At 40.2% G+C, this 241,579-nt stretch overlaps 6 protein-coding genes and 1 pseudogene across 9 annotated transcripts; 1 reads left to right on the top strand and 6 right to left on the bottom strand.

Annotated features, from left to right (window-relative positions):
* Positions 1–10,047: 10,047 nt before the first annotated feature.
* On the bottom strand, positions 10,048–41,982 carry LOC119539640 (glutathione S-transferase A1-like). Its single transcript, XM_037843306.1, has 7 exons — positions 41,846–41,982; positions 35,771–35,886; positions 29,022–29,073; positions 27,516–27,648; positions 17,312–17,453; positions 11,535–11,666; positions 10,048–10,649 (listed from the first exon to the last, which is right to left on the bottom strand). The coding sequence occupies exons 2-7, from the start codon at positions 35,855–35,857 to the stop codon at positions 10,524–10,526; spliced, it is 672 nt and encodes a 223-aa protein (XP_037699234.1). The 5' UTR covers positions 35,858–35,886; positions 41,846–41,982; the 3' UTR covers positions 10,048–10,523.
* Positions 41,983–61,412: 19,430 nt separating this feature from the next.
* Positions 61,413–63,269, bottom strand: LOC119540662 (annotated as a pseudogene).
* A 12,208-nt stretch (positions 63,270–75,477) lies between these two features.
* On the bottom strand, positions 75,478–89,571 carry LOC119539869 (glutathione S-transferase A4-like). Of its 2 annotated transcripts, XM_037843708.1 has the most exons (7): positions 89,518–89,571; positions 87,345–87,451; positions 86,154–86,205; positions 82,168–82,300; positions 79,786–79,927; positions 77,960–78,091; positions 75,478–75,740 (listed from the first exon to the last, which is right to left on the bottom strand). In XM_037843708.1, the coding sequence occupies exons 2-7, from the start codon at positions 87,429–87,431 to the stop codon at positions 75,618–75,620; spliced, it is 669 nt and encodes a 222-aa protein (XP_037699636.1). In that variant the 5' UTR covers positions 87,432–87,451; positions 89,518–89,571; the 3' UTR covers positions 75,478–75,617. The 2 variants fall into 2 exon arrangements, with proteins under 2 accessions (XP_037699636.1, XP_037699635.1); XM_037843707.1 differs by lacking the exon at positions 89,518–89,571 and having other exon boundaries at positions 87,345–87,560.
* Positions 89,572–93,543: 3,972 nt separating this feature from the next.
* Positions 93,544–110,113, bottom strand: GSTA4 (glutathione S-transferase alpha 4). 2 transcript variants are annotated; one of them, XM_037843709.1, is made up of 7 exons: positions 110,026–110,113; positions 108,914–109,018; positions 102,376–102,427; positions 100,917–101,049; positions 99,889–100,030; positions 98,474–98,605; positions 93,544–94,354 (listed from the first exon to the last, which is right to left on the bottom strand). In XM_037843709.1, exons 2-7 carry the CDS (start codon positions 108,998–109,000, stop codon positions 94,232–94,234), a joined length of 669 nt encoding a protein of 222 aa, XP_037699637.1. In that variant the 5' UTR covers positions 109,001–109,018; positions 110,026–110,113; the 3' UTR covers positions 93,544–94,231. The 2 variants fall into 2 exon arrangements, with proteins under 2 accessions (XP_037699637.1, XP_037699638.1); XM_037843710.1 differs by lacking the exon at positions 108,914–109,018 and having other exon boundaries at positions 110,026–110,073.
* A 2,797-nt stretch (positions 110,114–112,910) lies between these two features.
* CILK1 (ciliogenesis associated kinase 1) lies at positions 112,911–179,116 on the bottom strand. Its single transcript, XM_037843548.1, has 14 exons — positions 178,895–179,116; positions 158,649–158,921; positions 153,084–153,138; positions 145,967–146,088; positions 144,847–144,926; positions 136,085–136,217; positions 135,232–135,403; positions 129,990–130,157; positions 127,550–127,870; positions 124,929–125,119; positions 124,665–124,813; positions 122,285–122,413; positions 119,814–119,936; positions 112,911–116,501 (listed from the first exon to the last, which is right to left on the bottom strand). The coding sequence occupies exons 2-14, from the start codon at positions 158,747–158,749 to the stop codon at positions 116,347–116,349; spliced, it is 1,899 nt and encodes a 632-aa protein (XP_037699476.1). The 5' UTR covers positions 158,750–158,921; positions 178,895–179,116; the 3' UTR covers positions 112,911–116,346.
* Positions 179,117–182,081: 2,965 nt separating this feature from the next.
* On the top strand, positions 182,082–211,556 carry FBXO9 (F-box protein 9). Of its 2 annotated transcripts, XM_037843865.1 has the most exons (13): positions 182,082–182,467; positions 186,998–187,084; positions 190,932–191,087; positions 194,698–194,755; positions 196,146–196,245; positions 199,445–199,575; positions 200,368–200,482; positions 206,026–206,144; positions 206,358–206,448; positions 207,159–207,254; positions 207,571–207,664; positions 209,194–209,345; positions 210,956–211,556. In XM_037843865.1, the coding sequence occupies exons 1-13, from the start codon at positions 182,465–182,467 to the stop codon at positions 211,062–211,064; spliced, it is 1,311 nt and encodes a 436-aa protein (XP_037699793.1). In that variant the 5' UTR covers positions 182,082–182,464; the 3' UTR covers positions 211,065–211,556. The 2 variants fall into 2 exon arrangements, with proteins under 2 accessions (XP_037699793.1, XP_037699794.1); XM_037843866.1 differs by lacking the exons at positions 182,082–182,467; positions 186,998–187,084 and having other exon boundaries at positions 191,016–191,086.
* A 7,627-nt stretch (positions 211,557–219,183) lies between these two features.
* Positions 219,184–237,632, bottom strand: GCM1 (glial cells missing transcription factor 1). The gene is made up of 5 exons (XM_037844669.1): positions 237,558–237,632; positions 227,755–228,007; positions 226,524–226,636; positions 225,549–225,674; positions 219,184–219,942 (listed from the first exon to the last, which is right to left on the bottom strand). Exons 1-5 carry the CDS (start codon positions 237,630–237,632, stop codon positions 219,184–219,186), a joined length of 1,326 nt encoding a protein of 441 aa, XP_037700597.1.
* Between the last annotated feature and the right edge of the window lie 3,947 nt (positions 237,633–241,579).

Here is a 241,579-nt window from a genome sequence, read left to right as displayed (position 1 = left end):
TCAGGAGCCCCTGCTCTATCCCAGGCCACTTGGGAAGTGGGGGCATAGGAGTGAGGCAGAGCGAGCAACTCAGTGACTTCAGCTTGGGATTTACATTTTATCATGGGTGTGAATAGAAACACACAGATTCATTAAAAGCAGGAGTCCTATGGCCAGGAATTAGGGAGGATCAGTCACTTTTTTCTTTCCAAATCCCCAGCTCCATTTTGAAAATATTAAGATTATTCTTGAAAAGTGTATGGAGTTTGGGACAAAATATATTTCTCTTACTCGGTGGATATATCTCTGGAAAAGTATGCATAATGAATTTTAGCCAGGAAAATGTTTTAAATATCTACATTTTAAAATGTGCAACTCAGTATACTAATCTTTTAGAAAATAATGAATCTTTTCAAAATATACTTAATCCACTCATCTGTCTTGGAATTGGGGATTTTGTATATCATGCTTTCTTTTCATGGGAGTTATAGATTCTAAGATTCAGCAGAATGAAAAATTAAACAAAGGCTGTACTAAATTGGTAAGAACATTTAGTTGTTATGGACCAGAGTTCACAGAGCTAAGTGATAAAAATCCTCAAACTACGTTTACTTAGCCTTGTTTAGAATCACATTACAAGAGGCAATGAATTTTTATCTTACATAATATTTTATTATTTCCTCCCTTATAAATAGCTTTCTTCACATGCAGAATATGAGGTTTTCAAAGGCCTGATCAAGACAGACATGGGTTATCATAAAACCTTGCCCTGTCAACAGACGTTGAGAACTGGAGAGGGTCAATGATTTGCTGGAGATCATGCACCTGTGTTCCCGAGTCACATTCACTATGTAGTGAAAGTGACTACCCTCTACAGCAACCCCGTGGAATAGATTCTAATATCCCATTTTAAAGAGGAGGAAACTGAGATTCAGAGACACAAATAAAGCAATGTGCCCATGCTCATAAATTTTGTGAGTGTTGGGCTAGATTAAACTCAGTCTGCTGATTTCCAATCCAAGGCTAAAAAGTTCTACCATGTCACACTTACACAATCTCCTTGCTGCTCTGAAAACCTTGTTTGTTTTTCCCATTCAGAGTCCATTAGTCATCTAAATACTAGAGGGTCAGGGTGAGAGGAGAACATCTAGTTCATGAGCTCTTTTCTGTTAGCAACTTTTGGATGGCTTGATGGGGAAAAAAATCAATGAAAGCATGCCTTGCTTTACCGTGACATCCTAAAAAATTGTGAGTAAATTCAATACTGGTTTACTATATTTTAACGTAATAGGAAAGTAGGCTTTTTTTGAAAGGGATGCATCCTATGATAAATCTAGTAAATTAAAGGAGTTATGTCTCTGGGATGGTCATAATAACAGTGTTTCTTAGTAGAGAGAAGAGAGACTCAGAGCAAATGGTCCTGGGTTGGATCTTAACACTTTCCCTTATGAGGGCCATAAACTTGGGCAGACTCCTTAATCTCTGAGCCCCAGAGATAGTTTTACCTACCTTTAAGGGCTAAGAAAGTTAAATGAGATAATGTACATAACATTTTTAATAAGAACTCAGCAAATATGAGCTGCCTCCTGCCCCCAGTTCCCAATAGATGAGAAATCTGAACACACTGAGGAGTAAAAGTGTCCTTCCAGCATCCATCTGTATTTGTCTGCATTGGCCCACTGTGCTCCGGGTAGGAATAAAATTTTATATGTATCCAGAATTTTTTCAGGTAAGCCAAATGGCTCTTTTTGTTTAGCTCCTGTGCAGAGGTTAATTATGGTCACTAATTGATTGACCTGGATTCACAAGAAGTTTCAGCAAAGATTCAGGGAGGTCTGGCACATCAAACACAGCCCTAAGGAGCCCCGAGGCTCTGCTGCCAATCTCTGGTTCCTCCCTGGGCAGGACACCCAGCTGCCTTTCTCCTCACGCCCTGTTCTGTGCACTCTGGAGCGCTCCTGTCCCAGGCCCCCTTTGCATGTGTTCCAGCTGTGTGATTGGGGGGCCACTGCTTCTCACAATCTCTGCAAGCACGCAGTGTGAGGTCTAATTGGTGCTAACTTCCAAACTCGGTGAAAACAATCCCTTCTCTCCCACTTCCTGCTTCCTTTCCTGGAAACACAGACATTTCACTGATCCCTCTTTGTCATCTTGTGTCTGGTTTACATGTCAATGTATTTCCTTCTTTTAGAAAGTTTCATTCCTCTGCCTCAATTAACTAACATTCATTGACCACTTTCTGTGCATCAATCAATGATGAGGGCTTGTAGGGATCCAGCATGGAATCTGGTTTGATCCCTGACCTAAAGGGGCTTAAAGATAATCAGGAAAATGGGTTGTAGACAAGTGACACAGCAGAATGTGTCCAGAACTGAAATCATTTTAGTTGGGTCCTGGGAATTCCAAACCAATAGCCATGAGTCTTAACTAAGCAGCTCAGAGCAAGGTGAGAAGGCTGCCGGGCTCAGAAAACTGGATCTGCCCCTTCTGCCCAGGTGGGATCCTGCCTGCAAGTTTGCATCATAGCTCCAGGCTCAGTGGCTTTTTAACATTTCGATGTCTGCCTCCTTGCTCTTCAAATTAGAGTCACACCTCATCCTTGTCTAAACATTGCTCGTTGTAGCATCTGGCAAAGTTCTTTTCTTCATTGCCAGTACAATAGCTTCTCCATTAGGTATTCTATATTTTTTTCCTGTGAATTCTGTTGTGCCCTGGACCAGTCTGATACCAGGCTTTTCATGGGATCTCACTGATCCTCCCAGTCTCTCCTATATAATAAGGCCTTTCTTTTTTTCCCAGTATAAACATTATGCCAAGGCATTCTTGGCTCTCTGTAACTTACATTCTAAGCTGGATAACTTTATGTGCTTTATAAAGACTAATTATAACTAATTAATTATGCCCAGTGATTATCTAGTTCTCCCATCAAGACTTTCTGAGTTTTAAAGCATGTACAGTCATATAGTCCAGTGGTTGGTTCTTAACCAGGAGTGATTCTGCTCCTCCTCTCCCAGGAAGACAAAATTTGCAACATCTGAAGACAGTTTTGGTTTTTGCAAATGTGAGGGGGAATGTTAGAGGCCAGGGATGCCTCTAAACATCATACAATGGACAGGTCAGACCCCACAGCCAAGAATTACCCAGTCTAAAATATCAACAGTGCCAAGGTTGAGAAACCCTTCTCCAGCCCATTATCCAGGTTTGCAATGAGTAGGTCGAAGCCCAGAGACAGAAAATGTGATTTGATAGCTAGCTATTTAAAGACAAAAAACAGATTAAAAACTAGTTTTCCTGACATCCAGACTAATTTATTCTATTATAATAAATTCCAAATTTGAGTTTTCACAGATTTTTGTACACATCTGTAGTCCTACTAAATTATGAGCTCCTGAAGGGTAGAGAAAAGTGTCTGTCATGTTTTTTCTTTGGCACAGTGCATGGCACATAGTAGTATTAAAGTATCAGTAAATTGAATTGCACTGCTAGATATCTTAATTGTCACTTTTCTACAATTTCCTGCTTTGATCTTTCTTGATAAGAATGAATACAGTAGTATGCTATACATAAAACCATGGTTTTATGCACATACCATACAATCCATCCTAAGTTTGGAATCAATGGCTTTTGGTGTAATCACATAGTTACGCATTCACCCCTATAGTCAAACCTCATATATTCCCCTATTATTGGCATTTAGCTTTGGTATAGGGCCTTTGTTAAAATTAATGAAAGAATGTTACAGTGTTACTATTAGCCATAGACTTTAGTTTACATTAATTGTATTTTTCCCATATAACATTCTATTATTAACGCCTTGTAATGGTGACACACATTTGTTCTAGTTCATGTAAGAACTCTCTTATAGTTACACAATTAAGCTTGGTGCCAATTCTTGATGTGTTAGTAAGCTGTTTTTATAGTTGAATGATTCCTTCCCTCTGAAAGGGACAGAGTCCAGGTGGTTAAAAGCCACTCTCACAGCTTTCTGGCAACCACCAGTTAGATTATTATTAATTAGATTAGAAGAAATATGACAAGAGTCATCCCTTTATCACAACAGTTGGTTAATATGTTCCATTTCAGGGTTGGCAATAAAAGGTTTAAACAAAGACTTTCAGGTTTATTTAACTATCTCTGCAAGTCAGTGGACTGGCTTTTTGAAGAAACTTACTCTGGGGTTTTCAATAAATTGGATCCAAGGACAAGCCTGATGAAAAACCTCTGCTATGAGTATGAGTGTGTGTGTGTGTGTGTGTGTGTGTGTGTGTGTGGTGACGTTAGGAAACGGCAGTGTGGTGGAACACTGGAATCCTTTGCATATTGGGTTACCAGATAAAAAAACAGAATATCCAGTTAAATGTGATTTTTTTAGCATAAGTATGTCCCAAATATTGCATGGCGATACTTATGCTAAAAAATTATTTACTGTTTATCTGAAATTCACATTTAACTGTATGTCCTGTTTTGTTTTGTTTTGTTTTTTCCTGCTATATCTGACGTCCCTATTTGCACCACTCTGCTGCACTCAAAGCAGCCTCCCCAGCCCTGGCCTTTGCACATGCTAATTGGTTCTGATTGGAACACTCTGCATTCACTATGCTCACTTACTCCTGCACTTCCCTTTATGACTTATATTGCATTGTTGTGACATTACGTATTTAATATCTGCTTTTCCCATAGACTGTGAGCACCTTCAGGCAGGGCCTTTGTCTTGTTTGCAGTCAAGCCCCCATAGTCAGACACAGTACTTGGCACATAGTAGGAGTGCAACAAATTTATATATAAGTATTTATATTTAATTTTTTAATGGGTCTAGCAGATACGAAAGTAGAATAGTATAACAAACCCCAATGTACCCATCAGTCTGCTTCAGCACTTGCCAGCAATCTTTTTTCATCTATACTCCCACTACTCCCCCTACTATCACAGGATTAATTTGAAGCAAATCCCAGACAGCATATCACTTCATCTATTAATAATTCAGTCTGTATTTCTAAAAAGTAAGAACTCTTTTTTCTAAACATAGCCACAACTATTCTACTCTCACACTAGAATCTCGTAATTCTTAATTTCATCAAATATTCAGCATTTTGGTTTCCCCAAGGGTCTTACTAAGATCCCTTGACACTTGGTTTATTTGCATCAGAATCCAAACAACATCCATACATTTCACTTGAGTGATAGGAACAAATGATTTTTGATGTGATGGATGAGTGAATATAAACTTCCAGCAGATGAGATCACGTGAGATTTTGTGGGGTCATCAAGGTTTGCATGGAGTTGTACACAGTGTCATTATCTGCTTGTGAAAACACTCTGGGGACACAGTGGGGCCATGTCCACACACTAGGGGCTCACTGGGTAGTGGACAAGACATGCTTTATAACAAAGGAAGTGTTCATTGGTCTTCGGATTTTCTTAGAGGTTTGCTGGGTTCTGTGGGAAGGTATGGAGGAGATACTGACTCTCCCTGAGAAGCAATGAGGTGGGCAGTGAAGTCTGGCCAGGTGAGAAGGAGCTTGGCAGGCAGGGTTAGAAAATGCACCCAGGCAGGAAGGTAAGAGTACTTGCCACGTTCAGGTGTTTGATTTGGCTGGAGGTCACAGTGTGAAGAGGCATTCCTATAGGCAATGGGGAGTCACTGAAGGATTTAAAGAAGAGTAGCAATATTTATTTTTACATTTGAGAAAAATCACTCTGGTTATATGGACAGACTGGAGCCAGTTGGGCTAGAGGCAGAGAGACCCAGTGAGAAACCAGTGGGGTGGAGAGAATGAAAAGCAATGAGGTTCTGACCTCAGACAGTGGAAGAGGATGGGATGAGGAGAGAGCTTTGCAGGGTATTTAGGTGGTAGAACTGACAGTGGGAGGGCAAGGAAAGAGAGAGCCAAGAATGATTCCAGGTTCCAAGCTGCCAATGCTGGCTCTGTTTCAGGTAGGGAACAGAGAGGAGGAGGAGTGAGCCTGGGGGCATGAATCTGGTCTCAAGAAACTGCATTTGAGGGGCCTGAAGAAGAGCAAGTTGCAGGTGAGCTGTGGCAGCCAAGGCAGAAGCCCAGAGCTTCTGGGTTGAGTAAGATTGAGATAACTTGGGCAGAAAGGAGGAGAAGGATGCAGGCCCAGCACGGAGCTGGCTACAGCTCCCATCTATAAGAAAGGAGGAACTCTGGGTATCCTGGTGGGGGGAGGAAAGAGCCCACCTCATGTTTGAGGTGAGGCATTTTATGTTAACCTCTACCCCTTGGAACCAGCCCTGAAAACCAGCTAATTCCTCCAGGGCTACTGGGAAGATGAGAGGAGGTGATTTATGCAAAGCATTCTCCGTTTAGTATGCACTTAAACATATTAGCTCTTTCTCCCCACAAATACACTTCTTAACTAAATAGAACATTTGAATGGTAGCATTTAAAATATGTATGCTGGCTCATTAAGTGAGTTTCCTATGGAATATGTCTTTTTCATTTATTCATGTTAAGCCATTACCGCAAATCGTGGTGCATAGCAGGTCCTCTGCGAAGATTTGTTGAATTGATGAGTGAATGACATGGATTCAATCAACTGATTCACACCACAGTCACAAGCAACCAAGTGGCCCAGGCCTAGGCATAAGCCTTGCTGGGTGTTCTAGTTTGCTAATGCTGCAGAATGCAAAACACCAGAGATGGATTGGCTTTTATAAAAAGGGGGTTTATTTGCCTACACACACAGTTACAGTCTTAAGGCCATAAAGTGTCCAAGGTAGCACATCAGTAATCGGGTACCTTCACCGGAGGATGGTCAATGGCATCTGGAAAACCTCTGTTAGCTGGGAAGGCACGTGGCTAGCATCTGCTCCAAAGTTCTGGTTTCAAAATGGCTTTCTTCCAGGATGTTCCTCTCTAGCAAACTTGCTCCTCTTCAAAACGTCACTCACAGCTGCACTGAGTTCCTTTTCTTTGAGTCAGCTCATTTATATGGCTCCACTGATCAAGGCCCACCCTGAATGGGTGGGGCCTTGCCTCCATGGGAATATCTCATCAGAGTCATCACCCACAGCTGGGTGAGGCACATTCCAAGCAAATCTAATCAGCACTAAAACGTCTGCCCCACAAGACTACATCAAAGATAATGGCGTTTGGGGGACACAATACATTCAAACTGGCACACTGGGGATCTAAGGAAGTCTAACACATCCCTACTTTCAGGGAGCCCTCAGCACCTCTGGTAGAAGAGGCAGCCAATCCTCGAAGACAACCTTCACATATCACACCCACATTTCCAGTTGCCAGGTTGCTGGGCCCAGTTTCCATGCTTGCCTCGGGAGTGGGAAGTTCCACAGAACGATCTGCCCCCATGCCCCCACAAGTTCATGGTCTGTGTAGCTGAAGAAGTCCCCATGGATGGGAATGGTTTTCCCATGGTACTTATCAGTTCAGCCTATATAATACCAGAGACATTTTGAAAGAAAACTTTGAATTTAGGAAAGACGTAGCAATAACTGGTACATTAATTAAAAATGTTTTCACTCAGCCCCAAGTAGAATATCCCCAATCTTTCTACCAAGAATCCCTTATTATTGAAAGATTTGTCTAAAACTTAATCAGTTCAAGTTTTAATCAAGAAATTTAAAGATGCCAATAAGAGCTTTTAATTAACATGAGATAACCAGATTAACAACACTTGAAATGATATGTAATATGGGTAAAAACAACTTGTAAAAGTGTTGCTTAACCTATACATTCTATTGGGGAGAAATGTTCAATTTTTTTAGCATCAAAAATAGGGAAAAGGTATTGCTACCTTTGACAGGGATTTGATGGCCTCATGCTGGGAATCACAGGTGTAAAGACCAGACACAGTATATACACACCTACACAAATGAGTACTGAGGGTTACACATAATAGGTAAATAACACACGGTCCTTAAACATATTCAAAAGGTCCTTAAACCTTTGAATATTCAAACATATTCAAATCATGCCTGCTTCTCATGGGCTCCAATGCAGCAAGGGCAGAGATACAAATCAACAAACCATGAGGGAGAACCAAGCAAGGTCGACTATAGATAAAAAGTGCAGAGCCTTGGGAATGCAGGGGGGTGGGGAGTTTGGAGGCCTCATGGGCTAGGTGGCATCTGAGCCAGTCTAGGAACTGCGAGTAAGATGTCAATGGGTATGGGAAGGGGCCTTCAAGACTAGAAATAACAAACAAGTCAAAGCACCAAGCCACAGAAGCATGGCCCATTCAGAAGACTAGGGAGGGTTTGTTTTGGGTAGAGGGATGTAATCTGATGAGATGTATAAATCAGAGAACCAAAACCTCATCCAACTAGCCATGAATCTACCTAGCTGTATTTTTGGTGACTCATAGGCTGTGGCTGGTAGACTGGCCTTTTGGTCAGACAACAGGCAAGCTTTGGACTGCCATATAAACCAGCCTGCCCATGGGGACAAAACACAGTTTTAGAGGCTAGAAGTTTGAAATCAGCAGGGCCGTTCTCCATCAGAGAAGCATAGGGGAGAATCCTTTCTGCCCCTTCTAGCAGCTGATACATGCCGGCAGTACTCGGCCTTGCTTGTCTTGTTCATGCACCACTCTCCCTCCTCCACCTTCACTTCCCTGTCTGCAGTCTCTGCTCCCCTTCTAAAAGGACATGAGCCATATTGAATTAGGACCCACCCTAATCCATTTTGGCCTCATTTTAACTCACCACATTGTCAAAGACCCTGTTTCCAAATAAAGTCACATTCACTGGGCTGGGATTAGGACTTGAACATACCTTTGGAGGGACCCAATTCAACCCATAACACATGGTTTTACTGGTCATCAAATATTCCAGGGATAGCTCAACTACAGTGTAAGTCAATGCAAGATTTTTACTTTTTTCTTTTAAAGAATTTTATCAGAAGACTTGTTCAACATTACAGAAAATGACAACACCAACATTAGTACCTCTCATGGTTTCATTGTTCCCAACACTGCACACCTCTCTCATTTGTAGGAGATATGAGATATTATATCTATCTTTCTATCTATCTATCTATCTATCATACAAATACGTACTTAGCTGTCATTTCAAAAGACCAGACATTTACTCTCAAACCTAAACATATTCATGATAAACAGGGGAAAGCATTTGTCTTCTCTCTTATGCCTTCTCGTTTGCCAGATTTTCCATTTTGATATATGTATGATTTTATTAAGAATTGCTTTATTTCTCCTATACATTACAGTTAGGGCATTACATTTTTTTAAATTATGGGTCTAGGTAAATTATGTATATGAATTTTAGTTCAGGATAATAAAAAGTCATTGTCAAATGTATAAATTTGGAAAATTGAGTCTGTTGGAGTTTAGAACCATGATTTAGAGAAAGAGTTCAGGGTGTGATGTTGGCAAAGGCCTCCCCCTCATAAATCTCTTGGGGAGCCTTGAGCTGGAGAGGGAGTGGTACACGTGTGAAGGGAGTTGAGAGCCTCCCGGGAGGATGTCTTAGAACAACATCTCAGTTGTGCTGAGATGACCTAACACTGAGTCCACAGGAAGGACATGAGGTCTGAGTCCAAGTCTTTGTGTGTTCCCTGCCCCACCCTATCCAACTGTGGGCAAGCTCACTAAGAGAAGGACAACTCAGTATGCCAGGCTCAGACTGCCCGGGAGAGTGCTAATTATACGAGGGCCAAGTATGTAGCTGAAGCTAGCAGCCACTCCCAACACAGCCACTCTGGCACAGGGCCTGGCAGAGGAAAATGATTTTATACACACACACATGTATATACACACAGATACAGGGAGATGTGCATGTGTGTGTATTTATGTATGTTTATATTCATGTAGGTATAACTCATATATATAATCTGCATTTTGGAAGCTCAGATCCAAATGCCACTGAGTAAAGTGGGAGTGAGGCTTGTGCACAGGTCACCACAGAGCAGTGGGCAACGAGAGTGAAGATGGTGCTGGGGTGGACACGGACTGGGAGGGACAACAGGTGGGCCAGAGGGTAGAGGTTGGGTCTGTTTGTTCATTGTTTCCCCAGCTCCCAGAATGTAGGAGAGTCCATAGAAAACGTAAGTAGTTGCTCAAAACTGCATATGAAAAAAGTTTTATTTTCTGAAGGAAGATGTCTGTCCAAGAAAAGAAGAAAATGTCTATAAACCATTACCCAGATAGGTATCAAAACACACAAGGAACTATTTCTGTGCGTATAACTGTGAGTGTCCGATGTGAATTTCTACACTTGACTCTTTGATAGGCTATATGCCAGATGTTATATGATAATTCTTAAAGAGAAAAGGAGCACATAATCTACATTTTCCTTTAATTTAATTTAATTTTCAATTCCAAGAAAGAGATGAGTTAGGAGGAAATTGGAATGTTGATTTCACATTTCAAAAGGAAATAAATTGTAACAAAATCTGCCCAATGGGAGCATTATTACTTAATCAGAGTATGTAATTTTGAAGTTAATTAGCCCCACAATAGCCAGGACCAATGTTTTGGTAAACATTCAATATTTGCAAAATTTCTGATTTCTCCTGCATGTGCCAGGCATCCATGACACTTTATTTAATACCGAAAATCTTCTTTATTTCCACTAGACTTTTCTCATCCACAGGAGGCTTCCTCTGGCTGCCAGGCTGCAGAAACTTCTTCACGGTGGGGAGGTTGCTGATTCGGGTTTTCAGGGCCTGCAATGCACAACAGCACAGCCTCAGCACGGAGAGCCGGAAGACCAACCCTGTCAGTACCACAACCCAGGAAACCAGAGACCCTCAAAGCCGAGACCCCCAGAGCCACCTCCCTCAGCACCAGTCTGAAAAACAGATGCCTAGAGAGAAATGAAGATAAAAGAGGAGAATATCGCTCGACAGTGTCTTCCCTGAAGACTACTTTGATTAAGGATTTGTTTGGACCAGTCTTCCCTGTCGTCTTCCTTACAGGTGCATCTTATACTCATTGCTTTTGTTCATTACAAGGAAGAATAATGTGTCTGTCTGCAAGTCAGATATCAACATGAATAAAATGTCCACACAGAAGAAATGGAGATACAGCAAAATCGAGCTGAAACAGAAGGCAGAGAAAACAGAAAAGGTAAACTATGGGGCCTGTTCAAACCAATTCGTCTATTGATAGATCGAGACTGGGGGAGAGGAGAGAGCTGTGCAGAGAGACCCACAGTGACTGAAAGAGGGAGCAGGAGCTGAGGGAGGGAAATCAGGTGGAAAGAGACTGGTTCAGACAGACTCAGATGTGGAAAGAGAAGGACAGACATGTTAGTAAGGGAAAACGAGAACAGAAAGCACGGTGAACTAGGGGTCTGGGGAAAGACATGCCCAGCCCTGGGCCCTTCTCATTGCAAAAGGCAAAATATTTTCATGAGGTACCATCCACTTCAAATTTCTTGGGCATAACAAGGCCTTTCCATGCCTCAGAATTGGGGCCTAGAAGCATTTTTTTTTGTGCCACAAGGGGTCTGATGGCCTGGAGAAGGCTGGGAGCTCAGAACATGAGCAGTCCAAGAGACTATGTATTACACTCCAAGAAGGAGAGGCATGGGGCTGTGAAATGCTCACCTTCACCAGAGGGAAGCCGGCCAGAAGGCTGGCATCAAACTCTTCCACGTAGTAGAGAAGTTCAACCAACTGGATGTCAGCCCTGCTCAGCTTGTTGCCAACCAGGTAGTCTTGTCCGTGGCTCTTTAACACCTGGTGATTGAGGGGATCAGATCATGAGCACATGCAGGGGTTCTCTCCCAACTCCATCCAAAGCTCCCGCCTCTGCTGCCTCATGGACTCGTCCCCTGGGGCTCAGCCTTATCTCCTAGCTGCGACCCCCAAATCGTTCTCCACTTTTTTTTGTCTCATCAGGACCCTGGCTTTCCATCAAGGGCCCCACACTCCTCTCTCCTGATAAGCCAATTCACATCTTTTTCCATGACCCCTGATTCAAAGAGAGAGAAGTAGGTCTCTGACATGCTTCCCTCACTGCACAGTTGAAGCTCAGTCTTCCGTTTTCTTTTCTCGCTCCCACACCATTGTGGCTTTTACTGCTCCCCCCACCCTCCTTTATTGCATCTTCCACTTAGAAGGGTTTAGTGCCTACCACACCATGTTTCTGTTGTCCCAGCCTCTAACTGTGTGCAGCCCTGGCTCTCCACTCCTCTCTCCCTCGGATAGGGTCTCCATCCTCATGATACCGTTCTTCACCCCTGAGCAGAGTATTACAGAGTCGACAGTTCTCTCCCCTGTTCTCATTTCCTGCTCTTTTCCTCTAGGGTCTGAAATAATCCTGTGTCAACTTGAATTCATCTTCCTTCCTTGCAACATTGCTATGACTGGTAACTTAACTGTGACTCTCTATACAATGTGATTACATTATAATCTGCATGCTGAAGTGTTTGGGGGGAACACTGCAAATTACTTTCAAATGCATCCACCAACAATATGTCTGATCGATGGAGAAAGGGACAGAGAGATGGAGAAATATATGATAAAACAAACATGATAAAATGTTAATTTTGAAATCTAGGTCATGGGCAGTTGTGTTCATTTATATTTTCTGCCATTTTTCTGTCTGTTTGAAAATTTTCACAGTAAAATATTGGGAAAGGTATGTGGTTTGTTAAAATTATTCCAACAGTGTGCAAATAATAAAGAATAATGAGAAAAACACAAATGGCCTGACCATATAAAGATATACCCCTGTTAATATTTTAGCAAATATATTATCAGACCAGGTATACATATAGAATTTTTGTAATCATTTCATACAAAAATAAAAGAAAACATTGAAAGCCATATTATAATATTCATTTTTCATTTAAGTTATCATGGGACTCTTTGAATTTCAAATTGTAGATATACTCAATCTGTAATGGCTATATAGCTTGTCAGCATGTGAATGTGCCATAAATTGTCAGCACCACAATGAATGAATAAAAACATGGTGTAATATTTTATATAGATGGGTGTTTAGATGTCAGTCCTTTCATTTATATTTAAGCCCCTGTATCTGTTATAATCATTTTTGATTGATTTTTATTTAGTATTATTTCAGGTGATTTTGATCATGAAATATTCTCCTTTTATCTTCAAAGGAAAAAAAAAAAAAAAAAAAAAAACATGTACTACAACCATAATGATGGAACTTTATTTCCTTGGTTTTGCATGGTTTCCTCAAAAGTCTAGGAGCCATGTCCCCAAATCCTATGGATTAGTTTTTCTTAACATCTCTTGCATCTATTTCTTTCTCTCCATCACATTGCTATAAACTCAATTTATAAATTTCTCATCAAATCCTTGATTCTGTACAATATTACCTAATGGGCAGTTGGTCTATGGCCTCCCCACACATGGTATCAGAATATATTCTGATATTGTTTTCATCATTTTCCCACTTGGATCAAAGGCCCTTGGTATTCTGCAGGATCTAGTCTAATTTCTAGGATGGCCCTCAGAGCTCTCCAAAACCCAAGCTCTGTGACTATGAAATTCTGTAGAATAGGGAATTCTGGATTATATCCTAGAAAAATAGAAATTTTGCTGAAAAGGTATAACTTGAGTATAACTGGCACAGGCTATTCTTCACAGTCTATCTTTTTAATTTCAACCAATTTTAACATTTTCCCACATTTGCTGTATCAGTACATTCATCTCTCTCTCTCTCTCTCTCTCTCTCTCTCTAGCTAGCTAGCTATCCATTTTCTAAACACTTGGGTATAGGTTGTGTGATGGTTAGGCTCATGTGCCAGCTTGGTCAGGTAGTGGTGTCCAGCTGATTGATCAAGCAAGCACTGTTACTTTGAGGACATTTTGTGGACTTAAATCATCAGTAAGTTGATTGCATCTGTAGCTAATTACATCTACAATCAACTGAGGAGATTGCTTTCAGCAAGGAGAGATGTTTTATCCAATCAGTTGAAGGCTTTAAAAGGAGAAGTGATGACTTCAGCAGTCAGAAGAGAGAATTTTCATCTCTACTTCAGCTGGCCAGCTTCTCCTGGGGAATTCATAGAAAACCTTCAACAGAGTTCCCAGCTTGCAGCCAGCCCTACAAAATTAGGACTTGTGCATCCCCACAGTGAGATAATTTTATAAAATCTCATAATATTTACAGATATTTCCTGTTGGCTCTGTTTCCCTAGAGAACCCTGACCAATATAGCTTGTATACATCATGCTTCTTGAACACTTAATACAGCCATGTACATTTACTAAGAACAAGGACATTCACTTATGTAACCACCATAAGTGCGGTTATCAAGTTCAAGAAATTATCATTAATATATATCTTACATCTATATTCCAATTTAACATTGATATAAACCTTGCAGTCTACATTCCAATTTTTTCATATGTCCTAAAAATATCCCTTTGAGCCTTTTCTCCTTCTTTGCTAGATCCCATCCAGGACCATGTATTACAATTAATTGTCTTTGTCTTCTTAGTTGCTCTTTCTTTCTTTCTTTCTTTCTTTCTTTTTTAATTGTAGGAACACATATACAACATAAACTTTCCTGTCTCCCCAAACAGAAACATTATATACATTATCCATTAACTCCCCATTTCCCTTTCCCTCTGTCCTAAGCAACCTGTACTCTAATTTCTTTCTCTCTGAGTTTGCAGCTTCTCTTACATTTTCTTTGCAGTTACCATGGGACTTAAATTTGACACTCTAAGTCTATAACAATCTCATTTCTTTGATACCTATTTAACTGCAAAAGTATACACAAACCATTTCCTATACCCCTTCGCCCCCACCCCACCTTTATGTAATTCTTGTCACAAATTACATGTTTATCATTGAGTCCAAAAACACTGATTTATCATTACATTTTATGCATTTGCCTTTTAGATCCTGTAGGAAGTAAAAAGTGGAGTTACAAACAAAAACTACAATAATGCTGGCTTTTATATTTACCCGTCTCACTACCCTCACCAGAGAGACTTTATTTCTTCATGCGGCTTTGATCCTTTCAACCTGCAGAACTCTCCTTAGCATCTCTTATAGAACTGGTATGGTGGTGACAAACTCCCTCACCTTTTGTTTATTTGGGAATCTTGTAATCTTTCCCCTATTTTTGAAAGACAGTTTTGCTGGATACAGAATTCATGGGTGCAAATTTTTTGCTTTCAGCACTTTAAGTATGTATTCCCACTCCCTTCTTGCCCCCATGGTTTCCTAAGAGAAATTGACACCTAATCTTATTGAGGCTCCCTTATACATGACACGTTGCTTCTCCTTTGCAGCTTTCAGAATTCTCTATCTTTGGCATTCAACAGTTTGATTGCAACATGCTGTGGTATGTGTGTATGTGGTTTCGAGGTCATTGAGCATCTTGCATATGTCAGTTTCCTGGCTGCCCAAGCAAATACCATGCAATGGGTTGGTTTAAACAGTGGGAATTTATTGGCTCATGGTTTTGAGCTTCGGAGAAGTCTAAAATCAAGGTGTCATCAAGGCAATGCTTTCTTCCAGAAGACTGTGGCGTTCTGGGACTGGCTGCTGGTGATCCTTGGTCATTGGCTCTTGTTCACATGGCAGGGCACATGGCAGCCTCTCCTGGCTTCTGGAAGTTCTGCTGATGTCTGGCTTCTCCCTGTGCCTTTTTTTTTTTTTTTTTTTTGCTGTCTGACTTTCTCTCTGCTTATAAAGGACTCTAGTGATCCAGATTAAAGCCCAAACTGATTCATTTGGGCCACACCTTAATGAAAGTAACATCTTGAAGAGAACTTATTTACAATGTTTCTATAACACAGGAATGGATTAAGTTTTCTGGGGTGCATAGCTCCAAACCACCACATATACATTCATATCTCTCATTAAATTTGGGGAGTTTTCAGCCATTGTTTCCTTGAATATTCTCTCTGCTTATTTTCTCTTTCCTCTCCTTCTAAGACTCCCACAATGCATGTATTGGTACACTTGTTAGTGTCCACAGGCTCCTCAGACTGTTCACTTTTCTTCGTTCTTTTTACTCCTCAGACTGAAAAAAATTCTCAGTAGTCTTATCGTCAAGGTTTCTGGTTCTTACTCCTGCCAGCTCCAATTTGCTGTTGAACCTCTCTAGGAAATTTTTAATTTCTGTTACTGTGGTCTTCAGCTTTGTTTGGTTCCTTTTCATAATTTCCATCTCTCTATTGATTTTCTCCTTGAGTTCATCTATTGTTTTCCTATTTCCTTTGGTTCTTTATCCATGTTTTCCTATAGCTCCTTGAGCACATTTAGGACCACTTTTTATAGTCTTTTCTATGATGATCTAGGTCTGGTCCTTCTCATTGATGGTTTCTAATGTTTTAATCTTCTCCTTTGCCTGCTATCACTTTCTTTTTCTTTGTATGTTTTGTAACCTTTTGTTGAAGCCTTGAAATTTTGATATATTGATGTATTATCTCTGGACTTTAGATGCTGAGGTGTCTATTCCTTAAGTTTGTGTCCAGCTAGTATCATGGCAGAACTTTCCTTCTATGCCAGGAACTAAGAGGGATAAAACAAAAGAAAAAAAGAAAACACCTTTCCCAGTCTTTGCAGACTGACTTTTGTAAGTGTTCTCCTTCAGGGCTTACCCATACAATGAGTTTAGAGAATAGTTCCAGGTCAAAGCAAAGGGGCCTCCCTGATCCTTTCTGTGCACAGGTCTTGTCCTGGGCATGCACATATGGCCCTAGGAACTCCCTTTTACGCAGTTCTGAGTGTCCTCTCCTCCCTAAGAAGCAGTTTCCTCGTGATCCCGGACACTGCACTGTATGTCCAACAGCCAGCAATCCATGCCCCAGGCAACAAGACTTGACCACTCTCCCACAGTGTTCTGAGGTGAGTTCCATAAGCTGCCTTCTACACATAGGTAGGATGGTGAGCCCCTCAGGCCACCAGACAGATTGGGTCAAACATACATGCTCCAACTGGGAAAAGGGATCTGCACTGGTAGCTCAGGTGAGCTCCAAATAGAGCCCATGAAGGGTGTGAGAGGAGCAAACCAGGGTGCCACAAGATCCTACCACTTTTAAGTAGCCTTTTTCTTGATTCAGCCCTCACTGAAAACAGTTAAAGGATTGTTATTGCAATCCTTTAACTGTTTTCTGGAGCTTTGAGAAAGGTGTTTCTGCCAGTTCTTACTGGTTATTCCAAGCTTCTGTGAGGGGATGGAGTCCTGAAGTGTCTCACTCAGCCATCTTGATTGGGCAAGGAGCCCAGAATCTATTTTTATAAATGCCTTGAGTGTCAGGGTGCTACATTAGTATTAAGGAAGACTCACTGCAAGTGAAGATTAATGCCCCAGGAAGCCCAGGTACTATTTTTCTATTGCCCTTTAAACTCTTAGTACCCCTAAATGCTGAACAACTTTCAGTTACCTTTTCAAAGGCAGGAAGATAACAGTTTGTTGTTTTCTCCTTGATCAGGGCAATCTTTCCATCTTTTTGCTCAGGTGGACACAATGGCAAAACAAGGAGCATTTCACTCCAATCTGCCACACCTTCTACATACATATCAATCCTGAAAGACAAAAATTACCCAAACTGTCAAATGCCACCTGCCTTGGATTTTGTAGTTTGAAAACGGGTTCACCATCATTGGGTGCTTATTGTAGGCAGTCAATATGCTACAATTTTTAGTTACATTTTCAAATTCAATTCTTAGAACAACCCATTGTAGTAGATACAGATCTAAAATTATTGTTATACATATGACCAAATCTGGGTACAGAGAACATGTGTGACCTGTCTAGGGCCACAGCCAAAATAGAAACTGGCACAGTAACTGCAAATAACCACCAATACTATACTTAGGATACGGCATCTCTGTTGTGGTTTGTGCACAAATTTAGCACGATTCATATGGCTGAATGGCTGCATCCAAGTAATCTCAAGGAAGAGGCCCTTGCCTGGCCTTCTCAGTCATGTCCTTCTCCCTCTGGCACCCCATTACACCACCCACTTGTAGGCCTGCGGTTAGCAGTTCTTCCAATTATTTCCCATAGAACATGATTCCACAACCCTCTCCATGTACTGCTGCCCAATTCTGGCCATGGTTGCACTTCTCATTACCACAATTAAAATGTCCTCCTAATTAGGAGCAATTCTTTATACTGTTCCAACTCAGACATAAGTTGTTGTTTTTTTCTCCCAACTGGGCTTCATATAAGAGTTTTTTTTTTTTTTTTTTTTTTAATCATCATTTTATTGAGATATATTCACATACCACGCAGTCATACAAAACAAATTGTACTTTCGATTGTTTACAGTACCATTACATAGTTGTACATTCATCACCTAAATCAATCCCTGACACCTTCATTAGCACACACACAAAAATAACAAGAATAATAATTAGAGTGAAAAAGAGCAATTGAAGTAAAAAAGAACACTGGGTACCTTTGTCTGTTTGTTTCCTTCCCCTACTTTTCTACACATCCATCCATAAACTAGACAAAGTGGTGTTTGGTCCTTATGGCTTTCCCAATCCCATTGTCACCCCTCATAAGCTACATTTTTATACAACTGTCTTCGAGATTCATGGGTTCTGGGTTGTAGTTTGATAGTTTCAGGTATCCACCACCAGCTACCCCAATTCTTTAGAACCTAAAAAGGGTTGTCTAAAGTGTGCATAAGAGTGCCCACCAGAGTGACCTCTCGGCTCCTTTTGGAATCTCTCTGCCACTGAAGCTTATTTCATTTCCTTTCACATCCCCCTTTTGGTCAAGAAGATGTTCTCCGTCCCACGGTGCCAGGTCTACATTCCTCCCTGGGAGTCATATTCCACGTTGCCAGGGAGATTCACTTCCCTGGGTGTCTGATCCCACGTAGGGGGGAGGGCAGTGATTTCACCTTTCAAGTTGGCTTAGCCAGAGAGAGAGGGCCACATCTGAGCAACAAAGAGGCATTCAGGAGGAGACTCTTAGGCACAAATACAGGGAGGCCTAGCCTCTCCTTTGCAGCAACCGTCTTCCCAAGGGTAAAACTTATGGTAGAGGGCTCAACCCATCAAACCACCAGTCCCCTATGTCTGTGGTCATGTTAGCAACCATGGAGGTGGGGTAGGCGAATACCCCTGCATTCTCCACAGGCTCCTCAAGGGGGCACTACATCTTTTTTTTTTTTTTTTTTTTTCCCTTGTTTGTCTTTTTTCTTTTTTTTTTTTTTTTTTTTTTTTTTTTTTTTTTTAACTTTCCCTTCTTTTTTCAAATCACCTGTATGAAAAAAAAAGTTAAAAAGAAAACAAACATACAATAAAAGAGCATTTCAAAGAGACCATAGCAAGGGAGTAAGAAAAAGACAACTAACCTAAGATAACTGCTTAACTTCCAACATGTTCCTACTTTACCCCAAGAAAGTTACATAATATAGCAACATTTCAGTGAACTTGTTCCTACTACAACCATCAGAAATTAACAGACCATAGTCATTTCTGGGCATCCCCAGAACGTTAAATAGCTTATCTGTTCTTCCTGGATTATTGTTCCCCCTTCCTTAATTGCTCTCTACTGCTAGTTCCCCTACATTCTACATTATAAACCATTTGTTTTACATTTTTCAAAGTTCACATTAGTGGTAGCATATAATATTTCTCTTTTTGTGCCTGGCTTATTTCGCTCAGCATTATGTCCTCAAGGTTCATCCATGTTGTCATATGTTTCACCAGATCGTTCCTTCTTACTGCCGCGTAGTATTCCATCGTGTGTATATACCACATTTTATTTATCCACTCATCTGTTGAAGGACATTTGGGTTGTTTCCATCTCTTGGCAATTGTGAATAATGCTGCTATGAACATTGGCGTGCAGATATCTGTTCGTGTCACTGCTTTCCGATCTTCCGGGTATATACCGAGGAGTGCAATCGCTGGATCGAATGGTAGCTCTATATCTAGTTTTCTAAGGAACTGCCAGACTGACTTCCAGAGTGGCTGAACCATTATACAGTCCCACCAACAATGAATAAGAGTTCCAATTTCTCCACATCCCCTCCAGCATTTGTAGTTTCCTGTTTGTTTAATGGCAGCCATTCTAACCGGTGTTAGATGGTATCTCATTGTGGTCTTAATTTGCATCTCTCTAATAGCTAGTGAAGCTGAACATTTTTTCATGTGTTTCTTGGTCATTTGTATTTCCTCTTCAGAGAACTGTCTTTTCATATCTTTTGCCCATTTTATAATTGGGCTGTCTGTACTATTGTCATTGAGTTGTAGGATTTCTTTGTATATGCAAGATATCAGTCTTTTGTCAGATACATGGTTTCCAAAAATTTTTTCCCATTGAGTTGGCTGCCTCTTTACCTTTTTGAGAAATTCCTTTGAGGTGCAGAAACTTCTAAGCTTGAGGAGTTCCCATTTATCTATTTTCTCTTTTGTTGCTTGTGCTTTGGGTGTAAAGTCTAGGAAGTGGCCTCCTAATACAAGGTCTTGAAGATGTTTTCCTACATTATCTTCTAGGAGTTTTATGGTACTTTCTTTTATATTGAGATCTTTGGTCCATTTTGAGTTAATTTTTGTGTAGGGGGTGAGGTAGGGGTCCTCTTTCATTCTTTTGGATATGGATATCCAACTCTCCCAGCCCCATTTGTTGAAAAGACCATTATGGCTCAGTTCGGTGACTTTGGGGGCCTTATCAAAGATCAGTCGGCCATAGATCTGAGGGTCTATCTCTGAATTCTCAATTCGATTCCATTGATCTATATGTCTATCTTTGTGCCAGTACCATGCTGTCTTGGCAACTGTGGCTTTATAATAAGCTTCAAAGTCAGGGAGTGTAAGTCCTCCCACTTCGTTTTTCTTTTTTAGAGTGTCTTTAGCAATTCGAGGCATCTTCCCTTTCCAAATAAATTTGATAACTAGCTTTTCCAAGTCTGCAAAGTAGGTTGTTGGAATTTTGATTGGGATTGCATTGAATCTGTAGATGAGTTTGGGTAGAATTGACATCTTAATGACATTTAGCCTTCCTATCCATGAACATGGAATATTTTTCCATCTTTTAAGGTCCCCTTCTATTTCTTTTAGTAGAGTTATGTAGTTTTCTTTGTATAGGTCTTTTACATCTTTGGTTAAGTTGATTCCTAGGTACTTGATTTTTTTAGTTGCTATTGAAAATGGTATCTTTTTCTTGAGTGTCTCTTCAGTTTGTTCATTTCTAGCATATAGAAACATTACTGACTTATGTGCATTAATCTTGTATCCCGCTACTTTGCTAAATTTGTTTATTAGCTCTAGTAGGTGTATCGTTGATTTCTCAGGGTTTTCTAGATATAAGATCATATCATCTGCAAACAATGACAGTTTTACTTCTTCTTTTCCAATTTGGATGCCTTTTATTTCTTTGTCTTGCCGGATTGCCCTGGCTAGCACTTCCAGCACAATGTTGAATAACAGTGGTGACAGCGGGCATCCTTGTCTTGTTCCTGATCTTAGAGGGAAGGCTTTCAGTCTCTCACCATTGAGTACTATGCTGGCTGTGGGTTTTTCATATATGCTCTTTATCATGTTGAGGAAGTTTCCTTCAATTCCTACCTTTTGAAGTGTTTTTATCAAAAACGGATGTTGGATTTTGTCAAATGCTTTTTCAGCATCTATTGAGATGATCAATTGATTTTTCCCTTTCGAGTTTTTAATGTGTTGTAATACATTGATTGTTTTTCTGATGTTGAACCATCCTTGCATGCCTGGAATGAACCCCACTTGGTCATGGTGTATGATTTTTTTAATGTGTCTTTGGATTCGATTTGCAAGTATTTTGTTGAGGATTTTTGCATCTATATTCATTAGGGAGATTGGCCGGTAGTTTTCCTTTTTTGTAGCATCTTTGCCTGGTTTTGGTATTAGATTGATGTTAGCTTCATAAAATGAGTTAGGTAGTGTTCCATTTTTTTCAATGTTTTGAAAGAGTTTGAGTAAGATTGGTGTCAGATCTTTCTGGAAAGTTTGGTAGAATTCCCCTGTGAAGCCATCTGGCCCTGGGCATTTATTTGTGGGAAGATTTTTGATGACTGATTGGATCTCTTTGCTTGTGATGGGTTGGTTGAGGTCTTCTATTTCTTCTCTGGTCAGTCTAGGTTGTTCATATGTTTCCAGGAAATTGTCCATTTCTTCTACATTATCCAGTTTGTTGCCATACAGTTGTTCATAATATCCTCTTATAATTTTTTTAATTTCTTCTGGATCTGCAGTTATGTCACCTTTTTCATTCATTATTTTGTTTATATGGGTCTTCTCTCTTTTTGATTTTGTCAGTCTAGCTAGGGGCTTGTCAATCTTGTTGATCTTCTCAAAGAACCAACTTTTGGTGATATTTATCCTTTCTATTGTTTTTTTGTTCTCTATGTCATTTATTTCTGCTTTAATCCTTGTTATTTCTTTTCTTCTACTTGGTTTAGGATTGGTTTGCTGTTCATTTTCTAGCTTCTTCAGTTGATCCATTAGTTCTTTGATTTTGGCTCTTTCTTCCTTTTTAATATATGCGTTTAGTGCTATAAATTTCCCCCTTAGCACTGCTTTTGCTGCATCCCATAGGTTTTGGTATGTTGTGTTCTCATTTTCATTCGTCTCTATATATTTAGCAATTTCTCTTGCTATTTCTTCTTTAACCCACTGATTGTTTAGGAGTGTGTTGTTTAACCTCCAGGTATTTGTGAATTTTCTAAGTCTCTGATGGTTATTGACTTCTAATTGTATTCCATTGTGGTCAGAGAATGTGCTTTGAATAATTTCAATCTTTTTAAATTTATTGAGGCTTGTTTTATGTCCCAGCATATGATGTATTCTGGAGAAAGTTCCGTGAGCACTAGAAAAGTATGTGTATCCTGGTGATTTGGGATGTAATGTCCTGTAGATGTCTGTTAAATCTAATTCATTTATCAGATTGTTTAGGTTTTCAATTTCCTTATTGGTCTTCTGTCTGGTTGATCTATCTATAGGAGAGAGTGATGTGTTGAAGTCTCCCACAATTATTGTGGAAACATCAATTGCTTCCTTTAGTTTTGCCAATGTTTCTCTCATGTATTTTGTGGCACCTTGATTGGGTGCATAGACATTTACGATTGTTATTTCTTCTTGCTGAATTGCCCCTTTTATTAGTATGTAGTGGCCTTCTTTGTCTCTCAAAACATCCCTGCATTTGAAGTCTATTTTATCTGAGATTAATATTGCTACACCTGCTTTCTTTTGGCTGTAGCTTGCATGAAATATTTTTTTCCATCCTTTCACTTTCAATTTCTTTGTGTCCCTGTGTCTAAGATGAGTCTCTTGTATGCAACATATTGATGGTTCATTTTTTTTGATCCATTCTGCGAATCTATATCTTTTAATTGGGGAGTTTAATCCATTTACATTCAACGTTAAAACCGTGAAGGCATTTCTTGAATCGGCCATCTTATCCTTTGGATTATGTTTGCCATATTTTTCCCTCTCTCTATTAATATCCTTTATTGTACCCATACCGAATCTCTTTAGTACTGAACCTTTCTCCAAGTCTCTCTGTCCTGTCTTTGTTTCTCTGTCTGTAGGGCTCCCTTTAGTATCTCCAGTAGGGCAGGTCTCTTGTTAGCAAATTCTCTCAGCATTTCTTTGTCTGTGAAAAATTTAAGCTCTCCCTCAAATTTGAAGGAGAGCTTTGCTGGATAAAGTATTCTTGGCTGGAAATTCCTCTCTCTCAGAATTTTAAATATATCGTGCCATTGCCTTCTCGCCTCCATGGTGGCTGCTGAGTAGTCACTACTTAGTCTTATGCTGTTTCCTTTGTATGTGGTGAATTGCTTTTCTCTTGCTGCTTTCAGAACTTGCTCCTTCTCTTCTATGTTTGACAGTGTGATCAGTATATGTCTCGGAGTGGGTTTTTTTGGATTTATTCTATTTGGAGTTCGCTGAGCATTTATGATTTGTGTATTTATGTTGTTTAGAAGATTTGGGAAGTTTTCCCCAACAATTTCTTTGAATACTCTTCCTAGACCTTTACCCTTTTCTTCCCCTTCTGGGACACCAATGAGTCTTATATTCGGACGCTTCATATTATCTATCATATCCCTGAGGTCCATTTCGAGTTTCTCAATTTTTTTCCCCATTCTTTCTTTTATGCTTTCATTTTCCATTCTGTCATCTTCCAGGTCACTGATTCGTTGTTCAACTTCCTCTAGTCTTGTACTATGAGTGTCCAGAATCTTTTTAATTTGGTCAACAGTTTCTTTAATTTCCATAAGATCATCCATTTTTTTATTTAGTCTTGCAATGTCTTCTTTATGCTCTTCTAGGGTCTTCTTGATTTCCTTCATATCCCGTACTAGGGTCTCATTGTTCATCTTTAGATCTTTGAGTAGCTGCTCTAGGTGTGTCTCTTCTGGTCTTTTGATTTGGGTGCTTGGGCTTGGGTTATCCATATCGTCTGGTTTTTTCATATGCTTTATAATTTTCTGTTGTTTTTGGCCTCGTGGCATTTGCTGTCCTTGATAGGGTTCTTTTAGGGTTTGTAGACCAGTTGAAGTCCTTATCTCTAATTTATCAGATCTACAGCTTCGTGGAGTACACTTTCTCTAACTAACCAGCAGGTGGCGTCCACGAGCCACCTGTTCTCCACAAGCCAGATCTCCCCTGCTTAGCCTTTTTGGTGAGTGGGGGAGTGAGTCTTGTGGGGCCCAATTGGTGTCCCAAGCTTGCGTGTGTAGTTGGTGTTGCCTGCCCTGTATGTGGGGCGTGTTTCTAGGCAGTCGGGGAGGGGTGGTGGCCCTAACAATCAAATCTCCCTGATGATCCTAGAGTTTTAAAGCTACTGCAATAGTCTAATCCTTCAGTTCAGTCCTGCCACAGTTTGTCTCTGCCACTGACCCACAAGTCTTTGGTATTGGCGTATGGCTCCTGAGACTTGCAAGTGGGCCCCTCTTCCAGGCTGTGCACCCCGGGTCCTCTGTTGAGGGATGACTGTGCTATGTCACAGGTGAGTGCCGTCCCCCCAGGGCAGTTCTGGGCTGCTGGGCTGTGTTGGGAGGGTCCCAGTCTGCTCAAATGATGGCTGAATGGGGCTCTGTTAATTCACACTGCTCCCCCTTCCCAGCTCTGGGACATTCAGCTGAGGTTGCAGGGAAGGCTAATGTCCACGCCCAGTTTTGTGGTGTGTGCCTGTTATTTGAAGCACTTCCGTCACACTGGGTTGTCTGGGGCAGCTCTGGGCTATGGGGCTGGCGATGGGCAGGAGTGTTTCCTGTCCACCAGGATGGTGGCTGTGAGCGGACACCCCCCTTTTCTTGGGAAGTTGTGTTGTTTAGTGAATTTTCTCAGCCACTGGATTATTGCCTTTTGTCTCAGAGCTCTCTTAGTTCTGCTCTTGACTTGACGTGCCCAAATTTCAATTCTTTGAAGCTTTCTGTATTGAGCTTCTTAGAGTAATTGTTTTAGAAAAAGCAAAAAGGATTTAAAAAAAAAAAAAAAAAAAAAAAAAAAAAAAAAAAAACGGCCCTCCTCAGAGATCTAATGGGTTATTGAAATGCTAATAGACAAAGCAACCAGGGCCATTAAGGAAAGGTGCCCTGGGCAGAGAGATCAGCCTTGCTTCGGGATTTGCATATGCGCCTCAAGGCCTGATCTCCGCCCTTCCCCTTTCTGTGTTCACCAGAACTCCAAAAATCCTCTGCTTTTACTTTGGAGCTTCTCGTGTTGTTTTCCTTCTATGCCCGTCTCCTCTCTGCTGGGCTGGCTGCTCTCAGAGTCTCTGGTGTCTGGCCTCAGTCTATCTATGGTTGGAGTTTGAATCAGTAGAATGAGTTTCCGATGAGAGCAGCCACTGCAATTCTCCCTTCTCCTTCCTGGAGCTGACAGCCCCTCCTCCCCCGGGACTGAGCCTGGCAGGGAGGGGCGCGGGTCCCCTGGCCGCAAAAACTTACAGATTTCGCTGATCTCAGCAGTTCCACGTTTTCATGAGTGTTGTATGAAGTATGCCCAAAGACAGATTGCTCTGTGGTGTCCAGTCCACGCAGTTCCTGGCTTTTTACCTACTTTCCTGGAGGAGTAACTAAAACATACAGCTCACCAGTCTGCCATCTTGCCCCGCCTCTCCTTCATATAAGAGTTTTATTTAAAGTAACAGCTTTATTGAGATATAATCTGGATACCATAATGTCACCCTTTTAAAGTGTACAATTTAGTGGTTTCGGTAGTCACAGAGTTCTGAAAGCATTAACACTCTCCACAACATTTTTATTACTCCAGAAAGAAAACCTCATATACATTGGCAATCACACCCTATTCCTCTATCCCTATAGCCCCTTGAAATCTACTTTCCGTCCTATGAATTTGCCTATTCTGGACATTTCATACAAATAGAATTATACATTATGTGTCCTTTTGTGGCTGGCTTCTTTCATTTAGCATCATGTTCTCAAGGATCATATATGTTATAGCATGTAACAGCACTTCATTCCTTTATATTGCCAAAAATTATTCCCTTATATAAATATTTATTTATATAAATATATCTTTTACCTGTTCATCAGTTCATAGACATGTGGGTTGTTTCTACTTTTTCTTAAATCATATTTTTGATTGTAGAATATAACATACATAGATAGAAGTGTTAACTTTCCAAATCAATTCAACAAGTAGTTAGAGAGCAAATTTCAAAGAATGTTATGGGTTACGGTTCCACAGTTTTAGTATTTCCTTTTTGTGAAATATACCATATATACAAAAAGGTAATACCTTTCCAAGAATGATTTAACAAGTAGTTACATAGGAAATTTCCAAAAATGTTTTGAGTTACAGCACCATAGTTTCAGTTATGTTTCTACTTTTTTACTATTACCAATAATTTTGCCATGAACATTTGTGTGCAAGTTTTATTGTTGATGTATTTTTTTTAATTCTCTTGTGTATATAACCTGGAATAAAATTGCTATCATATGGTAACTTTATGTTTAATTTTTTGAGGAACTACCACACTGTTCCATACCAGGTTTTATCTTCAATCATGCAGTTCCATTATAGCCAGGAGGATCCCCACCCAGCTTTGAGGTAAGAATCAGTCTGGCTGCTTCAGTCCCGAATCTAGATGCATCTTATGTCGCAGCCTCTGCAAACCCTTGCCAAGTTGTCTCACAATTGGCTTGTGACTTAGGAGCCTGATCCTTATTCTTCTAATTCTAGAATATGAGAATCAGCCACTTTGGATGCTTCTCTTCCTCTAGACACTCAGACACTTTGTCCCTTGCCCTTAGCTGTGGGTTGTGTCCAGCTCCTAAAGGCCAGAGAAACTGATACCATGGTACCACTATCTTCCCGTCCTCCTGTTTCATCAGAGTTTGGAAACCGTAGTCCCTATGCTCTATCCATGGACTGCATCCTCATGTATAATCACACCACCTGAATCCACCCCAAGTTTACAGTTCTCCATTCCCCAGAGGACTCAGCTGTACTGGACCTCAGTCCATGGCCCAAGGCCCAGCCGCCTGCCATGGCCCCACTCAGTCTTGGTGCTTCCACTTCTACTGGCCTCTTTGGCTACAATGCCAGTGCACCTGGCCCACTCAAGGAAAGATCTAAATTGTCCCCGTGTTATTTGTTAATGTAAGAAAAGAAAATATACCGTACAGAGCTCTCTCCTTTGTGTCCTTGCCATAGAGGTTGTATTTGGAGGAAATGTAGTTGAGGATGGCTCTGGTCTGCACCAGATTCATCCCATCAATTTCAACCATTGGGACTTGCCGGAACATCAAATTCCCACCTTTGGAAAGAAAGAAAGGAAAAAAACAGAGTGAAAAGTTTAATGGGTCACACTCTCAGTATGAAGAAAACGTTTGTGAAATGACTGAAGGCACAAAAAGGAAATGAAAAACTATAATCTGTCACCTGGTCAACTCACAATAGCATTTTGTTCCTACTTTCCTCATAGTCCTTGTTCTTATCAATATCCCTTTTATTTTTAACCCATTGTTTCATTTATCTTATGTGCTGGTTTGTTTCATGAGTCAACTTGGCCATGTTATGGTGCCCAGTTATCTGGTCAAGCGAGCACTGGCCTGTTACTGCAAGGACATTTCATGTACTTAAATCATCAGTAAGTTGATTACATCTATAGCTGACTACGTCTATAATGAACTGAGGAGATTGCCTTCAGCAACGAGAAATGTTTCATCCGATCGGTTGAAGGTTTTAAAAGAAGTGACGACTTCAGAAGTCAGAAGAGAGAGAATTTTCATTTCTACTTCAGCTGGCCAGCTTCTCCTGGGGAATTCATTGAAAGCCTTCATTGGAGTTCCCAGCTTGCAGCGTGCCCTAGGGATTTGGACTCCCCACAGCTTCATGAGACACTTTTATAAAATCTCATAATATTTACAGGTATCTGCTGTTGGTTCTGTTTCATGTTATTTTCTTCCTAGATCATGGTAGTTCCTTGGAATATTATTGTTTTGATTTGACTTCATTGATGTTGTACAAAGAAGCTGGGAAAGACGGCAACGGGTTTGCCAGCTAAGTGCCATTTTAAACAGGAAGGTCCCACAGTAAGTCTCACAGTGTTGATGCCATTTAATTTCAATTCTGCGAATGAACTCTATGTGTTCCTGACCCCACTCCTGCCAGCCCTGCTCTGTTATCTCCCTCCTCACCTTCTCAGCTGCTCACAACTAACTCAACTGACTCAACTGTGGTCTCCTAGCTTGCTTAAAGAAGTCTGCAATACTGCTAGGATTTTACCTTGTCATAATCTGTAAGAGAAAAGAACACAAGGTAATTCCATCGCCTGTTTCTGAGCTTTTCACCCTAATTGAAGGTGTTTGTGTATCTTCTGCTGGGGAGGCAGGGTGAGATCCAGAACTATTTGCAGCTCATTCAAGGTGCAGAAAAGCATGAGAAAGTGACAAGATGACATTCATGAGATGCTGGAGAATGGTTCCATAGGATCTGCTCCCAGAATTCTAGCCCTTCCTAGCCCTGAGTTGCCAGACCTGCTCAGGGAGCCCCACCCCTTCATTTTATCCACTCCACCCCCCCTTCTCCAACTCCAACTACCACCATACAAACAACAAATACTTAGGCATTGCCTGATGTAGAACCTCCACCCTTGACTTCCAAGGGGCCTTAGAAAATGGGTCTTACTATTTTTTAACTTTTCCAAGTCTTCTGCAGTTTCTATGAATTTTTCTTCAAACTGGAAAGCAGAAACAGAAAAGAATTCTCATTAGTTCCATTGATATGATAGAACTTGAAATACCCCCATTAGCACCTAATATGGGGAAGGTGAGATTTCTGCACTTGGTACGGTACGCAGAGGAGTCTGATCATGGGCACGATTCAGAATCATTAGATAAGATCCATCAAAAAAAAGGGCAAAAGTCACAGCAGCTGCTGTTCATTCTTGTAGAATCACTTTACCTCCATTCTGTCCCCACTGATGTGGAGGGATTAAGTTGTGATTTGGGAGGGGCATGCCATCGAAGGAGAGAACTTTGAAGTTTTCGCAATTATAGAGCTTTTATATCTCAGGAAAAGTCTCTCCCTAAAAGTCAGATCAGAATAGGACACTGTCTGCCCCCTTGAATGGGTGTTCCATGGGCCAAGGGCCATCTAAGATTTTACCCCAAAGCAGCCTCTACTGTAATTTACATCACCCCATTCCACAGGGACCCCACCAAGTACAGAATGGGTCTGGTTGCTACATAGCTTTAAGTCTTGCAACTTAGAATTTCCTCCCCTGGAAAAAAACGAGTCACACTGGAGCACAGTTCCCATTCTAGGGGGGCCCATTCTGGCCTCGTTTTTTGTTTTACTTTGTTTTGTTTTTCAAAAAACAATTTTGGCATCTGATTTGACTTCCTGGATGTGACTCTCAATTCTTTCACTTACTGATTTTATGACTTGAATACGTTACTGAACCTCACTGTGTTTCAATATTCTAATTTATAAATGGCTGTAATTATGGTACCTGTGCTTTAATTTGTGAGGATTAATGCCTATAGCATGCAGAGCATTATTAGAACAGTACCAGCCACACACTGTGTTCAAAAAACGTAATTAGAGTTTTGACAGGTGACTGCAACTTCATCATGCAGCTGTACCATCCATTTTTCCAACCTTGCTGAAAATTTGTTGTCCTTGGTCTATATCCTGTATGTTTAAACTTTAAGTAAATTGCACATTCTTCTGAAACAAGTTCTTTGTGTTGGGACAGTATGCAAGCAAGGTGGTCTAAGGCTGACCAGAGTTCTGAGTGGTTATATTTTAATACAAATATAAAAATCTATTTTTACTTGGTTTTGCAGTTAACAGGCTCTGCCTCATAATAGCTGTGTGATATGGACGAGGTCCAACATCTCCAAGGCTGACTTTCCTCATCTGTAAAACGGGAGTAGAACATCCTCACACAGGATACTGCAGGGTGTTTCAACTGCAGAGCACAAGACCTGGGCCGTAATAAAACAGGTACCAAGCAGTAGTGGTGGCTGGAGTGATTTTCATGGTGACTTTTAGTTTCAAATGGGTTTCTGATGGTAAGAAGGTTGGGAATTTGGGGGGATGTGACTTGCTCAGTGGCACAGAGTTTGTGTGGATCTACAGATTGTAAGAGGTGTGTGCAAGCAGTTTATCAAGACTGCAGTTGAAGACATACATGAGGGATGGAGGGTGGTCATTGCATGGGGGTGGTCGAAGGTGGGATGGGGTGAGGAGTGTGATGTTGATTGTGAGGAGGAGGAGGAGATGGGGAATGTGATGGTCAGCCTTTGGGCACCGAGAACTCAGAACTCCTGGGTTGCAGGCATCCGTGTCCCCTCCTCACCCTCCTACACTGAACTCATCCTGCCCAGAGGCTCTGCGCACACACCCTCTCTGAACCGCAAACCTGAAATCTGGACTTTGGTAAAACAGGTTATTCACGTACACAGAGAAAACAACCTGGAATGGCACCAATTGGACTTTTCTTTTGCTTGTTTCTTGATAACATTGAAAAGGGATTAGGCTAATGACCCAAACACTTGTGAAGTCAAGGGCAATGTGTAATCCCAGGGCTCAGGCGAACACATTGCTGGAGGCTAAAGGAGCACACTGGAAGCCCCCTTCCAAGAAGTCCCCTTTACCTCAACCGGAAATCCTCCTTCTCTGCTCCTGCTTGAAGGACAGAAGGACAGTATCTCCTGAATGTCTTGCTCCCCAGGAAGCCCCTCCCAGAGTCACTAGGGCCCCTGATCTGACTGAGAAGTGTGCTTCTCAGTGACACCTCTTGGGGGCAGCACACAGCAGAGGCACACAGAAACCCCCCAGCATTTCTTGTTATAACACTAGGAAGTGTGGCATTTTAATGCTGTGCTACCTTGCAGCCCTGCTTGGGTGTCTGCCTAGATGGTCCCCCTCCTTCTTTTAATCACTTATTTACATGTCTGCATCTTCACTACAATGCAAACTGCTGAGGGTAGGGTCTATGTGTGTCTTGTTCATCTCTGTATACACGGGACTTAGCACCCAACCTGGCACTTATGAAGTGCTTTAAAAAAAAATTGTTGAATGAATTATTAAGTGTTGAAATATTTAACAGGCAGTTTGTTACCCATTTGTGGTTTATATTTAATTTTAATCATATTTATTTTTTGTGTTATATATTTTTATCTTTTTATTATTGAAATTTCTAGCATGTATCAAAATAAACAGAAAAGTATAATTGTCCTCCTTGTACCCCTCACTCAGCTTCAATAATTATCAACTGAAGGTCATCTCATTTCTATATACTCCCACCCAAATCTCAGATATCATATTTCACCCTTAGATACTTCAACATGTATCTCTAAAAGATAAAAACTATTTTAAAAATAATCACAATACATTATCACAATTAAAAATTACTAATTCTTAAATATCATCAAATAATCAATCAGTGCTCATGTTTTTGATGGCTGTATTATCATAAATTATTATTATTTTTTGTTTTTGTTTTGTTTTGTTTTGTTTTGTTTGGCTTTTATAAAGGGGGATTATTTGGTTACAGAGTTACAGTCTTAAAGCCAGAAAGTGTCCAAGGTAAGGCATCGACAATAGGGTATCTTTGCTGAAGGATGGCCAGTGGCATCCAGAAAACCTGTGTTACCTCTGAGGGCATGTGACTGGCATCTCCTTGCTCCCAGGTTGTGTTTCAAAATGGTGTTCTCCAAAGTGTCCGCTTTCAACGCCATCTTCAAAATGTGTCTCTCAGCTGCCCCTAGCATCTCGGCCTGTGTAGCTCTTTTTTTTTTTTAATTTCTTTTTTTACTGAGATTGTTCACATGCCATACAATTATCCAAAGATCCAAAGTGTACAATCAGTTGCCCAAGGTACCATGATGCAGCTGTGCATCCATCACCACAATTAATTTTTTTTCAATTTTTAGAATATTTTCATTACTCCAGAAAAGAAATAAAGACAAAAAAATGGAAACTCCAATCCTCCCATACCCCTAAGCATCCCGCCCCTGCATTATTGATTCATAGTTTTGGTATAGTACATTTGTTACTGTTGATGAAAGAATGTTAAAATACTACTAACTGTAGTATATAGTTTGCAACAGGTATATTTTTTTCCTATATGCCCCTCTATTATTAACTTCTAGTTATAGTGTCATACATTTGTTCTAGTTCATGAGAGAGATTTCTAATATTTGTGTAGTTAATCATGGACATTGCCCACCACAAGATTCACTGTTTTATACATTCCCATCTTTTAACCTCTAACTTGCCTTCTGGTGACACGTGACTCTGAGCTTACCCTTTCCATCATCTTTACACACCATTCAGCACTGTTAGTTATTCTCACAACATGCTACCATCACCTCTGTCCATTTCCAAATGTTTAAGTTCACTCTAGTTGAACATTCTGCTCATAATAAGCAACTGCTCCCCATTCTTTAGCCTTGTTCTATATTCTGGTAACTTATATTTATGCCTATGAGTTTACATATTTTAATTAGTTCATATCAGTGAGACCCTGCAATATCTGTCCTTATTTCATTCAATATAATGCCCTCAAGGTTTCTTCATCTACCTTTTTTTTTTTAGGACGATTTTGTTCACACACCATACATTCCGTCCTAAGTAAACAATCAATAGTTCCCTGTACAGTCACGTATTTGTGTATTCACTGCCATCACCTCTATCTATATAAGGACATCTCCATTTCTTCCACAAAGAAGGAGGAAGAGTCAAAGAAGGTAGAGAGACAAAAGAAAAAGAAAAAAGAAAGAGAGAGAAAAACAAAACAAAACAAAACATGACAGCAAGGAAGAAACAAAAGGGAAGATAGCATTAAACTAAAGCAGAATAAAGAGTCAGACAACATCATCAATGCCAAGAGTCCCATACCCTTCCCCTATGTGCCCCTCGCCACATGCATTTAGCTTTGATATATTGCCTTTGTTATATTAAAGGAAGCATAATACAATGTTTCTGGTAATTATAGTCTCTAGTTTGCATTGATTGTATTCCCCACCCCCATCCCACCCTATTTTTAACACCTTGCAATGTTGACATTCATTTGTTCTACCTCATGTAAAGATATATTTGTACCTTTCATCACAATCATTGAGCACCCTAGGTTTCACTAAGTTATACAGTCCCAGTCTTTATCTTTTCTCTTTCCTTCTGGTCTAATCTTCTTCTTTGAACCATACTCACAGTCATGTTTGTTCAGTGTACTTACATTGCCGTGCTATCTCCCAGAATTGTGTTCCAAACCTCTCACTCTTGTCTTTTCCTTTCTGTCTGCAGTGCTTCCTTTAGTGTTTCTTGTAGAGCAGGTATCTTGTTTACAAACTCTGTCATTGTCTGTTTCTCAGAGAATATTTTAAGCTCTCCCTCATATTTGAAGGACAGCTTTGCTGGATATAGGATTCTTGGTTGGTGGTTTTTCTCTTTCAGTATCTTAAATATATCACACCACTTCCTTCTTGCCTCCATGGTTTCTATTGAGAAATCTGCACATAGTCTTACCAAACTTCCTTTGTATGTGATTTATTGCTTTTCTCTTGCTAGTTTCAGGATTATCTCTTTATCTTTGACATTTGATAATCTGATTATTAAGTGTCTTGGCATAGGCCTATTCAGGGCTATTATGTTTGGGGTAAGCTGAGCTTCTTGGATCCATAATTTTATGTCTTTCATAAGAGAAGGGAAATTTTCAGTGATTATCTCCTCCATTATTGCTTCTGCCCCTTTTCCCCTCTCTTCTCCTTCTGAGATCCCCATGACATGTACATTTCTGCAATTCGTGTTGTTATTTAATTCCCTGAACGTTGCTCATATTTTTCCATGTTTTTCTCTATCTGCTCTTTTGTGTGTAGGCTTTCAGGTGTCTTGTTCTCCAGTTCCTGAGTGTTTTCTTCTGCCTCTTGAAATCTGCTGTTGTATGTCTCCATTGTGTCTTTCATCTCTTGTGTTGTGCCTTTCATTTCCATAGATTCTGCCGGTTGTTTTTTTGAACTTTTGATTTCTACCCTATGTACACTCAGTGTTTTCATTATACTCTTCATCTCTTTTGCCATATCTTCCCTAAACTTTTTGAATTGATTTAGTATTAGTTGTTTAAATTCCTATATCTCAGTTGAAGTGTAAGTTTGTTCCTTTGACTGGGCCATAACTTCATTTTTCTTAGTGTAGATTGTAGTTTTCTGTTGTCTAGGCATCTGGTTTCCTTGGTTACCCCAATCAGGTTTTCCCAGACCAGAATGGGCTCAGATCTCAGAAGAAGGCAATAGTATCTCGTCTCCCTGAGGGTGTGTCTTAGAAGATTGGTACACCCTGTGAGTCCTTAAGCCACTGTGCTTTTCTGCCCAACAGGTGGAGCCTGTCAGCCTGTAGCTCCAGACTGGTGTAAGGAGGTGTGGCCTGTGGCTGTTTTCTCCCAGGCTCTGGGGTCTGGTTCTGAATGGAAGGCGGGTAGTAGAGCTGGGCCCCACTCTTTCCTCTTAGGGAAGATACCCCTCTCCAGGGAGAAGTCATTAGCATTTGAATAGTCTCTCTGTGCTTTCTCCTCCCTTGTCTGGGTCAGAGTGCTGGGAACTGAAAACAGCTGAGGCTTTCTGCACTGAGCCAAAAAAAGGACAGAAATCCCCCCTTTCAGGCCAGTTCACAGCCACCCTTGGTTTCACCCATCAACCAGAGACAGCACCTGGTCCTCTGGGCTCCCCCACCCTCCCAGAGAGGTCCTCTGGCCTTCCAAGGTCAGTCGTCACCAAAAGCCTCTGTCTGCCTGTTGGGGATTCGTAGATTGTGTTGAGCAGTCCACATTTGTTAATTAAAACCCTAGTGGGAGCTCAGCTGAGCTATATTTGCTTGCTCAGAGAGTGCTGCTCTCTAGCACCACGAGGCTTTGCAGTTTGGGCCATGGGGGCAGGGACTCTCAACACGGGTCGCAGTTTTTAACTTACAAATTTTATGCTGCGATCTTGGGCATTCCTTCCGATTCAGGTTGGTGTATGATGAGTGGATGGTCACATTTGTCCCCCTGCAGTTATTCCAGATTATTTACTAGTTGTTCCTGGTTGTTAATTAGTTATTCTAGGGGAACTGACTAGCTTCCACTCCTCTCTATGCTGCCTTCTTAGAGCCTCATAAATTATTTTTTACACTTTGTTCACTTAAACACAAATACAAATAAAGTCTAAACATTGTGATTGGTTTGTATTTCTTAAATTTCTTTTAATTGGCTATTCTCTTTTTGATGGGCAGAAATTTTAAATTTTAATCAGTCAATTCTGTCTATTGCTTTCTTAATAACTGATAATTTTTTTAAAAGGCAAAACTGTTGACAGGTCATCTAGTATGGAAGTCTCCTGGCTTATGTGGAAAAAATCTGGGTCCATCTCAAGACGACCTCAGTCAGAACATACCTCCACTCCAGCTGCAGCCAGAAGCCACCGGATGGACTCCATTCTGCCACGTCCATTGAAGTAGTGAAGCATGGGCTTCCCAGCCATGATGGCAGATCTCTTGGTTTTCTTGAAACCTGAATGATTGAATGAATAAAAGAATTAACAAGACCACAGAAGCAAAAATGTACATTATTTTGTTCACTTGAGCAGGACCAACAATACAGAAGGTAGAGTATCTGGCTTCTCCAGGGCTGGGGTGGAGGCATGCCAGGGAGGTCTTCCTTGGCCCAAAGTCTCACCCATCAGTGGCCACCATCACGCAGTTGTACCAAACCAGTTTCTTGTTGCTATTTGTGCTCATTTTGAGGACATAAAGTGAGCAGGCCTGGATCCCACACAAAAGATCCCTGGGAGTTCAGTGGCCCTTAAAACTAGAGGTCATCACTGAGAAGGAGGAAGCTGATGGGGCAAAGCCAGTCTTCAGCTCTTTGGCTGTTGGGTTGTGTTTGTAGAAAAGGAGAAACTGGAACTTAGTCTCTCCCTGACTGTAGTCCAATCCTTGTAAATTCTCCCACCTCAGAGGATGCTGATTCCTTGTTTCTATTGTAATTCTATACTTTACCACTGCTGGAGGCTTTTTTGTTGTTGTTGTTAATCCATGAAAGTGATGTTGCTGTATTAATTTAACAGTATGGAAAGTAACTAACATTGTTTCATATCTGCTACATAATGGGCATTTTCACATATTTATCCTCACTTAATCTTCATAAAAATGACTTGTGGTAGATTCTGTTTTTATTACAGTTGGGAATATTGATGTATCTAGAGGTAACATAGGCTCCCTAAAATAAGTGGTGAACCTGACATTCAAAAACACTTTTATTTGACACCAAAATCTTGGAGTATCTCTATACCAGTGCTTTGCAAACTATGGGTTGAGACCTATTAGTGGATTGTGAAATCAACACAGTGAGTTCTGACTAACATTAAAAAATAACAATATAATAGAAAATATCAGTGTATCACATGCAGTAAGGGTAAGTTTTTTTGGTAAAACTTTAATTTTGGTAACATTTATGTTGTGTATGTGTGTGTGAGTGAGTGTACATATGTAACTGCATGCTCTGGGTTGTTGTAATATATATGAATTGCATTTGACTGGGGCCAGTCAAAGAAGTTTGGCAGATGTTGCTCTATTCCAAGGTTTCACTGTATTCTTGACATTTTGGGCTGGATATCTCTTTGTTGTATACTGTGCACTACAGGATTTTAAGCAGCATCCTGGCCTCTACTCACTAAATGCCAGTGGCTCCTTCCCAGTTGGGACAACAAATAATGTCTCCAGACATTGCCAAATGTCCTCTGGAGGACAAAAATGCCCCTGGTTCAGGTCTATTCCAGTCTGCTTGGGAAAGCAGTGCATAGATGAGAACTGAATGCAACACCTCACACAGTGAATAGGTGAGTTCCGCAATGGTCTTAAGCAAGTTTTATCAATGATGTGAGTAGAAAAGCAGAGGATTCATTAAAAAGCAATTATTCATTTCCCAAGACTTAAAGAGGGACAATTGCAGTTTCATCTTTAGTCACCAGGCCCAAGGCTCTAGTCAGAAAAAAATGACAATATTTTTGCAAGATTTTGTGGGGCTGAATTTTTAGTCCAAATATATTTCTCTTTACACAATAGTTGTATTTCCGAAAAGGAATAAGAATCTTGAATAATTAATTATATGTCAAAATGTTTTAAGTGTTCCAGCAGAGTTTTTTTTTTTTTTCTTCAAAAGCTAATTCAATATTGGAATTGTGAGGAAAATAATCCTTTGGTAACATATTTAATAGACTCTTCGGTCTTGTAATTGGGGATTTTGTCCATGAGAAATGGTAAGAGATTGACTCAGCAGAATCAAAAGGAGAATAAAGCTGGTACTAACTTGATAAGAGTGTTTAGTTATTATAGACTAGAGTTCACAGAGCTAGGGGATACAAATCTTCACACTTAGTTACAAAAGCTCACTTAGTTACAAAAAGGAAAATAAATTTTATCTTATGTAGTATTTTACAAAAATTTTCTTCCTTATAAGAACCCTTCCTCAAATATGGAGAAAGAGCTTTCCAAGTATTAACCAAAACTGGAGCACAGTTATAATAAAACCTTATCCCAAACATAAAGCCAGAGAACAAGGGTCAATGATTTGCCGGAAGTTGTACACTTGTGTTCTTGATTCACACTCAACAAATGCCTGGTGAGTGTGTCTACTCAGTATTAGATAGATAAAGAGCTTGGCACTTACAGATCCTGTTTACTCCTCAAAACAACTCTGTTAAGTAACCACAATGATCCCATATTGCAGATGAAAAAACTGAAATTCAAGGAGATAAAACAACTTGCCATGGTCGCACATTTTGTATGTTGGGTTGGATTGGACTCAGTCTTCTGATTTCAAGTCCAGGGCTTTTTTTTGCTCCATTATGTGATATCTGAGCAATCTCTATGCTTCTCTATGTTCTCTGGGAAACATGTTTCTTTTTTCCCATTCAGAGTCCATTAGCCAACTGAAGGCTAGAGGGGCAGGGAGAGAGGGCAACAGCTAATCAAGAGCTCCTTTTTGTTTTAGAACATTTTAGTGGTTTAACTGGAAGAAAAAATTAATATAATAACAAAAGAGCATGCCTTGCTTTATCTTGATATCCTAAAAACTTGTTGGTGTACTAAAGACTAGTATATTTCCATTTTAACTCACCAGAAGGTAGCTTGCCTTGAAAGGAATCATTGCTGTGATAAATCCATTGGTGAGTTAAAAGTGCAATGTCTCACGCGTGATCCTGATTGTTGTCCCTTCTCTATCTGATCGTCTACTCTGAAGAGCTTAAAGTGATAATTCTTGTTCCTCACAACACTTAAGAAGCTCTTTCTTGCCTTACAATTCCACACAATTATACACAGTCATCTTCTGATTCTCTACCATGACAATGTCCTAAAGAATGAAACTAAACTGATGAAATAGATACAAATTGGTTTATTATTGGAACATTTGAGATAGAAAATAACATGGACTTAGGGCAAACAGCTCTGTGTTGGATCTCAGCGTCTTCCCTTCTGAGGTCCATAAACTTGGGCAGGTTCCTTAATCTCTGACCCCCAGTTTCCGCTTCTGAAAATGAAGATAGTTATGTCTACCTTTGAGGGCTGTTGAGAAAGTTTAATGAGATAATGCACACAACATTCATGTTAGGGACTCGGCAAATGCGAGCTGCCTCCTGCCCCCAGTTCCTGGGAGATGGGAGGTCTGAACACACTGGGGAATAGAAGTGTCTTCTTGCATTCATCTGTATTTACCTAATTTGGAATAAGATTTTATATGTGTTAGTGGTGTAGATGTGTGTGTATATACAGTATACACATACGCACACACATATTATATACACAAGCTTTTTTTTCAGGTAAGTCAAATGGCTCTCTTTATTTAGCTCCTGTGCAAAGGTTAATGATGGTCACTAACTAATTAACTTGGATTCACAGGAAGTTTCAGCAAAGATTCAGGGAGGCCTGGCACATCAAACACAGCCCCAAGGAGCCCCAAGGCTCTGCTGCAGATCTCTGGTTCCTCCCTGGGTAGGACAGCTGGCTGCCTTTCTCCTCATGCCCTGTTCTGTGCACTCTGGAGCGCTCCTGTCCCAGGCCCCCTTTGCACGGGTTCCAGCCATGTGATAGGGGACCCACTGCTTCTCTTGCAACCTCTGCAAGCACACAGTACAAGGTCTAATTGGTGAAAACAATACCCTCTCCTGCTTCCTTTCCTGGTAACACAGATGTTTCACTGATCCTTCTTTGTCACCTTGTGTCTGGCTTACATGTCAATGTATTTCCTTCTTTTAAAAAGTTTCATTCAATGATACTGTGAGCCATTGATTTCATACTTTGGATGGATTGTATGGTGTGTGAATATTTCAATAAAATTGCATTAAAATGATACTCAAAATCAAACAAGCAAAAATAAAAAAATAAAATAAAAATTTAAAAGAATTTCATTCAAACTTCCTTAACTAACATTCATTGACCAGTTTCTGTGCATCAGGCAATGATGAGGATGTTTAGGGATTCAGCTTGGAATCTAATTTGATCCCTACCCTCAAGAGGATTAAATCTAAACAGAAAAATGGGTTTACAGACACTGACACAGCAGAATGTGTCCAGAACTGAAATCACTTTAGTTGGGTCCTGGGAATTCCAAACCAAGAGCCATGAGTGTCTTACCCAAGCAGCTCAGAGCAAGGTGAGAAGGCTGCCGGGCTCAGAAAACTGGATCTGCCCCTTCTGCCCAGGTGGGATCCTGCTGCAAGGTCACATCATAGCTCCAGGCTCAGTGCTTTTTTATGCACCCCTTCCTCTCCCCAGATGTTTGCTTGTGTTTGTCCAAATATCTGTTTGTAGCATATTATAAAGTTCTTATTCTTCATTGTTATTTCAATTTCTTCTCTCATGGGTATTATATATGTTTTTCCTGTGAATTCTGTTATGCATATGTGGCTTTTCGTAGGGTGTCTCAGATTCCCAGGCTTTCCTGTTTAAGATCTCTGTTTTATTCTTTCTATGTTGGCAATTATTCCAGGCACTACTGATGCTCAAGTATGCTACCTGGCAACTCCGAATGCTGCTTGTTGACTTCATATTCTATATAAAGACTTCACATGCTATAAAAAGTTCCCAGAAAGCAGAGAAGTGTCATAGTCTTTTAGCACAGTACATTGCTCAGTCTACCCTTTGCTGTATGTTCAGTGCACCCTTTATCTGATATGGCACCATTGGATAACCCAAGAGCCACACTTGTTTAGCATTTCCTTCATAGGGCTTGCCATTTTAGAATATATTACTATAGAGTAGTTAAATAAAAATCTGGGATCATGATAATAAAGCAACCAATCCTGATTATGAAACCAAACTTCTGCTGTTTACACAGTATTATCAAAGCATTGCGACTATCTTACATAGTAGAAGTATAATGATTGCAAATAAATTTGGAATGTACTTTGGCAAGGTAGTCCAGAGGAATATTTAACTTGGCCAATAGAAGGAATTTGCAAATACTCTGACAGACTGAAAACATGATCATTCAAGAGAAGAGCATTATTGTTCCTCAGTTAGCCTAAGACATACACCCATATCTACGCACTTTACTATTCTAAAAGTCCCATACATTTAGATTCATCTGCAATTCTGTGATTTTTTTTCATAAGGAATCCTGCCCACCTCTTGGTCCCAGCAACTTTGAAGGAAGAAGCGGAGGAGGAAGAGGAGGAAGAGAAGGAGGAGGAGGGGGAGGAGGAGGAGGGAGCCAGGGAGGAATAGGGAAAGGAGGAAGGGGAGGGGGAGGAGGAGTTCAGGGGTGGGGGGAGAAATTGCAAAGTAAAAAGTTCAGAAAAAGAGAAAGAAAAAAGAAATGGCATGCTACCTGGTGACCAATCACAAATTAACTCATCAGCAATAAGCTAAGGCCTATGAAATCCACTATGCAGATACAAATTCTGATTCCTACTGGCAGGCACTGACGATTGTTTTCCCAATGGGGGTAGCAGTTTAAGAGGCACATAACTACCTCTGAGGGCTGTTGAGAAAGTTAAATGAGATATATTTTCTTGTCATGGCTCAGGTGGGTCACCTGAATATGTGATCCTTCCAAATTTAAATCCAATACAATTGTGTGTTGTTTCCTATATGAGTCTCACCAATATACTCAAGTCATTTCTACTGAGAAAGCAACTTCAATGTAAGCTCCTGTGCACCCCATGGCCCTGGTCATGATTGTATTTTCAAATTGCCCAAAATGATACCACTCTTACTTTTTTCATATCACCAAATTCTCTGCCGTAGTTTTCCAAATTCTTGATTACTCTTTTTCTTTAAAGAATTGTACTTTAGGAACTGAATAAACAATGTTTGACTTGTCTCCAGAGCACACACAAAGAAGGCACAACCAGAATATAAAGTATTTGCATAAAGTAACTTATTCTTGTGCGAAGGATGTATCTTAAAAATGTTTTCCTAGAGAAAAAGACATGAGAAAATTTATGCAGATTTATAAAGTCAGTACTAACCTAATTCAAGTTGAAGCTGCTGCTAAAGCTGCTGCTCAGCTACGTTCCTCAGTGCCAACTCCTGATGTGCTTGTCAGCTGCTTTAATATTGCAACAGTGCTCTCTCTCCCTGTGGGTGGGTCCGGTAGCAAATAGCCACTCCCACAGTTTTCAGGGCCCCATGAAGTTTCACACTAGATTAGAAAAAAAAAAATGGCAAATCAGCAATGTTCCATTTCAAGGTTGTCCATAAATACACAAACAAGGGATTTGGCGTGTATTTGGCTGTCCCAACAGGTCACTGGGGACCATTTAGGCTTCTGCAAACAATGCTTGTGGGTGATTTCAAGAAATCGGCTGCAAAGTTTCATGGCAGATGAAAAAAACCTTGTGGAGGAATGCAAGTCTGTCATAGGAGGGTGGCATCAGGATATGACAGAATAAGGAAGGGAGACAGCAATCTAAATTTGTTAAAAGGACTAAATTATGAGTGCTGGTGCAACACAAATTCTATAGGCCCAAAGGATCTGGCTGAGTTGCTCTTGCTCTGAGTGGGAAACCTTGGCTGCATTACCTGGTAACATTTGCAAATCCTTCTCTTCTGGACTGTGCTTCAGCCTTTCTCTCTAGCCCCGAGGCCCTTGTACAAACTGTTTCTTCTGCTTGGAACACTCTCTTCTATCCTGCTCCCAAGCATCCTCCACTTCCTTATTAGATTCCTTCTTTGACATTTTTTGTTTAATATCTGCTTTCTTCCTATTGACAGTGAGTGCCTTGAGGTCAGGGCTGCCAAGTACCCATGGTCAACTACAGCACAGTCCCTGGCACGTGGAAGGGACTTAATGAATGTATTATCGTTTTCTAATGGAAATTTTCTGCCATATATACATGAAGAAAGAATAGTATAATGAGCCCTGATATGTATCCATCATCCGATATGTACATACATAGACATATATATATATTTTTTAATCAAATTTTCCTCTTTGGATTTATTCTATTAGTTTGTTTTATTGTGGAGATATATATATATATATATATATTTTTTTTTTTTTTATTTATACATAAACATGAAATTTGCCAATTTAACCACTTCTGCTTGTACAATTCACTGGTGTTAAGTATATTTACAGTGTGGTGCTACCCTTGCCACCATCCATTGCCCATACTTTTTCATCACCCTAAACAGAAACTCTGTACTCATTAAGCAATAACTCCCCTTCCTCTCCCCCCACCCCACCCTGGTGACCTCTAGTTTCCATTCTATCTCTATGACTTTGTGTAATCTAGATATTTCATATAAGTGGAGTCATACAATATTTGCCCTTTTGTGTCTGGCTTGTTTCAGATAGCATAATATTTTTTAAGGGTCATCCATGTCGCAGCATGTATCAGAACATCATTCCTTTTTGTAGCTGAATAATATTAACAATATTTTGAAGCAAATTAAATAACTTAATAGGCATTTATAAAACTTTTTAAAATTATTTTAGATTACATAAAAGTTGCAAAACTGGTACAGAGTTCCCACATATCCTTCTCCCAGTTTCCTCTAATGTTGACTTCTTATATAACCATAGTACAATTATCAAAATCAGGAAATTAATATTGAGACAACATTATTAACTACAGACCTTATTCAAATTTCACCAGTGTTTTCACTAATGGCCTGTTTCTGTTTCAAGGTCCCTTCCAGCATCCTACATTGCACTTAGTTGTCATGTCTCCTTCGGCTCACCAGGCTGTGACGGTCCTCAGTCTGCCCTTGTCTTTCAGGACCTTGACACTTTTGAAGAATACTAATCAGCTGTTTTGTAGAATACTTCTCATTTTGGTTTTGCTTGATATTTTCTTATGAGTCAAAATATAAGGTTCTGCATTTTTTGCAAGAATACCAAAGAAGTGATGCTGTACCCATCTAGCTATGTCGTATCCAGGGGTACATGATGTCAATATGTCTTATTAATGGTGATGTTTACCTGCATTGCTTGATTAAGGTTATGTCTGCCTGGTTGATCAAATGTACAGTTACTATTTATTTATCTTTTTGGAATTAATAAATACCTTGTGGGGAGATAGTTTGTGCCTATGCAAATATCCTTTATCTGAATAAACTTTGACCTAATAATTTTGGTATCCATTATGGATCTTCCCTGCATCAATTATTACTAGAGTGATTGCCTAATCGTGATTTTCTACTTCCTTATTCCTTCTACGTTTGCTAATTGGAATTCTTCTGTAAGAAAGAATGATCCTTTCTCCCTTATTCTTTCATACATTTGTTCAATTATTTACTTACATCAGCATGAACTTGTGATATTTTATTCATTACACATTTTGTTGTTCAAATTGTTCCAGCTTTGGCCTTTGGGAGATCCTTCAAGTTGGCTTCTATGTCCTTTATGACAAACCCCCTCTTTTTGTGAGCATTTCCAGATATTTTCTGCACCAAAGATGCTCCAGGCTTATCTTGCATTTCCTCTGCTCCAGCCCTGAAATCAGCCATTTCTCCAATGACTCTTGTTTCCTTTTATTGGAGAAGAGCATTTTGAAACTAGTATCTGGGCATTGAGCGTATTCATTGTCTCTGGGGTTTCAATGCTTCTGAGCCCTCCCAGCAGGAAATATATGTACACTAACCCACACATATGCACACTTCTATATGTATTTTTGTATCTATTTGCATACATATAATTAAAATCCACAAATTCATTCTGAAATCTCCTATCTCAACCCAATAGTTTCATTCTAGCCATTCCATCCCTTTCCTTATTTGTATCTTCTTTCTCTGATGGTGAGAAACCTAGCTCTGATGATCTAAAATATATTTACATATTTGTTCAATCCTGGTACACATAAAATAGCTCAGAACCACTAACCCATACCCCTGTGAGAAACAAATTTACTAACTAGAGCACAATATTTTTCTCTTTGTCTTCTATATTTCTTTTGATTTTGAGCCTTACAGTATCCAATCAAAATGATGTTTTTCTTTTTTTTTTTTTATGTATTTCATTCCTTTAATTCTTTTTTTTTAATCATCATTTTATTGAGATATATTCACATACCATGCAGTCATACAAAACAAATCGTACTTTCGATTGTTTACAGTACCATTACATAGTTGTACATTCATCACCTAAATCAATCCCTGACACCTTCATTAGCACACACACAAAAATAACAAGAATAATAATTAGAGTGAAAAAGAGCAATTGAAGTAAAAAAGAACACTGGGTACCTTTGTCTGTTTGTCAAAATGATGTTTTTCAAAGTCACTTAGATTAGTTCTTTTCTTCCCCACCCCTTTTAGCTTGCTTATATTATTCATTTGAAATGCTGCGAGGTTAAGTAATTATTTAGTTTTGGGGCATGTTAAACCTCAGCATGTGTATTAGTGGGGTTCTCTCTAGGGAAACAGAACCAGTAGGAGATATCTGTAAATATGAGAGTTTATAAAAGTGTCTCACACAACTGTAGGGGTGCACAAGTCCAAATTCCATAGGGCAGGCAGCGAGGGGCAACTCTCATGAAGGTCTTTGATGAACTCCCCAGGAGAGGCCGGCTGACTGAAGAAAAAAAGGTTCTCTGTCTCTTCCTTTAAAAGTCTTCAACTGATTAGATTAAATCCAGCTGATTGAATTCTCTCATTGTGGCAGATGGATTTAATAAACCAACCTTCTAGTTTATTAACCAGCCACAAATGTCCTTTCAGTAGTGGTTAGGCCAGTGCTGCTTGACCAGTCACCTGGGCACCATCACCTGGCTAAGTTGACACATGAACCTAACCACACAGCATAGTTCTAAAAGTCAGAGTTATGCAAAAGGTGTTATTAGAGAAGTGTCATACCCTCCTCATCCCTGCTTCCCTATCCCCATTCCCCCTTCTTTCCACCCCTTTCCCATCCACCCCCTTTATGTAACCAGTCTCTTCTCTTTTTTTAGTTTAAAAAAGAACATTTTTTTCATTTTTAGAAATGTTGTAAGAACAACATTTTAGAGACATTTAGAGAGCAAGCAAGCATAAAATACAGGATTCCCATATACCACCTGTGCCAGTTTGGATGTATTATGTCCCCCAAAATGCCATATTCTTTGACGTAATCTTGTGGGGGCAGACATGTTAGTGTTGATTAGGTTGGAACTTACTGATTGAGTGTTTCCATGGAGATGTGACTCAATCAACTGTGGGCGAGACATTTGATTGGGTACTTTTCTACAGAGGTATTATCCCACCCATACAGGGTGGGTCTTAATTGAATCACTGGAGTCCTATAAAAGTATTCACAGACAGAAGGAAGTGCTACAGCCAAGAGGAACATTTTGAAGAATGCACAGGGGCAGAGAGAGGAGTTGGAACATGACCTGGGATCAGCAGACGCCAGCTACGTTCCTTCCCAGCTAACAGATGTTTCCTGGATGCCATTGGCCTTCCTTCAGTGAAGGTGTACTTGTTGATGCCATAGCTTAGACACTTTTATGGCCTTAAGACTGTAACTTTGTAACCAAATAAACCCACTTTATAAAAGCCAATCCATTTCTGGTATTTTGCATAATGGCAGCATTAGCAAAACGGAACACCACCTTATTATTAACACCTTGCATTGGTGTAGAACATTTTTTACAATTGATGATAGCACATTTTTATAGTTACACTATTAACTATGGCCCATGGGTTAATTCAGAGTTCACTGTTTGTGTACTGTACAGTCTCACTAATTTCACATCTAATCCTCCTGTGTTTCTTTGAAGGGCAACATACTACAGCTAGTCTTTTGCACTTTGCTTTTTTTCACTTCATATTATATCCTGGAAGTCATCCCATCAAAGTTCACAATGATCATTCTTCTCCACGGCTGCACAGTGCTCCATTGTGTGAATGCACTGCAGTTTATGGGCATTTAAGTTATTTCCAATATTTTGGAATTACAAACAATGTTCTCATGAACAATGTTGCACACGTGCATTTTCCTATTGTTGGAGGTGAAATTTAGTATATTTCTTTAAAATGTAAGTACTGTCTTTCTAAGCATAGCCACGCTATTCTACTATCACACTAAAAATGCATAATTCCTTATTTTTTTCAAATATCTAGCATCCAGATGTCCTCAACTGTCTCATAGAGCTTTCTTTACAGTTGATTTATTTGCATCAGAATCCAAGCAAGGTCCATACATTGCATTTGAATGACATGAATAAATATTTTTTTGAAGTAATGGGTGAGTGAATACAGACTTCCAGCAAATGAGATTGTGTGGGGTTTTGTGAGAGATTTCAAAGCTCAAACTCTTACCCTTGGGTCATCAAGGTTTGCATGGAGTTGTGCACAGTGTCATTACCTGCTTGTGATGAAGCTCTGGGGACACAGCAGGGCGATGTCCATGTACCAAGGGCTCACCAAAGAGTGGACTCAACAAAGGAAGTGTTCAGTTCCTTCAGGCTTTCTTAGAGGTTTGCTGGGTTCTGTGGAGGTTTCTGAGGTTCTGTGGGAAGGTACAGAGGAGACACTGACTCTCCCTGGGCAGCAACAAGGTACGGAGTGAAGTCTGGCCAGGTGAGAAGGAGCTTGCCAGGCAGGGCTAGAAAACGCACCCAGGCAGGAATGCAAGAGGACATGCCACGTTCAGGTGTTTGATTTGGCTGGAGGTCAGGGTGGGAAGAGGGATGTGAGGAGGCAGAAAGGGAAAGAAATGTAGATACAATGAGGAGTTTCTAAGGAATTTGAGGGAGAGCGGCCATATTCAGATATGCATTTTGGAAAAATCACATTGGTTGTAAGTAGAGAGCTGACTAAAGCCAAGTGAAGCTGGAGGAGGGAGACCCACTGGAAGGCCATTGGAGTGTTGGGGGTGAGAATAACGAGGTTCTGACCTCAGGCAGTGGAAGAGGATGGGAGGAGGAGAGAGATTTGTAAGATATTTAGGAGGTGGAGTTGACGGTGGGCCGGCAAAGAGACAGAGTCAGGAGTGATTCCTGGTGGCTGATTTGGACCCTAGGCTGCCAACACTAGCCCTGCTCTAGACAATCAACAGAGAGAGGAGTGGACGCAGAGTTTGGTATCCGAGAAACTGAGTTTGAGGGGCCTGAGGAAGAGCAAGGTGGAGGTGAGCTGGAGAGGTCAGAGGCAGAAGCTTGGAGCTTCTGTGCCGAGTTGGAGTGAGGTAACCTGGGGTTCCAACCCAGCTCAGCCCTAAGAACAAAGAACATGCCAGGCATGGAATTGGACATGTGTTTAATGAGACTTAGGGACAGGAGAGGTGGTTCCATGCTGGTGGCTGACCAAGAAAGATGAAAGTTTGTGCTCCACAAAGAGTGGGGGGTGTCAGGGGATGGTTTATAAGGATTAGGACAAGGGGGTGATGGTGAGAATAGACTTTTGGCAGGGTCTTGTGACAAAGGGGTGTGGGGATTTGTTATCAACAGCAATCAGGGGAGGAAAGTTTTAATGATTTGTTTATGATACCATTTGTACATTCTCCCCCCACCACCCCCCACCACCCCCCACCACCCCCCAGGGAGGTCTGAAGACCTTTAAAGTCAGTCCTGGTCAAGTGGGCAGCTACATGCAATAACTCATGTTCACTATGGAAGGGAGGGGGTCTGCACCCTGGGTCCCCACACCTGGGCAGAATGGAGGAAAAGTAGGGCCAGGAGGTGTGCCCAGCACTGAGCTGGTTTCTCTCAGCTCAGACCTGTGTGAGAGAAAGAACTCTTGGTTTCCTGGAAGGAGAAGGAAAGAGCCTGTAACACAGGTCTACCCCAGACATGAGGTGGGGCAAGTTAGTGTCAACTTCCTGTCCCTGGAGCCAGCTCAGAATGAGCGGCTCACATCCTTTTTCCCTGGGACATCATCCCCACCCACTTCTCCTGGGATGGGGAACTGGCTGGGGCAACTTCACTTTGGCCCATCTCCCTTGAGGCAGGGCAGAAGTTTAGTGAAATCAGCACCTGCACTCCTGGGGCAGGTTTCCAGGAAGAGCTCTCTGTCCAGACATCTAATCCCTGTGTACAAATTGCCTTCTGGGCAACTCAAAGTGACCACATTCCAAAATGAGCTCGGATCTCAGAAATTGTGGCTCCTGATACACACGGTTGTCAGGACCTGCTGTCATCCCTGACTCTTCCCTCTTCCCCACAAATCTCCCCATTTCCTTTTTTTTTTTTTTTTTTTAAATTTTGAAATAAATTCAAACTTACGGTAACAGTTGCAAAAATAACACAAACCCCATACATAGAACTCCAGCATACCCCAACCCACCTCCACCTATACTCCGATCTACAAACTTTAATATTTTGTCACTTTACCATTTCTTTCTTTCCCTCCTATCATCCATCATCTATTGCTCTGTCTTCTGAACATATGAGAGCAAGTTGCGCACATCCTTAACAAATAATATAATTCACATATACATTTCCTATGAACAAGAAGATTCATTTATGTAACCACAGTAAGTGTAGTTAAGAAGTTCAAGAAATTTAACATTGATGTAAAGCTTACATTCTATATTTCATTTTTTTCTTATGTCCTAATTGTGTCCTTTTGAGCCTTTTCTCCTCTATTCTTAGATCTCATCCAGGATCATCTGTGGCATTTAATTGTCATTATCTATTTAGACTGTCTTTTTTCTTTCAATTGTGGAAACATATATACAGCATAAATCTTCCCATTCCAACCCCTCCCAAGCATTCCAGTCAGTGGGATTAATCACATTCACAATGTTGCACTACCATCCCCTTCCCACCATCCATTACTAGAAATTTCCCTTCACACCAAACAGAAACCCTACACTCATTTCTTATTAGCTCCCCATTGCCCCTTCCCCCACTTCTCGTAACCCATACTCTACTTTTCATCTCTATTTCCCCATTTCCTTTTAACTCTCTCCTCAGTCCAACTGCTTCTCTCTGCACCTGCCCTTATATCTTGGCCAGAATTCCAGCATCCTCCTAACTGGGCCCTTTGTCATCTTGCTCCTCTATAATTCTCAATTCCATTCTCCATATAGCAGTCAAGAGGGTCTTTCTAAAAAGCAAAATTATTCCTTTCACTTTCTGGCCACTAAGTTTCATCTCTCAGAAACTTAAATCCACCAGAGTGTTTTTAAATCGTACTTTGAAAGTTATCACTGTTATGTATAGACGTTAAAGTTCACAATTAAAAATATGCATTAAAAAAAAACCTTTAAGGAGCCATTTTTCTTTCACAGTAAAGTTCAAACATTTACAGGGTATATAAAGCTCCTCTTTACTTGTCCAGCCTCATTTCCACCCCTCTTCTCTCCTTCACCCTGACTCTCCAACTTTCAGGGTAGGAACTTTTTCCGAACCCTCTGAACCTTCCTGCGTTTGCATAGCTTTTCAGTCTGGGAACTCCTTCCATCTGCCTTCCTCCTTCCCTCTTCCCCTGGCTCCCGCCTCCTTACATGACAGGCCAGCCGAAATGCCAGCCGCTGCTGGAAGCTGTCCCTGCTGCACTCACACAGACCAGGCCGAGGTTGAGGACTGTGTGTCAGTGTGCTGGCTGTGAGCACAGCCTTTGGAGCCAGACTTCCTGAGTTCAAATGATGGCACTGGCACTTGATATGTGTGACTTCAGGTAAATTGCTTCCTCTCTTTGTGCCTCAATTTTCCCATCTGTGAAATGGGGGCTATAATAGTACCTACCTCATAAGGCTTTTGTGAGGATCAAATGAATCAGTCTATGTAAAGTGCTTAGGTCAGGGCTTGACAGAAAAAAGCTCTAGATATAAGTCTTCACCATTTTATTTCTGCCTCTATCAAAGCACTTCCTAACTACCTAATGTCACTCTTGAACCCCACTAGACTATAGGTTCTGTAAGGGAAAATATGGGGGCATATCTATTTTTATGATTAACAATGGTTATCTATGGGGTATGGAATTAGGAGTGACTTGTATTTTGTGTGTGTGTGTGCTAATTAAGCCTGTACTACATTTGAAAATAAAAAAAGTCAATACAATATTTTAGATAGGAGACTCGTTACTTCTACACTACGATTACAAATATATGATTATTTTCATGTACATGGACAAAGACTGAAAAAGACAACAGAACAAGAAAAACGTGCATTGGGGTGGTAAGACTGTGGATAAATTACTTTTTTTTTTTTTAAGTACTGGAAATTTAGTATATCAATTCCTGCAGTAATAAGTTAAAATCAGACATGAAGCAAAAGTAGAAATTCCTCTAAAACAGAGGGAGATGAATATATGTTACTAGAATAAAAAATTGTAGCCACAGGACTATACAACACAAACATTGATCCCTGATGTAAACTATGGTTTGTAATTAATGGTACAATTATAATAATATTCTTTCATGGATTGTGACAAAGGTACCACACTAATGCAAGGTGTTAATAGGAGGGTATATAGGAACTCTGTATTTTCTACATGATTTTTCTATAAACCTACAACTTCTCTGAAAAACAAAACAAAATGGAGAGAGATGAAAGGAAGAAAGAGGAAGCAAGAAAAACAGTTTAACTTGACACAGCTTGGCATACCCTAGCATTGCCCAGCCTTAAGTAATAAATACAGCACAGCATTATATTGAGCTCATAGCATTGCACTTTGGTGCTTAGTAGCACATGAATTCGCATGGCACAGCCTAGCATAGTCTTGCATAACTATGTTTTGATTGCTTGCATTAGCTTAGTTTCCTCTTGCACCTCATCACTTATGGTAATTGCATAGTTAAACATTTCATGAAGAATGTGGACTTGTGAATTCTCAGCTCAAAACCCAGCTCAGCCATGTGATCACTACCTAAGCAGACATGGGAAAGTTGCTTAACATCTCTGAGCCTAATTCTTATTGTAAAATGAAGATAGTAATACCATCTCACTAAGTTGTGCGATTTAAATGAGACAATATGTGTAAAATTATGGGCACATATTTAGACAAAATGGTCACTGTCATCATCATCATCATCATCATCATCATTATCACAGAGTACGCACAGTTTTGTATGAAGAGAAAGCAAGTGTCCGTGCAAGCATGGCCCCAGCTGCAAAAATCTCAGCCTCTGGGGCTGAAGTGGTTGATTAGGGTGGGGGCCGGGGGGTTCTGAAATGCTGGGAGATGCCCTGAGAAGTCCCAGTCCTGGCCAAAAACTCATGTGATTTCCCAGGCCCGATCTCAGTTACAGAAGCTTTGCCTGGCAGGTTTCAGGAAGTGGGCAGGGGTGGGGAGCAGGGAGCTGCCCTCCCAGCACCAGACTTGGTGCACAGACAGTGCATTGCTGTTTCTGAAGGCATTTGGGGTCAAGGACTCAGAAACCTCCTCCTCCGGGCCTGTCCTGCTCCTGTGCACATCTGGATTCCTACCGCAGGCGCCGTCACCCAGAGGCCTCCCTACCTGGGGCTTGAAACCACCTTCTTCAGGCGCCTTTATCAGTGGAGGTGAGGAAGGGGGCCTTGAAGCCCTTTTCTTCACTCTGGTACTTCTCCACTTGTAGCCCTTCTCCCTCCTCCCCGTCCCTATAAAAGAGCAGGGTCTTTTGTTCAGGGCTTCCTCAGCAATGAGATATTCCCCCACATCTGTGCTGGTCCATTTTTGATGCTTCCTGGGTGGAATTTCATGAAAGGAGGGTCTGGGCCAAAATTATGACTCAGTTTTTGAAGGGCAATCCAAAGCAAGGGCTAGGCTAAAGACAAAATAAATAAGCATAAAGTTAGAGAGCTTTTTGGCTGATAAGCAAAATGATGTAACTGCAGGGAGATTAGTGCAATAAAGTTAAAGATCAATATGCAGCCTCAGGGCTGGATGGAGCCTTCAGCAACAAGCTGCCTCCAGACACTGGAGCACTGGCTCAATACAAATGAGGAGTTCCAGGTCTTCATGAAGATGTAGACCTGGAAATATGTTCCAAAGAAGATTTTATAAATTAGAGCATAGTTCCTATTAAAAGAAGCAAAACAAAATAGAGTTCAAAGGAAGAGATTTCCAGTGGAGTTGGGAAGTCATTCGGGAGGTTACTCTCATGCAAGTTTTGGTCAGACATGGCAAACTGCCACAGCATGCAAAGCTTTGAGCAGCAACTGTTCCTGAAAACTTTTAGGACACCCTATAAGCAAACCCCGTATAGAACTCGGTGAACTATCTAATCTGCAAGACAATTGGAGTACCCCAAATATCCACCAACAGCAAACAACTTGTGTAATCTTTTCCTTTAAAAAACCCTTGCCTGGAAATGCCAAGGTAGAACACGATTTGGGTTGCTACTTAAATCTGTGCTCCCCAAATTGCAATTCTATGACCCCAAATAAATCCTTTATTGCCTTGCAGCTTAGTCTGTTATTTCTCATTGACATTCCCCATAGGAACTTTGTTATATTTGTAGGTTCTATTCCTGACCAAGGACTCAGCATCAAATAATGCCTAGATATGGCCGGGAAAAACAAAAGTCATAAAAAAGCAGATTAAGCAGCCATTAACTTTTGAAATAATCTGTTGAGCTTCTATTTGTATTAAATGGATCATATACCTATATAAGTTTCATGTAAGCTACTAACATACTGGGTAGTGTGTGTATGTTAGAGAAGTAAATTCCGTTGATCATAGTCACCAGTTACTCAAATCACTGTTTACATCAAATTGTAGTTACTCAGACTCCAATGAAGATGGCAGAATGAGATGCTTCACAGCTCCATCCCCCTAATAGAAGTTTTGAAAAACCAGAAAGAACTGGCAGAAACATCTTTCTATAGCTCCAGAAAATGGTTAAAGGATCACAGTAACAGGGCAAGTGACAGATCAAGAAAAATGCCACTTCAAAGCAATAGGACCCTGTGGCACCCTGGTTGGTTCCTCCCCCAAATCTCACTGGCTTGGTAAGGATCCGCCAGTGTCCCCAGTGTGGATCCCTGGTCCTGGTTCCAGAGGGAGCAGAGAAACCCTTGTGCACATAGTGGGAGCACATATGTTTGGCCCAATGTGTCCTGTGGTGGTTTGAGGCACTCGCTGTCCAGAATGTGCCCTGATGAAGAATGCAGATTACAGAGCTCTCCTGTAGGACTCTACAGGTGAGAGAGCAGTCAATTCAGGCTGCTGTTACTGGACCAAGGTCGTGGATTCTTTTGCCCAATGCATTCAAATGATGAATTCCTGAGACACTAGGGTTTCAAAGAGAGAAAGAGTTTTATTGCTAGGCATGAAGCAGGAGAACAGATGGCTTATCAGCCCAAAATCTGTCTCCCAAACTGCAATAATTCTGATAGCTTTATAGTATCAAAAGATGGGAAGGTTTTAGGATAATGAGTACAATGTCCCCAGATGATGTAATTAGAATGATCTAATTATTGATCATGCGCAGATTGATTACATGCTTAGTTACAGAACTATGTAAGAAAATGGTGGCCTTAATATAATCATGATGGGTGTGATTTTTAGTATTATAATGAGGTATAGGTGACTTGTAGGTTAAAGTGTAAGCTACTGTGCATGTCAGGTGGGTCCAATTTGTTTAGATCCAGCTTCAGTTATCAAGATAACTTTGGGCTTGGGATGGGTTAGTTCTGGGCTGACCCAAGACCCTTAGTTAATAAACATTAGGGGCTGACTTTAGTGATTATAAGACATTAAAGTAAAAAAACTGGATAAATGGGAACAAGTGAAGGTCAGTCACAAGATTTTTACAATCACAAGGGCACAAGATAAAGGCTGTACAATCATTATCACAGATCAAGGCAGCTGGATTACACTTCAGGTTTCAGGTATTTCCCTCTCTCTACTCTAATAGACCAGGAAGTAAAAAGGAATATCTATTTAATGATTCAGTAATCATAATCAGTCCTTAAATCGTAACTTCTCAGTTACACTGCCTAGGGCAAGGAATTGATGGGCTGTAGAACATACTGTGCAGTGCCTGGGACCACTAGGGAAGAGAGGACATTCGTATTTGTGTAATCTGGAGAATTCCTAGGGCCGCAAGATCTTGTGGAAGACAAGAGGCATGCACAGAGAGGATCAGGGATGCCTCTAAGCTTTGGCCTAGAGCCATTCTCCAAATTACTTGTATAGATAAGTCCTGAAGGGGAGCACCTGCACAGATTGATCTTCAAAGACTGGAAAAGGTATTTCTTTCCTTTCTCTTTCTTCCTCCTCCTCCTTCTTTGTTAGCTCATGACACTCATGGAAAGTTCTGTCATAACACTAGCTGGGTATAAGCCTCGTGAACAGATGCCTCGGAGTCTAAATTCCAATGATAACACACTAAAATATCAAAATGTCCAGGTTTCAACAAAAGATTACAAAGCATAAAAAGAAATGGGAAGCAAAGGCCTTGGCAAAGAAGACTGAAGCATTAGAAACCACCATTGATGAGGCACAGATCTGAGACATTCCAGACAAAGACTTTTTAAAAATGGTTCTAAATATGCTCGAAGAGCTAAAGGAAAACTTTGACAAAGTACTAAAGGATATCAGGAAAATGATAGATGAACACAAATTAAATATCAATAGAGGGATGGAAATTATGAAAAGGAACCAAAAACAGCTGAAGACTATAGTAAACAGAAATTAAAAATTCTCTAGAGGTGCTAAAGGGAGTTCTGCAGGTTGAAAGGAAAAGACATTAAACAATTGACTAAAACCACATGAAATAAAGACCTCCAGTAAAAATAATGACATAAGTAAATATAAATACCAGTACTATTGTATTTTTAGTTTGTATCTCCACTTTCTATTTCCTACAGAATCTAAAAGGCAGATGCATAGAATGTAATGATAAATCAATGGTTTTGGACTCATACTGTATAAATATGTAATTTGTGACAAGGACCATACAAAGATAAAGGGCAGAGGCATATAGGAGTTTATGTATACTTTCGAAGTTAAGTTGGTATCAAAGTAAATGAGATTGTTATAGATTTAGGATGTTAAATTTAAGCCCCATGGTAACCACAAAGAAAATATCAGAGAAAATGCAAATAATAGAGACAGAAATTAGAGTACAGTTTACTAGGAGTGTGGGCAGGAACATAGGGGATTTAATGCAAAATGAGTGTTGGGTTTGTGTTTGAGGTGGAGGGAAATGGATGGTGGTGAAGGTACCACAACATTGTGAAGGTGACCAACCCCACTGCATGGTGTGTTGTGAGGGGCTGGGAAATAATGGCTTTAGCAAACTGAAACAGGTGCTTAACAAAAAAGTGCTGAAAAAAAGGTAGCTTTTTTTCAGAAATTGAAAAGTTGATTCTAGAATTCATACGGAAATTCAAGGGATCTAGAATAGCAAAAACAATCTCGGGAAGGAAGCACAAAGACGAAAGGCTCACATTTCCCAAATTCAAAACTTACTGCAAAGCTAAAATAATGAAGACAGTGTGGTACTGGCATAAGGAGAGACATAGGATCAATGGAATAAAATTAAGAGTCCAGACATAAACTGTTTTGGTTTGCTAATGCTGCTATTTTGCTAAATACCAGTAATGGATTGGCTTTTATAAAGGGGGTTTATTTGGTTACAAAGTTACAGCCTTAAGGTCAAAAAGTGTCCATGGTAAGGCCTCAACAAAGGGTACCTTCAATGAAGGATGGCCACCGGCATCCGGAAAACCTCTGTTAGCTTGGAAGGCATGTGGATGGTGTCTGCTTGCTCCCAGGTTGTGTTTCAAAATGGAGTTCTCCAAAATGTTGCTCTTGGGGCATTTTGTCCTCTCTTAGTGGCAGCTCCTCTTCAAGATGTCACCCTCAGTTGCTCTCTGCATCTGGGCCTGTGTGGCTCTTTTTAAAGTACTCCAGTGATCCAGTAAAGATCCACTCTAAATGGGTGGGGCCATACCTCCATAGAAATAATCCAATGAAAGGTCTCACCCACAGTTGATTGAGTCACATCTCCATGGAAACACTGAACCAGTAGTTTCCAACCTAATCAACACTAATATGCCTGCCCCCACAAGACTGCATAAAAGAATATGGCTTTTTCTGGGGGACATAATATATACAAACCAGCACATAAACCCATATACTTAAAGAAAATTGACTTTCCACAAGGATGCTTCAACAATTCAATGGGGAAAAAACAGTCTTTTCAACAAATGGTGCTGGGACAACTGGATAACCACATGCAAAAGCAAGAATTCGGACCCCCTATCCACATAGTATATAAAATTAACTGAAAATGGCTCAAAGGTTTCAGTGTAAGAGCTAAAGACTATAAAAAACTTAAAAACTTAAAACACTTAAAAGAAAATAGGTATAAATATTTGTGACCTTTAAATAGGCAATGGTTTTTCAGATATGACACCAAAAGTACAGGCAGCCAAATGCTTACATTAAAAAAGAAGAAAGACTTCAAATCAGTAACCTAACCTCACATCCGTAGGAACTAGAACAAGAAGAAAAAGCTAAACCCAAAGAAAGCAGAAGAAAGGAAAGAATACAGATTAGAGTAAAGATAAATTAGAGAACAGAAAAACAATGAAGACAATGAATGAAATCAAAAGTTGGTTCTTTGAAATCATCAATAAGATAAACCTTTAGCAAGACTGACAAAGACAAAAAAAGAGAAGCTGCAAATAAGTAAAATCAGAAATGAAAGTGGGGACATTACTATCAACCTTGCAGAATTAAAAAGGTTATTAAGGGAATATTATGAACAACTGCATTGTCAACAAATTAGACAACATAGATGAGATGAACAAATTCCCAGAAACATACAAATTACCTAAATTGACTCAAAAAGAAATAGAATGTCTCAACAGACTAACAACAAGTAAAGAGTTTGAATCAGTTATCAAAAACCTCCCAAGAAAGAAAAGCACAGGACTGGATGGCTTCACTGGTGAATTTCACCAAATGTTCAAAGAAGAACGAACACCAATCCTTCTCAAGATATAATTAAATTAGAGTTTAATTCGAGTTTAGTTTTAAAAATTAAAGAGGACGGAACACTTCCTAACTCATTCTATGAGGCAGCATTACCCTAATTACAAAGCTGTAGAAAGACATCACAAGAAAACTGTAGAACAATATCCCTATGAATAGGATGGTGAAAATCCTCAACAAAATTTTAACAAACCGAATTCAAAAGCACACAAAGATGATTACACATTGTGACAAAGTGGGATTTATCCCAGGAATGACAAGGTGGTTCAATATAAGAAAATCAATCAATGCAATACACCACATTAACAGAATGAAGGGGGAGAAAACATATGTTCATCACAATTGACACAGAAAAGGCATTTGACAAAATCCAGCATTCTTTCTTGATAAAACCACTCAGAAAACTAAGAATATATAGGAACTTCCTCAATATGATAAAGGACATAAAAAACCCACCACTAACATTACACTCAATAGTGAAGGACTGAAAGCTTTTCCCCTAAGATCGGGTAGAAGACAAGGATGCCAACTTTCATCACTGTTATTCCAACACTATACTGGAAGTTCTAGCCAGTGCAATTGGGCAAGAAAAAGAAATAAAAAGGATCCAAATGGGAAAGGAAGAAGTAAAACAACCTCTATTCTCATATGACAAAGTCCTATAAATAGAAAACCCCGAAGAAGCCACAAGAAAGCTACTAGAGCTAATAAAGAAATTCAGCAAATATGCAAGGTACAATATCAACACACAAAAATTAGTTGTGTTTCTGCACACCAATCTAATAATCCAAAAGGAAACCAAAAACAAACTCCCTTTACAATAGTATCTAAAGGGATAAAATATCTAGGAATACATTTAACCAGGATGTAAAAGGCTTATACACTGAAAACCACAAAAACATTCTGGAAAGAAATTAAGCACCTCAATAAATGGAAAGACATCCTGTGTTCATGTATTGGAAGACAATATTGTTAAGATGTCAGTACCACCCAGAGTGATTACACATTTAAGGCAATCCCCATCAAAATGCCAGCAGTGTCTTACAGAAATGGAAAAGCCAATCATCAAATTCATATGGATTCCTAGAAGATAATGTAGGGAAACATCTTCAAGACCTTGTTTTAGGAGGTCACTTCTTAGACCTTACACCCAAAGCACAAGAAACAAAAGAAAAAATAGATAAATGGGAACCCCTGAAACTTAAAAGCTTCTGTACCTCAAAGGAATTTGTCAAAAAGGTAAAGAGGCAGCCAACTCAATGGGAAAAAATATTTCAAAACCATGTATCTGACAAAAGACTCATATCTTGCATATACAAAGAAATCCTACAACTCAATGACAATATTACAGACACCCCAATTATAAAATGGGCAAAAAATATGAAAAGACATTTCTCTGAAGAGGAAATACAAATGGCCAAAAAAACAAAAACAAACAAACAAACAAACAAAACACACACATGAAAAAATGTTCATCTTCACTAGCTATTAGGGAGATGTAAATTAAGACCACATTGAGAAATCATCTCACACAAATTAGATTGGCTGCCATTAAACAAACAGGAAACTACAAATGCTGGAGAGGATGTGGAGAAATTAGAACTCTTACTCATTGTTGCTGAGACTATATAATGGTACAGCCACTCTGTAAGACAGTCTGGCAGTTCCTTAGAAAGCTGGATATCGAGTTACCCTTCAATCCAGCGATTGCACTTCTCGGTATATACCTGGAAGATCTGAAAGCAGTGACAAAAACAGATATCTGCACACCAACATTCCTAGCAGTATTATTCACAGTTGCCAAGAGATGGAAACAACCCAAATGTCCTTCAACAGATGAGTGGATAAACAAAATGTGGTATATACACACGATGGAATACTATGCAGCAGTAAGAAGGAACAAGGTCGTGAAACATATGTCTATATGGATGAACCTTGAAGACATAATGCTGAATGAAATAAGCCAGGCACAAAAAGGGAGATATCGTATGTTACCACTAAAGTGAACTCCGTAAAAAATGTAAAATAAATGGTTTATACTGTAGAATGTAGGGGTCTTAGCGATAAACAGCAAATAGTGAAGGAGGAACAATAATCTAATGAGAACAGGTAAGTTATGGAGGGTACACTTAAGGTTATGAGAATGCTCAGGAACGACTATGGTTTGTTAATTTTTGGGGGATGTGGTAGGAACAAGTTGGCAGCAATGTAATTATTTTAGGTTAATTGTTTTCCTTATTCCTTTGTTTGGTTATAGCTTGTTTATTTTCTTGGGGTAGGATAGGAACATGTTAGAAGCAATGTAGTCATTTTAGGTAATTTTTTTTTATCCCTTTGCGTGGTTATGGTACGTTAATTTTCTTGGGGTGTGGTAGGAACATGTTGGAAGCAATGTAGTCATTTTAGGTTATTTGTTGTCTCTTTTTCCTTTGTCTTGGTTTTGTTTGAAATTTTTTTTTATTGTTTGTTTTTTACTTTTTTGATAAAGTTAAAACAACAATGAATGAGTGTTAAAAAAAAAAGTAAACGAACAATGGGGAAAGGAGGGGAATGGAATTTTTGGGTGTTCTTTATTTTGATCTTTATTTTATTTTTTGGAGTAATGAAAAAGTTCAAAGATTGATTGTAGTGATGAATGCACAATTATATGATAATACTGTGAACAACTGATTGTACACTTTGGAGGGTTATATGTTATGTGAATATATTCCAATAAAATTGCATTAAAAAAATAAAAATAAATATAAAAAATTCATATGGAAAGGCAAGGGGGCCCTAATACTCAAAGCCAAGAACAATACATCTATGGCCAATTGATTTTCAACAAGAGTGCCAAGTCCATTCATTGAGGAAAAGAATAGTCTTTTCCACAAATGGTGCTGGGAAACTGGATCTTCATTTGCAATAAAAAGGAGGACCCTGCGACTTGATTACAAACCAGAATCTGTTCTGTGCACACCGCTAAGGACTCTCGTAGGATGTCACTTGAGCTGACAGCATCGTTCTCATCGCTCAGCTCAGGGCACTGTGTGTCCTGAGAGTCGATGAAGCGTTAAGTCCATTTCTGCTTCTCCAACTAAAGTCCGAGCACCTTCCCACCACCAATTTTTATAACTAACTAAAACAAGAAAACTGTATAAAAAGCGCAGGCATCAATATTTTCTATTTTGGATAAAAGGTAACTATGAACAAATAAATACTGACACAAAACTTGGGGGAAATTCCATATGCATAAAAAATACTTAAAGGCTAGTTATTGTCTAATTTCAGAAAGAAATTGAGTTTAACAGTTGCCAGTTAAAAACTGGCAAGAAAGCAACCGGGGGTGGGGTGGTGCCAGTCCTGCAGGTCCTTGGTTCAAATATGTCTACATTTAAGGGAGAAGCTGGCGAGCAGTGGCTGGGAAGAATGAGTGGCTGCTGCAGGCCCTCTGCAGACCTCAGCGGCCCAGAGCCAGTGGCACTGGAGAGGACCAATCAGGGCACCCACCGCCTACTGAAGACATTTTGGGCTTGCCTGAGAGGTAAGAAACTAGGGCAGGAAACAAGGCAAAGGTGGAGGGAAGGGAAAAGCCCAAGGGCAGAGGAGCTTCTTTCCCCACCACACCAGGTGTGCACCCCACAGCCGATTACCTGCAGAACAACCAAGGTATTGCTGCTGGTGGAGAATCACCCCATGGGCAAACTTCTGGGTGCCTCAGGGCCCACGAATGAAGCCCCACATGTGTTTAAAGCATCATTAGAAAGACAAAATAACCAGAGAACCAACCAGCATGTAAAATACAGTCACAGGGACTGAAGCTCCATGGTGGCTGCCAAGCCCTAGACTTCTCTTTTCCAAGATGGCTGTTTTCAGATTGGAAAGTTCACAAAGGCCAAGGCTGCAGGGCTCCCTTTCCCTTTTCTTTAGTCTGAGGCACAGAGGCGAGGGTGAGGGGTGGGGGGTGGGTTGGCAAACCCCTTCCCCCCACAGGCCCTCAGAGAGGCTTTCCTTCTCCAGCCAAGGCAGGGACAGCGAGGCCAGGCTGTAGCCGTGGACTGGGAGAGCCTGAGTTTCTGCCTCCCTTTCAGGCTGTGGAGTCCACCTGTGCGGCAAGTGCGGTGGCAGGTTCCTGAGAATGCTCATTGCTTGGACCTCTCTGAAACATGCCCCCTAGAGGTGACTCTGCTAATTCCATGCTCCCTTCCTGGACCTCAGGCTCTTCTTTCTTGGTTGTTTCCTTTGGTTTTGTGTGTGGGTAGCCGGGGGACACGCCTAGCCACTCTCCACGGTTCTGGGGACAGACCCCGCTCCAGTCTTGGCCACACACAACTTCTGGTCTTTCTTCTTGCTTGACTTTTGTTCACAGCTCCTGTTCTGTTCTACGCATATGGCTTCATCCCTGAATCTAAATTTTCAGGCTGGAGGTTCTTCTTTTTTCTCCTTTTTCTCTTTGGAATAGTGTCTTCACTTTTTCTTCCACAGTGAGAAAGAATTTGTTTCCTTTCTCTTTTTCCAAGTTGTTTTTCTCTAACAGCTTATTTCCTGTTTTCTTCTGCCTTCCTTCCCTGATGGTGTGATCATCTTCATTGGCAGAAATGTCCTCAGCAGAGCTGAGCTACAGTATGCAGCCTGCTTCAGAAAGATCTTGGAATTTTTTGATCAGTTTAGAGGGACATTTCCTGTTAAAGGGTGGCATGTTTTTTTCTGTTGATTATTTTCAGAAGTCAATTAGCAACACCCTTATAGTCCAACTGGAGAAGCGGCTCAGTGTCTTCAAATGTGCCACAGTCAGCTCTCTCACCTGCATCACTGATTCCATCTTTTCTTGAGTGATATTGCCCAATGCTGTCTACTTTTTACTGATCGTTTTCCTCTGCCATCCCATTTTCAGATATCTCAACTTCACAGAAATCACTGTCATCCACTTGAGTTTTCTCTTCTTCCACTATCTCTTCAGTGACTCTAGAATGATTTAAACACCCCTAGTTGTTGTCTGTACCAATGAATGGTCCTTAGTGTTAGCAGCAATTTTGCAGAATGGATCAACAAACCTGAGATTCTGATCTGCCAGAAGCTCTTTTCCTCCCACTTTGGATAGTTCATCTAGCTAGATATCAGTGAAGTGGAATTTCACTCCATCAAGAGATTGACTCTCAGAATGCAGGGTTTCCTTCATGAAAAATCTTGATTTGGCTTTCTTTACAGCCATTTTCCTTCAGAGCTTCAAAAGATTGTCTCAGGAACAGATGGATCAGCATATAGTACTTGCCCAGGCGAAGCCTATCTAGTCTCCACTCATGGTTTGCCAAAAGATCTGCATGGAAAGGTTTTGAGCCTCTGAGTTATTAACATCATGGATGAGTTGGAAATAGTGTTCGCTAGCTCCTCCTGGAGAAGTGACTCATCTTGCACCCACAGGCAATCAAAGAGTCCTTTCCATTTCTTTAAGAGTTCTTCTTGACTGAAACCTCCTGTCTCCTTCTGCATCTTCACGCTGATGTACTGGCACAGCTTCTTCACTGCCTGCTCCCAAATCCCCTTCTTGTTGGATAGTAGCCAGTATACAAACTGGATCTCTGCCCGCTGCATGGCAGGGGCCATCGGGTCAGCTGGAGCATCCACTGCCACACAGTCCATGGCCTCCTCAGCCTCCTACCATCAAGCCAAGCCAAGCTCTGGGCACACCTGGGGCTGATGACGTCACAAGTGGAGTAATTTTGATAGGAAGAAAGTTAGGCAGGAGAGCTTGTTGGGTGAGAACAAAGGATTTGTGGGGTTAAGATTTGGTCACAAGGAGTTTAGGTGATGGCAGGACTGTCCTGACAAGATGAGGGGCTGAAGTTTATCTTGGGGCCAGGAGAAGTTATAATTTTAACTGAGAAGTTAGGATTTAAGGGATGATTAGGATTACTGAATCATTATGTAGATATTCCTTTTTAATTTCTGGTATATTCAAGTAGACAGAGGGAAATACCTGAAGTCTCTGAGCTGTAAGCCAGCTTCCTTGATCTGATAATGATTGTATAGCCTTTATCATGTGCCCTTGTGATTGTAAAAACCTTGTGACTGACCCTCACTAGTACCCATTTTATATGGGTTTTCAACTTTAGAGTCTTATGATCACTAAAGACAGCCCCTAATATGTATTAATGAAGGACCTTGGGTCAGCCCAGAAGTAACCACCCCAATTCCGAAGTTATGTTGATAACTGAAGCTGGATCTAACCAAAATGGGCCCACCTAACATGTGCAGTAGCTTTCCCTTACACTGCAAGTCACCTATACCTCATTATAACACCAAAAATCACGCCCATCATCATATTAAGGCCGCCATTTTCTTACGCATGTTCTGTGACCAAGCATGTTATCAATCTGCGCATGCTCAATAATTAGATCACCTGTAATTACGTCATCTAGAGTCTTTGTGCTAATTATTCTAAAACCTACCCATCTCTTGATACTAAAAAACTATCAGAATTACTGCAGTTCTGGGAGATAGATTTTTGGGCTGATAGGCCATCTGGTGTCCTGCTTCATGCCTAGCAATAAACTCTCTCTTTGAAACCCTGGTGTCCCAGGAATTGGTCATTTGAGCGCATTGGGCAAATAACCCACCACTTTTTTTTTTAATTTAGAATTAAATCGTGTTTTGGACACTTTTAAGACATTCTCTGAAATTGACTTCAGACATGAATCCTTATAGTTCAGCCTCCAAGATGATAAACCCTTTAACAAAACTCCAAGAATTATTGGTCTCTAACAACATTCTCAAAGAGTTATCAGACAGACTATTAAAATGCAAACAGTAGTAAATATACTTAGGTCCATGAGCATAATGGATTTATTTTATTTCACAAATAATTGATCTATAGATTAGTGGTTATCATATTCAACCACTCATGATTTGAAGAAGGGAAGTTTAACTTCAATCTCACAGAAAATTATTTCCCAGAGAATTTCTGTGATATTAATAAAACTGTAATAGTATTTTACATTCTTTATTTGACATTTGGTGGGGAGGAGGGTACTCAAGAATTCTTTGATTGAAAAAGTGCTTTCTTAGTTGGACATTAATTTATATATAAAGTGCTGTTTGTAAAAAATGCTTCTTGTCTTAGACAGAGTTGTGGCCAGTGAAGGCCCCCAGAGGGGAAGACATTTGGACAGGAAGAACCCACCTTCTGTGAACGGTACCATAATGCTAGTACAGTCACCATGTAAAGGGGATAACATAAAACATTAGAAAAGGTCTGTTAATCTCCATTCAAAAGCATGTATATATAGAGAGCAAACAGGGGTGGTGGCCTTAGCTTAGAAGCCACTACTTCCTGATGCCCTTGTCCAGGTTAGGGACTCCCATAGGAGCCTGTTCTATCTCCATCATCATATTTATCACATACTGTTATTGTTGTTGTGCTGTTAATAATGACTTAACTGGCGGTCCTCCCTTTTAGAGTATAAGCACCACGAGGGCAAGGCCGTGTCTACTTTGGTCTGCACCGTATCTCTAGCCCATCACCTAGCATGGTGGAAGATATTCAAGAACTATTTCTTAACTGAGCAAATGAATAAATGTTGAAAAAATTGTACCAGTTAAAATTTATTAAGTAATGATTTTGTAGCAGACCCCATGCTAATTGCTTTTCCATGTGTTACTTCGGTTAGTCCCACAACCTTGCTTGGATAATGACACCATTATCATCCTCATTCTACAGAAGAGAAAACTGGGGCTTAGAAAGCTGAAACAATTTGCCCAAGGTCAAAGCTAGACTTTGTACTGCCTCCCAATTTCAGTAAAAACAAGGCAAGAGGTTGGCTCCAAACAGTGATCCACAGGTCCACATCTGGTCCATGGTCTTTTATTTGACTTGCACAAGATTTTAAAACATTGAAGCCAACAAGAAAAATGGGGAGATTTCACATAAATGCCCAGATCTGTCAGGCTTCTTACGTAAAACCTTCTTCAGGAAAACTGGAGGAATTGAGCTTGTTGCCTGCTTACCTCTTTGAGACAGGGTGCTTAGAACTCTCCAGTGAGTAAAAGAGCCCTACTAGCATAAAAGGAATGAGTTGATAAAGACTAGGAATGCGACCGATTAATAAAAGTATTTTAGCAAAAATAGAGAAAGCTGAAAACCAAAATGTATCTTGGCTGAGGAAGAGCAAGTAGATGTACTTTTTAAATCCAAGCTCCACTTTCTTATTTTGAAATACTATTTCCTTAACTGAAATGCTTGTCTCTAAACTGACTGTGCAACATTAGTGCCTGGTTCTGGGACATGCTGCTAATTTTATTTTAATGTCTAATTAAACTTTAGAAATAACACACTTCATAAAACAGACATTACTTTAACATTTTGATTATTCAGCTATTATCAAATATTCGGCATGTGTAATAAATGTAGTCAAGATAAAGATTAATGTATAAATCAATTTCATCATTGTCCCATTTGGCAAAAATGGTAGAGAAAAATTAAACTTCTTTCCCACTCAGTTACTAACAGGCAAGTCATTCGACTAGAATGTGCCTCCTTGCTTCTGCTGACCTCTAGTGGTTAAAAGGAGCAAAGAAAAGTGGAAATGCAAGACGTATATGCTCTTTGTGTAATACATGAAATTCATAGTACCCAAAATATGTTGTAATTAAAAATGAATTTTCAGGCAGCTAAATCTAAAACTCATTGATTGATGATTATTAAATACTGTTTCCTTTCAAACCAAGAGTTGCTGGGGTTGCAAAAATAACAACCATATAATTACAAAATGTTGCTTAGCAGGAGCTCGAGTAAAGACCTTATTCTAAATTTGCAACCTAGGAACTGCCTACATCAGGGTTGAATTCAGGGCAGACCATGAATAGATGGTTTGGGAAGAAGGCATTGGTTTGCATCACAAGTGCTGTTCCACCTCGAATCCTCTGGAGCCGGTTTCTGAGAAGTGTGTGAACTCAAGGACAACCAGGCCTGCCGGGGCTTCCCAAGGATGCAGTAATCAAGAGATAACCGAGAGCTTGAGATAGCAGATGAGTCATATGCCAGGCACTATCTATACTAAGGCCTTTCACACAGATATCTATAAAATGCAAGATAAAGAAAACTAGCTAGTCATCCAGCCAGCAAATAGCAGAACCGGATCCCAGGACCCAAGGACTTTCTGATGTGAAGGTCTGTGCTATTTTCACCGCTTCACGTGCCTTGCAAGCAAGGTGGAAGGGAGGAAGCAAACCATGATCTGGGCCTTGAAGGGAAGATGAAACAAAGCCATCACCCCTGGAAGCAAGTGAGGGTCTCGAACAAAGACAGGCAGAGATGGAGAGGGGCCTCATCAGACTGGGCAGCCCAGGACTTCGACTCCCGAGTAGGATTGCCAGACAAAATACAGGATGCGTGCAATATTTGTGATATGTTTATATGTTTAAATGATTCATTGCTTATCCAAAATTCAAACTTCACTGGGAATGTTGTGTTTTTATTTGCTGAATGTGGCAGCTCTGCTCACTCCTGAGTCCCTTTCCTGTCTGGTTTGTTTGGTATAGAGACGGGACTCTGCAGTGGTGCCATCCTTAATAAGTAAATGTTGGAGGTCTACTATGGGACAGACAGAAAGTAGAGGATGAAAGGAAAAAGAACATTCTCACATCTGGGAGGATGGCATTCTACTTGGGGGGCCCCGGCTGCGTTTGTTTGGAAAGATGAGTAACAGGACAAGGCAGTGTAAAACAATGCTGTGCAAATTATAATGTGCATGTGAGTCACCTGGAGATCTTGTTAGAAGGCAGATTCTGATTTACTAGGTCTGGTGCATGCCCTGAAAGTCTGCATTGCTGACAAGCTCTCAAGTTGCCACCGGTGTTGTTCTGGCTCACACTTTGAATAGTGAGAGTGTTAAAAGGTGTAGGCCAAATTCAGACACAGAGCTCTCTGCTGCTAAAGCCCTGCACCCCCAGGGTGGGGGACAGAAGGCTCTGAGGTCTCACAAGTAACAGGGCTTCACACACAACAGCCTGCGGGATGTTTATTATTATCTGCTGCTGTTATGGCCCAACTGTGAGTCTTTAGTCTTTAATTTTGGCAAAAGACACCCAAGGGCAGGATTTGGCCAGAATTGTTGACCTGGGGGGTGTTGTTTCTTTTCTATCAGCAGGAATGTTTCTTAATTTATACAGTGTTGGCACTGACCATCGGGCTGCAGAACAATTTATTTTTTTGTGGACATTTATGTCAAAGGCTGAGATGCTCTCACTCTGCCTTTCCTTCTCCAGAGTTGAGGACCTTTTCCCCACCATCCCCCTTTTCAAAGCTTCATTCTTTTTGAATTATATTGAGCAGGCCAGTACACTGCAAACCCCAACTGCTGCAGGGGACAAGCACTTGGGACCAGGGACGCTTTCTCACCCAGAACCTACAAGGAGGCCTCTGGTGAATCCCTTTTCCCAAATCAAGGCCTTGTATTTGGCAGACTTGGGGGAAGACACATCTTCTAGGTCATCAGCAAAAAATCTCTGCTCCTACTTCCTCAGACTGGAAAGAAAGAGGAAAAGTGTGATTTATGGAGGGTCTGCTATGTGCCAAGCATTGTGCCTAAATCCATCACTCGAATCACACACATGTTCATGTCGAAATAAGAGCAGAAGCAGTCTCTGATTTTTGTTTTCATTGGATGCATTTAATTTGTGGGAATAAACATCTCTGTTTATTCAAAGTTTCTTTGTTTTTGTTTTTCTTGATGTGAATGCCCTGAAGCAAAAGTTGATTTTGGAAGTTGCTCACAAAGGATATAATCTTATACATAGAAAAGACTTTGTAATTCCATTCCCTAGAAGAGACTATGGCAGCCCCTCCCCTTCGGTGGGCCTGTCTCAGGGAGTATCGTCTGGTCAAATGAACTCTGGTATCTCTTTCAGACCAGTGACTCTTCTGTGTGCTTGCTTCATACTTGACAGGATGCTTCATCACTACATAATTCTATTCTCTAGGATGACTTCTGGGAATAATGAATGCAACTAAATTATAGTTTTACATCTGACCACAAAGACCTGAAAAGAAAAAAAAACAGATGCATTAACTAGAATTATTGGATTATTTTGCAATTGTGAAGGAATAATGGGGACATTTGGACTACTGGGAACGAGCAAGGACTTTTAAGTGTACATTACAGCCCTGTGAACTCGTGATACGTCTTAAAGTAAAACTTGAGAATTTGCCACACCCCCTTTTCCAGTGTGTTGGTTTCCTTATTCTGCACAATGAAGTAACAATGACTGTCCGTCCTTCCCTTGACCTTTCTCTGCTATGGTGATTCACAAGGACACTGGTACTAGGCAGACCTGAGCTTGAATTTCCTTTCAACCACTTAGTAGTTCTATGATCTTGGGAAGTTACTTAACTTCTCTGGGACATATCTTAGGAGATGGTTGTGAAATTAAGTAAGAAGTATAAATAGGAGAGGTTGCCCCAAAGAACTGAACATAGGAACTTGGATATTTTTACACCAATGTTCATAGCAGCATTATTTACAATAGCCAAAAGGTGGGAACAACTCAAGGGTCCATCAGCAGGTGAATGAATTGGCAAGATATGGCTGTCCATGCAATGGAAATTTATCAGTCATAAAAAGGAATAAAGTTCAGGTACATGCTACAACATGGCTGAACCTTGAAACATGCTGTGTGAAATAGCCAGATACAGGAGGACAAATACTGTATGAGCCCACTTACATGAAATCTCTAGAATAGACAAATTCATACATACTGAAAGTCAATTAGAGGTTGCCAAGGGCTGGGGTGAAAAGGGAAGGGGAAGTTGTTGATTGATGGGTACAGAGTCTCTGTCTGGGCTTATGCAATGTTTTGGGAATTAAGTGGTGGTGATTGTTGCACAATATTAGGAAGGTACCTAACATCACTCTAAAAAATAATATAAATAAATGTAAAAAAAATTTTTTTTAATAGAAGAGGCTGTGGAAACAGACTTGAAGAGTATTGAAGAATGAAAATAGAAAGTGTGGATGACATAAATCCATCACCTCCACATCCCCTGAAGTGGCTACTGTCTTAGGTGGTTAGATGTCTAGCCAGGAAGCCAGTCTGAGTTTACCCAAGCAGATCCTGGGGATGCTGTGAGGGAGAATGGGGCTGCTCCAGTCCATCAGCTGAGGATGCCCACAGTTACCCACCACCACCACCAGGAAAGTGAACTGCTCCCCTCATTCCTTTCTGGGCTGCTCACCTGACTGACATGGCTTGTTAGAATGTTCTCACCTGGAGGCCAGGCAAAGCAGAGAGGACCTGGAGGACTCGATTGCTTAATGCCATCAGAGGCCAAGCAGAGAAACCCAACAGAATAACCTTTCACCACACTGTGTCGTGATGTTTTTAAAGGCTTGTGTTTAACAAGTATTTGCTCTTGATTCTGGAAGAAGATGGCGCCTTGGGCTTGGCATGAGCAGGCTTCATTTCTCGCCCCAATCCTGGTCCCTTCTCTGGGAACCTAGGTTCCCTGGCTTCTCAGGGCCTCGATTTCTTCACCTGAGCAGACGTGAATGATCATATGTCTCTTGGAAGGTTGTTGGAAGGATTAACTCATATTATGGCTATTGAGCACCTGGAAGGGCGCCTGGACTGTAGAATGTGCCCAATAAATTACTTTTCTCTCATGACCACTTTAGTAGGCTGAGCCCTCGATCTTGGGGTTTGCCCTTATGAAGCTTGTCACTGCAAAGGAGAGGCTAAGCCTACTTAGAATTGTGCCTGAGAGTCACCCCCAGAGAACCTCTTCTGTTGCTGAGATGTGGCCTCTCTCTCTAAGCCAACTCAGCAGGTAAACTCATTGCCCACCTCCTATGTGGGACATGACTCCCAGGGGTGAGCCTGGACCCAGAATCATAGGATTGAGAAAGTCTTCTGGATCAAAATGGGAAAGAGAAATAAAACAAAATAAAGTTTCAGTGGCTGAGAGATTTCAAATGGAGCCGAGAGGTCATTCCGGAGGTTACTCTTCTGCATTATATAGATATTCCTTTTTAGTTTTTAGTTTATTAGAATAGCTAGAAGGAAATATATGAAACTCTTGAGCTGCATCCAGTATCCTTGGTTCTTGGAGACAGTGGTATAACTATATAGCTTATATGGTGTGACTGTGCAATTGTGAAACACTTAATGGTTCACATTCCCTTTATCTAGTGTATGGACAAATGAGTAGAAAAATGGGGACAAAAGTAAATGAATAATAGGCAGGGGGAGGAAGGGTATGGGATGTTTTGGGTGTTCTTTCTTACTTTTACTTTTATCTTATTTTTATTTTTACTTTTTGGAGTAATGAAAATATTCAAAAATTGTTTTGGTGATGAATGCACACTATATGATGATTCTGTGAACCATTGTTTGTACAGTTTGGATAATTGTTTGGTATGTGAATATATTTCAATAAAATTGCATTAAAAAAGTTTACCCAAAAAATGTATCAAGTTCCAAAGGTGTCCTATTTCTTGCAAGATTCGGGGGAGGGTCCAATCAATACGAGATGGAAAAGAGCTCGGGGAAGATAAAGAACCAGAAATATACAAATTCGTAGCATAGGCTGCTAAGAGCTATAAGTAGAATCATAGAATCACCATACCCAGATTTGCCATTCTTTAGCAAACAGGAAAGACTTATTTCCTAGCCATCCCCAATCTCCTAATCAGAGCACCATGCTGTCAGATATAGTAACAAGATCCTGGGTCCTGACTTCTGGGTTCAGATCTTGATTCAGCCACTCATTAGCTGTGTCATCTTAGACAAAGTCCTCTCTCAGAATCTAATTTTTCCCACCCATAAAACCAGGATGTAATTCCTGCTATCAACACAGGACAGTGGTAGAAGCTTGGCCTATGGGATCAGGGACTTAGACTCACTCTTCGGAGACGCAGTAGACCTGTGTGTTTCTGTCTGCCTAGCATTTCTTCCCTCTTTTCTTGGAAATATCAGCCTCACTTCTTAGAGGAACTTCTGGCCCCTCCATGCAGTTCTGCTTTGGCTGCGTCAGAACCTCCGTTACTAGCTCCAGGAGCTCACATTGAGGCTGAGCCAGTCACAGAACTTTGGAAAAACCTGAGGCCAGCACAGATGTCAGAACAAGATATGAGCAATCCTGACACTTTTTGTGTCCCTGAATTCATACATGTCCTTTCAATTGTGCACTGTCTTAGTTTCCTAGGGCTGCTGTAACAAAGCAGCAGAAATGTATTGTCTCAGAGTTCTGGAGTCTGAAATCTCTAGGGGAGAATCCTTCCTTGCCTCTTCTTAGATTCTGACGGTTTGTTGGCAGTCTGTGGGCTTCAATCTCCACCTCCCTTGTCACATGGCGTTCTCCCCAGTATCTGTTTCTCTGTGTCCAGTTTTCCACTTCTTATAAGGACAACAGTCATATTGGATGAAGGGCCCACCCTAGTCCAGTACAACCTCATTTAAACTTGCCTAGTTGCATTTGTAACAACCATATTTCCTAATAAGGGCACCATCTGAGGTACTGGGGATTAGGACTTCAACATGTCTTTTTGGGGACACAATTCAAACCATAACACATATAAATTCCATGCTTTTGCTTAAAAGCAACAACAACAACAACAACAACAACAAAATTAAAAACCATAGCCCCAACCCCTTTCTCTCCATTTTGCTCAGGGCTGGCAACCCGGAGGGAGCAGCCATCTCTGATTTAAGTTTTTTCCACTTACCCTGTGCTGAGAAACTCCTGCAATAGATTTAGAGCCTAAAGGGAGGGTTAATTACAGCATCAAGTCCCCCAGGTTATTAGGGGAGACCTCTAATTCTTTGTATGCTTTTAATTCTCTATATGCTGAGTTCCAAAACAAAGGAGAAGAGGTTTAATTGAAATGGGAGTTTTATAGACACAAAAAACAGAAATTCTTTCTTGCAGGAGAGCTACATTTCTGAAATGGGGGACCAGGTCTGGTAGCAGGGCCTCCATTCCTGATTCTCCTGGGAGAGAGAACGGCACTCACTCTGGAAGGCTTGCAGGGGCGTGAGGACCTTCCAGGTCCTCCACCTCCAATTCTGTGGGTGTGTTGAGCCCGCACCTACACTTGCCCTTCTTCCTCTATCCAAACCTAGGGGTCTCTGGAGGGAGGGAGAGCAGGAGCCAGGCCTTGAATGCTGGTGGATGCTTCTGGGGTTTCTGACACACATTGCCTTGGTCACCCATGGTTACCTCTACAGGTTGGGTAACTTAGACAGTGGACCCAAAGAGAAACAAATAGGGAAGAATTACAAGAATGTATTCTATTATAAGAATGATATCAAGTTGTACTTGATGGGGATTGCTGGACAATGGAGCATGTCCCTGGCATTGGGCGGCTGGGTGTATCTGTTGACAGGTGCCATTAGGGGTGTACCTTGAGAATGTGCCAGGTTAGGGGTCAGGCCTAGGGCTTGTTTTCAAAACCCATGAAGTAGAACATGGGCAAAACTGGCGTGGAATTTTGAGAACTCAATGACAAAGTATTTGGCTTCTCAGTAGAGGCTCCGAAGCAAGGACTGAGGGCCCAGGAAGTGGCTGCTCTTAAAAACAACTTGAGGGAGGAATATTTCAGCTGTCAACGTTTAGCCTTCTAAACTGCTTGTTTACCAAGACAGAAGCAAAATTTTAACAAAAAGAAATCGGTTCCAGTTTTGAATCATTAAAAAAAATTTTTTTTCCACTTTATTTCTAGGGACAGACCCTTTGGTGGAAGTCAAAGGAAACAGTCATCCCACACAGTGGGGGAAGGGTTTCCCCTGAGAAGTGTTTTTCCATCTCTGTCTTACTCATTTTTTTCATCATCTGGGAGCTGGCAATGACTTTCTCAGAGTTGGGAATGAGATGGAGGGTTATCTGAAAGTTTGTCTCCCTAGATTGGGATTTGAACATAGCCCCACACAGAGCTAGGGGGTTTTTGCTGAATGGCCCAGTTTGTCCTAACTCTGCTGGTCAATCCATCATCTGAAGAAGGCAGGAAAAATGGATGGGTGGAGTCTGATGTAGGAGTGGTCAGGCCCCACGGTGCCCCTGGGGAAATAGTGTGAAGTTTGGAGAGTCACAGTCACTTCACAAGTAAGAACATGTCCATGGAGACACACACAGCAAGTGATAAGGCCTGCAGTTTGGGGTGGCACGTCCTGCAGATGTTTGAAGCTGGTCGAATTGTATTCCCCAATTCATTGACAGAAATCCTGCTCTAGACCAGATGCCACCAAGAAACCAACTGTGCCCTCAACACCACCCTGAATACATACTCCGTCACCAAGTTAGCCCCTCCATGGAGCTGAACTCCAAATTACGGAACTCGGGACATTATCCTGTAAAGAAAGTATAACAAGGCTGGGGAATATTTTGGTGAATACATGTAATAATTAACTGGTTATGTCTTAAACAATCTCAGTAATATTTAGAATTGTTTTACCAAAGCAAACCCCAGTCTCTGGCATATGCAGGGCCCCCCTAAGGAGCAGGGGGGAAATGCAGAGGTGTTAGGCTTCCTCACCTGGATTGTTGATGATGTTCTCACAAACATTGAGGACTGACGGTTTGGTATACCAAGTCCTCTATCTTGAGGCTTGCCCCTATGAAGCACGTTACTGCAGAGGAGAGGCTAAACCCGCTTATCACTGTGCCTAAGAGTCTCCCCCTGAGTACCTCTCTGCTCCACAGATGTGGCCTCTCTCTCTAAGCCAACTTGGCAGCTGGACTCACTGTCCTCCCCCCTACATGGGACCTGACTCCCAGGGGTATAAATCTCCCTGGCAATGCAGGATATGACTCACAAGGATGAATCTGGACCTGGCATTGTGGGTTGAAAACATCTTCTTGACCAAAAGGGGGATATGAAAGGAAACAAAGTAAGGTTTCACTGGCTGAGAGATTTCAAGTGGAGTCAAGAGGTCACTCTGGTGGGCATTCTTCCCCACTAAATAGATAACCCTTTTTAGGTTTTAATGTTTTGGAACAGCTAGAAGTAAATACCTGGAATTATCAAACTGCAACCCAGTAGCCTCGACTCTTGAAGATGAGTGTAGAGCAATGTAGCTTACAATGGATGACAGTGTGATTGTAAAAACCTTGTGAATCACACTTCCTTTATCCAGTGTATGGATAGATAAGTAGAAAAATGGGGCCAAAAACTAAATGAAAAATAGGGTGGGATGAGGGGGATGATTTGGATGTTCATTCTTACTTTTCTTTTTTATTCTTATTCTTTTTGCTATAAGGAAAATGTTTAAAAATAGATTGGGGTGATGAATGCACAACAATATGATAGTACTGTGAACAGTTGATTGTTCACCATGGATGACTGTATGGTATGTGAATATATCTCAATAAAACTGAATTTAATAAAAAACAAAACAAACAAACAAAAGTCTCCAGCTACATTAGGTGGAAGGGGGTCATCTAATTCTCCACATTTGCTTAGTTTTCAAGATGGTATTCCCTGAACATTCTTTGCCTCCTCACCCCTACCCCCAGGATTTCCTGGCCTCAGCCATCCTCTTCCTCCCAATCTGTCACTTGCCATTTCTTTCTACCACAGGTACTCAGCATCAGGGTAAGAGTAGGGGAGATCTGGTCCCCCAAATCTATAGTCACTCCTACCCCAACTATTCTGATCTTAATGCACACAGCAAAAACAGGGCTTTATGTAAGCCACTGCCCTAAATATACCTGCCTCCTATTTATTTACACAGGACACTGATTTCATAAAAGTTGTGGACCATCATCCCAAATGGACAAACTGAAAATACTTCACACATCAAGAATGGTTTTATATTACATTTAATTGGCATTTGTCATTGATGGCAGCCAGCTCTTGTTTTTTTCAGATGCTCTACCCCTAGTATCTACCATTGGCTTTAGTTATCCACTACAGATGGCGTGTGCCGATGGTGCCATTGAATCACCACTGTTGGCGCCATAAAGTCTGCTGGTCACTAGAACTGCAAAATGTTCCTGACGACTTCAACATAGCGGCTGTCCGGGGGTGGCTTTCTCTGACTCCCAGGCTGCAGAAACTTCTTAATTGTTGGGATGTTGCTGATTTTGGTTTTAAATGCCTGAAATGAAAAACAGTAAAATCAGGTCTCAGCAACCGTCACAACCTCTAAGAATGAGAATTTTGTCATGAGAGGAAGGTGCTTAGACTGTGAGCTTCTGGAGACCAGTGTGATGAATCTGAGTTAATCCCTCAAAACCTGTTCACTGAATGTCTACTGGGAATGAAATACAGTTGTCGGAGTGGTTCACAAGTTTAATTACCTTACTAAAGATCATTGTTGCCAAAAGGGGACAACACACCAACTAATGAAATGGATAAGCAAAACGATACAACAGAATATTATTCAGCTGTAAAAAGGAGTGAAATATCAATACATACCACAACATTGGATGAACCTTGAGAAGACAGACACAGAAGGTCACATACTGTATGATTTCATTTATATGAAAGGTTTAAAAGAGGGAAATGCATAGAGACATAAAGCAGATTAGTAGTTGCCAGGAGTTGGGGGGAGGGGAGAAATGGGGAGTGGTTGCTTAATGGTATTGGGTTTCTTTTGGGGATGATGAAAATGTTTTGGAAGTAGATAGGTGATGGTTGTACAACACTGTGAATGTACTAAATGCCACTGAATTGTACATTTTTAAGTGATTGATTTTGTTATGTGAACTTTATCTCAATAAAAAATCATTGTCACAAACAACAGTACATATTAAAAGTCCTAAAAATCCATGTGCTTTGACTTATCAACTCCTGTTTTAGGAGTTTTATTATAAGAGAATAAATATGGGTGTGAGTAAAGAAATAGCCATAAGAATGCAAAAAGTAAAAATTGAAAATAACTTATGTCTCCAGGAAAGGAAACTGATTATGTAAATTATGTAATATTCCTATCAGGAATATAATGAAGTAATTTAAAATGGTAGTATACATAAAAAGTCATGAGGAAGGTCTCTGTATTGACAGGGAAAAATCTCCAGAATGCACAGTTAAATTTAAAATTCTGGTGCAGAACAGAATATATACTATTTTATCTTTTGTGTAAGTAAGGGGGAGGCAATAAGAAAATATATTCTTTTTTTATGTCTACATAAATAGGAACACTAGACAGATGCGCAAGAAACCAATAAAAATGATTATGGCAGTGGGAAGGTGGAAGAGCAGTGGTGGGAATGAGACTTCTTAATTTATGCCTTTTTTCCTTTTTTGTTTTTTAAATGTATTTTTATTTCCCAATAAAAATAAAATAAAATTATATTGCTGAATATTTGTTGACATGTAAATATATTCATGATAAGAGGAAAAAAATTGAAAAGCAGGCCACAAACGAAATTTAGTGTGATCCTATTTTGAGGAAAAATGCAAAGTAATAGGTCAGGAAGTCTAAAGCATTAACATTTGGCTGGTAGGAATATGGGGTTATTTGGGTTTTTTTTTCTTTTCTTCTTATGGCTTATATACACGTCTAATGTAGCTACCATAAACTTGTGTTTCTTTTGTTTTAAGAACAAACTGTTCTTTTTTTTTTAAGTTTAAGGTTATCACATTTAAGTTTATTTATTATTTTGTGTTCTAATTCATTTTTGCTATGATCTTTATTAATAGTCTTACTTTATTTAGGTTTATTTTGGTCTTTTTCTGCATTTTTGTGCTGGCATGCTAGAAGTGCTGGTAGTTTTAATTCTTGTTTCCATTAATTTCTGTATAGTTTGTTAATAAAATTTTTATTTCCTTTTTCATCAGGTTCTTTGCTCGGGTTTTCCAGGAAGAAACAGTGAGGCCAAATCTTGTCTTCCTCCCCATCCAAGGGCATGAGGGGTTTTGGGGGTCTGAGGGGCCCTGGAGTAAGAACAAGCTATTCTTAAACTATAAAACCCACGATCACCTATTAGATTAAAGGTCTCTAAGTAACTGGAACAGAGGCCAGGTAGGTTTGGCAGTGGCAGAAGACAGGGGGAAGGGTCTAAGATTTGGGACAATTCAACAGGAACCGGGCAGAGCCAGCCGAGCAGAAGCTCTGAACAAACGAGGGACTGCATGGGGGCCCCAGAAGCAGAAAGACTGAAAGGGCTGGGGAGGGAAGCAATAAGACTCATCAGCCTTGCTTTGCCTTCAAAAATTATCAAAAGCATAATAAAGAAGATAGCACTAAATGCTCAACATTAGAAATCAAACTAATCTATTCTTTCTCCCTCCACAGGTTTTATTTCCTAAAAGATCACATAGTGCGAGCAGAGGATAGTCAGAATGGGAAGGCAATGATTTTTTAATCATTACCTGTAGGTGAGGGAAGTCAGAAAGAACAGAAGCATTGAGTTCTTCCACCATTAAAATAGCTTCTATCAGCTGTATGTCTGCCCAGCTGAATTTGTTGCCAACAAGAAAATCCTCTCCATGGTCTTCCAAAATCTACAGAAAGAAAGTGACAAAGAATGTTGAGTTAGTAAAGGACTATTTTGATTTTGCCTGGCTAAACACTCAGAAAAGCATGTAAGCTTTTGTACAGATCAGATTTTCTAAAGAATCTTTTTTTTTATAATCTCCAATACTGGCAAGGACATGATGAAACCAACACTCTTACACACTGTGATAAATTGGCACAATCCTTTTGGCAATTAATTGGTCAGATTTTCAAGGCCCATTGGGTGGTGAAGTGCTGGAACCAGGCTCTCTGTAACAAACCTGGAGTTGCTTAAATAAAACTTTTCCCACCAGAACAAGGAGGCACAAAAGCCACAATTAGCTGGAGTCAGGATGCAATAACAAAAGCAGAATGAATTCACCAATGAGATATCAGAAGCCGAAATCTGAGCCACATGAAAGCTAATTTTTCACTATCCAGTGAAAATTGAAGATAAAAATTCCTCGGGCACAGCTTTTACTAGCTGATGCACAAAATGTAAATTTACCTCATGAGTAAGGAACAAAGGCAAATTCAGATACCACATCTCTCTTTGTGAGACATACAAGAATAAAATTGTATTAGTATTAAAGAAAAAATGTTTACAATCAGTGACTCCTAGAGTGTCCCAGTCAAGGCAAAAATGAAAATACCCCAACAGATATACATGATAAAGAGCACATATGAAAAACCCATGGCTAACATCACATGCAATGGTGAAGGACCGAAAGCTTTCCCTCTAAGATCTGAAACAAGACAAGGATGCCCACTGTCACTGCTGCTATTCAACATTGTATTGGAAATCTTGCCACAGCAAGTAGGCAAAAAAAAAAAAAAAAGAAATAAAAGGCATCTAAATTGGAAAAGAAGTGAAACTTCCACTATTTGCAGATGACATGATTGCATATACAGAAAATCCTGAAAAATCCACAGCAAAGCTCATAGAGCTAATAAATGAATTTAGCAAAGTGGCAGGTTCAAGATCAACACCCCAAAATCAGTAGCATGATAAAGAGCACGTAATGCTATGACTTAATTATGTATGTTTGTTTTTAATTTGTAAGGTATTTCAACAACACTACACATTATCCCTAGACAAACAGGAGTTTACTTGTCTAGTCCTGATAGAATTCTTTATGATAGCTAGTCAATAATAAATCATTATTTCCCAAGGCTAAAATTGAGGCTAAAGATCACAGAATTCTTTTGCCCAGGAAACCTTTTATTTGTGGAATGCTATGCTAACAAGCCCTCCTATCACATTGAAGGCTCTCTTCAAGGTTTGGAAGCTTGCGAGAAGGATTATGAGTGCATTTGTAATTTGATATTTACTCCAGAACAACTTAAGAAAACTTGTCACTTGAAGATGATTTGTCTTTTGATTGAGGCATGATATGTCTCCAATACTAAACCTAAAGAAAAACCAGACACAGTGAACTCAGGGTGGTGATGCCTTGGGCTGATGGCTTCTTTGTAAAATCAGACCAGAAAAGCTCTATACTTTGAATCCAATTGGTTGATTCCAATTTTGTTTTGTTGAAGGCTCTGTGATTTTACCTGTTATTTCTTCTGGAATCCTTATTAAAATTTTGGTTCCAAAGCAGTAAAGCTCCAACATAGCCTCTGCTTTTTCAGATATTCACTCTTTCCTTATTCTTACCAGCAAAAGGAAATGTGAAAGCCCGGGGTCCCAGCAGCCTACCTTTTCAAAGACGGGAAAGTAACAGTTTTTAGCTTTCTTCAGGACTGAAGCAATGCTCTCCTCTTTTTCCTCAGGCAGTTTGAACGCCATCAATGCAATCATCATCATCAGTTCCAATGTGCCATCAGCATACATATTGATCCTGACAAAACACCATCTGACTCTCATTCACAGAAACCTTTAAGTAAAGGTTTTCCCATCCGACACTGCTATAGATATTGGGACAAACCATTTTCCACTGCCCCCTTAAACACCCACTTTCAGGAATGATTACTGGGACCAGAGTCAGCCAAGTAACCGAGGCAGAGTTGGTGCTTTGGGAATGTTTGTTGAGTAAACGTATGTAAAAAGGAAGTAACGAATGCCTTCAAGTTGAAATCTACCAGAAACAAATAATTGTATTATTATTATAGTTTTAAAAATTGAACTAAATGACATTTACTAAAAGTGCAAAACTATAAGTACCAGAACCTCTTCACTTATTTAGAGAAGATAGGCAATTTTGCAGATCTCTTGTTGATCTGGCAACTGAGAAAAAAAAGTTTACCTTCTTAGTCACTCAAACAGCTCTATTTCATTCCCTTTAAAATTTTCCTTTCACTGGCAAGCAGTACAAAAAACAAGATTATTAAAAAAAAAAACGAATAATTATATTATCAGCCTGTTGGTGCAACCACACTGTGCAGCTATCTCTGCAATTAGTTTGCAAATTTTTGAGGGTTCTGTGTCTTTGTATCCCCCACTATGTGCTAATTTGCCAAGAAATTTTATGTAATAATCTTCTGTAGTCTTTGTTTTTCTTTTTAATGGTATATTGAAGAATAATTTATGTTCATTGTCCTATCTTGATTATAAATCAATTGTCACCTATCCACTTGCTTAAGTCTATTTTGGTTTATAGACTGAGAAAAGAATATTAATGACTCTACCTATAGCTTAGGATATATTTCATGGGGAAAAAAATGGAGATTTTTAAAACCAATTAAAAACATGTATCATAACAATGAAAAACAGATTGCTTTTACTTATTAGGACTTATTTACATTGTTATAAAAGGGTTCTGATTGTACACTGTTTGAAATTGCCTCCTCTCTTGCCCTAAACCTTTGGGATTGCAAGTTGGAAAGACTAGATCTGCTTAAAAGATGGAGATATGGAAAATTTGGGATGGGCTTTGCTTGCTATGGACTTTGCTCATTCTTGTGCTATACTGCCTCTTTCTCTCCTTTTTTTTCTGAGCGATTAGCTTGGGGCTTTCTTCCACCATGTCTTGTATGTATACTGACAATCCCACTGTGACCATGCTATGGAGATGAGATTTTAGGGACCACTAAAAATGCTTCTTGGCCCTGGACCTAGATAAAAGGTTAAGGTTGCAAGTTTTTTTGTGTGTGTGATTCTTTTTTAATGCATTTTTTTATTGTGAACTTTAATGTATATATGTAACAGTGATCACTTTCAAAGTATGGGTTGCAAGTTTTTGTTTTGTCTTAAGTCTACGTACCTCCTGTTAAACTAAATTTTTCCTGGGAGTAAAACCAAATCATGCTAAACCAGGCCTAGCACAGTGCACACCGTATAGATGCTTGCAGTGCACAGATAGCAAAAAAATAGCTATAAACCTTGTTGGTATCAATAGATGGAGTTCAGCTGCCCTTGTGACTTGCTTTGATCAATAGAATGTGGTAGAAATGATGAGGTACCAGTTCTGAGTCTAGAATTTAACAGTCCTGTGTGCTTCTACACTCTCTCTTAGAGCTCTGCCTAGCTGCTATGAGAAAAAGTGCAGGATGAGTGGATGAGAGACACATGGCCTGTTTGCCCCCATCACCCCAACTGATGGACAGTCAAACCCCAAATCTGAGCCACCTAGCTGACTACTTGATGACTGCAGATATATGAGTGAGTGCAGCTAAGTTGAGCCTGGCCCAGATCAGCAAACCCACACAGCTGACCCACAGACTGGTAAGTGATACAAACACTTATTAAGTCACTGTGTTTTGAGGTCATTTGTTATAAGACATTATTTGTGGCAACAGATCACTGCTACAATGCTCAATGTACATTTGAATCAGTCATTTCCACCTTCATGGAGAAAATTTACTAAATTCTTTTCTGAGGGTGGATTTCTTTAGGAGTAGGGAGAGACTATGAGAAACTGAATGCACATCTCTGTGAGTACCACACAGAAAGTGGAGGCCTAGGGTATTTATTCAGAGTTCTGCCCAGGACACACCAGGCCTAGAAGGAGCAGCTCCCCTTTTTCTCTCTTGCCTTCTCCTCTCAGCCCAGCCTGAAAGGCTGTACCTGGACCAGGTCTCAATTGGTCCAGGACCCCGAAGCTTGGATAAGAATCAAGCACAGACGTGAACCCTGCAGTACCTGGCTGTCTCCTTCAGGTCCTTCCCGTACAAGTTGTACTTGGCAGCAATGTAGCTGAGGATGGCTCTAGTCTGTGTGAGCCGCAGTCCATCCATTTCAACCAAAGGCACTTGGTCGAAAAGCAGGCGCCCCTCTGTGGTTTAAGCAAAGAAAGGTTAAGGTATTCTCCTTCCATGGTTGTAGTGAGTCTGCAAGAGAGTCCAATTCTAATTTTATGGAAGCGTTTATTACTTTTCATCCGAAGTGGTGAGTTCAAGTCCCCAGTTGTTGAGGAAATGTCAACCATGTAAAATTTTGGGTTTGTTTGATGCCTTCATGCATTTTTTGCATTTGCTAACCATGATTATTATTTAAGACTTTCTACATTTACTATAACTAGGTTGTAGTATAACTTATTCTGGTTTTCAAAGTTTAGAGTATATAAGTAACAAATCTTGGAGGGAGTTGTTAAAAACTACCCACCCCATAACATGTGAATGTAATTAACAGCACTGAATTATATATTTAAATGTGGTTTAAAAGGGTAAATTTCAGGCTGTAAATATGTTACTAGATTTAAAATTTTTAAAAATACATGGAACTGCACAACACAAACAGTAAACCCTAAGTTAAATTGTGGACTAGGGTTAATAGTACAGTTACAAAAATATGCTTTCATCAATTGTAACAAATGTACCACACCAATGCAATGTGTCAATAACAGGTGGGTATATGGGAACCGTGTATTTTATGCATGATTTTTTTGTAAACCCACAACTTCTCTAAAAAAAAAAAAATGCCCATACCACTTTCCAGATATTCTGATGAGTGGTGAGGTCTGGGAGTCTGAATTCTTTAAAAGCACATTAGGGACCATTCTAGGTCTGCACAGCTACAGAATGGATAGAGCAGACAGAACCCAGGCTCTGAAGTCAAGAAGACCAGGTTTTAATGCCAGCTTTAGCACTTGCCAGCCATGTGACTTTGAGCAAATTTTAAAGGATGAAATGATATAGCATAAGTAAAACAACACATACTGCCAGTCATCAATGAGTTATCAATGCTCAGTAAAATAAAGTTCTCTTCTTTGTGAATGACAGCTTATATAAATAATGCATTTTAAGATAGAACTATAAATGGTGCTATTTTCATGGGGGCTTGAACAAATGAATAAGTTTTAAACTTCTAATATGCCTGCACATTGTTGAGAATAAGGAATAACTAACTTGACCCAGGATAGGACCCAGACTTCAATGGTGCATTGACAAAGGCCACAATTAATTTTCCCAACTTCTAATACTGTTCTCACTTGAATGAATGAGATGCAGTAGAATATGAGGAGAGAACATAGCCCCAGGGATCAGTGACAATTTTTCAGACGAGCCAGAGTCCCTGTCTACTTGTAAAACTTTCGGCTAAGCTTTAACTTGTCTGAGCCTATATTCTGATCTGTAACGTATCTGTCCTGTCCACGTTTCTGAGTTTCTTTGGTTAAGATCATGCTTGAGACCATGCTTTGGAAATATCAGTACTATTATTTATGCAGAAGCTAAAAAACCTCCATTTATTGAACTTGTTTCTAAATTTGTTCGATTGAATGAGCATCTAAAAGCCTGGCACTGTGTTGGTGCTTTTTAGTAAAACAAAAGTCAATTAGAGAAAGAGAAACTAAGACGGCAGCTATCTGAGACAGGGCGAAAAAATGCCTCCGTGAAAAACACTAGCTAAAAACCAGAAAGTGACCCAGAATACTGGTTACAGCGATGCGCCAGCTGGACAAGTTCTGCTAGTTCCACAGGGGCCGTATACTTGGTGAAACTGGGAGTAGGCATTCTGAAACGAGCGAGTAAGCTGGCTGGAAGTCCCGCAGCCGTGTGGCGGTCTGGGGAAGCCAGGGTTCAGCGTTTGGAGACGGGCTGGCTCTTTTGGAAAAAAAAAAAAAAAAAGGAAAAACCCAGGAGCAGCTGCAGCTGTGATTGTGGGAACCACACAGTAAAATACAGCAAGAGGGGGCTGGGCCGGCCTCTCGGTGTCTGGCCGGGAAGATAGCCCGCTGCAGATACCCTTGGTCCGGGGAATGGAGGGGAGAGCTGGAAGCAGAAAGAAACCCCGTGGCTAGTAGCTGGCACCCCGGAGGGCTGGATAAACTCCTGCCTGGGGCCGTGTCCACAGCCCAGAGCCCCGCCAGTTGTCCCGGAGCTGGGAAGGAGGAGCTGTGGGAGGAGGAAGGGGCTGAGACACCCCATTCAGCCATTTTTGCTTCAGGCTGAGAGCACGCCGCCACACGGCCCAGCTGCCCGGGGCTTCCCTTGAGGGATGGCGCGCACTGGCTCAAAGGGACACAGTTGAGACATAGGGAGAAGGAAATATAGAATGTAAGCTTTGTATCATTGTTAAATCTCTTGTACTTCTTAGCTGTGCTTAATGGAATTGTATAAAAGAATGTTCTTGTTCATGGGAAGTGTATATGTGAATTATAGTGTATCCTTCAATGATGTGTGCAGCTTACTCTCATGTTCAGAAGACAAAGCAATAGATGATGGATGATAGATAGGGAGTGAGGGAGGGAGGGAGGGAAAGAAATAGCGATGTGACAGCATGTTAAAGTTGGTGCATTGAGCTATCGGGGGAGGGGGTCAGGGTATGATGGAATTCTGTGTGTGGGGCTAGCATTGTTCATATAACTTTGAATTTTTTTCAAAATTCAAAATTTTTCAAAATTAAAAAAAAGTCAATTAGAAAAGATGCTTGCTGCCAGGTGATAACAATCTTCTTCAGAGGGATTTAAAAAATCTCAGATCATTGTTGCAAGAAAGCATCTTTGAGATCCTTTAGTTCACGCCCCTCATGTTCTAGAGGAAGGCACTGTGGAAGCCAAGGAAGATGAAGGTAACTTGCCCAAACTCACACAGTCAGGGGACAGCTAAGCCAACAGACGTGGCTTCCTGACTCCTGGTCTAGTTGCTCTCTCAGGAGGCTCTTAGGGAGCCACTTCCTGCCAGAATCACCAGGGAAGAGTTTATGGAAGTAAATGCATTTATTTATTCAATAAATATGTACTTAACTCCTGCTATGTATCAGTGTGACTGTCCTCATTTGGGGTGGAGTGGGCTATAAAGAAGAAGAGGAACATCAGGGGGATTCCAGATAATAAAGTTCCTAGGAAAGAATTGAGATGGGGAAACCAGGTCTTCCCAGTCAATAACATTTGGTACATTGTGACAGTAGAGATTTTTTTCTCTTGATAGGGAAGCAGGGATGCAGAGACACTAAGGGCATTGCCCAAAGACATACAGTTTGTAAGTGGCAGGTCTGTTGATTATTGGTCAAAAGCCCTTCTTAAAAATAATTTGTGTTAATTTCATGTTTCTTTATCAGCAACAGTGGGCCTTGTCCAATTTCCTTAGATAAGGAAAATAACATTATGGCTGTTGGAAGTTTAAGTACTACAAAAGTACTGGTCTTTTCTCTCAGTGTGGGACATTTTTCTGGATAACTGTAAGGACCTCTTCTTAGATCAATTTAAGCAAATTTGGATCTTCTCCACAGCCTTGATTCTACAGTTGCAACCTGATAAAATGGCTTTTGTTAATCTACTCAGACCTCCATGGAAAAGTGGGTATGAACCATGAGAACTAGAAAATGTCTTAGGTCAGATTCACTCTCCCACTTCTCCTCTCTACTCCCACCTGCTGGATCAGTATTTAGGAATTCTTTGATGGGAGTGGGAGTGCTGAGCCAATTTGCACTAGGTCCCCCCACAGCTATCATATCTAACTGATAACCTACTTGAGAAACTTTTATGAAGGCTAAGGAGAGACCCTGCATATGACAAACTTAGCTCTGTGCCAAGGACACTGTGAACAATTAATGTCAGCAGTCATGACATGTGATTGCCTTTGCTAAAATCTTTCATTTTAGAGTCCAGTATTTTATATCAAAATGAAAATTTCAAGAAACAAATTGCTATTTTCCAACAAGATAACATTGAATAAATCTTGACTCACCCTTCTTCAACTTTTCATGTTGTTCTCTTGTTTCAATAAATTCTTCTTCAAACTAGATAAAGGACAGAGGGACATTGTAAAATGTTAAAGAATGCAAAAAGAAATGCTAGCATGATAGAATACACAATGGCTTCCAGAATGAAAATTTAAAAAGGAAACACAAAGCTATCAGTTACCACATAGCTGAAAATTCTGACAGAACATATGTATAGATTAGGTTCAAATGGCATGGAACTGGCATCCTTTTAAAAGGATACCCCAACCCCCTATTCATATTTTTATTTTTCTTCACCTTGGCTTTTCCCTCTCCCCAACCCGATGGCTTTCTCCAACCTCCGCAATGATTTTTCCTCTTCCTTTTCCTCTCCTTTCTTTCTTCTCCATCGTCGGTGTTATTCTCCCTTGGTATCAGGACAAATTAAATCTCCCTTTGATGCTCATATGTTCAATGAAAGGAATCCAAAGACCATTACTCAAGTGAGGTTGTCATAATCTATTGATGGAGTTTCTAAAACTTTTGTGGGAAGGAGAGATATTTTTACCTCCCAAATCTTGAGATGGGAGTTGGGGTAAGGTGATCAGTGTTAGGGGAGAACATCCAGGACTTTAAGGAACCTGGGGAGAAGCTTCCCTTCAACACAATTCAAATGATTCAATCACTTTTTAAACAAAGGGAAATCAGAGAAGGTAAGGATTCAAATAGGGAAAAAGGAAGTCTATGCCTTAAAGAAACGTATTTCCAAGTCCGTAGCGAAAATCTATGGGAGAGTCTGTGGGCAGAAATTCAGATTCAAGGGAAGATTCCTGTGGGGCTGACCATTGAGGGGACAGTTCAAGGGGATGTCAGACTGGAGCCGGCCTAAGGTTCAGGTTGGCAGCCAGGCGTAGAACACTACTGAGGTGCTAAGGCAGAGCTGGAAAGTCCCTGAAAATTCTTCAGCCAGACGCAGTGAACACATGATTCAGAGGTGGGTCTCCTCTCTTTCCTTTGCCTTAACATCCAAGATCTTTTCACCCCTATAAAGCTCCCTGGATATCTTCCCTCTACTACCAAGTTAAACACAGGATTATGATTTGGAAAGGGAAGGAATGGACACCCCTGGAGGCACCTGTCCTGAATTCTAAAGGGGGAAGCATCTACTTCATTCTGTCTCGAATTACCCTCCTTCCTTTTCCCAGTCAGGAACCAACCTCCACTCCAGCTGCAGCCAGCAGCCAGCGGATCGACTCCATCTTGCCCCGGCCATGAAAGTAGTAGAGCTTGGGTTTGGCTGCCATGACTTCTGGGTCAGGGTTTTCTGAAGGGAAAATAAGAAAATACATTTAAAGAACATGCTAATACCTAGAATATAGTATGTCTCCATTTATAACAATTCCAAAAGTGACAAAACTAAACGATTGTTTAAAGAGGCATACATATGAGATGAAAGTATGAAGAAAGCAACAAAATAATGATCACAGAAGCAAGACAGTAGTTAAAATGGGGGTTGTGACTGGGGAGGGGCATGGGGCATTTCTGGGATGCCGACCATGTTCTATTTCTTGAGCAGAATTAGTAATTAATCTTTAGACTGTACATAAGCGTTCTTGCATTCTGTATGTATGCTCTATGTCACAATAGAAGAAAACATGAGGGTGTCAAGGTATTCTGCAGATTTGAAAGGCTGCTTCTGGTATTTTGAGAAAGGAATGAGTGTTTGTATAATGGTTTCCTGAATTATCCTGCAAAAGAAACTCTTTTCTAAAAGCAGCAAGGAGGCAGCCCATTTGGACAGACATGTTTGGTGGAAACTGGGACACACTTTCATTTCTCTCACAAGCCTGTCCTGAGATCTGGGACAAGCCCAGATGTGGAACTAGACAGCACCAGGATTTTAGTCCTTACCTGGGACCAAGGAGCTGGGTAACCTTAGACCCCATTCACTAAACCTCTGTCTGCCTTCACTTCCTCATCTGTAATTGGGAAGAATTACACTGGGTGATCTCCATCCTTTTAAAGGAGAATACAGTGATAAAGCAAAACTACCCAGTAACACTTCTTGCCCCATTGTTGCAAGAGTAGCAGAGGCAGTTCTGTTAGTGACCCCTGTCTATCTCACAGGATTACTCAGATGTTCAAATGAGACAAAATAAAGGTAAAGTGTTTTGAAAATACTAAAGCCTTGTAGCAGGTTAGCAGATCCTTGGGTCTTTTTCACGTTTGATGCTCCCACCCCAAATGCAGCAATGCAATCTTCATGAAACAGCAAAAAATACCAGCTGCTGGCAGTGTTTATGCTGCTGTGGATTAGGATACTCAGAAAGCATCAGTTCCCCACATTGAGAAGCTCTTTGACCTCAGCTTCAAGAGGCTGCACTTACCTTGGTTCCCAGCCCTGTAAGCTCCCCAACTGCCACATATCATTTCCTAGCTGGCATTTGACTTGAGAATGGCTGCCTACACTAGCAAAATGCACAAGAAAGTAAAAAACAAACAAACAAACAAAACCCAGATTATCTGTAATCTGTTTATGACAAGAAATTTAGCTGACACTACCCACAATCAGGTAACAACTAAGCCAACCAGACTCACAGGGTAGTGCAGGTGTTTGGAAGCCATTCTTTCCCAAACTGTCTTGTTCTCGTATGTTGCATTTACAGTTTAATTCTTAGAGATGTTTAATTTACTTTCTGCTATGGTCTTGTTATCCCTCAGCACTACCTACATTAGGTTGCACTCAGGATTCAACCCCTTTAATTTGCTCCTTCATCTACTGCATGTTGAAAATTTTAGCAGTTCCCTAAAAATTGTCCAACCTATTGTCCTGTGGTGGCACTTAAATTTAATGAAAAATTAAATTTTTAATTTAAAAAAGTTAAATTGAATTTTTAAATTAAATTTAAAAGGCACTTTCACTAGCCAAAAGTCCCTGCATAGAGAAACTATGTTTAGGCCCAGACTGTCACTACTAACAAATCTTAAAATGAACCTTGCAGGTTGGGCATGATGGCGCCATAGAGAGGAGTGGAAGCTAAGTAGTCCCCCTGGAACAACTACAAAAAACCAGAAACAACTAGTAAATAATCCAGAATAACTGCGGGGGGACAAACGAGACCATCCACTCATCATACACCAACCTGAATTGGGAGGAATGCCTGAGAACACAGCATAAAATCTGTAAGTAAAACCTGCCGATCCAAGTCGCGAGATCCCCTCCCCCATAGCCTGAGCTGCAAAGCCTTGTGGTGCCAGAGAGAAGCTTTCTCCCAGTAAACGAATATAGCTCAGCTGTTCTCCAACTGGGGTTTTAAGTAGCGAGTGTGAACTGTTCACAACAGTTACGAATCCCCAAAAAACAGACAGAGGCTTTGGGTGATGACTGACCTTGGAGATCCGGAGGGTCGCCTTGGACTGGGTCTGAAGGAGACTGTCCGTTTCTTTTTCAGCTCAGTGGAGAAAGCCCCAGTCTTTTTCAGTTTCCAGGTCTGTGACTCGGGGAAGGGTGGAGACAGCACAAGCAGAGAGGGAGACCATTGAAATGCTAATGACCTCCACCTGGGGGGTCTGTCTTCTCTAGGAGGAAAGGGGTGGGGCCCTTTCCATTCAGAACCAGAACCCAGAGCCTGGGGGAACACGGCCACACCTCCTCACACCAGTCAAGAATTATAGGCTAACAGGCATCACCTGCTGGGCAGAAAAGCACAGTGACCTGAGGCATCACAGGGTGGAGCAATTTTCTAAGACACACCCTCAGGGAAACCAGATACTGAATATTTCTTCCCTCTGGGACCTGAGCCTGTTCTGGTCTGGGAAAACCTGATTTGGATAACCAAGGAAACCATGCCTAGACAACAGAAAATTACAACCTACACTAAGAAAAACAAAGTTATGGCCCAGTTGAAGGAACAAACGTACACTTCAACTGAGATACAGGAATTTAAACAACTAATGCTAAATCAATTCAAAAAGTTTAGAGGAGATATTACAAAAGAGATAGAGGCTGTAATACTGCTACCAAGTGGAATCATCCAATATTAGTCCTTTTGTATTTGGCTGATTTCACTCAGCATAATGTCATCAAGGTTCATCTATATTGTGGAATGTCATTCCTTTTTGTGGCTGAATAATATTCCATTATATGTATATACCACATTCTGTTTATCTGTTCATCTGATGATGGATACTTGGGTTGCTTCCACCTTTTGGCTGTTGTGAATAATACTGCAATGAACATTGGCATACAGCTATCAGTCTGGGTCCCTGTTTGCAATTCTTTTGAGTATTATACCTAGAAGTGGAATTGCTGGGTTGTGTAGTAATGCTATGTTTAACTTTTTGAGGAACTACCGAAATTTTTTCCATAGCAGCTGCACCATTTTATCTTTCCGCCAGCAAGGTATGAGGGTTCCAATTTCTCCACCTCCTTGCCAACAATTACTATTTTCCATTTTTTAAATAATGGCTACCCTAGTGGGTGTGAAGCAGTATCTCATTGCACATTTCCCTAATAACTAATGATATTAAATTCTTTCTGTGGGCTGATTGGACATTAATATATCTTCTTTAAAGAAATGTCTCTTCAAGTCCTATATCCATTTTTAAATTGGGTTTTGTCTTTTTTGTTGGTGATCCTACTTTTATTATTAGCTCATTAATAGCTTTAAAATCTTTTCATATTTTTCCAGCATTGTTGGTTGTTTTCAATGGGAGTGTGGTTTATGGTATCCGGTTTATTTTGTGGTCAGCAACAGAAAGCCTTTAGCCTTTCTACAGAATCATAGAATGTAGAACTGGAAAGTTCTTTTCCCTTCTAACCTCCCCATTGAAATGAGGGCAATGGGGCTGCCTCTGGTAGCCACAGCCCCAAGGCTCCAATCTGTTCTTGTTCTGTTTGGAATCGTTTGAAGGCTGGGCACTCAGCCTGGCATGCACCAATTTGAAAGTGTAGCTTTATGCTGGGTCCCTGGCTTATTAAGTGCCACACCTCCTCCTTCTGTCACAGCCACAAATGCCCCCCACCTCCCAGCTTTCCTCTTTTGTGCCAGGCACTGGAGCTCTGCAACTCCCCTGTTTATGCGGGCTGTACATTTCAACCCTATTGGTCCACCTGCCGTGGCTTTTGGCTGGTAAGCCTCACGTCTTCACCCAGCTGTTGCTCCCTGTCTCAGGTAGGAAGAAGCACTGAATTCGAGTTCAGCCCTGAACACTCTAGGACACTGATATTTTCGAAGATAAATGATCCAGTTGTGACCTCCTACTCCATGACCAGCTATGGAGACATATGAAACTGTGGGCTGGGAGAGGACAGTTTTGAGATTAAAGGTTTGGAGTCTGGACCAAAAGAGGAATGTGAAGAAACTGGGAAAATTCTACATGAGGCTGGATGGGGGAGGATGGGGACTTTTCCAATATGGGAATTGCACAATTTAAAATCACATAACAGCAGGAAAGCTATGGAACCTCTCTTCATTGGCGATGGCCTGGCCTCTGGTATTTATTGTCTCTAATCCTTTGATTCCAAGTGTAATACCTAAACTCTCAGCAGGGGCACCAATCCTCCGCCCTGGTCAGGGTTTTCTCAGAGAGCCAGTGCTGAGCACCCCCTTGTGGTGGAGAGAATTAAAACCTGAAAAACAATGTTTGCAAAATGCCTTAAGACCTACATAGCCGGCCATCGACTGACATTATCAGGCAACAAGGACTCTGGATGGTAAACAACATGCTGAGGCGGCAAATAAAATAGTCCAGATTTGCTGCCATCCCATGCACCTCAGTAAGACAGATGCTGTCTTGTTATCAAGTCAATTTCTGGTTCCCATGTGTAAATTAATCTTCAGATGGATGTAAACTTTTTCCTTCCTCATCTTCTTTCTGTTGGTTTTTGCCTCCAGGGCCTGGTCAGAACCTGGGCCTCTCTCTCAGCAGCAGCCTGGGTCACCTTTGTTCCTACCATCTGCTTCCAAACCTTCACTCTTCTTCAGGTTTTGGAAATGTCAGAGTGAGGCCAGAGTGCTCTATATCGTGTATGCGGGAAGCCAGATAACCAGCTTGATGTTTGTGCTTGATTTTCCTCCAACAGAAACACTAAACTCGGAAAGATATTTGTACATTCATGTTCACAGCAGCATTATTCACAAAAGCCAAAAGGTGCTAGCAACCCAAGTGTCCATCGACAGATGAATGGGTAAAGAAAATGTGGCCTATCCATACAATGGAATACTATTCGGCCATAAAAAGGAATGAAGTTCTGAAACATGCTACAACATGGATGAATCTTGAAGTCATTATGCTGAGTGAAATTAGCCAGACACAGAAGGACAGATAGTATACGATCTCATGTATATAAAATGTCTAGAATAAGCACATTCATAGTAGCAGAAAGTAAATCAGAGGTTACCAGGGGTGCGAAGCAGAGGAATGGGGATGTATTGCTTAATTGGTACAGAGTTTCTGTTTGAGATCATGAAAAAATTTTGGTAATCTATGGTGGTAATGGGAGCACAACATTGTAAATGTAATTAATGCATTGAATTGTACACTTTAAAAAGTGGCAAATTTTATGACACGTATATTACCACAATATAATTAAAAAAAAAAAAGAGAGAGATTGACAGTGCCTACAACATTGATGAAGCTTGGAAATATTATACTAAGAGAAAGAAGCCAGTCACAAAGGCTGCATATTTCATGCCTCTATTTATATAAAATATATAAAAAAGCAAACCTGTAGAAACAGAAAATAGATTCGTGGTTTCCAGGGGCTAGGGGTGTTGAGGGAAATGGGGTGCAGGATTCCTTTTGGGGTGATGAAAATATTCTAAAATAAGATTGTGGCCATGGTTTCACAATTCTATGAATATACTAAAAACCACTGAATTTTAACATTTCAATTGGTGAACTGTAAGGTATGAGAATCGTATCTCAATATAGCTATTATTTAAATAAAACCACTGAGGCACATTAATTGTGAGAAGTAGTAATGGTCACTTCACAATTGTTTTTTGGTTTTGTTTTTTTTTTTAACCTGTGAGCAAAACATCTCTCCTGTAGTGAGGGGTGAGTCTGTCTCCTCTCCACGAGCCTCTCAACAAAAATGTGCCTTTCCTCAGTTTTTGAACTCTGAGTATTAGGTACTCCCAAAGTAGCAATTCTTCCTTTTCCAAAATTACGTCATCTGAAGCCACAGGTCCCAGCTTCCCTGGTCAGTTTACACGTCCAGTGTCCCTGGGCCTGTGGTGAACGTCTCTAGAGCAGGGGCTCTTGGATTCTGCCTTCTGGCTGGTCTCTTGTCTGGTATATAATATAGGTGCTCGATTAGTATTTGGGGCATAAGTCAACACATGTTCAAAAGCAGTATTAATAGACTCTTAGTTTTGAAACACACAAAAAACTAGAAACTACAGATAACCATTTGGATAATAGGTGGATAAATATAATATGTATTTGCATTTGCTCATACATGTGTCATACAGCTGGAAAATGATACAAATTAACTATGTTTGCCTGTAGGAAGCAGAACTGGATGGCTGGGGACAACTTCCAACTGTATATCACTTTACGCATTTCTGAATTTTGAAGCAAGTGAAGGTATTATACACTCAAAGAAAATTCTAGCAACAGGGTAATGACTCATCAGTTCTTTATTTTGGCTAATGTCAACTGCATTCATTACTACCATTTAATTTGTCATAGCTCAGAGGAGAGTCATTCACTGGACATTCTGTTGTCATTAGACACTAAAAATGAAGAAGAGACCGGAGGGTGTTTGGAATGGGATAGGAGAAGGAGAAAAGGAGCTGGGGGGAACACAAGGTCCTGCCCGCCCAACTACAGGAAGAAAGTAACGAGATCAGATCTCACTTAAACAGCAGCCTCCCCAAAAAGATTTTCGGAAAAGGGCCCCGTAACAATTATTCCCTGGACAAAAATATGTCTGTGTTTCTAGAAGAGATCTCCTTGACATGAAAGACCCTATTTAGAGAGCAACTATACATAGCACCACAACTGAGCTGGGATCACTACAGCCTGGCCACAATTAAGATGCTACTGAGGACACAGCAATCTCGAGGGAAGCTCTCGCTCACTGATGCGTGTTGTTTTACGGTGCAAAGATGGTATAGACAGTTCTCACGTAGATGTCGTCAGGGGGAGGCTTCTTTTTGCTGCCAGGTTCCAAGAATTTCTTAATGGTAGGGATGTTACTTATTTTCACTGTGAACTCCTGAAAATGGAATACATGAAAGTTCAAGATTAACAACAAAGGTAAATGCAAATATGAAAATAACCTTACGCAAGATGACCCATCAAAATATGTTCAAAAGCCAGACAGAAAAGGACAAATAGTGTATGGTCTCACTAATATGAATTAATTATAATATGTAAACTCTTAGTCATAAAATCTAGAACACAGGTTACTAGAAGACAGAATGAGGCTAGTGAATGGAGAGCAGATGCTTAACAAGTGCAGAATTTTTAACTAGGTTGAATCTAAATGTTTGGAAATGGATAGAGGTAACAAGAGCACATTATTGTGAGTGTAATTAAAAACACTGAATTATGGGTGTGGTTGTGGTGGAAAGGGAAGTTTAGGGTCGTGTATGTCACTAGAAGGAAAGCCAGAGGATAATACATGGGACTGTATAACACAGTGAACCCGGTTGTGGATGATGGATCATGGTTAATAGTACAAATGTAAGAATGTTCTTACATGAACTAGAACAAATGTATGTCATTATCACAGGGTGTTAATAATAGGGTGGTATATGGGAAAAAATACAATTAATGCAGACTATGGACTATAGTTAACAGTATATTGTAATCTTCTTTCATCAGTTGTTACAACGGTACTGCACCAATGCTAAGTGTCACTAATAGGGGGTTAAGGGGTATGGGATTTTTCTTTTTGAAGCAATGAGAATGTTCTAAAATTGACTGTGGTGATGAAGGCACAACTCTGTGATTATACTGAGAGTCACTGATTGTACACTTTGGATGGATCATGTGGTGTGTGAATAAAACTGTTTTAAATATATACATATAAATCAATGTTTGTTGAAGCGATCCAACTAGAACTGCAATCCAGCAGCTGCTTAAACTCTGATCTCTTGGTATTATTATTTACAGTCTCTGCCACCAAATGCTGGAATGCAGAAAATGGTTTTTGCAAATCTCACCATTCACAAAAAGATGTGAACTCTTTTCAGAGACAGCAAACTAAAAAATAAACTTAGAATAAGATTATATTTGCTTAAAGGGAAAAAAGGAAAAAATCATGGGAAGTATCTCAATTGTATTGTTCTGCTCAGAAAATGCATGCACCATTTAAATAAAAATGCTATAAAATAGCCATCGGATTATAAATTTACATTTTAAAATTTAGGTTCCTCAGATTTTTTGCTTCTATTAGCAAACAAATCCTCTTTCTTCTCCATGTGTGGGAGAGGGCTAGTTACATTTTTCAAAGCCTGTGGTTCAGAGGCCAAATGTTGATGTAAACTGGCATAACAGGAAAAAATCATATTTTTTCACTCAGTAATTGAGAAGAAAAGTTCATTTGATCTAATGAAAATTTTGAACTGTATAAGGAAATTTATATCCATCATATATTATTCATCTAATAAAAATTTCCAAAGAGGTCATTTGTAATAAAAGATAGCTACTATTTATTAAATTTCTATTATAAGCAAGGCACAGCCTTAATTAAATATGCCCACAAACACATGTAAAGACACATACATATATCACTAATATTAACGAAAACCCTTTAAAAAAACGGATTATGGAAATCCATTATACATAAATATAAAAAGCTTCCCTTTTCATTACCTTAAATTCTATTTGTATTATCCAATTTTAAATATTTAAATCCTTGTTCCAAAGAAGTTATTTCAAGCTTGGTGTGTGTTTCATACTTGTCATGCATAATAAAATTTTTGTGACTTTTTTTGCCCCTTGAATCGACACAGGAATAACCCTTTAATTCAACCCAGGTCTGGTATCAGATTCTGATGTACTTTAATAATGATTCTCCATACGATCAGAAACTAAAATTGTATTTAAGTTACATTACCGATGAAATGTGCCCTGAGGTTTAAAAACAAGTCATTAGCATCATGAATGGAAAATGCCAGTAGGTCCCAGGGTTCCAGCTTGCCAAAAGAGCTGCTATCTATTATTTATCCTAGATTTTGTGGATCTTTTTGTGTTTACTCAATGAGAAGTGTTTTACTACCCATGGGGTGTGCATGTGTGTGTACACACGTGTACATGCATGCCTAGAAAGATCTCAGATATGATAAGCTTAGAAAAGAAGCCTTGAGTTCCCTGTATTCTCGCTAGGTCTGGGTTCAGCATCTCACCTCTTCAGGGCCACATGTACTTACATGTATTTCTAAATACTGCATTTTTAGAAAGCTCCGCTGACCAGGCGAGTGAGCACAGGCCTAGATCCCAGACTGCTGGGTGACTCCCAACTGGTCACTCCTCACTCATGTAACCTTATGCAAGTTGCGTAATGTTCTGAGCCTGTTGTTTACATCTGTAAAATGAGGACTGTAAAGGCTATTCCTGGGGTTATCGGGGCAGGGGCCAGATGAGCAAATGTATGTAAATGTCTAACAGATGGACTGGCACAAGGAGGCACTCAATAAATGGCAGATTCCTTCCCTTTTTTCTCCTCTTCTATGCCAAGCAAATAATTTTTTTTTAATAGTGAAAAGAACCTTTCAGGTCAAAAGTATTCCAAATTCTGAATAACTAAAGTCAAATTAAAAGAAAGCTCATCTTTGTGTTTACAAGAAGAAATGATGAACAGATTGCTAAACTGTACAATGACTTATTTGCCTTGTCGAAGATTTCTATTCTTATTCTCCAGGTGCATTTATTTAACTTGTGGTAGTTGTCCTCATTAGTATATCAAGATGATGTTTACTGGACTTGGAAAATTTTTTTTAAGTATGTATGTTACTGTTTGGGGATGTGGTGTGTGTCTCTCTTGGCTTTTTTTAAATTTTCTCTCTTGGCCTTTGATAAGATGTGTCAAACTGGTCCTTATAGCAGTCAGCAACCTTTTTCTGTAAAGGGCCAGACAGTAAATATTTAGACTTGGCAGGTCATGTGATCTCTACCAGAACTACTTAACTCTGTCATTGTAACTCAAACAGCTATAGACAATACATAAATGAATGGGCGTGACTGTGTTCCAATAAAACTTATATTATGGACACTGAAGTTGAATTTCATATAATTTCATATGTCAAGAAATATTATTCTTTTGATATTTTTCCAACCATTTAAAAATGTAAAACCCATTCTTAGCTCGCAGGCCATACAAAAACAGGCAGCAGGCCAGATTTGGCCCAGGGGACCCTGGTTCACCAAACCCTAGTAGAGAGGAAAAAGTCCACTGGACTTGGAGATAAAAGGCTAAGGTTCTAAATAAAACTCAGCCACTCACCAGCCAGGCATCTTGGCTGCTGACGTCTTTACCTTGGGTTTCTATTTCCTCGTATGCATTTTGAAGGCACTGAATGAGATTAACTTTTAAAAGTCCTTTGCTGCTTTAAAATTCTACAGTGCATCCTGCCAGAGTGAGTGACACCAAGGAACAAGGTGAGCCACACAGGAGTGTTTCCTTGGAATTGCTGGGAAGGAGACACATGCGAGCCCTTTGGGGTGACACTTAGGGTGCCTCTTATTATCTCTAAGAACTTGGGCTTGGGAGTTTCCAATTTGAGACCACATAATTTCTAAGAAAGGCAGCCAGGTCCCAATGGTGAGGCTGTTGTCGGTTTTTTTTTTTTTTAACAGCCCAGAAGTTTAATAAGCTTGATGCAGGAGAGCCCCGGGAGTTATCGGAGAATTTGAGACCCTGACCAAGGGCTGACGCAGTGAAGGTTCTTGACTCAGCTGTGTTTTTTTTGGTGAAGCTGTTTTTAATGCTGATTTTGCCTGCCCTTCCAGCAGTACTACAGCACACACAAACAAGCAGCACCTCATCCCAAAGATTATTTCTACAGAAAACTTCTAATGGAAAACTGGAAAACTCTCTGCATGTGGAGCTTGTTTGGAGAAGGCAGTTATGACACAAAACTAAGATGAAAACTTCTTGCTTCACATATAATGATCTTTCAACCCTAAGGATTTAGGACCAGAAAAGCAATTTCAAGTCTGTATCTTCATTTCATTTTACTAAATAGAATCTGAACGCAGACACACACACACACACTCCACACACACAGACTCACTCACACACACAGCAAGGCAACCAATCAATAGACATTGAAGGCAGGCCCCTAAGAGTTCTGGCCAGTCTTCTCTTCTAGTAGACAGCTGTATTTACCTGGAGGTGAGGAAATGCAGAGAGGATATTAGGAATTTTCTCTTCTAGAGCCAAAATGGTTTGAAGAAGAATCACATCTGCAAGGCTCAGCTGGTTACCAACAAGAAATGTTTGTCCATGATCCTTTAAAATCTGCAAGATACAAGCGTGTGGCATTGCTTAGAATTCTCTAACAGGAGAAGCTGATGAAGTTACAAATCAGAAGGGGGAAAAACTAGGGTCTTGTCCTTTTACCTTTTTACAAATAACATCAGTTGAGAGGAAGCTAACTCTGTGCATCAAAGGGGAAGGGGTGCGGGGAGGGGAGTATTTGTGCAGGGATAGAAATGAAAGCATCACTAAATATCTGCTATATCAGAGTGAGACACTGAAGAGGAGAAGGGAATGCTGACTAACTCCTGGTCTCCTATTCGCTGCTGTGAAAGGATAAATATCTATTCCATAAATTTATCTATGGAAATGAATTAGCCCCGATGAATTCAGGAAGGTCAAGAGGAGATGATATAAGAAGTGTAAGTCATAGGTGTCTCCAGGGAGTTCTGTATTTCTCAATTCTGTGCTTCTGTGAGCTATTGGATTTGTAGCCATAAACCTGACGTGACTGTAAAAGAAGACTTCCTCTAAGATCTTCCAAGATAGAGAGAATTAAAAGCAGGAGAGTCCATCTTGAATCCCATATAGGTGCAGGGATTTATAGGAATAGATTATGATTGGGGAGAGGACAGAACAGTGGTAGCAAAAAGGATGTCCTTCTTGCAGTGAACTCTTAGATGCTCTTCCTTTGGGAAATATTCCTAACTCCTTTCCATTCTCCCTCCTTCCACACTGAATTCCATGAAGATGGTCAAAAAAAAAAGTTTACCAAATAGGCCTTTCCATACTTTACATTCTCTTCTTTTCTTTTTGATTAAAACATTTTTAAAAATGCCTCCCTGTTTAGGAAAAGAGCAATTTATAAGGCCAGAAAAGCTGCTACAGTAACAAGAAGAGGAAAATAACAAAACAGAAAACAAAAAAAGCAAAGAGAAACAAAACTGAAATAATTCATTTTTTCATATCTAATTATCAAGTAGGATGTTGGATACATAAAAGCCGTGCAACAAATGTGCTGAATGAATGAATGGGGTCATTTCTGGGCTTTTCTTCATCTTACCCAGGGTGGGCACTCTGGTGAATGCCAACGACAATAACGCACAAACACGATGACCCATACTTTCTCCAGACTCCTGAATGATGTGTTCTAGTGTCTGAGAGGCTCCGAGCCATTCTGGCATCTGATGGCTCCTATTACCTCCTAGGAGTCCAGCAAGGTTAGTCCAACTGGGCTCGGCTTTTGAGTGGGAAAAGGCGTTTGTGTCAGGTCCCTTGTAGGTTGGTAATGCTGCCACCTACCTTTTGATTTTTCTGCCACCTACCTTTTCAAACACAGGAAAGTACCTAATAACGGCCTTCTGGGTCATGCTGACCACTTCCTTTTGTTGATCGTCTGGTTTTAAGAAAGGATGCATGATAATCAATTCCAGCAGATCCAGAGTCCCCTCCACATACATGTCAATCCTTAAAACAAAAAAGCATTTATCTCAGTTTTTCCTGTCTTTGAACTCATTGGGCCCTACAGCTAAGCATTCACAATGTTTTTTCCTAAGTCTCTGGCAACATTAAGTGCCAAGAAGTGTTTGCCTACACCTGCCTCTCAAGAGCAAAAATGCTAAGTCAACTCTAGATGTAATTTGGAGAAAGCGTCTAGAAAACTCTGTTGCAGATCAGAAAGCACAACTGTCCTGACTGCCCTCTCCCCTTGACTCCTACTCCTCGCCCCTCACTCCAGCACCCTCACTTGGGTCTCTCAGTTTGGGGTGAATTTCACATCTATAAATTAGGGAATATCATTTATTGACTATTTGGTATGCACGAGACAGAATGCTAAACTCTCCATATCTGTTGTCTCTTTGTATACCACCACGCTATGAGGAATGTGCTATTACTATCCCCATGCAACAAACTCATCAAGAAAACTTAACACATGGCCCAGTGTCATGCATCTAGGAGGTGGAAAGACCAGGCTTTGAGCTCAACCTAAAATCTAATGCACGGTGTCACAGGCCTTGAATGTCACAGCAGCTTCCCATTCCTTCTGCTCAATGATGATCAATTTCTAAGAAAAGTAAAAAGCAGTAGCAAAGCATTTAAAGATGTTGAAATCTGAAACAATGACATCCTGGATATAGGATTCAACACCTGAATTCAATTTCTTTCCTGTCACATCACGCAGACCCTCCAAACTGAATTTTTGAGTGGTTTTCATGACCTTTCTGGATTTTTGTTCCCTGTTTGCACGTATGATACAAGAAATAAGTAGACGAAGTTGCGCTGCAAAGAACTGGAAATCAAGTAAGGCATCTGCAAGCTGTCAAGTAAGAACACTAGAGAGTAGCTACAGTACAGGGTTTTCTCCTTGAGGTCCTTGCCAAAGAGATGGTGCTTCTCCGCTATGTAGTGGAGGATGCTTCGCGTCTGCACCAACTTCATCCCATCAATTTCAACCATTGGGACTTGTTGGAACAGCAGGTGGTTACCTGGCAACAGAAACACAGAGTTACATGTGCCCCCCCCCCCTCAAATGCTGTGTTGTATAAAAATTTCACAGATAATCTCAAATTTATTCAGGGGAACCAAGAGCAGGTTTAGCCACACACATTTTTTTAAACCTTCCCTTTTCATTCTCACCCCTGGAAAAACCACACTGTTGAGGGGTTGGGGGAAATATGGTGGAGACATCATTTTAGAGCTGTACTAGCCAATAAGGTAGGCACTAGCCACATGTGGCTATTTAAATTAAAATTAAATAAAATTTAAAATTTAATTCCTCAGTCAGACTAGACACATTTCAAGGGCTCAATGGCCACTTGTGGCTAGCAGCTTACCAACCTGGACGATACAGATTAGGACATTTTGCAGAAAGTTCTATTGGGCAGTGCCGCTTTAGAGAATCTGATAATGAAACCTGAGTCACCAGCAGATATTCACATATACTTGTGGATTTCTTTACATTCTACAGCCATCGACGATTCGCTACTCAAGTTTGCTGTCACTGGTCAAAAAGTGACCTGTTACCTTCTTGAACAAATCCGTATCACATTCCACATGCCCAGCCCTGGGTAGAGATGCAGCAGTGGATACAGCCGAGGGGCTCATGGATTGGGAGCAGGTGGAGGGAGAGGAAGATGAGGACTCAGCACATGCCTGGTGGCTGCAGGCCAGCGTCCTATCCGACAGGTGGCATTACAGCCTGAAGAGCCGGTCACTATTAAGGGAGCCATGGGTTGGGCCTGGGGACCCTCCTGATGGCTGAGGGGTGAGACTGCTTACAGGGTTGCTAGGCATCCTTACGGGGTCTTTTGGTGGTCCCTGCTACATAGGATGGAAGTGGAGGGGCAGGGCTGACCAGGAGTTCAAGTAGAACTTTCACTGATTTCACTTCTGTTTGGTATTTACTCCAGAAAAGTAGCCCAGTATAAAAGCGGACATTTAACAGACGTAAACAGATGCTGATGCCTCAGATAGCATGGAGGAGGTGGAAGATGGAGGGGAAGGATGGAGGAGGGGAAGATGAGAAGGCAGGGAGGGATAAGGGAGAGGAAGAAAGGGTGAGAACGAGGTGGGAGGGAGAGGGGAGAAGAAAGGGATGCAGAAGTGCTGTTTACTTGGATGGGGGAAGGAATTACTTCCTCTCTAGCTCACTTTTTTACAACTACTGAATAAGAAACAAGTTCTTGGCAATTACTCCCTCTTGTTCTTCTGGTTTCAGGACATAGTTCTGTGTCAACAGCACCTCTGCCCTTCCATATAAAGGTCAGTTCTTTAAAAAAACACAAACCAGTATAAACAATTAACATACTCACCATTCTGCAACTTCAGCAACTGTTCTTTTGTTTCTAAAAATTCTTCATCAAACTAAATTTAAAAAAAAAAGACACAAACACACACCCAAGGAAAAAAGAAGGTAAATTTCATTACAGGTTTAGGACTGAAAATATCAAGTTCAATTGCCCTAAGAAGCCAAAAGAGCCCACTTAGCACTCACATACTGGTTTTAAATATCACTTTCCACTAAAAGGAACTAGGACTTCCAGGAGAAAAAGTTGGTTCTGTTATGCCAGAAAGCAAGAAGTGCTCAAAGACTAATTGGTTGTATTACAGGCTATAGGATTCTGTTTGAAGGGGCTTCCCTGTCCCCATCTGGGAAAATGTGAGCATCAAAAAGAATAATGTCAGTTATGGATTATAACACTCAACAACAAAAAAAATCCCTAAGTCCATCGATGGTGATGATAAAAAAGGGAGGGAGAAGAAAAAGTTTTTACAAAAGAATCATCACTAATTAATAATTATTGCTGATTAGTGATGAAAATTAGGAAGTCACCAATTTGCAAACTGTAAGGTAGTGAGTGTTTCTGATAAGGACCACAAGTGGATGCCAAAATCATTGGGTTATAGGGGACAGCATATTCAAATAGTCTCAAGCATCACTCCACAAATTACTAAATTACGGCAAAGGAAAAGAAATCTATCTTCACCAAGGCGAGATCTAGAGATCTCACCATCTATCCATTCAAGTGATCAAACTTAGCATCGCTACTGGGGGGAGGTGTGCCTCCTGCTGTGATGCAATGAGATGGGCACATCATCACCTGTAAAGAGTTATTGCCTGGGGCTTGCCCTATGAAGCTCGTTACTGCAAAGGAGAGGCTAAACCTGCTCATAATTGTGCCTAAGAGTCTCCCCCTGATAAGCTAGGGCAGGTGAGCTCACCACCCTCCCCTCTGTGTGGGACCTGACTCCCAGGGTGTGAATCTCCCTGGCAACACAGGATATGACTCTGGGGGATGAATCTGGACCCGACATCGACATTGTGAGATTGGGAACATCTTCTTGACCAAAAGGGGGATGCGAAATGAAACAAAATAAAGTTTCTCTGGCTGAGAGATTTCAAATGGAGTCGAGAGGTCACTCTGGTGGGCACTCTTACACACTATTAGATAATCCTTTTTAGGTTTTAATGTATTGGAATAGCTCGAATACCTGAAACTATCAAACTCCAACCCAGTAGCCTTGACTCTTGAAGACAATCGTATAACTATATAGCTTACAAGGGGTGATAGTGTGATTGTGAAAACCTTGTGGATCACACTCCCTTTATCCAGTGTATACAAGGATGAGGAGAAAAATGGGGACAAAAACTAATTGAAAAATAGGGTGGGATGGGGGGGATGATTTGGGTGTTCTTTTTTACTTTTATTTTTTATTCTTTCTGGTATAAGGAAAATGTTCAGAAATAGATTGGGGTGATGAATGCACAACTATATGATGGTACTGTGAACAGCTGATTGTAGTACACCATGGATGACTGTATGGTATGTGATGATACCTCAATCAAACTGAATTAAAAAAAAAAAGTTATTGCCAAAAATGTTTAACCCGAATCTAATCAAGAAACAAAAATCAGGCATATTCAGAATGGAACACACACACATACACATTTTGGGGACAACTGGGAAATTGTGACTATGGATTACACATTAGAATTTGTGAACTTATTACTAATTATCTTACCTGTGACAATGATATTATGGCTATTAGGACAATTATTTATTATTTCTTAGGAGGGAAATACATGCTGATGTCTACAACTTACTTTCAAATGATTGGCGGGGGGCGGGGAGAAGAGAGAGTAAGAGAGGGAGGGGAGGCGGAAGGGAGGGAGAGAGAAAGCAAATATAGCAAAATGTCATCAGTGAATTTAGTTGAAAGGTATCCAGGTGCCCTTTTTACTATTACAACTTTTCTGTAGGGTTGAGAGTCTTCAAATTAAAAAGTTGGGAGAAAGAGAGCCAGAGAGTGAAAAACAAATTTCTCCGCCTGTAACCTAAAACTTGTTCGGAGATGCTCTGCTCTAATGCACTTCATGTCAGGAGGGCAAACCTCCTCCCACCCAAGTTCAAGGACAGTTCCCGGCCTGGCCCGGGTCTCAAGGTCCAGCCGCGGACAGGGCAGGGCTGACTGGCAGCCGGCTCCTCCCCTGCTCCGTCTGAACGAGCCATCGCCAGTGGGAGGACAGGATTAGTCTTGGCTTCTGCTCCCCGCCAGGGTCTTCTGGAGTGAGGACAGGGGCTCCTCCAGCTCCATCCTGTGCCTCTTCCTTGGCTGGCTTCCCATCCACCCAGCAGGAGCCTCAGGGCAACAACCTCCGGGGCATTTGTCCGAACACCCCCATGGTCAGATGTGCTGCAGATAGTCCTGCATCTGTGCTGCTGCTTCTCAGACTTTTATGATGATGATCGTTAAAAATACCTGGGGAAGTGGGAGTGCTGTGGGGTGTATTAAACACCCTCAGAGATTCACATTTGGGAGCTGGGAGGGGCCCAACGAGGTGCATTTTTTAAACAACGCCTATCAAATGATTCTGATTCTGACTTTGGGGACTAAACTTTGGGGATCCCATATGCAAAATGTACCTCTCACTAGACATGTTTTCTGCATCAGGCTTTATAGAACTAGTGGTCAGTAAGAAGAAACTGGGTCTGGCACAGGGTGAGAAGAAGAAACCTCCCAGCTCTGAGCAGCGGCTTGGTTTCTATCCACACCATCTGCTGCCTGGATCTCTTTCTGTGCTCCCCAACCTGGGGCACTGCTCCTGACATAGTGCCCACACCAAAGCACCCTCTTTTTCAACTCTTTCCGTAATTCTAAGTAAACTGCTGAGGAGTGTGTGGCCTGTAAGGCTTCAATTTCACACCTGCTAATGGTTTCTGCAGTGGCTTCAGGCAAATCAAGCCCAAGCAGCCAAGAAGCAACCACCCAGTCAGAACAACACCAGGATGACTGCAACCAAATAATGGAGACTGAGGATGCTGACTCCCTGAATGAGGACAGGCTGCTTCACAGCAGGCTTTAGTTACTCAGTGACTAAAATGTGTGTGCTTACACACCAAGCTGAACCCACGACTGTAACACTGGGGGAGATCCTCAAGTCATCCAGTGGCTGCCAGCCCTTCCCTCTGGCTGTTTCATGTCTATGCTGCTACAAACTTAGCAAAGAGGGTGGAGGGATCCCCCTTCCCCAACACTGCCTTTTGGGAATTGCTCCTTTAAAGCATGCGCTTGGTCCTAATGAAGGAGACAATCGAGCTCCCTCCACCCAGTTTATGGTCTAATTATTCTATCCTATCTGCCCGGCCACTATGGTTGTTTCGGGTGGGTAGGTCATATGACCCATGTTTCATTTTGTTTAACTTACGTAGAGTTGGGTTTATTTTACAGTAACCAAGAAACTTGACCAGAGAGTGAGAAGGAGAGGCAGGGTAGGATGAGAATGGAGAAGAAAGATGATTTTAGACAAAGGGTTATATTATAGAAGACATCCATTGTAAAACCTACTAAAGAAACCAAGAATTGCGAATTTGGAAGCCTACAGAGTTTAAACAGGCAACATAAATAAGCTAAGTCAACCAGGGTCAGGTCATGGAACCAAAATTTTTCAATTTCTTCTTATAATTAGAAAAGACAATGAGGCAATGGGAATGGTAGGGACTGAACTAGGGAGGCCCATCTACAGGGACAGTCAGTACTTAAATCCAGCAATTGCTGCCCTGTGGAAATGAGGACCCAGTATTACCAGATCTTCCAATTTCTCAAGAGAAGTAAAAAATCAGAATGTGTATATAGAAACAATGTTAATTCCCCAAAAGTGTAAAATACTGTGTGGTAAGTTACAACGATACACACTAAGAAACTCCAAATCTAAAAACAGCCCTCATTTGTCCTCTTTTTGTGGTAACCAGGGCAACAACTCTTTATTCTGAAATTTGATAAAGAAAGAGAATCAAGCATTTATCTTGCCTTTCCTATAGGGACTGTATTTCAAGGTAATTAGTTAACGAATGAAAATTATTCTTTATAGGAGAATCACAGTTAATCAATTTAAGAGACAGGATAGAAATATTTTACAATCCCTAACAATGATGATGATCAATACCTGCTAAAACCATTAATTAAAAGGGTAATAGGGGAGACACTATAATGAGTGGTTCAGGCTGATATCACTGGTCAAGCTTAGCATCACTGAAAATGAGACAACCAGACATTATGCTCCCCTGATATGGTACAAAAGATGTTCACAGAATCATCTTTGAAGGAGTCTGGCAGGAAAAAAAAATTTTTAAGCTGGAAAAAAAAGACCCTGGATCTGATCATACCTCTGGGTCCAACTAGCTATTTATAGAAAATAGAAAATAGAGGAACAGGTTAAAATGACACCTTGTGGGTAATATAGGCCAAACCCAGAATGGGGGAAAGTCTACATGGCAAACCACCCAGTTTCTTCCACAAATAAATGGCACTAGAAAGAAATGCAGTGCCCAGACCTTGGTTGCTAAATCATATTTCCAATGCAAGGGATCAGGACTCCTGATGAGAAATGTGTTCTAGGGCTAGAGCAAGGAAAATCAAGATGAGTCTGGAGATTCTTGCAGCAGGAGGAGGTAGGAGAGTGCTGAGCTAAAAAGCAAACAATAAAAGGACCGTGGGGGGTTTGTCAAAGGGACCATAAGCCAACCTGAAAAAGGTTCCAATGGACAAATCTGGAACAATTTGAGAAGCAGAATAAATAATTATTGGATTGTAACCCAAAGTATAATTTATATATATATGTGTGTATCTCCATTTTGAAATAAATAAATCAATGAATGAATAGATAAATGGGGGAAGAGACAAATCTTCCTTATAGAAGAATTCCCAATTATATACACAGATACTCCCCCCTTCCAGAAAGTGGAGCTTAATACACCTGCCCTTGAGTATGCACTGGACATAATGATTCACTTCCAAATAATAGATGGGAAAAATAGTAACTATGGAGAAATTTGGCAGACACCCTCTTAACCAGGTGAACTTATCGCCACTGATATGTCACGTTGGGGATATCATGTTACCCTTGATCTGATACAATGAGAAGGCGCTTCACCTCTTTGGCATTCTTCCCATAACCCCAGTCCAATCTACAAGAAAAACATCAGACAAACCCAAATACCTGACCAGTAATTTTCAAAACTGTCAAGTTCATGAAATAAAGGAAAATGTGAGAAACTGCCAGACTGAGGGAGACTAAGGAAACATGATGACTAAATGCAATGTGGTATCCCCAACTGGATCCTGGAACAGTAAAAGGACAGGAGTGGGAAAACTTGTGAAGTCTGAATAAAGTATGTAGTTTAGTTAATAGTCATGAACCAAGACTAACTTCTTAGTTTTGACAAATGTGCTGTGGTTATGTGAGATGTCATATGGGAACTCTCCCTACGATCTCTGCAACTTTTCTGTCCATCTAAAATTATTTCAAACTCTAAAACTTATTTTAAGAAATGCAGAGGGAATTGTTATCAATTTTAAAAAGTTTTAAAGAAACATAGAGACCAAATGCAATAGTGGACTTTGTTTAGATCCTGACTGGAATGGAATACCATTTAAAACAACAACAAAAAACATGTTTGAGATGATCAGTGTGTTAGATGATAATCAGGAATTGTTGCTCACTTCGTTGGGTGTGATAATGGTACTGTGGTTATGTTTCAAAATCCTCATCTGTTAGAGACAAAACTGAAGTATTCCCATAGAAAACTATGTGTATGGATTTTGCTTTAAAATACACCCACACAAAAGTTATCTGGGTGGGGGTATGTTGGAGTTCTCTGTATGGGATTTGTATTATTTTTGCAACTGTCCTGAATGTTTGAAATTATTTCAAAATAAGAAGTTAAAAAAATACACCCACCAAAAAAAGTGGAGGGGTGGAGACAGATGAAAGGAGATTAGCATAAAGCAGGCGATTATTGAAGCTGGGTGACGGGTACATGGAATTCATGGCAATATTTGTTCTACTGTTGTTTGTATTTGAAAATTTCCATAAGAAGAATTTAAAAGAAAAAACAAAAATAAAAACACTGTGTGGGCCAAAGCATACCCATATGCAAGCAAGATACATTCCCAAGGCTACTTCACCTCTGTGGCATTCCTTCTCACAAGAAGGAAGCTTTTTAAGTAACAGGAAATTTACCAAGGGATGGTCCACTTAAAAAATTATGGGTTTAACTGGCAAATTTCAGGTTAATTCCCTTTTTTCTTATTAATAAATACTGATTGATGGTAGTTCAGAAGCCAGTCATTATATAAGTAAAAGTCAAACGTAAAATAGAATCTCATCAACTACATTCCATTTATAAAAGAAAAAACCGTTGAAAGCAAAGAACCGTCTGACTCAACGAAGCAGGCCTGTAATATTAGTGGGAAGAAGACTACGAGTGAACTGTGCTCTGAAACTTATTTTTTTCCTCAAACGTTTCAAAGCTGTATGACAAATTTGTCGAGAAACAGCGAAGAGGGTACCTCGACTCCAGCGGCAGCTAAAACCCATCTTACAGATTCCATCCGGCCCCTTCCGTTGGGATAGTGGAGCTTGGGCTTCGCTGCCATGACGGTCTTTCAGGCTTTCTGAAAAACAAATGCAGCCGCTCCTCGCATGTGAACAGTCTTAATGTCGTGTCCTCAACCCAGTGCTCAGGGACTAAATGAATATTCAAGGCTTTGGAACAGGAGTACTCAAGGATATTGGCAAAGGAAACTGATTTTTGTTGCTGCGTTTCCCCCTCACTCAATAAAAAGATGCCACCATTTTAAAGCATTTGTTTGAAAAAAGCAGCTTTCATGGCGTTTCTACGTATGATTTCTTTTTCTAGATATTGAGAAGCTGGGACCATTTGTTGTAAGGCCATTTGTGACATCGGCAATTTAGATTCAGAACATCATATACACATCACATATTTTGACCTTGAAAAATTGTTTTTAGATTTTCAAATTAAGCCTGGAGAGAAAAGACGCGGAGGGCTCTGGAAGAGAATTATACACCCAGTGAAACCTCTGCAAGTCTTCATAGTTTCACATGCATCATCTTATTTAATTATCAGAAGCAAGTGGGAGGTGAACAGGCCAAGCATTGCTACTGTCAGCAAGATATGCGTTCTTTCTCACGCCTGCGGTCGCTGCTCCGGGGTCCGGCACGTCCCCGGCACCAGCTGGGAGAAGAGCCCCCCGGCGCGCGCAGAATGCACCCCGGACACGGCCTCGGCCATCCGAGACAAGACTCCCGGGGTAACTCCGCGTCGCCACTCAGCCCACGCAGGGCCACAGCAACGGTCCCGCTAGGTCCGGGGAGGATCTGAGACCAGTGGAATCAGACTCCGTAGAGAGGGGAAAGAAAAACGAGCATCCTGAGCCAAGAATGTTCCCAACCCCAGACGAGGGCCCACGTATGCCCAGTCGGGGGCGGGGGCAAAGCAGAAAAGGAAGACCCCACAGCCACAAGAGGGAGAGAGGAAGAGGACTGAATGGAAGGTGAACAGGCAGGGAAGCGAGAGGCTTGGCGCGGGGAGGGTGGAAGGGAAGAGAACAAGAAGAGAAGAAGGGAAAGGGCGGGTGGGAGCTGTAGGAGGGAGACTGACCTGAGTTCGCTCGCAAACAGGGAGCCACACAAAGAGGAGCGCCTGCAGTCTGCAACCAGGCGCGAGCAGCGGCGCGAGGAGGCGCTCGCGGTAGGCGAGGCTCCGAGGAAATTTCACCAATAGCGATGGCGCTATTTAGCATGCTCCACCCAATTCGCAAGGCATTCTGGGTAATATGAAAATAGCCAAAATTAAAGTGGTTTTGACTTCAATTTTATTTTGAGGATGAAATTAACCTTCTCAGAGTTGTTTAGATGTGAACATTAGTTGTCTGGTAGGGATGCAGCAGGATGAACAACTCGACCTATCTGTAAAGTAAAAGTACTTCTTGCCTTTATATAGCTGGTACCCTCCCGCTATTTCTGGATGTGAGGGCGATCTGGCTGCGACATCTGTCACCCCATTGATCGCCAGGGTTGATTCGGCTGATCTGGCTGGCTAGGCGGGTGTCCCCTTCCTCCCTCACCGCTCCATGTGCGTCCCTCCCGAAGCTGCGCGCTCGGTCGAAGAGGACGACCTTCCCCGCTAGAGGAGGACCGTTCTTCGGTCAAGGGTATACGAGTAGCTGCGCTCCCCTGCTAGAACCTCCAAACAAGCTCTCAAGGTCCATTTGTAGGAGAACGTAGGGTAGTCAAGCTTCCAAGACTCCAGACACATCCAAATGAGGCGCTGCATGTGGCAGTCTGCTTTCCTTTTGATCATCCAATTCTTTTTTTACTTCATTTTATTTTATTTTATTTTATTTTATTTTATTTTATTTTATTTTATTTTTCAGTGGATTTCTCTGGCAGAAATGTGGAGAATGAATTGGGACAGCGAGGGTCGAAAAAGAAAGATATGTTAGCTGTCCTTGTGAATTAAAATAGCATGTCAGAGTTTGAAGAAGGGTAAGGAAAGGCAAGACACTAAGGAGGTGGAGAGTAAAGTATTTACTAATCAGGTCCCAGAGAGTAGGGAAAGGAAGGGGGGTGGGGGGAGGAAAAGGAAAATCTAGAATGATGTCAACCCTTCCCCCCAACACACACACATACACTCTCTCTCTCTCTCTCTCTCTCTACCGATTCCTCCTTGCTTTTTTTCATAACATTTATTGTCATCTAACATATTATTATATATTTCATTTATTTTGTTATCTGTCTGTAGATTTACTAATGTACATCCAAGAGATTAGTGTTTTTTTTTTTTTTTAAAACCTTTTTATACTTACACTTAGAATAATGCCTAACACAACTAGGAATTCAGGGACTACTTGCTGAGTAAATGGATGAATGAATGAATGAATGATGCCTAGGTTTCTAGCTCCATAAAGGCTGGAGAAGAAAGACGAGGGAGAGGAGGAGGGGGAGAAGGAGGTCAAAGTTTGGAAGAAATAATGAGTGGATTTTTTGTTCCTATGAGCCATCCAACTGGAAATGTCCACTGGCCAGTTTAGCAGTTGAATAAGCCAGAAAACTGAGATGCATGGAATTGGCAGCAAAAGGATGAGCTCATCTAGGGAAACTATGTAGAGTAAGAAGAGAAACAAGACAAAGACAGTTGAGCATCCTTAGTAAGGTAAGACACTTCTGAATAAGACTAACAGTGTATATTTGATATTAGCTTTCTAATTGTGACCTAATACAGAGATTATTCAGTTTATCCTGCATAGGAAGTTTCACTTCCTGCTGAAAGCAATGGCTCTTTATTCATTTTTTTCCAACAAATCTTTGTACATGTATTCACTTTAATTGAACTACCTAAGACAAGTATTATTCAACTTTGTATAACCTAGAAAAAATGGCAATTTCATATGTCTAACCTAATAAAATAGGAGTAACATCATGCCAGCAACCTTATTTACCTGGGAGAGAAACTAAAGCAGTATCATAAAGCTCTATTATTATAGACTTGTAGAGAAATGAAAAGCCCTTTTATAATTCTGCCATTCTATGGTGGATTCCCTATGGTCATTTTATTCTTTGGAATAAAATCCAAATCTGAAATCATCCTATTCTCGGAGACCCTGGGAGCCCACTTTCAGGTAGGCCGGTCTTATTCACAGTGTCTAACTAGCTATCTGATATACTTACAGAGACCCTCAGAAGTCTTTTCTGCCTTCCTCCACCCACTCAGGAGTGGCTAAAATCCCTTGAAAATCAGAGCTTTAAAAAAAAATCTCGGTTTAAGAGAAGCTCTTTAAGTAAGTACTCTGGAAAGAGGGAAATAAATGGCTTAAATTTAGCCTTAGCTAAAGTGACTGGTACAAGACCCTACTGAACAGGTTTTCATTGCAGGAAGGATGGTTGACAGCTTGAAACAGCAAGGCTTCAGAAGGGGCAGGTGGGTGGAGCACAATGTCAAAAGGTTAGACAAATGCCGATGGTTCCAAGGTAAGGTCAGTGGTGTTCTGTGATGGTGAGGGGTACATTTAGGGATCCACCAATACAAGTTTGATTGGTAGATCATGTTCCTACAAAATTCTTTCAAGAAGTCAAAGAATGTTTGGAAAATGAGTTCCCCTGTGGAATCCTGTGTATAGTTGAAGTTCTGATCTTCTTTTGAAGGTTTGCATTGCATATGTGAATGTGTTGTGAAAAGCTAAAATGTGATATAGATATTAATCATGATGACATTGCAAGAAGAAATTGTTTCAACCGCTTTTTGATTTGTTATCACTCAGTCACAAAACTCGCTAAAAGCTGAATTTAAAAACCTCCACATTGTAGGATAACTCTCCATATGATGCTTTAATTGTATGTTTCTGATTTCCTGGTACTAACACCAAACTAAGCATTAAGGAGAAGTTATATCAAAATCCCAAGTGAATTATTACATGGAAATTAGGAAATACTAACATTAAATTTTGTTGGAAGAACAAGAAAACAAAAACAAACACTCAAACCAAGTTTTCTGAAACTGTTACTTTATTTGGGGCAGGAGAATTTTCCTTACATAAAGTCAATTCATGTTTTTAAACACCTTAGGACACAATATTCAAAAAGCAACATTTTTTTCCCTGGAGGGTCTTGCTTGAGTGGTTTTCTGTCCTCTTATCTTCTCATTATTATGAATATTTGCCTTATAAATAAATATGTTCTGTTACACCCTTGTAATCAAATCAGGTGCCTAAACTGCAATCTGTACTATAATATCTGATATCAGAAGATTTTTTTCAGGTCCTTTTAATTTCATATTAGCACAGTATCTGTAAGAAACTGAAAATACAGATTAATCTGATATTTGCCTCCAGTTTGTCTTCTCAATGGTTTCCATAAGAAGGTCCTCACAATAAATTATATAAAATACAGTACATTTGGTTGGAAATTGTAAAAAAAATCATTCTAAAAGTTAACAACATAGATTAAACAAACAAGTTGCTACAGTATGCTTTAAATGATATAAAGTATTAGCATGTAAAACATTTTCTTATACCCATATTGCTTTTGGTCATACACTGAGCTGTAACAAACAGCCTGCATTCATTTTTTTTTTTTCCTTTCTTCACCTTAATGGCACAAAGCAATGGCTTAAATGGTAGGGAAATGTGACTATTGAGAAAACATGGTGCACATTAATTCCAACCTCACCTGTGTTTACACTTAAAAACAATTATTGTTTTGTTTTACATGTTGCCTTAATTGTATTCACTCTTGCTAACATAGTGTAGCTTTGGGCAAGACATGTGCCTACAAAATTATTTGAAAACCAAATTCCTTCTGATGTAAAAATCCTATTAGGTATGAGTGAGCAAGGGCTTGGTACCTAATGGGATTTCACCGTAAAATGAACATGTGTTGTAAAATGAAAATAGCTTTTATGCTGATGTAGCTTTCCCTGCTGAGCTTGCTCTACGTGAGGCATGCCACCCTCGGCACACCACTATCACAAAACCTGTGGGCACAAAATGAGAGCCAAGCCCGTACCATTTCCTGATGTCCTGGAAAGCTATCTGACTGTGAATGAGGTATAGTCATAGACAGGTGCAGTTAAACTCATCATTCCTGTTATTTTGCATTACAAAATAAATGTAATTCTATAGTCAGTAAAATTATACGCAGCACACAGCATTTTATTTTCAGTTAGCAGAAAGTGGTCACTATTCCCTTGGGTAGCACACAGCTGATATATATACTCTCGGCCCTTTATCCATTTGTGGGGGGAAAAGGGTACTTTACAAGATTTTGCTAGGTCATTGAGCTTTAGATTTTTTTTTTTTTTTGGCTTTCCAACAGAAGACATTTTCTGGGAAACAAAGAAAAAGAGGAACAAAGTAACATATTTTATGAAGTTGGGCTCTACAAAAGTATTAGAAAAACAATTTTATAGTGTGTATAACCAGGTAACTAGGTTTTTCAATTCAAAAAGTTGTGGGGACTGCCACATCAGCTAGAGTGCCAAGAATATGGTATTCACATTCCCTTTGCTTCTCAAGGGGGTATTTAAGATTTAAAACTGGCCTTCTAGGAAGCCAAGTAAGGTTTCAGATAAACTTACTTTTTATACATAATACAAAAGGGAAAATAAATATTAACCTCATAGTAAACGGCTCATCTCTGAAAACACATTTTCTGTTGCTTTAGGTAACAAGTTGAGAATATAATACAGAAATGAATTCAGCTTCAAGTTGTGCTTGCATATATGTATTTATTTTCTGAAGCTATGCCGCCAGTTTGTAAACAAGAAATTATTACTAATCAAATCTACATCCATTATGTGCTTTTCTCACGCCACCAGCCAGAGATCACAGCTGATTGGTCAAGTATATTTTTGAGCCAGATTCTTCAAAGCATAAATTATTCCCTTAATTTAGGTTGGGGCCCTTGGGAAGTGATGCTAATTCATTCAGACCGTGATACATTATTAATACACCAAAGCAATAATTTACCAACTTATTAGGTTGAACCATATGAAAGTGCCAATATTCAACCATTTTGAAACCCATATAAATGATAACATGAGATGGTTCAAGTTGCTGTATCCTGGAACCTGGTGGCCCAAAAGAGAGTAGTAGTTTGAGGCCTGGCAGAATGTGAGTCAATACACTGTTGAAATTATATTGCGTTCGCTGGCGGTAATCTTTCCTCTTGCCTTGAAGTACCATGAGCAGAGGCAAATGGGCTCCACAGAGATGGATGATAGTCGACCTTTTGACTTTTCCTGTCTCCAAACTGGCTTTGTCGTTTTAGAAATTGCTGTAAACTTTCCTCTCAATGGAACAACCTCTGCCCAGTAAACAGAGTTCTTCTCACTGTTTAAACTACAAAAGGGTTGAGTTCAAATGTGGCGTGCTCTGGAACTAGCCTCATGGTAACTGTGACTTTCCGGAGAAGTGGAACGTCTGCCACAGATCTTTTCTGCTCCCCAGATTGCCCTGAGAATTTGGCTAGGGCAGAAGTGTGTTTGTTATCTGCTCCTAACCAGGACTGAATGCAAAATTCAATTGAACTGAGTGCAAAATTCTATCAGTTATCATCATAAAACTTAGCTTTTTGGTCATGCGTCCTGGCAGGGACAGGGGTTTGACTGTGTTAACCTTTATGTTGAGAAGCTTTTAACTTGAAAAGCTTTCCTTTTGTGTGTTCTTCTACAATTTGATTTAAAAAATGGAAGAACATAGAATGTGATGGCATAGTACGATTAATCTTGGTTTCATTTGGCTATCTCTAACCATCTTAAAGTGTCAAAATTTCAAAAAGTATTTACTTAAGAGTTCCTTCATTGGGGTGGAAAAAAAACCCAAAAACCCAAAGCAAATTACATAATAGCTAGAACCTTTAGAACAGCACAGTGGCATCAAAAAATCAAACCAATGACATGATATTGAGAAAAACAGGAGAACACTTTTGTAGTGCTAAGTAAGCCTGACATATCGAATGTGCTACATTCACAATTTAACCCCTTCACAAATATCCACGCACATTGAGTAAATAACCCTTTATCACACAACCCTAAATTGCACCCTTGTTGCAATACTGCATCAATTTCATTACATTTTTTAAATCTGTATAAAATAGTATCTGGAACTCCAAAGGAAAATCAATTAATCTTTAAAAAGTTTGTTATAAAGTTGACAGTATAAAATGCTAAAACATAATCCATATATACAAAATGCTGCTGTTTAAGAAAATAATGGGACCCAGTTTTAGAATAAAATAATTTTGTACAAAAAAGGGTATTGCATTCAAATCAATATTTTAAAAAAACTTTAAAAAAGAATATTGAAATGTCTTAGTTCAGAAGATAACTATAAACTGTGTGTTTTTACACCATCTTCATGTTTCTTGCAGGTAGAACACCAGTATCAGCCGAGGGAAAGTGTCCTGCTTAAGGGCCTCACAGCAGTCATCGCCGGGAGGCGTACTTGGAAGCCCAGTCCGTCCTTCCGTGCGCTGGCTGGGCAGCTGGGGGCCGGGGCACCAACCCAGGAGTGCTTCTAGGCTGGGTGTGGAAGAAAGGTCGCCCAGGATGAGGTCTCACAGTCTTCAGGGAAGAATAACCTGCCCACGAGAGAGAAAAGCTGACCTGACTGATATGGTCCCACACATGCAAACTGCAGACAATTGCATCTTGGCAACAACATCAGACTATGGGATAATGTCAAGAGGAACGTTTTGGCTTTGACCTAAAGTCGCACGGTAGCTAGTATTTGTCAGTATACTATAGCTTTTATGTCAAAAACAAAACAACCATTGTTTATAAAACAGCACTGTGTGTCCTGGATTATATGATATTTTCTAACCTTTACAAAACCTTGCAAGATAGACATTAACCCACTTCCCAGATGAGGGAATGGAGCCCCAGGGAGAATGGTCATGCAGTTTGGCTTAAGGTCATTCAGCTTATGAGTGTCAGAATCTGTCAATAAAAAGTGGAATATTATTCCTGCAAATGGGAGACTCAGGGGGAAGAATAGGAAGACAATTTCCAGTGAAAAGGAATTCTAAAGAAATTCTGATAAAAAAAGGAATTTCATAGATCTACCAGTTGAGTAAGTTAAATGTCTCCCGTGCAGATGGTTTATGGCTTATGATCCCCAAAGCACCCAGCTCTGGCCCTTGTGAATGGGGAGGACAGCTTTCCTTTTCAATAGTGCTGTGGATTTCAGCAACACCCCTGAGAAGTTTCTCCTTGTCAGAGCTCTTTATATAGCATCCAGGATCTTGAAATAATCTCCTCCACTCATCCTGTATCTTCTTCATCATTAACACTAGTAAGGAAAATTTAGGACACGTTTCACATTGGAATGAGGGCTTTGAAATATATTCCTAATGGGGCCACCAGAATTTACCAAAATGAAGGTTTTTTGTTTTGTTTTGTCTTCAGGTCTTTATTTTGATTGCTATGCAAACAATTCAGAGAGTGAAAAGGTAACATCAAGCTAACAGGCCCACAGCATCCTCAGCCAGTTGCCAGGCAACAATGAACTGTTGCAGTTCAAGGTTCCAGGACCCCTTTGCCTCCCATTCATGCTTTCCTTTGACTTTGATCACCAGTTTAGGATTGACTGACAGCCCAATGTCATTGCTATCCTCTCTTATACAACAGTCATGGGGTGGGGTGGGGGTGAGGGAGACTGGCTGCACAACAATGTCACTTAAGCATCATCATTAGCAATAAGTATTATTACAGTCACTGTTGCAATTGACCCATAGATAGGGGCTTGAATCCAGGTACGCCTGAACTAAAAACCATGCTCTTCCTGCTTCAGTCCCCCACTTCCCCATGTTGGAAGTTTATCTTCAAAATCTCTGCCTAGGCTAGTGGTTTGTTTAGATGTAATAAGGTCAAAAGGTATCTGGAGAGAGGGATGCTTTCTGGTTAGTTTCTGACATCATCTCTGACATCATCTTGGCTCACCTCCAGCGGAACCGGCACTACTCTCACTTCCCCTTGCTAAAGACTTCAAGAAAGGCAGAGGAGATGACTCAAATTCACCTCTCAGAAATTTAGCTGTTCACTTCCAGTTCTCAGTATTCAGGATCCAGACTCCTCTGCCTTTCCCTCCAAGCCACTCCCTGCCTTGTGTGGCCCCCGGGTGGGGCTGGCGTGAGGTGGGGGTGTAGGAGAAATGGCCAAGGTGGATCCTGGTGAAGTCTATCCACTGAATCTATCACACCCGCACGGAGAAGGAAATGTAGCACAGGGCTTCTGACTGTGGTTAATTATACGAAACAAACCTTCAAGAGGGCAATGTACAAAAGCTGTACGTGCAGGATCTGGCACACAGTAGATGCCAATAACCCCTAGGTGCAATTAGGGCTGTAGTCAATATCTTCAAGTGTCAAGTAAATAAATAAGCTATTTGTTATGCAATTAATGAATGACCTCCCCTGGCAGAGTTAAGTGCTCCTGGCAAGATCCTGGCCCCTCCATCCACGCAACATGCACAGCTGTGCACCCCTCTTTGCCTTGGGCCCCCAGGGGCCTAATCTCATCATGCCTTTTATCCCTGTTCATGTCAGTCACTGAAAAGGCCCAAGCCTCCTAGGTCACTCTTCATCCCCTGATATCCGCCTTTATGACCGTCTTTCTCAGCCCTCTTGAAAACCCTTCCCTGTGTCCCTGAAGCTCATGGTCAGTTTCACCAACATCACGCTCATCCTCAACCTCTTCCCACACTCTGATTGAAACCTGGCTCTCCTTTGAGACATGCTTCCCTCACAGCCCTCTCCAGGGTGACTGCTTTCTCCCCCAAGCTCTCCAATTCCTGAATCTGGAGGTGGTGAGGTTGGTGTTCTCCTTGCTCCTCATTACTGCTTCCAGGCACTGCTCCCTCCCTCCTCCTAAAATACCTGAGCTTATTCTCACGTCACTGGACATAGAACCCATGTCCTCTACTTGTTGCAGACAGTGACTGACCCCTGGATCACCCCCTTCATTCTCTGAGTAAAGATTTTAGCTCCTTGCTCATGCTCATAATTCTGATAACTTTATTATCCCCAGGCCTGATCTTTCCAATACTCTTTTTCTCATGTGCCACTTATAATTGAAGCAAATCCAATTGGTTCTACTTTCAAAATATACTAAGAATCTAACAACTTTTTACTATTTCAACTACCACCACCCTGGCCCAAGCTGACATCAATTCTTGCCTGGATAATTTCAGCAGCTTCCTAGCTGGTTTCCAACCTTGCTTTCCTGCTTTCCTTTAGTCTAGTGACAACCAGCTGCTTGAGTAGCCTGTTAAGATGGAAGTCAGATCACTTTACTCCTCCACTCAGAACCCTTCAGTGGCTCCCATGTCATTCAGAGTAAATGACAAAGTGTTCATGGTGGCCGGCAGGGCCGCACACCATTGGGCCTGTTGTCACTTCTCTGCCTGCCTTTTCCCACTCCTCTTTTTCTCACTCACGCTTCTCCTGCACTCTGGTGTCCTTGCTATTCCTGGAATATACCCAGCCTGTCCTACCTTGAAGCCCTTGCACTTAAGATTCCTGTGTCTAGAATACCTTCACCCACATTGTACAGCATGCTTGACAGCCCCCTTCAGAACTTTACTCCATGTCCTTTGTCATGAGGTCTTCTTTGGCTACCCTATGTAAATGTGCAAACTGCCCTCCACACTCCAACCCCACATTCTCTACTGACTGCCTGCTTAAATTTTTCCTCTAAAGCACTCGTGACCATCTGACATACTATATATTATACTAATGCAGCTTACTCATTGCCTGTCACCCCATCCACAATTAGACTGCAAGAGCCACAGGGCAGGGGTTTTTGTCTCCCCAGGCCTACAACATGCCAGGCATAGAGCAGCTGTTCATAACTATTTGATGAATGAATCATGAATAATCCGAAATAGAACTTACCAGGGGTAGGATCTGGAATAGGTGCCAAGTGTACCCTCTGCACAGCAGAACCAACTTCTTTTTTCAGAAAGGAAGGGATATAGTTTCCGGTCAGTCCACTAGAACTTGTAGAGCCAGAGCCAACTGATTTGCAAAAGCAAAAGTTCATTATTACAAAGACATGTACACATGACACAAGTAGGGTTAAAGGATAGCAGTGCAAAGCAATAAAGAATTACGTTTTTTTCCTTTTAGGAGAAAAACAAAAAATTACGATGAAAACAAAAGTGAATTCTGAGGAGAGCATTCCACCACGCCACACTGTGAAAGACTAGGGGGTCAAAGTCAGCACTCCTGCAGAATGCAACCAAACAGAGATTAGCTGGTTGACTAAATAACAGGGAAATTTGATATATTTTTAAATATTTTATAAAAATAGATTTACTCTTCTGAAATTTGCTTTTTTCCCCTCCATAATATAGCACATATCATCTTCCATGTCAGTATATACCAACTCCAGAGCATGGCCAAACCATAATTAATTTAACCATTCCCTGATTGATTAGCACAGATTAATTAAGATAATAATTGTTTAGCCATTACAAACAATTCTACACTAAATATTCTTGTCCATAACCAATTAACCGTTATTAAAATATATTAACAGATTCATTTTTATGTCATTTACATATTGAGAGTGTTTTAAGGGCAGGAAAAGTATGACACTCAACTTTGAATTCTGGGAGGTTAATGGATTGTCTGGCAAACAGTAGGAAATAAATATTGGATGGATGAATGAATATCTGTAAGCTTAATTATTAAGGCTTAAAGGTGCACAAAGAACAATGATGAATGTAATTAAAGGTCATAGTACAAATAGAAGCTATATCTGTTAGGAAAAGAGTTAATAAATATGAGTAGGGTTGTTCTATGTTCTTCACAATATATAATGCTCTTGGTAATTGCTTAAGGCAGATGGGAAAAATGGTCTGGGAACGCACGTGGGAGGAGCTGTGTTGTCAGCTGAGGCACATTTTGCCTTTTTTGGTGAATAAATACTTATGAAGAAAAATGGGCAGAGAATTGGAACAGGTAAGTGACAGAAGGAAAGACACTTATAGTCTATAAACACAAGAAAAGATGCTCAACCTCATTAGTCAACAGGACATGCAAGTTTAAACCACAATAAGATACCGTTTTACACCCATTAGATCAGCACAAATTTTACACTCTTGACAGCACCAAGTGGCATCAAGGAAGTAGCGCAATTCCCATACCCTGTTGGAGAGCAATTTGGCAATATCTGTAAGTTGAAGATGAACACACCCTTTAACCTAAAATGTTTACTCCTAGTTATTGTACCCAGAGAAACTCTCACATATGTGCACAATAGAGGTACAACAATGTTCATTTCAGCACTTTTTCTAACAGCAAAAATTGTAAACAATGTACATGTTCATCAAGAAGAGAGGGTTAAATTGTGGTATAGTATAAATAATAAATTATGGCATAAGATAGTTATACATATATGTGTGTGTATATACATGTATATATATATGTATATCTATATACACATATATAGGAATAAAATTGCTACACATACATACATATTTACTAAAATGGATAAACTGCAGATCCAGGATTATATACTTACAAATTTTAAAACATGCAAAACCGTATTATGTATTTCATATATAGTAAACACATACACACACATACACAAACATGAATGGGAATAATAAACATCAAGATCAAGCCAGTAGGAACACTGGGCTTCATGTGCATTTGCAAAGTTCAATTTCTTAAGCTGGGTGGTGGATACATGGGTGTTGATGTGTTATCTCTTTCTTGTTTGTATTCCTTAAAATAAATAAGCACCTAATGGGTAAGAACAGGGAGAAGTGAAGCCCAGATGTTTACTGGGCACTGTAGAAGAGGAAGCAGTACCAGTGGGGTCTGAACATGTGAGGCAAAAGTGACATGGACAACTGACCTACTAAGATGGGGGTCACTCAGCCTGGAGGTCTTAGGAAATTCATTCACCCATTTGGGAAAAAAAAAAGGGCAGCCCTTTCAAACTATCTACCTTCCAACTGGAAGGATTTTGGTGCCCCTGTCATCGGAAGGAGGGGAAGAGCCAGATCAAAGTAGAGGGAGCCAAACTTGATTTGCACCTCAGGGGGAGGTCAGCCACTGCAGACAAGCAGGCCAGACTTGGTAAGATTCTGTATTTAGTCTTGTTTTTCCTTCGAGCAAGGGAAGACTGTGCTCTTCTCTGCAGCTACTGGTTGCAGACCCCAGTGGGAGCTGGCTGAGTCCCCAGGGCCTGCTACCACGAAAGAGAAGCACACTGGCCTGGAAAGGGGGCCCTGGGTCTTCACACCAGCAAGGCCCTCGTGCTTCCACAGCTTGTCCCACGCCTCCCTGTACCCATCTCGTCACTTTCAGACAATTCGCTTTTTGCCTTTGAAGCGGTAACACTCATTACTCACCTGAATTTATTTTGCTGATTACTGATACTGTCCCTGAAGATTTTCCAGACAAACCAGAACTAGACCATGGATTAGATGGAAGAAAATCTTTGCCTGGATTTGGGAGTATGCCATTTCGTATATTTATTCCTAATGGGGAACAAATGATTTTAAAATGCAAAATAAATATGTGATCTTGTACCAGTCATCAGAGAAATTAATACAAGACCCAATTTGTCAAAAACTACCTGTTGTGCAACAATCAGAGCCCCCAGCTCTGCAGTCATCTGCTCTTCTCTCTTCAGCATGTCCCCAGGAGCCCATCTCTCCCCTGACCTGTCCCATCTTTGCCATCATGTGCCAATGACTCCAGCCCGTACCGACAACCCTTGCCAATCCTCGTTTCTCATGGGCTTGCTAACACACCATCGCCTTGGCCTCAGGTCAAACCCAAACACTCCACCTTCCCTCTGGGCCTGCTCACTGCCTCTCTACTGTCAGGTGTTGCAGCTATTTTTCAGAACAGAAAGTCTGAATTCAGTCTGAGTCTCCACCACTCCTACCTGGATCCCTGCTGGGCCCCGTCATCTGATCTCTCTTCCTCTGAGTCAAGCTGAGAACAAGGGTCAGGTTGATCTTAAGACCCAGTATCAGGCAGTAGATAGGAGCACTATGCCCAACCAGAGGGTGAGGAATTCAATACATCAGCAGGGCATCCACGTCCACCTCCTACCTTCCCTCTGACTTCCTTCCAGCCCAAGCCACCATTCCCTGTCACCTGGATGCCCTCTATAGCTTGCTGGCTCCTCACCCATTCTATACACAGATATAGACAAAACATGTCACTCCTCCAATTAAAATCCTTCAAAAGCTCCCCATTGTTCCTGGAAAAAATCCAAATTTTTATAAAACCCCAAACCATGCAGCTCTTGCCCACCTCTCCAACCTCATCTCATACTACATTTCCCTCCTCTTACTATGCTCAGGTCACAATGGCCTCTCTGCTCTAGGGCCAAACCCTTTCTCGCCTACAGGCCTTTCTTTGCACTTGACATTTCCTCTGGCCAGTGTGCTCTTCCTGGCAACTATCTGCACATTCGGCTCCTTCTCATTCTTTGAGGCACAGCTGAGAGTCACTCACTCAGAAAGGCCGTTCATTATTACCCCCCTTATACCACTTATCACCCCATCTGTAGTTACTATTTGTCTATTTGTTTTACATCTGTTTCCCCACCACTAGAATACAAGCTGTGTGAGGACAAGGGCGGGTTGCTGTAAAAAGACTTTGCACAGTCTCTGACATGAATGGAGCCCCCTGGAGGTGTGCAACACGGTGGCCCTGTTCGGCTGTATTGTTCACCACAACGTTCCCAGTATTTAGCAAAGATAGGTGCTCAGTAAGTATTTGTTGAGCGAATGAATTTGTGAATGAATGATCAGCTAATGCTATAAACTTGGAATATGGAGAACCTGGACAGAGGCTTGGGCACTGTCCTAGTTTGCTAATGCTGCAGAATGCAAAACACCAGAGATGGATAAGCTTTTATAAAACGGGGGTTTATTTCACTACACAATTACAGTCTTAAGGCCACAAAGCGTCCAAGGTAACACATCAGCAATCGGGTACCCTCACCGGAGGATGGCCAATGGCCTCCGGAAAACCTCTGTTAGCTAGGAAGGCAGCTGGCATCTGCTCCAAAGCTCCGGCCTCAAAACGGCTTTCTCCCAGGACGTTCCTCTCTAGCAAGCTTGCGCCTCTTCAAAACATCACTCCCAGCTGCACTCTCTTTCCTCTTTGAGTCAGCTCATTTATATAGCTCCACCGATCAAGGCCCACCCCGAATGGGTGGGGCCCACGCCTCCATGGGAACATCTCATCAAAATTATCACCACAGCTGGGTGGGGCACAACTCCAAGCAAATCCAACCAGCACCCAAGGGTCTGCCCCCCACAAGACCACAAAGATAATGGCATTTGGGGGACACAATACATTCAAACCGGCACAGGCACCCACCAAACTCTTGCTTTTATTCTTAACCTGTCACACTGCCCAGATGATGACTCAGCTTCTGTCCTGGTTTCCTGATAACACACAGGACTGGCAATTTCTTCTAAACCTTGGTTTGCTGCGGAGGCTTCAGACGCACTGCCTAGTTTTTGCCATTTCTTCCCTCCCTGGGGGCTGGATCTTGTTTCCTACACCAAATTTCTTTATCTTCAGCAACTATATGAGATCAAAAATGTGAGACCTGGGCTTCAGCAATACATCTTTGAATCTCTAAAGTTCTAATCAGATGCCACCAAATACTTGCCTCCTAAATAGAATCTTTTGTGAATATGTGATCCCAAGAAAATGATTTTATTTGCAACGATCAAAGAAAAGGCAAGTCATTAATATTACCAGGCAAGTATCGAGAGTGCTTTAAGTAGTGCTGCTTGGCCGCGGACCTCAGGGTTGGCGTGTCTCGCCTCTGATGTGAAGTCTGGGTAGGTGCACTATTTCCTGTACCCACATGCTCGGAGGGCTTCAGGTCCAAAATACTCTCAAATCTAATCAAAGGGACAAGTTTCAGGTCAGCATGAGAGAGTAAGCATCATCAGATATGTAATAACAATCTCATAAATCCCAGATTCAGTCTGTTTACAGATAGAAGAGGACACTTGCCTGCAGAGAGTTTCGTCGCTCTGTCTTTTCTTGTTTTTCAGGTCAATCCTGGTGAGAGATGGGCTGAAATCCAAGTCATCCAACTCAGCCCAATCATCAGAATCCCTTGTTGACCTAGAAACAAGACCCCACCTTCTCCTACTCTTTGGCTTGATCTCACCATTCTTGTGCTCCAGGCCAGCTAGGATTTTCTGTGTATACAAGCAAAGGGGGAAAAATACTTGGCATTAATGGAGCTCACCAAAGGGTAATCCCTATTCTAAACTTCCTGCTGTGAAAAGGAAGATACTGGGCATATTGGTCCCCAATATGCACTGTTCAACTGAAAGGAGAATCATGAAAAACACATTCCCAGACCTTCATCTCTCTCCTCCACTGCACAGATGACAATAACTTCCATCCAGTATATTTGAAAAAAGAAATTTAAGATACTGCTCACATACAAGGAAGATGGTGAGATTCTCATTCAGGGCTCATTCCTGAAGAGTTAACATGATTTATACCATCATAAATAGAAAGGGAAGAGAATGTGGCTAAGAGTCAGCCATCTGTTACCACAGAACAATGCAAATAATGCCTTCTTTGCCTTCTTGGTAGTCTACCCAGTAAGACCTAGATACTGTCTCTTAACTACAGAATTAGCTACAATAGGAAATTTTTTAACACACAGCCTCCAAGGGGTGGGATGAGGTAAAATGAGAACAGCCTAGTGATACCATTCTTGCAACTTCTTATAGTATCTCACATTATGCTGTATAGGAATACTAGTTGGCAGAAAATGTACTACTTTGGCATGAAAGTGATATAAAATCAGACTCTTCAGACAGCATAACAAAGCTAACAGTCACCAGAATCCCTTGTAAGGTTATCATTTTATTGAACCTAACACTCATTGTTTCCTTTTGAAAACCACTCTAGGAGAAGAAAAATCTGGGCTCAAAAGGAACAGCATTCTGTGTATCAATGTTAAGTTTCTTGAATTGATAGCTGTACTTAAGGTGGTTACATAGTGAGTGTCCTTGTCCTCAGGAAATGTACCTGATGTTAAAGAAGCAGGATGTATGCAGCCTACTCACAATGTTTAGATAAACATACAGACAGACTGATCAATAGAAACGATATAATTCAATGTCACAAAATGCTAAAAGTTGGTAATTCTGGGTATCTGGGTAAGGGGAGTATATTGGAGTTCTAGGTACTGTTTTTTGTATTATTCTTGCAACTTTCCTATAAGTTCGAAGTTATTCAAATATAAAGTTTAAAAAAAAAAAAAAACAGCATTCAACATCATTAGCCATTAGGGAAATGCAAATCAAGCCACAATGTGATACCACTTCATTAGGATGGCCTATTATATAAAAAAGGGAAAATAACAAGTGTTGGTGAAGTTGTACAGAAATTGGACTCTTCATATATCGTTATTAGAAATGTAAAATGGTGCAGCTGCTATGGAAAGCAATTTGGCAGTTCTTCAAAAAGTTAAACATAGAATTATCATATGACCCAGCAATTCAACTCCTAGGCATATACCCAAAAGAAGTGAAAGCAGGGACTCAAGCAGATATTTGCACACCAATGTTCATAGCAGCATTATTCACAATTGCTAAAAGATAGAAGCAACCCATGTGTCCATCAACAGACGAATGGGTAAACAAAATACATATAATGGAATATTATTCAGCCATAAAAAGAATGAAGTTCTGATACATGCAATAACATAGGTGAACCTTGAAAACATGATGCTAAGTGAAATAAGCCAGACACAAAAGGACAGATATTGTTATGATTGTACTTACATGAAATTTCTAGAATAAGCAAATTCATCAAGGGGGAGGGGAAATGGGGAGTTAATACTTAATGGGCACAGAGTTTCTCTTTTGAGTGTTGAAAAAGTTCAGGTGATGGATGGTGGTGATAATTGCACAATCTTATGAATGTAATCAATGTCACTGAGTGGTGCTCTTAAAAATAGTTAAAATGGCAAATTTATGTTACATATATGTTACCACAATAAAAAAAAGTAGGAACAGCGTTAATATGAATAACATCCTGCAAATATTTGTATGGCACTTTATGATTTTCAAAACATCTTCACAAGCATCGTGACCTTTGATCCTCATGAACAACCCTGTCTGCTGGGCAAGATATGCATTATGATCTTCCTTTTACAGATAAGGAACTGAGTTTCATAGGGATTTAGAACAACCACCAATGACTAAAATTTATCAAGTACTAACACTATGAGCCTCGTACTATTCTAATACTTTCCAGTAATTTTCATTTAATTTTCCAAACAATTGTCTGAGGCCAGTACCATTATTTCCCAATTTAACAGATGAGGAAAGGAGGAGAGGACAGACTAGGTAACTTGCATAGGGTTATCAAGCTATCAGACAGCAGAGCTGGGACTAACCACTACTAAGAGGCAGAGGCAGGACTTGAATTTAGATTCCATGCTATTTAGATTCCATGGAATTTGACAATTCCATGTTAATGCAAAGGTAACTCTATTATAATCAGTCCTTATATACAGGAAGAGAAAATGTTTCATGCAATAAGTGGACTCAGAAGAAGAATAAGTCAGACACAAAGGTCACTGGCGGATCTCCAGCGGATCTCACCGACTGAGGATTCTTGGTGAGGAGAGACGGGAAAAGCAATGGGCTTGGCTTGTCCTCCTGAAGGTGGCTCAGGTGATCTGTCCTGGAGGCTTCTGCTTTGTAGGGGTACACGAGATGCTGGGGGAGCTGGCTGGCTTGGTGCTGTCGTGAGGAAACCCGTGTGTGTGGTTTGGTTGGGGGTTGGGCAGGAGGGACCGGCTTTATGTGGGGAGCTAGGCCTGCCTTTTCCAGGACGTCTTTCTGTGGTTTTCCCGAATCCTGAAGGCCCTGTGCGGTGCTGCCCAGTGGGTGTCCAACCTGAAAGTAAGGATATCGAAGCGCCTGGAATGACAAATAAGTTGGTTTCAGGAGAAAAGTCTGACTAGGAAGGTTAATAGTACCCGGATGACGGGGTAGAGTTCCTGTTACCAGTTTTCTACAGTTTCTTAGTCCCGAACAAGTTTAAACAGCATCCTGAATCTGTTAGACCCCTTGAGTTTTTTCTTATCCAAGGTATTGTAAATTGCATGTACTGGCTACAACACTTAAAATTATTTTGATAAGGCAGTTCACTCCACTGCTATTTCCTTACCTACTTCTAAAAAGCACTCTGGCTCAAACAGACTCTGGTTTTATAACTTCTTTGCTATGAGTATTAAATATGATGTTTAGCCCTCTAAGCCCATTTCCTCATTTTATAGAAACAGAAAAATTAATTCAAAAGTGAGAGAGCCAAACATAATGATCCTGGAAGACTCTAAAATATCAAGTGCAAAATAAGCAGATACATATGCTTTTACCTAGAAATGCCAAGAGGTAAGTGCATGATATAGTTAAACCATGCCTATCTTTGATCTTCCAATGTGAGTTGTTCTGGATATGCAAGTTTTCTGGATAGCTGAGGTACATATTTTATAACCCTGGGGTTCATGATTCTTTTTGAAATATTCCCTGCATTCCTAGTTTTTTGAATGGCAGTCAGTGAACATAACCTAACCTCCAGTAACTCTGAGACATTTATATAACTATCTGCAATGACATAAATATCTGTGAAGATCTGTATCTATGATGATCTGTGATGTGAAGATAAATGTAGACTCAGAGGCAAACAATGTAGATACTCTGACAGAGGTCCCGGAACCAGGAATCTAACTTGAAATGTCTTTCTTCTCTGTGGTCCTAGGCATTTTTGCAAGTCTCAACTGATTTGGGGATATTTTTAGCTTTTCTGACACCATTCTTAAAAAGTATGCGTTCCTCTTTTGGTTCCTTGTTATAGGATCTCTTTCTTTTCATCTCTTGTGTGCATCCTTTAAAAAACTGGGTTCATCAGAAAGCTTCCTTCCTGCCCTGAAATCATTTGTGAATTTCACCATCAGAAGTGGATTTCTGAGAGCTTTTCAACCCTCTTGAGTCATCCAGAGTCTCAGGACACCAAATTACGGCTCTTTCCTCTTTGAGACTTTGGAAAGCTGCTTTTCTACATTTCTGCGTTCGTTTCTAACTCCCCGACTATCATTTCTCCAACTATCACAAATTCTTTCATCATACCAGCACTTCACCTTCACTTTCACTTAGCCAAATCATCTTCTCTGATTAGAATTGGTCATTTATTTGATCTTCTGAGCAATGTTACTGTCAATGAGGCAAGTTGAGAAGGAGCCAGATACACTAATGCAGAAGGAGGCTCTCAGCAGGCATGTGAAAGGTTGAAGCCCACATTTCCACCGTGACTCTCATCCTCCCAGGGGAGGGTGGGATGAGAAAACATGAGCTATGAAGTCAGAAGACCTGTCCTTTGTGTGACTGAACTGCAGTTGATTGCACTCTCTGTACTAGTTGCTGGACATGTGATTAGGGAAAAATCAATTAAATTTTCTGAGATTCCATTTTTCATTCATAGAACGAAAATAGTAACACCTATCTCATGGAGTCTTTAGGGCTTAAAATCACATAAAAGCGTTTTGCAAATTGTAAAGTGCTATACAAATGCTAATTGCTGTGATCCTAGCTCTATCGCATCTGTCAGTCTCTGTCATCTGTACAATGAGAGAGTTAGATTTTACAAAGTGATCTTCAAGGTGTTTTCAACACTTCAGTTTATAATTCTTAACCAGTACTGTCTTATAAACAAACTAGTATACACTACATAAGCTTAACTTGCATATAGAATATATTTGAAAACATTCTCCAAAGATAGATACATCTGTTTGTTTACCTCCATGTATCTGGTGATAGATCTATGAATGGTACTTCAGTTTTCCAAGCAATTAGATTGTCTAGACTTTAATGACTTTATATACTATAAGTTTCAAACTATTTTAAGTTTCTATACCTTACACAGCAGTGGTTTTCAAAGCTACTTTTTACCCCTAAAAAAATATATTTCCCAGGAGATTTATAGAAATTATTTAGAGTTAGATACAAACTTCATACGAAACATATTGAATGGAAAAAAAACCTGACTAGCAGTTGGTCGTTTCTTGGGATCCCACTGGAGCATGTCTCTCATGAGCTGAATTGCTTCGCTGCTAGCATTTGGAATCAGAGTCTTTAAATTATTGGGGACACATTGTGGCCAGCGGAAGTTCATAGCACTTGAAAGTTGGTAGCCCTCAGGCCAGTCGGTCTGAAAGAAGGAAAAGACAGAACATCTTGCTCAACTGATCACTGCAACAGGAGTTTATATTCTGGCATGCGTGTCCATAACAGAAAGGCAACCATTTCATTAGCCCACCCTAATTCACCAGCATGGCACTGTAAGTGATAAAGCGCAGGGGTATATTAATGAAGAGACTAAAAAGAACATGAAGCCTGGAAGTAGTGGAAAAGACACTGGATTGCCACCAATTTGTTTTACAACTTTACACAAGATAATCCATCTCTTGGGGTTTTAGGATTGAACCAAATCAGTATTTCCCTGACTGTGTTCCATGGGACATAGGTTTTCAGAAACTGTTAACAGATATTTCTTAAAGAAAACAAATTTGTAAAAACCTGCCTTGTTCCTGGTCAAATAAATTTGTGAAAACTTACATACCAATATATACCTTTTGTGCCAGTTTGAATGTATTGTGTCCCCCAAATGCCATTATCTTTGTGGTCTTGTGTGGGGCAGACGTTTTGGTGATGGTTGGATTTGCTTGGAATGTGCCCCACTCAGCTGTGGGCAATGATTCTGATGAGATGTTCTCATGGAGGCGTGATCCCGCCCAGTCAGGGTGGGCCCCTATCGGTGGAGCTATATAAATGAGCTGACTCGGGGGGAAGAAGAGAGTGCAGCTGGGAGTGATGTTTTGAAGAGAAGCAAGCTTGCTAGAAAGGAACGTCCTGGGAGAAAGCCGTTTTGAGGCCGGAGCTTTGGAGCAGACGCCAGCTGCCTTCCTAGCTAACAGAGGTTTTCCGGACACCACTGGCCGTCCTCCGGTGAAGGTACCTGATTGCTGAGGTGTTACCTTGGACGCTTTGTGGCCTTAAGACTGTAATTGTGTAGTGAAATAAACCCCCGTTTTATAAAAGCCTATCCATCTCTGGTGTTTTGCATTCTGCAGCATTAGCAAACTAGAACAGATTTTGGTACCAGAGAAGTGGGTGCTTTTGTGCTGTGTGTTTGCAAATACCAAACATGTTGGAAAGGCTTTTCAAATGGATAAGGGGAAGACTCTGGAAGAATTGTGAGGAGCTTGATAGAAAAGGCCAAAACTGCTTCAAAGAGACTGTTTGTGGAAATATGGACTCTAAAGATACTTCTGACGAGGCCTTGAACAGAGATGATCAATGTGTTGTTGTAAACTGGAAGAAAGGCGATCCTTGTTTTAAAGTGGCAGAGAATTTGGCAAAATTGAGTCCTGGTGTCAGATGGAAGGAGGAATTTAAAAGTGGCAACCTGGAATACTTAGCTGAGGAGATCTCCAGACTACGTGTGGAAGATATACCCTGGCTTCTCCTTGCAGCTTATAGTAAAATGCGAGCGGAGAGAGATAAACTTAGAACTGAACTCTTGGGTTCAAAGAAACCAGAAGCTGATGGCTTGGGAAATTACGAGCTTCCAGGGGTTGGATTCCCAGAAGCTACAGCCCAACATGAGGATGTAACTGAACATGGAACCCAGCCGCCATTTCAGTACAAGCCAAGATTGGAGATGGAATTATCCAGAAAGGATTTGTGGAAACTCCTATTGTCTGATGGCTTTGACCCCTGTGTGCTTCATGCAAAGCCAACAGAATTTTTGCGAGAACTTTATAGACAGAGCCGCTGCCAGTCTGGACTGGAGGAGACAGACAAGGAACAAATTGCAGGAAAAATTTCTTCAAACACAGAGCCATGGAGGTTGAGGTCTGGAGTCAAGAGGCCTTGGGCTGGGAGAGTGGAGCAGCCCACACGCATGGAAAGGGTGAGTTTGCCCCGGAGGTCGAGGGTGGGCATTCCACCTCTATGCTCTGGAAGAGTTTTGCCACCCGAGGTCCCAAAGAGGGTGGAGCACATTCCCAGGGTATTGGGGAGAGCCTGGCTGCCACCACACTGTTCTGAAGGGGTTGAGCGTGTGCCCCGGAGATGGAAGGGAATCCGGGAGCTGCTCTGAGGTTTGAGGAGGGTGGGGCCGAGAAGGTGGTCTCCCCAATGTGTGGAAATGTTGGAGCACTCACCCAAGCATTTGGAGAGGAAACAGCTGCCAAAAAGGCCCTTAGGAAGGGTTAGACTCCCGCTCTCTCAAGCCCCAAGGATGCAACGTTGTTCTGTAAGTGACTCTCAGACTTTGAAATCTAATGGAGTTTGTCCTGCGGGTTTTAGGAACTGTTTTGGTCCTGTTAAACCTGTTTTCCTTACTCTTTCTCCTTATGGCAATGGGAATGTTTATCCTATGAATGTCCCTCCTTTGTGTATTGGAAGCATATAACTTGTTCTAAGTTCACAGATCCACAGCTAAGGAAAGATTGTGCCTTGGGACTGACCACGCCTAAATTGATTTTGATGGGATTTTGTGCTTAACTATTATTACTGAAATGGTTTAAGTTTTTGTGATATTGTGATGGAATGAATGTATTTTTATTTGGAAAGATAATGTCATTTTGGGGTCCAGGGGGTGGAATGTGCCAGTTTGAATATATTGTGTCCCCCAAATGCCATTATCTTTGTGGTCTTGTGGGACAGACCTTTTGGTGCTGGTTAGATTTGCTTGGAATGTGCCCCACCCAGCTGTGGGTGGTGACTTTGGTGGGATACTCCCATGGAGGTGTGACCCCACCCATTCAGGGTGGGCCTTGATCAGTGGAGCCATATAAAACATGCCAACTCAAAGAGACTGAACAGAGTGCAGCTGTGAGTGACGTTTTGAAGAGGAGCAAGCTTGCTAGAGAGGAACGTCCTGGGAGAAAGCCATTTTGAAACCAGAACTTTGGAGCAGATGCCAGCCACGTGCCTTCCCAGCTAACAGAGGTTTTCCGGACGCCATTGGCCATCCTCCAGTGAAGGTACCTGATTACTGATGTGTTACCTTGGACACTTTATGGCCTTAAGACTGTAACTGTGTAGCCAAATAAACCCCCTTTTTACAAAAGCCAATCCATCTCTGGTGTTTTGTATGCCGCAGCATTAGCAAACTAGAACACCTTTCTTGATGATTCAAAATATTCATTGATTCCTTTTTTAAAAAGTAAAGCAGCTCTATGTATAGCAATCTTACTCATATCATTCATTTACTCAGATATTTATTGAGTGTTTGCTATGTGCTTAGTGCCTTTGGGTATCCAAAAAGAATCCAGTATAAATCCTGCCCTTAAGGATATTACTATCCAAAAAAGAAAATAAGATGTTAAAAAATAATAACCATAAAACAGAGTAAAAAGTGACAAAAGCCATAAGAGAGGTACAGCTACAGGTATTCAGGACAGAGAGAGATTCTAGCAGAGGACTCTGGAAATCTTCTTGAAGAGGTGGCATTAATGATTCTTTTGAACGACAACAAAAAAAAAATTTGAGAGTTTACTCTGTACTGGCAAGGGTGCTAGGACTTGGGAAAATAAACACAAATAAAACCACAGACAAATCCTTGCCCTGAGTGACCTTATGGTCCAGGAAACAGTCATGTACACAGATTATTATACAACTGACACAGAACACAGCATGCACAGGTTAACATGACATTGTAGAAGAGGAGCTTCTAAGATCTCAGGGATAGCTTCCTGAAGGTAACGCATGAGCTGATTCTTAACACATGTGGAGGCCTGAGGCAGACCAAAGTGGACGGACAGTCCAGACAAAGGGAACAGCATGTGCAAAGGTACAGAGGCATAATGGGTGCAGTGCACTTAAATAGTGGGGAAGGGGCAGGTGATGAGGATGGAAAGACAGGCAGGGTAGGCTACAAGGGCCTCACGGGCCATGATAAGGGTTTTGGACTTTAGGTGGTGACACTAACAGATTTGCATTTTATTCATTTATTCTTAAAACAAGTATTTATTGAGGACTTACTATGTGCCAGAAATTGTTCTAGGCAAGGGGGATAAATGATGAGCAGAGCAGAGTCCTGCCCTCATGGAGTTTCTATTCTCCAGAGGCAGACAGATAACAAATAAGTAAATCTGTAATTAGATGAAAAGACTGTGATACAAGCTATGAAGGAGGCTTATTTTGAGGCTGCATGGTAGATGGACTGGCAAGTGTGAGGGTGGCAGGAAGATCAGAGAGGAGGCTAAAGATGGAAAGATGGCAAGAGATCAGAGAAACAGGGAGAAGGTAAGATTATGGAGGAGCCCAAAGAAGAGCAGGGTTTGGTCACATGAAGGACATTCAGTCCAGACAGAGGGTGTATATGCAGAGCCCAGAAGTGGGAAGGTCCCAGGGTGCCTGGCCAGGAGTGTGCAGGTTCCCAGGTGGTGAGTAAGGAATGGGAGTTAAGGGGGCTGGGTGACAGCGAGTCGATGAATATTTTTAAGAGGGGAGGACAGCACCAGAGCTCTTCTTCTGGAGGATGAATCTGGCTTCTGACTGAAGGCAGAAAGACTGAGAAGATACTCCCAGACACAGCAGGGTGACCACGGCCCAGTCCGTGATAACAGTAGTGGGACTCGAAAGGACAAAAGGATGAACCCAAGTGAGAGATACAATGTGGGGATATGCAATAGGATTTACCAATTAAGTGCTTAGATAAGGGAGAAAGGGGAGTCAGGGAAAGAGAGAAGGTGAAACTGAGCTCAGTCACAAGGCTGGGGAACTAGGATTACAGTGGCACCATGGATAAATGGGGAATTCAACAGGAAGGTGGTTTGGTTGGAAACAAAAAGTTATGTTTCAGAAGTGTTGAAATTGAGGTGATGGTGACACAGTCAGGGGAAAATCCCGCAAATAGTTTGTCAATATATGAATGGAGTTATAAAGGAGGGAAGTGAGGGCAATGATTATATTTAAGAGACTTCTGAATAGATGTAAGAGATGTAGCCCTGAGAACAGAGAAGCTCTGCAAGGGCAGTGAGATGAAGGAGAGAGAAAAACAGAGGGAGCCACGACAAACACAGTTTTAGAGAAGAAGGAAGAAGAGACGCCACAGTAGAGAAGGTGCACAGTGGAGAGTTACTGAGGTCAAGACCAAGCTTCTAGAATGAGCAGGTGATCAGCAGTGACAGTCAGTGCTGCAGAGGAGTTGAGGGGAGAGAATATGGGGAGCTGCTGGCTTTGGCCCACAGGTCTTTGTTCCACAACCTTACCTTTTTCGGTGTCCCCAGCACTTGGCAAATTTTGAATATGGTGTCAATTTCACTGGCTCCGGGGAAGAGTGGCCTTAGAGTGTACACTTCAGCCATGATGCAGCCCACGGCCCAGATGTCAATGGGGGAGCTGTAGTTAGTAGACCTCAGGAGGACTTCTGGAGCCCTGTACCTGGGGGGACAAAGGCTAACAGCTAGTTATTGCTTCCAATGTTCAGAAATTAAATTAAATAATACAATTGTATACTACATGTCTATTTTCTATGTGGTTCAGTGTGGTTCACAGACTTGTAAGGACTTAGCTACTACCATGGCTCTCACAAAGTAGAACTTCTCTAGTTCAGAGTATTTTCTGTTGGGCATTTCTCTATAGGACTCTCCAACTGTCTTAAGCATCTTTGAGAAACAAGAGAGCATGAGAGCTAGGAAAAGAGTAACAGAGAGAGAACAAGAACATAAAACTTGCTGGCTATAAGCTACTTCTTAGTTATGGCCAAATGCTTAAACTCCTAGGGTCTAAAAGTTTTAACAATAGCAATTAACTGGCTATTCAGATAGGTCTATGGGAAAACGTAGCTTTCTTACACAACTCTTTGGGGAAACTATCCTTAGGAGGGCATATATAGAAAATTTTATTTATATTATGGAAAAGCAAAATAGATTTCCTTTCAAAATTATTTACAACACAAACTTTTAACCTTATACAATGTCAACATGACTACAAATAGTTTTTCAAACTCCACTGATTATTTTAGTGAAAAGTTAATGTGTGTGACTTTAATCTTTCTCCTCAGTATAACGATCTATTTTTAAAGAAGTACAATCAGATAATTTTGAGAAAAACAGTATTCACCATCTGGTAGATACATAGTCTGTATATGGAGGTCTAGATCGGATTTCTCGGGCTAATCCAAAGTCTGCAATTTTCACAAGTTCTGGTCCCATGCAGAGGAGGTTCTCAGGTTTTAAGTCCCGATGGAAGAAGCCTGTAGAGACAGTGGGGAAAGGATCCAAATGCATGTTTTGCTTCTGCATTGCTCTTTATAGCTGTATCACTCTTTTCATAGCAACCATAATTTAAAAAGCAATCTGGCATGGCACAGAAGGCTCCATGCATTCATCCTGCTGATAGCATAGAGTCCTGTGGACCCCTCAAAGGGCTTCATTCATTTTCCTTTGATGAACTAAAAAAGCAAAATCATTCAAAAGTTGACCGTCATATTTTTTTTTCCGAGAGAAGACTTCTCTTAAAATATAAAAATTCAGTTACGGCCTGAAATAACTGTTCAAAAATAAATTGTTGTTCAAGGAAAAAATATCATCACTAGCCTGCCCACGTCAGCCAAAATGAATATGCGATTAAAACCATTTCAAAAGACAATAGTCTTATGACTACTGAGAGGTTATACCACAGCAGAAACACAACTGTAGTTTTTGTTTAGGAAATAAAGGATTTAGGAATGTGACCTCTTCATATCTGAGAATCTGGTGCTTGCTGCAACAAAAGTTTAAATATTAAATATTTACTACTTTGCCTAACGAAGAAATACAAAGATACATCTGCAGGTCACCTTAGGAAGGCAAAGGTAACCCATCAAATAGGAAGCAGAACCCTGGGGGTGCACAAAGGAGATATCCAGCATGGAGATATTTCGAGTGTACTCAAACACCCAGTGATCAGCAATACTTGCCTCTGAAAACCCAGAACCTTCCACTTCTTTAGAGTATCACTGACATAAACATCATTCTACGTGCCTCTAAAACTCCACTGGCACCAATACTAGAACTATAACTCAGTTAAGGCTGCCGATGGTGTCATTTGGCATGTGCTATCATTATCAATGTTACAAAAGTTGGGTTCTAATTAGCACATTATAGGAGAAATTAATACCCATCACCGAAGACTGACACTATTCCTTGACAACCTCTATGCTGATAATGCTCGAATCATCAAGGTACCTTCTCCACGCTTCTTTAGATCTATGTCTCTAAATAGGCTATCAGTTGAATGTTTCTGTCATCCCTAAATCAACCTGTCCAAAACCATTTTCCTCCTTTCCCAAATCATCTTTCCTTCCTGAATCTGATAAGAAATCCAGGTACCTTTAGCTCTGTTGGATCGATCCTCCTCTAAGACAGTCATGGAATTGTGTTGTTCCATCAAAATATCTCACATCTGTCCCTTTCTGCCCTTTCTCACTGCCTCTCCCACATATTGGCTCAGTGCCTATCCCTGCACTGCCTCTTTCTAGCAGGTCTTCCTGGCTCCAGCTTCTCCCGATTCCTACACATCCTGATAACTTGAACACTATATCATTCCCCAGTCATCTCCTATCCGCACACAAAAACCCTTCAATGGCTCCTTTTAAAATCACTTAACAAGCCTGAACTTCTTTCATTCTACCAAAGAGATAAACTTATTTTTTAATAGTTATCAATATGTATAAATTGTGTTCCAATCAGTAAAAGTTCTCATTTCCTCCATGTTCATTGTATTTGCTCCCATTTATAATGTTGCACCCTCGTTCCTTTCTGTCTACATGAATCCCAACCTTTACCATCCTTCAAACCTGTTTTGAGTTTCCCTCCCTCCAGGAAGCCATTCTAATGTGGCAGCTTTCTTTAATTATTCATTCTACCCACCAATATTCACTGAGGGTCTACTCCAGGACCGGCACTGGGTTAGGCTCTGTGGATTCAGAAGCAAACCAAATGGACATGGTTCTTGTCCTCATGGATGTTACAGACTCTCGCCTCTGAACTCAAGAAAAGCTCTATCATTTTCCTGTGTGTTGACCGGCTCTCACTAATTAGATGGAAGTACTTGAAGGGTAGAGGCCGTGTCTATCTTTCTTCTGAATGCCTAGCCAGGTGGCAGGAGCATGGTAGTCTCACAATATACTCTTGTTGATGGAACAAAGGACATGAGATAGGTTTGCAGGAAACACGAAGGTGCTTAACGGTGACAAGTAGGCAGGGGCAGCAGAGAATGGCCAGAGGCATTGGGAGGATGGGAGCCAGGAGGCCCCACAAGACAGCAACTGAGAACTGAAAAGAGCAATGACCTTGAAGGACTTGGGGGTGGGGGCAATGAAGGCTCAGAGCTGGAAGTCCTTGTCACAAAGGGAGTTCCAGCAGGACTCTATCAAGATTATTTTCCAAAGTCTGTCTCTGCTCTAGGGAGGGAGGTGAGAGCGATTGTGATGTGGTTATATGTGAAAATGCACTAAACGTTGTATGTCATGGAAAAAACAGTGTTTTACTAAAAGAACACTCTTCCTGTTCATTTTCCTGAAGATGCCTGGGCTTAGTAATAGGTTAAGTTTCAAATGGGTTAAGTAACCAAAATGGGATAATGATGGGTCTGCAAGGTAATGACTGGCTAAGAAGGACAAAGCGAATATAATTCAGTCTGAAACCCAGTGTTCTTAGATGGGGCTGAGGCCCAGAAGTGATCATATACTTTCAAGGGGGTCACAAGAGGGAAGAGATAGTACTTCCTTCTCACTAACAAGGCTGCTTCTATTTTCCATAACCCAAGGCCCTAATGACATCAAAAGAATTAGAGGTAGGTTACACCAGTGACAGGCATAGCCATTGTGCTGTATTTATAGTATATATCTATACATATAGATATACAAGTTCATATGTATATACATGCATGTGTGTTTGCTTCATTCTTTACCCTACCATTGTACCAACATACAGTTAATGGCCTCCCACATACCAATTTCCTGAAGTATCCTAAACCAAATTAATAGTAAACCAAAACTACTGTTAGAAGCAGACTTGAGGTTGCCAACGCAACAAATTCAAACAGTAATTCAGTATCAGTTAAGAATGACTTTTAAAATGAAAGGGAAGAATTTCTGATGTGGATGAATTTGGATGGCTTATTATCTAATTAAATAAAGATTATCAACACCCACCAGACTGGGCAATATCTGTTCTAAAACTCGGTATACATGCGTCATTGTGTTTGGACCCTCTGTTCCTCAGAGGCCCTCCAGCCCACAGATGCTCCCATCTTGCAATTGGTTTAAGAATGTGTAAAGATGCAAGTTGGAGTGATCTTTTGTCAGTGCATCCAGGAAGACTCCCACGACCCCTGAAAATGTATGACTGGTGAGGCCGTGATCTCTCTTCCTAGAAACTCAAAGTATTAAAAACACTCCAGTGAAAAAAGAAATGGCAGACGTCATTTCCCTACTGAACAGATGGGAAAACAGAGTCATGGGGGAGGGGGGTAATGGATTATTCACAACCCTATCAAGAAATGTGTCATAGCTATTATACTGTCAAGCTCTGGCTCCCTCTCAATACATACAACTTAATTCTATTTAAAAAAAAAAAAATTTTAAATAGCTTTATTTGCACACCATACAATCCATCCAAAGTGTATAATCAATGGCTTGCAGTATAATAACAAGGTTGTGCATTCATCAACACAATCAATTTGAGAACATTTGCATTGCTCCAAAAAGAAAAATCCCATACCCCTTGTACCCCTTTATTATTGACATTTAGCTTTGGTGACGCACCTCTGTTATAACTGATGAAAGAATATTACAGTAGTACTTTATAGTTCATAGTTTGCATTAGTTGTATTTTTCCCCATATACCACCCTATTATTAACACTGTGTAATAGTGACATACATTTGTTCTAGGTCCCAGAAGAACATTCTTATATTTGTACTATTAACCATAGTCATCAACCACAATGACGTTCACTATGTATAACTCAATCTTTATTTGTGGTTTTAGTCTCCTCAAGTCCAGATTAATACTGTTTCTCTTCTTAGACTCCCTTTCTTGCCTCTGGTTGGGCTAAATTAATATTTCCAAAGTTATGTGGCACTTCCCTTATAATAAGTCATCTCCTCCAGGCCCCAGCACCCATTGCAATTCCTTCTCCCACCATCTATAACACCATCTCAACAAACTCGAGCCTTCTCCTTGTTCAGCTCATGCAACACAACAATCTGTACTCAGATACAAGTATCATCCTTGCACTCTAGACCTTGTACCTGCTTCCACCCTGGGTCATGTTTCTGTAAACACCACCACTTCCTCCTGTTGTCAAGCTTTATCCTGCTTCTTTCCTGCAAACTCGTCTTAAATTCTACTTCTACAAGGAACATGTAAACTCATGAAATGAAAATGAAGATGCTAGTTCTCTGTATCCCTTTATGTAGCTCCCCTTTTCTACAGATCACACTTCAGGCCCAAAAAGAAAGAAAATGACAAAAAAATTAATTGCAAACAGACTGTTAAAAATTACTGACATGCTGTATCTATTATACTGTCTTCACTGAGAAGCATTTAAAAGTAGGAAGCATTAGTGAATATATCTTTGGACTATCTGCTCTTTTCATTACTGAAAAATTGCAATTAGCTATTAGTAGCCTTAAACCCATGAGTGCTGTTCCTTGGTAATTAAAAGGATAAGACCCTCATCATGTATTGTATGGTTACCCCTTATCTCTATTTTAACAAAACATTACTATTTATACATGAGAAGCAATATAGCGTAGTGGGTAAGGGTGCAGACCAGCCAGGTTTCTGGATTTCAAGTCCCAATTCTGTTATTTACTGATTGGCAAATCACTTAACCTCTCTGTGCCTCAGTTTCCTCATCTATAAAATGGGGTTGTTTTGCAGGATTAAATGTGTTAATTTGTAAAGCTTTTAGAGCAGTGCAGGGCACATTGGCACCTTGCAAGAGCTAGTCATGATTAGTTGTACAAATCTTCTCACTTTACCCTCCAAAAAGTCTGGTGAAATGGGCAGGCAGACCGAGCCCCATTTTTTGCAGGTAAGAATTAAGGCTCAGGAGGCCAGTGACCTGCCTCACCTATGAAGAGGTCACCCTAGAACTCTGATCTGACTCCCAGATGGGTGTTCTGCTGATTTGAGCAATGCAGTCCATAACTGTGAGCCCACTTTTTCCTTTGGGCTTCTGATTCACAAAAGAAACCCTGATGGCTGGGTCATTCAGAGATCATGGAGAAAAACAACAAAGTGCTGTTATAATAAGAACCTTCCTGCTCAAAACTGTTTGGCTTCCAGAACACAAGGACAGACCTTCCATTCAATTTCAGGGTACAGCATGTCAGTTGAATAACAGGAGTTTTCTCTTTCATCCTGGCAGAAAATTTTTTGAGGTTAGTTTTTCATTAATAACCCTTGGGCAAGGAAAATATCAAGCCGCACAGAAAGCTTTCTCCCCTCTGCCACATTCTGTTAATGATAAACCTGCTATGAATATATGGAAATAAGTAGGGAATATTTAATCACTATGAATTTATGTAGGACACTTTCCTGCTATGGAAGTTGTAATTTCACAGATATTACTGAATTTAAACATGCAGTGTTTTCATCAATAAGGCCACAGGTGCAATCTCTGAATTAAAAATGAAATCAGCAATGCACAGAGAAGCAAAGGTCTATCTCAAGATCATGGACCCCATTTCAGTGGTGAAACACAGAAGAAACAGGGAACCCACCTCTTGGGGGAAAATAGTGTCCTCCAAGCCCTCTGATACATTTCTGATTACCTGCGTGGATAAGTGTGACCCGGATATTTGTAAGGGTGGGTAAAGAATGCCGCGTGCAGTTTGCATTAATTATTTAATTCCTGCTGAGTACATATGCTTTGGTGCTGCTCAACTGGTGCCAAGTAGAGCCGTGTTTTCATTCCCTGTGGGAGAAAAGTACTCAGTGACTTGAACTATGGCCATAGCAACTACCTGTAGTGCTATTCTATTCTCTCAAAGGAGCCATTCCCAAGGGGCAGAACGTGCCTTCTCACAGGGAGAATGAGATACCACGCAAGAGCCTGAAACTCACAAGACAAATCTGTGCAATGCTTTAGATTATTTTTTCCATTAGTAGGAGGAAGGAATAATATGGCGTTACATGTTTATTTAGCCAAAGTCAATACTGTATGAAAACCATGAAAAAAAGTTGCCAAAAATTATTTTTTCAAAGAAAATGTGATAGGATATGTAAAATAAGTATTCCTCCCACCTGCAGTTATTACTGCTATGTTATTCACCTCTTACTCTCTTGCTCTTATTGAACAGACAGGTTTTTCTAGTAAGTGTAGCAAATGGGCACAGAATATCTAAGTTAATCTTCACTCTACCACTTTATTGCAGTGGGGCTTTGACAGGTCTTTAAACCTCTCTGAACCTCAGTTTCCTCTTCTTTGAAATGAATAGATACCTTTCTACCCAGGAAGTTGGCAAAGGTATAATAAGATGAAATGTTATTAAGCTCAAACTAGAAGCAGGAATTTAATAGCTGGGAAAAAGTGTCAACAAGAATCTCTGATAATGGTAGTGGAGCTGGGAAAAATGTGCATTATAAAAGCAGAGATGGGCTGACCTTTTCCATAAACTGAGCCTTCCCTCTGTTTCCATACGTAATCTGAATGTCTAAGTCATGTGAAGGAAACTGACAGTTCATGGTTCCAAAGACATGTAGACACATATAGACACAATAGTACATGAATGCTAAATTATTGGATATAAATATCTATGCATGTGTGTGCACATGCATGTATGTGCATGTGTGTAGCATGTACGCATGTAGTTGTACATACATGTACATGTCTGAATATGTTAAGCATGTGTGTGCACATCCATATGTATTTGGGGGTGTCTCTGTGTGTGCCTGTGTATTTACATTTAGTGGGATTAGGTAGAGGCCTGGATAAAAGGCTACAAGTTATTTCTGGGAAAAACAGTCTCACAAAAGCAACAAAAATGAAAAAAAAAAAGAGAGAGAGCACCAAAGAATATTAACTTCTTTTAGGTCCACCGCTTGGTTTCCATGACTGAGCAAATAGCCTGAATAACTAAGATACTATGGTTGGTCCCTATTTGAAACTGTGCTGGTTGACCTTTCTCTTTTCAGAGTCCCTTTAATTTTTCGTTATTTATTTTTCCAAAGCTCTTACATAAGTGACCCTTCTCTTCCTATTTGTCCCTAAGAAACCATACCAGAGGTTTTTAGTGTTTGACAAACTCACACTGCCCCTGGAACTCTTGCGAATAAAGGCTAATGCGCCAATTCTATCATTATCAATGGGGAGCAGATACATTTTACTGGAAACTTCTTACTAGAATTAGTTCACAATTTGACTTAGTCTTATCTTGCATGCGCCTGAGGCTGATGATGATTTGCACTGAGAGGCCATGCTGTCTGTGTTTCATTTAGTCTCTAACTGTGAGAGGCCGCCTAGGGTTTAAAGAACAGGCTGGTAACCATCTCGGATGTGCAGGCCATGTGCGGCAGTGACCAGCTTTCCAGCACAAGGTCTTTTCTAGTCATTGCCAATTTGTGTCAAATCAGAACTGACTGTCCTGACAAAAGGCTTCAACCTGGTCTCTTTATTGGGTAATGAAACTCACTCGGTGCAATATTTGCAGTGGCAATGTCATCCTTAGACTGGGGGTGAATGGATTTCTACCTGGATAAACCTCAAATCACCTCCTGAGGGGACCCTTGGCACCACCCATGGATAATTCCATGCAGACAACTCTGTGTCCAAGCCCAGCTGGGTCAGCATCTAGTTAGTAACAAAGACTAGCAGTGGTCTACATACTTTCTGGAAACTATAATCTCAAACTTTTTGCTCCTCAATTCTTTTCAAATGCTCCGATAAGAAAAACAACAGTGATGGAGGATTCCCTGAAGGGTATACAACTATCCATTCGTCTAAATACTCTAATAAATCTCTCCTAGCAGTAACCAGGCCATTACTAGAGTGAATCACACTGGGCCCCAGTAGAGTGGTTTCTCTGATCAAGTTTTGGAATTGGCCTGCATTGAGGGATAGAACATGAAACTGCCCTATGTAACTGGTCACTGCGTCTACTATGAAGCCACACTCATGCTGACCCCTGGAAGAGGATCCAGGGGAGAAACTTCTCCGTGGTCTCGCTATCAAGAAGAGTTCTGCTTCGCTTGGGCAATGGGTCTGTTTTCTCCTCAGGGAAACTGTGTATGTGGTAATTGGTCATGTTTCACAATTTGCATTGCCCAACAGTATGAAGGCCAGCTTCTTGCTTGTCCTTAAATAAACCTTTTGGCATGTATTTTGAGTATTAACCTCACCCCCAACTATACCCTCACCTGTTTTTATCTCTTTTTTTTCCTTCACTAATTTTAATTTATTTTCTTCTCCTGTGTTGTATAAATCTTGTCAAACCACTTTTAAACAAACGGAAGTATTCATATATGGAGAAAATGAGAAGGCATCTTGAGGAGGCATTAGTTGGTTAAACAACACATGTAAAACTTCTCTGAATGCTAATCTTAGGTTTCTCATTAATATACCAGTTAATGACTCAGGAATAATTCATAGATCTATAACTAACAACTTAAGGATAAAGCCTAAAGAATAAAAACATACAGACATGAGAAATAATGAGGGAAATTCAGAAATCAAGTGACAGAAGATGACACAGGACAAATTCCATGGTTAGTCTCTCAACAATTCGACCTTTTCTAGGAGTCAATTACAAAAGATGTTTTACTGGTGCCGCCTACATATTCTACCTGATGACATTTCACAGCTGTTCAAAAGAATATTCCAAATCACCTACCGTGTTTGTGAATAAATGCCAGTCCTTGCAATATTTGATACATGATATTCCTTATAGCAGACTCTGGAAACAATTTATTTCTGTGGGGCAGAGGAAAATAAAGTTATAAATCTGGGTTCACATGTGAAGATGAATCCCCACTCTTCCTGTTCTTTTGATTATATAAAGTAAGAAATTAAGAAAACATTTCCACGCATGCTAATCTGGAAAGACCAAAGAAAGACAATCATAAATCCACACAGGAGAGCTACCTTGTAAACACCAAATACATTCAGTCATGCTACAAAGAAGAATAGCTTATACACTTTAAAATAAACCAAAAAAAAATAAAAAAAAAAATCTGTCTGACATATCATCTAAAAAGCACTTAAAAATCTCCTTTTCCCCATAACACAGACTAAAATTTTTAAAATATTTTAATGGGGAAAATTTGAAGTCTTCTGGATGAAGCCTTATGAGATACAGCAGATAGTAACACTTTTCCCCTGTTTGGGCAAACCACATAGAATCACTGCTTTTACTGATGATGAAGACAACACTTGTTCACTCAAATCACTTATAGAGATGCTGTGATCAGCATTCATTTTGTCACCAAGAAAATGTGCCCAAGTGGTTTTACATGGTTTACTTTAAAGTTCAAAACTAGCAGAGCAGGTACATTTCTTATTTATCTCTTCTTCCCAACAGGCAAGCCTCCAAGCAAGAGAGCAACCAAAGTAAACTGGAAGTTTTCAATGGAGTCTCACAATAAAGGCAGCTATGCATGCCTTTATTGTGAGACTCTTGTCTTGTCCATATGTCCACTCTGTCCATATGTCTTGTCCATATGTCCACTCTGTCCATATGTCCTTGTGTGAATGGAGAGCTGTGCTTCCTTGGGTGACTATCCCATTAAAACATGAAAATGGGTGCACTGAAACTAGCTTCTAAAAGATCACATGAGACCTTGATAGCAGGACTATGGGTTGGGCCCCTCACCTAATGGGCAACTTTAAATGGCAAAGCCTAAGTAGCATGACTATTGATTAGAGAAAGACTTGGGAGACTGCAATAAGCAAAAGAAGAAAGAAAATACATCCTCTTTGTAATATTTATTTCTAAAATCACAACCAAAATGTACCTTTCTTTAATGAGCTGGTAAAGGTTTTCCTTCATGTACTCGAAGATAAAATAAAGATGATCATTTTCCCTGATAACTTCTTTTAATTTTACTACATTGGCATGGTTGAGCTTCTTTAAAGACTAAAAGATGAGGAAGCAAAACAAATAATTAGAGAAAATCTGTTGTTGAAAAAGAAAAGTAATCCCTTGCATACTTAATTTTAGAGCTGCAGAAATGTTACTTACATCACAATTCATATTATATCAAAAATTTTATAAAATTATTTCTATGCAATTGAGAGTGTTTAAATAAAATATTAGACAAGATATCATTCATGGGGGTTATTTGAGCAGTTTACAATTCATGAGTAGGGTAGGATCCAAACTGCACATAGAAAGGAGCTCCTTCAAGGGAGTGGAAAGGGGGGAGGTTGGGGAAGCTTATGTGGGCAAATCTGGAAGCAAGCAAGGAAATGTTCTGATTGGCCGATGTTAAGTTTCCATTTTACAAAGATCTTACAAAGTGGAGAGATATGTTGATTAGTATGGTATGTCCAATAGATAAGTTATCTCTCCTGGACCTAAACTGGTTTATCACCAAGGTGTTGCTTATCTCCAATTCTTTGGGGTGTGTTCTGTTCCATTTTCTCAGAATACCCCTGCAGGTGGACTGTTTTTGTCTTCTGAAAAATCCTTTCTCAGAAATGGGCCCTTCCCTGGCAGAAAGGGGTCCTTCCCTGGCAAAGCCCAACGCAGGCGGCCTTTTTATTTTACTTAACAATAGTAACTTTATGTAGAAAAGCTATTTTGATTAACTGACTAGAAGGTAAGTACTTGATAATTAATTGGCATTTCCTGCCCATCCCAGCTCCAGGCAATGCACCAGTCAGCTATTTTAGGCCTCACCCCCTCCAGAGGGTGGAATTTCTATCCTGGAAGTGGCTGGAAGAGAACCAACAAAGGAAGCTTAGGCTTTGATTTTTCTAGCACTGGAGAAGGCAGCTGCTTTGGGCTGAGATCACCAGTTAACAGCCTGCAGGCACTTTGAACAGGGGATCCTTCAAATTGACTGAGGCTGATGGTCTGATTCTCTCGAATTTCATGACTCATGTGTCCATGGCAAGCGCTGTGCTCTTTCTCACAATATGAATTTTAATTACAAAGGACATGTTCAAGAAGGAGACATCTCACTGGAAGACCTTAAGGGGGGAAGAGAAATCCCTCTGCTTCCAGGAAGGCAAAGGCAAAAAACTCCAGCAGGAATGAGAAACAAGAGGGTAGCTCAGGAAATGGTGCATGAACTTCTGATCACTCATCTACTATTTCTTACACATCTGCAGCTTCCACTTTCTTGGAAAATACATGTAAGTGCAGCCATGTGTACATTATTGTCTATTTTTGTCATTAGTTCTGTCGATGGCAAACACACACACTTCTGTATTGGTGAACAGCCATCTACTTCATGTCCAACAGCCAGGACAGCCAACTGCTGATTCGCTTGCCAGATAAATTATTTGATGGTCAGAATTTGATAGACTATCTCCTTCAAGGAAGCTTCAAAGGGTCACTTTGGCCAGTGAGGTGGTCCTTTGATTTAAAAAGCCTTTTCCTCACAGAGAGGTGAGTCCGATAATAATGAGTTAAAAAACCCTCCTAACAATTCAATTTCATTAAAAATTACACCCCTCTATAAAAAATGTTTGCAGATGAAAAGGTTAAAATGAATATCCAAATCTGGAAGGACACTTAGTAATAAGGAACCCCAGGGATCAGGGCTTGGGAATGTGTAATATGATCAAGTTACTTCAAGCAGCTGGGAAGAGAGAAGGGATAAGGGTTATGGTCAGTGAATGAGCACAAAAATAAGACTCCTCTGAAGCTTCCTCCTTGAAATGCAAGCTCCTGCCAAGATGCTTCTGTGGCAGGGAATTCGCAGCTGTTTTGTCCAACTGGCCAGATCCTTCTAGAATAACCCAAATGGACTGATTCCTTATTTTAGTTGGGTTGGATTTCTGGTTCTCCATGAATAACAAGCACAAACACTGGTTAACTTTTAAGTATTCACTGGACTCTCATTGACTGCAGCCATCTTTTTTGCCTGTTCGCTAAAATTATATCACAAGTAACAACTGAAGCATCGTGGGGCACATCCATTCAGAGGAAAATGAAGTAGGTTTTAAAGCTTCCCAAGAAGAGAATTCTAGGAAGGAGCTGCGTACTCTGAGCTCTTGGCCTGTTGTGCTGGTTTCAATCTATTATGTTTCCCAGAAAAGCCTATGTTCTTTTAATCCAATCTTGTGGGGGCAGAGCTATTGTGGGTGGGACCTTTTGATTAGGTTGTTTCCATGGAGATGTGAGCCTGCCCATTCAAAGAGGATCTTAATCACCTTGCTGGAGTTCTCTACAAGAGGATACAAGGCAGAGACATTTTGGAGAGAAGCTAAAATATGCAATCCAGAGTTTTCCCCAGGGGACAGCTAAGAGAGAGAAGCTAAGATAGAAGCCCAGAGACACTTTGGAGACAGCCACAGAAACCAGGATTAACCCCCAGAGAAGCCCAGCAGACTCTGACCATGTGCCTTCCCAAGTGACAGAGGAACCCCAGATGCCATCGGTCTTTCTTCAGAGAAGGTATCCTCCTGTTGATGCCTTAATTGGGACATTTTCTTGGCCTTAGAACTGTAAATTTGTGAACAAAGAAACCCCCACTGTAAAGCCAATCCATTTCTGGTATATTACAGTCCAGCAGCTTTAGCAAATCAAAGCACCTGTAGTGTGTTTTGAACATGTATTACTATTACTGGCCAGTCTAAAAGAGTGGCCCTCTGCACTACTTCTAACCCAGGCTCATGAACTAGTTAAATATAAAAGAGATTAATTTTGTGAGAAGGGGGTAGTGTGGGGTGGGGCGAATGACACTTCATTTGACTCACTTTACAAAGATATATTCCAGAAAGACTCTTATTTTGACTCAGGAAATGTTTCCAAAGGAGAGGTAAAGGCTGGGCCAACAGTCCGAATCAATTCTGACCTCCTAAGAGAACGATCATTATTTCCTTAACCATTAATAGAACTACAACTTCCTGGGCCCCAAAGATACACTGGGGCATAAGACATTGCCACTGCCTTTAAGAAGCAAACAATTTAATTGGGAAGATAGGACATGAATACAAAATGCATATAACAGAATAAAGACATCATATTAAGCATCAAAAGAATGACAGAGATAAAGAACATCAGACACATTTCAGCAAGGAGTAATCAGCAAACCCTGAGTGGTCAGTAGGTATCATCAAGATGTGACTTGCAGGAAGAGTAACACCTAGACAAGCTCATCGGGAGGGAAAGGGTATGTTGGGGAAAGCTCATCTCAGGTAAGGGCATGGAAGGGAGGCACTAACTCGATGTCTGAGGAATGAGAATCACCCCCATTTGGTTCTGATGGAGGCTCCTGATGGGAAAACTTTGGCTGGAAAGGCAGGCAGGGAGCAAACCATTTGGATGCCAGGTATGGTAGTTTGAAGCTGTTATGTACCCCAGAAAAGGCCATGTGCTTTTAATCCATTCCTGTGGGTCAGACCTATTATGGGTGAAACCTTTTGATTAGGTTGTTTCCATGGAGATGTGACCTGCCTCATTCAAGGTGAGTCCTAATGCTCTCACTGGAATCCTTTATGAGATGATAAAACACATACAGAAAAAAGAGATAAAATTCAAACACCCAGAGATGAAATTTAGAGAAAAAGCCCAGAAGCCGAGGCAATGAAACCCAGGAAAAAAGAACCAGCAGATATCGCCATGTGCCTTATTGAATGACAGAAGAGTCCAAGCTCTTGCTAGTAACCGGTCTTCAGAGAAGGTATCATCTTTTGATGCCTTATTTGGGACATTTTCAGGCCTTAGAACTGTAAATTTGTAATCTAATAAATCCCCATTGTTAAAAGCCAATCCATGTCTGGCATATTGCATTTCGGCTTTAGCAAACTGAAACACCAGGTATATACCCACTCAAGTCTTCTGGCATACCTGGGTTTGAAACCAAGCTCTACTGCTTAGAGCTGTGTTTACCTCGAGGAAGGTACTGAGTCTCTGGGCCTCAGGTGTTCTCATCAGCAAACTCAGGGTACTAACACTTCCCTCATAAGGTAATTGTGGGGATGAAGAAGGTGTATGTACAGCATCCAAGGTGCTGCCTGGTCCATAGGAAGCACTCAATAAATGGTAGAGAGTGGGTGAGTGTTAGGGAGATCACACTAGCTCACAGGATGGATGTAGATGTGTGGGGAGTGGGTCGTAGGGAAGCCATCCGCAATGAGCCTGAAGTTTCTAGTCTGGGTAAATGTTAATAGCATTAACAGAAAGGGGTAGAGAATTTGAGTATTGGGGGAGCAGACGTTCTGGAAACTTCAGGCACTGATGTCCAGTAAGCAGTTGCATATACTTGGCAATATTTTTTGTAAAGGGCCAAATAGTATATATTTTAGGATTTCCAGGTCATATGGGTCCCTGCTGCAACTACTAAACTCTGCCATTATAGCAAGGAATCAGCCATAGATAATATGTAAGCAAATGGACATGGCCGTGTTCCAGTAAAACTTTATTTATAAAAACAGATGGCAGCTGATTGCCGACCCCTGGTCTAAAGCATAAGAAAGAGTAACAGATTAGATGAGACTTCTGAAGCAAGGGGAATGAATGAAATCATCCAGGAGGAGAAGCCAGAGCACAAATAAATAATAATAATAAAATGGTAAGGCAAAAGTCCAAGAAATCATCAATATTTAGGGATGACCATAGAATAATTGGTCGAAAAACAAGTAAGAGGTAGGACAGCTGGGCAAAAGCAGAGTGACACAGCCCTGGGAGAGGAGAGGAAGAAGTGGTCAGTAGCACCCAACACTGCAGAAAAGGAAAATGCCTGAGAAAATGTTCCTGGACTTGACAACTGGTGATTTCTAGGAGAGCTACTTCAGTCGAGTTGCATGAGGGAGATGCCTGATTCAATTAGGATGGAAAATTTTGTGGGAAAGGTAAGAAAAAGTGGAAGCTCAAGGAAAGCGAGGACTAAGTCTTTTCTGAGTGAGGGAGAATGGTGAGTACATTTATAGACTGAAGGGAAAGAGCCAGTTCAGAGGAAGAGTTTCAAGATATATGGGAGTAGGGAAAGATTGATGGAGCCAGGATTTAAAGACAGCAGAGGAACAGAGTAGAAAGGATGCAGGCAGCCTACTCCTGAGGAAGGTATCTACAGCACCATAGAACCTAAGTGCTATATATAACAATGCTTCAAAGAAAAATGCCACCAGGCCCATACCCACCATGATATCCCAGGGGCAGGGATGCTCCCCTCTGAAGCTGCCCATCAAGCACAGGATCCCTCTGAAGTCCACAGGCAGCTGGGGCAGGGTCTCCAGGGGAAGACATGAGGATGCATGGGCAGAGGGCAATGGAGGAGAAAGGTGCTAGGGAAGGGGGGTGGTGATGTAATGAGTACCAAAGAGCAGGATTTTACTTCGTTTCCTTTTGCTGCTAGCAGCACACTGAAAATGATGGGGACATGCGTCCTCTGGTGACCTTCCTTTCCTTTCTCTTTCTGACTCAGCAAGCAGCAAAGAGGGACTTTAGCAAGGAGGAAGGGATGAGGTATCTTGGTAAGGTGCCTCCTTTCTACCCCCATTTTCTTTCCCTCCCCTCTATTTTTAGGGCTTGGCTGTAGCCCATGGTGATGAGCTTGTGTGAGGATCAGTAAGGGCAGACAGGGGTGGGAGAGATGGGAGAGGTGGTCCCACTTGGCAGCAGATGAGGCATCTGTGCAGGTGGGGAAAGAGTGGGAAGCTTCTGGTGGTCATTAGCAAGAGGAGGAGTTCCTTTAGCCATCTTGTTGGGGCAGTTACTTGCCATCTGTGAACCTCTGAGCCTACAGTTTTTCTAAGCTATATGTATGAGTAGTTTTCTCCTGCATTAGAACTAATACACAGAATTGTAAAGAAAAGTAATGGTTTAAATTCCAAGCCTTCATGTCTGGGCTCAAATCATCCTTAATTTTATCTGACATTTCTGACATTTTTGGACCTTGCAGAGATTTTATTCTCTAGCCAGGAGTCAGAAAACTATGACCTGTGGGAAAAACACAACCCACCCTGTTTTTGCAAGGCCCATGAGCTAAAAATAAATTTCTACAGATGAATACTTGCAATCAATTTGATGACAGGGAAAACTAACTTTGGAACCCAATTAAACTAAATTGTTATGTGCTCTAGAAAAGAATTCTACTATTCTCATTTGAAGATCCGAACAGCAAAAAATTGTACTAAATTATTATTATATTTTAACTTTCATGAATAAAAATGTTAGGAAAATTTGTTTCCTCTCTGTTTATATATGTACCTACAGAGTAGCCTCAGTGTTGCCTCTTGGCCCATAAAGCATCAAAGCGTACTATCTGGCCCTTACAGAAAAAGTTGGCAGATCCCTTTTCTGGACTTGTAAGCCCTTCCCAAGTATGGGACTCCCTTGAAGGAAAAGGAAAGAATGAGGTTATAATATTCTTTTAGGTATCTCAAATAGGACTGGGTGAGAGGACTAAGAGTGGATGAAGCACAAGGAAGAGAACTACGTGGCTAAAACTCAAAGGAGTTGACAGAGACAAAGAAGAGAATTGAAACACTCCGAATCAAGATACGTGCTAAGCAATGCTTGATACAGCTTTACCTTGATGGCGAAATTCCATCACACAGAACAGAGTGCACATTATTAAGCAATAAGACACTGAAATAAGTATTACTATTATGTTTAGGAAAACAACCCAGCAAATAGATTTTCATTTATATTAATAATTAGAATGACCATCTTTAGGCTCAACAGTAATTCACTAAATCAACACATTCCTGTTATTCATATTGAAATATATAAAAGATCCACTAAATATATAGGCTTCCTAATAAAAGCACATTCACTAATATAACTGCATAGTAATCTACTTTTGGCTATTAACTGCATAATATTATTACTTGCCCTCTTCTTGGCGTTAATGAACAAATTCAGATGGAATCAATATAGCAACTGTAAATCTAAGAATGTTTAAAGCTCTTTTAATCAACCATATATAAATTACTTCCTGGTGTGCTAATAAATACCTTAACTTCCCGAAGGTTCATGCATTCCTCCCAGGAATAAAACTTTCTTTTCATCCTAAAAGAGAAGAAGGAAACAAATAGTATGCTTATTTCCAAATAACAGGTCCAACTTTATTGTTTAAAAAATGTTTTATTGTGAGCCTAATGAACAGCACTTAAAGTTGGTTTTGATTTCTACCATACACTATACTGTCCACAACAACATTTATTTAAAACCCTGTCAGTGCAGTCCATCCGAAAGCACAAGATTTCCCTGCAGAGGTGGCATGGGGTGGTGCAGCGGCCGGGCCCACCACCCCTGCTCCGCCGTTAAATTACTGCCTGACCCCAAAGGGGCCACTTAACCTCTCTGGCCTTGAATTTCCTCATCTGCAAGATGCAAACCACACTACAATTGTAATAAAGAATTTATTCTTCTTCAAATCAGGTTGTTGTTCTCATGCCAGGTTTGAGAGGCACTGGGGGGCAGTGATTAGAGAAAGGTGGGACTGAGTTTCTTTCAAAATCTTTCTTTCGAAAAAGTAAACAGGAACATCAGGATCAGAATCTTTTTCAATAAACTTTAGCCTAGGCTGACATGAGCAGGGTAATACTATGACTCTAAAAAGGCAGTGCATATATAAAATCAAAATGGGAATATACTAAGAAGGATAATATGAAATAAAACTCAGAGAATTAAGTTAGATTTTAGAGTACAGCATGATAAACATGAAAATCTTTAAAAGAACATTTCTCCCCAACTAACTCAGGGCAGAGTGGTGTGGGTAGGCTGGGGGTATGGATGGGAGGGGAGGAGCTCATTTAATGATAGAATTAATAAAGATGGTTTTCATGTCTTCATGTAAAATTGTTTGTGTATTTGATTCATTTATGAAGTGTCTGCTTCTTGATTACAAGAGTCACATTTTTAGCGAAAAAAATGTTCTAGTTTTAGGAACTAACTTTCCTAGCTTAATTCAGAAACACAAAGACAAATGAGGAGAAAAATATGACCTTTTGGCATAAACCACTGATTCCCTCCTACCATGTCCTCTGTCTGCATGGGAAAGGTGGAAGTTTCTTGGCTTAAAATAATCTCTTATCATTCTGCTTTTGCATAACCAAAAACATGACCTTCATCCTCTCAGTGTTGCAGATCAAACGAACCAACATGAATTGAGTAAATACGTGCACAGTGTGGGAGCTGAGGGAGGCTACGGAAGAAGCAAAAGCAGGTTGATGCAGCACATCCCCACCTTGTACCCACAAAATGAAAACTCTGAAATCAGATTATCAAACCCTGAGGCTCTGCTGTCTATTTTATCGGCTTATTCAAGTGCTACCCCTGTGGAAGCCAAACTACCAGCAAGTGTTCTTGAATTCAATGTCAATAAGAATTTTTTGTATACAAAATTAAATATATCTAATAGAATTACAGCTAGCTTTGGGAAAATATATTTAATATTAATAGTCAAGATTTAGTAGGATGAGGTGTGTGCTAGGTTCTGGACTAAGCTTTCCACCTGTGTACTGCATCCATTCCACAGCCCTGTGAGACAGGCATCATTACTTTCCCTTTAAATGATGAGAAAATGGCCTATGATCCTGCAGTTCAAACACAACAGTGGCTGACATCAAGTACAGGCTCTTAAAAGATAAGCTCTCTTCCCACTCACCCAACTCATTCCTGAAGGAACTGCCCTCAGAGGTGGATGGGTGGTGTTCTGGATGACACTTATTTCTTCTTTATTTGTTCTTCCCTCCCTAATGCGAGGTTCAGAGTTATGCAAGTGAGGTGACAGAGGCAAGGCGATCATGTGTGGCCGACCAGGACAGCAGGGAAGGGAGCGGGACCACCGTGCCAGGAGCATGAGTCTCGGGGGCCCTAAGGCTGGTATAAAAGGCAGGGACAAAAATGGGAAGTCTATGTCCAAGCCAAGGTCCTAAGCAGTGCCAGGAGGGAAATGGGAAGGGTTAGTCTGATTTTCTGATTGAGAAAGAAAATCTGAGAGTTCTGCTGAAGCCTTCTTTCTATATTCCTGTCTTTATTGAACTTCCCACTTGTGAATAATTAAAATATTGGGCCCGGAAACAGAAAGCCTAGATCAAAGTAAGGAGGGATGTAAGGGAGAAAAAAGATAAAAGAAAGACGAGCCAAGTGTCCTCAAAGGCTTCACCTCCAACAGTTTGGTCTTGTCCCATGAAGTGATTAGGACTGGGTAACTGTGGTGAGCCAGTCCAGGGGCAATGTCTTCAAAGTGGAGATTGGGAGGTGAAGGATGAGTATAAAGATCATGTGGGAAAAATCAATCTCTCCTTCAAATCCCTTCTGTTGCTTTGCAGCAGTAAGTGGGCAGAAGGTAGACTACGGATCCCCCAAAGTCTTTTGTGAGCTGTGAGCTACCCCAAGTTTGACATGGATGAATTCTCCTGACTCTGCCAGCTGGCAGGACCTTACACTATTAGGCTGATTCAAGGGCCTCTCTAGTGACCCTGGGAGTTCAGGGGCATGTTAGGAAGGTCTGGATCAAACCAATTCTTCCCAAATCCCATGAAGCAGACAGGAATCCCACAGAACCAATGCAGGAATTCTATTAGGGATAACCTTGCCCTGTTGGAAAATTCTTCAGCTTATTCTAACCAGACCAAGGCTGTCCAATAGAACTTTCTTTGATGAAGGAAATGTTCTGCAGGACAGTAGCTGCTAACCACATGTGGCTACTGAGCACTTGGAATGTGGCTGATGCATTTTAGGAACTAAATTAAATTTAATTAGTATTTATTTAAATTAAATTAAATTTAAATTTAAATAGCCACATGGTTATTGACTACCATATTGGACAGCACAGTTCTAGACCTTCCAGGGAAAGTGATTGCAAACAATGGCCCATGGGCCAAATCTACCTGCCATTTGTTTTTGTACAGCCTATGAACTAAGAATAGTTTTTAAATTTTGAAATGGTTGGGAAAAAAATCAAAAGAATAATAATATTTTGTGACATGTGAAAATTAGATGAAACTCAAATTTCAGTGTCCATAAATGAAGTTTTATTAGAGCACAGACCTACTCATTCATTTATATATTGTCTGTGACTACCTATGTGCTAAAACAGCAGAGCTGAGTTGTTGCAAAAGAGACCTTATGGCCTGCAAAGACTAAGATATTTACTCTCTGGTCCTTTACAGAAAAAGTTTTTGAACCCCTGGTCAGGGGCCTGAAGGGAAAGAAAGAGAGCCCTATTAGCCAGCCACATTTTGACGTTATATTTTTCAATACAATTCAACTACATTATCTCATTTGAGCCTTATAACAGTCCTGAGAAATAGATGGGATAGGTGAGGAAACTAAGATATGGAGAAGTTATGTGACTTTCTCAAGGTCTGTTGGCTGATAACAGACCAACTTCCATCTCTACTCTCTGTCTATGACCTTACATTGCCTCCAAGTTGAGTGACCAATTCATTTTTTCATGTACCAAATGTAATTCAGCCCCTCCTATGTGGTAGACCATTTTCTAGGCACCGGAGAGACAGTGATGAGAAAGACTCTCTCAGGGAGCTGACATCTTTGCAGGAAGGCAGACATTAAATAATTTTCTGTGCTAAGTGATATGCAGGAAAGGCCCAGGGTACTATAACAGCAGACCTCAAAAGGACCTAATCTAGTCTGGGGTATCACAGAAAGCTCCTCCAAGGAAGTGGCAATTCAATGAAGACATGAAGGATAGGTAAAATTTAGCCAGTTGGGAAGCATAGAGGTCAGAATGCCAAGTCAAGGATCTGGGTGGGAAGGTATATGGTGAATTTAAGAAATGCAAAGCCAGTGTGGTGGGAGCAAAAAGGGGGGCAATGACAGGAAGAAGATAAGGCCGAAGAAAATAGGCAGGGGTCAAGTGATGCAGCAATTTGCACATCACATTAAAGTTTTGGGGCTTGATCCTAAAACCGATGGGAAGACACTGAAAGCTGTCGTAGTTTGGGCTCTCCAAAAAGCAGAGCCTGAGTCATGGACTTGGGTACAAGTAGTTTATTTGGGAGGTGATTCCTGGAAGCCAAGGCACGGAGTAGGGAAAGTGGAAATGGAGAGGTAGGAAAACCAATAATGGGTGCATTACTGAGCTGATACCAAGGTAGGGAAATGGGGCTCAGTCCTGTTGAGAACCATTTAAGGAGCTGTGTGGAATGTACCTTGGTTGAGTTTCCCATGTGCACTTATGGTGGGATGCTGGCAGCAGGCACAGAACTGTACACCACAGCTGCACTGAAATCATGTGGGACAAGGGGACATTAAATAATCCCTTCAGACTAAAATGAATAGGGGCAAGAATATAAAATTATTGTAGTGGTTGAGGCAGTGAGTGATAATGGGTTGAATGGGGGTGTAGCAGTAGGAATAGAGAGAAGTAGGCAGATCAGATAAATATTTAGTGATTATAATCTATAGGATTAGATGACTGAAGGTGGGGCTTAAGGAGAAGAGAAGTCAGATTTTGGCAGGGGGTGGGTGTAGTAGCATTTATTGAGATAGGGAATACTGAAGGAGAAACAGGTCTGGAGTGAGAGAAGGAGAGTGTGCTGAATATGAATTCAGTTTTGGACATGATTAGTTTGAAGGGTCTCTAGGCCATCCAAACAGAGATGTTAAAAAGGCATCTGAATATAAATAGTGTGGCAGGCAGACTCTAGGGTGGCCCCCCAAAGATTCCACCTGGTATTCACAGCCTTGTATAATTCCCTCTCCTTCAATGACTTGTTTCAAATCAACAGACAACAGCAATGTTGCAAGGATGCTACTTATGTGATCAGTTTACAAAAGACTGTGACTTTCATCTCTGCGTTCTTGGCTTACATGCCTTGATGATGCAAGTTGCCATGTTTGCGCTCTTTGGGGAGAGGCCCACCTGGGGAGGAACTGAACACAGCACATAACCATGTGAGAGAGCTTGGAAACAGATCCTTCCCCAGTCCAGCCCTCCAATGAAACCCAGCCCTGGCAGACACCTTGGCTGCAGCCTAGTAGAAGACCCTGAAGCAAAGAACCTAGCCAAGCCATGCCCAGATTTCTGACCCACAAAAGAGATTAGATAATAAATGTGTTGTTTTAAGCTACTCATTTTTGGCTTCTATTGTTACACAGCAACAGATAACTACTACAAAGGGTATGGACCTAGATTGCAAAGACCAAATGGGGCAAGGGGAATAAGTCAGAGGCACTACACCACCACATGGGTGAATGACCCAGAGTAAGCCACTTACTTTCTCAGAGTCTCAGTTTACTCTCCTGTAAAATGAGGTTCATTGTACCTGCCCATTATTACCTCACGAGATGAGAAAGCACTTTGAAAAAGTACACAGTGCTATATGTGAAGTAGTCAGCCTAACGCAGGAATGTTTTTAAAACCTCTAACATCATCGTTCCAGTCAACAATCATCTCAACTACAGAAATTGGTATCCAAGGTTTTTCTCCTGCCTCCCACCCATTCCACTTTAGAAAATTTTCAAAGGCAGGAAACAGAGCAGAGTTAAAACCATGTTGACAATGTGTAGTTCGGGAATAATTTGTGAGCGCAAATGATAAAACTTACTTTTTAATAGCAATCAGTTCCCCAGACTCAATGCTCCTTCCCAGCAGGACGGAACCATAGGTTCCATCCCCAAGCTGCTTGATCATTGTGTATCTATTCATGGTGTGCCTGCTCAGGCGCGATGCTCATCTCAGGGCCGACGCGGTTCAGTCCTGCAGTGGTAGCAGGCCTCCCCGGAATGTAACCAGATTTTTCGATGGCAGCACCAGCACAAGGTATTCAATACAACGTGACTATCCTCCAAATACATATTTTCAAAGATCAGTCTTCTGCCTGTAGAGACAAATGACAGACAAGGACAAATGCTAATGCACATTTTGAGCTGTAGGTTATATGTACTTTTATAGTCTAAATCAGGGGTGAGCAAACTATGACCCATGGGCCAAACCCAGCCCCCTGTCTGTTTTTACATATAAAGTTTTATTGGAACACAGCCATGCCATACATTCACATACTGTCTGTGGCTGCTTTCACACTGCAACAGCAGAGCTGAGTAGTTGAGACGAAGACTGGATGGCCCAGGAAGTCAACAATCTTTATCTGGTCCCCACAGAAAAAAGTTTAAAAACCCCTGTTCTAAATAATGCTGTATTCCAATTTTTTATAAAACTAAAGATAACATGGTTGGAAAGTGCATTTGTCACTCATTCAGAAATGAATCAGCTCCAATTCAATACTGTTCTGCTAACTAATACTCATAACTATGCTCATTGAAAATTGCTGAGCTCAGAGAATCCATGCTAAATATAATTTGTTCTGTGCAATTTAGCTACAATTAGCAATGTAAACATACAAAAGCCAAGGAATGCTAAAATTAAAGTTCCCCTGATAGAGAACTAATATATGCGCCATGAACTATTTGTGGCAACACGTTAATAACATTATTTTTACTACTAGACATTACAAGCTAAGCAATGAGCTAGTTATTCAGAACCCATGTGTAAGGTTTTGTTTTTAGTAATAAGTTATTGATGTTTTATTTATAAAATTGAATCATTCAGCCTGCCTATTATAAAGAAAATGTAGTAATAACTTTTTAAAGTGATTGTAATATCTTTAGGCAAATGTTAATAAAATGTAAATGCTTAAATAAGAATAAGGATTTTTTGTAAAAATATTATTGTCAAACTAGTAATTCCAAGAATCAAAAAATCAGAAATAATGGCTTGAAGCATGTGACATTCTGCATCTAAATCCACTCTATGCAGCAACTCCTTTCTAATCAATAAATGTAGAAAGAAAGAGGAAAATAAAAATTCATTATTAGCCAAACATCACAGTGGTAACTATTTTAACAAGATCCTTGATGGATGCTAAAATGACTGGGTAAAAATTTGAGGAGATATTTGCAAAGTCTCAAAGTATCTCCAGGATATTCATTAACTTCAAAAGGAGAGATGATAACTTTACAGAGGAGAAATCCAGCCAAAACCACCTTAACCAAGTGACCATGTTCAGTATCTCCAGTAATAAGACATAGCAATACCATGACCCCCTGATGGGATGCAGGGAAGGGCACAAATCACTCCCCTGGTACTCTTCCCAAAAATGTAGAACTTCAATCAAATCATAAGATAACATCAGACAGACTCATAATAAGAGATATTCTACACAAACCAACGTGGACTTTTCAAAAGTGTCATCATGAAAGAAAAGGACAGATCATGGAATTATTACAGATCAGAGACTGAGGAGACTTAACAACTAAATGCAATGTAGGATCCTGGAACTGACTATTTATAGGAAAATTGGTGAAATTTGAATATAGTCTAGAGTTCAGATAATAGTACCAGTGTTAATTTCCTAGTTTTTATCACTGTTCTACGGCTAAGATGTTAACATTAGGGGAAGGTGGATGAAGGGTTTCTAGGAACTCTTTGTACTATGCAATTTTTTGAAGTCTGAAATTAGTTCAGAATAAAAAGCAAATAAATAAATTCAGTTTATGTTCTTGGGAAGGCTGTGCGTGAGCTTGAAAACCCTGAATAAATGTAAGTTTATACCTGATTTCACTGCATTCTATCACGTAACTGGAAGAGCTTTTAGAGATGGCTCTCTTTCTCCTCCATTGCAGGCCCCTTGTGAGAGGGGCATTTCCTTTCCCTTAAAAGCACTTCAGGCCAGCCTCCCTACAACTTCCTTCAGCAGCTCTTCACAATGATGGATTCAATTGCTGATTTCGTAAAGATTTACAAAGCGCCTCCTGTGTGCCATCTCTTAGGTTCAGATCTAGGGATACAAAGGTTAATAAAATGTGGCCCCTTCTTTCAAAGAGCCTAAAGGAGGGGGAGAGAGGATCAGATACGTACTCATGAATACATGATAAGTACGTTTAGGGTACAGAATGTTGGGAGAGGTTAAGAAGAAAGCTCCCTGGCTTCCTCCTAGATCAGTTCCCCCTGGCATCAGGAAGGCACTAACAAGAGTCTGAAAAGAGGTGACCCCAGCTGAGTTGAAAGAAAAAAGTGGGTGTTTGTCAGGTAAATGGGGGTCTAGGACTCCAAGCAACAGAAACAAAGGCACAGGGGCTTGAATTTAGGGATAAAAAGTAGGGGGCTTGGAACTGGAAAGAGATAGTCCCAGAGCTTTGTTTGTGCCATTTTTAAAAGCATAGGTTTTGACTGGATCTTGTGCTAGATGGGAAGGAAATACTATAAAGGATATTACTGGATTAATTGAAACACCTAAAATATGGATTGTAGATTAAAGTACTGAATCTGTGTTAAACTTACCAAAGTTAATGTCTGTCCTGTGGTTCTGTAAGAGCTGAGTCTTACTGTCAGAAAAAATACTCTGAAGGATTTATAGGTAAAGGACCTTGATGTATGTTTTCATGCTCAGTTGGGTAGAACAAATATTAAATATACATATATAATAGAGAGACTGTGTGTGCACACAAGCAAATGGGGTAAAATATTAACAATAAGTGAATCTGGGTAAGGAGTATATAAGTATACTTTGTACTATTCTTGTAACTTTCCTGTAAGTTTGAAATTATTTCTAAATGAAGTTTTTAAAATTCTTCTCAAAATGGTAAGAGAGTCATTAAAAAAATACATATGTATTTTAAGACACATATATTTTAAACCATTTGTTTTGGCTTAAAGCAGAGCAATGCAGGTTTATTTACTAGAGCACCCTCATACAATAGGGCTCCTTACTTTATGACTGTATGGTGGACTGCCATGGGTTCAGGCTGTGCCTCAACAGCACAATAAGAGCATTCTGGTCACAGCACAAACAGCTCTGGGTTTGTTTTCCTCTCTTTTTCTTCTTCGCATCTATCTATTTTTGATATGGCATAAATGATTTATGCAGCCTTTATAATTTCATTCTTCAACCAACTGTAAGTCTCAAACCACTGTTGTATGTCACCTTCCTGAAAAATCACTGTCAAAGATCAGCTAACTAATGAACTGTGTCCTTCACTTAAAAAAAAAAAAAAAAGGAAAAGAAGGAGTTGGGGAGGGAAGAGGAGAAGGAGGAGGGGAAGAGAGAGAAGAAGGTTTTGACATAAAGGCAATAGGAATTAAGGGTTTTTATCTAGAGGAATAACATGATCAGATTTGCATTTTGTAATCCAGGTGGTTAGAATATTTTTCTTCAAGTCCAACCAAAGCTGCCTATTTTAATTTAAGCTAGTTTCTTCATTGTTGGTTTTTGATGAATATAAAGAAACTATTCCATAAAAATGTGTATGTATGTGAAATCAATAATCAAGTGTGTGGCTCAGCCTTCTCCTATCTTAATTACACAATCTTTCCTCATAGGACTTATTTTCCACTCCTTTAATTATCTTGGGCATTCATCTCCAAATCCTCTCACATTTCTCCAACTCCTTGATGAACTGTGGTGACTAAAACTTAATAATGGAATTCATGTGACAGTCCTTTAATAATTCCAGTAGCATGTGGGGCCCCCTAATTTTTTTCAATTCATATCCATCAGTTATTAGTCATAAAGCCTTTCTTTGATAGTTAATGCCCAACTACTTCCTCCTCCACTAAACTGTATAACTGGGACAGTGCTTAGGAAAGCATTATCATTCAGAAAGCTGTTGCGCAAGAATTAAAAGCTTCATTGAAATCAAGATTGATTGGGTCATTCATTCGACACACAGTCACCCTAACAATTTTTCCTTGTTGCAGTTTGTCATATTACCAGGGAACAAAATTCAATTACTCTGGCAAGGTTTGGCTTTCCACCACGCCATGGTAGCTGCCTTCTAGTACCTTATGTTATTTCAGTAATCACCTAACTATTATACGAAGGCTCAGACCAGTGTCTCTTCAAGCATTGATGGCAGGTTGACCAGTGTATAATCTTATTCAAACCTGACTGAGATGCCAAGCATTATGTAAGGCTTTAGGGGCACATTTTAGATAAGGAAAGGGTCCTTCCTTAAACAACTCAAAATTAAAATGTATACAAAAAATGTAGAAGGGCTATGAGAACAAGGTAGAAAGAGCAACCAATTCTTGGTGGGGGCAGGGGTCTGACAAAGCTTTAGAAAAGAGGCAAAATTGAAGTATTGAAGAATGAGCAAGGTTTCATTACACAGAGAAAGGAGGGGGAAGGAGTTATATGCAGAGGAAATTATGTACAAAAGCTGGCAGGAACAAGAGCTTGGCATGTTCACAAGAGACTAAAAGCCTAGTGGTTCTTAACCGGGCTGAACATTAGAATTACCTGGGAAACTCTTAACAAATACTGATGCCCAGGCCCCACCCCAAGAAGTCTGTCCCACTGAGCTTTGAGATTTTGAAAGCTCTCCAAGTGATTCTAAGACATAAACCCATGGAGGGCAGTGGTGAAATGGCAGGAAAACCTAAGGAAACTTAGGGTAAGGCCTGATTACAAAAGGCACATGCAGAATGCAGGAGAGGAGGGGACCTCTCCAGGGTTTTTAAGCAGGGAAATGGCATGAGGAAGATCCCTCTGGAGACTGATAAAGGTTAGAATAGAGAGACCAGAGACAGAGACTCTAATAGTTAGCAGGCTAGTGCAATAGTCCAGGTGAAATACAATGAAGGTCTGAACGAACGAGCTGCGTTGGGTGAATCTTAGACAGGTGGAGACCCAGGGTGGGATTGGGTACGTATTTGGAGAATGTGAGAAGCAACTGGTAATGTTTTCTGGGGTGTTTGAGGTATGTACAAAATCTCTCATTGGAGATGCTTGATAAGCAACTGCAAATAGGTCTATGGGCGCATTACTGGAGTTCTTATTAGAAGCATAGTGTTCAGACAATGCTGACTGATTACACAACTCCAGGATACTCAATTCATATACAACACAATGTGAATGGTGCACACTTGAATTGTGCAACCTTGGGTTCAGAATAAGCAGGTAATAGTTTCATCATATACCTGAATTACTGGTCAATTCTAGATGCCAAACTTCAAGAGAGAGATTGAAGAACAAATTTAGGAGCCTAAACAAAAGCACAAGAAGAATGGTTGAAGACCCATGGAATGCTTGAAGCAAAGGAAATTTGGGAAGCCATGATAATTGTTGCAAGTGTACCAAGGGGCATCAGACAGCAGAATTAGTTGCCCTACATATGGATCCAGAGGACAGAACCATGACTGCTGTCTGAGCTTTCTACTCTCTACTCCAGTGAATTGTCACCTATTTTTTAAAAAAAGGAAGTGGGTATTACCCAAATTAGCATTAGACAAGAAGCACAGTCACTTCTGAGCATATTCCAGCAAGAAGTGGTTCAAGTTGTTGAGAACAGTACTGTTCAGTTATTCATCATTTTTGTGGTGGCCCAAATATGATGACTCACGTCATAATATGAAAAGAAAGAACAGTAGTTCACTGCTGCTCTGGAACAACAGGGAGTGAACAGTGCACTAGAAAAAAGAAAGGTGATATGACAGACACCACTGATGTCTATAGAAAAGCAATGCTCCCCTTTTTTCCTCAGTTTACAGATCCCTGAATTTATTAAAAATCCAGCATACTAAATGATGGCCGGCACCTACCTAGCCCTAGGGCATGAACTGTACTCAGTTTAAGCCAAGCAAAATTCCTCTTCCCACAAAAAATTGGTGTAGGAGTAGCGCTGTGGCGCTGACTCATGAGATGGAAAGAAAGTATGTTGGGGAAAAAAGAGGAAAGCTTCTGAGAAGGAATCCACTCCCTGATCAAGACAGTAGACAAAGAGGCTACCCCTTCTTTCTGCCTTGAACATGGCTATGTAAAGCTGTGATTTCAGGGCTCAGATAGCCTCCTTGTGACTAGGAGAAGTCAACAATAAAGATGAGAATCCCATCCCCTAAGAATCGAAGAAAAGAAAGGGAGAGAAGGAGAAAGGAAAGAGGCTGACTGGTCCTTCATGGTATCACTGGGCTGCTGCATGATCTCTGAAAGTATCTGCCTTAGATTTCTTGTTACATGACCTAATTAAGCCATTGTTATTCTATTACGTGCAGCTGAAAGCTTCCCTGATACAGTGAACAAAGGCTGCACTGACTTAAGAGACGAAAAACAGATTCTCTAAGTCGGTAATGGGTGGATAAGTAGACCTTTCTAGTTACCTAGTTTTAAAGACTGAAAAATATGTACAGCTGGAGACAAATTAAAAGTAATTCTCTGTTAGCCTAAGGTTGATATTCCATCCACCATTATCTGCTTCCATTTTGGAAGAACATATGACTGCAAACTATTGTGGCTTAAAAAAGGAGGAAGTCTGAAAATGGCCCTGGGTATCACTTGGGTTTGCCTGGACAACTGGACAGCTGGGAAGGGGCCTTCCCTCTTCTCCCCAGGGTGTATTCAAACCCAAATCCCCTTGGGCCTTGAAGGCTCCCATATGCAGGGCAGTTGACTTTCCCAGACAACTACTATCTACAGCTAGCACCTAAAGTCAGACTCCGCAAATAGTCTAATTATGCCCCCACAGACAAGACTGTTCTCCCCCCACACTGCATGTTCAACAGAGTAACGTGGCCCCAGCACAGCTTTCCATGGAGACAGTGAAATTGAGACATTCATGCGTCTTGGCTTGCCATTCCGTGATTTGGAAGTCTCCCGGGTAGAGGCTATTCCTTAAGCCAGGCCATGTAACCTTGTGAGTTTTGTTCCGAGCCCTGTAATATGGCAGGCAGAGATCAGGAAGAGACCCCCACTTTGCTTGAAAAGGGGGCCCAATGTGGGGCCCCCTCTATATGTGACATTTATTGCATGTGCAGCAGAGCTTCAGTCACAGGCAACCGAGGATCACACAACTCCCAATTGGAATTATACTAGGAAAGAAATTTCAGCACACCTATGACTATTTTTCTTGTATGGGACATTTCTTTGACAGTTAGTGGGAGACATCTATATCAACAGAGTCAGTTCTCCAAAGAAAGAAGCAGAAATATTTCAAAGACGTTAAGTGCATATATGAAATACGTATTCTTTTAAGAAAGTTGCATACTTCAATGTATTTTACTTACTCAAAGTTTTGGGATGCTTATTTAGAATAATGGCCACTAAGCTACCTTAAGTCTTTAATCAAAGCTAACTTGGTCTCATCTCAGTGTAAAAACAAATGAATATCACATCATTCCGTTTTCTCTGAAGCACACTGTGTCAGCTTCTAGCCACAATATTTTAACTGTAAGTCACTCCATTGAGACCTCAGTCCATAAGGTGAAGGTAGTTTCTACTGTTGGGTTCTTTTCAGTTTAGTATAAAAGCCAACTACTGTTATTTCTAGGGTTATGTGATATGGTGGTTTGAAGCTATATGTACCCCAGAAAAGCATGTTCTTAAATTTAATCCATTCCTGTGGTTGTGAACCCATTGTAATTAGGACCTTTTGATGAGGCTATTTCAGTTAAGGTGTGACCCACCTCAGTCGATGGGGGGTGCGGGGGGTGGGTCTTAATCCTCTTACTGGAGTCCTTTATAAATGGAATATACAGAGAGAGAAAAAGAAGGTGAAATCAACAAAACACAGAAGAGAAGGGAGAGACCAGCAGATGCCACCATGTGCCTTGTCATGTGGCAGAGGAGCCAAGGATCACTGGCAGCCAGTCTTTGGGAAGAAAGCATTGCCTTGATGATGCCTTGATTAGGACATTTTCTCGGACTCTAACTGTGAGTGAATAAATCCCCATTGTTTAAGCCAAATCATTTCATGGTATTTGCTTTGAGCAGCCCAGGAAACTAAAATATGTGGTTTACCCACATTTATGTTGCGCAATATAGAAACATGAAATGTATATATTTTATACAGATATATAAGTAGGTATTTCAGATATACAGAAATATCTGAAATATGCCCCAAGAAGTTAAAGTATCATCCAAGTATCACTCAAGTGAAAAGTTATGCACAAGACACTATGCTCGGTATTGAGGTGTAAGATCAAAGAGACGCAGATGGTGGTTGTGGTCTCTAGGAACTTCTCATTTAGGAGGAGAGATGGAACATAAGCAAATGAACAGAAGACAGGGCGATTAGGGTAAGTTCCTGGCATGGGTGGGGACAATGAGAATGCTACAGTAGCAAGGAAAAAGCCACTTTGCAGATCTCTAAGAATCTCAAAGAAGGTTTTGACCCACTAGTCTCTAAATAATGATTAATTTCCCATGTTAAGCAGGTGCCAATTATCCATATTCTTATTCATGTATCACTGACCAAAAAAAAAAAATTCACTTTAAAAAATGTAAAATGGTTTCCTTACCGGCTGAATTAGTTTCTTATGGCTGCTGTAACAAATTATCACAAACTTGGTACTTAAAAAAACAGAAATTTATTCTCTCACAGTTCTGGAGGTCAGAAGTCTGAAACCAGTATTGATGGGCTAAAAATGAAGATGTGGCAGGGGCTGCACTACCTCCAGAGGCTCTAGGGGAAATCGTTCCTTGTTCTTCCAGATTTCTGGAGGCTGTCAGCATTCCTTGATTTTGTGCTGCAAACGCATCTTGAGGTATTGTCACACTGCCTTCTCTTGTCTGTCTTCAGATCTCCTCTGCCTCACTCTTCTTATAAGGACACATGTTTGCATTTAGGGCTCAGCCAGATAATCTAAAATAATCTCCCCCATCTAAAGATCCTTGATGTAATCACATCTGCAAACTCCATGCTGCCAAATAAAGTAGCATTCACAGTTTCTGGAGATTAGGACCTGATATCTTTGCAGGTCATTATTTGGCCTAGTACACCAACAAATGAAACATTGCAAGGATTTTCATACAACCATCTGATTATGGCAGCACTGGTTTGCATTCCTTCAAAATGGAATGTTTTAGGAATGAAATTGGAAATCTACGTTTACTTCCCCAATGAACAAGGGCATTCCATTTTAAATACAGTGAATACAGCTCTTTAATTTCATACAGTGGACAGGACTTCAAAATCCTGTCTGAAATTTCTGATTATATGATATTAGCATACAGAGGTGTGGCTGGGAGGCCATAAACTAGCACCATGGGGGCTGAATACAGAGGGATGTTTTGAATCTATATTTAAAAACTGAAGATTTCATATAAAAATTCAGAAATCTAGGGGGCTTCTGAAGTGCTAACCCAATGTGGTCCTTAGCCCTCCATGGTAATAAAAAGCTAGAGAAAGGTCATCACTACCCCTTAGACTGAGCATTGCTCTGTGGCTCACCCCAGTTCCCACCCCTCCCTGTTGCCCCCAAGACAGACAATGGGTCAGATGCCATTTATTTTTCTGACTTCATGGCTACTTGTTTTAATGGAAGAAAAATATTTCTCAGTTGCTATGTCTCTATCCAAAGTGACAAAGCAAAAGACAGCCTGAGGAAATCTCATGTTCAATGGAAAATTAGAGAGAACTTTTTTAGCAGAGACGGGCAATTCCTTACTGTTTAGCAAGCATATACCAGCCTCCTTTAGTCTTTTACATTTCCTGCTCTGCCCCTGACAGGATTCAAATTCACAACTCCTGGTAGAGACAGTCAAGACTGCCTGAGAAGTGAATGACACGTGGAAGTGAATGCCACATGGCAGCCCGTCATTAACCCAAGAGTTAGCATGTTAGAACTGGCAGTACTTCTAAATATTGCTCTCACTTCAAGAATTAACTTGGATAAATCAGTCACTATAACTAACCCACACTTAGCTTCCTAATATATCAAATAAGCCAAAAAATGTAGTATAATAATAATAGTAATAATAATTTTAATGCTTACTATGTTCACAGTACTGCTATAAGTGATTTACATATATTAATCCATTCAATCCTCACAACTCTATTAGGTGGATACTACTATTATTATTATCCCTATTTTATAGATAAGGAAACTGAGGCACAAGTAACTTATCCACAGTACTATTATCATCCTCCCATTTTACAGATAAGGAAATTGAGATACAAGTTACATGTCCTAAGTCCCACAATGAGTAAGTGGTAGAACTGAAATCTGAAGCCAGGCAGACTATTCCAAATTTAAGGGAAAAGTTGCAAAAGATGAAAATATCCTGAGAGATTGTACTGATGAATGCACAACTATTGATGATACTGTGCGCCATTGATTGTACACTTTGGATGGATTGTATGGTGTGCGAATATATCTCAATAAAATTGCATTAAAAAGGAAAAAAAAAAAATCATGAGATCTTTTGAGTGCTGAGAATAAGAAGAATTAGAAGAAATACTTTGTATCTCCAAGTCCAGGTGTGGAAACCAGTGATGTGGCCTTGCTCTAGTCGACCTTATTCTGCAATCAAACATCAGCGAGCCCCCTGGGGGTAGGAAGGGGACCTTGCCAGCACCAACATGCCCAGGGCAGAGGCAAAGCAAATGCAGCCAAAGAAGGCCTGGGTCCCGGTTTCAACTCGGCACTGACCTGCTGTGACTTGGAATGTCCTCTGGTCCTCAGGTTTCTTTTTGTAAATTAAGGGCATCGGACTTGGTGGCCTGAGGTAGTTTCTTCCTCTAATGCTCTGTGATTCTGTGACTCTCTGTGTCAGGAATCAAACTAGCATTTATCTCAGAAAAAAGATGAATAAATGTTTTCACTTTTCCCTTCACAGGCAAAAAAGCCAGCAAAGATAAGATTAGTTCCCCAGAGGGACGCTGTATGCAACGCAACATCTCTCCTTCCAGAGAGGAACAAGAACCGGGTGCTCAGCCAGTCCCCAAAGTTCTTTTCCCTCAAGGTCCAGCTCAAACATGCCCCTGTCAGAGCCTCCTGCCCCAGCCTGCACGGACAGACACAGGGAAAGGCTCTCTCCGTGGCACCATCATGCCCTGTCCCCACTGCCAACCTCCTCAACCACAGGGAGCTGCCTCCTGCATTAGCCGGGATGCTCACCATGCTTTCCTCATCTTCCTATTCTCCCACCTGACACTGTGCTTGCACACAGCAGGTATTCCAAGAATTCCTGCATCATCAAAATTTGAATTTTAGTCTTCCTATTTCTTTTCTGTGCCATGTTGGGTAAGTATCGCAAACTCTCAGCTCTTCTATTTCTTCATGGGCAAAGGTAAGATAATCATGTTGTTTGACCTGACCAGAAATGTTGCGAAGTTCTAAAGTGGAAGAAGAGTAAAGACTACAGAACAGCTTGAGCAAGCCAGCCACCTGAGCCTCCCACAACAATACTGAAATAACTGAGTCTCAGAGAATCACAGAAAGTCCCTCTCAAGCTACCCAAGCAGGCCTTTGGACTTTGGGTAAGGCTGTACTCAACTAGCAGAGAAATACAGCTTTATCTCTCTTTCAAAGTTTTCTAGCAAACCTTTGAAATAAATATTATGATTTTTCTAACTAGGTGACTGGGGAAAACCTTCCTGTGCTCTGTCCCAATTTCCTCCCCTTGGGTTCAATCCTCAATGGAGGCAAAGAACATCTGCTCATGACCAGCAGCCCACATCGGGGTCCCTGCTCATTCACAGCCTGGAAAAGAGAGACTGGGGGCAGGGACAGAGTTATAGTTAGTGCTGTACTTTGAAACACTGATAGTTATTGAAGTAAGTGTCACGATTACTCATTATTTTAAGTCAAGAAGATAGAGAATTATATGCAAACTTGTAATACTCTTGGAGTTGTGGATAACCAGTCATGTTTACACCATTTAGACTTTTGAGAGAAACCTTTCTCCCTTAGTTTTAATCTTTTTCTACTGAAAAGATGCTGTCACTTTTTATCTATCCTCAGAGGAAAACTGGATTATGTGCAAAATCATTGAAATGGCCCTTTCCCTGGTATTCATGAGTTCCATTCTACCTTTATTGGCATGTAGTAACACATTGTATTCTAGAATCAAGCATGTCATAACTTTACAAGAGTAAGTTAATACTTTTTATTTCTAAAACAAAAAAGGTACTAAAAATAGTACATCTCTGTTTATATTTTGCTTTCTTGGGCCTAATTATTTTACACTTACACATTTTAGTAAAAAACAAAAACAAAAACAAACAGAAAAACAATTGAGCATTTTGCCTCTTAGGCAACTGCATTTTTCTGCACTGGGGACAGCAGCTAAATGGCCAAAATAACCTTCTTTATGTAGAATTTGCTTTGCCTTAACCTTGACAAAAAAGTGCATTAAAGATGTTTTCAGCTACTTACATCAACTGGAGTGAAGGGAGCAGAAACCAGTTATCTGATGTGCTCTCTTCTAATCACCCAAGACTGTTTTGTGCCTTTACCTTCCTCTCCTCCTTTAATCCCAGCTTCTGAGAATAAACATGCACCGGGATCCTTAACCCCATGAGAAAGGTCCACAACTTCCCATTGCTTCATCCTGTCACTTCCTGCAACATCAAAGGGGCTCATGCCTTGAACTTTAAAACAAAGTCTTCAATTACATGCAGATTATTATAAAATTAGGACACATCACTCTATGTGGCTTTTGTGGTCTGTAAAGAACTGCAGGAAGAGTGAAACACTAAAGCTTTAGATGAAGAACTTCTCCACGACTTGTGTGAAACTGAGGTTGAGCTGAAGAGTCTCCCAGCTTAATGGAGGCTGTCAGGGATAGCAGTGGTCCCCACCCCAGGTGCCTGTCTGACCACCACCCCGTGTTTTAGGTGGGTAAGGAAGAGTGTGCTGAAGAATAAGAACATACAGATTCAAGCTCTATGCAAATAATGCAGCACATTTGACTAAGGAGCTGATCTCCCTCCATGTAAAATGCTTCACTATCATACATAACAAACAAGGAGGTAAAGGCTTAATATAAAAATGTAATAGAGTAGGGGTTGGCAAACTTTCTCTGTAAATGGCCAGATAGTAAATGTTTTCAGCTTTGCAAATCATACAGTCTCTGTTGCAACTCCTCAACTCTGCCATCACAAAAGCAGCCATAAACAATACCTAAACAAATGGGCATGGCTGTGTCCCAATACAACCTTATCTACAAAAACAGGCAACAGGAAGGATTTGACTTATGGGCTATAATTTCCCCTGAAACAGAGGAAACCCTGCCAGTAAGCAGACACAATGCAGCACTCTCCACATACCCCTCATTTACACCTAGGTTACAGGGTTACATACACAAAACTATGTTTAGCCCTAAAATATATTCAAGCTCTATACAAATAATGTAGCACATTTGATTAAGGAGCTGATCTCACTCAAGGTAAAATGCTTCACTAACATATATAACAACAAACAAATCAATAAAATGTATTAAGGAGGTACTACAGAGTACTGTATTTTTTGTGTGTGAATATAACAAAAGCTTTATAGGCTTATTAAAAATGTCTCAAATGCACCTTGCTGTCACTTTGGGAAAACGTGTATGAATATATTGCTAATCCTGAACCCAAATATTAAAAAAGAAAAAGCAGATCTTCAAAGATGTGCTTTCTTCAAACTCTAAGACAACTTCACAGGTCAACACACATAGGATTTGATTCCAGCCTGCCTAGGTGAGTCCCACCACAGACATTCTTTCTATGAAGGTTTTTAACTTTCAAAGCACAGTGGGTTGAGGCACTGTGTCTTAGTGCTACCTAATGTGAAAGGACACTTCAGTTTCCTTGGAAATCAGGAATGGAAGCTTTCCGTGTGAATTGAATATTTCCCTAAAATCACTAGGAGCAGAGAGGTTTAGCATGAATGACCACATCAGCCTCAGTTACCATCTCCAGATGCACCTGTGCTGCTTCTTTCACATCTTTGGCTGCTGGTAAAGACATCTTTGTTTGTTTATCACTGCCACTTTCTTAGCATTTTAATGAAATTTTTCCCAGAAAATGATTTGCTTTACCAAATTCCTTTTATAAAGAAATTTTCTAGAAAATGTTTTAACAAGGAAGTTAAAACTGTGTTTCAAAAGTAAGCACAACTTTAAAAAAAAAAAAAAAAAACCAAAAAATATGAAAAGGAGCTCATGGAAATGATGGATAACATGAAGCGCACAAATATAAGAATCATTGGTGTTCCAGAAGGGGAAGAGATGAGTAAAGGGCTAGGAATAGTATTCAAATGCACTGTTGGGGAAACCTTCCCAACCCTTCTAAATGACATAAATATGCAAATCGAAGATGCCCAACAAGCTCCAAATAGAATAAATCCAAATAAACCCACTCTGAGACATATACAAATCAGACAGATTGTCAAATGCTGAAGAGAAGGCAAAAGTTCTGTAAGCAGGAAGAGAGAAGCAATTCATCACATACAAGGGAAACCACATAAGACTAAGGACTCACTACTCAGTGGGCACCATGGAGGCAAGAGGGCAGAGGTATGACATATTTAAAATTCTGAAAGAGAAAAATTGCCAGCCAAGAATTCTTTATCCAGCAAAGCTCTCCTTCAAAATTGAGGGACAGCTTAAAATTTTCACAGACAAACAAATGCTGAGAGAATTTGTTAACAAGAAAACTGCCCTACAAGAAATACTAAAGGGAGCTCTATTGGCTGAGAAAAAAAGACAGGAGAGAGAGGTCTGGAAAAGGGCACAGAACTGAAGAGTATTAATAAGGGTAACTTAAAGGAAATAAAGAGAGAAAGGGAAAAAAAATAGATCTGACAAGTAAAAAACAAAGGATAAGATGGCTGATTCAAGAACTACCTTCACGGTAATAATATTGAATGTGAATGGATTAAACTCCCCAATTAAAAGATATAGATTGGCAGAAAGGATTAAAAAATATGAACCATCAATATACTGTTTACAAGAGACTCATCATAGACCCAGCGACACAAAGAGATTGAAAGTGAAAGCATGGAAAAAAAATTCCATGCAAGCTACAGCCAAAAGAAAGCAGGGGTAGCCACAAGAATTTCAGATAAAATAGACTTTAAATGCAAGGATGTCATAAGAGACAAAGAAGGACACTAAATATTAATAAAAGGGATAATTCACCAAGAAGAAATAACAATCAGAAATGTTTATGCACCCAATAAAGGTGTTCCAAAATACATGAGACAAACATTAGCAAAACTGAAGGAAGCAATAGATGTTTCCACAATATTCATGGGAGACTTCAATACAACACTCTCTCCTATATATAGATCAACCAGATAGAGGACCAATAAGGAAATTGAGAACCTAAACAATGCGACAAACAAATTAGACTTAACAGACATATATAGAGCATTACATCCCAAATTGTCAGGATATACATTCTTCTCTAGTGCTCATGGAACTGACAGATCATATGCTGGGGCATAAAACAAACCTCAATAAATTTAAAAAGATTGAAATTATCCAAAGCACACTCTCTGACCACAATGGAATGCTACTAGAAGTCAATAATCATCAAAGATCTAGAACATTCACAAATATTTGGAGGTTAAACAACACACTCCTAAACAATCAGTGGGTCAAAGAAGAAATTGCAAGAGAAATTACTAAATATCTAAAGACAAATGAAAATGAGAATACAACATATCAAAACTTATGGGATGCAGAAAAGGCGGTATTGAGGGGGAAATTTACAGCTCTAAATGCATACATCTAAAAGGAAGAAAGAGCTAAAATCAAAGAACTAATGGAACAACTGAAGAAGCTAGAAAGGGAGGCTGAGCCCTCCTATACTTATGCCTAAGAGGCACCTCCAGGGAATCTCTTTTGTTGCTCAGATGTGGCCTTTCTCTCTCTAAGCCCAACTCAGCAAATAAATTCATTAACCTCCACCACCATGAGGGACATGACTCCCAGGGGAATGAATCTCCCTGGCCACATGGTAACCAGGAATGAGCCAGGCCCTGGCAGCAAGGGATTGAAAATGCCTAATTGACCAAAAGGGGGAAAAAGAAAAAAGAAAGGTAACAAGCTGAGGTCACAGTGGCTAAGAGATTCCAAAAAGAGTCAGTCAAGAGGCTATCCTGGAAGTTTCTCTTATGCAAGGTCCAGCAAGACATCCCAAATGGCCACAGTATGTCATGCCCTTACCAAAAGTAGTCCCCAAATACCTCAGTCCCAACCTGAGAGTCTCTAAAATATTCACTTGCTAAGTTTTATCTCTCAGAAACTTAAATCCACCAAAATGTTCCTATGCCAGACAAGTCCTAAAACCCAGAGGCAAGAGCCTCTTTAAGAATAACATTCAGATGCAGCCCCCTTCCCCATACTGTCGACACCCTCTTTCAATGTGAACAAGTTAGGGTGCTCACTGTCTAGACACCCCTGAAGATGGAGAAAGAGATTAAGTGAGAGGAAGGGGTAACAACAAACAAGATAAGATTTAACAAAGGTCTATGAATACTGAAACTTTATATAAATTTATATATATAAATATATATATATATATTTAGATGCTGGGGTGTTGGAATAGCTGGAAGGAGGTAAATGACATGGTGGAACTGTAACCTATAACATCCTTTGAAATTTGGTCTATAGCTATTCATTGAATTGTGCTTTGAAAATCTTCACCTTTCTGCATATACTCTATATTGCAAAATAAGGAAAGGACTGAAACTGTGGAACTGTAACCCATAACAATTTTTGAAATTACCTATATAACTGCTTGTTGAGCTGTACATCGAAAGTTAACACCTTTCTGTATGAATGTTATATTTTACAATAATGGAAATAGCTGAAGTTGTGGAACTGTGACCTATGGTATTCTTTCAAATTTGCTCTCTAACTACTTGTGAAATCATACTTTGAAAGTTATCACTGTTATGTATACATGTTAAAGTTCACAATAAAAAAATGCACTAAAAAAAAAAAGTAAGCACAACTGCCACCTGAGAGAGGGTTACATTATAACCCCAAGCACTATGTTTGTAAGTCATCAGGCACACCTCTGTTTGCACATTCACTCACAGATGGGAAATTGCTGCCACTCAAGTCATAGCCCCTTCCCGGAAGCCAGTGATTACTGCTAATGAAACAATCAACGGTTAAGGGAGACACCATTACAGGTTTAGAGATCAACATATACAGAAAGGTCATTGTACCCATAAATCTGCCAAGACACCAGTGGAAAGGCAGTTCACCAATACCCACACTCAAATATACCACATAAGTGGAAAAATGCATTTTGTAAGGGCAGACCTCAAGGGTTAGGTACAACTCCAACTCAGCAAGATCTTGCAAAATGAAATGGAGGAGCTTGCCGCAAGAACAGCAGTGAAAAGAAAAAAAAAAACATTAAAAAAGCAGCAGTGTTCCTGGCAAGGTTCAGATGGAAAAACAGCAACAGATCCCAGAAGCAGAGCTATAGACAGGAATAACCTAAGCTCAAGTCATTTTAAGAAAGGGCAGGATAACACTCACTAAGGATTCACATCATGGGTGCCCGGTCCTCTGGGCTTCCAGGTTGAGCCCTGGCCTGTGCTCTACTACAAGTCAGCCAACAAACATTAACCAAATCTACATGCTCAGGACTCTGCTAGCCATTTTTTGAGGGATGAGCACACCTTTGTAAGGCATATGCCAGGCACTGTGTAGGCACTGTATTTCAGCTTCACAGCACCACTTGCTGGGGAGGCATTGCCCCTGTTTTCATAGAGAAGATGTACACTAGGAGAATTCCACAAGGCCACACAACTCATAAGTGCAGCCAGGCCCTGACCCCAATTCTGCCCAATTCTGAAGCCCACAATACCATGTTACCATGCACAAAATACGGTTCCTGCCCTAAAGGGGCTTAAAATTAACTAAACCAATTAGAGCTCAACGCAGCTAGTATAATGAAGGGCTGACAAACAAGTACCTTAGGAATTTAAAGAAAGAGAAGAGCAATGAGTAGTTAGAGAAGATATTATAAAAGAAGTAGGGTATAGGTTCTTTCTGAAGGGATGGGTAGGATTTGGACAAAACAGTAGAGAGAAGGGAGGGAGTTTCTATGGGGAGCAATTTGAGCAGTGCTACTGCAGTGGGAAAGAGCTTGGCCCCTTAGCAGGATCCAAGAAGAGCAAACCACATAGAGTGCAAGGATGTGTGCTGAACTGAAAATAGGATATACGTAGGAAGGATGAGGCCGATTATGAAAGGCCTTGAAAAATCAGGCAAATTATTTTAAACCTGAGATAGTAGACAGTAGAGAAGAACTGAAGGGTGCAAGGAAAGGAGAGACATGATGAAGGGATCATTTAAAAAGATGAGGTGGGCAACATCTATGCTGAATAGACCAGAGAGGGGAGCTTCTCAACATTTACTCATTCATTCATTCAGCAAACATTTAATGAGGGCTTACTAAGAGCCAGGCTTGGGAGGCCAGCTGAGAGGCTGTTCCAGTACTACAGGAAAGAAAGGCTGAGGTTCCGGATAGAGGGAGAAATCTATATAAATAAAACACATTTCAAAGGTCATGGTGACTCACTGATATAAAGGGGAAGGAGATGAAAGAAAAGAGGATTAAAGAAAAAGTTTCAAGATTGATATAATTCCCACCTTTACCTGGTACCTCAAAAAGCAATGAAAGTAAAATAAACAATGAAGATATAAAAAGGGCTTTGAGGATGCTGTACAGTCAATCATTAAAATCCCAAATGGCCTGTTCTTTTTCCTGGTAGCGCATTTTGCACATAGTCTGTATGTAAAAGTCCTCAATGACAGAAACCACATCTTTGTGACTAAATGCTGAGTTCCCTAGGCAAGGATGAGTAGCTTCTGCCTACTCAGACCAGCTCCATCAACCCACCAACACATCCCCCCACCATCTGAAACTGGACTGCTCTCATTAAGAAACGTGGCTGCCCCACTCCTGCTGAGCCCCCAGTTTTGACTTTAGAGAAGGGGACAAGGCAATGTGAGCAGGGTCACTGCAGAGAACTGGACCTTAGAGAGAGGGGAGTGGTATGGGATCTCACTTTAAATAAATAATCCCACCAGTGCTCTCATTTCTAGACCCATTTCCTGGTTTTCTACAAGTACCGGCTCTCAAATAAATAGAAAGGCCTTCAAAATTCTTCACCAAATTGTAGTGCTTTGTCCAGAAACTATTTCAAATGTGCATATTTATGCATACATTAACTCCTAGCACAGTCAGCATATGGTTGAGACACAAATTCTTCTTAATAATTTATTTGTTGATTACATAAATTTAAAGCTTGTTTCTATGTTCAGAAATAGTTCAATTCACTTTTGGGGCACTCCCTGAAAGCCCACTTGCCAGAAAATGAAAAATGAAAATTGTAACTATCAAACTTCTATTACTACAAAGAGTGCTCCAGGCCAAAATAAAAAACACAAGTGCCATTCCTTAGAGAAATCCAGCCCCACATGCAAAATTCAAGGTGGTATTCGCTCACCATAGTCCAGCTTTGGCAAAAGCAGATTTTTATTTAGTTATAAGTGGAAGTGAATACTCTTTTCTGCAGAATGATGCATTAAACTGCTTTAAATATAAGCCCCTAGTGTTAGTGTCAAAGTCAAACTTTAAAAGGTATATTACAAAAGACAGAGTTGTTCTGAAAAATCCTTCAACATCCCTCTCCTAACATCCACTTAGATTAGTGAGAAATCAGAGCACCATCTGTAAATCCAGTGAAAAATGGTTGCACATAAGTGTGTGAGCATTCTTGCTCAGATCGCTTGTGGGACGGCCAAGGGCCTAGTCAGGAAAATACCGAGAGCAACTCCTCAACAACTCTCCAAAAGGGACTTCAAATTGGGCAAGGATCTTTCCCCTCTTTAAGACCAAAAGGTAAACACCCATCAAAATCTTCCACACTCCGAGGAAACGGGAGTTTTCATGTCAGGAGGGATAGATCCCCAAGATCGCGAAAAGAAACTACAGCCCATTAACCTCTTCCTCCCCTTCCGACTCCTCTCGGGCTACCGGACAGGGGTCCCAAGCCAGCTCCAGCCCATCACCCCGAGTGACAGGTCGCCGGGAAGAAGCCCCTAAATCCCTGATCCCCACTTACTGGCGCCGCGAGCGCAGGCGGGGGCCCGCCCCTGCGGTGAGCGCAGCTCCTCGGCGAGTGGGGCGCAGCAGCCCGCTGGGGAACTGGAAATGGGGGCGATCCCTGCTAGGAGAGGCCAAGGGGTCCATGTAGGGACCCCCCGGAAGTCCGGAGAATCGCACGGGCCGCGGGGCGCATGTTAGTGCAGCAGGAACACGGCTGCTTTCCAGCCTCCGGCAGGAAAACAAACAAAAGGCTGGGTGGCTTCTAGTGGGGACGACCGACTGCTTTCCCTGGGAAAAGTTACCCTGCAGCTCCCCTCGCTGGCTCTGCGCGTCCCTGCACCGCGTCCAGGCCGTCCAGGAGGCGCCGAGGCGCACCGCTCTCGAAGGTCAAAACAAAACCTAGGATCCCAGCTGCGAGCTGACCACGAATGCCACCTCCCACTCCAAACGCACCCCTTGTCACAGATCAGCTGCATCAGATAGCAAAGTTTAGAAATGGAGGCTGTTGATGCATGTTCTGAGAATATTTAACTGAAGGCAATCATGGTGAAAACATTTTCCTGATTTTAAAAAACCCAACCGATTGATTACCTGGCAGCATTCATTTGCACTTTTAATTAAAGAGATTTTATATTGTTAGCAATTTTAGGTTGAAAGTATTGAAAGGCTGGACTGTTATCCAGGTGAGAAACCGACTATCCTCTACACAATTGACCTTCTGGGTGTATCAAGGTATAGGAAATGTAACCACATACTGTTTAAACACATTCATTTACGTCAAACATGTCATAGTAGACATTACCTTAAATCATCCATGTAAGAATTGGCCTGAAGAAATTGCTTGGGGGTCTGAGATATAAATTCACATAATTGCCCTAAGCCAATGGTTCTCAAATTCTAGAAGGAGGCATCAGAATCACCTAGAGGACTTTTTAAAATGCAGATTCCTGGGCCCCACCCCTAGAGTTTCTAGTACAGATGCTGCTGGCCAGGGAACCACACTTTGGGAACCACTGACATAAACAATGTAATTTTAATTAATAAGGTGCTATCAGTTTGCCACATTGTGGCTCTTTGAGTTTTCTTCTGTTATAAATTTCCCAATTCATCACAATATCAATTTTCTCTAACTATTTTTCTTTTTTGAATTCTAAGGATTGAAGTCAGACTTTTTTTCCCCTGGAGAATCTAAATCCCTCTTTCTTTGCTCCTGTTAGAAGAAACCTACAAGATATGGGACAGTCACACTTCTTTAGACTTCCTCTCCCAAACGGGAAAGCGTCATCTAATCCCTTGGCAAATATGTAACATTTATCTACCATTTTACCTATGCAACATCCTTGCCATATAGGGAATGAAAATTGAAAATCGTTAAACAATGAAAAGACAGGAGACAAGAGGGAGCCTAACAAATCATCCGCAGACTCTTAAGGTATGTGTCTGATCCTACTCTCACGAAAGGAGATTTTTTAAGTAACTAAAATTCTCAGTTTTAATAAGTTAAATTAAGTTGTCCAAGCAAGTTTACCTGGCAAACAGAAGGACTGTCATGGTCTACCTTTAGCAAGGGTCGACCGAGCCAGCATGTGGCTTAGGACAGGAGTTCTAGCCTCAGGAAAATTAAGACTGTAAATATAAAATGATGAGATAATATAACCCTGTAAAGAGGTCCAGTAGATACAAGGGGAACTGATCGAAATTACCAAATTAGTAGCTGTGAAGCATAACAGCTATTTAAAAAAATATTTGCTCAATTTATCTTTACAAGTGTTAATTATGTTATTAATTATTTAATTACTTTCTAGGATAATAAAAATCATCTGTACTAACTGAACAGGATATTTTAAAGTAACATTCAACACATTTAATTAAATGGACTAGTTCTGAAAACATTTCAATTCTCCATTCATTTGCAAAACTGACCTTTTGCATTCGAGTCATATTTTTTGTTTTCTTCTGTTACAAATCCTCATATCTAACCCTTTCCCTCAATTTAAATTTCAATATCCCATTTTAGAGAAATCATTGGGAGGAATGCCAGACTCAAGAGCCCTAAGCACTGGAGTCGCCTTTTAAAACTTAAAACTGTTAAGTTTTTGATCTCTGTTAAACGTAAAGGTACTTTTTATAGATTTAGAGTGCAAATAAAAAAGCACCCATCTGAAGGGTGGATCCTAATATTAAAATGTGGTATTTATGGCTTCCTTATTTTAGTTCAGTATTCTCCTCCCTTAATTTTTTAGCCTCCGTTTCTTCGCCGAGAAAGTACTGCATTTCAAACCTCTCCAAAATAAAATAACAGATGAATGATTTTAAACGCTGTGAGTTCCTTCAATGTCGGGTCTTGGAATCTCAATGACTATTAGCTGCAGGCATCTAAGTAGAAATTTTAGAAACTCAGTAAATGTTTGCTGGATGAAAGCAAAGGATATGAAGACCGTGGGTTTTCACAGAACATCAAACTTCCGTATTTAAAAAAAATTTTAAGTATGGGAAAATAAACAAAGCCTGCAAAATAAAATAATATAGCCTGAAATCAGGAGTTTATCTTTAAGAGGTGGAGCGAGGAGTTCCACCACTTAAAGGAGTGTGAGTTCCGCCGTGCATTGCAGACCAAGACACTACAAATCCCAGAGTGCCACGCGGGCGAAGTCTCCTCAGGATTCCAGTTTCAGGGCCCGCGAAGTGTACGTCCCTCCCGCGTTGCACGATGGGATTTATAGTGAGACGTGCCTCGCTTTGGGTTGTATTTTTCTCTCTCGCTGCTGCTCTCCTTAGCTCATCTTTTCCTTAACCTCCAGACCCTATGTGTGCTCTTAAAGGGTTTAATCGTTGATAATAGCCTACCACTATTGCGAAGTCTCACTGTTTCGCGACATTCCCGGCACCGGTCTTTAGCCAGAGTCCCCGAGGACGGTGTGGTGACCGCCGGGAGCACCCAACGTGATGCTCCTTAGAGCGGTTTACAGCCCGGCTGGGTCTCAGCCCAAAACTTGGGTTAAAAATATTTTTGAGATAACGCTTGTTCAAGTTTTACTGAGCCAAATGCGTGGATTGAGGTTGGGCTAATTGGTGCCCTCGCCCTGGGAGTGGCCCGCGCCCACAGTAGGCCCGGGTCCACTTGCCCCCCTTCACCAGGCAGTCCCAACAGGGCCGAGCACCCGGGCCGCGCACGCGGGGGGGCGGCCACCGCGGCATTGCGCATGCTCTTTGCTCCAGCGCAGGTTTCCGTAGCAGAGGGGGCCTCTCTGTAGCGGTGTCCGCGGTCTCCAGCAGGGCTGAGGCGTCAGTGCTCGCACAGTCCTCACCCTCGGCTGACACCCGGCGCACTGCTACTCTTCGAGCCCCGGGCCGCCGCCTCCGCCGCTTCAGCGTGCCCGGATCTGGCCCCTTGCCCCGCGAAGATGGCTGCCGTACGCCGGGCCCGCAGTTACTGCCGCTGCCTGGTGCGCTTCTCCGACCGAGAACTCTGCTAAGCCCCGTTGCAGCAGACAGGCAGGAGTAGACACCCAGCACCCCTCCCCAGGGGGTGCGGTGCAGAGGGGGCGCAGAGAGCCCCTCGACCGCAGCCGTCCGCCCCGCCAGCATGGTAACCGGGGGAACGGGCTCGGGTGGTCCATTGGTGGGGTGGGGGTCGTTGTGCAAGAGAGACCAGGCCAGGGGGAGTCCCTAGAGAGCAGGAAGGGAAGACTGGGAGGAGTGGGAGCTGCACGACTGCCTCCCATTGCAGGGATCTCAGCCCTAGAGACGGTACCCAGCCCTGCCGGCTCCCCTAGGGTTCATTCCTGCTGAATCCTTCAGCCGGGACTCGATGTGTGTGTGTGTGTGAGTAGGGGGTGGGGGGGTCGCAGCACAGCCGAGAAACTTCCTCTTCTCAACTCACTTAGGACATTGAACAAACCTCGCCCCTCTCAAGGGATTTTGTCTAAAGCATAGATTGAGTTGAGTCGTCGCAGCATCTAAAATCGGGGAAGAGTCTTGGCTAGGGGAGACACTTGTTGATTGTTTCCCCTCTGGAAAGCCATGGCCACAGAATCCTGTACGGCTTCGTAAGGATTCCTGGGTTTAGGACGCACCTGCCCCGTGAGGCATCAGTGCCGTGGGGGGGAGCTGTTGGCAGGCGGTCCTGGCAGCTTGGAGTTGGAGGGACGGTCTTCAACAGTGAGAGCCAAAGCAGCGTCAGCGCCGTCCAATTGGAGATACTGAGCTAATCTCCCGAATTTGACAGAGCAAATTCCATGAGACTGTTGCATGCTGGAATATGTAGTCTCTGCCCTATGCAGTCGTATTTGTACAAGTTAAATGCCTCCCTTTGGCTTCTAATAAATCGTCCATCCAAGAAACTAATCTCTGGCCAAGTTCGAATGTTAAGGATGAAACGATATCAAACTAATTAGCTCGTAGTATCTACGAGCTAATAAATATTGAATAAATGAATGGTTGACTGAAGTGTTTTTTTTTTTAATTACTATTAAATTAACCTGGGAGAAGAGCAGAAAAAAGCACTCATTGGCTTTGCCCCTAAACTTTTCAGAAGTAGTTCACTTTCAGAGGTACTTCTGTTCACCAGAATTAAGCACTCTTACTCTTTATATCAAAATAACCCTTTCTGTGAAACAGGAATAAATTGATGGGTACTTGAGTTACTCAAAAGAACACAAGAGCTACTCAAGTGAAATGTGATGTTTAGATCAAACTTGATGTGAAAAATGAAGTGAAAATCTCTGGGTGACAGCTGAAGACCCACCTACTTCAAGTGGTTTGATTTGACAGAATCTAAAAAACCTCAAATTTGATAGTTTTTTGGTGTTTTTGTGATCATATTTAAATGGCTAAAATAAAAAGTAATAGTGGATTTTAACTCATATGACACAGAAACTCAGGGGAGAAGAATGATGCTACCTATATTATAGATTTCCTTTTTCTTTTCGTATGTTTGTGAGACATGTGTTATACATTCACATTGCATTTTATTTGTTGATTCAACCTTTTTTTTTTTTTTAATGCCTACTATCAGCCTGGCATAGTGCTAGAGCCTGGTACAGTACTCAATCTTCAATATAACTAAAACCTGTAAGATGATTTATGGTAAACTTTAGAATGTCATATACGAAGAGACTTTAGTGATCACCAAATACAAATTCTCTTTAGGATGAGACAGCTGAGGCCTAGATAGGCATTTACTGTGAACTAAACAGTGTGTCTGACCTCTGGTTACAAAGGTAAATGAAATCTGATCCCTGCTCTCATTGCACTAACTCTAGCAAAGGAGGCAAAAATAATGTCAGAACATTCTTAAATGCTGTGATACAGGTAAGCCCAAGTGTTACGGGAATACAAAAGAGGCAATTTGGAGCATCAGAAAATGCTTCCTACTGGGTGATTCCTGACTTGACCTAAATCTTGAAGGATGAATGGAAGTAACCACATGAGGAGGAAGGACAAGGCATTCTAGATGGAGAGAGCAGCATATGCAAGAGCCCAGAACTGTAGCTTCATGGGAAGCTCTTGAAACAAGGCAGTTTAGTATGACTGCCTAGAGAAAGTTCTAAGGGCCTTGAAAGTTATCCTAGGGAACTCAGGTCTCCTCCCATTAGCTGTACTTATAAAAGACAGTAATTCAGGTAGACTTTTTTGAGACGAGAAATACTCTTCTCAGTGGGCTCTATAAGTTCTTTGTTATGTGTTTTGATTACCAGTGATGTTCCTAGTTTAAAAGAAAAAAACTCCCTGCTTAAAGAGCCTCAAAAAAACGTATTTGACAATATTTTAAGTGTTTAAATTTTCTGTTAAGCTCAGTTTTCTGGAAGTTTCTTAGTCATTTATTTGTTCACCGCTTTAGCATTTATAGTGTGCCAAGCTCTGAACCATATACTAATTAGTTCAAGTCTTGAAAGCACCTCCTCTGCCTTGAGTCTGGTAGCCAGAGATAAGAGGAAGCAAGGCTTATTTATGTTGAGTTGTAGAGTAGTGCAAGTATATGTGGCTGCTGTGTTCAAAAATTTGTGTTAATATGAACACTTTTGTCCAGGAAATAAACTCAGCTAATGTTTGCAATTGTAATACTTACCATATTTGGAACTAGTAAAGTTAAATAGGCTTTATTATTGTATTTATGACTATCTTTAAGGTAATTTCCTTGATTGCCACATTTCTTCATGAGACTGAACATGTTTAAGTGTTGAGTAAGTTCCCGTTGCTAATAAGTTTATTGGCTAACAGACATAACTGAGGCAACATTTCATTTTCACTGGCTGGTAGGATTCAATTTAATTTAGCAAACCTTGATTGAAAATGAAAGGATAAAATGGAAGCAGTCTGACTTGAGACCTCTGTTAAGCCCCAAGCCACACACAGTAATTCTGGTCCAGCTTTATTCCACTTTTAAGCCAATCCAGTATATAAAAATCTGGATTTATAAAACAGATAAAATGGAAGGGACTTCTTTACTTAACAAAATCATTCACTATTACGTGAGCTTTCCTGGTACATTTTAAATCCTAATAAACACATGAAAGTCATGTATTCACGTAGAGCATTTAATAATGTGCCATTTGTATACAAAGAAGGGCACTGTATATGGATCTTGGTCTTTTAGTCATCTGTGAAACAAAAAATTTGCTGAATTTTATACCACCATAAATGTGTTGTTTGTGTTTTTTTCTAAAGCAAAGTTAGTTTTTAACTAGCTCCCGAAACATTTTAAACTGGAGCCCAGTGTGTCAAATTTTATCTGATTGGTATCACTAGACTTAGCTGGGAAAAGGATATGTCCAGTAGCAACTATGTATTTCATTGGTCTGATATGTTACAGTATTTTCTGTTTTTTGGTAATTGCTGAAATTCATAGACACTAAATTTATTTGGGTTTAGTTTTATACCTTATTTGGACTCAAACAGATTTGGAACATCTGCTCTAGCACTTTGTCAGCTGCGTTTCAAAACACTCCTTCCTGATGGAAAACACATCACCTATGATGTATTCTTGCCAAAAAAAAAAAAAAAGATTAGCTGAATCTAATCAATCCTTTATAGGTCCAACTACAATTTATAGGAAATAAGGGGACAAAGAAACATATTTATCAACACCTCAGCAAAATCCAGACAGTTGGAGACTATATAAAAAATTGACACAGTTTTTTCAAATAAATTGCATGAAAAAAAGAGTGAGAGAAGAGGAAACTTTCAGATGACATGAGAGTTAAAAGACATCAACCAATCACAATACATGGACCTTATTTGGATCTTGATTTTCACAAACTAACGTATATTTTACATATATGATATTTTGAGAAACTGGCAATATGAATACTTTCTGATAAAGAGGAATTATTTTTACATGATAAATTGTTGAAGTTGGTTCCTGGGTACTGGGTGTTAGTTATACTATTCTCTTTGCTTTTGAATATGTTTAAACGTTTTTCTTGTAAAAAGTTTAAAAATACATATACTTCCTTATTTTGTTTTAGAACTAAAAGGAAAACCAAAGGCTTTCTATTTTATCTTTTTTGCTGCATTTTGCTATTGAGAAAAAATGTACTCTTTAACAGTTGACAATGGATTTTCATTTTCTTAGAGATTTACTTTGATAATTCATTTCACTGTTCTAGTCAATAAAAAATGCATTAAATTAAGAAAAAATGAAAATTTTTGTTGTAGACTATCAGTAAATCAGTAAAAGTAATTGGCCCCATTTACCTAATGTATTAATCAGTAAAATCAGTAAAAGTAATTGGCCTCATTTACCTAATACATTAATCATATTATCAAATGATTTATGAATAGTAATGGACTTGGATTATCATTTATATGTAATTAGATTGATTTGGGGACAGATGGTATTGATGTTAAAATTTGAGGTATAAAGATTGTTGAGAATTATATGATATTGATACTGTGGTTTGGAGTAAAGGATGTGCTTGCCAGACTCATTTTCCTTTGGAAATAAATAGTAAAGTCCCAGCTACCCTAGAGCCTTTCTACTCAAAGTGGGGTCTGCATACTGTTGACATTATGGTACTAAATAGCAAGTAGCTGATTAGGAGATGTAGATTACAAGAGGAAATTGGTGTTTGCATATTCTAGGTCATTATTTTGGGGTTTTTTTTTTCCCCCTCAGGCAGAAGCCGAGGAAGATTGTCATTCTGATACTGTCAGAGCAGATGATGATGATGAAAATGAAAGCCCCGCTGAAACAGATCTGCAGGCATGTTTCTTAATTGTATAATTTTTTGTTCCATCTCCATATAGAAGCAGAAAGTTGTCATAATTAAGATTTGTGGATTCCTGTTTGCATTGCAGTTAACTGTATTTTCATATTGGTTTATAGAGAACTTAAATTATAACTCATTTTGGATTTCTTTTTCTATATTAAGAAATATCAGTCATTGCTGCTATGAAACATAGTATATGGGTTTTGAGTATGCAGATCATGGCTTAAGCATGACTCAAAACCCATACATACATAGCCTTGAAGGAGAGAGATTAACATATTTGACCACCTCAAAGTTTAAAACCTCTGAAAAATGAAAGACATAAATAAAGTTAAGACAGAAAAGAACTACCTAAGCATGTTTCCTCTACCACTTTAGAGATGCTGCAGGTCTATGATGTCAGGCATTCTTTCAGTATTAACCTTCTATGGAATCCAGCTTCGTTGTTCAAACCCACCATAGGCACTTTTGCATTGTCAACTCAAGTTTCTCTTGCCTCAAGTCACTCCTTCGGAGCCTACTCTCTCTTTCCTAACATTAAGCCTTTAAGCTTTCTCTTCTTAGCATTTCATATTTATAGGATCAGATGGGTGTTAACTGTCTAGCACGTGGCATAGTAAGCTGAGGAATTGTGCTGCTCTAACTTGAATGATCCAATGTATATCAGTCATATCGAAAGTTGAAGATGGACTCAAGCTGCTAAAACACGGGCAGCTGTTGCTCAAGAAGAAGCTGACATTTTCCAGCACTGTGTTGTGCTTTAGCTGCAAGCTTGGTCTTTTCTTTTCTGTCTTCCATGGCCCCTCTTGGGTCCAAGTTCACTGGTCTCTGTTCCACAAATAAAATAAGTTAAAGGCAAAGGCTCAATTCAGGGGAGGAGGAAGAGCATGCTAAGCTCTTTGCATTTTCCTCTTTAATCTGCACATGTCTCCAGGAGGTCAAAACTACTATTATCTTCATTTTATAGACTGGGTGGGAGGCTGTTAAATGTTGAAGCTGTAACTCCAACCAATATCTGTCTGGCTGCAAAAGAAAGATCCTTGGATCTTTTTTAACTTCATGCTTTTCTTTTTGGAGACTAAAACCTAGAACTCCCAGAATAATTTGTACCTGTCTCCTCTAAAGTGAACAGTTCTTAGGAGCTCCAAAGCCAAAAGGAAATTGGGTGAGTGGCTATGACATTCAAGATATCAAACCAGACACATTTGTAATTGTTCCCTATGCAAGCTTCCCCCCAAATTTCTCTATCTCTCTCTCTTCCTTGTTTTTCCTGATCACAGTTAAGAGAAAGTCATAATCAGGGATGAATTTATCTCCCAGTTTAGAATCATAAGACTGGCTTGGTGACTTATGAGCAGTTAGATCTTGACTGGTAATAACCACACTTTAGTTTCCTCATCTGTAAAATGGAGTCTATTACTCAATTGTCTGCCTCCTTGGCAAACTGTGGAATAAAAGAAATGGTATATGTGAAAGCCTTTGTAAACTGCAAAGTGCCACGTCTTCTTTCACTGACTGATTCATTCTTTCAATAGAGAGTAAGTGCCTCTTTGTGAAAAGCACTGTTAGGCTATTCGATGGACACAAATGAAGAAAATACCATCGCAGTCCTTAAAATAACTACATGAATATTTACATGACTAACTATGAGATCTTAGAGAAGCAATGTGAGAGGAAGATTCAGCAAAATGGAGGAAGATGGCATCATTAAGAGCAATCTGGAAGATAAAATCTGTGGAATTTGGCAACTGTTTCATTAAACTATGCATTCATTCATCCATGAACCAAAAAAAAAATAATAAATAAATAAAGTTAAGAGAAACAGTCAACTGGAAAAACTGTTTACCACATATGGACAGAGGAATGATATCCTCAATATACAGAACATTCTGATAAATTAGTAGAAGAACACAAAGAGATGTGAATGGACAATTCACACACAAAAAAGAATATAAATGGCTAGTAAACATTTGAAGAAATAATTGTCCTCATGAATAATTTAAAAATACAACTTAAAAAAATGCAACCATTTAAAAAATGCAATCTACAATGAGATGTCATTTTTTTTTTTTTTTAATCCATCGATTTGGTGAATAATGCCCATTGTGGTCCAGGCTTTGAGGCCACTCCTGCAGTATTCATTAAAGTGTAAATTGCTACAACTTTTCTAGAGGGCAGACTGGCCATATGTATCAAAATGAAAAACATGCATTTCCTTTGATCCAGCAATTCCGCTTCCAGGAATTTAGCCCTAATGACACAAGGGAAAGAGTAAGTAAATATGTATATACAAAGATACTCATTGTAGCATTTTTATATAGGATAAATAGAATACAACCAAAATATCTATCACTTGTGTTAAGGAATGATCATGTCCTTTTAAATGCTGTTACATAAAAGATGAGGTAAAGCTTTGTGCCCTGAAATAGAAAAATATTTACTGTAATTCCTTGAGTGCATCTCACTGAATTTAGAAGCTTTCTAAAATCAGTTTATTTGGAATGCATTATCTCATAGACACTGAGTGCTCCTAAAGATTCTGTAGGTCAGAGATGTGTGTGCTATGTGTTGGGGGGGGGGGGAGGCCTGTGGAGACTAGTTATTTTTAAAACTTATATATATGTATATCATATGTGCCCAGTTTTTTTTAAAGCCAGTATAATTTACGCAATACTATTAGCAGTGGTCCTCTGTAAGAAGAAGGCTATCCCAGATTGGCTTTCCCAGGAGGCAGACTCTTAGCTGGAGACTGCCATGCACGAGGTGTATTCAGGAGCTCTTGGGGTCCACACCTATGGAAGGAAGGCAGGGAAGCAGGAGTGGGCAGAGGAGAAAGTGGAGCTGGAGTGCACCCTTAACGGAATGCTTCAGCCAATCCTCTGCAGAGTTCCAAAGATGGAATAACCCTTCAGAGCTGGCCTGAGGTGCAGCGAGAGGGCTGAGTTTTTATACCATCTGGTTAATCGGTCATTAGATGGGGATGGCCTGAGAAGATGGTGGGATGTTGCTGAGGGAGCATCTCAGGCTGAGGTAATGACCCAAAGGGGCTGACATGTGAGGGCTGTGTTTTGGTAGCACTCCCAGCAGTTGGGGTAGTAAGTTCTTTATTCCTGAAGGGGAATTTGGCCGGCACGTTAGAGTCCACCACTCGGGGATTTCACTTTTTCTGTATTTAAAAATTTTGTAATATTACGTATTTAAAAAGTATTTCCTTTTTGAAAAGTACTGTTTCTTAAAAAGAAAAGCTTGGGGCTCACAGAGTTTTCAGTAACACTCCTAATATCTACTAGATGATGCATTCCAAATAAAGACTAGAAAGTTTACAAATTCAGTCCATAAATGATTGCTTGTATTTTTAATTCCAATTAAAATTCGGTTCTCTAATCTCCTTAGTCTTGAGGTATAGACTAACTCGTTTTAGCTCTAAGTTTTAGGCAGATTTTCCTAATTTCTTTACAGTTTTAAGCAGAAAATTATTTAGAAAGATAATAGGTATTTAGTAGGTTTCAGTTTAGTAATAGACAATGACAGTATTTTCTGGTCTTAGAGAAATAAGTATATAAATGGAAATAGATGTGAGACATATTGATAAATTGTTCTCATTTTAGGCTCTAGGTTTTAGGCAAATTCTTATAATTTCTTTACAGTTTTAAGTGGAAAACTATTTAAAAAGATAATAGGTATTTAGTAGGTTTCAGTTTAGTAACATACAATGACAGTATTTTCTGATCTTAGAGAAATAAGTATATAAATGGAAATAGATGTAAGACATATTGATAAATTGTCCCAGAGTTGAGCTACTCTTCTTCGATGAGTCCTAAATTAGTTTTCTTCTCTTAGGCCCAGCTCCAGATGTTCCGAGCTCAGTGGATGTTTGAACTTGCCCCAGGTGTAGGCTCTAGCAATTTAGAAACTCGACCTTGCAGAGGATCAACAAGAAGCTCTTTACTGAAAGCAGATACCAAAGGAAAACAAGAACTGGCAAAGGAGGAAAAGTTAAGTATTACAGACATTGCTTCCTTAAAAGTTTACCTACTGAAAGTGACAGCTGATGCTGGCTCACAGTGCTTCACCAGCTTTATAATCTTCAGATAGTCTATGTAACCCTAGCCTCCCATATAATAAATTACCCATTTTGTTTGCACATAAAAATTTTCATTGACATAAGTAAGTAACCATTGTAGTCATACTCTAGTAACGTAAGTACATAACCTATAAAATTAAAAAAAATTTCTTCATATGGAAAAATTTCGACAAGTATTCTACTTGTTTGTACATCCCTCACTGCTACTTCTAGCCACTTGAGAGGATGCCACCGTTCTGCATGGGCTTCTTTCCAGTGGATACCCCATTTTCCATCTCTTCATAGAACTGTTTTTTTGTTAATTTATAGACCCCCCCCCAAAAAAAGATTGTTGCTTCGGAATTTATTAACAGAGCCCAAAAGGAGAAAACAGTTGTTCAAATATTGACACCTTTTCCAAAAGTCTTAATTTAATGAAATATTTTATTATATTTTGAGTTGAACAAATTTACAATGATGCATTAATCTGTTACCTTCCCTTATTTTGGGAAATTTTGAAAGTACTCATACTGAGAAAACTGTGAATGCTGTCTTCTTGTCACCTCTTTCCTCTTGCCTATTCACGTGAAGTAGGCACAGCACACTATTTCACTTTTCATTATTCTATTCCATAGAAACTGTCATCTTCACATCATCAGATCCAAATTTTTGCTTACAGTTTGCTATTAAATAATTAACATTACTATGATGATTCAAAACTTCCATACTGTTCTTTTTTTTTAAATCACACAGAATTTTATTCTTTTTATTTTGAAATTAATTCTTGCACATTACAGGTACAGGGAGATCCTGTGCACCCTTCACACAGTTTCCCCCAATAGTAGCATCTTGGTTTACTATAGTATAATATCAAAACCAGGAAATAGACATTGATATAATCCACAGAGGTTATTCTAGTTTCCCCAGTTTCACAGTCATTTGTGTGTGTGTGTGTGTGTGTTTCATGAAATTAATCTTATATGTAGCTTCATGTAACCACTGCCACAATCAAGATACAAAACTATTCCATCACCACAAGGCTCCCTTCTACCTCTTTATAGTTATACTCACATCTTCTGCCCTCCCCACCAATTCCTAACTCCTGCCAACCACTAATCTGTTCTTAATCTCTGTATTTTCGATATTCCAAGGATACAGTATGTAATCTTTTGCAGATTCACTTTTCTCACTCAGCATAATTCCTTGAGATATCTCCAACTTGTGTTTATCCGTGGTTTTTCCTTTTTATTGCTGCATAGTTGTCCCCAGTAGGGATGTGCCCATTTGTTAAACTACTTACTCACTGAAGGTCATTTGGATTGTTTCCAGTTTGGGGCTGTTACCAGTAGGGCTGCCAACAACAATCATATACTGGTTTTTGTGTGAACCTCCATTTTCATTTCTCTGGGATAAATTACAAAAAGTACAATTGCTGGGTTGTATGGTAAGTGCATGTTTGGTTTTAAAAGAAACCAGTGTGGCTGTACCTTTGTACCTTTCCACCAGCAATGTATGAGTGATCTAATTTTTCTACATTTAGTGTTATCACTACTTTTTATTTTAGCCATGTGATAGGTGTGTAGGAAAATCTTGTAATTCTAATTTGCATTCCCTCTAATGGTTAGTGATGTTGAACATCTTTTCCTATGCTTATTTGCCATCTGTATATCCTCTTTGTGAAATGTCTGCTCATGTCTTTTCTAACTAGATGGCTTATTTTTTACTGTTGAGTTTTGAGGATCTTCATATATTTATATATATATTCCTGAACAATGTATATTAGATATATAGTTTGTTGGATATGTGGTTTGCAAATATTTTTTCCCAGTTTGTAGCTTGTCTTTTCATCCTCATAACAGCATTTTTACAGAGCAAAGGTTTTTAATTTTGATGAGGTCCATTTTGTCAGTTTTCCCTTTTACAGATCATGCTTTTTTTTTTTTTTTATTAAATTCAGTTTTATTGAAATACATTCACACACCATACAATCATCCATGATATACAATCCACTGTCCACAGTATGATAACATAGTTATGCGTTCATCACCACAGTCTATCTCTGAACATTTTCCTTACGTCAGAAAGAACCAGAACAAGAATAAAAAATAAAAGTGAAAAAAACACCCAAATCATCCCCCCATCCCACCCCATTCGTCCTTTAGTTTTTATCCCCATTCCTCCACTCATCCATACACTAGCTAAAGGGGGTGTGATCCACAAGGTCTTCACAATCACACTGTCATCCCTTATAATCTACGTTATTATATAATTGTCTTCAGGAGTCCAGACTGCTGGGTTGGAGTTTGGTAGTTTCAGGTATTTACTTCTAGCTATTCCAATACATTAAAGCCTAAGAGGTGTTATCTATATAGTGCATAAGAATGTCCACCAGAGTGACCTCTCAACTCCATTTGGAATCTCTCAGCCACTTACAGATCATGCTTTTGATGTCAAGTATGAGAGCTCTTTGCCTAGTCTAAGTCCCAAAGATTTTCCTCTACGTTTTTTTTCTAAAAGGTTTATAAGTTTTACATTTAAGTCCATGATCTATTTTGAGTTAATTTTTGTGTGAGGTGTGAGGTTTACTTTGAGGTTCCTTTTTCTTTTTTTTTTTTTTTTTGTTTATGGATGCCCAATTGTTCTAGTACCATTTGTTAAAAAGGCTATCCTTCTGCTATACATGCTTGTTTTTTTTTTTTTTTTTTTTTTTTTTTTTTAAATCATCATTTTATTGAGATATATTCACATACCACGCAGTCATACAAAACAAATTGTACTTTCGATTGTTTACAGTACCATTACATAGTTGTACATTCATCACCTAAATCAATCCCTGACACCTTCATTAGCACACACACAAAAATAACAAGAATAATAATTAGAGTGAAAAAGAGCAATTGAAGTAAAAAAGAACACTGGGTACCTTTGTCTGTTTGTTTCCTTCCCCTACTTTTCTACACATCCATCCATAAACTAGACAAAGTGGTGTTTGGTCCTTATGGCTTTCCCAATCCCATTGTCACCCCTCATAAGCTACATTTTTATACAACTGTCTTCGAGATTCATGGGTTCTGGGTTGTAGTTTGATAGTTTCAGGTATCCACCACCAGCTACCCCAATTCTTTAGAACCTAAAAAGGGTTGTCTAAAGTGTGCATAAGAGTGCCCACCAGAGTGACCTCTCGGCTCCTTTTGGAATCTCTCTGCCACTGAAGCTTATTTCATTTCCTTTCACATCCCCCTTTTGGTCAAGAAAATGTTCTCCGTCCCACGGTGCCAGGTCTACATTCCTCCCTGGGAGTCATATTCCACGTTGCCAGGGAGATTCACTTCCCTGGGTGTCTGATCCCACGTAGGGGGGAGGGCAGTGATTTCACCTTTCAAGTTGGCTTAGCCAGAGAGAGAGGGCCACATCTGCGCAACAAAGAGGCATTCAGGAGGAGACTCTTAGGCACAAATACAGGGAGGCCTAGCCTCTCCTTTGCAACATGCTTGTTTTTAATGTAAATTTTCAAAAATTGTCCTTCACTGTTTGTTTATATAGGCTCGAGAACTCTTCTTAAAAGCAGTAGAAGAAGAGCAAAATGGAGCCCTCTATGAAGGTAAAAACTCAGAGCCCAGGATCATTTTGTCATGACATTTCTGAATAACGACTCTTTATTACTGAACATTTTTTTTTTGACTAGAACATATTTGGTATAATGGTGTCAGTTTCCCTATATTCAAAATTTTTTTTTAAAAAAATAAAAATTGTGTTTCTGTGTAACCTGTTTCTTTCCAAAAAATAATGCTGGGAAGCATCATCATATTAGTAGGAAGAATTAAATAACTTTTTTCTAGGTTTTAGTATTTAGTAATTGTTATTAATAAAGCCTTGAAAATATTGTTACTCATTTTAAAATAGGATATGCTCCTTTTATAGGTTAAAATTACTTCAGAAGAAGGAAGTATAAAGGATAGGTTGAGAAACATGTAAATGGGTGTTTTTTAAAAGCTCTAACTTTTTACCAAAAGGAATATTCTTCAACTTTAATTGTCTCTTTTATTATTAATCAAGTAGAAATAAGTAAGTGAAAAGTGTTGGGGCCGTTTGTAATATTAGGTTTGCAATTACATTTTCATTTTTTGATAATAAAGGTAAGAATGTTTATGTTTGAATCATTTGAAAATGCCCCATAAGTAACATTTAGAATTACTGCATTTACTTGTAAGCTTCATTTAGTGTTATTTTTACTCAGATTTTAAAATATCCCAATGGTGAAGTCTCTCCTGCAATCTACATTAAGTTGTAAGGTTCACATCTCCCCTTTGTACACAGTAATTCACCCAGCGTAATAGAACATGAGAATTTATTGAATTTATTAGACTTCCTCCAAGTGAAAAAGAATTAGTTGGCTTCTATAGTCCCAAGTTCTACTGGCATGTCTCTGTAGAGGGATGATTAATTATTATCTCTCTGACCCACCTGGCCAGGAGATTTATAAAAAACAGGATTTAAAAGGGAGATAAATAAGAGCCAACTAGGCTAAAGGAAGTTGAATTTGAAGGATAAACTCCAAAAAATTCTTTTCTTATTCCACCCCGTAGGAAGCATTTGATCTTCCTCAAATCTCCATCCTAGAAAGAGGAGTTTCCTTAGAAGTATTTTGGTTGGGGGCTATAGCAATTGTATTTTCAAAGTCTGAAGAAAGACATCCACATAAGATCACTTCTAAAAATATATAAGAGGGTGAGGAACAAGATGGGAAGGGCTAAAAGATAAGAGTAGAAGACAGCATCTTAAGTTTCTCTAACATGTTAGCTTTGGGAAAAGAGTATTTTTCAGCAGTCAGGTTTGGAAATAAGTTTGTTCACCAAAACTATTGTTGCATACAAAAAAGGGAATTTGGCTGTTTGTAAAGATGTTACCAAATTGAACTGCAGTTAAGAATAAACAAAGGAAATGTCAAAAATGTGTGGTCATAGCTAATTTAGCTTTATTTCTTCTTTTAGCCATCAAGTTTTATCGTAGGGCTATGCAACTCGTACCTGATATTGAGTTCAAGATTTCTTATACCCGGTCTCCCGATGGTGATGGCGTTGGAAACAGCTAGTGCGTATATAATCTGATAGCCAGAAATGCATAGTTTTTAAAAGTTAAAAAATCTTTGCCCTGTTGACTCTTTTTTTTTAATCTTCATTTTATTGAGATATATTCACATACCACTCAGTCATACAAAACAAATCATACATTCAATTGTTCACAGTACCATTACATAGTTGTACATTCATCACCTAAATCAATCCCTGACACCTTCATTAGCACACACACAAAAATAATAAGAATAATAATTAAAGTGAAAAAGAGCAATTGAAGTAAAAAAGAACACTGGGTACCTTTGTATGTTTGTTTGTTTGTTTCCTTCCCCTATTTTTCTACTCATCCATCCATAAACTAGACAAAGTGGAGTGTGGTCCTTATGGTTTTCCCAATCCCCTTGTCACCCCTCATAAGCTACATTTTTATACAATTGTCTTCGAGATTCATGGGTTCTGGGTTGTAGTTTGATAGTTTCAGGTATCCACCAGCTACCCCAATTCTTTAGAACCTAAAGAGGGTTGTCTAAAGTGTGCATAAGAGTGCCCACCAGAGTGACCTCTCGGCTCCTTTTGGAATCTCTCTGCTACTGAAGCTTATTTCATTTCCTTTCACATCCCCCTTTTGGTCAAGAAGATGTTCTCCATCCCACGATGCCAGGTCTACATTCCTTCCCGGGAGTCATATTCCACGTTGCCAGGGAGATTCACTCCCCTGTGTGTCTGATCCCACGTAGTGGGGAGGGCAGTGATTTCACCTTTCAAGTTGGCTTAGCTAGAGAGAGAGGGCCACATCTGAGCAACAAAGAGGCATTCGGGAGGAGGCTCTTAGGCACAATTATAGGGAGGCCTAGCCTCTCCATTGCAGCAACCGTCTTCCCAAGGGTAAAACCTATGGTAGAGAGCTCAACCCATCAAACCACCAGTTCCCTATGTCTGTGGTCATGTTAGCAACCATTGAGGTGGAGTAGGCCAATACCCCTGCATTCTCCACAGGCTCCTCAAGGGGTCACTACATATTTTTTTCCTGGTTTTTTTTTTTTAACCTGTTCTTCCTTTTTAAATCAACTGCATGGAAAAAAAAATTAAAAACAAAACAAAAAAAGCAAAAACAAAAAACAAAAAACAAAAACATACAATAAAAGAACATTTCAAAGAGACCATAACAAGGGAGTAAGAAAAAGACAACTAACCTAAGATAACTGCTTTACTTCCAACCTGTTCCTACTTTACCCCAAGGAAGTTACGTAATATAGCAACATTTCTGTGAACTTGCTCCTACTATATCCATCAGCAATTAACTGCCCTGTTGACTCTTAACATAAAAATAAGATGGTGCTAGTTTTATCTTTAGTATATCATTGTGTATAAAGTTGCAGAACATTTTTAATAACGGAAATTTTAAAATATGGGAATATACATTTTAAGCAGATATAAAGAAAAATAAGATGATGGAGTTTTTTTTAAAAACGGATTATTACAAGGAGTAAATTAAAGGACACTTCAACTTTCTGAAGACTATTTGAAGTAGAGAGTGTTAAAATGTATTTGGATCAAAGTTAACAAAATGTTAATAATGGTTGAAATTGTGATGGATACATGAGGTTTCATTATACTAGTCTCTCCTTTTATGTATGTTGGAAACTTTACATTAAAAAGCAGACTTTTAATTTCATTAGGAAATGCTTAATTATAACAAGACACTTTATTGTTCTCTTAAAGTATGTAGATAGAACGTTATCAAAACTATAACACATGTTTAAAGCACAGGTGCAAGATATAAGCATTCCTAAAAGAAATCAGTTATATTGTCTAGATGCCACTTGCATCAGACTTACCAAGTAGCAGTGATGATTTTCTGTGTACGAAATCAAGAAAACGTATTTTTCAGCCAATACTTTTGAAGCTGTTTGCAAGATAATTATAAAATTGCTTTGGCTTAATCTTTATATCCCTAAAAAGCCAATTTGCTGGTATTAGAAGGGAAAGGAATCCCCTTGGGGATAGGAAAAGAGTTTGGGTAATGAGATATTGTATTAGCTATTATATTATTCTATTACTCAGTCATGAAATAATTAACTAAAAAGTTACCTTTATTGATAACCTATATTTATTGTCAATATTTTTAACTGTTTATGGTGTTTACACTTAAGTTTTAGATAAGCCATATTTTAAGCATTTATTGCCCATTTTAACTTTTCAACTAATAATATTGTTCACCCAATTAGGTTTAACACAGTAGGGTGTTTCATACTGCAAATGAATCATTTTGGCTTTCTCTAAGCCTTTTTAAAATTTGGGTAGGGTTATTTAGAGCCAGTTTTTTAAATAGGCACCAAGTGCTGTTAAGGAATTTGTACTAAAACACTAAGGAAGCATTTCTTTTTTCTACCATCCCTTTGTAGGCAAACCCAAATGTTATGAAAGTTCTTAAGGGTACAATCATTTTTTATCAGATCTGATAAACCATAAAAGTTTCTTTGCTATTTTCTGGCTTCTCCTGTAAAATGTTTGTAGAATAGCCATTGAACCCATCTAATATTCAACCAGACTTGCCCTTTGTTGTATTATAAAAAGCCCTTCCTGATTCTCCGTTATCTTCATCCAATCCTTTCTGTAAGTCTGATCATCTTTAAGATTAACTCCAGCAAAAATGGAAAGTTTGAATGTTTTTCTAGAACTCTTAACTACACATTTATTTATACTGGTAGATGATTTGTGGACCTGCTAAATTTTTTCAAATTATATATTTTTGTCTTTAAGGTAGGGTAGTGAGTTAAGGCACATCTATTAGAAACACTACCTCAGATGACACCTGTTTATTTGATACTCATCCAATTAGAATGGATTAGGTTCACTTAAAAAGAATTTATTCACATAAGAGTTTCAAAATCATTTAAAATTGCCCTTTTCACTAACTTGTAAAATCTCTACTTTATTGTAAAAATAATTATTTAAATCTCAACATGTGTATCCAAAACTCCTAATTTTTCCTGGGTGGTAATTAAAATTGCTGAAATTTTTTTCTTCAAAAAATTTGGTCTGCTTTGCAAGACAGACAGGATGTTACCACATCAAAAAATTATATAAAGTAGTAAGTTTGTTTTTAGGGGACTCTTTCTAATGCAGATTTGAAAGTGCTATGAAAAATCAGTTTCTAAACTGTATGTTTGTAGACTAGGCACTTAATTCATTCACTTCTCTTCTTTTTTCAGCATTGAAGATAATGATGATGATAGCAAGATGGCAGATCTCTTGTCTTACTTCCAGCAGCAACTCACATTTCAGGAGTCTGTGCTCAAACTGTGTCAGCCTGAACTTGAGAGCAGTCAGACTCACATCTCAGGTTTGAATTCTTGGTTGTTATAACTTGGTGAGAAATACTTTAACTTTAGATTTGAATTTTCCAAATTTATCAAGCCAGACAATTGCTGCTCTAGTTCAAAATATAAGTGAGAGATGTAGTTATAATTACTGTTTTTATATACTAATAAGCTTTTTAAAATCTGAAGTAGAGGAGAGTTTGTAGTGCAGTTGTTCAAGGATGCCATATTTTTATCAGAGAAGATCTATGAGGGTCTGAGTTGTTGAGGTAGACCTAAGAAAATGGGAGAAATACCGATAGTGTCTGGCATTTCAGCCAAGTTGGACAACAGTTGTGAGATAGACTGGATGTTTAAAAATGGATGTGTTTTCTTTTCATATGTTAAATTTTGTTTAATTAGTTACGGGATTTTTCAGAACTGGAGAGCAATTGAAATTTTCAAGGAGATGAAAATAAGTTTCTTTTGTTAACATGTTATATGGATCATACACACATATATAATAGAGTATTTTCTAACTAACTTATTTTAATATATTCTCAGTGGTAAAATATTCTTCAGAGTGAAAAGGGTGCTTTCATAAAAATAGTTTCAGGTCTATTCTGTCCTGAAAAAACAAAGATATTTGTGTCTTGGTGTTAGGAACCATTTTTGCTACTGGATAATTAAAGGCACTTACACTGTAGCTCTGGGCAATACTTTGAGGATATGATATTTACATTTCTAGGTATACATAGAGATTTCTATACTGAGAATGTGGCTGTGACATAAATGCTTTATTGGGGAGTTGTTGGAAGGATGATTTTCTTTTGCAGTACTCCCAATGGAGGTCCTGATGTACATCTTCCGGTGGGTGGTGTCTAGTGAATTGGACCTCAGATCATTGGAACAGTTGTCACTGGTGTGCAGAGGATTCTATATCTGTGCCAGGTACTTTTTTTGTAAAACAACTAGACAGTGGCAAAGAAAAGGATTGTGGTCTTTTGCCATCAGTTGTTCATTTTAATTAAAAAACTTGATTGGTATTCTTGGTAAAAGCTTTTGCTTTGCCATACTTACCTGATTTTTCTCAAATGATTTAGCGTTTGTAGGGTAGAATGCACAAGATTTCCAGGACATAGAATAAAAGGAACTTAAATTATTTTTATCTAGAACAGATGTAATCATATCTACTACTTTAGTAGGGTAGTTTGCATACTAACTTAGCTGATTTGGAAAAAGAATTGTATTTAAAAAATATACTCAAGTTTTTTACAGTAACTAAATCCATCAAGTGGTAATGATTTAAATTTAGATTGCACTAGAATTTTCTTTTGGCCCATTAAAAGCTACCCTATACTTTTAAAATGCTATCTGAGATAATCATAGTGTAGAATAAAATCATTTGAGACTGGCAATTTTTCATGAGTATCTTATATAAAAATAGTATTTAGTCCTTAGCATCTAAAATTTTTTTAAAATATCTTTAGTTCTTTAAAGTCAGATGCGTTATTTTTAGATAATCTAGTTTTGTTTGGAGTCTTGTATTGTGGGTAAAATATTTGAATTGCTGGAGGCTGAAGCCTTTGTTTTTAGTAATTTTTTGTGCTATTCTATTTAACAGATACCTATTAAGCACCTACTGGATTGCCATCAGCCTTTTGAAATAGAGTTCACTGGCACTGTTTTCCTTTAACTGTTCTTTAATTGTACATAAGAAAGTATTATAAGGAAGCAGTTGATCAAGGAAGCAAATTTTGAGGGATAAACTGTAAATACACAGTCCAGCATAAATTTGGCAGAGGGGGGAGGGATTTATTTTTCTGCAGCCTGGCACGCATATCAGTAGTATTTCACATATTTAAATCTGAATATTTCAAGTTGTAGATAAAGTTTTGTTTGTTTTTTTTTTTTTGGTAGATAAAGTTTTTAAAAAAAAAATGAGCTATGTAAGAATCGTGTGAATTTTCAATACGTTTTACTTAGATTTTTGTACTAATCCTGTAACAAAGTCTTGTCAGTGCTACCTTCAAAATACCTATTCTGTCAAACCATGTGACCACTTTGATGACTACCATCTGGTGTGGCCACGTTCTGTCTGGCCCACATCCCTGCAGTGGCATCCTCCATGGTCTCCTAGCTTCCCCTCTTACACCCTAAGAGCCTAGTCCCTATAAACCACCAGAGTGATCTTTTACTTTTTTTTTTTAATCCCAATTAACTTTATTATTGCTTCCCACATAACTCTGGGTTATGTGCCAAGTACTGCTTTAATAAGTGGGACAAGAATCTGAAAGATTAATGAGGTTCTAGCCCAATTTATGCAACCTACATTCCATCCAAGAGTAGACTTTTTAAAAAAAGAAAACTTTTTTATTTTGAAATACTTTCAAACTTACAAAACAGTTAGAAAAATAATACCAACCCTATATAGAGATCTCCAACATACCCCTAACCTTCCCCCAGATACCCAGATCCACCATTTTGCCACATTTGCTGTATCATTCTATTTAGCTGTCTGTCAGTCTGTTTTCTCGATACTTGAGTGTAGGTTATATACATCATGCTCTTTGAACACTTATTACTGCCATGTTCATTTCCTAAGAACAAGGATAGTCACTTATGTAACCTCTGTAACTTATGCACTTATGTAAGCCCAGTTATCAAGTGCAAGAAATTTAAGAATTGATATAAAGCTTAAAGTCTGTGTTCCATTTTTTCATATTGCCCAATAATATCCCTTTGGGCCTTATAGTCTATATTCCCATTTTTTCGCATGTCCCAGAAATGTCTTTTGGGTCCTTTTCTCCTCCATGATTAGATCTCATCCAGGGTCATGTATTGCATTTAATTGTCAGTGTCTCTTTAGTTGCTTTTTCTTTCTTTTCTTTTTTCTAATAGTGGGAACATTTATACAACATAGACTTTTCCATCTCACCAACTCCTATGCATATCATTCAGTGGGATTAATCACAGTTGCAATATTGTCATACCTTCACCACTTTCCTATACTAAAACTTTCCCATCTCCCCAAAGAGAAATTCTGCACCCATAAAGCATTAACTGCCCCCTGCCCCTGGCAAACTGTTTTCTAATTTCTGTCTCTATAAGCTTGCATATTCTCTGATATTTTCTTCATAGTTATCCTGGGGCTTAAATTTAACATTCTAATCTACAGCACTCTCAATTGCTTTGGTGTCAACTTAATTTCAATAGTATACACAAACTGTGTTCTTATATCCCTCTATCCCCCCCACCTTTATGTAGTTTTTGTTACAAATTACATATTTATAGATTATGAATTCAAAACCAGTGACTTCATCATTGCATTTCATGCATTTGCTGTTTAGATCTTGTAAGAAGTAGGGAAGTGGAGGTAGAAACCAAAAAATACAGTAGTACTGGAATTTGTATTTACCCATGTCATTACCCTCACTAGAAATCTATTTCTTCAAGTGGCTTTGATCTGTTGTCTATTGTTCTTTCCTTTCAACCTGTAGAGATCTTTTTATCATCTGTTGTAGGACTGATCTAGTGGTGACAAACTTCCTCAGCTTTTGTTTATCTGGGAATGTCTTAATCTCTCCCTCATTTGTGAAAGACAGTTTTGCTGGATATAGAATTCTTGATTGGCAGTTTTTGCTTTCAGAACTTTAAATGTGTCATCCCACTGTCTTCTTGCCTCCATGGTTCCTGGTGAGAAATCAGCACTCACTCTTCTTGAGGCTCCCTTGTATGTGACATGTTGCTTCTCTCTTGAAGCTTTCAGAATTCTCTGTTTATTTTTGGCATTTAACAGTTTGATTGTAATATGCTGCAGTGTGGGTCTATTTGTTTATCCTGTTTGGAGTTTGTTGAGTGTCTTGGATGTATATCTTCATGTCTTTCGTTAAATTTGGGAAGTTTTCAACCATTATTTCTTTGAATATTCTCTCTGCCACTCACTTTCTTCTCCTTCTGGGATTCCCACAATGTGTGCATTTGGTATGCTTAATGGTGCCCCACGGTTTCCTCAGACTGTTCACTTTCTTCATCTTTCTGCTCCTCAGAATGTATGATTTCAAGTTTTCTTATCCATGTTTTCTTATTCTTTCTTCTGCCAGCTCCAATCTGCTGTTGAACCCCTCTAGGGAATTTTTAATTTCTGTTACTGTGGTCTTCAGCTCTGTTCGGTTTCTTTTCATAATTTCTATCTCTCTATTGATATTCTCTTTATGTTCATCTGTTGTTTTCCTGATTTCCTTTCATTTCTTTGTTCATGTTTTCCTTTAGTTCTTTGAGCAGATTTAGGACCACTTTTAAAAGTCTTTGTAAGGTCTCAGGTCTGATCCTCCTCCCTCATGGTTTCTAATGTTTTAATCTTCTCCTTTGCCTGAGCCATTGCTTCCTGTTTCTTTGTATGTTTTGTAACCTTTTGTTGAGACCTGGACAGTTTGATATTTTAATGTGTCATCCCTAGAATTTAGATTCTGAGACATCTGTTCCTTAAACTTATATCCGCCTGGTGTAATGACAGAGCTTTCCCTTAAATGCCAGGAGCTAACAAAAAAAGAAAAAAAGAAAACACCTTTCCCAGTCTTTGCAGATTGACCTGTGCAAGTACTCTCCTTCAGGGCTTATCCATACAATGAGTGTAAACTATAGAGAATAGCTCCAGGTCAAAGCACAGGGGCTACCCTGATCCTTTTTGCACATGTGTCTTGTTTCAAACATGTATTTGTGGCCCTTGGAATTCCCCCATATCTAAGTATTATTACACAGATACAAATATCCCCTCTTCCCCAGGAATATTCCTAACAGTCCTGGGCACTGCACTGTATGTCCTACAGCCAGCAGTCCCTTGTGCCCCTGCAGCACGACTTGACTGCTGTCCCACAGCGTTCTCTAGTGCGGGACACTGTTATCGAGTTCCGACTTGGCGGGCCTGGGCCAGGGGAACTGATCAGCCCCTAGGAAAGGTAGTGGGGCACGGGTGGTAGCGCCCTCCACGGCCCCCCGGGCCTGAGAAAGTGGAGCCGAATGCAGGCCCCATTTCCTCACCCCAAAGTACAACCGTTGGGGAGGGCTTGCCGGAGAAAACCCCCCCCCCCCCGTGCCTTACCCGCACCCTCCACCCTCTTCGTTACCGGAGCAACTCCCGCCCCTTTTCAAACAACCTCCGCGCCCTCTCAGAACCAATCCAAGCCTTCAACCCCTACAGCTATCCCGCCCTCTAAACCGCCCGATATAAGCTTGTACTCTCCCCTAATAAAGCTCTCTTGGCTTCCTCACCCTAAAAGAAACATGTCCCGCCTGTTTCCTCTCGCCGCCCTCCATACCTTGCACGCCACCGCCGGGGACCTGGCCAAGTCCCCCGCCTCGCCCTCGCCTCTGGGAAAGAGCCCCCGCCGCCGGTACCCTCCGAGCAACGCCGAGAGCCGAGGGTTCAGCAACCGGCCGCCATCCCCCCAGACGATTTAACTGCGACCGCACTCTAGGAGTACTCTGTGAGCCGTCTCTTACAGGCTGATGGGTCCCTCTGGCCACCACCAGAAGTTTGTGCCAAACGTAAATGCTTCCAGCTTGTGCACAAGGGTTACTCTGCTCCTTCCTGTACCAGGACCAGGGATCCACTCTCGGAGTGCAGGCCAGTTCTGCGCTGAGCCAGTGAGGGGTTGGGGAGGAGCCAGCCAGGCACCATGAAATCCTGTCACTTTTAGAAATCCTACCACTTTTAAATAGCCTTTTTCTTGATTCAGTGCTCACCCTGTTACTGCAATCCTTTTACTGTTTCCTGGAGCTTTAGGGTGTTTCTGCCAGTTCTTGCTGGTTGTTCAAAGCTTCTGTGGGGGAAGAACAGGGCCCTGAAGCACCTCACTCCACCATCTTGAACAGGGCAGGGCCCAGAGTGATCTTTTAAAAGCATAAATCAGGTTATATCACTCCCAGGCTCAAAACCCTCTGATGGTATCCATTCCACTTAAAGTAATGGCCACTCCCTCCAGTAGCCTGCAAGATGCTGCCTCATCTGCCCCTTACCACTCTCAGATCCCATTGTTTATACTTCACCTTGCTGGCATTGCAGCAACCATGAGATCCTTCTTGCTGTTTGTTGAGCAGCCAGCCACACTCCCACTTGAGTGCCTTGCAGTTGCCATCGTGTCTGCCCAGGATACTCTTCCCCATAACTACAGTCAGCTGGCTACCTTATCTGAAATGGTGTCTGTTTCCCTGCCACCATCATTCCTCTCCACTTACACTGCTTTGTTTTGGCAGTGAACACACTACCTGAAACTTTTCTCTTTGTTTTCTTGTTTTTCTTTGTTTCCCCACCAGCAAAAGAGCAGGGCCTTTGCCTTGTTTCATCAGTGGATCCCCAGTGTCCAGAACAGTGCATGGCATGTGTTTGACTAATATATGCTGAATAAAAGATGATTGATAGCGAAAATATTTCTTATGTCTATGTGTTTGCACTTAGTCTTTTATATATATTGAGTTGTGCCTCTATTACCTAGAGACCCTGAAATATGGCGTTTGGCCTGCTTGAAAGTTTGGGGCAGAAGCTGTATTAAACTTGTTCCATATACATCCTGGAGAGAGATGTTTTTAGAAAGGCCTCGTGTTCGGTTTGATGGTAAGTTGAATCCTTTAGAAGTTAGGAGAAATATTGATTTATAATGCTAATTTTGATAAATGCACACTTTTTTTAATAACTATCTTTAAGTAATATGAACATGTTTAAAGGAAACCTCAGTAAAAGTAAAGCTGGAAACGTGTTATATGATTTTTTTTTTAGTTTTTTATTTAGTATAATCTCACTTTTTAAAAATCCGTTTCTTTTTTATAGGAGTGTATATCAGCAAAACTACATATATTCGTCAAGGGGAGCAGTCTCTTGATGGTTTCTATAGAGCCTGGCACCAAGTGGAATATTACAGGTACAACTGTTGTAAACTGAGTGAGTGAAAAGTTCTCTCTCTCCAAGTATTAGTTAATTAGTTATTTGAACATTTGTTCTTCATTCCTTTTGCATTCATGTACATATGGCCCTTAGTATTTTTATCCAGCATTACAGCATAGGAATTTTGCACCCAAAGAGCTAATAGGTTAATATACATTATTTAATTTCCCATAGTCCCTAAATCTAAAACATGTTTTACATTTCAGAGCCTTCCTTGTCTTTTGCCTTAAGTGTACTCGTTTACCTTTTCAAATAGCTTGTTTTTATTCAGCTTTATTGTTCGCTAAATACTACTGTCATTAAGCAATAAGTAGACTTACATTAACCACTGTGTATCATCATTGGATCTCACTTTTTTTTATGTTAATTTAATGCTTTACGAAAAGCACACAGAACTGGAACAGTGCAATATTTAATCTAACTTATTTTACTTAGTGAGTGGAAAGTTCAGCTGTTCACACTAAGGAAGGTAACAAAATGCCTTCATTTCTTTATTGTCAACCTCCTCACAGGTTGTTGTCAGTTTTATTTTAATGATGTTTTTACTGGTTCTTTAGTTCATAGTATTTCAGTTTTTGTTTTACAGTTATGAGTAGGTATACGTATTGATAAATAAGGACATGGTTTGAACTTAGTGCTTGTGGTGGGTTTTTGGTTTTTTTTGGTGTTCTTTTTCTTTTTACACAGATACATAAGATTCTTTCCTGATGGCCATGTGATGATGTTGACAACCCCTGAAGAGCCTCAGTCCATCGTTCCTCGTTTGAGAACTAGGAATACCAGGTAGTATTTTTCTACAACTTTCTATCCAGTCAACATTTTATACTTGCAGTCTCTGTAACCCTGTGTTTCCCTGGTTAATGCTGGATGACTTAAAAAGCATCAGGGACACTTGTTAAAAGTACAGATTCCTGGGCCTCTTCCTAAGGAGTCTAACTCAGTTGGTCTGTGGAGTCTTGGAATCTATATTGCTTGCTCAAATCCTAGCTGATTCCTTTCTGGCAGGTTGAGTAAATGCTGTTCCAACCCATTGCTTCTTGGATTACTTAAATACATATAATAACAGATTAATAGATTTAAAGTGATTTTTCTTTTTTAGAACTGACGCGATTCTACTGGGTCATTATCGCTTGTCACAAGATACAGACAATCAGACCAAAGTATTTGCTGTGATAACTAAGAAAAAAGAAGAAGTGAGTTTGCAGTTTTCTTCTTATTTCAATACCCTATTCATTCAAGTGTTCTTGAGTGGCAGGATTTTTTAAAAATACTGTTCCATTAATTGTATCATTACAAAATTTATGGTGATGTATCTCTGTAGAGAGCTAGAGGGTTTGTATCAGCTTGTTTGTTTTTCTCCAAATGGTTTCTTTTTCCAGTCAAGTTTTTTTACATATGAAAATGTAAAACCAAAATTTCCTGTCAAGTAACTAGTAAAATTATACCTGAATATGTTTTCTTGCTCTTCTTGTTTTTAATAATAAGGGGTTTTCTTCCTAAATCAGCTTATATGATAATATTTTTCACAAGGATATTCTTACAGAGAACTTCAGTTTCTACTGGAATAAGCTAACGTATGGTAATTTCCTTCCCTCTGTCCTTGAAAAAGGAAGAAAATGCCAAGCAAATATGATTACTGATATTATAATATTCTAGAGTGCTGGACTCTAACCTGTCTTCACACATTGAGGGCCTGATTTTTTCCCATGACCTTTCTTCGTGTGTACTTTTTCAATCCTGGTTAAAACCCAAGAAGTCAGCTGTGAGTTAGTTGGAATAAATACTTGACTCTTGCCTTTAAAATTGCCTTTATAGTAATAACGTTTTTAAAAACATTTCCCTTGGATCAAATCCCACCCCCCACCCCCTTTTCCCTGCATCTGTATCAAGCTGGTTAGGGCAGGGTTTCATCTATGAGTCATATCCCCCTGTGGCCATCTGCTGCTGGCTTTTCTGCCTCCCTCGGATAAGCTCCTGGAATCTGAGTGGCAGAGATGGTTGCTGTGGATGTGACTGTGGCCATGTGTTTCCTAAGGTCAGAACTGGGGAATTGTGAGGTCCTAGTTATTTAGGTTTTATCTAATAAAAGAGTTTAGGAACTTCCATGTACAGTACTGGTTTTCTCTTCAGAGTAAGATATAATGAAACTATTTGTAGTGCTCAGGTTTTTGTATTTTTAGTAGTAGCATTTGCAGAACTGTGATTCTAATGAGGCTTGTCACATCTGTTTCTATCCATTGACTATTTTACTGTTATTGCAGAAAGATAAGTTATACTCTGATTTTTCTGCAGTCTTCAACCAATTTATTACCTTCCCTTTTTAAAAGCCCCCAAACATTTCCTAGTAGAAAGAAATACTAGGCTTAGAGATAGACAGGAATTTTAGATCCCATCTGTATTATTCACTGCTTTGCTTTGGTCCCACTCTTTTGACTTCCATGAGCCTTCATTTCTTCAACTATTAAATGGAAATAATGCAATCATATTTAACATATGGGGGGTTGTGATGATAAGCTGAGATGATGAGGAAAAACCTTATATTTGTAGAGAACTTGACATTTTTCAAGGCACTCATACACATTCTCGTTTGATATCCATGACAGCTCTTTGTGGGGCAGATATATTACTGTTAGTGTCGCTCTGCATAATGTATTCCTATAAATATTTGTATATAAACATAAACATAGGTTTCATTATAGCTCATGAACCTTTTCTTTTACAGAAACCGCTTGACTACAAATACAGATATTTTCGTCGTGTCCCTGTACAAGAAGCAGATCAGAGTTTTCATGTGGGGCTCCAGCTATGTTCCAGTGGCCACCAGAGATTCAACAAACTCATCTGGATACATCATTCCTGTCATATTACATACAAGTAAGTGAATACATTAAAAATACCAAGGTTACGGAAAAAATGCATACTTCATATTAGGCTTAGAAATTCTCACATGTTTTGAATTCCTGAGAATTAACACGTATTACAAAGCAAAACCAAAGTGTTACATTATTACAAACCCAGAAGATGGCCAAAGTCAAAGACTAAGTGTGGACAAGGAAGTGGAGCACGGGGAGCTCTCACACAGAGCCAGTGGGAATGTGAATTGGTATAACCATTTTGGAAATGAAACAGCATTCCATGAGCAAAAAGGTCAACTCTGAGGTTGTCCATGCATTACTTATTCATTGACTAATCAAAGCAGTTTAAAATACTAGACCATCTTCTCCCATGTTTCAGTCTTAACCATCATTTTTCACTTGCCAGTTGAATCCAAAATTTTGAGAGAAGTTTTCAGGCCATCTTCCATTAACCTACTTTGCAGCCTTGAACACATTGTTGGAAACTTTCTCGGTCACATTTCCACCTTACAAATAACTTCCCAAGCATGTGGGTGGTGCAGACACCTGAGAAAGAACATTTTTTTTTCTTTCTTCACAGCCTTACCTTCCTTTTGTTTCTCCCTGTAATTTGGTACAGTGGCATTTTGTTTTTTCTTTTCACACAAAGAAACAAGTTCCAGGTAGCACCAAGCAAGTGAATGGTGGCTATAGTTCATGCTTGACCCATGAGAAAAGCGTCATGTTTTTGAAGAAAAAAGGACATTACAGTACCTGTCATGTGTAGCTGCTTCCTTCACATTGACTTCCTTCTAGTATTCATAAAATCATTGAATTTTCTGCTTTTGGGACAAAGTAAAAGGCTGTGGTAGTGTAACATGTCATCTGCTTTCCCTACGGCCTATAATTATGCTGTTGATAAGTATTAAATCATTAAATTTATTCTAGGAATATAATTAGTATAGTCTTTCTGAAATACAAATTGGTGAGAGCTTTAAAAATGTCCATAGCCTTTGACTTAGAAATTCCACTTTTAGAAATCTGAATGACATAATCAAAAATACCACAGATGGTTTTTAATTGCCAAATATTGGAAACAACCTAAATCTCCATGAAAAGAGATTTTTTTGGAGCTCTAAAAATACACACACACACACACACACACACACACACACACATACATAATTAATTGAATTGTATATTAAGTACAGTTACTTAATTTAAATTAAGCTGTGGTAGAAGGAGACAATGAAATATTATGCAGCCACCAAAAATCGTTTCTGAAGGATATTTAGTGATATGGGGAAATGCATACTCCATAATGTTAAATGAAAAACAGCAGAATTGCTAATAGTTTATGATCTCTATAGTAACACTTGATAGAGAGACTGAGGTGTTTGGAGGAAACACCAGAAGAAAATACTTCATAATACTCTGTCTGGATGGTGGAATTATGAGTGATTTTTGAAAATTTCAACTTTTCTAAATTTTCCAGATTTTCTACAATTTGCCTGTAATATTTAAAATTTAATGAGACAAATGAAAAATTTAAAAAGCTAAAGCATAAAATGCCCATCCCACCTCCAACATGCAAGGATTTTAAATGAGTTGAACTTTCCTTATAACTAGTGCTTCTGTGTTTCTTTCCAGATCAACTGGTGAGACTGCAGTCACTGCTTTTGAGATTGACAAGATGTACACCCCCTTGTTCTTCGCCAGAGTGAGGAGCTACACTGCTTTCTCAGAAAGGCCTCTGTAGAGCCTCTATCCAGTCCTCTGTTCCTGTTGCATGAACAAAAGTATATAGAGCAAAAGAGCACCTAAGTTATCATTGTACATATATATATATATGGAATTGGAGCTTATTTTAAACTGTTGGGGTTCTTTCAAGAAGAGTATAAATTCATTATTTTTTTTATTTAAAGAGATAGTTGATTCTTGGGGTGTTTTGTTTTGAAATTAAGATTATAAGTTAAGCATTTTTATGTTTTGGAAAACCTTAATGTAAGGTTTAAATCATGTCCTTTTTCAAGCAGATTTATGAGCAGATTTCTATTAAGTCTTTTTTCCTTTCTGCTTGATCATTCTAGTATTTAAATGCATCAGGGAAGAGTTTTGCTGGGAAAGCATTTGTGTCACGCATGACATCTTGTCTGTGCACTAAAGGCTCAAAATTTGAAAACCTGTTCTGTGTTTGTTTGAAACTGTTTGACCAGTAAAGATCATAAATAAATGTTTTCTTTGAAGAAAATTTATCTGGATGTCCTTTTTAAATGTCAGAATATTTCATAGATATGACAGTCCTAGGGTAGCCAGTCTTAAGAATCATTAACTCATTTCACAACCACAGACTGTAGATATCTACACTCCAACCTCATCTAGGCATCTTGCAGATGTGTGACCTTATGTGGGAAAGAGTGACTGCCTCAGGCCTGGCACTCTTCAGTCTTCCTCGTAGAACCACGGAGGATCGTGTATATGCAGGTCTAACTCTTGTTCCAGAATGAAAGTTGGAAGAGAGCCAGCCCCCTACTAAACAGCAAATCTTTTCACTGAAAGGAACCACACCTGTTAGTAATACTATTAACATTTAATTTCAGAGTTTGTGTCTGGCAGACCTCTGTCAGATTCAGATTAATTTTGGTGACTCAAAGCGAGTACCTGGTGACTCAGGTACTTTGAGAAATCAACATCTGCATCCACTGTTGCTTTCAAGTTTAAACTGACATTAAAAGATACTTTGTAGGTCCTCACAATTCACTGTGAAACAGGGCTTTTAAAAAGCTAAAACATTATGACAGAGATGAAAACCACACATCCGGTGTTTGTACAAGAAGAGTTCCTCTTGGGTTGGAATTCTGCAGTAATCAGAAATTACGTGTTTCTCAAGTTGGAAAAGAAGGAAAGAAGCATCGTGCCTAAAATAATGCAAGTCTTTATGGTATGGCTTTATCATTTTTGAAACATGAACTATTAGAACATAGTCAAGTGTAGCTAGAAAAGTATATTCCTTAGGAAAATAGGATTTGGGGTTCTTTGTCACTCATCCGTGGATCAGATGATCTGTTGCAGACAGCCAGTGAAAACCAAGTTCAACGTTAGTGGTTCCTTTGGGACCACTAATGCAGCTAACACTTTTGCACTTAAATTTATCTTAGAGGTGGAAATATTAATTTTTTCCAGATTACATTTTCTGTATATTTTTAAATACTGTTTTTAAAAAATCAAAGGCAATATACGGTTCATTTTTTAAAAGCTAGAATATACAGATAAGAAAAAATAAGTAAAACGAAATAATCCTAACACCCAAAGATAACTATCCAGAAGGAATTATTGCTGTGAAACCTTTTCTTCATATTGTTCTCTGTAAACCCTGCCACAGAAGCTTTTAACTTTAGAAATGTCCCTCCCTTCCTCTTTTTCAATGTTACAAAAGTCAATACTGTAGGAAGCTGACACAGCAGTATCGAGACTAACTCTTTAAAAAGACAAACCATGTCCCAGAAAATTGCATCCCCGTAAAGCACGACATTCCATGGCCTCTCAATACAAGCCTTATTCAAAGAAATAGGAAGCATGCTTTTTTGGCCACTAGATGACACTCTTGACCACATTTTTTCATTTTTGCTTTTATTCTTTGTTGTGGCTTTGTGTGACTTCTTCCCCAGTGCAGAGATTTTGGTGCATCACTATTAAATCCACTCAAAGCTTCCATATTTGCACTTTCTTCCTGGGAATCCGGTAGATGTTTCACTATGGAATTGAGATTCAGAAAAGCATGTTCTAAGAATGCTGACTCCTGGACACTGAGGGTGTGTATGTCATGGGATAGTATAGTATGGAAATTTCATCAACAGCACAAGGCAAGGTTTCTTTCTGACAAAATGACTTTTCTGTGTAGACTAACTCTTCCTCAAACATTGGAAGTATATCCAGTCCAATTTACCATATACAAGCCAAAGGAGAAGTAAGCTGAAACTTCCTATGTAAGCATTGTCCAAATCAGGACAGTTTGTGGAAATGTAGTTTTTTTTGTTGTTGTTTGTTTTTTTAGTGTTTTTTCTGTACTTTTACTAGGACAAGCATGAACCAAGACTGTCCTGGGCAAATTGGGAGGAACAGTCACTCTATAGACAAGTCATTGCCAATGCCCTATGCTTTTCATAAGTCATTGCCAATGCCAATGCTTTTCATCACATGTAACTTGGGACAAACGTTCTTTGTTCTGCTCTGGCTTTCTTCCTTCTGACAAACTGGAAGAAAATGCCTGTGGTGTTTCCTGGTGTTTGAAGAATAGAATGGCTGCTGTGGACACAGCTAATTTCCATAGTTAAACTTTGAAGCAGCTTTGCAAGAAGTTCCAACTTCTGGCAGCCTTCAAAATGCTCACCAACTTCTGCATTTGGCTAACGGAAGCTTTGGTGCTAGAAATTACTAAGAGCTTGAAAACATGCTGAATCTGTATGCTGATTTCTACTTTTCTCATATCTGCTCTTGATTTTAGCCTGATTTCTTGAATGTCTGACTAATTTCTTCCAGGCCTGCACCTATAACCCCAAGTTAACGTAGGCAATTACTGAAAGAAATCTTTCCCTTGACTTCTGACTCACATACTCTTAAATCATATAGCTAGGAGCAAAGTTTCTCTTCCTGAGTTATTTCTTCCTCTTCTCCCCCTATGATACACCTGCATGATCACCTAGAGGGGTGGATTTATTTGGAGCATTGTGAAGTGAGGAGCTGGTTGCACGGTATGACGAAAAGACCACAAATTGGACTTGAAGGACATGAGCTCAAAACACCTAGCACAGAGCCTGACACATAATAGGTACTCAAGAAATTTGAGCTCGTTCCGAATCTGACCATCCTAATTAACTCTCAGTGGAGGAGAGGAGTCTGTGGCCCTCTCTTCAATGATGTTTTTTTGGTTGGGTACCCCCAATTCAAGCCTATAGTACCATTTGGAGCAAGTGATAGCCGCAAACACTGGGGCTTCTACAGAGTAAGGATCTTGGAGCTATGGAGATTTCAAACCTTTAAATGTGATTACTTTGAGTGCCTAGGGACCTGAACAGGAAAGAAAGAAACTTACTCCCCCAGGTATGAGAGTTAGGCCTTCCCCCCTGAGAACTTGAAAGGAGAAGTGGGGAAGTAGCATAAAACAATACAAACACCCTAGACCTTGGCGTTAAATAGCTCTGGGTTTGAACTCCCACCCTTACCAGCATTTACTGTCTTAGTCAAAGTCACTTGCCACATGGAGCTTCATTGGTAAAACGGAGAATGACGACTACCCACAGGGTTGCCATGACTATAAAATATTACAAATGTTAAACGGCGGCACATAATAGGTCCTCTATATACGGAAGCTGTTATCAGAGATCATTACCTAAAAGAATAGTAACATTCAGGGTTGGTATGGAAGATATTGCTCTATCGAAGAGGGATCAATTATGAGAAACCCCCCAAAAGAAGAGTATGAAGTCATAAACATTGAAAACATGTGAAGACCATACTTGTGGCCAACTCAACTGAGTTGTTTATACAAAAATCCCCTTAAACTATGTCAAGTACGCTTTAACTCCGGTGAAATCAATGACTGGGTGTGTCAGATCAACGACTGGTTGCCTGAAGTGCTAGTTGAGGAGGATTCTGATGCCAAGTCTGGGTTCAGTACAGAACTGTACCAAGACTGACGAGTGATGCCTGCGCCAGGCACAGGGCAGAGGCATGTATACCACATATTTACCCTCTCCTCCTCAGGACCAGTGGATGAGACTGCCCTGAATACAGACAAGAATCCAGATGCATAAAGCAGCAGTCAGGCTTTGGGTAGCTTCGGGGAAATAAATGGAAGGCAGCAATGCTCCAGAAACTGATGTAGAAGGAAAGTGTGGAAGATCGTGGGAAATCCTAGATGGTGTGTAGGGAAATTTTCAACACTTTCCCAACTCTACCAGAAGCAGCCCAGGAGGGTTGGTCAGAAAGGCGTGAGCAATTGGCCTGGAAAAGTCAAGAGAAATTGGGAACATTGGGAAGTCCACAGAGCCCAAGTTGATGTCTCAATAGGTCTATTCTGAGACTCCAATCTTAAGAATTGAGTAAGAAAAAGTACAGCCTGGTTCTTCCTTAATGATAGAGTACAGATGATCTTTATAAGGGTTATGATGATTATAAATAGCAAATCCCTGGCCCTGGCACTGCCCTCCCCCTGTCCCAACAAAACAAGAAATAGTAGCATTTGAAGCACAAATACTAGTCTCAAAATAGACCTTCTGAGTTAGGAAATAGTACCCTGAGGAACTTGAAGAGCCAGGAGACTGTAAAGATTTTGAATCTTAAAGTTTTGTTTTACGAAATAAGTTCTGGAGCAGGTTTTTCTTCTACCGAGACTGTCACTAAGCAGGATTCCCTGACAGTGAAGACAGTCACACCGTGGCCGCCATGTTGCTTGTTCCCTTAAAGGTTGGCCATCAAGGAGGGAACATGGTAGTTATTTCAGGCCTCTAGAAACTGGCAAGTGCAAGGAAATGGATTCTCCCCTAGAGCCTCTAGAAGGAATGCAGCACAGCTGACACATTGTTTTCAGCCCAGTGAGACCCATTTTGGACTTCTGATCTCCAGAAGTATAAGATAATTAATTTGTGTTATTTTAAGTCAAGTTTGTGGTAATTAGTTACAGCAGAAATAGAATGAATACAGTGGCTGAGAATGGATATTTCAAGGAGAAAAAGAATAGCTATGAACAGGACCTTTGATCTACAAGCCAAATCCAAAATCATGAGGTTTGCATTCTAGAACCTGAATGATTTGACGCTCATCCACCTTTTCAGTCTTGCTTCTTGATTTTCTTCCCACCAGTTCTCTGCAGACAACTGCACTTCCTTGCCCCTGCACTTTTGCTCTGGGATGCCCTTACTCTCACCTCTGACCTTCCAGCTCTGTCTCACAAAGTTCTCCTCTTTCTCCTTGAGACCTTTCTCGATTTACCTCCAACCAATGAGGAATTAAATAACCACATGCAATCTGCTCCCCTTGGGCTTCCAGTCCCTCTCAAAGGGCTATATTTCACCGCTTTTGTACTTCGTACTGTATCCTGGCATACACCACACATCAGTAGTCTTCAGAGAAAAGTTGTGAACAGCTGAATTGACCCTTTTGCTTCTCCCCTACTAAATTATAAGTGACTTGGGTACGGAGCCCCCTCCCCAGTCTGATACCTCACTCCACCACTGAGCCCCAGGGCAGTGCCTTGTAGGTGCTGGATCGATGTCAAGGCTTCTTGAAAGTTTTGCCTCTAAGCTACTAAACTGAGTTTATCCCAGTCCGGCTGACCTCAAAATTCTAAGACTGTGACCAATTAACTCACAGGGTTTAAACTGAATCTTTGGACTTGCCGCAAGCAGAGCAAAACTCGCCCCTTTCTCTGCAGCCCTTCTGTCAGCCTTCACCCTGTTCATGGGCACGGCCAGTGTCTCCTGGCTGCATTCTTTGTCCCTGGACTTCAGGCCCAGGAAGCTGGATGAACAAAACCCCTCAAAATCACCAGCTTTGAGTTTTGTCACCCTCACCCTCACCCACGCTGGGAGTATGAACCATGGTCCTTGCTCTGCTGACTGGTGGGGATGCCACCATCCCCCCAGGGACAGGAAGAGAGGCTGAGAGAGCGTCTCCTGGATTTGGTTAGTCCAAATCAGTACTGTTCTTAGAACTTAAAATGAAGAGCCAGGGTGGTCAACTAAGATGGCAGCATAAGATGTTCCAGGATTCCGTTCCTCACAGAATCTTTGACCAACTAGCAAAATCTGGCAGAGCCATCTTCCAGAAAACAGTTAAATGGTACAGTAACTGGGCAAGAGCTGAATCAAGAAAACACAGCTTTAAAAAAGGTAGGAGAAACTCATGGAACCCTTGCTGGACAAAGTGATCTTCGAACTTTCTTCAAGCCCTTGGATCCAATGGTTATAGGTATATAGTTGGTTGTTATACTCAAGCAACATAAGGGTGAAGATACATTAAACCTTGGAAATCTTAGATTGTGTTTCCTCACTCATTACTAAGAGACTTTCCTCACACATTACTAAAAGAATTTTGAGCCAAAATATTTAGGAAGCAGAGATGCCCAGCTCAGAGTACAGGAGAAAGGCATTTGGAGTGAGAATAAATAGATTTAATGCAGTTATACACAATTACAGCTAAACACAACAATATGATGACTCCTGTGAACACAGTATTGGGCAGACATTATTGACGATGTTGAGCAAGATATAAAAAGAATTAGACTAGATGGTGGTTAGACGGGTATGTTCTTGTGACAATTTACGGAGCTGTACTTCATGACTTGTGCACTCTTCTGTATGAACATTATACTCCAATAATTTTTAAAATATAGCATATGACTATTTGTTAGATTCCCCCAAAGAGGCAAAACCAAACTCTTATTTAGGAATGCAGCAAAAGTAGTAAAAATAAAAAAAGCAAGGAAACAATTGCCATAAAAGCCAGTCTAGTGGCCATGTTTGGGATGCAGGAGATGTGATTGGGAAGGAATAGGATTGGGGTGACAGTCATCTATCTTCTGAAGTGCCAATAATTTTTATTTTTTGGCCTGGATGGTGCCTACACAGGAATTTGCTTTATAGTAACTCTTTGCTAAATTGAATATATACATTTTTTGCACTTAGACAAAATTAGCAGATTCAAACCAAACCGAATGTCTATCAATAGGGGCCTATGTCAGTAAATTATAATGAAGTCATGTGATGTTTATACACTATTAAAAATGAGACATCTGTAGTCATATAAGTTTATGTGGACTGGATGCCCAAACTGTGTCCCTATATGATGCACGTCAGCCCAGAAATTAATCTGATATAATGCCATTTATGTTAAATATATATATATATATATATTATCCACAGAGAATACCAGTAATCTTCAGAAAAACAGACACAAAAAAACTAGTCAGAGTGGTACTTCAAGGAGACCAGGAATGGAATACTTCCTGTTAACTTCTGAATTTTGTATCATGAGCAGATGTTTCAATTCAAATAGGAAAGAAAATCATTTACTTTCAAAAATACTTATTTATTGTATATATTCCTCCAGAGTTTATGTCTAGGTTCACCTCTAATATAAAGTACTTCAAGAAAGAAGAGGAACCAGCATTCAAAACAGGGTTGGCTGACTGCAGCCATGTTAATTATACAAAGACAAGTTACACAAACATCTATCAAATACATATTATGAACCTGGGACTAAGTTGGGTGCTATAAAGAATAAAGATGACCTGGGGAAAATCTCCACCCTTGTGGAAGGGGAAGATTGTGAGAAATGGGGAGAAGAAACCAAGGAGAGAGACCATTGGAGGCCACTGGAATTTCTCTTCATTTGGCCTCTTAATTTTGCTGCTCTTTGTCTTTAATGAATGGGGTTGGGTCATATTCCATGTTTAAAAAATCTTAGAAATCAACTAGAAAACACATATTTTCTAAACTTATCCCACGACTAGAAAAAGTATTAAATACTTTAGTGGTATAATCTTCAGTTCTTCACACTCCCTCAGCTCTTCTACCTTCTTTCTCTGTTCTTTGTTCCCACAGTTTCCAAAAAGGTACAGATGCATTAAGGACTGTGGAGAGCCAGCAGATAGTGCAGTTGAGGTGTGACAGCCCCAAACAATGTGAAAAAAAGAGCTTTTCATGCCATAGATGCGACAAGTTTCCTTGCTAAGAATGAGAGTATGAGAGTGAGGCAGTAAAGCCAAAAAGATTACTTGTGTGAAGAAAGAAGTCTTGCCTTCAACTTGTCATGTTTCCAATTTATCTGTAGTTATTTTTTGAAAGAAATTCTTTCAGCCCTTTCCCAAAACAGCATTTTTATGTGGTTGTGGAAGATTTGGGCCATCTTAAAGGACAGAGGTTTAGAAGTGTTTCATTGTTACAGTGATTCAAACCCATATACCTAATTTCCTCATCAAAATCCCATTTAGTGCCCTTACTTGACAGTGAATATTGATGGTGAGGGTGAGGTGTGTAGGTGAGAAGGGCATCCTCCTGGGGTGAATGGTATGTGGTGGAAGGGAAGTAGCTAAGATCCACAGCCATCTTCCTTTCATAAAGATCACCTCCAGGATTTGGCTGTAATGGATGGCAGCTAGTTTTGGCTGCTGTTGGTTCCACCAGAATCTGCTGGAAGAAGGGCTCTGAAGAGTTAGGAGAAGGGGAGGAGTCATAAGGCCAACTGGCCAGAGGAAAAGCATAACTGGGACAACGCCTGTCACTAAGAGGATTTCTTCCCAAAGCAGCATTTTTATTCCATGTTTGCAGATCGTTGTTATCTGAGTAGACTCCAGGGACCGAAGGCTGGAGCAGGTCTCCACTGTTGTAGATCCTACTATTGAAAAATTTGCGTTTCTCATAGAGCTTAGTGGGACCCAGGGTGGAAGTGAGGTCTGCCAGATCAGTGGTTCCCTCAAACCCACAACTCTTGGAAAAGGATAAGCAATCATTCAATGACTTCTGCTGGGAAGTGTTAGCTATTAAATGTCCACTGTAACTACCAGGCAATTGGACTCCTTTCTGGAAAGACCAAGTTAAAGGCAAACTTTCCCAAGTTTGCATTTCACCTGAAAGAGACTGGAAAGGAAAATGAAATGTTCATGTTAATAAGATAAGCAAATCGACACAACTACCACAGGCACCCACGAGTTATTCTGTACAAATAAATGCTGTCAGGTTTTCCTCATTCCTTACATATTTGAAACATGAACACACAGCAGCTTCACTGCAACCACTCAAGATGCAAAAGAAGCAAAGGTTGCTTCCATTTCCATTTTAAAGCTATTAATCATAATGGCTGAATATCCCTTTACTCTGAGGAGACATGAGTGTGTTCAAGATGTTTTACCCTCAAACACAAATCTAATATCCTGTCTTTGCAAGGAACTGGGCTATTCAAGAAAAATCAAGCTGCAGTTTTCAAAGATTTATATTATACTCAGTACAGCTCCCAGGAGTTTTCCTCCCTTTTTTTTTTCTTTTTTTAAATAATTTCCCTCTTTGACCTTTGTATTTTTTAGTGCTTGCTGGAGTCTGAGAGACCAAGGTTGTTATTTTTCTCTCAAGAGACTACTCTCTGAGTTCAAGGGAATTTTGTTTAATCAAAAATAGAGTCTCTAGAATATTTATTTTTATAAGTGGTGGAAGCATATTGTCCTCCAGCTAATCATAAGAAAAGAATCTGGTTGGAAATTCAGTTACTCTCCTGTTTGTATAAAATTATCAGACTAAGAAGAAGATGGGTCTGGATTGGGATGGCAAGATGGTGGCATAGAGAGGAGTGGAATTTAGTTAGTCCCCTGAACAACTAATGAACAACCAGGAGTGACTAGTAAATAATGTGGAATAACTGCTGGGGGACAACCATGACTGTCCACACATCATACACCAACTTGGATTGGAAGGCATGCCTGAGATTGTAGCATAAAATCTGTAAGTAAAAACTGTGGAAGTATGCTGGGAGCCCCCTCCCCCCACAGCAGGCATAGCTGCAAATCCTTGCCGTGGTAGAGAGCAGCACTCTCCCAGCAAGTGAATATAGCTCAACTGAGCTCCAACTGGGATTTTAATTAACAAATGTGGACTGCTGAATACAAGCTACAAAGACAAACCCCTAACAAGCAGACAGAGGCTTTTAGAGATGACTGACCTTAAAAGAACAAGAAGTCTCATTGGTCCCAGGAGGGGGAGCCCAGAAGACCAGGTGTTACCTCTGGCCAATGAGTGAAACTGGGGGGGCTGTATACTGGCTCTATAAGTGGGCTTTCTGTCCCTTTTCCTCTCTCCCAACCTGAGAGGCTCAGAGGAGAGAGCTGCAGCCATTCTCAGTGGAGAAAGCCTCAGCCATTTTCACATCTTAGCTCTATGACCCAGACAGGGGTGGAGATAACAGAGTCAGAGAAACAATCCAAATGCAAATGAAAACTCCCTAGGGGGTGTATCTTCCCTAAGAGTAAGGAGGTGGGGCCCAGCTTTCCTTTCAGAACCAGACCCCAGAGCCTGGGGAAAAACAGCCAAAACAGAAACTGAAACCAAAGCACATCTCCTTACACCAGTTGGAAGTGACAGACTGACAGGCACCACCTGCTGGCCAGGTTAGGAAAAGCACAGTGACTGGAGACCTCACAGGAAAGTCTGTCATTCCTCTAAGATACACCCTGAATATAACCCCATTCTGAGACCTGAACCTGTTCTTGTCTGGGAAAATCTGACTGGGGTAAACAAGGAAACCAGATGCCTAGACAACAGAAAACTACAATCTATACTAGGAAAAATGAAGACATGGCCCATTCAAAGGAACAAACTTACACTTAATCAGGATACAGTTGAGATATTGTTTCACTTTAATGAAACAATCTATTAAAGATTTTCAAAGAAATATGCTAAATCAAATAAAAAACCAAATCAATGAGTTCAGTGAAGATATAACAAAAGAGATGAATGCTATAAAGAAAACACTGGGTGAACATAAGGTAGAGATCTAAAGTTTGGAAAAACAATCTATGGAAATGAAAGGCACAACACAAGAGATGAAAAACACAATGGAGACATACAACAGCAGATATCAAGAGGCAGAAGAAAACACTCAGGAACTGGAGAACAAGACACCTGAAGGCCTACACACAAAAGAACAGGTAGGGAAAAGAATGGGAAAATATGAGCAACGTCTCAGGGAATTGAGTGACAACATGAAATGCATGAATGTATGTGTCATGGGTGTCCCAGAAGGAGAACAGAAAGGAAAAGGGGAAGAAGCAATAATAGAGGAAATAATCAATGAAAATTTTCCATCTCTTATGAAAGACATAAAATTACAGATCCAAGAAGTGCAGGGTACCCCATACAGAGTGGATATGAATAGGCCTATGCCAAGACACTTAATAATCAGATTATCAAACATCAGAGACAAAGAGAGAATCCTGAAAGCAGCAAGAGAAAAGTGATCCATCACATACAAAGGAAGCTTGATAAGACTGTACGCAGATTTCTCAGTAGAAACCATGGAGGCAAGAAGGAAGTGGGGTGATATATTTAAGATACTGAAAGAGAAAAACTGGCAAAACTGTTCTTCAAATATGAGAGAGAGTTCAAAATATTCTCTGACAGGCAGACAATGAGGGAGTTTGTGAACAAGATACCTGCACTACAGGAAATACTAAAGGGAGCACTACAGATAGATAGGAAAAGACAGGAGTGAGAGGTTTGGAACACAATTTTAGGTGATGGCAGCACAGCAATGTAAGTACACTGAACAAAGATGACTGTGAATATGGTTGAAAGAGGAAGGTAAGGAGCATGTGGAACACCAGAAAGAAAGAGGAAAGATAAAGACTGGGACTGTATAACTCAGTGAAACCTAGACTGCTCAACAACTGTGATAAAATGTACAAATATGTTTTTACATGAGGGAGAACAAATGAATGTCAACCTTGCAAGGTGTTAAAAATAGGGTAGTATTGGGGAAAAAATTACAATCAATGCAAACTAGAAACTTTAGTTACCAGAAACATTGTATTATGCTTCCTTTAATGTAACAAAGGCAATATACCAAACCTAAATGCCTTTAAGAGAGGAACATAAGGGAGGGGTATGGGACTCCTGGCATTGGTGATGTTGTCTGACTCTTTATTCTACTAGTCTAATTCTATTTTTCCTTTTGTTGCTTTTTAGCTGTCATGTTTTTTTCTTTCTTTCTTTTTCTTTTGTCTACCTTCTTTGACTCTTCCTCCTTCTTTGTGGAAGAAATGGAGATGTCCTTATATAGATAGTGGTGATAGTGGTGAATACATAAATATGTGACTATACAGGGAACCATTGATTGTTTACTTAGGACAGAATGTATGGTGTGTGAACAAAACCGTCTTTAAAAAAAAAATGGATTGATGAAGAAAGCTTGAGGGCACTACATTGAGTGAAATAAGTCAGACACATAAGAACAAATATTGCAGGGTCTCACTGATATGAGCTAATTATAATATGTAAATTCATAGACATGAAATGTAAGTTACCAGGATATAGAATGAGGTTAAAGAATGGGGAGCAGTTGCTTATTATGAGCAGAATGTTCAACTAGGTTGAACTTAAGTGTTTGGAAATGTGCAGAGGTGATGGTAGCACATTATTGTGAGAATAACTAACAGTGCTGAATGGTGTGTGAATGTGGTGGAAAGGGGAAGCTTAGAGTCACGTATGTCACCAGAAAGAAAGTTGGAGGTTAAAAGATGAGAATGTAAAAAACAGTGAAACTTGTGGTGGACAATCTCCGTAATTAACTGTACAAATATTAGAAATCTCTTTCATGAACTAGAACAAATGTATGACACTATAACTAGAAGTTAATAATAGAGGGATAAACAGGGGAAATATATACCTATTGCAAACTATATACTACAGTTAGTAGTATTTTAACATTCTTTCATCAATAGTAGCAAATGTACTATACCAATACTATGAGTCAATAATGGAGGGGGGGTGGTTAGGGGTACAGGAGGATTTGAGTTTTCTTTTTTTGTCTTTATTCCTTTTCTGGAGTAATGAAAATGTTAAAAAAATTGAAAAAAAAAATTGTTTTGATGGATGCACAGCTGAATGATGGTACCATGGGCAACTGATTGTGCCGTTTGGATTTTTGGATTGTATGAACAATCTCAATAAAATTAAATTTTAAAAAAAGAGGATGGGTCTGGGATGGAGAGAAAGGGCTGTGGCCAGGTAGAGTGGGTGACTTGTCCCATGGCTGGGACAAAGGAGGAAGGACCAGTTATTTGGATTCAGGAGCCCATGTTTCTCTATCACAGACTCAAATAATTTTTTTCGGTGTAAGGTCTGTTTGGGGTCTCAAGGGATGGTCCAATTCTATCTCTGTTCTCTAGAAAAGCAATATGGAGCACCAAGCAATAGAAAAGTATAGGAGTTACTATCACTGTTAAAGAGGTGAGTCTCTAAACCTGTGATATGACTCGCCCAAAACAATCAATTTCATATCACAGTTTGTCTGTAGAGAGTAGCCTCCCCTGGCTCCCCTTCTCTGAGAGGACCATCATTTTGGAAACTGGTTATTTCATCTTGGTAAAGTATGCTTAGGAAATTGTTTGGGGAGGAGAATGGAGATTTTGAAAGGAAAAAAAAAGCACAAGACTAATAATATTCTATGGAGATAATTTTCATCAGTTTTGCTTCAATCAGAACAAAACATAGAGTGCCAGATATAGGTTAACTACTGTGCCAATTTGAATCTATTATGTCCCCCACAAAAGCCATGCTCTTTAATGCAATCTTGTGGGGGGCAGATTTATTAGTCTTGATTAGGGTGAAACCTTCTGACTGAATGTTTCCATGGAGAAGTGACCCACTCAACTGTGGGTGAGAACTCTGATTAAATTATTTCCATGGAGGTGTGGATCCCATCACACCTGGGGCTTGATTGGTTTACTGGAGTATTTAAGAGAGCTTAGAGCTGACACAGACACTGATGCTTCAAGATGCTTGGAGAAGCAAACAGAAGGACATTTGGAGATGCTAAACTAAGAGACGAAGCCCAGAGTTTGCCCCAGAGAAGCTAAGAGAAGACCCCCAGATGCTTAGAAAGAAACACCCTGGGAGAAAGAAGCAACAATGCACAGGAGCTGAGAGAGAGGAGCTAAAACAAAAGCCCAGAGACATTTTGGAGAAAGCCATTTTGAAACACAACCCAGGAGCAAAGGATAAGCAGATGCCAGCCACGTGCCTTCCCAGCTGACAGAGGTGTTCCAGATGCCATCAGCCTTCCTTCAGTGAAGGTATCCTCTTATTGATGCCTTAGTTGGTACCCTTTTATGGCCATAGAACTGTAAATTTGTAGCCAAATAAACCCCCTTTATAAAAGCCAATTCATTTCTGGTATTTTGCATAACAGCAGCATTAGCAATGCAGAACAACTACCAATTCAAGTTTCTTTTTTAAATTATAGTAAGGAAGATGGTTCTAAAAGTATATGGAATTTATGGTTGGGAGCAGGCTACAAGATGGTAGAAATAAAGAGTAAAATTTCACTTGATTCTTTGGTGGGATGCTTGCTTATAGACTTGCCTGTTGATATATGGGTTTCGGCTGTCATTGGAGGTAAGGAACCAGGGAAATCTACTGCCCCCACCACAGGGATGACAAGTTGCTGTATGCTTTGAGCAGACGTGATGAAAGGTTACCTTTGGTTCTGGGCTCTTCAGCCTTAGAGAGACCAAGGAGGACGCTGTGTGCACTTTCTTCATTGTTCTTCTTGCCTCTGCTTCTACTTTGGTTTCTGGCTTTGGATGATCATGATCTCCCTTTGACTTAAAAGAGACAATGAAGTGAAAAGTAATAAATAACTAGGTTGCACTTCATGGGGTGTGAATTTTTACTATATGCCCTGCTGGATGACTGGTCTTGCTGTAGTTGATGACCGTAACAAGATTGGATAAAAGCTTTAAGCACCCCCCAAGCCCACCATGCTCTTTCCTGACTACATGCTTTTGCTTGGGATGCCCCCTCTCCCACTGATGCCTCTACCCCACCTGACAAAGTCAGATGCACAACGTCGATAACAAAAACTTATTAACTGCTTATTAGGCTGTGTGCAAGGCACAGTAATAAACACACAATGTGCCTTATCTTGTCTAATCTTCACAACCTTGTAAGGTACATGCCATCAGTATCACCCACAGTTTACCGAATAGGAAACTGAGGCATGAAGAGAAAGTAGGGTTGTTAGGATCCAGCTGGCTGAGAGCTCATGGTTAAATATTCAGGAATTTTGTGTGCTAGTTGTTAAAAACTGCTGATAGGCTTGAAATCAGCCATGGTGGGAATTCTAATATCACAGAGATCATCAAATGCTACAGATCAGAACTTTTTTTTTCCAGAGAGTCGGTTAATCAGCACACCACTGACTCAAACCCAGGCAGTCTGACCTCAGAGTCCACTCTCTGTACCCCTTTCTGTAACATCACCTCCATCAGCAATTCCTAATATCCACATTTCACATAAACTGAGGCTTAAGGGAGTTAAGTAACTGGCTCAGGTTTACAGAGCTAGTTAAAAATCAGAGCTGGTACTCAGCCTCTGCTGAGACACCTCCTACTCAGGAAACGTTTGTTGAATCAAAGAGAAAGTGAATTGCATGACTCTAACTCAAATCCAACCTGGAAAAATATGAAGCGTCCTTCGTGCCTCCAGAAGTTGGTGACTGGGAAGCCCCCGTGGCCTCGGCAAGGAATTAGCTTCAGGGGCCCATTGCAGTTGGGACAGTATTTCTCTACAAAAGAGCAGATGGGGGTAACCATGCCCAGCTGAGCCATGTCAGTCAACTCCTGCACCTTTGCAGTCCTTCCGACTTGAGCCTCGACTCCAGGGTGGCAGAGAATAACCCTGTACACAGTTCTATGGTTTCCATCCACTGGGTGTTACCCCTTGCCCCCTGGGAAGGAAGCCTGAGCACCATCCTGGCCCAGCTCAGTCTCACAGATGGATAGAGAAGCAGCTGCCTACCAAGTGGGACGTTCCACAGGTCAGAGAACAGCTCGTCTGAGCAGAAAATCCCTCCTATTTATTTACTGATACTTGAAATTCTTTATAGAGGAGAGTATAAAATTCTTGCATTTCACACTGGGTACTAAGGGGCAAGGGGCAAAGCTACAAGGGAGAGAGAACACAGCTACTTAAATTTTCACTACGGTGTAAATGACAGATATCAGATCCTGCCACAGAGCCAGTTTTGAAGACAAATTACAAGGAAGGACATGAATTGAGGGTCTGCAGTAGGCAAGGCACAGAGATGGGGCACAGAGAGTATCCACCTCACAACCGAGCATATATGGTAAAAATAAATAAATAAATAAATAAATAAATAAATAAATATTTTAAAAACCCAAATGAACAAATATCTCAGCTTGCAATTATGACATGAACCTAAATGCCATGGAATTCAGTCTAACCTCCAATTTAGTCCCATTGCTCCCACTTCTGATTAAAACACTCATCGAGATCACTCAGGGACCATTTCCCAAGATGTCAGGTGGCAAATCTGATAAAATAATGACTTTCTTTTAAACTTTCTGTAGGTGCACTGATGAATTAATGTCACTCCTCTGCTTGACACATCTTCCTTTAAACAGGGGCCTTGAGACACATCTTAACCAAAGACAGCAGTTTTAATGATGGGAGATGGGGGCCTGGAAGATCAGCGGGGTGGATCCTGGGGGGCAGTGGGGCTGGTTGGCTCCCTCTCTGTCTGTGGCCGAACGGCCTTGGCCCCAGCCACCCTTGGTTTGGGGGTTGGGTCCTGGGGGTCGTACTGGTATGTAGCCTCCCATCTCGGCAGCCGCCTCAGAAGCGATGCCAGCTTCCTGGCCAGTCCCACCGAGCCCCACTCACTCTGCTGCTTCTGCCGGGCTTTGTCACAGATGGCAGGTCGCAGGTAGACCTTGCGCCCCTCCTCGGTGGAGCAGTCGCGGCTGCACACCACCACGCCCAGGCAGGACTTCTTGAGGATGCGAGAGTTGTGGTTGTTGGTGTTGCGCATGGCCCAGCTGCTCAGGTGTCTCTGTGCGTTCCTGTCCTCCGAGCTGTAGATGTGCTTCACGTAGGAGTCCGGCCATTCCTCGAAGCTGTCTGTTTTTTTCACATTCTAATAGAAACACAAGGAATATTATTATTATATTTTCAGGAAGAAGGTACAACTGTGGAGTCAATAAGCAGGGAGGATGTTTGGGCACTCAAGCTGGCCAGAGACCTTCGGGAAGCACCTCCCCGGCGGTGACTCTGACTGCGGGCTCCGAAGGCACAGAAGCAGCCGGGGGTCTGCTGCATCTACGAAGCTTTTGGTCACTGGACCAAAATGAGTTGCCATTCAGCTCCTCTGAGCGCTACCTGACTGACGGCTCTCTAGCCCTTGGTGACAAGGTTATGGCCGTTTCTCAGCAAGTATCTGTGACGGCAAAGCAATATTATTGTGGTTTTACACAATTTCTGTGGAAAAATGTGGCAGGACAGCGTGTGCTGTGGTCTCATACCACACTGTAGTTACATTAAATGGTCTTTTCAACAAATGGTCTTTTCAACAAATGGTGCTGGTGAAACTGGATATCCCTATGCACAAAGATGGCTATTAAAAAGAAGAAGAAGAAGAAAATAACAAGTGTTGAAGAGGATATGGAGAAATTGGAACACTAGTGCATTGTTGGTGGGAATGTAAAATGGTGCATCCACTGTGGAAAGCAATATGATGGTTCCTCAAAAATTTTTAATAAATTCTTACCATATGATCTAGCTATATACCCAAAGAGAGTGAAAACACATTTTCAAACAGCTACTTGTACAGAAATATTTATACCAGCATTATTCACAATAGCCAAAAGTGGGAAACAACCCAGGTGTCCATCAATGAATGGATAACCAAATGTGGTATCTACGCACAATGGAATGTTATTTGGTCATAAGGAAAAATGAAGTTAAGAGACATGCTGCAACGTGGAAGCACCTTGAAAATATTATGCTCAGTGAAATAACACAAGGACAAACATTTGAATTGTATCACTTGTAAGAAGTGACTAGAAATAGCAAATTTGTAGAGACAGAAAGCAGATTAGAAGTTACTGGGGAACGGGAGGGATGGGGGAGGGGGGAAAGGGGAATGTTGGCAAAAACATTTTTTAAAAAAAATATGGAGTGTTGAAAACAATAATACTGTTTGTAATAATTGAGAGGGAACCTGAATCCTTAATAAATTTCTTTTTTCTTGCTGAAATTGAGAAGGAAGTTCCTTTTTCTCTTAAACTGTACCCATTTCACCAGGGAGAAGAGAGTCTCCACTCCATTTCTAACACCAGCCAGTTTCCTAAGCAGAAACATTGAAGTACGGGATGTTCCAGTAGACCCACAGCAGATAAACATCCCGAACATTTTGTTCCTAAGCAGTGAACAATTTTTAGATTAAACCCACGGTCAAATCCATGCCAAGCCATTAATTCAAAATTTCAAGGTTTGAGTACATTCTTCATAGAGAAAACAAAAATAAGCAAAGGCTAAACATATATATAGGCCAACCAAAAATCTGGTGAGTTAAACCTCCAAGGGGCCCCATCTCTCATCAGTTAATTCCTGGACCATGGTTTTAGCCAGCAAGATTTTCTTTGTATCTGCAGGGATTAAGCTCAAAATTGTGAGCAAAGGTACTTATTTGAATTCTTTCTATGATTTCATGTGGCTCGACTGTAATGAGGATGAGCCAGTTGTAGTTGTAGTAATTGGATGCATTTCAATGCTATGGAGCCAACAGGTAAAGCAGATTCTGGATTTCTTGTCAGTGATTGTCGGACTGTGTGATCGGGTCATATCGTCATTGGTCTGGCGGGGACACTCATGACTTTGCCCTCTTTGCCCAGCATTTGGCTTGGCCTTGCGGTCGTTTGAACTTCCCTGGGACAGCACTACCCTTGTTGACTCCCCTGATCATTGGGAACCCCAGTATTGGGACAGGTCCTCCACCACTCTGTGCCTGTGGTGTGATGGGAATGGGAGAATTAGTGCATCTGAAGGAGCTGAGACTCACTTCTGGGTGCCCACCATCAGTCCCTTGCTTACCTGGGTGGAGTGGGAGAGGAAGAGAGAAGAGAAGAGCAAGGTGGGTAATGGAGAGAGTTTGGAAGCTGGGTTATTCTGGCTTGGCTTAGTGTTGTCTGAGCAAATAAGGGGCTTTGTCCTGGCTCTTGACCCTGTATCCCATGGTAGGAAATTGCAGAATTAGCTTAAGGAGTAATTTTTGAGCTTAGACAAAAGCATTTTATTGAGCTGATTTTCTCTCCTTGATACCACTTTGAGTTTGGTTTCCTATTGGACCAGAAGAAACATTCCTGAAAAATTGTGTGTAAGTCCAAAAGCTGGCTGAATATTTTTTCTTTTTTTCTCCATCTGATTGGATTAAAGGCACATGTGTGCATTCCCTGTTTTATTTTGAAACATTTATTTAAAAGGAATTAATAATAAAATCTTATAACTAAGAAAACTTGGTAGATAATTGCTTTATATGAAAGTGGACTATATTCCAAATGAAAGCCAATTTTCATGGAATAACATGATAATGTAGATATTTTGATAGCTGATTTTAGAAATTTGATTTTAATGCATTAGTTTCATATAATAATAGTATATATTTGATTCTTAAGATATCCTATTAAAATTTCAAGTAATTAAGGTAAATTAGAATGATAGGAGGATGAAGTTGTCTCTATGATTGTATAGAATTCAATCTAGAGGATTAAATCACTTAACAAAAAGATCACACACAGGAGTCATAGAATTCTTAATTAAATCCTCAATGATGTGTTACCCATGAGGTTATAAAAGAAATTAGTTAGATTTACATGTTGGAAACCTTAGGAATACTCCCTTTGAATTATAAACTTCTTAACCAAGAAGAAAAACAACGAGTTACTCATGCAAAGTTAGAAATTAAAATAAACAAAGGATCTAAAAAGGAGAAACTATTTTGTGGAGATTTGCTAAACAAGATTAAAAAATGATTATTCTCTCTTTTAAATTTTATCTCTTTGATGCCTTTAAATTTCAAAAGCTTTCAGAAATCACCATTATCCATTTGATACTAGGGTTCCTTTGCATTATTGGGATCTGGGTTTTCCCTCAATTTCAATACAAAGATGTCAAAAGATCCCACTAAACTTCACTCAGAAGACTGGACATAAACAGCCAAGAGAATAACTTGATGTGAACACATTTGTTCCCAACAATGTTTTCAGTCCATAAGCTGTCAAACTCATTTTAAAAGACAGTACAGATCATTTCTTCCTCCACAGCCCTTGCTTTAAAAGAAACTGAAAAGCTCTCACAGATGTGTTCCTCTCCTCCTGGTTCATGGGATTCGTGGCACTGGCCTGCCTGAGGGGACACCTCACCTTTAAAACATGAAAATCTCAGCTTTGCTTCCAGGGCTCCCTGCCCTTGGTGCTGCTATCCTGACAGCTGGCCTTTACGTTTGCATAATTCAAGCCACCAAGACAGCATTGGAATAAAAGGTGGGTGGAGAAGGCAGAAGAGGGAGATGCCGGGGGTGCTTCTTATCAAAGGATACGGGGAAAGAACTGGAAAAAGCAGACAGTTCAGCCAGCTCTGGGCCTGGCTCTGCCTCCCTCCCGCAAACTCCCTGATGACCAGAGGGGACTTCTCCTGACACCACCCTTGCCCCTCCTCTCTTATTGTCCTGCTTCCCCTTCTCACACCATCCTCGTTGCAGTTGCACAGGAAGGATCAGCCCTGGTCGGAAGGTTGTGGAATAAGAGGTGTGCACCAACTAAGCTTTTATCTCACAGGGGCACAGACTCCTGTCTTGCAGTTGGCTTAGTATAAAGGTTTGGCACATGAAGTGACCTCTCTGTGTGTTGTCTCTTACCTGAAAGCCAGTGGCTCTTCCAACCACATTGGCTGGTTGTGTATGTGGCCCCAGATCTAGTTTAATATTAGCTAACACTTATATGGAACTATTCCATGCCAGGCATTGCATAGATTAACTCACTCAATCCTCACAACATTCTTATGAGGTAGGTATTCCAGTTACCCCCATTTTTCAGAGCAGAAACAGGCACTGAAAGGTTGAGGAACTTCCCTAAGATTCACACCAGCAATTGGCCCTTATGCTCTTAGATGTTGGCAAACTTTCTGTACAGGGCCTGTTAATAAATATTTTAAACTTCGTGGGCCTTCTGGTATCTTCCACAACTACTCACCTCTGCTGTTATGGTGCAAAAGTAACCAGAGTCCGTCCACACTTAAATGCATGTGTGGCTGTGTTCCAATAAAACTTTATTTACAAAACAGGTAGTAGGCTGGATTTGGCCTGTGTGACCTGGTTTGCAAAACCGTTGTCTTAACCACTAAATAGTACAATCACTAACATACAGAAAACCTCGCATATATATTTCCTCAGACGCCCCCCCCCAAAATTCATACAACTCTCATTATAGAGGACTTACAGTTTACAACAAATCCGTACTTAATAGCACTCCCATGAGGTAGGTTTGATCAATGTCCTCATTTTATAAAAAAGGAAAATAAGCCTTCAGAGACAAAGCCACTTACTTGGAGCCTCATGCTGCAAAATGCATTAGCACATTCTAAGCTTGAAATCTGTCTTGGTAGACACCCACTGCCCCATGCTGCCCATCTATCTTGACTTCGATGTTTACTTTCTTTCTTCTAAAATCTCTTGTCTTTCCATTCCCATATTCTGTACTGTTCTTTCTTGTTGGAGAAGAAAAGGGAGGTAGCTTTCCATTCTGATCTTCGAGAATCTTCTAGATGAAAAATGTCATCATACCAGCTCAGGTCTCTGGAAGCTGTGGGGCAGGCGGGCATAGCCTGAGTTTGACCTGGCATCGTGGGACGGAGAACATCTTCTTGACCAAAAGGGGGATGTGAAAGGAAATGAAATAAGCTTCAGTGGCAGAGAGATTCCAAAAGGAGCCGAGAGGTCACTCTGGTGGGCACTCTTACACACACTTTAGACAACCCTTTTTAGGTTCTAAAGAATTGGGGTAGCTGGTGGTGGATACCTGAAACTATCAAACTACAACCCAGAACCCATGAATCTCGAAGACAATTGTATAAAAATGTAGCTTACGAGGGGTGACAATGGGATTGGGAAAGCCATAAGGACCACTCTCCACTTTGTCTAGTTTATGGATGGATGAGTAGAAAAATAGGGGAAGGAAACAAACAAACAAACAGACAAAGGTACCCAGTGTTCTTTTTTACTTCAATTGCTCTTTTTCACTTTAATTATTATTCTTATTATTTTTGTGTGTGTGCTAATGAAGGTGTCAGGGATTGATTTAGGTGATGAATGTACAACTATGTAATGGTACTGTGAACAATCGAATGTACGATTTGTTTTGTATGACTGCGTGGTATGTGAATATATCTCAATAAAATGAAGATAAAAAATTAAAAAATTAAAAATTAAAAAAAAAATAATTTAAGGGGGAGCAGGAGAAGGGGCTCCATGGTCAAAAATAAATTAGAGAAACACTGCCTAACACAGCTACCTCTTGGTACAACTACCTGCGCAGATGGGTATGAGAAAAGCTCCAAGTCTACGGCAAAGAAATCTCTTTAACTTGGTTGAAACCAGTGTTTCCCTTCTTTTCCACAGCACTATAACTGCTTTAAACAGCTTAGACATTTAGGCAGGATGAGACCCTAACTTTGTTCTTCCTTTGCAATATTGATTTGGTAATTTGGGGTCTGTGCCAGTTTGGATATATTATGTCCCCCAAAACGCCATTATCTCTGATACAATCTTGTGGGGGCAGATGTATTCATGTTGATTAGATTGAAATTCTTTGATTGAGTGTTTCCATGGAGATGTGACTCAATTGACTGTGAGTGAAACGTTTGACTCGATAATTTCCATGGAGGTGCTACCCCACCCATTCAGAGTGGGTGTTAATTGGATCACTGGAGTCATATAAAGGAGTTCACAGACAAGGACCTCAGAGCAACTGAGAGTGGAGTCATATAAAGGAGTTCACAGACAAGGACCTCAGAACAACTGAGAGTGACATCTTGAAGAGCAGCTGCAGCTAAGAGAGGACAAAATGCCTCAAGAGCAACACTTTGGAGAATGCCATTTTGAAACGCAACCTGGGAGCAAGCAGATGCCAGCCCCGTGCCTTCCCAGCTAACAGAGGTTTTCCAGATGTCAATGGCCTTTCTCCAGTGAAGGTACCTGTTAATGCCTTACATTGGACACTTTATGGACTTAAGCCTGTAACTTTGTAACCAGATAAATCTCCTTTATAAAAGCCAATCCATTTCTGGTGTTTTGCATTCTGGCAGCATTAGGAAACTGGAACAGGGTCCCTTGCAATTTCATATTGAGGATCAGCTTTGCCATTTCTGCAAAAAGAGCTGCTAGGATTTTGATAGGTATTGCATTGAATCTATACATTGTTTTGAAATCTTAACAAGTCTTCCTATCCATGAACTGGGCACTGATTTTGTTCCATTAGCTCTGATGATTATGAGCACTTCCATGGAAGTTAACACAGCTAAATGGCCCCTGGGTCCCTAAACCTGCTATACTGTCTGGCACATTGCCACTCTCAAAAATGTTCAATGTCTGTTTTAGTTTCCCAGCTACTACAACTAATAACATAAGGTGGGATGTCTTAGCAATAGGAATTTATTGGCACCTTAACTAATAACATCTTCAAAGGTCCTATTTACAAATAGGTTCACACCTACAGAACCAGGGGTTGGGACCGCCACATGCCTTTTGTGGGGACATGATTCAATCTCCAATAATGTCTTAACAAGGGTTGTATTTGCTGTTGTCAATGATTAATCCACAAATTTTGAGCTAGCTGAGATGTATGGTTTCTATAACCAGACAATGCAATTAGTGTTTGGGTACCCATCTTGAAACCTGAAGCAATAGAATATTATTCAGCCATAAAAATGCATGAAATTCTGATGCATGCTACAATATGGATGAACCTTGACGATACCATGTGGAGTGAAATAAGTCAGACACAAAAGGAAAGATATTGTATGATTTCACTTATGTGATGAAGTAATTAGAATAAGCAAATTCAAAGAGATAGAAAGTAGATTATAGGTTATCAGGGCTGGGGGTGGGATGGAGTGAGAAGAATGTGGAGTTAATGCTTAATGGGTTCAAAGTTTCTGTTCAGGGTGATGGAAAAGTTTTGGTAATGGATGGTGTTGATATTAGTACAACATTATGAACGTAATTAATATCACTGAATTGTATATTTAAAAGTGGTTAAAATGGGAAATTTTATATTGCATATGTTACTATAATAAAAAAATTGTAAAAAAAATAATTTAAGGGGGAGCAGGAGAAGGGGCTCCATGGTCAAAAATAAATTAGAGAAACACTGCCTAACACAGCTACCTCTTGGTACAACTACCTGCGCAGATGGGTATGAGAAAAGCTCCAAGTCTACGGCAAAGAAATCTCTTTAACTTGGTTGAAACCCAGTGTTTCCCTTCTTTTCCACAGCACTATAACTGCTTTAAACAGCTTAGACATTTAGGCAGGATATGTAAAGATTATTATTTTCATTTTACAGAAGAGATAACTAAGACTTAAGAAAATCGGTTTATGCACAGTCACACATATTGTAAGCAATGGAGCCCATTCATTAATTCTTTCCATCTTTGTCATCTGTTGTTTAATACATGCCAGGCACTATGTTAAGAATCATGCTGACATTTCTAGCATGCATGCCTTCCAAATCTTGGGTCTCAGAATCCCCAACTATTAGAACAAACACATATATAAGAAATCATTTAGTGAGACCCTCTCATTTTCAGAAGAGGAAAGAGAGTCTCAGAGAAGACAAGTCCCCAAGGCTCTACAAATAGAGAAAGGCAGGAGTAGGATTCGAACACAGGGCTTCTGCCTCCCAGTCCTGTGCTTTTCACGGTATACACCTCTGCCTCCAAATATACTTACAGCACACAAAAATCTAATATGCTTGGACATCTTCCCAAGACTTTATTTTTCATCTCTGCTGGTTCTCGATACAATTCCAGAGCCAACATAAACCCAGATGAGGAGGGTGTTATCTGTGCTCAGATAATGTTAAGAAACACTTGCATTTTAAATCATTTCCCTTACATATTTAACAAATTACAGGTTGTTAAGCTATTTCCAGGTACAATCTCAGTACCTCTTCTCTGAACTGTAAATGAGGCATTTCCAAAGCCAAATGTGAATTTCTGTCATACATTTCTCAGTTTAATGTCTTGGGCAGTTGAGAATGCTTCCATTTTTGGAAATTCATGTTGGAATGTGAACTTTTGTGAGCACTGCATTTCCCTCCAGGGAAGAGGTTCTTCGTCCCCACTGTGTACAGATCGGATGAATGATATGGATCCTCTGTCCCAGAAAACGCACATGCGTGTTGGTACACAGTGTTATCCACCATTTCAGGGGGCTCTGTGGTCTACATATTAAACCCCTGCTCTAGGACGTGGCGTTCCAAAGTCTTACATGTACCTGCTAACTTCAACTCTTGATTTTGTCCTTCTATTTTGGGGGCTGCAATCATGAAATTCGGAACAGGTGGAAATACGGGTCTCCGAGCTAGGAGTAATTAACATTTACCTTCAAGTTTTCCCTATAATTGCTACAATAATTTCAATACCAATTAAGAGCAACTACAAACACAAATCCCTAAAATGGATGCTTACATGATCTAGCTGTGGTTTATTTAACATTCTTAAATAAAAAAGGAGGCACTCCTTTTGTCCTCCAGCTCTACCAAGGTCTACCAAGAGAGAATATATGGGGGGATTTAAGGAGAAATGTAAAGAAAAAATTAATAATGTCTCCATAGAGTGAAAACTTGAATGGTTTACAAATCAGACTGTGGAAACAACGTCCCTTTCCCCCTGCTTGGAATAATTCAAATTCCTTGCTCCCTGGAATCTGGCAGACTAGATCCACCTTTCTTTACTTGGTACTGATGATCTCCAGTCCTAGCCTTCCTAGGCACCTTCTCAAACAACTTCCTGTGGAAACATGCTTCAAATGCCAAGAAAGGAGGTCAAGGAAATCAGGAATGATCCACATAGAAAATCAGTTTTAAACAACTAATGTTTTCAACCAAATCAAGAGTTAAAAAGTCAATTTCCTAAAAAGAAGGCCAAGAAAACATGAAGTGAAAATCATGCTCTAGAAGGAAAGCAACCCTGTTTGCGCGTACTGCATATTAATGATGAAAGTTTGAGAAAAGCATCTGTATTCCACAAACGCACTATCGCTTGGTTATTCCAGGACATTCCATTACAGATTTAGTTTAAAACCATTATGATAAGCAAATAAGGTTGTATGGGGACTCATGTAAATGAAGTCAATCTTTGGGCAAATAAAGTAAAATAGATTGTATTATACCAGTTAGCCAGGGCAGGTGCAACCTGAGCCAAGACAACATTGGAAGAGAAAGGAAGTAGCACTTTCTTTGCCTGGGACTATAACTGGGCAAAACCTCACATGAATCATAGGTCTTTGAGCCATGCCCAGCAAAGCTAAACAGGGATTTACCCAGCTGGTACCCTCACCAAGGTCTTAGCAGATGAACAGTCAAGATTTCAGAGTCAAATGCTGAAGGCAGATTCTTATTCCGAGTACATACCTGTGGCAGTTTCATATCATTAATATCCCAGCTTAATATCTCTTTGTCCTCAGAATCAAAGTCGTCTGGTTCCATGCTAAGGTCAGGGCAGCCTCAGCTTACCGTCTACTCAACACCCCTCAGAAGTGTTTGAGAACTTTAGTATCAAAGGCTTTTCATACAGGCGAGATCTGTCCACTCAAGTAGCTTAGTCTGGGAGATTTTCTGATGCTAAAAAATAAATGATAGCAATACTGACCATTAAAGAGATAAAAATCAATGCTTGTCTGCTAGAAAAACCTGTTTCATTGACACTTTTGCAAGCACCAACATACCATGAAAAAAACCCATAAAGGCCAGTTAACACTTGTGGAAGTAAAGCTTGACCATCAGGAATCAGGAACACAGTGACCACTGCTTTGACCTTCGGGTTTGGGATTCCTTCCTCATTGCTAAATCCTGGTTATTACAGCCTCAGTAGGGACTGCTGTCACCTATAGCCAGTGATTAGGACTCTTCCTCTCTATACCTGTGTTGGTGCAGGAAGGAGAGCTGGTTTGGAGTTGTTTTCATGGAAACACCCTCATAAATTAGCTAACACATGGTTGAAGTTGCAAGAGGGAAACATCACAACCAGATCCATCTAAAAGTATTTTTAAAATCCAAATGCCATGGAGATTAATTTTGGTGTCCTCAATAAATCCCGTGTGCATATATATCTTTAAATGTTATTCAACTGACATCCTCATATCAGATTCCACTAAGACAGGGTTTCTCAAATGCAGCATTACAGGCATTTGGGATTGGATAATTCTTGGTAGTGGGGAGTAGTCCTGTGCATATTAGGATGTTTAGCTGCATCCTCAGCCTCTAGATGCCAGTAGCCCATCGCTCCCTGCCCCCAGGTCCCCAGACATTGCCAAATGTCCCCTGGGGGGGCAAAATTGCCACTGTTTGAGAATGACTGCTCTAAAGCAGTTTCTTAATGTTTATGTAACTGAAAGCATGCTTCAGGACTTTCTGACTTTATCTTCAGCAAATCTCACCCTTTCCTGCCCCCACCACAAGAAGATTTCATCTCATTTTACTTTCATTAAATTGTATCATGTAAATGATGGATATTCAAAAATATTTGTTCAGATTGCATTTCTTCCCCATAAGAAATAGTGCTCTAATTTCTAACTATAATTTGTTAAAGGCAATTTTGAAAAGAAACAAAGGAAAAAAGGAAGGAAGGAAGGAAGGAAGGAAGGGAGGGAGGGAGGGAGGGAGGGAGGGAGGAAGGGAGGGATGGGGAGGGAGGGAAGAAGGGAGGGTGGAGAAAAAGAAGGAAGGAAAGAAGGAAGGAAGGAAGGAAAGGAAGGAGGGAGGGTGGAGAAAAAAAGGAAGGAAAGAGGGAGGGAAGGAATAAAGAAAGGAAGAAAAAATTTTGAAATGTTCTACTCTGAGGGGAAAAAATCATTTGCAAATGAAATGTGATCATTACAGGATACAAAGTTAATCATGTATTTACTTCATACAGCATTTCCATTTGCTGGTGCTCTTATGAAAACAATGGACAGGATGATTTTATGTATAGCTACTTAACAGTAAACACAAACTGTAAGTTATTTAATTGTCAAGGAAGCCCCATGAGCTCTGTTCCTTAGTTATCTGGCTTTATATTGTCAGTCGCTGAGATCTGCTCATGAAAAGTTCATGTATAGAGAAAAGACTGTTGATCTGAACATATAAATGAATTTATTGGCCACTAAATAACAAGCAAAACTGAGTTTCTTCTCTCTTTATCCCACCTACCCACACTCAGTTATGAGTCACAAACTCAATGAGCATGGAGGTCCTGCTCTTTAAACATCGATGGTCAAAATTAAATCCCTATGACTTCTAAACTAAATTCTACGTTTGGGAACTGAGTATTACATTACTGAAAAAAATGATGTCACAGATTGACTTAAATTCTGAGGACTTGAATAACAAGTATAGAAGACACAAATATCCAGTGTAAATGAATAGCAGCAATTTTATGTACTTGCCTCTTTGAACAGTAACAACACTAACTCAGATGCCCTGCAATTTGTTACAGTTAATAGAAATAGATTTATTTTTTTAAATCCTTGAACAAAAAGATTCATGCTTCTAAAAATCATAGCATTATTTTAAGCCTTGGTAATTAGACATAATTCTTTGTTCTGTTTTTAAAGTAAGAGAAAGGGAATCTAAATCTTACTGCAGAAAAATTACATTGCTTTTAAAATATTTTCTGATACAGACTTTTGCCAAATGAATAAGTATTAATCTACTATTTCCCTGAAAGTTAAGGAAAAAACAGTAAAGAAGACTGTTTTACAGTATTTAAAACAAACACGTAAACTCAGTTTTCCTCCAGGATTGAAACACTACATTTGTCACAACTTTCTTTTTTAAAGCAACTGTGCACCAAAGTGTATTCAATTTTCATCATTTCTGCAGAACAGGAACTAGAACAAGTATACCGTGGAAGAAGGAGGTGGCCATGACTGCATCCCTTACATTGGCCTCTCCTCGGGGTTTCTGGCTTCCTTACCTTCCGACTTCTTATGTAGATGCAGACAATGCTGTGTCATAAAATCTCACCTCTTGCTCAGGTCTTAGCAGGCTCTGGTCACTCGCTAAGCAGAGGTTGCTGTTACCTATTCCAGGTCAGGGTACACTATGCTAATGAGCTCTGGCGACAGTCCAATCAAAATGTAGATGCTCGCGGCTCTGGATAGGTGAGTGATCTGGGGAGTCGCTTAACCCGCCTGGCTCCTCTTAGAATGCTAGCAATGTGATGAACATTCTGTGTGTGCTTCTGAACTTTCCCCTCCCTTACGTTGAGGACATTTTAACTGAAACAGACGCGAAAAGGAATCTCATAATGTTGACGTACAGATGTTTTTCTTTCATTATTTCATAGGCTGTACCCAAAGCTGACTGATTCTCCCACTATTCACACAGCCTGGGTGTAAGAGAAAGATATAATGATGGAATTTACTGGAATGGATACTGGATAGCCAGCACCTCCTAAACCAGAAAACACCAAAATGCTACTGTGCCCCTAACAATGATGCTTCACTAGTTCTTAGTGGTCTGATCCCCCCCAAATAATACAATTCTGCCTTCTAGAGATGTCATTAGGTTCAACTCAAGTTAGTTTAGATCACCTGCTAAGTTCCAGGCATTGTGCTAGACTCTGGAGATTTAAGGGAGAATTAAAGTCTTTATGAAGCTCAGTCTAGTGGAAAAGATGAAGTAAGTCAGTCCAACATAATCTGATACTTAGAGGCAGTGGGTACACTGTCTGAAAGTAATGCAGAGAAGGGAGTTATTAAATCTGCTAAAATTGGGAAGAGGAAAATCAAGGGAGACATAGTTCACCAAAATGATACCTCACCATCCTTTTGAAGGACAAATACTTTTCACAGAGTCGAGAAATGGAGGAGGGTGTTTCAGGCAGTGTCAATAACATGGGCAAAGGTAAAGAGATGTGGAAAGTGCAGTGTGCTCAGCATTACCAGGGTCAGAACATCTCAGGAAGGTCCAAACCATCAGGGATGAGGCTGGGGCAAAAGGAATGAGCAGACCAGATGATAAAATGCTTGGGAAGCCACATAGGCTGGGTTGGGCAGCCTTTTAGAGACCTTTGGCAATGCTCAGGAGGTTTGTCACAAAATTGCTCTTCTGCCTGGAGCTTAAGGCCCTGAAAAATTTTCTTGTACTCTATCTGACCAACTTCAGTCTCCTCTCTGCTGGCCCTCACTTGGTCAGGAAGTTTTCCCCAACCCTTGAACACATTGTATCAGGATAAAGCCTAACATTGTACCAGATGGCAAAAGAGAAATGTCTACAGGGTCCAGCTCCAGCCAGAACCACAAAGCAGAGCAAAGATGAGTGGATTTAGATGTGAAAGACAATGAAGTGATAACTGACATACCTGTCATGATTATCCAAGTGCTTAAATCTAGTCTCTAGAGTGTCTTTTCCCATCCATATATGTAAACTCTATTCATCTTCAGGAACCCATA

The sequence above is a fragment of the Choloepus didactylus genome, chromosome 7 (assembly GCF_015220235.1).
Source record: "Choloepus didactylus isolate mChoDid1 chromosome 7, mChoDid1.pri, whole genome shotgun sequence".
In the NCBI taxonomy this organism is placed as follows: Eukaryota; Metazoa; Chordata; class Mammalia; order Pilosa; family Megalonychidae; genus Choloepus; species Choloepus didactylus.
The sequence above is the reverse complement of the archived record's forward strand: the minus strand, read 5'-3'. Positions and strand labels throughout refer to the sequence as shown.

Coding starts and splice junctions, on each gene's coding strand:
- LOC119539640 (XM_037843306.1), bottom strand. CDS start 35,857: ATGGCTGGGAAGCCCATGCTTCACTACTTCAATGGACGTGGCAGAATG. Junction 27,649..29,021: donor CTTGGAAAAGTTAAAAAATA/GTAAGACCCATT, acceptor TTCTTTCCAAAG/GTGGGAATTTGATGTTCCGG. Junction 17,454..27,515: donor GACACAAAGGAGAGAGCTCT/GTACGGTATATT, acceptor TTTGTCTTTCAG/GATTGATATGTATGTAGAAG.
- LOC119539869 (XM_037843707.1), bottom strand. CDS start 87,476: ATGTATTTTCTTATTTTCCCTTCAGAAAACCCTGACCCAGAAGTCATG. Junction 82,301..86,153: donor ACATGAAAAGTTGAAGAAGG/GTGAGTCAAGAT, acceptor CTTAAACCACAG/AGGGGCGCCTGCTTTTCGAC. Junction 79,928..82,167: donor GACCTGAAGGAGACAGCCAG/GTACTGCAGGGT, acceptor GTGTTTTGTCAG/GATCAATATGTATGCTGATG.
- GSTA4 (XM_037843709.1), bottom strand. CDS start 109,000: ATGGCAGCGAAGCCCAAGCTCCACTATCCCAACGGAAGGGGCCGGATG. Junction 102,428..108,913: donor TAGCTGCCGCTGGAGTCGAG/GTACCCTCTTCG, acceptor TTTTAAATTTAG/TTTGATGAAGAATTTTTAGA. Junction 94,355..98,473: donor CTGCATTTCCTCACCTCCAG/GTAAATACAGCT, acceptor TTCCATTTTCAG/GAGTTCACAGTGAAAATAAG.
- CILK1 (XM_037843548.1), bottom strand. CDS start 158,749: ATGAATAGATACACAATGATCAAGCAGCTTGGGGATGGAACCTATGGT. Junction 125,120..127,549: donor TCACCAAGAATCCTCAGTCG/GTGAGATCCGCT, acceptor TTGTATACACAG/AAAATCCTAGCTGGCCTGGA. Junction 119,937..122,284: donor AATCAGCAAAATAAATTCAG/GTGAGTAATGAG, acceptor TTTGCAAATCAG/TTGGCTCTGGCTCTACAAGT.
- FBXO9 (XM_037843865.1), top strand. Junction 187,085..190,931: donor CCGCTGAAACAGATCTGCAG/GCATGTTTCTTA, acceptor TTCTTCTCTTAG/GCCCAGCTCCAGATGTTCCG. Junction 196,246..199,444: donor GATGGCGTTGGAAACAGCTA/GTGCGTATATAA, acceptor TTCTTTTTTCAG/CATTGAAGATAATGATGATG.
- GCM1 (XM_037844669.1), bottom strand. CDS start 237,632: ATGGAACCAGACGACTTTGATTCTGAGGACAAAGAGATATTAAGCTGG. Junction 228,008..237,557: donor ATGATATGAAACTGCCACAG/GTATGTACTCGG, acceptor TGTTTCTATTAG/AATGTGAAAAAAACAGACAG. Junction 225,675..226,523: donor GACGCTTCATATTTTTCCAG/GTTGGATTTGAG, acceptor GTCTCTTTTAAG/TCAAAGGGAGATCATGATCA.